Source organism: Momordica charantia (assembly GCF_013281855.1).
Source record: "Momordica charantia cultivar OHB3-1 chromosome 9 unlocalized genomic scaffold, Mcharantia_2.0 BLBB01000009.1, whole genome shotgun sequence".
Taxonomy (NCBI): domain Eukaryota; kingdom Viridiplantae; phylum Streptophyta; class Magnoliopsida; order Cucurbitales; family Cucurbitaceae; genus Momordica; species Momordica charantia.
This window is the reverse complement of record NW_028275167.1, coordinates 27875888-28157990: the sequence shown is the minus strand read 5'-3', so window position 1 is coordinate 28157990 and position 282103 is coordinate 27875888. Positions and strand designations below refer to the sequence as shown.

The following is a 282103-nucleotide window of genomic DNA, read 5'->3' as shown; positions in this document are numbered from 1 at the left end:
TAAGATAAATTTAAATAAAATAAAAATTATACTTTGTTTGTTGTTTCATCAAAAATGCCTCATACCAATGGAAATAATTGTCCTCTCTTATATATCCATGATCATTCTCTTATCTAGCCAACGTGGGACTTTATTTGAAATCACCTTACAAACCCAACAATCTTCCCCTCAAACAGAGTACTACTGAGTCTTTCCTCAAGTAGTCAATCATCCGTCTATTTTCGGACTTGAATGAGAGCTTGTTCCTATCCAAGGCTTTTGGGCACAACCTGTTAGAGCACACCCATGGACTACACCATGACCACACCTTCCGAGGCTCATCACTTATTTGCTCAGCACTTGAGGATTCACCGACACAGCAAGGCTTAGACTATGATTCTGATACCATAAAGCAACCTGATAAGACCGTATACCCAAGATTAACATCATATAACCCAATTGAGACATTGTAGTATAGTCAATGTGAGACTTTGTTTGTAATCATCTTACAAATCCAACAATCGAACACCGATGATTGGCATTGATCGACAGTGGCAAGCTATTGCCGGAGAAGAAGAAAAGATGAAGAGGGAAGGAAAAGAGAGAGTGAAAAGAGAGAAAAATGAGAAAAATACAAAAAAGTAGAAAAGTCACATAAATTATAATAATTTAAAATTCATAAGAAAATGACACTTCATTCAAAATTTGTCACGTCAGCTATGTCATATCATCATTTCGTTAGTCAACTAACAATCTATTTAATTTAATGATTATTTACAACCATTTTCTAAACCTCAAGAAGTAAAAGAGTGCGCATTTTGAAATTTAAGAGACTAAATAGACATCTAACTCAAATTTCAATGATCAAAATATATTTTGTCCTAAAATATTTTAGTCCCTTTTAAGAATTCCAAACATTTTGTTTAATATATCATTTAATAATAATAAAAATATCAATCTTTTTAACAATTATTAAACCCAAGCCAACTTCTAATTCAACACCACCTATTCAATTCGAATTACGGTTAAAAATATTAATTTCGAATTATGGTTAAAAATATTAATTTGGTCTATTTTGACTTATTTTAGTTCATATATTTTCAACCTTGATTCATTTTAGTAATATAAAAATGTTCTTTTTAATTCATGTATTTTTTAAAAGTAACTATTTTGATCCCACCATCTTATTTTTAATATCATTTTTTCTATCACAATTTTAATATGACATTACAATCAATATATTTCTTAAAATTTAATCATTACTTTGTACTAAAAAATTTCCATTATATATAAAATTTATGTTAAAATTTTGAAAAAAAATTAAATGATCACTTCTTAGAAGTACGGACATTTTTCAAAGTACATCAACTAAAATAAATTAAATTTAAAAGTAACTAAAATGAATCAAACTGAAATTTCAAGGCTCAAAATAATATTTTAACATTAAATTAAATTAATCCTTTTTTTTCTAATAATCAAATTCTCTTAACCAACTTACCCTTCGTAAAGCCAGTGTAAGTTGTACGATGCAAATTAATTACAGACCGATCGTAGTGGATATTCCCTTAAAAGAAGAGGCAGAGAGCGATGGATATTCCCCTCACGTGCTGTATTTTCCCCAACTGACTGTAAAGTACAAAATGCTCATGGGGGTAATTCTGGAAGAAAACACAACTATCTTTCATTTCTATAAATAACTCCTCGACATTTTTAGATACAGTCACAATCAGCTACAACAACTCAAAAAAAACAAAAAAAAGAGTTTATTAGATCAATAAACTATCTAATAAATTCATAAAATTCCAATTTGTGTCTAATTGTCTTTAATGAATTGGATTTTAAAAGAATTTCAATAGATTTCTGTGAAGTCTTTTAACTACACAAATTTTAAAGTTTTAGAAACTTATTAAACATCCTTTTAAAATTTTAAATATTAAATCTGTAATTTAATTTTGTTGGAGGAGAAAATACGACATACCACATGGTCAGACAGGAAATATTATCTCATGTGATCTTTCATTGATAAACTCGAATAAACAGTGGTCGACTTATTAAGCTCGACTAGAGCAGTATCAAATAGCTTAGGTAAACCACATACGACCTTTATAAGACTAGATGTCAAGAGTACTGCCCAACTATATTTGTAACAAGCTTACTCCTATAAATAGGAATTCATTTTTGTACCCATGTGTGCTTATTTGATTCCTAGTCTTGAAAGTATAGGTAAGATTACTACTAATTTAGGCGTCGCAGTATTTATTACTTTTTGTGTAGTTTTTTACTCATATACCTCTCTTTGTAAAAGCTTGCTTCATATTTCAGTTTTTTCTTTTTCTTTTTTGAAATAAGCTATTCAGTATTTGGTATAAACAGATCCTATTAATTTTTCTTAATGAAAATGTAAAACCGAGTCATAATAGAGTTTTGAACATTTTAGTTATAAAAATTTTTGTATTCAGAAAAAGCTATAAATTTTTTTAATATGTCAACATTCAAAATATAAACCATTAGTAAAAATATAAAATTTTTAATTATATTGAAAAAATGACGATTCAAATATCTCTAAAAATCGTGACTCATTAAAATCTCGCAGACGAGCTAAATATTTTTAAAGGTCGTATATTAAGCTCCAACTTTCCAAAAAAAGAAAACATTCCAACTTTTCATATTAGTTTGAATGGTAATACTAAAATCCTCGTCAAGATATTATATAGATATTATATATATATATTACCAAATATAGTTAAAATATCAATACATTCCTAATATCTAACCGATTAAACATTGTAAAAAAAAAAGATTAAAAAGTTATATTTATGCTATATTTAAATAAAATAATTGTAACGTTTTTTTCTTTTTTTGAAATCTATGTTAAATTTATGCTATGTTGAGGAATTTCTCTAAAAAAATATATATAGTTCTTTTTGGAAAAAGTTTAATGTCAGTTAAATCAATTGTCTTTAATTTAAAATATTATTACATCATTAATGGAGCATATCAGGCCAGAATTCGATGGCCATTATGAAATTCGGTATTTTTTGTAAGGTAGAACACGTGACTTATTGCTTTATAAGGGAGCTGTTAGGCAATCAGCATACACGTGGGATTCCACAAACATTATTCTTCACGTGACCAACGACAAATGGAAATTGAAAATCAACCCCAACTATTATCTTTATTACTATTTGGCCACGCTAGCTAACAGCCTAGCCTACCGGTACCGAGTAGGTCAAAAAATGGAAAAAAGAAAAAGAAAAAGAAAAAAAAAATGTCCTACCAAGTAGAAACAATGTTTTGTACCTTTTGCCCAAAGCATGTGGTTATTCGAGTTTAATTTACAGCATACAAGCAATGTAATGTTTGACCCTAATTTGTATGAAATATTTTATTAAGATTAAACATTCAAAATAATTATTAAACAACCTTAACTATGATTATATCTAAAAAGAAAAAAATATATTATATATTGGTTTAATTCCTATCTTGAAGTCAATATTAACTTAGTTTAACGGTAATTGACATAATTCTCATTTATGAGTTAAGAATCCCCAAATTCAAATACTAAATCATTAGTTTAGTAAAATACAAAGATTAAAGATATATTTTAACTTAAAAATAATAAATAAAAACGATGTGTAAAGAGTTAATATTAACTAAATATGAATAGGATGATATATAAAAGTTTTTTTTTTGAAAAATATATAAAAGAAATAATATTTACTTGTAAAAAATAAATATTGATTTTCTTTGGATAAGTTACGAAGTTTTAAGATGTTCACAACTTTATGGTTCATGTTCGAAAATCAGTGCTATGTATCTCAGTTCAAAACTTGGTTGTAGATAAGATTGAGAGAATGTTTGAGGTCAAAACATAACTGATCGGTAATTGATATGTATCTCTAATTAAGAGATTGTGAATTTATCCCACCCCAAATTTTGTGCTAACAAAATAAATAGAATGTTTGGAAATTATTTATATTTTATTTTGTTAATTTTACCGTTACCAATTTAATATTTATTTTATGATTTAAAAATTATGGTTGATATGTACTTTAAATTATTTTTCACAATAATATAAATTTAAAAGAGGGGTTTTTTTTTTTTTTTAAGGAAAACAACCTATCAAAAAAACAAAGTACAATGGGTCGAGGAATGTCCTTTGGAGATATCGAATTTACTAGCCTCAGAGTGATATTTTGTCTTTAAGTTTTATCCTTTTTCAGGGAAAAAAAAAGCAACAAAACCAAACAAACTAAACTAAAATAAATAGACTTTATAATAGAAAATATATAATGACCCAAAACCTAATAAGTGCAAAATTTTATAATAACATGTCTAAGCTGACTAATTTTAATTTTAGTTTTATATATGTCAGTATATATTTTCCTCCTCCTATATGAAAAAGCCTCGCCTGATCGATCTAAAATTTGCAACCTCTAAGAATATATGGATGTGAGATTAACATGTTAATTAATCAACTTAACAAGTTTAATGGTATAAAGTTTTGATAATTACCATAAGTCAATAAAATATATAATTTTGGAACTGCTTACCACTATTCTAGAAATACTTTTGAAATTGTCCAAACATATATTAAAGGAAGTATACCTTAAGAAATATATCAATTTTTTACATCATTAATAAAAGTTAAATATTATCAATTTGAGTATAGCTCAACTTGATTAAGGCATATATTGAAAATTAAAAGTACCGTGTTCAAACTACCCGTTTGTACTTAAAAAATAATAATAATAATAATAATAAAAAAAGTAAATATCAATATCAATATCAATATCGATTATAAAAAAACCCCAAATATTCTAGTATATCCACCATGGAAATGAATTTTTGTCCTGTTTAAATTGTGGCTGGATGATTTTTATGCCAACTTTTAGTTTATAGGAATATTTGAGTTGTTTGCTCTTATATCATCACATCGGTGTGATTTCTAGCCAATGAACTTTACTATTGGGAAAGTCTATTAAATTATTTTTGAAGTACTTTTTCTTTATATTAGTTGGCAGATAATCTTTGTTAAAGTAATTGTCAATATTTTCAATGCTAAAATTGCGTTTTTCATCTCTTTCTATACTTTTCCCACTTACAATAATTTTTCCTTTGTTTCTATCTTAAAAAGTCTGTAAAAGGATTTTCAGGCGGACCACCACGGGCCAAATACCTCAGATCGACCAATCGAAGTTGACCAATTCTTTTAATTATATCAAAATCAATTTTAAGTGAAACTAAACATTACAACTACTATATAAGAAATCAATGGTAATTAAATATGTTTTTCTAAAATCACTCATTTTACTATTGCTTCAAAAAAATCCCTTAATAATGTTAAAATAAGTAGAGCCAAGTTTAATATAAATCCATCATAAAACATAATTTATTTTAATAATGTACAAGTCTCATTAACTATAATGATTAATTTAAGTAAACAAGAACTTATCTTAACAATAATTGATATTTATTTATGACCAAAAAATCGTGGTTAAAAAAAAAGACTTGTTTAATTATCAAGGTGTTTGGTAGATGAATCCATACAATATCATAATTCTTAGATTCGCATTCTTATGTATTATTTTTATTAATTTAGGTGCAAATAGTAATATAAAAAATGGGCATTTTTGAAAATTGTATTTCTATAAGAAGAATTTTGATCTGCAATTTGAGTGGCTTTAGATTTTGCCACGTAATTTGATCTTCCAAAACAAAAAATATCAAACTAATTTGACATTTCACCTCTGAAATCATGTGGTTGTACGTTGTACCTAAATGCTATGCGTTGAGAAAACTTTTCGTGAAAATTGGAATATGGGCCATCTGGCAACCGGACACCGGCCAGTACCACTTTTTCCTTTTTAAAAAATCAAAAGGCACTTTGTTAGGTTAAGGAATTTTGTTTTTCTTTTAATATTTTTTATTTACCGAGCCTAATTTAGTGAGTATTATTTATTTTCAATAGAGAGATTATAAGTTTGATTTCTAACCTATGTTGTACTAAAATATATATATATATTTATTGTATTTTTAAAATATTGAAAAATATTTGTAGATAGTTGTTTAATATTTGGTCAAGTCATGAGCTTATACGTTTGGTTTGAAATTAGTTAACTATCTGGTTGTAATTTGGTCTATATAATTATAAAAATTTCAATTTACTTCGTATAGTTTGATTAAACTTCAAAAATTATTTGTTGTTACAAGTTACATATTCTATACGTGACATATAGATATATATTTTATTTATGTAGCATTGAAGTAATGTATACTAGTTACATGAGACTCCGTTAAAATTCACCATTGAAGGGAAATGAGATGAGTTTTCAAGGGGGTAAAAAGTAGTTTAGAGACTAATTTGTGATTTTTGACCAAATTAATGATTAAATTAGAACTAAACACAAAATCATAAAGTTTAAATTGAAAATTTTATGTTAAAAAAACATTTTGATCCACCTAACAAGATTTTATGTTATAAGTTATAACTATTTTTTCTTGATCCTACCACATTTTGTTGTCAATAAAACACATTGTAACTTAATTATTAAGTAGTTAGTCATCATGTGAAACTATTTTAGACTAATGAACCAACCCAATAATTTAAAAATAATAAATCAGTTATGTCATGTAGAGATGAAGTATCGAACTCATAATCTCATGGTTGAAGCTATATATGTCAATTACCTATCTCATAGTTGAAGGTATATATGTCAATTACCGCTGAACTATAACCATTAGAATCCAACTCATAACTTAAATGAAAATGCATAGATAAAAAATAACTTCTAACCAAAAATTTAAAATCACAAAACCACTCCCATTTATTTCAAGAGAAGTTCTTACAATATACTCTCTTGAAAACGAATTTATTATTATTACTTTTAACTTACAGAGTTGCGTGTACTGTACAGTACTGATTTAAAAATATGCATTATATGATTACAATACAACCTCAATTCTTTAAACAAACCATTTATTTACAATTTTCAATTCTGAAAACAACGATAAAAAACGTTTTTCAAGAAAAATTTTCTCCAAAGTGCTAATAAATTTATTGTTTTTTTATTAGCTATTTTTCCATGGTGGGCCCCAATGTGGGCACTATTTCAATCTCTCTCTCTTCCCTAAAATGCTTCGCCGTCGCAGATCATCGAAGAAAAGCTGCTCTGATTTCTGTGAGAGAGAGAGAGAGAGAAAATCTGGCGCCGGAGCTCTGAGTATGGCGGCGTAGGCGAAGCAAGGGGCACGCCCTGGCAGCGCAGGATAGCCTCGACTACTGCAAGTGACTGATGCTTGGAGTACTTTGTGCTCGTCCTAAGCCTTGGATCCTCGTCTCGCTATCGAACTTTGTTCACGGCTCGGCCGCTCACCATCACCACCACCATCAAAGCCGGCTACTCGTTCAGAGTCCAATCCAATTCGATCGGCGACAGCGCCACCATTCCAGCGCCTGCAAGCTCGCGGGCGGCGGTGCTGCTTCGATATGGCACGCTATATTGCCCTCCGGTGCCGGGAGCAGTAGCGATCTCCGGCGTCCGGCGATTCACTGCCATGAGCGCAAGGGGGAGGGCTCTTGGAACGTGGCGTGGGACGCGCGCCCGGCCCGCTGGCTTCACCGTCCTGATTCAGCCTGGCTGCTGTTTGGCGTCTGCGCCTGTATTGCGCCGCTCGATTGGGTGGACGCAAATCATGAGGCTATCTCGGTAGATCAGAAGAAGGAAGGGTGTGAATCGAGCGACCCTGGCTTCAATCAAGACGACGAAGGCTCCGCGGATTACAGGGTCACAGGTAATGTGGGAAATCTGTCAATTCGTTCCATCGAACTTTTCGCTGCTCGCTTATAATTATTCTTTTTGATTTGTTGACAATTACCGAAGGAAGTTATTGGCCAGATTAATTTCCAATATTCTGCCTAATTTAGTGTTACCATGTGATGGAAATGGAATAGTCTCAGTTATCTATGTTTTATGTTTCATTGCTTCGATGAGGTGGATAGAAATGACAGTAATAAACTCTATCAATTCCATGCTTGATTGGCTATTGCTATCGATTAATCCGTTGGTCGTTGACATGAACTGCTACTGCCACAGGCGTGCTAGCGGATGGTCGTTGCCTGTTTAGGGCAATCGCTCATGGAGCTTGCTTGAGAAGTGGGGAAGAAGCTCCCGATGATGATCGTCAGAGAGAACTCGCTGATGAATTAAGGGCTAAGGTAAGGCTCGAATTCATGTATCATCGTTCCTGTGTTGTTTGTATTTGAGTTTCCATGTCGAAAAAACATGCGTAATATTCAAAATTGTCGAGTGTTCTTCATTAGGTTGATTAATTCTTGACAGGTCGTGGATGAGCTATTAAAGAGGCGGAAGGAAACAGAGTGGTAAGCTCTTCTGATGTTTATGACACGAATTGGGCATATTTGGTTGGGTTCAAAATGGCTGGTTGTAATGATTAGAAATGCATGTAGGTATATTGAAGGAGACTTTGATGCGTATGTAAAGAGAATTCAGCAACCTTTCGTGTGGGGTGGAGAACCTGAATTGCTCATGGCATCTCATGTCCTGAAGTGAGTTTTTATTTGTGTCTGGTTGCTGCCACAATTTTGGCTCTTCTAACTCTACATTGATAAATTTTCTTCTATACATTGCATTTGCAGATTGAGTTATGACATTTTTATATGGTTGGTTCATGTTTGAAAATTTTGCTATGCATTCAAAATTTGCTACTTTCCAAACTGGTAACTCAAACACTTTGTTCTGCTGATAACCTGATATAAATACTTTGCACTACTTTGATGTATTTTGTGTGTTTTTATGTGGAGTAAACAGCTTTTTTCGCTTTTTTATTTTATTTTTCTTTTAGCTTTCATGTGTGAATAGATAAAGTATGTAAGAGTATGTAGTATAGAAAGTGAGTTTTATGAAAATCAGGTTTATATGTAACTTGAATTTGTATAGCACGAATTGGAATTAGGGTAACGATAATGTAGGATAAACAAACCACTATCAAACATAGGCTTTACGTCTTAACCTTGGGTTACACAAATTTGACTTGTGAGTCAAATCCTCCTAAGGGTGAGATTGATACAGCTTTGAGAGAACTTCTAAAAGTACTTAAAGGTTGGCTTGACATTACTTTTAGAATAGTGGAGGATGCTTTTAGCTAATTATCTAAAATGCTTTTAAAGTTTTAAGAAACAGACAGAGCACGAGCACCTAATTAGTGCTTTGGAAAGTATTGTTATAAAAAACACTTGATAATTAGTGGTTTCCAAAAAGTAGTTTCAGAAAAATAGTTTCACTTAAAAGCACTACTCTCAAAAGTCAGCCCGAACTCACTCATATTATTGTTATTCTTAGCTATGTAACCATACCTCACTTAACTGCCATTTTTTTTAATATTTCCAAGAACACTTTTAGCTATATGACCAAACATTATAAAAGATATGAAAGTGCTTTTATTCATGTAAAATGACTTTATGTTGTTCCAAGCGTCATACTAAACTCACCTCAAGACATCTCTCCGCCCCAGTAGATGGTCCTAAACTCTCAGATCCCAACATCTATATTACGTTCATGGGAGCTTATTGTCAACAAAGCTGTATTTCATGCATTAACCAGGCATTCTCTGTCTTATGTGTGACACAACACAAATGAAAATAATTGTAATTGGACCTTGTATTTGAGTTCCATGTTCAAGATTGTTTAATTACTGAACTTTCTTCACCTTTTTGCACGCTTTGCATCTCCCAGGACTCCAATATCAGTATTCATGAGAGAGAGAGGCTCAGATGGTCTGATAAACATAGCCAAGTACGGTCAAGAGTATCAGAAGGGTGAGGAAAGCCCCATCAACGTGTTATTTCATGGGTATGGTCACTATGACATTCTGGAGACTCCGTCCGACAAAAGTTCACCCAAACTAAGCATGTAGAAATTGAAAACTGCTTGCAATCTGGGATTAGACAGACAATTCATTCACATTAGGAGTAGACTGCTTTCTCCAAAATTTGAATAAACTGCCTTACTTTCAATAATTGGCACCAGAAACCTCAGTTCAAGCAATTGGCTGGTAAAGTTTTGTAGGTAATCGTTTTCTTGTTACGCTTATTATATTCTAAATTTGGTGTAGACATCATCTTTGTAATCCCATTCTGGGTGTTCTGGTGCATTATTTTTCCTGAGTTCCATTGATGATTTTCTTGAAAATATAATGGAAAGGTGGATTTCTGCCATTTTGGGAGGACTAGTTGCAATGTATTATGTTTTATCATTGTTCATACTGATGAAAATGTGTCCATCACAGCGTTATAGCAAATCTTGGAGATCCACAATGATATTTGATCACTGATCAGTGAACACAAAAAATGCTCGTCGGGAACAAGTCGATTTTGAATAGATCAGGTTAGCCAATATCTCTTTCGAAACTGAGTTTGATATCTAGGAAATCACGGAATTACTGTTGGGTATTCGAGAACCACGAACAAAGTTAGCTTTGGTTTGCTGTGTCAAACCATCAACAAACCAAACCCAATTTGCTCCTTTCATTGATAAAGCAATAAGCACTATTTCTGTGGTGTATTATATTTCACCCCTGTTAATGGCTGTGTAGATGATTCTATATGCATGACACTGGCAGTGTAATTTAAATCTGTTTTCAAGCCAACAGAGAATGGAACATAATGTTCACTTCAGGGTTTGCTTGGGAATTCTTTTTAAAATCAGTTTTTTGTTCTCTTATAACAAAGATTTAGTGAAATAATGTCAGGTTTTTTTTATTTTTTAAATATTATTTTGGTTCTTATACTTTCAACTTTGGTGCGTGTTGGTTTCTATACTTACAAAATGCTTTTTTTTTTTAAACTACAGAAGGTTTATTTTGATCCTTAGACTTCAACTTTGGTTCATTTTTAGTTCATCTACTTCTAACATGTTCGTTTTGGTTCCAGTACCTCTAAAAAGTGATCATTTAGATCTTTTGATCACAACTTTTACATGACGCTTTTCTTATAAAATTTTTGAAATGTAGCCATAAAGTTATATTAAAGAGTTTCTATTGGGTATAAAATTCATGCTAAATTTTTGTAAATATGGATCGAAATGATCACTTTTCACAGTATATGGATTTGATTTAATTAATTTGAAAGTACAAGGTTCAAAGTTTTCCAAAATAATACTTAATCCTGGTTAGTTTTGAAGTTCTCCAATCAACTGTTTCTTAGCATTTTTCATGGATGACTAATCTCTAAAAACACATGGAGTTCCACTTTTCTTTTCCATCGAAAATCACAAGAAAAAAAAAAGAAAGAGGCGATTTTGATGTCTACGATGGAAGTGGAATTTCTAAAAATTTTGGACTTCGGATTTAAATCTTAATTTTTCCTTTTCAATTTAGACATCATTTATGTGTTCATTTAGATTAAATTTGCTTCTCTTCCTTACTTTACGTCTTAAAACTTCTTTGTAAATAGAAACTGAAACGACACGAAAAAAAGTGAAGATGCCTCCAAAAGCGACCCATTAGTGAATGGACTAATAATTAAAATTAAAAGCCTATCATATGATAGGATACCTATTTCTTTGTTATTTTAGCATCTCTACCTAAAATTTTAAAATCTAATTCTTGAAGCAAGAAAGTTATATATATATATAGATAATTTACAATTTAGAGAGGTTACTAATATTTTAACAAATTTAGTTTTTCTTCAGATTAGAAACATTAGACTTAAGATGAGTTTGACATTTTTTTTTTCTTAAATCACTCTCTGTAAAATAGTTTAAACTTAAATATTTATATTTGGTTATATTTGGGATGTTTGTTTGGTTTCACTACATCTAAAAGTGATTATACTATTGTCAAAATACTATAAAATAATTTTAATGAGATTTCTAATCTATTATTTTAGAATACAAACATCTAATTTATTATTTTAGTATCAACAAATTTTTCTTCTCTTCAAATTTCAACTAATTCACCTTTAGATTTCCAAACTAAGTAAACATGAACATAATTCAATTTATTGAGACATTTATTATCCATCAAAATATTTAAGTTTGCTAATATTGTACTCAACAAAAGAAAAGAAAAATTGGCAAACCAAATACGACACAAACCGTAAGTTTTTCTCCTCTTCAAGTTTCAACAAATTGACCTTTGAAAGTGCAGTTATTGCGCTTAGTCCAAAATTGCCTTCAATTGCCCTCCAACTTGCGCTCTACCCCGGGCCCACTAACTTTGATAATATGTGTAAAGAAGAAGTACTTTTTAATCTTTCCTAATCAGCCATAACCTTTTCACACATCTTTCATGGAATCTGCCAAAAATCTCCCCTCTTATTTTAACTAAAATTCACCTATTTATCTCCACAGTTTTAAATTTTCATTTCATTTTATGTTGATGTGTCGCGTGAAGATTAAAACCTCTCCGAACCAAACTAATTAAATCAAATTCAAATTATTTTTTTCGTGTAATATATATATTCACCATGAAGAGTATATCAACAAAATTATAAAATTATATTAATAAAATATTAATATTTTGATGTTTTAATAATTCAAAAGTAAGGGTGTATTTGTAACTTTGCAGTGATAATGCTGTAATAATATAATACTATTTAATTACATCGTGGCCTTGTCGAAGATGATGGGCGTCGTCTCGTTCGGTTGGGCTACTGTCTTATCCTAGTTGTCTTCAGAGAGAGAGATGGGAACTGAGGCGCCAACCTCCGGCGGCGACGTAGCTGCGAGAGAGAAAGAGAACGGCGGCGGCGCTCACGTTCTGTCGCCGGCGGAGCTCGACGCCGGAGCTCTGTTTGTGCTTAAATCCAGAGGTTAGTGATGACGTGTGTTTGTTTCTTCGGTTATACAGTACGGGTGCAGATCATATGAATTGTATTATTTACGATTCAAATCTCTCTTTTTTCTCCGTTCGCCGGTTCATTAATCATTATATTTTATTTTCAATGAGGCGGCGGGAAATTGTTTACGGCGGCTTTTCGTTCATTTTACTTCGCCATCTTTTTTTCTGGTGATCGGAAAATCGGCCTGTAATATATAATTTTTTTTTTCTGAATTGAGTGGATATTTCAAATAACAACCTTGAATTAAATAAATCTCAACTTTTACAAAATATTTTAAAACAAAAGGGAATAATTGGTTCTAAGAATCATTAGCAAACATCCATTAATTTTTACGCTGGCCTTTTTCTTTGTCTTCACAAAGTCGGTGTTGGCCTTGATGATTTCGGGATCCTACTTCTGGTTCTAACGTGGAGAGTTCTCTGCCTTTAAAAGAAAATAATTATTTTATTGATAAAAGAACAATTAAATATCAATAAAATAGATGTTTAACGATAATTATTAGTGTATAAATAAAAGTTGATAAATATATTGAATTAATTAGAGTCTTCTAGTTTGTGTGAAGAACGCAGTTTCAAATTTCAATCCTCATCCCCAAACTTAATAAGAAGAATTTTTTTTTTTGTTATTATTATTATTTTTTTAATATCTTTTAAGTGTTTGAACCTAGCACATGAACACTTAGACTAATCTTATCAAAGCATTTGATTGTTTAAAAACTGTGAGACAAATGTCATCTTAGCATAGCAATATGTCGAGAAACTTAAGAAAAAAATAGGAAAATAAATAATTCGAAGCGCTTCAAGATAATTTTATTTTCTTGTTCAAGGTTTCACGAACAATCCAAGTAGTACAAATTATTAACTTGTGAGTGTAACACTCTAATCACAGAACTGAACACCAATACTTGAATAATTGTACAAAAGGAGAATTTTGAGAGGATTTTTTTTTTCTGTGTCTATATATATATATAGATTATTTGTGACTAGTTATATATAAAGTTATGATATTAAAGATAATTCTAACGTTGATTAGTTAAGACATATATTATAGATGAAAAAGACTGTTCCTTACGAATTAAAAAAAATAATCTCAAAGGCACTAAAAAATTTGTTGTTCGATTTATTATTCATTTTGTTGTTGATTGTGTCTTGGTGATGCATGTGATATATAGGATCATGGGTACATTGTGGGTATCACTTGACAACATCGATAGTGGCTCCGGCGCTGCTGAGCCTTCCGTTTGCGCTGAGGGCGTTGGGTTGGGTGGGCGGAATTATAAGTCTTATTTTTGGCGCTTTCGTAACTTTCTATTCCTACAATCTTCTGTCTCTCGTTTTGGAGCACCACGCCATGCTTGGTCGCCGTCTACTTAGGTTTCGAGACATGGCTACTCATATTCTTGGTAGCCTATTTCTTCTACTCCTATTTTATTAATTATTAATAAATAAATAAATAAATAAATAAATATATATATATATATATTGTTGTGTGATGGCAGGTCCCAGATGGGGAAAATACTTTGTTGGCCCAATTCAATTTGGAGTATGCTATGGTGCTGTTGTTTCTGGAATTCTTCTCGGTGGCCAAAACCTCAAAGTGAGTTTCTTTCTTCGATATTCTTTTTAGTGCAACTAGTGCAGTGGAAATTTGAACTTACGATATTTTAATTAAAAATAAATACTCAATCAGTTTAAGCTAGGTTCAAATTAGCTTATTTCTTTAGTATTATTAAATACTACTCCAATGGCAAAAAATCTTCAGATGCTTAGGGTTCATGTTTTAGGGTGTGTTGTGAGTGGTTTTGAAAAATGAGATTTAAGAATAATTGATTTTTCAAAATCATCATCGATACCTTTGATATTTTTTAATTTGTCAAACATGATTGATTTTGCCACCAAACACACCCTTGATCAATTTTAATCTCTTTACTTTTTGGCTATGGTCATCTACTTTCAATTTTTCTTCCTCCTTCTAGTCATTGTACTCTCAAAATATCTATTTTGATCCCGTAGTTTTGAAAATGGATCAAATTGGTTTTTAAAATTTTATACATACTAAACTCTTTAACATAAATTTATGGTTACATTTCAACAAATTAAAAATAAAAATAAATGGACCATAGTTTTTTTAAAAAATATATGAATCAAAATAGATATTTTTATATCGTTAAGAAACTCCGCCAGTCAGTTTTCTGTTCTTTTCCCTGTTTTGGCAGTACATGTATTTGCTCTCAAATTCAAATGGGACAATGAAACTCCACCAATTCATCATCATATTTGGGGTCTTAATCCTGATTTTGGCTCAAGTTCCATCTTTCCACTCTCTAAGGCACATCAACCTTCTATCTCTCGTTCTCGCTCTCGCTTATAGCGCCTGTGTCACAGCTGCTTCTTTACACGTTGGTAAGAACAAAATAATAATAATAATAATAATAAAACTATGAACTTTTGCTCTCTTTTTCTTCTTCTTTGATCGTGTTGTGAAAATTACGTTTATAGACTTCAAATCACAGGTTATTCCAAGAATGCACCTCCAAGAAACTACTCTCTTAAAGGGTCGGATATAAGCCAGTTATTTAGTGCCTTCAATGGCATTTCAATTATTGCGACTACCTACGCTTGTGGAATTGTTCCTGAAATACAGGTACAAAAATGTAAATTCACTTGTCAATATGTTGCATTCCTTGGATTTTAACCATTTATTTGGAAAAATTTTAAGCAAATGACCCAAATAACTAAACTCAACCCAAATATTGGTATAAATTTTATTCCCTGACTCTAAACTTTCAAAATATTCATTTGTGTGTTGAAATTTTAAGTTTGTTACATATTCGGAGCATTGACCCTTAACTTTTAAAAAGAAAATAACCATTCTGATCCTTGTTATATCATTTTGTTACCTAATATGATATATGTTTGTCCAGAGTTTGTTCCAACCCTTTTTTAGTATGCATGTGGGAATGAATATTCAACTTCATGACTTTTGAATGGAATTAAAAAAAAAAACTATGCTCAACATATCTCCACATATGTGGCTTGAACACATGCTGTGAAGCTACGTCATGATCTGTTGAAAACAAAACATAAAAGATATTGATCAAAATACAGTTATTAGAACTCCACAAATTTAGAATCCGAAAAATTGTGTTTGTTGAGGGATGTTGAAGAGAGAGGTTTTGAACTTTGCAGGCAACAATCGCAGCTCCAGTGAAAGGTAAGATGTTCAAAGGGCTGTGCCTGTGTTACACAGTGATAGCCGTCACTTTTTTCAGTGTAGCAATCTCTGGATATTGGGCCTTTGGAAATGAGGCCATGGGAACTGTTCTTTCAAACTTCATGGGATTGGGCGCCAATAAGCCTCTGCTTCCCTCTTGGTTTCTCACCATCACCAATGCCTTCTGCCTCTTGCAAGTCTCCGCTGTCACCGGCGTAAGATCCGCTATCTCCCAAGTGTACCAATTTTAAGACGTATTTATACGTGTTTTTATCTTAGACGGTTTACGTTCATAGAAACTCTAAGTTAAGTGTGATCTCAAGAAATAAGAAAGCATGTAAGCATGTTAAGGTGTTTTGTACTGTGAATTTAGACAAACAAAATTGACGACGAGGACTTTAGAAATTCTTTATTTATTTATTTTGAAGCATGGACTAAAGAGGTGTGTTATTTATTTTTGTGTAGGTTTACTTGCAACCAACGAACGAAGCATTCGAGAAGAAATTTGCCGATCCAAACAAAAGCCAATTTTCAATCCGCAACGTCGTGCCGAGGTTGATAACGCGGTCGCTGTCGGTGGTGATTGCGACGATTTTTGCAGCGATGGTACCTTTCTTTGGGGATCTAATGGCACTAATTGGAGCATTTGGTTTCATTCCTCTCGACTTCATCATGCCTATGATTTTCTACAATGTGACTTTCAAGCCTTCAAAGGGTGGCCTTGTGTTCTGGCTAAACACTTTGATTGTTGCAGTTTCTTCGGTGCTGGCAGCAATGGGAGGTATCGCTTCCATCCGACAAATCATTTTGGATGCCAAAACTTATCGTTTATTTGCTAATATGTGAACTAAATATTGATAGTGGCTGCTTTTTTTTTTACCCGAAGATAGCTATTGTCAGACAGAGGATCTGAATCAGAATGAATCTGGATCATTGGAATGGTAATAGATATTTTATTCACTTAGTTATGTCAGTTGATTATTAGAGAAAATGAGATATTGGAAATGGTTTTCAAAAGTTAATCAAAATGGAAATCGATAGGAAATTGGAATTAGTATGGAAAGAGAACCCTATTTTTTAAGCAAATATTTGTAAAAGGTGGTAGGTGGGATCATGGTATTAAATATTCGTCAACACATCAACATTTCTATATAACATTTCTATATATTCATGAGTTCAACATGACAGGAGGGATAAATCAATATTTCCATCATATTACAATAAAGATTAACAAATTATAAAAAATATCAACAAAAAGTTACTAATATATACTGTCATAATTAAATGAGATCTAACTAAGCGACAATATGTCCAAATTGGGTCGAGGGAGAAGAGGACTTAGGTATACAAACCAAGCAGTGAGGTCAAAGTCCGTACGTAGAGGTCGAGCAGCTCAGGCTAAGGCCGCCTTGGGGTCGGCGTCGGTCAGTAGGCCCAGAACTTCGACAAGGCCTCTCCAACTATTATGCTTGGCTCGATATGACTAAACCTATCTTGTCTTGGTGAGACCCTAAAACAAGCAAACAACTCCTCGACCTTGGGCCCACAACAAGGTGCACAGTCCCATAAGAGCACCCGGATTCAACTTCTATTAGACTAAACCATAATCCTAGTTTTCATACTCAGCTATATCCGATACTAACTTAGGTATCAGAGCCTGTGTAGCTAGCAGGATCCACATCAGTGTTCAGTGCGCTATTGGTTTTTGCAGGATTCATGCTCGTTTCTGTTTCATCATTTGGTGCGAATTTGGCGGGATTTGAAGGAGCTTAAATTTGACATCAAATGTATACATATACATATTAATCATTTTTAATTTGTTTAGAAATAAGAAATGTTAATTTGGTAATTTAAATACTTTTCACGATTTTTTAATTTCTAGTTGATAAAATATCTATCAACATCGACATTTCATAGATATTTCAATGAAATTGAGATCTCGATCATGTTTTCATCGACATCAACATTTAAAATGATAACTGCTACTGTATTTTGTTATATAGAATATTCTTTGTAAAGTTAGTTAACAATTATCTAATAATTTTATATAGGTTGGTAATTGAATCTAAATTTGAAAAATTATTCAATGATTATTTAGCAATATAGTTGTAAATTAGCCATAATTACCAATTAAATATTTAGTTTAATGTTAACAAACAAACATTAATTAATATTTTTATTATAAATTTTGTATAATTATTATTTTACAACGTTATATAATTTATAATATATTGTATCTTACCTGTTCTAATTTTAACAAAAATAAAATTAATTTAAAACATAAAATAATATAATTATCAAAGTTTTATATTTTTGAAATTGCAAATTCTTAATCTAAAAATACGGAAAACTTGTTTTCATAATTTCCGAATTACAGAATCTGAAATTTAAAAAACAAATCTAACACATATTCACCGAATCAGATTGATTCAATAAATTTGAAAAGATGAAATAGAATCTGAAGGCCCCTAAAAAGTAATTTGTGAAAACCCTGGTTAAAAAACGACCGACCTGTAAAATCCCTCGCAGAAGACTTGCGCGCAATTCAAATCTTGGAGACGGAGAGTGAAAAGGGCGCGAATCGTTGCTCCGGCGACCGGAAACTGGCTCCCTACAACTCAAATGAGTCAACTCGCTGGTCCGAGAACGGAATCGATTCACCACCGCCTTTGCGACTTCGCTAAGACCGCCCTTATCAAGATCTTCGCGCACCCCTACGTCACGGTCAGTCGTTAAACTCGATCGTCAATTCCCCCGCCGCCGCTCGCCACCGGCCGGCGTTTGTGCATATGATTTAGGTGTAAAGGAGTGTATGCAAGATGTAATCAGGTTTTTTATTTATTTATGAAGGTATGTGATTTATATTGCGCGCGAGGAGCGGATGCGGAGAAGTGGGACGAAGCTCAAATCAGTCACTACATTGGACTTGGTATCTAGGTTTTCTGAGACCTTAGTTTTTTCCGTTTGTTTCGCTGAAAGAAGTTGCGTCGAGTTGTTTTACTGTATATTTTGTTTTGTGTTTTCCTTTTGATGGAATTGTTGATGCTCTTTAGATGGATCCACTTCTGGAATCAGCCAAATGCGAGAGGCATGGGAGAGCCAGAGGAAGGCTTACGCTGCTGAATTCTTTGAGGTTGATCCTTGCGTGGTGGGTTTTTCCCTGCTAATTCTTCAGTTTTTCGTTTCAATTATTGTTTTATTCACAGAATCACCAAAATACATTATCAAATCTAAGAAACATCAATATAGTGAGAAAATTATAACTGAGCTCAGTTTTCATGAAACTACATAGTTATACGTAGCTTGGAAGTACTGTTATACGTAACCATGAAATTAAAGTGAGGATGAATGGATGGATCGATCACTGCTTCCTTACTCTACTAGTTCTGGATTCAAATGATGTTTCTGACTTTTTAAACTAAACATGGTGAAATCAATATGTGGACTACAGTTATGTTTAATTTCTCATCTTATGGTGATTATTCTATACAAAATTTAGATCATGTGAAATAAACGAACTGTCCATTAAGTTTTTTGGTCACAAATTGACTTAATAGTTGGGAGGAAATCTGTCTTGTGACCAAGTGAAATATTGTTATTTTAAAAGACTTTATTTTATTTTATTTATGGCTACTTCTTGAAAAAGAGGTTCCTCAGGCGCTCCATCATAGTGACCATGATTGACAGTACAATGAGTAGATTTTTTAAGATAGATACTGGAGACATTTGAAATTCATCCCATGTAGTCTAGTTTTTATTTCTAATATTTCCTTATACTTGGAAAATAAGAAAAGGGAGGAAAATTAAGTCGGTGGAAGATTGGAGATGGGATGCTCCTTTTGATATATCTTCACTTCTTTGTTCTGCTTAACCACCCCTAGTTATGCATTTACCTCGAACATTTCTTATAGCCATGGCAGTCTAGGATCTGCCTTTGTTTCTACTCATTCCTCTTGCAGCATTTTATGCAACTCCATTATAGTGATATGGAATGTTATTTTTGCTCACTATGAACCAAATTGGGCTGCTTTTATTTGATTAATTGTTATCATGAACTGTTCTCCAAAATCTCTTCATATATTTGATAAATTGAAAAAGAACACTTCCGTAATCAGCATGTTGGTTTGTTAAAATGGGCGAAAAGAGGAGTTTGACTATTCTATAAATGCGGCTTCAAAATTTGAGCATCATTAGCTCTACTTTCATTATTGCTCTTGCTTATAGGAATAAACAGGGCAAAAAACAATCAGATAATACTTCATTGGCTCGAGGGCACTCGTTGCACTATGTATCTGAGTATTTTCTGAATTGAGGTTTTCTTGTGTTGCTTGGATGGGGTAGGCCTACTAGTGAAAAGCATATTCGTTTTGAGAGAGAGAGATTTTGCAAAGAAAAAATTAGATCCTTCTTTCAAAAATGATATATATATATATATATACATGCAAATCTTTCTTTTTGCTTGTCTATTATCACTTCTTACCAAACTTCGGAAACAAAGAATTTGAGTAGAATGCACTTCATACGCATGCATAGCAATCTGGAACTTCTTTATAGCTAACTAGTCAGGCCTTTAAACCAATGTCATCCTGATCAAATGCTAATTCATTTTTTACTTCTATTTCACAGATTTGATTTCTAATGCAAATGTTAAACTTATTATATTGAACCCAGTTGAAATGCAACTATATTCTGTTTTGACAGGAAAATATTGAAACCCAGTTGAAAGACAAAACTGAGACAGCTGATCTAGTCTGCTGCTTGCAGCATCTGCAGGTACTTCATGTGGAATTTTTTTCCCTTGTCTTTTCTTGTTTTGTATATTGATTGTAGGGGAGAGACCAGAGAGTTGATATTGTCTTCCATATTTTAGATGATGTATGCTTCTTAATATGAAATAACTTCTTGCAGATGTGTTTTGAAACTGAGGAGAGAGCAAGTAGACTTTTACATAATGTATCAGCATTGCTGAAACCTGGGGGTTATTTTTTTGGTATTACTCCTGACTCGTCTACAATATGGTATGAATTAATAATATTGAATCCAATTGTTTTTGAAGTTTGTTGTTATTTTTATATTTTAATCTACAATTTTTGATCTGATGTTTTATTCATATTCAATAACATCTCTTCTTTCGGCCACCATTCCTTTTCTACCGTTGCAAATTTCAGATGTACAGTATGAACCTTTTATATTGTTAGTAGATATCATATAAATTACCAGCCTTTCAAAATTTAAGAAGTATCGTGAAGTTGTTAAAATAGAAGTACATAATTCTTTGCTATAATCTAAAGTAATACTTGTAGATCTTCAATTCTTCATGGCACCTCCTCCACCAAAGTTCAGTTGGGAGTAGCTCCGAAAAAGCAAGGCCTACCTAAAAATTTACACACTATGAAATGTGATTGTGACCAATGTGCTATATCCTTCGGCTTCTAAGCCTGTGCTCTGTCTAAATGTTCATCATTTTATAAGATATTGTTTAGATCTTGGCTCTTCTGTTCTTGAATTTAGGTTTTCTTTTTTGTCAATACTATTGGTGTAATATTCTACACCGCATTATTGCTATGAGAAAGAAAGGAAAAATAAGTTCTAAAATATTTAGATTGTTTTACTCTTGAAGGGCAAAGTATCAGAAGAATGTTGAAGCATACCACAATAGGAGTACTAGCATGAAGCCTAATATTGTACCCAATTGCATTAGATCGGAAAGCTACATGATTACCTTTGAAGTCGAGGAAGAAAAGTATGCATGATTTGATAACTTGAGAATATTTCTTAATCTTTGGATTGTTTTGATGAATTTTCTTTTCCTTTCAATCTATGGTAACTGATGATATCGAGTGTTTCAGGTTCCCATTGTTTGGGAAGAAATATCAGCTGAAATTTGCATATGATCCCTCTGCTGAGACTCATTGTTTAGTCCATTTTCCGAGCTTCATCAGGTCTAATTCTTTTTACCCATCACAAACCACATCATTGTTTCAGTTCTTAGACATATCCTTCTTATATCCATGTTCTTAGACATATCCTTCTTATATCCATAAACTAACTGCATTTGTGTTACAAAACCAGAATTCCTTCACATACATGAACATATATTCTTTTTCTTTATGTTTCTACTATCTTATAAATATTGATTGATAATTTACTAAATGGTAGCGATGTCTCACTCAGGTTGGCTAGAGAAGCGGGTCTTGAGTATGTCGAGATTCAGAACTTAACTGAATTCTATGACGACAACAGGTTTTTGCAGTCTCTAATTGATGAAATGCTCATCAATGTTTAAAACTATCAACTTGTGTTCTTTTGCGAGTCTGATTGTTTGCCCTCCTTATTTTGACTGCCGCAAACAGAGCACAATTTGCAGGAATGCTCATGAGTTGTGGTCCAAACCTTGTGGATCCCAGGGGGAGACTTCTTCCTCGATCATATGATGTACTAGGTGATGAATTCATTTTTTCTTTTTCTTTTTTTCTTCCCAACTTCATTATCATTTTAGCAATAGCACATTACCAATATGTTTTTATGGCACTTTTTTTCTTTTTTTTTTCAAAATAGGTCTGTACACAACATTCATATTTCAGAAGCCAGATCCAGACATTACTCCACCAATCATGTCCCCCTTATTGCCAGAAACTAGTTATGATCTCGAAGAGGCAAGCTTCTATTTTTGGAATGGTTTTTAGTTTCTTTTAAGCCATTTTAAAAGCAAACAACTGTGATATATACATTTGGAACTTGAGAGTTTTTACTTGATGGTTCATTCATTAAATTTACTGTTTTCCCAGTAAGCCTTTAATTTATCTGGTTTTGCTGTTTGGCTTTGTAGAGAGAGTGGCAGGGGAGTGGGTGGCGAGATGAAGAAAGAAGTGTACAGGCAGAGCATGTTTCCGGTCCGATTCCTGTTGCGATTCCGGTTCACGTTCCGGTTCCAGTCCCTGTCTCCGTTCCCGTTCCTGTTCCTGTTGTTCCCGGCCCCGGGTTGGGTAAGATTAGTGAACAGAAGGGGATTTTGGGACCTGGCCCTGCAGACTTACGTTTCCCGGAGGCTCTTTAGCTGCCCTGATGGACCTACTTAGACCAAATGGATCGTAGTTGATAATTAATTTATATTTATTAGGCTTAGTTTGATCATGTGCGAAGTAGGAAAGGTTTACATTGGAGAAGAGAGAATTTATGTATTTCACTTTTCCTACTTAATTTTTCAGCTAAGATGGTAACTGATTTATGTTAAGAAATAAATTGTTGGGCTTAATTTCGTCATTTGCGAATTACGATTTATATATATATATATATATTTTTTGTTTTCTTCGAGCACCGAGTTCGAAAGATTTACATTTAAAGAAAAGTTAAAAAACTGGAAGGGGAGAGTGCATTTATTATAATTTTATCTTATATGGCAGATTATTAAATCGTAAGGTTACTCCATTATTAATTTATTGTATCTATCATAATTAATTTGTATATAGACCTCTGATTTCTGCCAAAGAAAAATTAAAAAAAATAGAAAATGGAAAATCTCTTTTAAAAAAAAAGATGGTGGTTATTTATTCCACGATTAACTTTGTATCGACAATAATTAATTTTGCATGTAGACTTCTGATTTCTAATTTTCTACCAAAAAGGAAGAAAAAAAAAAAGAAAAGAAAAGAAAAAATCTCCTTTTAAAAACCAATCTCACGCCCAGTGGGACTCGAACCCACAATCGCCTGATTAGAAGTCAGACGCCTTATCCATTAGGCCATGGGCGCTTGTTTGTTTAAATTTTATAAACTTATTTATTTATATAATTAATTAACTTCTAGATATCATAAATTTTGAGCATTAAGCCAAGGCGCAACGAAAATCTTCTACGATCAGAAATTCAATAATTCACAACAATTTGGAATCATGTCCTGCGTTTTTTGTTTGCAAGGATATCCATCGGAATAAAAGTTTCCTTCTAAATTGGAAAGGAATAATTCCATCCTTTCTAAGAAAATTTCTTCTCAATCTTCTTATTATGCCTAAAGCCTAAAGCGGACAATTCGTGGAAATACTTGTGAGTCTGAGAGTATGTCTTTCACAGTATTTGAACCGTACGTTAATTTTGGTTAGCGAATTGAAGCATCGTATTGGCGGGAAAAAGAAGCAATGAGATCGATAAAGAGAAGAGGCGAAAAGGAAGAAGAGAGTGGCAGTGAAATGTTGTGCACAAATTTCAGAATTAAGCCAAGGCGCAACGAAAATCTTCTCCGATCAGCGGCATTGGCCGGAGTTTGAGCAGAAGAGAAACAGAACAATGTACGGGCCTGATAGAAACCCTAATAATTTGGCGCCGGAGAATAAAACGGCGGCGAAATTAGGCGATCAGGTGGAAGGAATTAGTGGAAGTGAGAAACCTAACGTGGTCAGAGTTCCGAGAGTAAAAGTGGTTGCTCCTCCGCCGTTGACGGCTGAGCCCAAGGTGCCTTCCAAGTTTTCGCATCCGGCAATCCGGTGGCCGGTAACGTTCTTTCCCCCCATTTCTCTCATGCTCTGTTTCCTTCTCTTGAAATTCAAATTTTGTGTGTTGTGCACTGAATGAAAATTAACTCTCAGTTTTACGTCTCCCCATTTTTTATTTCGTTTTTCTAATTGTTAAATAACAAATTTTCATCTTCTGAGTTGGGCAAAGTCTTGATTTGGTTCCTATATTTTGAATTTTTTAATTTACTCCTGTTCCTTTATTTGCTTGGTTCATCTGGCACTCTCAAATTGCAGTACAAATATTATGAATAAATTTGTTAAAATATTCTCGTACATACTATTAATCAAGACGTCAATTTAAACATAATTCAACTGGTTAAAACATAAATAACCATATGCGATGTTAGAAATTCAAATCACTACCCCTACCCATCATTAATGAACTCATGAAAAAAGAAAAATACAAGGACCAAATATGCAAAAAGGATTTTTTTAAAGGTATATAGACCAAAGTTTATAAAAGTTAAAAGTATAGAAACTAAAATCAGATTTGAACGTATCTCATATCATATGTTTAAATTATATTTTTGTTCTTAAACTTCAAATAGATACATTTTGATTCATGAATTTGAATGTTATTCTATTTTGTTTGTTAAACTTTTGGCTCCTCGTAATTTTTTAAAGTTTATTCCGTTTCCAATTTTTTTAGTTATTAAACTTTTAAAATATGTATAGGAGTTCTAAAAAGAAAATTATTTTGATTACTTCTTTTATGTAAAATTAACTTGGTTATTAAATAGTTATTTCTGTTAATTATTATTATTATTATTATTTTGAGGAATTTTACTTTGATTTCTCTAGTTTCTGCATGTGCTTCCACCATCATAATTCATGGCTCTTGTTCTGCCAAACTAAAACAAATAAATATTTAGGTGTGCACTAATCAACATTCATCTCTGATTGACCACCATTAAATTTTTGACAAATAGATAAAATGAATTAAAAAAAATGAAATATATTTTTCTATTTTAAAAGAAAAAAGATGTCAAATTTTTAGTGACGGTCAACAAGAATATGAATGGATCCGTATGCCCTTAAATTTTATTAAAAAGAAAAAGATTGAAGTAAACTTTGGAACTATTTTCATGTGTTGATTTCATCTACTTTTCAGTTATATTCTTTAGGAGGATATCTCATCTTGAGGTGGGCTTGGACAAGATGGAAAGAGAGCCAATCTGATGGAGACGACAAAGGCAAAAAGAAAAAAGGATCTTAGAAAACATAATTTTAATTTAGGTGATCAATAATAAAATAAGCTCAAATTGACTCTCTATTATTTAGAATGCTTTATTTTGCTACGATTTGAGCCCAAGGCTTTCTTTCCCTTCTACATCAACTTTCATCTTTGCCACAAATAAGGCTTCCAATGGTATTTTTTACCATTATTATTGTAATACGAAGTAAATGAAAGTTACTATATTTACTGAAAAGTGAAAAATATTTTGATTATATTAATATAATATGCAACCATAAATGTAAATATAAATTAGTGGTAAATTTTAAAGATTACAACTCTCAAAATATCTATTTTAGTCTTTGAATTTTTAGACTTTTTCTATTTTAGTTAATATTGGACTTTCCAGATGTTTAGTTTAATTCTAATAACTTAAAACACCACCCAAATTTTAGTTCTCACTTTGGCTTGGTTAATCAAAACATAGTTTTAAATGTGTATTAACATGTTTTTTTTTTTTTTTTTTTTTGAAGAGTTGGAACATATGTGAGCATATTATGGAGCACAAATGGCACAAATGTTGGTTTAAGTGATTATTGGGTGAATAGGTATTGGGTAGCAAAATAATAATGATAAAAATAAATTTCTTTTTAAGTTCAAAAATTAAAATAAACATTTTAAAATTAAGAGAATCAAATTGATTGTTTTGGAAAATTAAAGAACAAATAGGCATTTTAAAAGTTTGAATACCAGCATGAAAAAATCAAGTTCAGGTGAATAAAATACAAAACTGCAATTGTAGTCGATGACAGCAAACTTCAAAAACAATGCTTCAGCCAAAAAAAATGATCGTGTAGAAAGAACAAGAATGGCTTCTCTCGCCAATCGAAACATAGCTAGTTAAGACACTTGTATGATCAGTTCGATCAAATCTCCTCTCATGCTGTAATAAATAATAATAATAATTATTATTATTATTATTAAAAAAAAAAAAAAAAAAGCTTCTCCCTGTCTTGCCATTACTCTCTTTGGTACTCATTCTAAGGATTCCGTGCAAATAATTCATCCTTTCAACAAATGATCAATAATCATATAGTAACCTCCAACCATAAAAAACGATCCGAAACCACAGCGAGCCATTTGCAATCCTATACCGCGGAACAGAAGACTCCGATCTGCAGGATGGATTCCCGTAGTTCTCTCAAATTTATTGCCTGGTCTTCTCCATTTGAGAAACCTCCTCTCCATGGCAACATACTGCAACAAAATAACCATGATCAAACACAACCCCCCGAAACTAGCTTGTTCACAAAGAACTCAAAAATGATTTTTCCCATCATGGCAATATATCTCGCTCACATCATCTTGAATGTTTTAAGATCATTGACGTGGCTGTATACTAGAAAATTTTGCACTAAAAAAGAAAAGAATAAAGATTGCCATACTTTTACGAGGCCAAATTGCATGTAGGAAAATATTATGATGCCTGATGGTAAAATATAAATAGACTAGACTATCAGAAAGAGTGTACTATAAGAAACTATACTGCCAAACTCTTCCATAAATGAATTTCATACCTTGGGCAGCACGGTGCATTGTGATCGACTCTTGGCAGTGTCAAAACCGTGAGATGCAGCAGCAGCAACTGCACCCGAAAATCCAGCTGCAAGACTAACTGATAAAGGAGACAGCGGCCCTACTTCCTCATCTGACCTGGAAAAGAAAATTCAGAACAAAAATTGTTTATCTCAACCAAGTGAATGGAGGAGACAAGAAAAGGTACAATCATATTAAATATAAAAGATGGCAGATTATCATATGAACTTGTTAGTTCTAGATTTTGAGTACTCGAACTTCACTAGTAATTCAAAAAACTATGGATAGTGATCAAGTCCATGATTGTGTTCTAGATATCAAAAGGAAGTTCTATGGTTCAAAGTGAAAAATTAAAATGGAAGCTTAGGTCACAGTTTCAAGAGTCATATAGTATCAAAATGTGTAACCTGGGTGGTGGGTCCATCTCGATGCTCTTCCAAATAAGCATAGATCGGTGCATAAATTGCCAGGTTGAGAAGAATACACCACTAAAGACAGAATCCCTTGCAATCCCAGATCGTAGATCTCTCCAAAGTGCCCCCCATCCTTCTAGTGACACAATGTCTGACGGCCTATGGACATTGCTGACTGCGGGTGGCCTCCCCGACCCCGTCATCATCCACGGATACTCTTGTAAGGCACATTTTATATTTGGGTGCTTAGTTGTTAGGGTGGATAACAGACCAACTGAATGGTTTAAGGCTTTCTGATCTGGTGTATACCCATGGAGAAATCTTGACATAGAAGGCACAAGAGCTCCTTCTTGTCCAACAAGAGAGACTGAGCTCGGTACACGAACAGCAGAAGCCACCTGAGCACGAAGTTTAACAATCTCAAATGGAGAGCTTATCAATGATTCCACTGCACCAGCCATAAGTCCTGCCAGAAGAGCCTCGGACACGTGCACATGATCATCTTCACGACCATCTGCCACGTATTTACTAACAACCATCACAATAACAAAATTTATTGATAATAACAAATTTGAAATCTCTGGTTGAAATGTTCATGTCAATACCAGGGCATATGCATATCATACTTTCCCCCTTTTTTCTTAGGCTTCCCCATTTTGCATATATTTTTTTATCAATGAAATTAATTTCTTGTTAAATAAAATAATTGGGTTATTGGATTAAATACTCAATGTGTTAAGATTACAATGTTGGACACATTCGTAGACAAGACAGAAAATTTTACTGTAAGGTAGTATATGTGATTACCTTTATAAAATGCTGTCACAATTTCATATATTCCAAATCGAGCTCCTATACCAAATAGTCTCCCGAAGGCCAACCATCCAAATCCACTATACAAACCTGCAATCTTCAGTCAATGTGAAATTAAACTCTAAATAAGAAGAAGTATGATACGTTTCCAAGCAGCAGGCAATCACCGTGTTAACAAAGAAATATACTGAAATACAGATTGAGGATCAAGTATCTGATAAACGGACCCGGCTCTTATACATTTATATCTACTTAATTCATTCACTTTACTATTTAACTTTATATTCTCACCAACTAATTAAAACAAAAGTGCCTCCATGCAGTATGTGTAAGTTCCAACTAATTGATCCTTGATCTTTTGGATTGATAGTTGTTATTCTTTTAGATTGGGCCCTTCACATATGCCAGTTTCCTTCTGTTGGACTCGGTTTTTTCTTTTTTTGTATACTTTCATTTTATCTCAATGAAAGCTCGGTTGTTTATTATAAAATATATATATATATATATATATATATATATTCCAACTAGATTCACAGAGTGAAAAGATTGACATATTGTTGAACTATGCCAAGCAAATACTCAGTTATTTTAAAACTATATACGGTAATAACCACCTACAACCATGATTAAGTTCTCTCTCTCCTTTTTTTCCTTTCTTTTCGATAACCCAGAACCATGATTAGGTTTGATTTAGCTTATTATGTAGTAACTAACTACCGGCCAGTCAATCATAGTTTTCAGGCCAAACTAAGTCATCATTTTCACCCTAAGCATCATGTTCATTCATTCAAGTGGAAGCGTGGAAATTAAATTGAACGCCTATTTCCAAACGAATATCAATTATTTTCATCCCAAACTTCTCATCTCAGTCCAAACACTAACAGAAAAAATAAGTGACTGCCTACGGAAGCCAAAGAACTCCCTCCCAACATTCAGGGCTTACTCAAAACGTCTGCTACAAATTATCATTGTAACTGTTGATTTTCAGATAATCAAACAGCACATACAATCTCAAATAGACTTTCAAGAAAAATTAAAGAATCACCTGAATTACCCGAGAAAGATTGAATTCTCTGTAAAACTTGAGTCGTCGTCAACTGTTTACCAGATCCTAGAGGATCAGAACCGACCTATTACAAAGCAGATAATTACATCAATCTATATTAATATACTACCATAACAGCTAATATCCACAAGGGCAAGGTATTCAACCTGGATAAGAGTTTTAATAGTGTCAAGAGGGTAAGTAAGAACTGTGCTTAGAGTCACTGAGCCTGCAGCAGCAACTGCATGGGTTGAGAAGATTTGATTCTTCAAAAATTCATCCATCTTAAGCATTGTAGCAGATAAATGGCCTCCAGTCAGCTCATGTATTATCGCTACAAAGAAATAGAATCAAAATTACATATCAATTATGTGAGAATGAAATAACGATCGAAATCCAAGACTGAAACAAATAATTTGTTCAAAATAAGAGAAACTCAAAATCCAAACAGATTATTGCGAGAAACCATGCGATATACTGAAATTTCCAGTCACAAGATTATCGAACATTGTACGTGCATTTAGGAAGTAGGAAACTGCAACCGATTGGGAGTATTTCGGATTTTTTACGATAGATTTCTAATATTGTCAGAACACTTAAGGAAGTGTGCAATTAAAGAAATTTATCCTCTTCTTTCGTTGTACTGCAAATATTTCTTCTACTTCCCCGGTTCATCTCTCACGCTCAAGTATCTGAATATACTGCTCAAGAAATTAAATATTTCTAGGAACAAAAACCCCGATTGGTTTGCAGAGATTTAAGAATTCAAAAGCCAATATGAAAAGGAAAGAGAAAAGAAAGTATATTGTGTTTAATTTAAGCACATTGCACTAGAGAACAATGTCCACCATATGAGTGAAGGAACCTATTTTTCTTAACAAGAAAGTTGCAGAAGAAAAACATAGAGAACCAAAACGCCATGAATATAGCATATATAACTCGAAATCAAAAATACCTTTTGTACGGGAAGCTTGGGCAGAGATTTCAATGGATAGATGGCTACAATTCCTAGTTCAGTGAAAGTGTTGAAGAAGGGCGGCTCCGGCGAAGTGGGAAGCAGAGAACAGAAGGGAGAAGCCGTCTTCGATAGAGAGAGAGAGAAGGGAGAGAGAAACAGAGGTTTTTTGAGAGAGAGGTTGCATTAATCGGTTCAATTCGGTTTTCTAACTAATCATCCGAACCGACCCATTTGGTCCAGGGTATTTTGGGTTCGAACCGAATGGATGCGGTCGGCTCCCTAATTTTCAGCACTCGGATAAAGGGTGAGCGTCCTGTGACCTCTGAGCAATGTTTTAAATTTCATGTCAATCAAAATTTCAAAATCTTAATTTCATGTCAATCAAAATTTCAAAATCTTAATTTCATAGAAATATCGTGGTTTTCGATTGGTATTTCTGTAACAGGTAAATAAATTAAAATATCATAAAAAGTACTTAAATTAAAAAATAAACATGTTTCTATTTCTAAATTAGCTTAAAATAATTAATATTAAGTATAAGTTGGTGTTCAAATTTTTTTTTCCTAATACTAACACTTTGGGATATGAAATATCAAACCTCCGACCTTAAGGAAAGGAGTGCATGTCAATTATTACTGAATTATACTCACATTAGCACTTGAGTTATACTTTATAATCAATACATTTAGTTACGAGAGATCAAACCTTCAACTTTAAGGGAAGAAATACGTGTCAATTATTGTTGAATTATACTCATGTTAACACTTGAGTTATACTTTATAATAATACCTTTGGTGAGTTAAAAAAATTATTTTCTTTCTGAGTTCAAATAATTAGGGAGGTGGAATATAGAGATATGAGGAGCCAACTATTTTCCAACTTTTAAAAATTTCAATTACATTTTTAAACTTTGAATTTTACTTCTATTTAATCACTGCCCTACAACATGCCTATTATTTATCAGAGTTGTTCGTCATATCCCGTCAGCTCAAATTGAGCTAATCAACATATCACATCAACATTTCATAATCCAAAGTTTATAAATATAATTTTAAAAAATTTATTTTCAATGATTAAATAAACACAACGAAGTAGTTTTGAAAACAAAACAAAAAATGAAACATCTGACATCCAAATAAGAGAAAACAAGGATTCATAATCATATAATAGAAAATAATTTGATGAGAATAAATTTCATTAATGACTGGCAGGTATCCTTCAATACAAGTATTAATCCCACAGGCTTAAGTAGAACTGCACATACAATTCCAAGCAATGATTCAATGATATAATAATATCACTCTTTCTTCCTCTTCTCTTCTTCCTTCCAGCTTTCTTCTTTTGGGGTTGGGGGATTAGCTGATCTTTTCTTCCAACTATAATAACTTCCATTGAATAAAATTTCCTAGAAAGTTTCAAGTTATTAATGAACTCACTTTTTTTTCCTCTTTAAAATGTAAACTCTTCCAAAGAATGTGTCGTCGAAGCCACGAATGATTCACCGATTCTGAAGCCCCTCGATCGCCTTCTTCCACTGCCATGCTCGCTGTTTCGCATCCTCGAAAGAGGCAATCTTTTTTGGCTGAAGAATGAACTTTGGATCAGAACAATTTTGTCCATTTCATACTTTATTATAAATCAATTTAGAAGTTCTAGCCAAGGAAAAAAAAAAGTTAGACTTTGAAATGCACATATTTTTGGTTTTTGAAATTGGGATAAGATTTTAAAGAAAAAGGGGCTTAGAGTTGATATGGCATACTGTGCAAATCTTGAAATTTGAGGGACTAGTCACTTGAATGTTGAGATCATTAGGATTGTCAGACCAAATGATATTCCCCTTCACAATGAGCTTTGAAGGATCAACATAAATCAACTTTGGTTTGTTGGTGAGAATAAGCTGAACCTTTTTGCTTGTTAGCTTCTGAATTTTTTTCACCATTGAGATCATAAGAACAGATTCTCCAGGTTCAAGGAATTGCTGCCTGTTAAGATGAAAATCAACATTTAGATGTTTCTTCTAATGGCTAGGCTAGCCGATAAATGTCTACTTTTACGATTACTCGGGCGAAAAAGGGCTAACTAAATCAACAGGATGCAATTTAGAATGGTTTTGTGCATCGAATCACCCTTCACAAGAAGTCTACCCGGCGATTCACGCAAGCAAGTTACAATAAAGTGGATGAAATCGAATCTAGGACATCTTCCTGAGCAATGTAATATATTCAATATCGCGAAGAAAACAGATACCATTTTGAATCAAAGGAGTCTATCGACGCGAGCCGAGTAATGTGGTTTGATCCTTCAGAAGTTGATGCAGAACCAGTGTTCCCATCATTTGCTCTTGGTACACCGTCTCCGATATGTGAAGGGTTCCAAGAGGACTCCTGGCCATCTTCGTTCTCGTTCGAATGAGACTGCAGATACAAGTGCAAGATAACGTATTTAACAATAACATATGGATCAAATAAATAACAGAGGGAAGTTTTAATAGCAAATAATACCACTGCTTCCAAAGCAAGCTTGGGAGGGGTTTGTGTTCTTATGTTCTTCCAATCAACCCCCTCAAAGAAGGAATGATTCTTGAGACAAGCATAACCCTCAGGTCCGGCACCCGGTCTCTTGCCAGGATCTAAATCCTGTAACAGATAAAAGACGAGTTAAGGCCGAGCTCGCACAGAACATATGATAAACATTATATTACAGAATGAAAGGATTTTTAATACAAAAGCAGAAGATTTCTCATGAAGCTGGATTAACAGCTATCAAAGTGCATCCTGTTACAATTCATTTAGTTATTGAAGTCTGAAAAGTAGTAAAAGAAACTGGAATACAAAAAAAAATAATAATAATACAAGAAACTCCATTAGGCATTCTGAGGAAAACTTGATGTTCCGGTAGCATACATACCAATAGGTGGTCGATGACATCCCTGGCTTGCTCCGAGAAATAGCTGGGGAATTTTATATCCCGTGCTACGATCTTCTGGAAAATAAGCCATTCACTTGCATCCTTAAATGGAGAAGTCCCTGAAAGCATCTGGTACAAGGTGCAACCCAGCGCCCAGAGGTCATTTCTGTTTTCAAGTCCAAAAACCAGGTTATGTTATATGGAGAGTACGCGAAAACGGAACAAAAAGTAAAAGATAAAAACATTAATACCAGCATAATCTCTTGATTTCCAAGACCCCAACAAAAAGGATAACATAAAGTACTATCATTATGAACAGGCAAGTAAGACGAACTCGTTACCCGAAAGTGGCAGGGGAGGAATTTAGGACTTCTGGAGGAACATATGCAGCAGTGCCAACAAACGTGCAAGCTTTATCATCTACATGTAAAAATTGGTGCAAAACGTGTCAAAATGCGCTTGAACTAGATTCCTATATTCTTCTGCAGTCGGTGACATAAACCGAAACAAACCTGATGCTGCGTTTGGAAGTACGGTAATTCGACTATCCACCATAGGCTTCACACTCCCGAAATCTGCTATTTTGATATGTCCATCACTAGTGAGGAGCAAGTTCTCAGGCTGCCAAAAAAATGTTATTATGTTTTTTATGTGCCACAGTTCAACAATAATAGAGCAGATGGATATAGATAAGAAACCTTGACAAGAAGAGAAGTGAAGAGAAGAGGGAAAAAAAAAAAGATAAGAAACCTTGATGTCACGGTGTATCAATCCCATGTTGTGTATGTATTCAAGAGCATCAACGACTTCTGCAGCATAAAACCGAGCTTCTTCCTCCGGCAGACGACCTTTCTGTTGATAAATTACTTGAGGTTTAGAATGAAAAAGAGAAAATGCCAAGAAGCACATGCATCTGCAATATACTGACAATATCACAGCCATCCAAAGCTTCAAGAGTAATCAAGTTAGAGAAAAGCAAAACGAAACCATATGACAGAAAGAACGATTTTATACTTCAAACTCAGTAACAGGATAAGTTAAAAAGCAGAAATAAGATGAAACATATACCATATAAATGACTTGTAAGAATTCAAACAACACAGTTAAACATGCTAACAAACTTTTACTAGAGGCTTCTCTCCAGTCCAAAACTCTTCCAAGAAAATAAAAACTAACGCCCCTGATCACGAAAACTTTGCAATTTATACACACAACCATATATCTAGTTAACTCAATTTCAATATTTAAGTACACAAGATGATAAAATAGCATACTTTAGAAACGTATTCTATCGGGATTTATACATTTTACGAGAGATCACGATGCAAGTGAGGGAAGAATGCACGTTCTCAAGTTCCTTCAAATCAACTTACCCTGGTTATTTGGTCAAAAAGTTCTCCACCTTCACAGGACTCCAGTGCCATGTCTTAACATCAAAACCAAGAAAAGAGTATCAGTAAGAAAACAACATGAATAACAAAAAATAACGTATGAATAAATAAGAGCGGAGCGAATTTTGACTAAGCAGATAAAAAGACATGAAATATAGGGAGATTCACATATTAAAAAAGAAAAAAAGGTGAAATTAAGAAATACATACACAGAGAAAAAGTGTCCTGAAAGGTAAAAAATAGTCTCACAACACCAGGATGGTCCAACTGATCAAGGACAATTCTTTCCAACTTCACGTAAGCAGTTTTATTCTCTTTGGTAATGAATTTTTTGTCCATTATCTTCAATGCATATACAGTTCCTGTGTCCTTCTTCTTCGCCCTCACAACCTGGTGACAAAATTTAAAACGCCATCTATAAAGCAATAGATAATACAGTCGATATCATGACACTCACCCCCGTAAAGATAAATAGGATAATTATAATGAATGCAAAACTACAAAATGGCTAAACATACCGAATGATCCCTGATCTTTTAGGAAATTTTCAATGTCATCCTTAATCTATTAAAATTCTCAGTATTACCAGTTATAATTTGTTAACATATAACCGATGCATCATAAAATGAATTTTATTAATTGGCAGGTCGAATGTTGCTAATAGATAAGTTGAGTTTCATGCGTCAAGTAGCACCCGAGAGGGATCTTCCCCATCCGACATGAATGATCCAGCAACCGTTGTCAAGCAAAGATGGAAAGAGAGAAAGGAAGAGGAGAGACAAATAAATGTTCTAGCTTATATGAATTCTAGGAACCCTAGTTCATTTTCAACCCCATTTGTCTGATATGCCAAACCAGTTCAATTCTTGAGCCAAAACATAGTTCTTCGATTATATTAACACGACCTCGAGTGCACAGAATGAATGATGAGTCTGGATAAAAGAAAATTGATCCTTGTCCATAAGATTTAAAAAGAAAAAGAAGAAGAAATTTAATTACATTCTATGATATCTATAGATTCTCACTCCGATACCCAAATTACCATACAAGAACCAACAAAGTGCCACTACACGAATTAAACATCTCTCCATCTGGAAAAAAACCATCACAATTTCCCTCGATATGTTAAATTGCAACAGAATCGATCCAGAACAGAACAGAACGAAACGAAAATCAAATTTAAAGAACTCCATAGAAAAACAAATGAATGATAAACGTAGCAATAAAATTCGAATAATCATAATAATGATAAATAAATAAACCAGCATATTGAGGATGGATACCTTCGAATATGAACCAACGCCATATATCTTTCCCAATTCAAAATCCTGGATTGTAAAATTCTCCTGAGGAGCGCGAAAGGCAAAGCTCTTGGATCTCGGAACATTGCCACCATTAGAAGAGTTGCCTTGAACATTCAACTTGGCATCAAAATCCTTCTCCATTGCCAACATCTCTATCTTCAAAACCCCTTTTCCCTACATTAATCGCCCTCCTTCCCTCTCTAGACCTCCAATTTTTTTCTCTCTCTCTACGAAGCCAGCCCCTGTTCTTGGGCACAGAGCCGGGACAGTCAACAGCAACAACAAGAAACAAATGGGAAAGCACAAATTTGATCAGAGTTTTCTTTTTTCTTTAACAGTTTCTCGTTTAAAAAGGGGCGGAAAAAAAGGTGGGAATTTGGGAGGAACCTCTCAGCAGAGGTAATAACATGGATATCTGTGAATGTTAACCAGCTTTTTTTAGCTTTGCAACAAAATTTCACAACCCTAGAAAGCTAACAGGAATTTGGGAATTTGGATATGGGGAAATTGGAGAGATAGAGAGAGAGAATGAGGAGAAATTTTGATGGAAGAGAGAAGATCAGAGAGATTTGTGGATTGGAGAGAAGACAGGAGAGAGGTTGAAGCACATGGGATTGGATGATGGGAATCGACCATCTATTTTCGTTCAATTCATTTTCTCTCTCTAAAATTTGCTTCGCTCTCTCTCTCCTCTCCGTAGGGCTGCCCTAAACTTGGGGGGCTGCAGTGCTTTTCTCTCTCTAGGGACCTCTACAGTGGAACAATGTAGGGTGGGTGGCAAGGGGAAGGGCAGAGCATATGAGAATTGGGCACTTGGCAGGCAGCACAATGAAATTCCAAAGGAAATTTTGAAAGTTAATGGGATCTTTGTTTGGCAGACTATATGATGTTTTGTTTTTATTTTTTTCTTTTATAAGGTTGGTTGTTCATTGCTTAATTAAATTCAAAAGGTGTCATTTCAAGGCTTGTTACATATTTTAATAGATTTTTTAGGCTAAAATGCAAGAAAGAAAGATGAAAAAAAAAAAGAGCACCCCTTGAACTTTGTGGTTTGTTTCACGATTATTTCTATCATTTTGAAAGTTTCGAAGCAAGTTTTGACCTTTTGTAAATGTTTCAAAAATACATTTAGTGAATGTTTGTTAATATTTTGAATAGAAAGTGATACGCAGAATCTAGAATGATGTGAGGAAATTTGTATAGATTAAATATAGAAAAGCTGTAGCTTTTAAAAGGGGGATTATGACAAAATTGGATAGATTACAAAGAAGCATGTAAATTCTTTTGACAATGGGAAAAGAAGATTTTTAGGTAAAATTGAGACGTTAATTGCCACATTGTTACAAATTCTACTACGTAAATTTTTAGTTTAAAATATTAATGCATGTTTGCTCAAAATGGTATTTTGAAACGTTTATGAAATGTTGAAAATATTGACAAAGTCTGCAGGTTAATATATGTTTACGGCTCAAAGAACAAACAAAAAAACCAACATAAATGCAGTTAAAGTAACCCTACTTAATACATGTGATCTATAATATATATATATATATTATATATATTATATATATAAAGAACTTTTAGTTCAATAACTATGGAGTGTGAGGGTCGAATTTAGGGAAACTGTATCGTTTTTGTTGTTTTTTAAAACGAAAATAAAAGTTTAAAAAATTGCTAAAAAGAAAAGGATGGAAATTGGTTTATGAAATGAAGTCAAAGGGCTTTTGACAAGATTGAAAAGCAAGATTGCAGAGTTGAAAACAAAGGTGATTTGCCCTCCGCCTTCAGCAACTCTTTCCAGAAGAGAACTATGAATTTTTTCAAGCCAACGAGAAGGATTTGACCATTAAAAGAATGAGAAGCATTATCACAAATCAAACCCCACCTTGATTATGATTTATGATTTAGATTCAAAAATCAAATAAAATTTATAAAAAATATGTATACATGGTTTAACACACTGAGCTAAGAAGAACGTTTCACACTCGTAAGCTTAGGGAGATGATCAAACTATCAACTTACATATTAAAATATTAAAAAAACTAAATTATATTTTAGTAGTGTTGATGCAGTAGTTTAGTTATGATGTCGGTAGTAGCGTGATGCTAAACCCAACACAATCTAATGTGTGCAATTGTGAGATAGTACGTCGGGTCTCAATTTTCTCCTATCATTAAGGGAGTCTCCTTAGATAGGTTCAGATTGATTGGCTCAAGTATGGTCTGATTGGGTGGTTTGACCCAAGTGACTCGATCCGCTTGCCTAACTTTAATTCAGGCGAGTTTCAAAAGACAATTTCACCATATTCCATATTTATAGTTTGCAAAGATAAAAAGGAAAATAAGTTTCTATACTTCTTTCGAAGCAATGTAATATTCGCTTGCCTATCAATATTTTCATTAGTTTTTTCCCAATTGATGATAACTCAATATTCATACAAGAGATTCTGTCAAAAAATATATATATATATATATATATATATTCATACAAGAGATAAACCAATATTTCCACTATATATACTATAGAAATGCTTACAATTATTCCTAAGCATGATCTAACCATGGTAATACAATAAATTTTAAAAGCATAAAAAAATGTTTACAACTTATTTAAGAGGTATGAAATACTAATTTATTAATTTAAATAGCTTTACGAGTTATTCAAATCTTTCTATTCATACAATCGAGATTTCGAATATTTTCGAGATTTCGAATATTTTCATCAACACCAACATTAAGGTTCCGAGCAGGAGATATATGATATGAAATTGGGGGCCCACAAGCACCCATGAAACCTGGCCCATCTGGATTGTGTTCTTCCCAGTCCCATTCCATCCCCACGTCGAGGGGATGTGTCTGTTTATTTTTCTGTTAAATTAAAAAAAACGCACTATTTTGATTGTTTTTTATTTCCATCACTGAAATAAATAAAAATGAGAAGGAAAAAAACAATCATTTAATTTTGTTATATTATATTTTATATATTATATGTATCAATATTCATGGGTTCCATCTCAAAACCAATTGACAATGAGATGAATAGTTCATATTATATTTTATATATTATATATATCACCAATTGACAATGAGATGAATAGTTCATATTATATTTTATATATTATATATATCAATATTCATGGGTTCCATCTCAAAACCAATTGACAATGAGATGAATAGTTCATGTCTATTATAAATCATTATTATGTTCCTTTTCTTTTCAACGTGGGATCCTTAACATTCATGATCATGATTCTTTTGATTCATCGATCTGCTCATTTTTTTGATCGGATGTTCATTTGAACGTTTTGGGCTCTAATACCATATCAATATTCATGGAATTCCATCTCAAAACCAATTAACAATGAGAGGAGTAACTTATGTCTATTATAAACCATTGTTATGTCATTTTTCTTTTCTGACATCCTTAACAATATATTAATACTTTGATGAAAAATTGAACCTCCAACGTTTGTAAGAAACAAGATATCTTATCTGTTGACAGATAAAAGTAATAACTAAAATAGCAAAAGCTAAAAACTAAAATAGAATAATCTTGAAATAAAAGTAATAACTAAAATAGCAAAAGCTAAAAACTGAATAATCTTGAAAGTTCACCGAAAACAATATTACTATAAAAAAAAAAAAAAAAAAAAAAAAAAAACCGAGGTGGGCTGAGCTGCTCACTGTGGCCCCCACAAGCAAACTGCACAAGGCTGGCCCATGTGGGATTTTTCCCTTCTTACAATGTAAAAAGTTGTTTAGGGGTCTGTCTGTGGGCTCTCCTCAAAAGCAATGGGAATCATCAATCTCCCTGCATTTGCCCTTCCCACCCTAACTTTTACTTTACAGTCAAAACATATCAAATATCAATCAAAAAGCACCAATCATATTACACACAAAATAAACATATTAATCAGTAGACATGCCAAGAAAATAGGAAAATAGTTTATTGACATTGTTGACGATATAGACTAAATAGAAGCATAATCCCGAGACGTGGAACGAGATAACAAGATCAAGAGCTGAATGATGAATCAAACAATAAATTCATTAAGTGGACATCATCTAGACACTAGTTTTCAGTATGCCTAACCAGAAAGTAGAATTGATATTTCTAGCAAAAAAAGAAAGGGGAATATATAAAATTTAAAAATAAAAGAAAAAGGCAGTGTTTTTTCTTCCATTGAAAATTCAGAGCTTTCTTTTGGTTACCCTTTACCTTTTTGTTAAAGTACAGTTCTACAGTCCTTCAGATGAGGGCAAATGGTACAATGAAGCTACAACAAGAAGTAACAGAATACCCGAGAACCAGAACTCGCTGATCTGCGAGCATCGGGGTGGCGAGTTGGTGACCATCTCGAAGCCAATCAGGAACAGCCATCTAGGGAACCCCAAGCGGGATCGGTCTCTCGGGAAGGGCGAATCAAAACGTGACAAGCAATGTACATCTCACTGACTGAAACTATAGATATTCAAACTCCCCAAGTAAATTCACAAAGGGGGGAAGAGATCAACATTGGAAGTTTTCACTTGAAAGCACTCGGAAGAGAAGGACCAGCAATGTTGAACATAAGTTACAGAGACCTTTGTTTGGGAGAAACTCTTTTCATCGGTTACAAATCCCATCCGTCTTTGCGCCTGTCAAATCCCCATTTCCGATCAGCCAAATTTCCGTACAACTTCGAAAACTTATTGAGACAGTCGCTTCTTAACTGATAGTGAACTTGGGTGTTTTTGCTGATAGCGGCACCGGAGAACTTTGACGTGTCGATTGCCCAAGCTGGCCTCACATATTCTACTGTTTGAGATGAGCTTGCATTGGCATACAGAAAGTTCAATAAAACATCTTCACAATTAAAAATCTTATCAACCAAATCCCTGCCTGGCCTTGCATTTGCACTCCAGTACCTTTTAAAAGCAAATTCACTATCAATGAAAGCTGCCCCAGTAAGTATCATATTGTACCCTTTATGAGTTCGAGCATATTTCTCGCCTCGGTATGTCAAAGGACTTCCATTAACAAGTCGGGGATAAAAGCCCACAATGCGATCAGGGTGTTGTCGCCATACCCTAAAACCTCGCTCAACATCATCACAAGTCATCATGATGTCATCGTCAAGCTCCAAAACAGCTCGAGTTTTAATCAAAGCGTCCAACTTGAACCGGTTGTTAAGCGAGTTCTTCTCTTCTATTCTGATTCTAACAGGCACAACTGAATCCAAATCACTCATTTCTGGAGGTGCTCCCTTGTTCCACACCACAACGATTTCTCGAACAGATGAGCATCTCGAATAATGCTTCACATACATTTTCAAATTCCAAAGTCTAGCATCATAGGTCATCGTTAGTAACGTGAACTGAGAGTAGTGGTCTTTAAATGGGTACGCTTCTTGGGCACCGTTGCCCCCATATATGTATTTCACTGCAGTGCACATCAGTGCAACTCCAAATACAAATAAAATAGCAAGAACAAGTCTGCCAGTGCAAGTATTAGATTTTACCCAACCTCGAAGGATTGAAGGCGCTCTATTCACTCGGCTACAGAACCGCCTCACTTTTGAAGAAAATAAATTTGGCTTTTCCCAGGTTAAGATTGTGTCACTTCTCTTCCCCGTAGTATAAACGCACCAGGTAAGGGGAACAATGCAATTCACTGCTCCAAGTAGCAGACCCAGAAAAATAACAAGAACAGCAACCACGGCAAATGAAGCACAACCAAGTAAAAAACGACGAACTGAATCACCCGAGGGTACCCGATCTCCATCCATCACCCCAATCCATTTACCAGAACTAAGCTGCTGGGCATCAACATGGTGGTAGCGAACACCATTCCAAGCATTGCGACCCTTAACCGGTTCGACTAAGCCCAAAGGAACTTCTACCTCCTTGTATCTATCTTTTGTAAGAACTTCGATCTTGAAAACACGAACTTTCTTACCATATGTTTCGCCACAATCTTGACCAATGCGATAAAGGCTACCCTCATGAATAAACGGTCTGCCCCCGTTACGAGCACCGAAGCTTTTGTCTACATTATAGATAGGGTTCCTCTTGTGAGGCCTCCAAGGACCAAGAGGTGAGCTACTATACCATATCTCCAAATGCCCATTTCTTTTGGTACCAAACCCACTATGATCCGACCCAAAAAGCCAATACATACCATTGTGATTGATGATGACTGAATCAACAAGCGGCTTCTTGAGAATAATTTTATCCAATTCCCACTTCAAAGGAAAATTAACCGCTCGATAAAGACGAACTTCCCCTTTCTTACTGCTTTCAGGCATCATATATATCTGCAAGAAATAATAGGAGATAATTAGACAAAATATCGAACGCACAACCAATCCAGTTCTCCAAAGTGATTCAATCAAGTAGACACTGAAGATCCCAAGCCCATAAACAATCAAAACCAGCTAAATCACTATTTTTTAAAATATAATCAGGGCATTGAGGCCCTCCTTCCCTTATGCTCATAGCCTACCCTCATTAATTTATATCAAGTTCTGAAAGACAACAAGGATTTTAAGTTATTAAGTTATAAACCGGGGGGTTTGAACCGAGAATCTAGGCTAGTGAGATACCATTTTGAAATCCGCTTGGTTTAGAGATCTAAAACCAACTTTACATCTGTCCAAAACATTCTTGGATATATGGTGAAGTTAGACAGTCTTCAGCAATGATTTTAGTTTCTACCCAATTCATTTGGAGAAGAAAAAACCAAAAAAATAAAAAGAAAACAAAAAATCAAAGTCTCTTACCTCACCAAGGTGATCAAAGACAAATGGGAAAGAGAGATGCCATTTCTCATTCAAAGCAACGCCTAATTGTTGCCATGTTGCTCCATTATCGACACTCTTTGCAACGCCTATATCTCCTTGCAAAGATACCGAATTCTTGGTTTCATAAAATAAGTAAATAGTATCTCCCTGCCAGTATAATTAAGCACAATGATTATGTTAATTGTTGCACATGTATCGGAACTGAATGGCAAGATTGATTTGTTCGTGAAAAGAGTAAACATGCTCACAAGAAGGAAAATAAGAGCAGAAAGTGATTCGTCAAAGAAAAAGTTTTAACTATTTATTGGTCGTAGAAGGAGAAAAGTGTGAAGAAAATAATTTAGGCAACCATTATAATATAATGTATCCATTAAACAAAAATTTGAATACACAATGAAATACAAATAAGAATGTTCCTATGAGAGTGGCATAAAATTCTTCAATAGGAAGATACTCCTGGAAGTCTGTAATAGAGAGCAATAACTCAATGACTTCTAAACCGGTTTAAATACTATTTTGAATTCGAACTTTGATCCTTGTTTCATTTTGGTTTTATACTTTCGAATATATTATTTGAACTTTGCATAAAAACATATTTTGGTCCATGCAACTAAACTTTCATATTGCATTTATAACAAGAACTCAATGACTTCTAAACTGGTTTTATACTCTTTAGGTTTACTAGATTGGAATCGTTCAGTTCCTTTTTGTCGGGCTGTTTTTTTTTATGTTTTTTTTTTGTATGTATTTTGTTATTCTTTCATTTTTATCAATAAAAGCTCGGCTTTTCATCAAAATAGAAGGGAAAAAAGAGAGAAGAAAAAAAAAAGTTCAGAGACCAATATTGAATTTAAACCTTTAAACTATAAAATGAAATCTCGAATATGAGTGAATAAAGCTTCAGTCTACGATGGCATAAGTTTAACTAGGAACCTTATTCACCAGAATATTACCAGACACAAAATGCATAACTCACTAGAGGTAACTAGTTAATTCAATAGCTATCAAGAACCTCCATCTTGTACGTTCTGTAGTGTTAATTCAGGCAACACCAGACTACCACAACAAAAAATTGTGTATCGAGCTAAAGTTAGAGCCAAATTTCCAAACTATTTGTGATAAAAATTAGGCCAAACTGGCTACATTCAAAGTCACCCAACCTAATAAATGTATCACATGGTCATTTTCTAGTACATTTATGACTTTAATTTTAGATATTTCCTTTCTTCCTATCCTCTTTTAATTTGACATAATGGAAGTTCATTTATCATAATTGAAGACTTATTATCCCACAGCTACTTAATGATTGCATCATCATTTCATTTAATTATAATAATTAAAATTTCTTAATTGAAGATTAAATAAGAATTCCCACCACAATAAATAAAAATGACAAAATTCTGCAACTTTTTACACCAACTGTTAAGCGAATAAAAAAGCAGAGTTCTGAAGCTTCCATAACATAGCCTGGTCTACAAAAAAGCCAAGCAGACTGTGGAAAGACCCATTTGCAGGGGCGGAGCGGGGCAGTGGCCCATGTTAGTCTAGATTTAAAAAATTATATAAAAAAGAAGATTTTAAAATTCTCCCAAATTTTCCCAAGTATATATTTAGAAGTTAGAAGGACAATTTTAGCCCCTCCCTACGAAAAAATTGCTCTGCCCCTGCCCATTTAAATGGATTAAGGAAGCCCGCTTTGTTAATACAAGTATATATCAATTCTTGTGTAGCAGCAACAACTAAAGTTGGGTCATTGTTAGTGTCTTATAAAAATTATCAGAATAGAACCATACTTTAAGTATTTGACCAATTGTGCTATGCACAAGTGACTCGTAAATATAGGGTGAAAATTAGCATCCAATTTGGTCTTTCAAACTACCCAGTCAAAGACACTGAGCACTTCCTGCTCAAAAGAACCTCTTAGATGCAATTTTATCAAATAGCTACAGACTGACACGGGATCAAAACTAAAAGGTGGATTATGAAGTTTCACATGTGGTTTCTGTTCATATGCTCATTATACCCATCTGTTTATATTTTTCTTGCCCTCAAATTACACCATGTTATCACAACAGTTTAAATGCCCACTCTGGTTTTAAATTTAATATTGAAAACTTTACAACAAAAAAGAAGGTAAGCAATATATTATTCTTCTTTGGTAGGTTTTTTACCACTTTTCTAGTACTTCAAGTTACATTGCAACAAAAATTAGACTATAATTGCACAGAACTTAGAAGGTTTCGTGAACGGCTGCCAAACTATTCTACCATGTATATGGAAGCTTCTAACATAGGTGATAGGAGCAAAAGAATGAAGAAAAGATATATAGATCATTTTGGAACAAAACAAAATGTATTAATCTTTAATGATTATAGGAGAAGAAAATAATTGAGAAATAACAAAGAAATGCATGTTCCCTTTTTTATATCAAGAACAAGGATTCCTCATATTTGCTGTCCAAAGTTGTTTATGCAAACTGATTACTTTTTTCAAAAACAACAATCAAAAAATCAGTATTGTGAGCTTCATTCCATTAAATAAGAAGTGATAAACTTAAAGCAGAGCAAAGATATGATAAACATGAAAAGTTGGACTTCAACGAGCACCAGAACTATCAAAGGACCATAGAATTGCAGGTTCATGAACCACACAATTGCGTGAATCACAACACAAAGTTGCAGCATAAAGAAAAAGTTAGAATATTTCAGCAGCCAAAACTGAAAAAAAAAAGTTACCTGAACAAAAAGAAAAGGGTCGGCAACAAAATTGCTAGGAAAACCAGCATTAGAAACCGAAGCACAAGTGATAACAGGATTAGCAACTGGCCAAGCAGCACTCTCATCTCTCCATACATTCGCCTGCACCCAATTAAAACCCCCCACTTAGCTAAATCCAAAAGCATAATCAAGAATCCATCTCATATGCAGAAATTCCAAAGTTGTAAACCCCACAAAAGCTGAACTAAGGAATGAGTTAATTACATGCACAGAAACTGCTGAAAAACAGATGAAATAGACTATATAACAAAAAAAAGAAACTTGGGGGAAAAGAAAACCAAAAAAGAGTTTGATGTTTAGAAATTGAGATAAACTCACAGTTTCGATGGGTTTAAGGGAAAAGGGAGAGTCTCCATAAAAGACCCCAATAGACCAAGAACCCTCATTGTCTTCTTGACATCCAAGCGATGAGATGCCGCCGACCGTACGGACATACTGAGGGGTAAAAGCTAACCAAGCGTAGAGTGTAGCAATCGATCCAAACAAAACGAAGCATCCGAAGAAGAAGACGAACCCAGAAGAGACCAGCCTGAGATGTCTCTGTTGCCACTTCCATCCACACAAGCAGCTGCTGCTGGAACCGTCGCCGCCGCCTCCGCCGCCGCCGCCAATACTCGCCGCTCCACTCCCTCCCGCCCCAATTGGACTCGAACCCATCTCGGAAATGAACCCCGAGACGAGTCAAAGGGGCCTCTCCGCCGACGGAAAGATCTCACACTGCCGCTACATAGCCGGAGAAACGACGCCCTACTCTCAACAACATTTCGAGAACCAAATCCCTCGGTTTTGATCTTCCCCTCGGCTTTATTCGCTCGAACTGCACCTTGGGTTCGGCGAGGTCAACGAAAAATCGCCGGGGGGGTTCCGTATTGCTCTGTGAATCGGAGAATGGCGAGTTTGGAAATCGGGGAATGAATAAATTATTTGTACAAATTGTATTTGAGTTTCTTTTTTTTTTCCCCTTTTTTTTCCAATAAATCAAACGGGGGGGCGAAGCGAGAAGAATGAATAATATTTTAATTTTCCAAAGTGGAAGTCCAAATCCGAGAGGTTGAATTCTCCGCGTTTAGGCATTGATTGGTACTCGCCGTCTCCGCGTCGCACGAGGACAAGGACGTGGCACGTGTAGGATGACGTCAGCACCTACACATCAACGCGCATGATTGAATTTTCCTGTGGAACTTTTTTTTGCAATAAAGCCCCTACGGCTAGGAAGAAGTTGCGGATCCACCCTAACAGAAGTTTCTATTTATTATATGGCGGTAAATTAATGCGTGCATCAAGTAAATTAGTTTATAAATGGTTAATGATTTTGCTCTGGTCAAGAAGTTATAAATATTCATAAACTGATGGGAATTTAAAATTCCATTCAAATCATGGAAACAGAATTTTAGTGTTGTTTATTGAATACGCCCTGTCTAAATAGAATTTGAAATAATAACATGATAAATAAGATATTAAACCCACCAAGATAGATCTACTCATAGAGGAGTTATTGATGCTCGTCTTGCAGTCAAATCATTCAAATTAGAGGTGATTACTCGCAAGTCACATGTCGACATATGGTATGCTCAACAATAATGAGTCACTATAATGATTCATATGTAAAATAAACACTGGTTTTGACCTTCGTAAAGATCAAATCGAACTACTAAAGATGATTGCAACTCATGTTCTATGTCAAATCGACTAGAGTCTCACATCTTGATTGTCTAAGATATCAGCCTAGCTGACTCAAACTCATACTGCAGTCAATTGATTTATCAATCAAAGCCGACCTATACTTTATTTATGCAGGTAGGAACCCCCGACATCTCATCCACAACAAAACACCGTGATTATCGGATTGTCAGAGAGTTGTAGGAGAGCTTGTCGGAAGCTCCACCTTAAATAGAGACTATCCACCTCATTTTCAGATACTATATTATCTCTCGAGTATAGATCGATCAGTCACTAACTTGAGTGTCAGAGTGCTTATTTTTTTTATTTTTTTTTGCAGGTCCTCTACTTTGCTTTCACCTCAGGTCATCCATCGAACAAAAACGAAACTATTTTGACTGCAGTATATCAGACATCAAATTCTAACCATGAACTTTCTATTTGATTGGGAAGCTGATTTTGTCCAGCGGAGCATAACTAGTTTTTTTGTTTTCTTCTAAAAATAATGAGATTATAAAAATCATGATGAATACAAATTAGAAAGAATATCATCAAATGGTTAATAATTCATATGGTCTAAATAAATTATAAATTCAATTTTTTTTCAATCTCATCTATAATTTAATGGAACTAAGAAAAGAAGTGAACTTTTCAGACCACTTTAGACAAATTCAAATAAATTACAGATTTATTTTTGTTGAAGAAAGTAACTGTTCAAATATGTTGTTACTTTTATCTTTTCCAAAAACAATATATTTTGTGGTTTTTTAATCTATGATGTCATGGTTAGTTTGTACTTTTCTTTTTTTTTTTTTTATCTTTTTTTAAGTTGAAAATGACCTGTAAATTATTAATTTATAATATCATATTTTTTGTTTTACTGTTTTTGTATTATCCTCTAAAAGAATTAATAAAAGAACAAAGGAAGGGAAATACGTTGTGAGAATTATGGATGTCCGTTGAATTATGTCAGATAAATAGATAATTTTTTTCCTAATACGAATAAATATATAAATAAAGTTAGGTGAAGTTTAACGTGTTGATTTTATGGAAAGAGTTTCCTCGTTTGAATTTAAACGATTCTTTGAAATTTTAATTTTAATTCCCTCTAACAAAAGAAAGCCGTCCTATGGATGCTTCCTTAAATTGACTAGAAAATTAAAATAAAAACTGCAAACCCATTCCATTTCTTTTATATCAATTTTTTTATGTACTAATTTTTACTTAGAGGTATTTATATTATAAAATAAATATGTATTTTTAAACGTAATACAAATTTTTATTTTATTAAAAAATTAACATAACTTCAAATCAAAATCAAATTTATGTTCTATTAAAAAAATAATAAAAAGTGTGACTTTCAGCAAGATAATTTTTTTTCTTGTCTGTTGTCTTTTTCTCATTTATGTACTTCCATTCTTTTTCTCTTGACAAAATTATATATATATATATATATATATTATTTATTTATTATACAACTCTAAATGACATAGTTGAAGTGTACTAAACAAAATGACGTAGTTGAAGTAAAATATAAATTTTAAAAACACAATGCATTGTTTATTAAAATAATAATAATAAATAATTATTGATTTAGTAATTATAGTTTAAAATCTATAACGATTTAGTCTATAAATTCTAGCATGCAGCAATTTAAAACTTATAGTTTAAGATTTATAGAGGTAAAGAAACTACCATGAATCATTCTTATCTAAAAGTAGTAACTTTCTACTAGAGGCGTGATATTTCAAATGAAGAAAAAAAAAATATATTGATCCATGAAGTTTGAGGTTACTGTCTTTAGTCACGAAATTTGAAAAATGATTATAAATGGTCCCCGAGAATGAAGTGTCATGGCTAAATTGGCAATATTAAAAAAATTATATTAACTTTATTTACGATTTTTTTCTTCCTCTTTCTCTTGCATTTTTTATTCGTTTCTCTTTTCCTCCCTCATTTTTTCGTATCAAGTACCTATTTAAAACCGCCCCCACACTTATTCTATCGATCAATTAAAAATAAAATAAGGTCGCGTTTACTTAATCGCAATCGTAATGGAAAGCAATCGTAATGTTATTCCATTGACGTTGTTTACTATAAATTTTCTGAAATCGTAATGAGAACTCATTTGATGTTGTTTACTAAAACTGTTTGGAATCGGAATCGGAATAAGATATATGGTAATTACTAATATACCCCTATCTCCTTTTTAGCCAATTACAAATATATTATTGTGCTAATCTTTTTAAATTATAATAATAATAAATTTTAATTTAATTTATTACTATATTGATAGTAAATATTTCTTATTATAACAATTTATCTAATATTAATACATAATGAATAATTAAAATAAAATTACATCAAATAAAATATTTTTTATTCTAATATTTAAAGTGATAATATCTATTTAAAAAATTTATTGATGTTAATTAATATTAATATTATATATATAATCACATTAACTAATAAAACTTCGAGTATAAATGGAGAAGAAATTATAAAAATATAAAAAAAACTAATTAAAAAATTATATGGATCTAATCCATAGATGAGAGAGAAATAGTAAAAGTGGTACATTAATTATAATATATATGTAAAATTGACGGGATAAGGAATGAGAATGAAATTGATGAAGTTGTAGGGATATAATAAGATTATAAATTTGAGGTGGATCCCACCATTTGATTACACGAAACGGGACCTAAGTTCGAGACTATCTGGAACATAAATGGATCTATTTTGAAATTTTAAAGCATTAAGTAAACACAACTTCAAACTTGTATTTTACCTCATTTCAAAACATAAAAGTCGAAACTAATAAATGCGGAAATAAATAAAATAATTATAATTATAGGCTAAATGAATTCGGAGTTGGGTGGGATTATTATTATTATTATTATTTTATCTCTCCCACGTCTTTGTGTTATCATCATTATCACGACAATTGGAAGTGGTTTTTTGGAAAGTGCAACTTGAGGATGGATGTAATTTATATTATCTAATGAATTACACACACAATCAGGAATGGCCGGATTTTTTTTCTCCCTTTTTTACAATTTAATCATTATACTTTTAGAAAGGTAAAAATTAAGATTTTGGTTTAAATTTTGATTTAAAAATATGTGACTATAAAAAAGTTATAAAATGAATAAATGATACAAAAAATTCAAGTACATAAACCAAAAATGTATTTGGAAAAAAAAACAGAGTTTCCAAAACTCAATCAATTAATTAGATGTCTATCAAAATCATTATTTCTTATCTAAATTGTCTTTGAAATTTTATTTTCACAGGGGTGTAATTTTGATCGATTAAATTTAAGTGATGCAAAATGGAGATGATATAGAATATTACTCTTGAGTATTTAAACTAAAAAATGACATAACGGAACTAAACAATAAAAATCAACATAAATTTAGTTCAACAGTAAAAGACATCTACTATTTCGTTTAAGGTCAAAAGTTTAAATTCTCACATCTTCACATTTATTTGTAAAAAAATTATAAAAAAAAAACTTAAATATTTAAAACTTATTCATAATTTTATTTTATTGTTCAAATTAAAATTTTACTTTCCTTTCAAAGAATATACTGTTGCTTTTGTGTGACCAATCAGAAAAGAATATACTATTACAAATTTTAGTGATGGCAGGGACAGGATCACAAGGAACAATAATTTGAGTTGCTGGTCAATTATCACCCCCTCATGTAGGCCATATGACATTTGCAAGTATTAAATTAATCTCTTTTTTTTTTAGTACAGTATTAAACTAATCTCATTATCGTTATTTCTCAAAAAAAAAAAATCTCATTATCGTTATAAAAAAATAAAAATAGTAACAATCTCATATTCTATTTTAATTAAGGACTGATGGTGTTAATAAATTTATGTGGTCAACAAAACTACGATGGAATTAAGATCAAATAATTAATTCGAATTAAGTCTTAATGTTGAAAACTAATATGATTGTTTCATAATCTCATTATCATGACATACAAATTCTTTTAGAGTCAATTCTACCGACAAAAATTTAATTGATTTAAATGACCTATATTAAAATTTTCAATTTTTAAATTTTCTCTTTTCTATTTTGATCACAATCTCACGTAACTTTAAATTTTATTTCTTATTTCGATCACAATCTCACGCAACTTTAAATTTAATTCTCATGGTAAATATGTTAAAGACAAGTCTAATTCAACGATAATTGATATATATATCCAACTAAGAAGTTGTAAGTTAGATCCTCACCTCAGAGTTGTACTAAAAACAATTCTCTTGATAAACATCGATAAATATATGTTTATAAAAAAAACGTAACAATAACATATGAATGATTTAATTACATATAATAATATAACACAACATGCCTGTAATTTTATTTATTTATTTATTTGTTTTTATCATTATTTAGCATCATGCCTCTGATTATTTATAATATATATTTGTTCTAAAATAATATTCATTAAATATTTCGATTGAACCTAAAAAATACTTTTAATGTAGAATTTTATATGAATGGGTAAGATAACTGATCAATGAAGAATCCTCGAGCACTCCCAGACTAACGAATAAGGCCGTCGAGTTCGACTCAGCGTCAACTTGGACCCAAGAGAAGCTATACGGTCAAATTTGACCTTCTTGAATTTATTTGGTAGGACGAAAGTTTTAAATGTCGATGTCGACGGAAATATCGAGATCTCAATTTCATGGAAATGTCGATAAAATATCGATGTCAATGGATATTTCTATATAAAATTAAAAAATCATAAAAAATATTTAAATTAACAAATACACATTTTCCTATTTCTAAATTAATTAAAAATAATTAATATTAAAATTATGTATATATTAGCGACATTTTGTTGATATTTTTCATATTTTATCGATTTTATTGTACTATGATAGAAATATCGATTTACCCCTCATATCGAGTCAAATCCATAAAAATATGATTATGTCGGTAGAAATGTCGATATGTCGAAAAATATTTAGAATCTGATCATTGAGGAAAGGAACTATCGTTCTCCATATGGTTTAATAGCTAAATATATGTCGCTTTAGATTTGAATTTGTTTAAAAAGTTTAATTTATATTTTCTAATCTGCTTGTTTCCGTTAAATCTAATTGAGGGTAAATTACTTTATATGATATTTAGTTTGTTAACCACAATTTAGAGGAATAATCAAAGACTTTTTTCCCTTCTCAAATAGAGGAATTAAAGTTTTAAAATATGAAACGTAGGAATTTATGATGGCTTAAAATTTTGAAGGAGGAATTGACAATGTTTCTCTTGTTAGAGGTGTAATTTGAGTTATAAATTTAGATCAACTCACTAGATATAATGCGATGTAAATTTACCATCGGCCGATTTCAAAATTTACAAACTAAGAATGTGATTACAAAAATATTAAAATATAAGAGACTAAAATTATTCTTAAAAATAGAGACTAAAATTAAAATTTGTAATTAATAGGGACTAAATTTGAAAAAAAAAATAACACATAAAAATTTAAATACTAAAACATATATTTAGCATACTACAAATATATATGTGTCACTCTCCAATGATGATTTCGTTTGTGTGAGAGAAGTCGTGATTGTACATTCGAGAAATAATTATATGATATATGATAACTTATAAATAGATATAATTTAAAACAAAATAAGATAATATAAAAAGGGATACAACTATTATGTGAAAAAAAAGAAGTTAGATCTAATTAATTAATGCAAAATTAATATTTTGTCATAGATTATTGTATTAAATACAACCAATGTCTCTGTTGAATATGCATAATATTTCTCAACATGCTTTTTGATGAAAAATTATTATTCAAACTTCAATATAACAAGGAAGAAGTTTATAATTACATCATAATCACATCTTAGATAAAAAAAAGTCAACACGATGTAATAGACTTTAATATGACAGAATATATATTTTTTTTCAAATAATAGTCTACCGCCATGTGCAATCCTACAAGTTTAACTAGACTATAGATTTGATTATTGATTATAATCGAGGAAGTTAAATCATAAGAACCCAACTAAAAAGAACTCTGAAATATTTTTTGGATTTTATGGGAACATGAAATCAAACAGATTGATTCATACTTTATGAATTGATTAAATTAAATTGAAAAAAGAAAAGTATAAAATGATGTAGCAATTGGTTGTCAATGGTGGAGGCCATGTTGATAGATCCACTAGACAGTTTTGATATTAAGTTTGTTTTTATCAATAATTCCATAGAAACATAATCTTTGCACACACCTCTCAAATTGCCTCTTTCATTTGAAATTTGAGTATTTTTTTTTCCAGTTTCTCCGATTACCAAATAAATTAATTTTGATTTAAATACTATTTAGTTTCGGATTCTGTTCATTTTAGTTATGTAATTTCACAATGTCTATTTTCAATTTTTGTTCATTTTAGTCCACATGCTTTAGAAACGTCGACTTTGACCTTGTACTTTTAAAAAGTATTGTTATAGGGAAATAAGCTAGATCCAGTTAGGCGACAGGAGATCGGAAGAAAGCCAAGAAGTGGGCACAAACTAGGAAAGGGGGCGGCACCTAGCGACACGGTTGGCCCTTGGCCGACCAGTGGTCGGCATCGAGACCTCCTCGACGTTGAGCAGTCGGCCGAGAACCATAACGATTCATCCCAAACCATCCCGCCTCGATTCTCGATTCAACTGAACCCTAAGTCCACAATGAAATGAACGGGTCCAGCATGAGGCCCACTCCGTCTAGATCTCATGAGTGCATTGGGATTCAACTTAGGTAAATCTTAAAGCATTAGGATTCGACCTCTATAAATAGGGGAGTAAATTAAACCCTAAAGGTATGCTCACAACACTCTACATTTTATACTCAACTACTCCGATTATGACTTAAGCATTGGAGCTTGTGTGACAAGAGCCACACCTATCTCTAATGCTATTTCGATCCCTTTTATTTTTTAACATTAATGCGAATTTGGCGGAATCTCAGGAGGCTAAATTTCTGCGTCAGATCCCTTCATTTTTAATTTTATCTCATTTATTCATTCACTGAATTCCTTGAGATGTAGTCATAAATTTGTATATGGAAAAATTTTCATTCTGAAAAAAATTGTATTCAAATTTTGTAAATAGAGACTAAATTAGTCACTTTTTAAAAGTGTAGAGATTAAATTTGACGTTTTAAAAATATAATGACTAAAATGAATAAAGGTTAACATTTTTAAAAGTACATAGATCAAAATGAACAAAAGTAAAAAATATAGGATCGAGATACTACTTTAATCATTAATTTATTACGTCAAAGTAAATATAACTCAACGGTAATTGACATATATCTCTAACCAAGAGGCTGTGGAAAAAAAAAACTACGACGAAAACTCGGAAAATATTATGAAAATGTCCAACGTCTCCCGCGTATCTTCACATGGACACCTAATCAGTCTTATTTTTAAATTTAAGTAAAATAAAAAAAATAATGCATGTACTTTTCTGTAATTATAATACGTTTGTTTAGTTTCTAAATGATTGGGTAGCAATAAATTTTGCGGCATCGTACTTTTTTAATATAAAAGTTATGAATTTACCGTCAATTATCAACTATTAACATGTTATTCTTAAAAATATATATTAAATTGTTTTTTTTTTCACAAATAATTTAAATCCCATATGCAACTAGGTCATAATTTCAATTTTGTCCATCGTCTCATTTACTTAAAAATTAATTTGAGGTGGCAGCTACACATTATCAACTTGAAATATAGTATTTGACAAAATGCACTTCAAAAACTAAGTTAGTATTGAGATTGCGGTTGAGCAAATTGATGATCAAGAAGTCGGAATCAAGATATTTGAGTAACTGTAGGAATGGTTTGACTCTCCTTTATATAGAGAAATGATTCGAAGAGGCAAGCCCTAAAGATCAGAATCGTGTTTGTCAGAACAAAGATTCAACGCTGGTTTTAATAATATTCTAACACATAAATTCGTACTCCCACCAAATGTTAGTAATATGTCTTGCCGCCGCTCGAGAAAGATGGGGCAAGCCGAACTGCTCATCTTCTAACACACATTTTTTCCTCCTTAACTCGACGAACACAGGTTGAAGTCCCAATACCAAGAGATGTCGTGGTAGTGGCCCACTTGTTGTGGTCACATATCATCCATAACATTTATATTTACAAAAATAAAAAAATAGTAAGAGAATAGATCTTAGGTAGATTTATAATATACATGAATTAATCATTTCATTGTCAATTATTTTGAGGTGAAATTCAATAAATATTAATAATCTGAATTTACAGGAAATTGAAAGTAATTATATTGAAGTAGAAAATTCAGCAGGACACGTGGAAGGTGATGGGAGTTGTGCCCTTGTGAGAGGGAAAGGTGCTGTTTGGCTGTGACACTGACCAGGACGGACTACAGTTGACCTAGTCTGGACTCTTAGCACACTTTTTTTTCTTTTTAATTTCATAAATAATTATCAATTCCAATAAGCTGAGTTGGATTTTTTTAATTAGACAAATTACTGTCATATTTATTAGTATGTTGGGATATTTTTCTGATTTGACCGGCTGTATTCTTTTTTTTTTTTTTTGAAGAAATACTCAAAGGAAAAATCCAACTTTGAAATAAAAAAGTAAAAAAAAAAAAAGAAAAACGCCTGGTATGATGTAGTTTTATACGCAATAACTCATTGTTAAAACTGGAGATTATTATTATTTAGTACAAGCTGAAAACCAGAAAATAAATAAATGATAAAGAACATCTTTGGTTATGATACCATTAATTTACAGTGGATGATGTTTTGGAGCTAGATTTATGATATCTATTTCTTCGAGCGTAGAGTTATAGGAGAATAGGAGAATGGAGTGAAGAGAAAGTCTCCTACATGACCTTTCCTCGGGTGGTCTTTGAGGTAATTGATAAAAAATTGGAGTTCATTTATCATATATTCATTATTAACGAGAAACTTCCAAACGATCGATGAAACATAAAGTTGTATTTAATTTTTTCAATATTTTCGACTATGTGTATGATAGTAAATTTGGAAATTGTATCTCAATTTAAAAAATTCTTCCGTGTTTAATAGTATATTATAAAAATTAATGATAATTACCAATTAAATATTTCGTTATTTAAAATAATATTAATTGAATTATTAACCCATATGTTATAAATTTTGTATAATAATTATTTTATATTATTATATAATTTATAATATATCATGTTTTAATTTAAAAAAATATGAAATGAGGTTATAATGTAAATAATATATTTATAAAAAACTTTACATTTTGTCAGTGTAATGATGCATTTTGAAGTTTCAATTTAAAATATGAAAAAATTGAAACATAAAAATGTTGTTCGATAATTTTCACCAATTACATAATAAAAAGCAAACATATTCAATAGTATTCACTAAATATGAAAACAAAAAACATTATTAGATTGCCGCCATAAATAACTTTAAAAATTAAAACTAGCATTTTACAATGTTTTCAAAAACTACCCTACTCTTTAATAAATCCCTGACCTTATAACTTTAAAAATTAAAATTAATATTTTACAATGTTTTCAAAAAGTACCCCCACCTTATTATAAAAGAATAATAAATTGTAAATAGGATATTAAATTTTTATCGACATGTCAACATTTTCACGACATCTTAATGTATCCACAACTTCGACATCGACAAGAAAGTAAATCGATATTTCTATAATATTATAAAAAATATCGATAAAATCTAAAAAAATATCAACAAAATATCGGACCTAATATTAATATTAATAAATTTTAATTCATTTAAAAATAATAAAATACTTATTTGTTATAGAGAAATATCCGTTCCCAATATTTTCATTGTGAGATTTAAAACTTTAATTACAAAGAACGGAATTTTGTCACTTCATATTTGTAAAAAAAAAAAAAAAAAAGTGGTCACTTTCAAGGTTCAAATGGCCGGAGCGTGTCTGTAATATCACATTGGGCGGCCGGAAATTGATTTGGTTTAGTTTGTCCCGTTTCTTTGTCAGCGGAGGCAGATTCAAAGAAAAAGCTCATCACGTCACGTGACATTTGACAACGGAAGATTCAAACATTAAAACTTAAAAATTAAAAACGAAGATGATAAAGGCTGCAGCCTGCAACTTGTGGGCCCCATAAAAAATAAAATAATTTTCCACGCAAATATAAAATTAATTAATTTCTTATCATTTACAAAACCCCACCATTTTTTGTCTGGATTTTTCCAAAAAACAAAAATATATAAAAGTAATTTTAAGAATGTGATTGTATGGTCCAGCAGACCCACCAGATTGGAAACAACGGTTCATTATCAAACCAATTCATTAAAACATTACATCACTACGATTTTATCATATGATATTCAAGCAATAACATTGTGGTTCGATATAATTGAAAAATGGTCAAATCGAATCTAACTCAAGTGGTTAAGACATCTATCTCTGACCAAAAGGTCATGAGTTTGAATCCCCACATCACATGTTGTACTAAAAAAAGATATAATTGAAGAAGGAAAAAAAAAAAAAACTTTGTCCAATTAAAATGCACATCTTTACCTGATAAATGGATGACTCATTAATATTTATTAGCTACGATGAAACTAATCATAACATATATTTAATTTTATGTTAATTACTTCTATTTCGGATGTGATTATTAGCTACTACATCATGTAACATTGCATCTGATTGTCTCGACTTAAATAAAGGAGTCATTTCCTTTTAGACTCTGCTTCGACTTAATGATATATAGCTCTATAATTTGATATGGAATTCAACTCTTCAATTTAAAGCACGTTTTTCTTTTATGGTGGGAGGAAGACTCAAAATACTAATAATAGTGAGTTGATATTAAGTGCACGAGCTTTCAAATCCTACCACATTTTAATTACTTCCCAAATTGCGGGAAAACTGATGGTAAATTTTAAGCATCCACACTTTTTTCTCTTTTGGCTATATATATGGTCTTTTATTGATTAAAATGTTTAGTTAGTTACATTGGTTTTGATTACTTTCAATTGTATTGTATATTTAAATATTAGTGAATTTAAAATTATAAATTATTAAGGGTGCATTTATTTGGTAACCTATCAATAAAAATATCAAAACAAGAAATCTCAATATATTTATAAAATAGTGGGAGTTACCAACTAAATATTTAGTTCGTTCTAAAATAATATTAATTTTGTTGAACAATTATTTTACAATATCATATAATTTAATTTATAATATATTATACTTACAATTTTTTAAGTTTAACAAGAATAAAATTAGTTTATAACATGTATATATATCTATTTTTTTAATGTAAAGGCATATATTTATTTTAATGTAGTTTTGCATTTTAAAGTTTCAAATTCAAATTGGAAATTTGTTTTCAGAATTTATACTATTTCAAAATTTAGAAAAAAATTTTAAAAACAAATATGTGAAATAGATATTCCAACTCCCAAGAAATGCTTATTTAAAATAAATTTAAACAAATTATAAGTTATTTGTAAATGGAGATGGAGATTGAAAATGCTTGTTACCTAACCAAACCCTACCTTGGTCTTGACTATAGTTGAAGAGGTTAGCAATTACTTAAAGAAAAATACTTGACTTAGAGAGTTTTTTTTTTTCTCCTTTCTTTTCAATGACTTTTAGAGTAGATAGAGTTGAGGTGTATGCAAAATAATCTAAAATAAACTAAGTAAAATAATAATAATAATAAATAAATAGACAAATTTACTTTGTTTAGTTAAAAAAAAATAGCAAAATAGGTCAACCTCAGTATAGCTTGGTTCAGACATATATTTCCATACAATTAGTACCTTCTTTAAAGGAGGAAGAAATCACAAAATCTTATAATTTACGATCAAGTCATTCAATATTTCATTTTTTAGAGAATAAATTCTCACATTTAAATTATGTGTCAGATGTATTATTAATACCCTATCCCCCATCTGGAAATTTTAGTTCAAATCTTTTTCATTTATTACGGTTCTTTTTTCACGAGTATTGTAATTGGAATAGCCTTAGTATATCATTGATCAAAAGATTGATGGAGATTATGTTTTAAGAATTAAAAAAAAATCTTCACAAAACAAAGAAAAATACTTAAAAATAAACATAACTTTTAATAAGACTAAAAGAAAGAAAAATATTATTAGAGTCCAATTTTATTTTTGATTTCTAGAATAATTCTTTTCACATTCTAATCAATTTGGTCCACCAAGTTGAATGTGAAAGGAACCTTAATTAATGGATTATGATACTCAATTAAATCTAGACAAAATATAAAGCAACATAATTCGACTATTCTATTTGCTCCTCAAAAGAAGAGGAAACATTATCTCAAAAGAAAAAAAAAAAGAAAAAGAAAACCCTAATGGTCCATTTGGGAATTTTCTACAAAGCTTGAAGGCGAATGGACATACCAAAATGGAACCCACAATGCTGTTGAACGGTGTTTTGAACGAGGGGGGTTTTTTTTTAATTAATTATTATTTAATTTGACAATATGCTCAATGGCTATCATCAAAACAGAGCTTCCACTTTAGGGCACTGCTTACCTGCTTTCCTTGGTGGGAGATGTTTTTTCTTCAGTCAATAATCAACGGAAAACGGGTATTCTGACGAAACATAGACTTTTTTTTTGGTAGGGAAAGGGCAAAACCCCAAACAAACTAAAAGAAGAAACGGTTAGGAGAGCGCATTGATTTTGTGTAAATATCTAAAAATGGTTGGGCTGTTTAAATATTTGTTTCTGTTACCTTATTGTTATGAGGTCGTGATATATTGTATAAATCTCTGTCTTTGATCTTTTGTTGAATGAGAATGAGGACATATCATTTGTGATCAGTTTCTTTTATCTCTAGACTATTTCTAAGCATACTTAGAAATTTAAGAGAAACAACGAGTTTGGCATGACTGAAACATAGTCAACAAAAGACAATAACAAAGATCTCTGGGGTCAAAGCGAGTATAGCTCAACGTAATTGACATATATCTTCAATCGAGGTTGTGAGTTCGATTCTCCACCCTCCATGTTGTACTAAAAAAAAGAAAGACCTCTAAGAATCTCATCACAAATATAGACACTTAGAGGAAAAGAAGCTGCAAATTTGGCAAGCCAATTCGATAGTGACTATTAAATCTTTCTTAACTATGCTTCCGTGATCTCAATATCCCTCTTATTTGAATGTGGTAATGGTTCATTTATGTACTCCTACTTTCTATTCTGACATTATAGAAACAATCCAATCGAATGAGCTGATGAATACTAGAGGACAGAAAGAAAATCCAAAATACCTTAATGCTTCACGAGAATATTATAAACCACTTGAAAGGCCTCAACCAAAACTTCTCTTTTTTTATCTTCCAAATGTAGTATAATTAATTCAAAAATTAAACAAAAGTATATATATATATATATATATATAGACACACACACACACACACACTAGGACGGCCATTTAATTATTTTCTAAAGTTCAATTCACTTTTTGAAAGAAAGTATGAAAGTAATTTCATTTCCGTTTTTTTTTTACCAATTTAATTAGAGCGAAAAAAAACAACGTTGCATTTGATAATTTTATATTTTTTTATTCTGTATTTTTTCCTTTTAAGTTTCATTTTAAAACTTAAATTTAGGTCAAATTATTCTCTTTCCTTCCCATTTCTTCATGTTTATGTTTAATTTTCGAAATAGTATTGTTATAGAGAACAAAAACGACCCGAAACGAGACAAGAAATGGAAGCCGAAGATCATTGACTGGGAAGACCGGCCCGCGATGTAACGAGCCGACCTAAAGGACGACCTAGCATCGAGGCTGTCATAGCGCCTCGGTGCCGACCCCACCTTGACATCGAGGCGCCTACTTCTCAACAGTCGCCTCCGGGTCAAGATACCATGTGGGCCTCCTCCGCTTGGATCTACATCAGGAGGTTAAACACACTTATTCGAGGTCGAGATCGATCATTGGGCCTCACAACTTCGAATTAGGGCTCAACTACAGAAGGTTCTGGAACCACCCTCACAACTATAAACAGCAGTGCAGCCTAATCTTATAGGGGCAAGTGACTTATCTCTAGCTCACTAACTCTCCCTCGCTAACTTAGGCATCCGTATCAGCAAGGGTTCTTATATTTAATATTTTATCCTTTAAGGGTTCTTATATTTAATATGCAATTTATGGACTTTTTTTTTTTTTTGACAATTGTAATATAGTTGTTAGACATGAAAAAATGGCAATTTGAAATAAGGGCTGTGTCATTTCGAGACTCGAGAGTACATTTGGTTTGGTAACAGAACTTTTCATGGGGCCGCTGTTTCTGTGGGCTTTCTCTCTCAGTTTTTCAGTAGGCCCATTAGGCTTTCGGATATAATGTAATGTAAGTCGTATATTTATACTTTAGTGAATTACATCTACAGTACTTAGAAATTTGAATTCTAATTGTTCCTAAATTTTGAGTTATGATAATTTAGTCCCACAGCTTTTGAGAGCAGATGTTTGAACTCACGATCTTTTAATTTGAGATATATGTGATTTAATCTAGTTGATATGATAAATTTATATGTATATAATATATACTGTTTAATTTTAGATTATTTTATTCATTATGGACATGAAAATATTATTAAAATTAAAATATAAAAAATTTCATCTTCTCACCTTCTCTCATATCACGTTTGAATTCTCTCGTCTTCCCTCATCATTCACTCCTTGCTTCCCAACCCCCCCTTCCCACGAACCACGTTTTCGTCGCCTCGCTCTCATTCTATGATGGACCATGTTGCTGCCACCGTTACCCCAATTGTCGTCGTCTGGAATAAAGGTGAAGGCGTCTTCGTTCTAGATATGTTTGGAAAAAGAGTTCATTTATTTTAGATCTAGAACAAGACATTCGTTCTATATTTGAAACTAAGGTGGAGGTGTTTTCGTTCCTCGTGTACACATAAAATTACCCCGACATATTGCTGTTTAAAAAATTAATAACAATCTAGAACCATTTAAAATCATTTTCAAAATTGGTATGTTTTGTTGACTCGTCTATTTACGAGTGGAGCTTAAAAAAAACCAAAAAAAAAAAAAAAGGGAAGGACGAGGACGAGCTAAAAATAGAAAAACAAGGGAAAAGGAAGAACACTACACGGAGAGCAATAAGCGGAGCTAAAAGTTAAATAAATAAATAAATAATTCATTAAAAAAAATCGATGCCTATAAAAAGACCGTTTTAATTTCGATAGCATAAAAATATCAACTTAAAATATCAAGTTAGAGAAAAAATATCAATCACGAGAAGAGCAGATTCTCTGTAATTCACAGGAACGTGAGCAGTAAGCGAGAGTATGCTGCGTGAGTACGTAAAGTAAACCAAAGCCCAAGGTTAAAGGTTTCGATCGAAGTCAATTGTTCGAACTCCAAGGTTTCAGTCACTGCAAGAGAGCTCTGAGGATCTGCTTCATCGCGCAGCACAGAACAATCGGAATTCGGCCATGAACTGTCTTCAAAACCTTTCACTGTCCGTCCGAAGTGAAGTCATCATTTACTTTCCGATTCCATCAGCTTCCAACAATTTCATCATTTACTTTCCTCTTCAAATTTCAGATCATCTACTTTGCCTCTGCGAAGCTTCAAATGCCGGAAGATAAAGCCTGAATTCCAGCTCTGCAAACTGGTACGCTCGTTCGCGCCACATTCTATATGTGAAGCTTATCTATTCCGCTTCTGTGTTATTTGTATTGAATGTTGTTTTGTTTGATGCAGGTAATGAGGAATTTTACCGATCTACATCGCCGTTCTCTTGTGAAGGTAGCTATAAAGAACCTGTGATTACGAGATTTTCTTGAACATTTTCTTTTATTACGATCGTTCTGTTAGTTTCGTGTAAGTGCTTATTTTCTTTGATCAGTTTGCCGATTGAATTTATAGCTCTCTCTAAGGCTTGGCCTAGTTGTGAACTATATATTGTTATCATCTTTCGGAAATGTAGCAAGTCTTACGGCAAATTAGTCAGTTTAGTCATCCGTAGTTTTGGTAGCTTTAGATTACTGGTTCTTACAAATAATAGATATTTGAATAATGACTCGTTGTCTACAGGCAGTACCTGGCTCTACATCAAATGCCGAAATGAGTGGCGCTGAGGTGAATGATGCTGAGGAAAAGGAGGAAAAATCTGAGATATATAGTCATAACATGACAGAAGCCATGGGTGCTGGTGAGAGCCGTTATCATGCGATTCCACTTTGAACTGGAAAATGCCTGTGCAGATGCGAATATTTGTAATTAAATTATTTGGATGTCAGAATTGGTTGAATGACTAAGAAATTAGAAATTTATTGCCATTTAGAGAAGAAAATTGATTTTCTGTTATGCGCTGAAATCGCAATTTGCTTAAAATTTTGAATTCAAGGGTGCAAGATTGCAGGTTGATTGATCTAATCTGCTAGTTTTCTTCATCGTATAGCTAGAGCTTAGAGAGATGCTTGCTGAGTTTTTACTCTTTAGTTGACTAATCTGATTCCTTTTTGACCTCTATGATATAGTATTGACATATAGACATGAGCTGGGAATGAACTACAACTTCATTCGTCCAGATTTAATTGTAGGATCATGCCTACAGGTGATCATTGTTTTTGACATTTTTCAACATGTACATTTTTTTATGCATTAACCATCTTATAATTTAATTCTAATCCAATTACGTCATGTTAGACTCCAGAAGATGTTGACAAGCTTCGCAGCATTGGAGTAAGAACAATTTTCTGCCTGCAGCAAGATCCAGATTTGGAGTATCCAAATTTCAATTCAGTGGCAATACTTTCCTTAATGTTTCACTTAAGAAAATTTCATCATACCTATGTACGTTTTACTAAATGGTTGATATTTGAGAAATTCTAACAAAAGTAGAGAGTTCCATAGATGAAGTGAAAAATGCTAAATTTCCTTCACCGTATTGGAAAGATATTTTGGAGTTGACATTGGTGCCATAATAGCATATTCAAAGACGTATGATGATATTGAACATTTGCGTGCTCAAATAAGGTCAGAAGAGGTTTGTTATCTTTGCTGTGCTTTCATGTAAACCCGTAAACCTGTAAAGCATATGATTCTTTGAACTTTTGGGAGATATTAAATACTAGAGTATGATGCAGCATGATGTCAATGCAGCGTTTCAAAAAGTTAAAATATAGCAACAGGCAATACATTTGAATATTTGGAGCTGTTACCTATATATTTTCTGATCGTATGATCTATAGAGTAGTTATTTGCACATCTTTTTGACTTTACATGTTAGTGGAAACGAGATTTCCCATATGATTTTCATGCCCCCATTTACAGCCATAGAACATATACTCCCTGAGGTATTTCTTGTTTGCTCTAGTATCTCCTTGGTTAAGCCAGTCCTACTGTGGGTTTCCAAGCTACCTATCTCAAAGTTTGAATCGTTTTCTTATCTTGCCTGAAAGATTCTATAAAATCATCATTGAACTCTTTGGACTTGATGTTCTCTTAATTAATCGAAAGAAATATTGAAACCTAATCTACCTAAGTACACCTATCTCAGATCCATATCTTTAGACTCACCTTTTGGCCTGTTTTTAGCTTATTATACTAAACATATTTATTAACACACTCAATCTCATGCAAGCACGAGCATGCATATGCATGATCATATTTTTAAGCATGTTGGCATTTTGCTCTCTATGACGGCCGGCTAAGGTCTGATGCAACAGGGATTTTGATGCACACGATCTACGGCTAAGATTACCAGCTGTTGTAAGCAAATTACATAAAGCCATTAACCGAAATGGTGGAGTGACTTATATACATTGCACTGCTGGACTTGGAAGAGCTCCTGCTGTTGCGGTATGCAGATTGGCTTGCTTCTAGAAATAAATAGCTATACTGTACAAATTACTTGTTTGGTAGAATATGATGAATTTCAACCAAGTACAATAATGCGTGAAAGATTAAAATCTCTCCTGAGAAAGGTTGTCTTCTTGGTTTTTGTGTGCTGTTTCCTAATTCGCTCCACTTAAGTTTTGTGAATAGATAAATGTATCTGTGCAGTTCTTTTTGTCGTTGTTTCTTGTTGATTATTTCAGCCTCTATTTAATCAGTCCCACTCTTCTTTGCCTTGTCGATGTTTTGGCTATTTGCTGACATTTCAATACTTTTGCATGCAACTCCTAAGGATGTATTGTGCTGGATAACTGGATGCGAGATTTGAAGCATCACATAAATGTCTGTGCTTTTTTTGGATCTGTTTGAGATAGTTTAGGTCCAATAAGAGTGTTAGTTTTTGGTTGGCAGTTCTTACTCAACATCATGTGTACCTTTTGCCTTTTCCTTTATTTTAATAAAAAAAACTGTAGGGTTTATGTAGATTACCAACTACGGTGATTGTATTTGATTCCAACTTCTTTAGCTTTATGGATTAAATCCCTTTGTTTTCTTGGCTGCCAACTATTGTTTCTGTTATGATGTTGAAAAATTGAGGTTAATTAATATCCTAACTTTTACAAGCAAACATTTTCAAGGTTGTTGTAATAAGAAATTTTATTATGACCATTTTAATTGGAGCGAATGTTAAGGTAGGATTTTGAACCTGTTCGTGTAAAATAGCTTTGGTTATTAGTTCTTTTGTATTTGGAATACTAGCTATATCATTTGGGTCTGCTGGAGAAAGATGAAAATTCATCATGAATCTTGGTCTGCAAGTCGAGTAATTGTATTTCTTTCCAATTCTTAGAGAGATTATTATGCTGCCTAATAAAAGATGTCAAACAATTATAACCTCTGAAATATATATGTGCGAACGTGTATGTTTGTATTTATGTTTTACAGAAATCATGTTTGACTATATAAATGAAAGTACAATGGCATTACAGATAAATATTTGACCCCTTTTGTTCCTTATTCTAAATTGAGGAAATTGAGATCCTAGGGGTACTTGAGAAGTTCTATTTTATATGGGAATTCTGTGGAAATTTTGAATCTTATATTAGTTTATCTCCAGCACAATTTTAATCATTGATAAATATGCTGATTAACTTCTTACCAACTTTTGAAATATTTTACGGACTACAGATGGCATATATGTTCTGGGTTCAAGGCTACGGACTCCATGAGGCTATAGAACTACTGCTGGTAAATTTCCCTTTTATACATTTAGTGCAACGAGTTAGAAACCTTCTATTGATTAGATTTACTCTGTGTATTTCTACTCTTATCTGTTTGGATTGGAAAAATAGGAGTTCTGAAACATTCTATACTTCAGTAGAAAATGCTGTGTTAACTCATCAACCAGTTCATATTTTATCATCACTAGATGGAAGTTGATCAATCCTTTTGTTTAATAACGGACACTGTATTAACCAATGAGTCATCGAGTTTCTTGACTTGTAATCCCTGTTACAAGTTACAACGTAGGATATTATATTCAAAGAAAGAGTTCTATTTTTTAAGTTCTAAAATTTTAAGATTGAAACTATTGTGAGAATTGAAACTTCGGTGAGGTATCAATTGTTTCCGTAGCATTTCTCAGATATTTGGACAAGTTTAGTCCTCTTACCTTGATCCACAGCAATCTTTATATCGTGAAGTGACAACATTCTCCCATTATTGACACACTCATTCATTACAGGAGCAGTGAATGTTTTCATTAAATCTGTCATGACTCGTGACTTAAAATGTTAGGAGTAAAAGTACTGATCTCAAACTATAGGCTTCTCTATGTTAATATGCTTGGATTTGCTTTCTTGCAGAGCAAACGCTCATGCTTCCCCAAAATAGATGCTATTAAAAGTGCAACTGCTGATATTGTAAGTATTTATATTTTCTTAGTTATTTGAATGATAGTTTACGTCTCTTGGGTTATTTTTTCACCTCTAAAGCTGCAGATGCATTGTTTCATAATTGTTCTCCGTGGGTGAGTTCTTTAGTGAAAACAACAAAACCATGGCAGTTGTTTGTTAGTAGAAGTACTGGGAATTCTAATCTGGAATGAGCTCGGCTTAGGGAGAGGGACCGGGCCTCTAAGTACCTCGGGGTCCTGTAATTGAATGAAGCCACGGGAGCTCGTTAATTGGGTAAACTGAAAATGCATACAGGAGCCAGGAGAGGAGCTATCAATTTCTGTTTATTTTACTGCATCCTAAGAGGTGCTAGGAGGTTGGTTACTGTGAGGCAGTAATGATAGGAAGAGGCTACTTCTTGACTCAAGTTTTATTCCTTATTGAGTTATAACTTCTAGGGAGCAATCATCTCTTGGCTTACAGTTATAATGTGGTACGAAAGTGATTCACCAATGTATTTTACTTAAAGCTTTCAGGATTTCGAAAGAAGCTTGTCACTTTATCGTGGAAAAATGACCAATGCTCAACTGTAGAAGTATCTGGACTTGACATTGGATGGGGCCAGGTAACAATGTTTCTTTCTTTCTTCCTCCTTCACCATCCTCTTGATGTTCAGTACTTCCTTGAATGTTTGATTTAGTTTTGGAAAACAGTATACGCATAACATAATTCCATCAGAGACCTCTGTATTCCTTGAAACGATCTGATATAAACCAAAGATTTGATTAGAATACAGCCTATCAGACGCTGGAGAGATCTGATACATTAAATTCCTTCTTGGCCCTAAACTAATTTCCCAAACCTCCCCTACTTTCCCTATATAGTCCATTAAAGAATTGCAAAATAAGGGTCCCACACTTACACCAAAAACACCCTTACCTCATCGTCCTGGTGCACGCATACCCGACGTTCCCTTAGTTAGATCTAAATTATCAATTACTTAAGGCAGCATTCAGCTCCCTTCCCCACAGGGTTAAGTAAACGGATGATTACCGATCTCCATTACATCAATCTTATAATCGTCTTCAGTATCTCCCTTAGTCAACTACTAGGAACCAACATGACTGTCAGTAACTAGGATTTGAATCATCTTGACACTTTTACTTGTGGATGGTTTAAAGTTATGGTATTAGCCTATTTGGCTTTGAGACGTCTCAAGTTGTGGCTTAGACCACTGTTGGATACTAAACAAAATATAGAAGGAAGGCTTGTTAGTTCTTGGAAAATAACAACAAATTTTTAGAAAATTATTTCGAATAACATTGCATCATCGAAGCGATGCATGCAACATTTTCAGAAGAGATATTCATTTGATAGTGATTACAATTTGTGAGCGATGCCATAAAAGTTGAAATTAACTTGTCTCTGTGACTTATTACACAGATTGCTCTTTTTCCCTCGGATTATCATTGAAGTATGGTTCATATTTGTTCTAGTATACTATGGACTATCATATTAGTAGCATCACTGATCAATTAAGTAGGCTTGTCAACTCAGTTCTTTCATGGCCAACTCACCTTTTCTTTTTTTTTTTATTTATGAGAAACACAAGAAAATATATACAAAGACACCCCCAAAAGAAGGGTGGGAAGTACAGCCTAAGGGCGGAGGGTAGAGGTAACCCTCCCCCAAGAAGAACTATACAATTACGGACTTCCAATCTTGTATAATCAAAAGGAGACTGTAGTTACAAAAAACCTTCTCGTGGATTGTTGCCCACCAAGAAGTCGTATGCTTAATATTGACACAAAAAGAATCTACGGAGGCCATTTTTCCAATTCTTCACCTAATTGTACCGGAACCAGACATATGACGTATATCTCTGTATCATGGACCAGTCTTGAAGATCTCTGTTGGCTCTACTCTAGGTTGTATTTGAGTGATACGACCAAAATTAGCTAATGTCAAAATCACTTCCATTTTCATTGATCATGTTTGGTAAATTAAAAAATTGATTTTAGGAAAGTTTATTTAAGGTATCATTTGGACGATGATTTTGAAAAATCAATTATACTTAAATCTTTTTTTTCAAAGTCACTCATTCTACCATCACTTCCGAACACCCTTACTTGGCTCAACTTTTGAACTTGTCCTCGACTGTACTGTGTGTCTTTGCATAGTTCATTACGTTACAATTTGGCTTTACTTCATAACTCACAATAGCAAGCGAGAGAACTACTCAGGCCAATTTTCTGTGCAAGCTCAATTTAAACTCGCAACTATACCTAGTGTTCGAAAAATGTTGAAAATTCTGACAATCAAGACTATCCTGCTTGGTAGTAGGATGCGAACCACAGTTGATGTGATCGTGTATTAATGATGTGAAATAGAAAGTGTTAAGAGTTATTGTTAGAATTAAGCTCAACGCTTCATTATTCCATAACTGTTGCTAAATTCCACGGTCAAATTAGAAACGAATGATTAGCCTATTTTTGATGGATTTAAGAATTTTCAACAACTTTTACTGGTAGGAAATTGTATTTATTGTTTAATCTGTGGAACCTTTTTTTTTTTCAGAGGATTCCATTAAAATTCAACGAGGAACGAGGTGCATGGATTCTCAACAGAGAACTGCCGGTATGACAATATTCGTGAGTTGATTTGAATTTCGATATGAATTTAATAATTAGGATGGAGTTGTTTGTTTTCTATTTAACAGGAAGGGCGATATGAATACAAGTACATCATTGATGGTGTATGGACATGCAATGAAGCTGAGCTCGTCACTCCTCCCAACCAAGATGGCCACGTCAACAATTTCATTCAAGTACGTTCTAGATAATTTCAATCTTATAAATGAAATAATTCCAGCTTTTTTTTTCTTCTAACGTTATTTTACTCGTACTTAGTTTCCTTCGCATGGGCCAATTCTAGTTCCAGAACTTATGGATTTGTGTCCAATAGATTTTTGAACTTTAAAAAAGCTTTTAATTGATCTCTAAATTTTAATAGGCTGAAAGTCTTTCGGCTACTAGACACAAAATTTTAATTTGAGGTACTTTACAAAAGCTTTTAATTGATCTCTAAACTTTAATAGGCTGAAAGTCTTTCGGCTACTAGACATAAAATTTTAATTTGAGGTACTTGATATCTTTCAAGTTTAGGAATTTATGGGACATAAAATTAAAAATTTTAGAGATTTGTAAGACACTTTGGACTTATTATGTATAAACCTTGAAACTTTAGAGACTAAACTCGTAATTTAACAATTTTCTTTTATTCCTATTCTAATAATGAAAACTTGATTTCTTATTTAAAAACATTTTTTTTTTGTTGTTTTTTCCCTCCTTTTTCCTTTTTAATTTTCCAGGTTGTTGATGATGATCCAAGCAGTGAAAGAGCAATTCTTCGGGGGAGGTTAAATGGAGATGAACCAGAGCTCACGGCCGAAGAAAGAAGCAAAATAAGACAATTTCTTGAAGCTTATCCAGATGAAAATTGAATCAAGGTATGTTGCTTTGCAAGTGTCATCTATATTATATAATATATATATATATATTTTGTCAACAAAAAAGAATATATATATATATATATATATATTCACACATTATTCTGAAAAAAGTGTTAAAGAGGACATTATCTGTAATACAGTATAAATAAATACTAAGAAATAAAATAGATCGGATACTGTTGCACGATCACTGTGATTCACATTCACCAAAATAATATTTAATGTTTAGAGTTGATTACTAACCTCATTTTTTTAAGGTTTACCAGGCCTTGAACTATATATATTTTATTGTCCCTCGATAATTGAACATTCTATGAATTTTGCATAAAAATCATTGGCATCTTTTGTGAAGGGATTAGTGAATGATGAGAGAAAAAAATCTTTCTGATTTTTCATTTTCGAAAAGTAGGATTGCTTGAAATCTTGTTAGTCTTCGGTGTTAATAAATTTTGAAAAATGAATTTGAAATTGCAAAAATAAAAAAACAAAACAAAATGTAAATTAAGTTTCTATTTTTCAAAATCTCACTACCATTCTTTTTACTCATTAAATATATGATTTAGTCACTAATGTTTAAACTTATAGGAGTGAATTAAGATAAGTTTTATTTTCTTGATGATATTATTTCTCTAAATTTCTATATTGTGCCATGAAATTTATCATCAACCAATGTTAAATTTTTCTAATTTTTTCTCTTCAACTTTTTGTCTCGATTATTTTTTCCCTCTGCTTTTCTCTCTCTAATTCTTATTTTGTTTTTCCAAAGGTGTAGTTCTGTATAAAATTTTATAAGATGTATAATTGACTTTTACAATTTAAAAATGAGATCATAATTTGATAGTTATTGTATACATGGTTGAAAAAATGATTTTGGAACATAGAAAGTAGAAGATGTCAAATACGTTTAACTTTTTGACAGTTAAATGCTCTTCCCATCTTGAAGGTTTATATTCTCTCCTACCAATACACCAAAACGTGATTTAAATCTTTTTCCCACCTCGAGCGAGTTCTGTTGCTACTCTTTATGTTTTTAATTAGCATATGCAAAACTTTATCCCCAAAAAAAAAAAAAAAAAGAAAGAAAGAAAAAGTATATGCAAAACGAGAAACCATCCAAATTCATAATCCACTAGAAAGAGAAATCTGGACATATCCATCACTTTCAACTTCGTTTTAGTTCTAAATTGGATGAAAAATGTTTGATTACGAATTATTGTATTATATACATCTAATTGCTAGACTCGAATTAAGGAAAAGAGCTTCAAAGAAAGTGGCGTACTTGAATTGATCGTCGTCTTCTGTAGTTGAATTTTACTCATCAGCATCTGTCGCAGCAGCTTAGAAGCAAGAACTCTCCAGTTTCCACCAAAAATATGCACAGATTCTATCTACAAACTGCGGCAAACCATTAGAAAGAAGAGAGCTAAATATATCGTCAATCAAAATCTCCCAATTCCGACAAGTAAAAATATGAAAAAAAAAAAAAGGAAAAATGAAGAAATGCGTTCAACTTATATATATCCACGTGAACAAAAACTGACCATTTACGAGGCAAAGAGATTTATGATGTGTTTTCTATCCTCCAACTCCAAGTGGGCTTTGCTTGTATCCGTGCTTAAGCCTGTCTAACTTTTTCTCTCTGGATCTTCTCTTCTTTTCCATTTTCCGCCTGTACATTTCTTCTCTTTCAATTTCATAGATCCCTTCCCAAAATACCTCTCCAGTCAATGGCCATAACCATGTCCGTGTCGGGTTCGGGTGATCGTCGTCATCGGCAGCTTCGGCCAAATCTTCATCCATGGCTTTCAACAATGTGGTGTTGAAAAATTCTGGCCACATGAATTCCTTACGTTCTTCAACTGGATGCTGCTCCTCCAGTGAACCTGAACGTGGATCTAAGTAAACCATTCTTCGCCCACTATGGTAAGCCCACACGTTTATCAGGATTTCCGATACCCGGCAATAACAGTGTCTTCTCTGTCCGTCCACCACGAAAACAAAACAACCTTTAAGTTGATCTTTCCATGGGTATAAGTGCTTATTACAAATATTTCTCAAAATTTTCAATTTTCATCGTGTTTGGCTAAATATTTAAAAATGGTAATAAAAGATTCTAAAATAAAAATAACTTAAAAGAAGCTTTTAGGAAAAGCATTAAAAAGCTTCTTCTTAAATAATTCCTTTTTTTTTTTTCCTACAAAAGCTAATTTAGAGTGTAATGAATGATTTTAAGAGGACCAAAAGTATTTTCTTAAAATCGGCAGTCTATTAAAAAGTAATTTAAAAAACAGAGTAGTTTAAAAACATTTTTCAAAAAACACTTGAAAAATGGTTATTAAAAAAATGATTATAAAGTAATGTCTAAAACATATATTTAGCTAAAAGTAATATAGTTGTAGTTTAAGCATATAAAAGAAAAGATGCCAACCCCACTGTACTAAAAAAAAAAAAAGATGCTTAAAACTAAAACTTGTGTCAAACTCATCTTTAATGGTGCTTCTTACAAATGATTATTTAAAACATTTTTTTCCCTCATAAAGAACATTCTAAACTTGGTAAAAGTAAAATTGCACCATAAAAGAAATCTCCTCACGGATAGGTATAGGATATTTACCTCCAGCCCTGAGGAAGCCAGCAAACATTCGTTGACATTGCCAGACTTCCTGTTCATGGCATCAACCGAATCTACAAACATTCTGTAGCTCAACTAGGAAATTTCAGTCACTATCCAACCCAAAAAGTTGCACTTCATATTGTAATACAAGGGAAAAAAAATTAAGCAGAATAATTTAGCAAATTACGTGAGAGATCTATAAGGATTCTGATATGTAATGTGCTTACCGGGAAAACATGATGAACTCTACGAAGGTAGGGGTTGGCATCACCCAGCTATGCAGAGAAGACCAACGACCTCCATCATCAGGCATTGGAGGAAGAGCTTCCGCATGTGATGGTGGTAGTCCATACATCTCCCTAAATGCATCTTTAAATGTGGTTCTGGATGGATGTGAATTAAAAGTGAGAAAATATTTCAACATAGTTTAGTTGTTAAGATATTTGTACTTCGGAAGTTGAAGATTCAAATCCTTACCTTAAAATTTGTTTTACACATAGAAATAAGGACTAAAACATTAAAACAAGAAATATGAGATGTTAATAAGGGATGATAAAAAGCTAACATGCAGAGATGGAAGTTGACTATTACTTGTCAGTTTAACTCTATATACATAGTGCTAATTCAAATCTATTATCTACAGACTATAATTAATGTCATAGACTAAATTGATACATCGATATTTATAAAAATATTAGATCAAAATGAGAAAAAAAATAAAAATTTAAAGAACAAAATATTAAAAAGTAACTTTGTATGCATGGTGTATGAGCTTCAACCATGTTTAGAGCAAAAAGAAAAGAAATGTTATACCAAGCCTTACTGTTTTGTTTTTGTCTTTTGAAATTCTAGTAGCCTTATTGTTATTCCTTCTTTTTCATTTATGCCAATTGGATTGCGTTTTTGGTCATCTCCTCGTTTTTCTTTTTGTAACTTTTCATTTTGGAAAAAACAATGGAAGCATTGACCAAAGAACATGAAGCAGTTATGATTACCATATTAGAAAATGTTGAATAACGGACATACCTGCAAAGTCCCCGATTGAAGATGTCACATACGGACCAAAATGGGTAACCATCGTCACTGTTTAGAACTCTATGATCCACGTCCAAGTGCGCCCAGAAGTAAATAACTTCTCCTCTAGTATTCTCCTGAATTGCTTCTTCCAAAACCTTTTCAGCTGTTTTAGATAACGAGACCTGCTTTTTAAGAGACGAGGCTCATCGTGATTTAGGGTAAAGAAGTAAACAAAAAAAAAAAAAAAACAGACTACTTAGCAGCATAGATGTATTGGCATAGTGCTTAAAAACCCTTCAATTTCACCTGTAGGTTATTGATCTTGAAAGTCCTAAGATTGCCTACATAAGAATAAGATGATATGTATCTGGAAAATCTGACTGTCAGATGTCAGATGGTTAGGATTATTATTTTATTTTATTTTATTTTTAATTTCATTTTCAGACCTCGTAACATGGGAAGCTGAAAGGATGTCCAGGTTAAGAAAAGGTAGAAATATTCCTTATCTGAGACTCAACCTCTAAAAGTTTATTTACATCTCTCTTAAAGCCTAGCAGCTATCTAACTCGGAAGAATATTCGCAAGATCTTATCTAACAAGTAAAGTCCCGGGAATGGATTACCTTCCTACCATCAGCTCGCCACGATTGGAAACCAATCCAAGGTCTTCTGTGAATTGTATCAATCTTATTTGCAATGGCAAACATTCCTCCAATCTCACAGAGAATGTGTTGATAGAATCTGTCTTTCAAAAGGGGAAGCTGCTGGGCGGCATTAATATCATCTGATTCCGACCTCAGTGCTCTCGTAGACTGGAAATTACAAACAACAAAGAATGCAAAATGAGTATCCTGACAGCAAGGAATACCTTAGTTAAGAATAAAGAGTAAGCGATGACTGGATATGTGACAGTAAAAGTCTTGTCGTTCCTTTTATTTGCTCCTAGTTTTGATGACACGATCTAAATTATAATAACTTCAAATGATATATGTTTAACATCCAAGACTGAGGATCTAGCAAGAGAGCACGATTGAAGGGATTAAAATCAATCTTAAATTTTCAAATGAATGACACTGAAGAGATTATAGCTAAGAAAACAGATTCAGATTAAAACAAACAGAAAAATATCAGCAGAAAACTTTGGATGGGAGAAGCTCACCAGACTAAGTCCACGATACCGAGCACCATGATGCAAAAATGGCCAAGCTGCAGGTCCGCTGTATATCTCGTAGATGCATACTGGCTGCCCTACCCTTTCAAGCTCTCCCTCCTCCTTCTCCTTTTCAAGCTTCATTCTATCGCACTTCCGTGCTTTACGATGTACTTCTTCCCAAGAACCTAATCTTCTATCTGATTTTTCTTGTAGCTTCATAAGAAATCATATATGGCCTCGCTTTTAGGAAAGTGACTAACATAAAAATTGCAGACAAAGACAAGGGTAGTGAAGAACCAAACAAGTCATAATGGAGAAAGAGTAACATACCTCCTCCATTTCAACTCTATCATGTTCTTCAATGCTTTCTATTTCCGCAATAATATCCCAATCTTGTTGGGTTGGGATATCAGGCACCAAATTCTCCTTTTCAGAACTGGAGATGTTTAAGGAACTAACAAGGTCAGAGAACTCCCCTTCAAGTCTAATCACTACACTAGATTTCCTTTTAACATCCTCATCGCGTTGCTCATTAAAAGATCCTTGTTCTATATCTTTCCTAAGGAGATCCCATTCCCACACCGCTTTTGGAAGCTGGGTAATGGAACCTGGCAGTATAACCTCTGATGGGAAATTGAGGAACTCCTCCATAAGACTTGCATATCCAGTAATGCACTCTGAAGCAAGCATATTTTTAGCAAGCAATCTTCCAGACGAAGCAATATTGTTAGCGATTCTAGAGAGCCTTCCATCAGAAATAAGAACCGAGAGAGCTCTCATCAAAGCATCCGGACTGAATTTCGTAAAAAGTATCCCATGGAATCCCTCAACAACCTGCACGTTTCAAGACACTATTATTATATTTTTCCTTTCCAATGGAGGAAGGGGAAGAGAAGTAAAACGGAGACAAAGGAAAATGAGAAATTGTTCACTAGTTAAACGACCATAGGAGAACTTGAATGAACTTACATATTCTTTAATAATGGGCAAATCAGGTGCCACTATTGGGATTCCAAAGGTCATGGCCCTAATGAGTAGGGGAGGGAAATCTTGTACATCTTGTGAAGATCCATAAAGAACAACGTCGGCCAGGGATAAAATATCATTTACGTCATTATCAAAGCCATAATGGCTTAAATAACCACGAGGAAGTCCTAAACGTGAAGCAGTTTCCTACACAAAAATGATTGATCATTACTCCGAAGAAATACTTGGATTTATAATATACAATCACAAAAATTCACAAGAAAAATGCACATGCAAACATTGGCGATGAATATAACACAGGACGGGGCCAGGATCCAACTGTTCCCATGAATTGCAAAGCCTTTGTTCTGTCAAGTTGTACAATCTAATTATATTCCATTCTTTTCAAATATAAACCACTGAAACGCATTTTGAATAATCAAAATTCAATACTGGGCTTCCATGTCATTGTGAATCATCCTGATCCAGAGTCATACGTATGAATTCTGGTTCTACAACATTAATACGATACAATACAACTATCGTACCCGTTAAAAATAATAAAAGAATTAAACCAAGAAAAAGAACCTGGGTGGTGAATCCACTGATTGTGCCAGCTCATACACATTAGAGTAGTTTTCTCCCGAACCCTCTAAAGGCATCCTGGTATTCATTTAATAACAAGATAACGCCATTCCTTTGTACCCAGCCTCAGTCTCAGTTGTTTCAGGAAAGTATCAACTTCTAATTACAAAAAACCTTCTTCTATATAGAAGCTCACCAAGAAGCCATATGCTTTATATTCACAAAAAAAGAATCTTTCAACACTACTTTGTCTTAAACGAATCCTAATGTTTCTTTCTCGCCAAAGAAGCCAAAGGAGAAAGAAGTTACTCAATCCTCATCATGAATATAAATTGGAAGTTGGTTTCCCCAAATGCCCGTCCTATATGCTGGCTATAACTACAAGTCCATTGTTTCTAAACGTAATCTAATTCTGCCTCTAGAATTTACATTTACATTGTGAATTTTCCTTTTAATAAAGTAATCGAATATCCTATCTGTTCAAAGAAATATTGCAACAACTAACAGAAACTTTGTAAATCTCCAATTCTTCAAGGAATTTCTCTAAATCTTAGTACAAAAATTTTAAATTGAGGAATTTAGATATAAAAATTCCCAATAGATTTTACACACCGCAGAAGAAGAGAATGAGCCAACAGAATCGTATAAGTTTTAGTGCTAGTTATACTAAAATTTTGAGAAGATAAGACATGCTATAATTCAATCCATATTTTCCCAATCTAACATATCCAATAATTACACACCTATTCATTTGAAAGAAAGAAATAGCAGTCACAGGCAAATTGGAAGGTAAAGAAATCTGACAAGCATAACAAAAGACTACCTGCAGAGTATCATTGCATCCGGCAGTGGAATTACCACACAAGAAAACAAATTTAAACGACTCTCCGGCATTTTTCTTCCTTGCATATTTAGTCAGTAGAGGTCCCATGCGATACAGTGCTGCAGAATATTCCGGTGATAGCTCATTATAGAAGGAATTTCCAACTACAAGAACTACGAAATCTTCAACACCGAATCCAAATTTCTCTCCAACTTGATACTTGAAGTGAGACTTCCTATAACTTTCAGCAGCCCAAACATCCACAGGTGATCCGCGGATCACATGAAAATTTCCAGTGTCGAGCGCACTATACAACATCTGATGGCAAATAGAACAAAAATAAGCAGTTGCTAAGAGAAACGGCAATTATGGGTGTCTAAAAGCTACATAATAGAAAGTTATAAATAGGTAACTTCACAAACTTACTGGAAGAGCAAAATTAGGAAACACAATAACACTGGCTCTGCTAAAAGTACTTCTCCAATGAGAAACAAGATTCTTCCAGCCCATTTCCTTGTACATTTTAAGACGCTTGGCCAGGACATCATCCTGAATGATCCATATCAGTGGTATTGAACAAAAAGGATCCAGCATAATGCTGCATATGTATAAAGACATTAGTTGTGCCATCTCGAGGGGAAAAAAGTTCACATATCTCTTCACACATCAGCACTACTAACTAAAGAAAAGGTCCCTCCAAACATTCAGATATTCGTACTTCCACATCCAAGTTCTCCAAACAACTTTGCTATCAAATTTCAACGAAAAATAAAATTCTCATTACATCAGTTTCTCGTTTTAAAATACTGGTACTAATCAAACAGAGGAAAAAAAATCTATAGATAGTAAATTATAAAAAATATTCACGAGATAAGTCCGTGTTTACTAACATTAATGTCAAGAAGTTCATAACGTGCAAGGTTAAATTATATTTCCATAGCAACTACCCTACCAAATGATATCAAATACGAAACCAACATGCAAGATTTAGTTTACAAATGGCAAGTAACAGTATAGATGTAGTAAGCGAGCCCAAGACATTATTTCCTACCCAAACATCATCCCGAGCCTACTATTTTAGCTTATTAATTTATATTTGAAAGTAAACGTAGTCATAAATACTTCTTTTAATAAACGTAGTCATAAATACTTCTTTTAATGGTCGATGCTGAGTTCAAAGGATAGAATGGATGCAGAGTATACATTTAGTTGTGGATACATCATAGCAAGAAGTTCTTCCTAATTACAAACATATTTGTTATACATGCAAGCAACAAACAAGTTAGGATTCTCTTTTCATTCTTTTGACAATAAACTATACTTGTAGAGCACAATAGTCGTAAACAATAAATACTGAATGTTCAGATGTTAAACCATTAAAAAAGCCCATAAAAAAGGACGTTGATGCCTCGGATGCAATAATCAATAATGTAATGCCTACAACTGCACCTTCCCATTAGAAATAGTGGCGTTTTCTACTGCCAGAATATAGACACCATATATTTAAATAATACATTAAATGAAGATTCCTCAGACTTGTTTGCATATAAAAAAACTTCTTCACCATAATAAATGGAAGGTTAAAAGTATTGTTAAGCATTGGCTCCCTTCAAGTTTGTAGTTGCTTAGATTGCTTGTACTCAACTCCCTCAATGACACGTAAAGTCTAAGACATAGTAGATTATCTAATCGATTGTTGTTTGTATCATGGTAAGAGGAAGGGCAAAAGTATGGATGATCATTCGGTCACCATGAAAGTCTGTTTGTTATTATGTTGTATTCCTTCTTGCAAATCACGAGTCAGTTAGCTATTCTTTCCTTGCTTGTGAAATTGCAAATAAGTTATGGTGTAAACTTCTTATTCTGTTCAATGTATGTTGGACTTTCTCAAGGGATGCGTATTCTCTTATTTTGTTAGGATGTGTTTAATGACAAGCCTGTAAGAAAAAGATATTTTGAAAATATGCATATTCCAGTTTATATTAATATTATTTTTGCTGGAAAGCACAAGAGAACTCTTGAAACAAATGCTAGAATACTTAAAACAAAAGATATTTGAATAGAATTAAATTTTGTAATAATTGGTTAAAAATTTTGTACTGATTGGTTAGAACTTTTGGTATCTCTTTTACTTCATCGTATTTTAAATTCGAAAATTGGAGGATTCCTTATCCTCCTATTTTGTAATTATCTTTTAATTATTAATATTATGGTTTGTTAAAAACATAGTAAAATACAATAAATAATATTATTCCACATTTTAAGAAGCTTTCCTGAATTAGATGAGCAGTGACTAATTCCATCTATGAGCACAACAAGTATATGATTTACCAAGGCCTCATATATGCGAGAAAACTCCAACCGTTATACACCTCATTTGAAAGATATAGTGTCAAATAAACCAACCTTGCAATAGCCTCCTTCCCTTCAAGAGAATCAACGATGATGCCTTCAAAACTGCAAGGATAAAAGTTAACCATTCATGCAGTGCTGAGTACTAACAGAGATCATCTTGTGCTGGTACAAATAGGAAAAGAAACAGTATAAGTCTATATTTATCATTTATGTACGTATTCATAACACATGTATGTGTGTGTATAAATATGCAGATAAAACATGCACTCACAGTGACCAATCGATATGGCCATAATTCTCTGGCTTTAAAAGGACAAGTCGACCAAGTTGCTGCCACATTTGACATGCTTTTCCAATGCCAACTGCAAAAATCTGAGACGTTTTCATAAGAATTATAATCATTTAAAAACTAACTGTTAACAGACATGAAGGTTTCAACGACACATCCATATCCTATTCCTGTCTGACAGAATATGCCTAGAGAACCATCCACCATGTGATTTCTTACACTAAGCTATTTCAGCAAATAAAAGGCAATAATGAAACACGAGGAATAAAAGCAATGTCAAAAAACTCACCTCAAACACATATCCGAGCTCCTTCATATTCTTCATTACAGTGATTAACAGCAAAGATTGTGGATCTTTCTCAGTGTTTCTCAATATCTGATATTTTCAGCAAAATAAAGAAAAGGAATAAATGAATAATTCATTTATGAAACCATAAATGGTTAGAATGCATAACGCATTTAAAACAGGTAGCCTTATTAGACATGCATTTTAGGACTCTGGTGAATGATCGAAGTCTACACATGATGATATAACATCATAAACATGTACTGTTATACGCACACCGGCAAATATAAACATGTAAAAGAACATTGATGGCAAAAGGACTGAGTAATAAGAGTTGTTAAGTAAAAATTCAATAAATTTCTCAAAATTAACCACTGCATCCAAAAGAATGGAGTTCAAGATTAAAACTCCGAATGGCAAGAAAATGGATAGTTGCTACTAAGCTAGATACAAGTCAAGAAGATTCAGTCACTCAGATAAAATTTTACAGGTTGTGAAGACTAAATAATGATCTACCTATCAATTAATCATCAGCGTGGGGACGAAAGTGAAAAATTAAATACGCTGTGATATCCTGTCAGCTTATAATGTTTATAGACGCCAAAAGGTTGCTGATTCCATATTGATGGTATCTTCAGCTTATATTACAGTAGTAGGTTTGCACTAATATCCACTGTTTATTTCCATTAACTGATCTTATCTTGCTATTCGAAGTTTTCCCCTGCAGTTCATTCTTCCATGCCTAAAAGGTTTAAAGTCACGTATATGCTAAAAACAGGATTTCAATTTAAATGCAGCTTTACTGCAAAAAACATAGTGTTTAAAAGATTTATATCAGCCAAAATCCAGAGCATTCTTGTGTGTACTTTTAACCAGCACGTAGAACAGAGAAGATAAAAGCAGTTCCAAAAAAGCTTATGATGTTTTGTTGTGGAAATCAACATCAATAGACAATAGTATTCTATCAGACTTCAGATTGCAGTTCTGGAGTGTAAGTTAGCCTGTATCAATGATATAGTGTAAATAGAAGAATTGCATTATGGACGCACAGACAACTACCTCGAAAAGATAACATTCTTTTCCAGAGTTCTCGTGCTCGTAACTTCCGACTCAGTCACTTAAACGATCAATTCCATCGCTAATGCCATAGAGCTCAATCTACGAGTTATTTAGGAGACTTAAGACAGAGTGAATTGATCATATGAATTTCCAAATTCTTGTCGCTGGACTTCAGAGGACAAGATGTTGCACTAGAGGTATGCATATCACTCTAATCAAAATATCGTACAAATATTTTCTATTAGAAAGCAAAAACTAATCAACGCATTCTATTATTCCACAACTAGCGGTGATATATAGTAGCATGAATTCGTCTTCCAAGGCAGAAGACATTGAAATGAAAAATGGAGCACGTAACTTAACTCATTGTCACATAAGTTCTTGAGAATGCAAGAAAGAATCAAAACTCGATCACTCACCAGAGCAAGCCTCGGTTTCCGAACACCTCTATGATCCTCGGAGCGCATTCGATCAAGCTCATTACCTTCTATAAACCTCCGAGGAATCCTCTGCGGCACGAACTTAAGCGTCATCCCAAGCTCCAACTCTGCGTCGCGCGACCAAGCTTTCTCTCTCTTTTTCATGAACACCGAAGTCATCCGACTCTCAAGAAACAAAGAAACCATGCATAGCAGAAACAAAGCGAAGCCAGCAAAAACGAAGAACGATCTCCTCCTGAACGCAAACCAGCCGTGCCGATCGGACCTGCCGTGGTTTGATCGAGAACGCGAGGCAGGGCGATCAGAGAACACATTGCCTTGCTCCTGATACTGCTTAAGATTTCGCCTAGAGAGAGAGCGGTCTCTGAACGATTGGAAGCCGAGACCACCAGCGTCATCGTCATCGACCTGTGGAGATGAGTCCGGCGCCATAGCTTGTACGCGATCTTCTTCTGGAGAAAAAATGGCGGGAAACTGTACTGGTTAGAGATGGCGAGAGGTGAAGAGTGGTTGTTAGGGGGAATGCTATGGAGAGTAGCGCGAAGTGGAGTGATTCCGTTTTTTTGTTTTTCGATTATTCTTTTCTGGTTCGTTTTCAGCGTTTTGTTTCGCTTTTATACCCGTCTCCACTGGGGAAAGTTTCTGATCAAGTACAAAATTACCCTTTTGTCAAAAATTAAAAATAATAAATAAATAAATTCCATCGTTTTCTCTAATTCAGTTAATGGGATATTTGACGGTTATCTAAAATATATTTACGTCAAAAGAAAAAATTGTTTGACAAAAAACTGTTAAGGAAAGAGAAAATAATACAGAATTTGTAGTTTGGTGCATAGATATCTAATTCAGTTACTTATATACATATATTTTTTTCGTTTCTAAAAATTGAGATTCTTTACAGTAACCTTTTGTTTTAAGAAGACTTTAAAAATCTTAACTAATTGAAAAAATTAAAAAAATAATTGAATATTGTATCTTAAAAAATAAAAATTGGTGTCAAAACGATACTTCATCAGTAATTGGCATATACCTCCAATCATGAAGTTGTAAGTTCGATCCTTCACCTCTTGTTATTTTATCAAATATTTAGAAAATAATTTTGGATTAGAATACTACGCTTCCAACAGTTTTCTTTTTGACAAATTTTATCTGGTTATATTTTTATGTGGCAAAGACAGATCCCAACCCAACCTGGCGAGTATATCTCAATAGTACTTAGCATATATTTCCCACCAAGAGGGTATAAGTTTGATCCCTTACCCCACATGTTGTACTAAAAAACTAAGCATAATTTAACATTAGTAATCTCTTATAAGTTGGGTTCATATATCTACTCATTATTTTATTTAATATTTTTTTTAAGGAAAAAGGTAGTTGCATTAAAAATTCAAAGCTACTTGGACTACCTTTGAAGGGATATTTCCCCATGCAATTTCCAAAAGCTAGAAAGGAAAGTAGGAAAACCAAAAAAACGTGTCTAAATGGGTATGCCGCTGCTCTGTTAACGAATGAACTGGTCAGTTGCTTTCACAAGGAAGGTAAGAAAGAAAAAGATATGAAAGTATAAATTAGGACAATCTTTTACACACCAAACAATCAGAGCTGAAAATCACTGTGAAAGAATCGAATTCTACCTGAAAATTGAGGCAATGCATAGATGGAGCCAGCTTAATACTAATTATATATAATATTATTAAAAAATATATCTTATTTTTAAAATCGGTTATTATTGGCTTAAAAAGTTTTAATTCTGTATCTCAAATTTTAAAAAAATTTCCAAATCTAATAAAGTTATTCGATGGCTCTCTGTTTTTCTCTTAATTGCACAAATCACAGTAACAATTTGGTGTTTTTTAAACGTGGAGAGAAAACCCTTTAACAGTAATATATACTTTTATCTCCTGCACTAGCCACTATCTATGGATTGGTCTCGAACTATACATTTTCTTTCACAATGCAAATTCTAACAATAAATTAAATAGAGATATCTTCCTACTTACGACGAATTATAAAACTGAGGTTATTTATTATATTTTTTTATGCATTAATTTATCTTAATTGTTAAATTTTTAATTGGGGTAACTAGACGATACCTAATACTAGTAAGTATCGAAATTTTATCCATATAATTATATTTCGCATGGATATGTTTCTGTGATAAAAGTGGAGAATCGGTACCATCGTAAACTTTAGCTCAGTGGTTAAAGTACTTTTTTCTTTTCTTAGAAGCCGGAAATTCAATCCATTTTCTCCACGTTCATCATATGCAGAAGAAAAAAAAATGGAGAAATGGTGCTTCAGTAATCAGGGAAGGCCTCGTGGGCTTTCCAGAGGTTCCCGACTCTAAATGGGCTTATGCAAAAGTAAGCCCAAAACGAGGAAAAAAATGGACCCAGGTAGTTGGTTACATTATTATGGGCAGTTCCGTAATTTGGTTTTATTTATTAGACATATTTACAAGATTTTTTTAAATAAAATATTTGCAATTAAAAAAAAAAAAACTAAATTAGAGTGGAGCTGAATCTGTGGGTTCGCCGTGACTGCGCGGATAGCAGTTTTAATTGACTTTATTTTTCATTATTAGGTTTCTTAATGCGCGTTTTAGTTGTAGCTTAGCGTCGAAAGCCATCATTAAATACTCTCCTTATCTTATCTTATCTCAAGGCTAGGTCCTATTTCACCCATTTTTGTTTAGCCATTTATTATTTAAAATTTAAATACTGTTTTGATTCTTCTAATTTTGGTTTTAATTCGTTTTAAACTTTATATTATTAAAATATTCATTTTAATTTCTATATATACTTTTTATTCAGTTTAGTCTATATATTTTTAAAATATATATTTTTGAAATGTACTTTTAACTAGCTACTATGTTTTTCTTTTATTGACAAAATTTTAGCACAAACTGTATATACAATAGAAATGATTTAATACAAATTCATGACTATATTTCAATAATTTATGGAGTAAAAATATCATGCTAGAATGATGATTAAAAAATGAGGAAAATAGATTGATTAAAATTATCACTTTTTAAAAGTACATGAATTAAAATGACTAAAATAGACAAAAATAAAAAATACATAACTAAAATAAGCGTTTTGAAAGTAACTACAATAAACCCAAACTAAAATTACATAGACTAAAATAGTATTTAAATCTTATTTAAATTAAGAATGGAGTAATCATTTTTCCTAAAGATGGGTTTGATTCAGTTTTTAAAACAATATTTTTAAGCTTATTTCAAATAAAATAATATAATATTTTGAAAGCTAGTTTTGCCCTAAATACTATATATACCATCATTTCAAACGTTCATCTCTTACTAGCTAAAGCAATATTTTTAAGTAAACATGATTTTTAATGGATATTTTGATGAGAGAAGTTGACAATAATTTTGAAACAGTGAATTATTTTTAAGTAATTAAAAGTTATTTTCAGATCTTTTATGTTGTTTAATTAAACAGCCAAATTAACTTTTAACGGTTTATTTATAAGTGTTTTTGGCTTAAATATTCATGTTTTAAGCTCTTACAACGTTTACCAAGTTTCATTAATTCATCTGCCCACACTTTTTAATGTATTTTTATTCTTCTTACCAATTTTACATTCATGCACTTTCCTCCCACTCGTATTTCTTTTAACACAAACTTTCTCTTGTCAAGTATTTTGGATAATTTCTTTGGCATTTATATTTTTTCTCACTAATATCTCTCGTCTTCATAAGCATAATTGTTTTTATTTTAAAAAAATATTTCTCTAGTATTTTATTTAATTTTAAAAATACATTTTTGGTACTACTGTGAATTTTTTTTTTTATATCAGTGAGTGTCCAGACTAGCTTACGCGCACCTCGACGCAAAGGAATTACTAATTCCTAAGGTAGGTGGTCATCATGAGATTTGAACCAATTCCATCTTAATTAACTCTAGCTCTTGTGGTGATGAAAAGAAAGGAGAAATGTTAATTTTTTTAAATAAAAAAAAAGAAAAATTGGGAGATTAAACCTCATGAAATTTTTTTATTAGTTCTCAAAAGGCTTTACTCAACAATTAATTAAAAATTTATTAGAACTCCAATATTCATTCAATCTTGGTCATCAATTAGGATTGTGAAAGCATCATTAAACTATTATTTTTAGTACAACAAAACGTATAACTAAATTAAATAATTTGATGTATTTGGATAAGTTCCATAAAAAAAATAATTCAAACACATGTTGAATGTATTTACAGATGGTCAATTTGTTTCACTTGATTAAATTCATTTATTACATGATGATTTTAATAATTGATAAAAATTTTGTCCATCAGATGACATTCATGTATTTACTCGATATAAGTCCTTAGCTAGATTTTTATGTACACAGAATCTTGTAAATATTTCATGTAGCCAAACATATGGGTCCGTCGTATTTAATACAACTTAATGCAAATTATTATTATTCTGAAATAAATATTAAAAATTCGAATTGATAACACATATATATAATATTCTTCTTTACAATTTTGGGGAACATGTATATTTAACCATGACAATGACATGTTTATTTCTTGCCCTCTTTATCTTGTTCATGTTCTCAAACTTTTCACAGTTCTAATAAAATATAGATTTTTTGAAATTATTATTTATTGTCTATTATGTTTACAAAGTATAAGTTTTTACTTCAATATTGCGAATGTTTTTAAATAAAATAAAAGGGTAAATGGCATAAATCACCCTTAAAGTATGGTAGATGTTGCAATTACACCCTTCAATTGTAAAAATTAAAATCTCAAAATTTCATAAAGGAAAAAATTGGACCCCTCAATATTTAATATTAAAAATTACACCCTTAAACTTGCCTAAATAAGAAAATTTTACCTTAGTTTTTCAATTATAAAAATAAAATCCTTAAAACTTTAAAAGTGAGATGTATTTTACACTATTTTTCCCCAAATTTCTATTTTTACCGTTGAAACATGGAAAACGGAGCGGGGTCTCCATCCACCAAACTCATTCTCGAGATTTCCACCCCTGCTCGCGTTTCATCGAACACCTTTGCTTCTCTGGAACCACCATCCAAATGACGGGGATGACGATCATAAATACCATCGCTCTTGCACCTTCCTCTCTAATCAACTTTCTTTTAAGGGTTTGATTTGGTTAATGACATAGTCTGCATTTTTTGATTGGAGGGGTTGGGGGTGTGGTCGCCGCTTAAGAAAAGGAGGAAGAGGCTTTTCATGGAGAAACACGAACGTAGACGTGTGGCTGAGGACAGGCGATCGGAGGAGAATGAGGTTTGTCAGATGAGTGTCCAATTTCGATGTTTCAATTGTAAAAAGAAGAAAATTTGGGAGAGAAATAGAGTAGAATACATGTAATTTTTAAAGTTTAAGGGTATTATTTTTCTACTATTGAAAATTTTATGGGTAAAATTTTATAACTTATACAAGTTTGAGGGTTTATGTTTTATTATTAAATGTTTAGGTGTCCAATCTTTTCACTTATGAAACTTTGAGAGGTTAATTTTTTCTAATTGGAAGTTGAGGGGTGTAATTGCAACATCTACCATACTTTAGGGATGGTTTGTGCAATTTATCCAAAATAAAATTTGAACACGAAGTTGAGGTGGATTTCTACCCCTAAACATTATTGTCTCCCATTTCTCATTTTCTATTAATAAAGTATTAAGAAAATACATTATTATTTTACATTTTTGTGTTAGATTTTAATTATGTTACGTTTTATTGAAAACGGTTAACTAAGACCATTGGTAAAGATTTATCAATTTTGTTTTTAGTTAATTGTTTTAAATAATGACTTTTTAATTACTTATTTATTTCATTTTCACATTTTTAGAAAATTATACTTAAATTCTTACCCCTAATTTATCTATAAAACGTTAACTAAGATCTTAAAGTTTCTTTAACAAATAGATTACAAACTATAAAAAAAAAAAGGCGAGAAAGTAAATAATATATCTTTTAAAAATAAAATAGTTATCGAATAAAGTTATGTCCGTAAATGAATGAAGCAGACAACATACCGAATATATTAAACTCAACCAAAATAAAATTACTTATCAAAACAAGGATATAAAGCCAGAAAAAGAAAAAAAAAAAAGAATTCTTCAGCTCAGCAGCTTCATGCACTAGTCGGAGAAGGACAATAAAACAAAATCCAGTAAATAAATAAATAAAAGGTTATAGGGGCATGGTATGAGTGTCCACGAGGTTTGTCCAAGTTTTGAAATTTGAAAATAATTCACCGATTATAGTAATTATTTAAATATCAAAAAATAAATTAAAACGAGTACGGTGAAATACATATTTAATCTTTGAGATTGAGAAGGGATTTATAGTTGATTTTTAAACCGTTTAATCTCAACCTTAAAAAAAAAGATTTTAAAATGTCTCTAAAGTCGAATTGTCATTAGTGTTACAAGTAACGCTAACACTAGAATTTGAGGGACCAAGTGACATTTGCTTCGGTGCTGATTTTAAATGATGTGACGTTTAAGGAAAAAAATTAGGATGACCATTACAACCTGATCTAAGAAAAATCTACAATCTCGTGACCATCATCCTCAGAAAGACAAACGACAATTTGACTCTAAATTCATTTAACAACGATTTAGTAAAAGTCAACAAAACTAGGGTTTTTTTTTATTGTTTCCAATTTTATTAAGAAATCTAGATATTTAACAACTGCTTATATTTCTTATTTCTCGTTTTTTTTAGAAACATTCTCAAAATCGTGTAGAAATTTTGAAAACAACACAAACAAATTTCTTATTTCCATTTCTAATTCCAATTTATTCCAACATGAATAAAAATATTGTTTTATTATTACTACATCTATAGGTGTTTCGGTGATGTAATTCTATTCTTCTTTATAAGTCAAGTAATATCTTACACTCGGGTACCAAAAATATATTTTACCCATGATCATGGGTGGTATTTGTGAGAGGGGGAAAATATTGGGCATAAGATAATAATAAGCGGATGATTAATGCTGAAATCCAAGCAGTTGGTACGCTACCAGACACCTCACGTGGAAAGATTCACTTTTGGCAATGAGTTGGTATTTGGTAAACCCGATCCCATCCAAAATCCTAATCCAATTTTCACCCTCCCTATTTTATTTTATCTATATTTATTATTATTAATTAAAATAATAAAAATAAAAAGAAATTCAACCTTTGAGAGATCTGGTACAGGTAGCTGGATAGCCTTATTGAGGACTCTTCTATGGTATCCGATGCGCCAAATACGCACCGTTTTGACGGCGCTTCATTTCTCCACGCGCTTGTTGTGGCAAAATTTACTGACTTCTTCGAACGTGTCTCTCTATAAATTATTGTCTTATTTCCCTTCTTAGTTTATGAATAAATATTTTGAAAAGAGTGTTATTTCCCTCAATTGTCTAAATTTATTTATTTAACAAATGATTAGAGAACAATTTTCAACTTTTTTTTTAATTATTCGACAAGTCAAATTCAAGCTTAAAATTTTAATTTCGTCAAATTAAATTCTTAACTCTACTAACTAGTAAGTATTTGTTCATGGATATTTCTGATTGATGTGAAATTCTCTCCTAGTGTAATTAATTAGTTGGACGGCAACAATTTTTTAAAAATATTTAATTATTTTTGTGGTTGTATTGGTTGATTTATTTTATTATGGTTTTGGGTGTTATGTGCTTGTTCTAATTCAATTATGTAGTTGATTTTGAGTGTATTTGGTAGTCGGTAGATTTAATTAGGATCTTTATAATTGGATTTGTATGGGTTTGTTGACTATATTTTAAACAATAATTTGTTTTTTTAAAAAAATTATTTTTTGTTTTGAAGATCAGTATATTAATTTCACCAATTAATATTCAAGGACTACACGACCAATTATTAAAAACTTTTTAGCAAATTTGATTAAAAATTAAGTAAAGTTATTGTTGGAGGGAAGAATACAACATTACACGTGGACCGAACAATTCAACTCGATATCACATGAAACAGTCAACACAGCCAATGGAGAAGACCAATCTGCACATAGAACCGAGCTGGAGACCATAACTTGAGGAATTAGCCTAAGTTTTACAAAGCCGATTTGAGGACTCTGACCTCAGGTCCGACAACCGACCTGAAGATCCGATAACCATAACAAGTGGCCAAAACTGTTCCAACGACCTTGTCCCCCTCCCCAATACTTGTAAGAGGGACACTCCACCTCTTCGCTCAGGTACGTAATTAATTCTGCTCTGAATACGGCTTATCATAGCTCGCACCTCTTCTAACTTGAGTGTCATAATATAATTGTTCTTCTTCGCAGGTCTCTCTTGCTCGTGCTTATTGCCACGTGGCCAACCTTCGATAGTTCGACAGAATCCTCCATCAACGATTAGAGATTTGCAAGCAAGTAATTAAAAAAAAAGTAGTAATGATAATCTCATCCTCTTTAATAAATTTAAAACTCGAAATTGTACAACCAAAATGATCGAAATTCAAACCATATGATTATTAATATTCGAGAGAATATTATAATTCTACGAGACTTTTAATACAAAAGTTTGTCTGGATCGATGTTGTTCTTTTGCTTCTCATGCATCCAATCTCAGGAACACAAATTCAAATAATAAAATAATATCACGATTCGGCATTTGCCACGTCAGATAGATATATTCATGCCATGTTTAAGCAACATTATGCTTGGTTTGAAGTTTGAACAGCTAGCTTCCTTCTTTTGCATGTGCAATCATATGAGTATGTCACGAGAGACATACGAAAACATTTAGGCAGAGGAATAGGGGGTCGTATATGGGATTGCTTTTGCAGGGTACCCAAAGTAATTGTGCGAAAATTTGAGCTAAAATTGATTATTTAATAATTTTATAAATCATACTTTCTAAATTAGCCTTTTTAGAAATCTATGGTCTCCTCTCACAAAATTAAAAAAATTACAGTTGTACCATTTTCAATATCTTTCTTTTTACGTCTGTTTGTCTCATATATCTTTTTTCATTTATATTTTAATTGCAATGAAATTTTGATGGGTTTTATTATTGTATCATTCTTAATATCTTTCTTTTCAATTGTATTTGTCTCGTTTTTTTTTTGTTTATATTTAAATTGTAATGAAATTTTGATGGAATTCCATTTTTGTAACGGTGGTTTATGTTTTTTCTTAATTGATTGTCAAATAATTTAGAGTAAATAGAATAATTGGGAATTTAAATCATATAAAACTTTAAATAATTATCTTGAAACAAATTTAGATATTAAATATCAATATAAAAAAACAATTGAAATAATATATCTACTTTGATCTTTATATACTTAGTTTGGCAAGAATTGAAATTTACCAATGCCCCATTCGTTTTTTAAAATTATATATGTTTATTTGTTTACCTTTCTTGAAAATACATTTAAAACCTTAACCAAATTTCAAAAATAAAAAACAAGAATTTGAAAATATTTAAATAAAAAAAGTGTATGCAAATCAAAATACATGAGTGACCAAGGGTAGTATTTACAAGTTTAATTTTAAAAAAGAAAAACGAGATAGTCACTAGATAGGGATTGATGTTGATTTTTCTAAAACCGTACTTAGTAGCAATTATTTCGATTATAGTAAAACAAACGAAATTTCATTATTCACCATAAATATAACTCAATATCAATAGTTAAACACTTTACTCTTTCTTTTGAGGTCGGAACTTCGATCTCTCTCCCTACCTTTGATGTGATAAAAAAGATTCCATTGAAGAATGAGAGAATGGACTACACGCGCCGTTGAGAGCGTGGGGGAAGAGAGTGGCTAGTGGTTGGCCTAACGAACTTCTGCAGCAGTGTCCACATGTCTATGTCCAAAAAGCAAGAGAGGCCACGACGCCGAGATCGGGGCAACGCCATTAATTAACCAGATTGCCCCAATCTTTAACATGATACCTCCAACAAGTACTTTTACCTCTCTTAGAATCTTGACACGTGTCTTACCGTTTACTTTCCCCTCTCTCAACCCGTTGTAAATCCAAACCAAATCATTACACGGCAAATTTTTTGTCTTCATTCTGATGTATTTGTAATATTGTTTGGTTTAAATTCTACCACTGTCTTAAAAAAATGTATGAAGGAAATGTGTGATTAATTGTAAATCATGCTATTTCCTCAAAAAAAAAAAAAAATGTAAAACACGCTATTTTTAAAAAATAATTACAAATATAGTAATCTTTAAAAATTTATAAATTAAAAATTAATAGAGATATTGATTAACGGTCACCTAAACGTAGTTTATCTAGCTAAGACATAAAGTAACATTTCGTGAGATCACATCTTAAAATTCAAATCGCATTTAGGGTCGTTATATATATATATATCGCAATAATTACTTTAAAATAATATTTTAGGTAAATTATGCCAAAATGTCAATTATCCTTTATAAAAGTATGTTAGGTTTTAATTTATAAACTTTACCTAAAAATTAATTTAATTATTATCACAAATTATTTTTTAAATGAATTTAAATTTTTGTTAAGTTATCCAAACAAAATTAACAGTACTAATGGTCGAGAATAAGTTTTTTTTTTTTAAATTTATAAAAGGTTAAAAGATTAAATTAAAATTTTGGAAATTTGAGAACGGAAACAGAATTTAAGACAATATATTTTTATATAAATCGGAAATTCTTTTAATAAATAGTAGTTACACTTATTTATATAAATTAATATTAAAGGAAGAAATTGTACTTTTAGGTGAATAGATAAAGTATTTATTTTTAATATAATTAAAAACATATAGTAATGTTAAACAGCAAGACTGCAATGATACATCAAATCATCACGACAAGCCTAACTTGTTTGATATAAAAATGCCTTCAATAACCTTCTCGTATAGAAATATATTTATTTTTCATGCTACGATTGTATATGAATTTAGTACACAAAATAATGCAACATATTATATATTTTGGCAATATAACAAATATTTATAAAATGAGAAGACTTAAATCAACCTAAGACAATATTCTTGATTTCTCAAGTTACACTGGCTTTTTTTTTTTTAGTTTTTTTCTTTTAGAATAAAATATTGTAGTAGTAAGGATAGACTATATTGATCGAGTTGGCTTATTGTAAAGGAAATATGTTTAAAACATGATGATCACCTACCTAAAATTTAATATCATATAGATTTCTTTGACAATAAAATGTAGTAGAGTAAGTTGATGTGGACATTAACAGATATTGAAAAGAAAAAATGTTGTAGGGCCAAAAATTTGAACTTTTGACCTATTGAAAAGGCTTTTAATGCATTAACATCGAGCTATTGTTTAGATTGACAAGTTATATCTCGAACTTTTTAAAACCTACAAAATTAGCGAACTAATATATAACATAATTAATTATATGTTGTTAAGAAAGTTATTACTATTTTGAACTTGATTTAGATTAATTTACGTGTAACTCACCTGATCCTCTCCATATTTCTACATTGATATAAAATTGCTTCTTGTAAAAATGTGTGGTTACAGATGTTACCATTTTCGATGAGGTAACTCAATTTTTTTTAATATTACACTAGAAATGGAAAGAAGATGAGATCTAAAATATAGAGGTATAAAATGTTTAAGTGATTGATTTAGGTTGGCAATTCAAACATAGCTGCCAACTTTAGCATAACTCTACTAATTAAGACATATGTCTCTTTATATTACTTTTTCTAAGATTAAATGTTCGATCTTCCACCTCTTGCTGGTTGAACTAAAAATGGGATTAATTTAACGGTAATCTTAATGTTATAGGCGATTTAAGAGGAATTAATGCGGGAGACAAAAGGCAAGATTCAATTACTCATCTAAAAAGTGGTTGCAAGTAGTTAAATTGAATGATATGCATGAGAATAGAAAGTTTGTAAATATTGCAGTAAAGCCACTGTACTTAATCTTGTTTACACTTCTATCCCCATCATCAGATTCCTTTCCCCCTCAGCTCGGAGGAATAAAGGGCTCCTCTTTCGCTCCCTTAATTATCTTCTAATGCACGCCTTCTTATAAACTCAATTTTTTTTCTCTTAAAAAAAATAATAAATAATAATAAACTCAATTTTTCTACCCACATAAATACCCTCTCCAAGCCTACACAAACAAACATTATTCATTTTTCAACCAAATTTCTCTCTCTCTCTCTCTCTCTCTCGTTTTCTTTGGCAGCTTCTTCTTCTCGTCTGTAACTATATTTAATCGTATAGCTCTCGGACATGTCCACGGACCTTGATCTCCGGCGGACTCTGTTAGGAATTGTGCGCCGTCCGGCGAGCAAGCTTCAAATTAGTAATCCGCGGCCGTCGACGTCGATGGCGGACGGCGGCGGTGTAGTTGATCAGAAAGAGAGAAGCAGCAGCGATGACGGTGCCGAAGATCAATGCTGCCGCACGCCGACCTCCGTGGAGAACAAGATTCCGGCGCTGCTTCAATGTCCGCCGGCGCCGCGGAAGCGGAAGAGACCTCCGACTTGTAGAAGAAGACTAATGGAGCTTGAATTCGTCGAGATCGTGAGTAGAGAAGAGATCGAACCGTATTTAGCCTCGAGTTTCGAGCACGAAGACAGAGTTAAATCGGCGAAGAGAAGTTTCTGTGAGTGTAAATGATCGATTACACACGAAATCGCCATTGTTACGTTTAACGAGTACTTTTAATTAATTCTTTCTGATCATCTTCTCACTTCAATCCTGAGAGAAATTTGTTGTAATGTACAATTCTCTCCGGATTACAACGACTTATTCCATAGGCAGATGTAAAACGAATCACACGTTTTCAATGTATGTAAGATTTTCCGATAAAACTTGCCTCAAATCTCAGAAAATTCAGATCCGAATCCGATCAAACTATAATTATATCAACACAGAAAACAATTTCCGAATATATTCACGAAATTTTATTTATCTTCAATCGTCGCGTTGTTTCGATTTTGGCTTTAATTTTTTGGATCTCTTGACTTTTGATTTTAGGTTCGATTGAGATGGCGAAGGCGAATTCCGGTTGTTACGTAAAATTTCGATAAGATATTGGCTGATCTGTTTGGTTGTTTTGACATTTTTCGTGTTGAGTGATTGACACGACTTCGGGATCGATAAACTTCCATTTTTTATTTTTGTAATTTTTTTGTTCTCACGATGAGAGAGAAAGAGAAAGAGAGAGAGTGTACTGAATCTGATGGACTAAGAATGAAGAAACGAAGCATTTTTAGAGTATTTAATTAATTAAAAATTGCGAAATATTTACTACAAGTTACTACTTCAAAAAAGAATTTATTTCATTTTACTTTATTTTTTATAAATTTATTTTTTTTGTTTCTCTCTCCTATCTCTTGGATAGAGAGATCCCATCTAGAAAATCTCCTCAAAGGGAAGGTTTGGACTGAAGGATGTTAAAAAGAGCCTTCTCTACAACCAACGACGATGTCTTCTCGTAATTAATTGAAGTGAAATATTTAATAACTAATTATTTACTGAAAATAAGACCGTATTTGAAATAGTATATTTCTTTTTTTAATCGCAATAATTTTTGCTTAAGTGAAAGATTTTTGACGTCTTATTCGTTGATTTTGTTCAAATTGGCTCCTTTATACTAGTTTAACTTATGGTTTTATTTTAAAAGTGTTTATAGTTCGATTAAATTAATTTATCTTGAAATGTTAAATAGTTTCTTATCTACCATGTTCAATTATATTATTCAAGTAAAATTTAAATATTGATAACCGTTTAGAGATATAGGGAGAATTTAACTAAACAATAAGAATCTAATCAAAATTTGAAACTATTAACATTTAGTCAATGAAATTAAGCTTAGGGACTGAAATGATAATTTATATTATAAATAAAAAACAAAAGAGAATATTTATAGTAGGTTGTAAAATCTCTCCCCTCTATATGACTTTGAAATTTTCCTTTTTTTATTTATTAAAATTGGTAAAAACCAGTCAAAATTACAGTGGGGGAGGAAAGGGAAAAATATAATCCTGAAAAAATATATATATATTTTCTAATATCTAGAATAATGGATTTTTGAGAGAGCTGAATAAAAAGAAAAAGAAAATAGGACGTATTCGTGTATTCTTTTTCAACCAAAGGAATTTATTTTTTTGGAAGAAAAAAGAAAAAGAAAACAAAAGACAGGACTCTCGTTGTCCTGCTCCGCTCCGGACGATCGAACTCTGACATCCACCTAAGCGGTCGTCGTTTTGTGAGTATTTCATTTTAACAAGCTAGTAGAAAAGGAAAATAGTAACAAAATTCACGTAAGTATATTTTTCAAAAAAAAAAAAATATATATATATATATGTATATGTGTATGTAAAGTTAAATAGGAGTGGAGAGTGAATGTATAATACTTTAATTTGACATTTTTTAAATATTTTTTTGATATATTATTATTATTATTATTTAGTACAATATGTGGAGTTAGAGATTCGAAATCAAAATTTCTTAGTTGAAAATATGTGTTTTATAATTATATTTCAAGTTAGTGATATATTATTATTTTATTAAGATTAAAAATTAAAGAAATAGTGTTGTAATTGCCATATGTGGAATGTGAATGCGACACTTGCTTCTTCAGTATTTTAGAGAGAGAATGGGAATAACAATATCATTCGATTTATAATCATAATTAATTTTTAGATGATTTTCCATTTCATAATTACAATAATCCATTCAATGGGGTAAATCACCACTATAAACTTAGTTTAATGATAATTGACATTTGTTTCTAATCCAGATGTCATGAATTCGAATTTCCCACTTGTTGTATTAAAAAAAAGTAATCTCGTAAAATCAATGGCTTTCCAAATCCTCTCCAAGATTAAAAACTCCCCATTCCATCTTTGAGATAAAAAAGTGTTCCCAAATAAATTTTGAATTTACTAGAACTGTTTCTTATATCAAATTATTTCTTGTATTTAAGAAAATTTTTAAGTAACATTAATCATCAATGACGGCATTGAATTGAATAAGTTAAATAAACAAATTTAGAAAAATTAAGTACAATTATTAATTATGTGAATCATTACAATAATTTCTTTAGTTCAATAATTAATTAGGGTGGGATGGGACCATTCATCTTAAAAATAATCTTAAAAATAATATATATAGATATTTTATCCTATTATTCTTATTATTTTTAGTACAGCATGTGGGGTGGAAGATTGAACTAACAACTTCATGTTGGAAGTATGTGTTAATTATCGCTGAATTATTTTTATCTTATTGAAGTATGTTCGAATTGACAGAATCGTGCATGACACAACTAAATCTTACTCTCAAATTATGTGAATATTTTTTTATCCATGAGTTTCAACCAAAAGGAAAAAAAAAATCACTATTTTTTGTTGCTCTTTTTAAAAATAAATATATACTAATAATTTAGACCCAATTTAAAAATTATTTTGTTTTTTAAATAAACTTATAAATACTACCATCACATTTATGTTTGTTTAATTTATTATATATACCTTTTAAAAACTTTTTAAAAATCTAAACTAAGTTTTAAAAACTTGTATATATTCTTTATGCTTAGTTAAGCATTCAAATGTATTCTTAAGCAAAGTAAAAAATATATTAAAAAAATTGACTAGCAAATATAATTTTAAAAATAAAAAACTAAGAGCAAAATTGTTATAAAAACGAAAGTCTAATTTTTTTCAAAATTTTCAAAATTCTATCCTCCATTTTTTCGTCTCTAAAAAAATCAAGAGAAACTTTATTTCCAACCTTATTCGAAAGGTAAGTTTAATTCTCACCTTGTAAGAACACAAGAAAATCTCGAATTCGTGGAAATTTTTGCCTACCAAGTATATTTAAAAAAATTTGTGAAATCATTCCTCCAATGAAAAAACATACAAATTGAAGATAGAACAACAATGACTATTTTTTTTTTCCATTCAAATAAAATGATATTTTGGGTCTAAACAATAATAAATTTGGGTAAAGAAAATAGAAAGAAATAATTATTTCGTAGGTAGGTACGATATGTAACATACAAGCTTGGGGCAATGGGCATAATAATTAAAATTGGAATAATTAAAAAAAATGGAAAAGTTTGGGCAGTCAATAGCTTGATTTTGACGTGTGAGAACTGAGAGAGGATAATGAGTTAGCGTAAATGAAGAGGAATTAGACTGAAATAGTAAACAAAATCGTAGAGAAGATTAAAAAGGTTAATTAATTATTATATATATATATATATTTGTCTTTTTGGGTGTGTACTGTTTCGTTGAAAGTAAGTAATAATAACAAACTGAAACTGTTATATTGGAGAAAGAAACATAAGAAAAGGATTTGTTTGGTGTAAAGAGTTACGCTCCATGCAAAATAGTGAGCTTGAAGTGATTCTCAAGTCGGCCTCGCCAATGAGAATTTTTTTTTTCTTTTCTTTTTTATAAAGTCACAACTCAAAAAAGACAGATTTGGATGATTAATTCCCCATTAAATTCTTTTGTTGTGTCCTTGAACTTTCAACTTAAAAAAATTAGTTGGTACTTAAATTTGATGAGAACGTAGGAACATAAAATATTAATGTGAACAAATCTTTCTAGTAATTAAGAAACTAAAGGAAACTCTTAAATTAATGAATAAACATTTTAGAAAAGAAATTCCTATTGGTACATGTTTTGTAAACGATTTTTTAATTTTTCATCAATTAATTTTTGTTGTTATATATTGTACATTTTCGACATCTAAGTCTTTAGTAGATATTTTATTCCCATAAGATCGAGGTGAATTAAACCATTCGAGCAAAGTAGTCGGCTTGGACCACCCGAACAGAGGTGATCAAGAGCCAACTTGAGCCAGTTCGACGTGTGATAACCCCACGATTCACTCAGTGTGCCAAAATAAAGAGAGGAGACTTCTCCCATAAATAGGAAGAGGGTCTTGCCACACAAGGTATGTACATTTTAATATCCTATGCTTTGCTACCTAACTTAACTCATTGTATGACTTAAGCATTTAGAGCGTGTTCTAATTATTAGCATCACACTATCGTGCAGATCTTATTCCGTGTGCAGGTGTTCGTTCGGAACTTATGTCATTGCAATCTAGATGATATATGTCTAAATCTCACTTCCCATTCCAACAACTAAATTAACACATAAATAGTTAGAATTGATGACCTTTTGAGTTCAAGTCTCCTATTTCAGTTCAAGATCATTACCATGATCTTCCGATTAATGGACGAGAAAAGAAATTCACTTCTATAATTATAGTTTTTTTTTTTTTTGAAATGGACTGTTATATATATATATATATATATATATATATATATATATATATATATATATAATTATAATAAATTTGGAGGGCATCCCACTTTGGAGAGTAGTAAGCAAAATGGTTGGAAAGTAACAAGTAGTTGAATGAAGATCTCAAGGAAGAGAAGAGCAAAGAAACAACAAAAAAAAAGGAAAAAAGTGGTCTAAAACGTGATGTTAAAGCCTTGCTAATAATGTTAGCAAACTCCCTCATCTTTTTGGCTGGTTTAGGATCCGATCAATTAGGCCATTATATTACCTTCTTATTATTATTATTATTATTATTATTCCCCTTCATCTTCCCCATCACATTTTGCTTTCTTTTTAATCACTCTTGCCGAAAGAAAAGAGAGGCACAGAGACAGTAACTCAGGAAGTAAAAAGAAAAGACAAAAAAAAAAAAAAAAGTGGCGTCGTCATATGTTATGAACTGAAAACCAAGCTGGAAAAAGAATTAAAAATCATGGGAAAGTGAAACAAAAGCAAATGTTTTTGTTTTGGGGAATCCAACCAATCTGTGTGTACTGAAAAACAACTCTGAAATCTGCAACTTCTGCTCTGGTTCTTGTCTTTCGTTTGGTTTTTGTTTTCTTTTGTTTTTAGCCTTAGCTTCTTCACATTTGGATCCCTCTCTTTACCCTTTTTGGATACCGTCAATCTTAGTTTTTAACTTCTACTCGTCATCCACTCGACTCAAATATTTTCATAATGATATGATATTGTCTAGTTTAGACATAGACTAATCTTATAACTTTACTTTTGATTTTACTTAAAGTAAAATCAATCTTGTACGGTGAGATTTTGTTTGTACTTCTTGAAAATTAGTAACGTAGTCTTGATCTATAAACTTCTTTTTTTTTTTTTTTTTTTGATTTAATGATGAATTTGTCGTTGTAACTTTTAAGAATTTTGCTGATGTCATCTTTTTACTTAAAAAAAGTTTCTAAATAGATATTTAAACTTTTGAGATTGTTTTATTTTGGTCTCCAGAGTTTAAAAAGTTTTTATTAGACCAAACAGCTTAGTTCGGTTCAATTGGTTAATACACTTTATATCAATTAAAAGATTGTGAGTTTGAATCTTCACACTACATGTTTAAGGTCGGCTCGTTTTTTGTATTCAATTTTATTTAAAACCCTATACATTTTACAACTATTTTTATTTTTTGTTTATCATTTTTAGAAATTTTTTCTATATAGAAATTCTAGAAATAACAAAATCAAGTTTTTTTATTTCTTCTTCACATTTCCAATCTTTTCCAAAATATAAATAAAAGTATTATCTTATCGTTCCTGACTTATAAACTTATAAAGATTTTTTTTTTTTGTTGAGAAACATGAATATTACCAAAAAAATCCTTCCTAACTCTAATATGAAATTTAAAGATGATTTATAATAATATTATTGTCATTTATGAAATTTAAACGTAATTAAAAAGTCATATTTCAATTGAAATTTAAGGATGACGCGGGTTGTTGTATTGTAGCCTTAGCCCACTTGGAGAAGAGCTCAAACCCGTGTATCATGGGCCTCGTTACTACCATTATTCAAGGCCCATTTTAAATTATAGTTTGTCCTCTCTCTCTCTTCTTTTACTCGCGCTATTCAAAACATATATACTTATTTTTCGTTAAAATACTATTTTGTCACTTGCTTCTGGTTCATTTTGATTCGCTGCGTTCAAAACTTTTTTTTTAGCTGTACTTTCAAAAAGTCTATTATAAAGGTGCATCGATCTTTGTCGAATCTCCTTTTCAGATTAGATGTCTTGTTTGATTTTCTTGAGATCTTATACCATATCAAGATTTATAGGGTTCATCTAAAAATCAATGGGCTACCCATGTCTATTATAAACCTGGTTTATCTTTTTGATGTAGATCCTTAACACTGTGGATGGAAGAAAATCCTTAAGAACAAATAATAGTGTGCATCTCTCGATACTAACCTAAAATGTGGGGATTCAACAAAACCAACCTGGTCCACTTATTCCTCGTCACAAAGTCTATTAATGATAAATTAACAGTACGGAAATGAACTCTTTTTAAAACTACAGGGACTAAAAAAGACGTTTCAACGTACATGGACCAAAACGAATCAAAGACCAAAATAGTATTTTAATTTTTTTTAATTTTTCCGTAAAATATAACAAAATCATGTTTACAAACAAATCAATTTTATTTTATGAAACTCTGAAATGTTTGCTAGCATTATCCAACTGTTGTTTTTTTACTTATCCAAATGTAAATGATATATGTTAATTACCGCTTTCGCTTTAAAAACATTATTCAATTGGTTAAAGACATATATCATTGATTAGAAGATCAAAAGTTCAAATCGGTATCCTACGTATTTTTTAACTTAAAAAAAAACTGCAAAATGTAAGTCATTTTGGTTGATACATTGTTAATTAGTCACCCATTAATAAATAAAGAAGTGTCATATTTGTAAATTAGTATAAAAGGGCACCATTAGCTTAAAGGGCGAGGGCAAGACTGTCTTCATCAACTGATTTATTTTTTTCCCGTCTTATTGTCTTTCATTTTCTCCATTCTACAGGTTTCAATTTTTGTAGCTTACCTTTCAAATGGATATGAAAATTGAGGAAAAAATATTCTCCACTTGGGTTAGCACAAATAGATCCAGACGGCATAAGTAGATCATATCTTCTAATATATATATAAAAAAAATATTATAAAATGCAAAAGCTATATTATTTAGAAGGAGATCCGATCTGAAATTTGTTACGACAAAAGTCAAATCTATCCAGCTCGACCTAAATCAGGTAGTTCTCAAATCTGACTCTCTTATGACCATCAAGATGATTTATGGAGAAGTTGAAAACATGGTAGTTGAATCAAGGATACTCTGGTACTTAGGAAGTTTCTTTTGCAATATTTTAAGAAGAGCCAATTTCACAGCACATAGTTTAGCCTGTGAAGCTATTTCTTAAAAAATGAACCTGAGCTAGTTCTCTCATTTTTACCCTTCATTTCTGGAAGAGGCAAAAAAGACTTTTTTTACATGCAGCTCATGTGACATCTTTTTTTCTCTTTTCTTTTTCTTTTTTTTAAATGAAGTTCTTCTATTTCAAAAAAAAAAATAATGCCACTTGGGATAAGGTTAATTAAGAGCGATTGGGTTCAAACCCCGTGATGGCCACCTATCTTAGGAATTAGTCTAATTCCTATGTGTTTTCTGGCATCAAATGTTGTAGGGTTAGACTGATGGCACGTGAAATTAGTCGAGATGCTAAGCTGGCCCGGACACTCAGGGATATAAAAAAATTAATAATAATAATAGTATCGATACCACTTGCAAAGAGGTAGATGTGTGTTGTCCAATGTTTTAAATGTCGATCTTGATGTAAATGTCAAGGTTTCAATTTTATGAAAATGTCGATGAAAATATAAATGTCAATAGATATTTCTGAAAAATTTACAAAAATAAAAATTCACAAAAACTATCTAAGTTAACAATGATGTATTTTATCATTTCTAAATAAGTTAAAAATGAGAGATATTAATATTATGTTTATATTACTTAGATTTTGTTGATATTGTCATATTTTGTTGATTCTTTTTCATCATGTAAATGTCAATTTATCATCCGAGTCGATATCGAATTCACTGATATATGAAAATGTGAGACACGTTGACCGAATATTAAATGGATGTTGCCGCGTTTGTATAAAAATAACTCGCAAAATATCTAGTTGAATTGAACAACTACGTGCTTTAAATACTCTGCTCATCCGATGCACGACTTCAAGATTTGATACGATGCCGTATCAAACAGATGGGATATTCCCATACAGAGCATGTGTTGATTATTGAACATACTTTTATTTTATATATTTTTGCTCTGGCTGTTTTTTTTTTCCCTTTTTGAATGAGAAAATTTGGCACGCATCGGGACTGAGGGATGAATATAATGGAGGACAAAAATGGAAATTAAAAGTGTGCTCGATGCCGATCACCAAAATATTACTGGACTGATTTGATCGTTTATTTTCGATTAAAAAGTCGTGGTTCAAATCATAAGGATCTAACGTTGAAAAGAGGGTAAACCTAACTAGAATATAGATATTTATTGTATTAAATTTATGAATATATAGAAATGTCAATTTGTGAACGAAAAATTCATAATTTTTTTTAAAAATATAACATCATTTTGATTTTTTTAATACAACAAACAAAATAACTCCCAGCATCCATGGGATTTGTTCAGTTAATCTTGCTTTTGACACGTGAACTAGTTCTTTATTTTTTTTTCTCTTTTCATTTATTCCTTATAATAAATAAATAAATAAATTATAAAATCAGATTAATTTGATGAGAAATTGGAAGTTGTGGAGAGGTCCAGCCCAGTGCAACCTTATCTTTTTCTCTGGAACAGAGAAAACCGAAACAAAGAGAACTCGAAACTGTTAGAGAGAGAAATAAAGAGGAGAGAGAGAGAGAGAGATGGATTTTACAGAGAAGGAAGAATTATTGGTTAAAGAATCGTGGGAAGTTTTGAAGAAGGATTTGCCTCTCTACAGCCTTCGTTTCTTCACTCAGTAAGTTTTTAGCTTTTTTTTTTTGTTGGTTGAAATAATATAATAAATGGTGTTAATTTAATTTTGTTGTTACTGAAATGGAATAATGAAATTAATTAAGGATACTGGAGATAGCTCCAGCAGCGAAGGGGATGTTTTCTTTCTTAAGGGATTCAGAAGAGATTCCTCACAACAACCCTAAGCTCAAGGCTCATGCTCTCAAGGTTTTCAAGATGGTCAGTTTTTCTTTTCTATTTTTTTTTTTCCAAAATCAATTTTTTTTTTCATTTTTAATACAACTGTGTCCGGACAAGAATTTAAACTCACGACTTTTTAGCGTGAGATTGATATATTCACTGATTGAACTATGCTCGGTTTGGTTTGATTAAAAAAAAATAGTATGAAAGTTATGGTTCTTTTCATACTAAAATTGAATCTGCTTTCTTTTAACATCACTTTAAAAAAAATGCACAAATTAACATCTCTTTTGGCCTGCTTATTTATAATGACAATGAAGTTCAATATTCAAAATGTCAAAACAGTGTTAAATATAGATAGCTCTAAATATGAAACATGTGATACATTTTACTTATTTAATTTTGTTTTAGAATACAACATTGCATGGTAGGTTTGAAGATTTCATTTTTTTTTGACATATAAAGATTTAACTGTTGAGTTAAGTTTAGATTAGGAGGATATTTTGAGTCTTATTATATTTGAGTTATGGCCTGCTAGATTTTAGCTATTAAATGTTCATGCCTTTTCTACTATACTTTAGGATAGTTGTAAGTTACTATACAAGAGGTTGAATTTCGTAATTTAATTCATATGAATTGATCGTAGATTCAATTTGGGTCCTATGATTTCAAAAGTTTCAATCTAACGGGTTTTATAGTCTAATATTAGTTTCAATTTGGCACTTATAATTTTAAAAGTTTCAATTTTGGTCTCTATAGTTTAGTGAATTTGAATCGGAAAGTTGTATACATGAACTCAATCCATTAATAACATGTTATGATAATTAAAATCATAGTTATGCACATGAAATATTCCAAGTTTCCTCTATAAAAATCTCAAAATTTTCGTAGGAGATTATATTGTTAATGTGGAACTAATACAAGAAAATGAACACTGTGATTGTGAAGACATGTGAATCAGCCATTCAACTGCGAGAGAAGGGGGAGGTGGTGGTCTCTGAGACTACCCTCAACTATTTGGGCTCTGTCCATCTTCAGAATGGAGTCATTGCTCCCCATTTCGAGGTAACTTAGTCCTTGATTTTTTAAAATTTTCAATTAAACCTTGCTAATAAAATGTATTATTAAATTATTGTTTTAATTACATACTCAGAATCTTTATATAGACATGTAGGATTTGTGGATCAGATTTTGCTGGTAGAAGAATTGAGTTTTATGGATTAGATAGCATTTAAGTGATATTCTCACATCTCTAAATATGCTAATAAATAATGATCTAATGATACATCACATTTTTCGTAAACTAATATCTTGAGAAACTTTGTATAGAAGAACCTAATTGAGAATTTTTAATTTTGAATACATAAAAGGTAAGGTTGAGAATTTTAAAAGATTAAAGATCGAATAGAGAATTAAGTAAAAGATTAGTGCGTAAACGAATGATTTAAAGTGGTGATTGGATTTGATGCCAACTCAGGTGGTGAAAGAAGCATTGCTACGAACAGTGAAAGAAGCAGTGGGAGAGAAATGGAGCGACGAAGTGGACAGTGCCTGGGGAAAGGCCTACGACCAATTGGCTTCAGCAATCAAAGCTGAAATGAAATAAAAAGATTAAAAATTCCATTTAATTGGTGATCAAATTCATTCAAAATTTGGCTGATTTGTTATTTATGGTCCAGAAATTGAAGAAAACAACAGTGCATAAGATTTATGATGGTAATAAATTGTTATTACAAATGAAGTTGCTTCTCTTCCAACTTCAAATGCTCAGATTTTGCAGTTTTAAAAGTCATTACAAACCTAGCCTCATCTCATGAATTATACTTGAATCAAGCCTATGATGAAAACTAATGTCAGAGATTAGAAACGAAAAGAATCTTCAGAATTACATTTTTTTTCCTTTTTATTTACGTAAAAAATGATGAATCGACCATGCAATTTGTCATTCCAATTATACAACGCAAGATAATGTTCCAGATAATCAGAACAACACAGCGGCGCCTACTGAACACTACAACTCACAGCTCCCCATCTGTGTTATGAAAATAAAAGGACTTACCCTCCCATCGGATTCAAGGAGTTGCACGCTACTGAAATTACTCGTTCCGCATTTTCCCTCCTTTCTTCTACAGTATCGAGTATGCGCGGATCACTTCGACAATCGGTGCTCGACACAGTGGGCACTTGCCACCACCACGGACCAACTCGTTTGCGCATTTTGAACAAGTGCACATATGTCCGCATCTGCAGTAAGATTTTCATTTTACAGTTGGTGTCTTACTCTATTCCGATTTTCAAAGAGATTACAGTTAGGAGATATACCTGTATAGGAGAGAGTCGATATGGCTGTCGCAACAAACGCAACACGTTCCCTTCCTCACATGACACCATTTGGAACCATCCTCTGACGTCTCGGCGCCTAAACCTATATCGAGAGGCAATTCGTGATGGACATAACAGAATAGCTCTAAGGGAATTCTCCTCAACATATGGGAGTAGCAACACCATTGCATTAAAATGTAAAACTGACCTTTTTCACCGGCAGATCTGTTCAATGCTGCAGAAACTTCTTGTCTGACAGAACGCTGCAACTCCAGTTGCATGTCCATACAAGCCTCCAACATCCTCTGCATGTGATTCATGCCTTGTTGAAGTCTTGCCATGTCTGCTCTCAGATCGTTAACGATCTCCCATTCCTGCTAAAATCAGCAACGGCTCTAAGCAAAAACCCTCTCTAGCCAGACAAACTATAATCCGAAATAAACAGCTCCAAGGCAGGAATGATGAACAAACAAATATCAAATTATTCCACATATTGGTAGAACGCTACTTCCCGGATAAAGATAAAATGCAGTCCAAGCATAACTCAAATAGATAAAGACAACACCTATTGCCATCCTAAAAGTTGATGGTTTGATCTCCACCAACTTAAAATATGAGATTTGATTGGTGGTTTGGTTTTAAATATTCTCTTGTGCATGTTCTGCTTAGCTCACTTGAAGCACCAGTCAAATAAAGTCTGAACTATTTCTTCATATAGCAAGAATGTGAAGGTAGTTTTTTCTACAGGTTTCCAGAGTTATTGAATAAAAGAATTCCCTCCCCCATAACAAACGGAGTCATGTTAAGCCTTCTTTATAGGCATTTTAAATCCAGAATAAAAATTAAAAAAGGAAAAAAAAAAGAAGAAGAAGAAGATTTGAAGCTTACCATTTCTGAACGATGCATGGTATGACGAGACCAGCTGGTATGATGCAGGTCATGGTGCCAAAGTGGCTGAGGTGGAGGAACTGGTGGAGATGGAAGCACCAGAGAGGGTCTATTGACTGCATCATTTTGTTCATCTCTCTGTTGGTCCTGATCCTGAGGTGGAGAAGCAGTAGTTGGTGAAGGCAAAGTTCTATGCAAATCCCAATCTATGGGAGCACGACCTTGCCTCTCCACATATGATTGTATTAATTGGTCCAGACTTTCACGGAAACCGCTACGAAGAAGGTTAGAAACACTTCTCCTGCAAAACGGATACAAAACAGTCTGTAAATAAACCTATGCCAGCCAATGTGAATAATACCAATACTAATAGAATGATAATTACCTGCTTAAGAGTTCTCTAACTTCCATGCTATAGACATTTTCGTCGTCAGGTGGGTGAAACCTATTGAACCGTCTAACTGGAACCGACCGACGACTTCTAAAAGGAGCAGAGGGCCCCTCCGACCAATTCCCAGCAGGTTCTCGAGTGCCTCTCTCATGCCAAACTCTGGCAGGTTCTGCTGGATGCACTTCTCTTCTTTCCGCGTTTCCCTGAGTACTGGGTGGCGACCAATCATTAGCTGAATTTGCCTGCCAATTTCCAGTCACATCCTCGGCATTATCGTCTCTCCACTCACTGAGTGGGCCAAAGGTTGTCTGTTGCCAGTTTCTTCTACCATCTTCAGTAATTTGTTCGCGCCAGCCCCCTTCTTGATTTGTAGTTTCTTGCCAATTCATATTCTCTACCTCTGAGTTGCTTTCCATGTTTTCAATTTGATCGGGCAACCGATTGGTTTCAGCTACCTGACTCTCAGGCTGTGACTGCACGTATTCTTGCTGGATGTTCTGTGAACCATTTGTTTGAACCCTATCATTTCTAGATTCATTCATGTCACTGCTAGTTGCAGTATCAGATTGGCTTCCTGCTTGACCACGGACAATATTTTCCAATCTAAAGCGGAATCCCTCCCTGGGAAGTAAAATGTACATATAAACTAAACCATTATCAAATAATAATACTTCTTTACAGACTCTGTACAAATCAGAAATCAGAAAACACAAATCTAGGAAGTTCCTTTTGAGATGATTCAAGGCTCACTGGACTTCCAGCAAAACACCCGAGATTAAAAATATATTACTAGACACAGAAATATGAAGATGCTTAGAATGCCCAAAAATACCTTTATTCGTAAAACATACACGTCACAAAAAGAAAAGATTGAACCATCTTCACGAGACAACATACCTTAAACCAGAAACAGTGTGTCGCTGCTGTAACTGAACCAATTCACTTGCTGCCATAGAAGGTGGCCTCTCCTCTTCAACAGTCCTTTCATTTCTCAAAAATCTACCTCTAAGTAATGACTGGGGAAATATACAGGATTAGTGGTCATATAATAGCTATGAGTGCAAATAACATCTAACGGACCAATAACATGTGGAAGAGATAATATAAGGTAAACATTACTAAAAATTGTCATTAAGACTGAGACATAATTATAAATAATCCTATAGAAAAATGTTTCAAAAATCACTTTCTGCCATTTGGGGTCGCTCTTAACTCTTAAAGAGCATCACCTGTAAAAGAAGCAGGATGCAGAATATATTTTAACAGGCGAACTCTAGAAGGAAAAACTCATAAATGCAAAGTTTTCAAATAAAGTCCGACCTAGTCCTTAGCCTTTGCCAGAATCCAATCAGTTTTAATTTGAACCAAAAGTGAACTCAGACATAGAAAGGATATATAAAACAACATTCACACTTGGCAGCTGACCTGGATGCGGTTGCGATGAGCAAAATCAGAAACAGCACGATACTCCAAAAGGCCTTGAAGTTCCCTCTGTCGTTCCCTCTCTATCCTTACAAGTAAATCAAGAACTGCTTGTCTTCCTCGCAACCTTAACAAGTCTCTGCGGATGTGTTCATTTTGGCCTTCATCCTGGTCAGCAACCAATTCATCACGGCCTCTGTCAACTTGAGCACCAAGTCCGGTCCCTCGATCTTCTCTCCTGTCACCACCACGACTTCCTCTTTGTTGGCTGGTCATTTGTACCCATTCTCTAACAATCCTAACTCTCTCTCGTTCTGTTTCCCCAAGCCATTCAGCTCTGGATCTTGTGGTTCTCTCAGAAACGTTAGGTGAAGGATCAGTAATTCCAGTCTCCATCCATCCCCGTACAATTTGCCTCACTCTCTCCCTCTCAACTTCGCCAAGATCAGGAGATTGCTCTCTGCTAGAACCATTATTTTCATCCCTCACACGCTGTGATGCAATTTGATCGTGATTCCACGCCCCATAATCATTCTCACTCTCACTTGCATCCACCAAACTTCCCTGATTCTCACTCCCTCGACTATCAGACATATTTGTACTTGACATATTGGTAGAAGAATCAACACTTGTTTGCTGCCTCAATCTTTCCCTCACCCTCTCACGAGCCCGATTTAACATATGGTCATCCTCCAGCTCCCTCCACATCTGTAATATTGCAGAAGCTTGTGTACTCGGAGTCTCAGCGGCAGTCTGCTGCCTTGAAGTTGGAGAATGGGACTCCCCCCTTAAGAAAGACGAATCAAGCATTGAAACGGTGTGCAATCTTGCAAGTGCCATCAACTCAGATTCACGATTTCTCCTCTCAATTGTTGTTATCATTTCCTGTGCCTGCCGAGCAGCCCAGCGGCTCAAAATCCGAGAGTGGCGTCGGCGTGCAGCTGAAGACTCTGCCAAATCATCACCCTCAAGATCAGACCGCCGTCTCCTCCGTAGAAGCTGATCACCTTCCTCATCCTCGACTTCTTGATTGGCAGCAGAACTACATGAAGCAAATGGAATACATTCATCCAGGTGCCCACGCATTAACTCCTCAAGTCCACGCTCTAATTCCGCTCGGGCATCACTAGAATCAGGCTTCTGTTGTAGCGGTTGATAATCCGTCATCCTCTGCAATCTCTTACCCTACTGCCGGAAACGACACCCCAAACGAAACCCTCGACATTCTATCAATAATAATAATACCATTAATCCTTATCCCTTCCCCCGAGAACAAATAAAATCACGCCGTTGAATTACTCCATAACACAAACCAGACCCTAACAATATCTCCGAACCCAATAGAGGTATAACAACTACACAATCGGATTGAGACCCAACGGGCTCCACAACATACCACCTGACAAAAACAGAATCCGAATAATCAAATCGTCAAAACTGACAATGGAAAAGAAGATCCGACGAGAACATTGGACACCCAATGGCTAAATTAGATTAGTTTGAAATCGTGAACTGTCGGATGCAAAGAAACCAATGGAGGACGAAGACGGCGGGATCAAAACAAGAAATCAAGGCTAAAAAAGAGTATGAAGGATGGGATTCACGGGTAATTACGTACCTCTGAAGCTCTTTGCGCGTTTATTCCTGACCAAGTATGAGAAACAAAACCCTAAATTTCCCCCCTCAAAGAACGAGAAACTGAAAATGGCGAGAGAATTATACAGAGAAGTTGAACAAGGAGAGGCAGAGAGAAAAAGAGAGATCAAATGAGAGAATGATGTCAAAATTTATAAATTCCCCTGTAAGAGAGAGAGTTTTTAGAGAGAGAATGTTCGTAGCGAGCGAGCGAGGGGGAGAGAGAGAGAGAGAGAGATGTTCGTTCTGATTTTCTCACTATTTTTCTTTTTATTTATTTATTTTCTTTTTCTGTTTTGTATTTTTATGAGACAGAGGAGGAGACTCCGGAGAGGGAAGCGGAAAGCGCCGACCTACCAAGAATTGACACGTCATTTTTTAATCTTCTCTTTCTCCCTAATTTTTATTTCGTCGACAACTAAAGATAATTCTACATTTTAATAAAGAAATTAATTAATTGTTTAAATATGCCTTATCCAAACTATATAATATTTCCTCCCGATGCTTCTTTAATATAATATCTGCGTAGGAAAGTTCATTTTTTATTCACGAACTTTGCTGAAGTAGTCGAATTTAACCTCAAAATTAAAATTTCAGTAAATGGTTGTATTTCTGTTAATTGGATTATTATTTTCTTTGCAATTTGTATTTACTGAATTTGCTCTTGGTAGCTTTGTTTGGTTTTTTTTTATTATTATTCAGATTTTTAGTAGTGTTGAGTAGTTTTCTTGGGTCAAACATGAGCTTAGTTCAGCGGCTAAAATACTTAATTTTTTTTTATGTGGAGTGGAGGATCGAACTCATAATTTCATGTTAGAGGTATATGTCAATTACACTTACTTCGACATTTTTTTTTCTAAGATGAATTCGAATATTTATGTGGTAAATAAATTATCTTTTTTTAGTGCATGGTTTATTGTTTAGGATAAAATCTTAAAATTTTAAGTGGTTTCATCAATTTTTTTTTCTATTTTCTATTTTTATTTTAAGAAATGTATCAATTTCACCGTTTATTCTTACTCTAAGATCTTAATTTATTTTCTAATATTAAAATTGACTAATTAACTAAAGTTTTGGTAATAACGTCTAGTTTTTTGTTTATGGTTTTCAATTTTATTAATAAATTTAAGCATTTGACAACATTTATGTTTCTTGTTTCACTCATTTTAGAAACATTATCAAAATTGTATAAAAATTTTGGATAAAGGAAGGCTCGAACCTAACACCCAAACCTCTTGCCACTGCACCAACACTCAAGGGTGTTAATGGTCATTTTAGTTATATACGGATAATCCATAATATGAGCTTATGGTTTTTCTTAATTAAAGTAAACTGCATTGAACTCATAATTATCTATTAATTTTAATTCAATATTTGTTTTTCTTGTAATTTTTTTTAATCTACACATCAACAAACTAATTGGCCAGTTGAGTAGTGTGGACCGTTCTACTTTACAATGTATATAGTATATATTTTAAAATTAGTGCCTTTGTAATTAAGCAATGAAAATGGAACTTTTCAAAGTTTATTACAAAAATCAATAAATTATAAAGAGCATTTTTTCTTTTGAGGTGATAAATCAAAAACTAAATATATTAGTTTTAATGATTTGAGAAATTTTCATCATTGTAAAGTGTTTTCTATATTGTTCGCAACAATTTTGTTTTAAATTTTAAAATTTTTTAAAGTCAATACTTTTTTACACACGATTTAACACCTTTAAATATTTTTGTCAAAATTTGGAAAAAATATTATTTTTAGTTTCTAAAATTTGCTAAGATTCTAAAAACATTTATTTTAAATAGATTACCGGACAAATAAAGATAATTACTATACAAGTATGCTTTTAATCATGGAAAATTAATATTTATATTGTGAGTAGGATTTTGAAAATAAAATTGTCATTTAACAAACTTAATTTCAGAAGAAATTTAGAAAATCTATAACTATTTTGTTTTGTCAACCTATAACTATTTTTTTTTCAATATATAACTAAATTATTGGGGGTACATAAAAAGTTATTCTATTAAAATGTTTATTTAATTGGATATGGAGCCTTTTTTTGTACACATTTAGTTGGGTTTCATTCAATGAAGGAATCAAAGTAAATCCTTTAGTGATATTTGTCCCACTTTTTGTTTGGACTAAAAAACAAAGAAATATCATATAAAGTTCTCAAGCAAAGGGTACAATATAAGATTAGCCAAAAGCAACTAGAACATGGGTGTGATGCATGTACTTTTAGGAAAATTCCAAAAATAAAAAAAAAAACATTTTGAATCAATAATAGTTAGAGAAAATTAGACCCCCGACGCATTTAATTTCAAAATATATAATGGCTGGTTTGAGTTCAATAATTGAGAGGTGTGTCTTGAGCCATAAATCCTACTTGAACTATGTTCGAATCGACTGTTGTTAAGGAGAAGAAATCAAATCATACATGTGGCTCATTCACTTTGTAATAGGTATTCGGGCTTCAGCTCGATCATGTCGAGGACGAGGAGGGACCAACCAATGTGTTGAAATGCAAAACTCAGCTCTGACCTCGATTTGGTGAGATTCTGACTTACCAAAAAATTTGCTGATAGTTGATGGAACGTCAATTTTGTTAGTAGAAGATCTTCTGACCATCAGTGGAATGATAGGTATGAGCTCCATAATAGCAAAATACATCTCTCAATGCTCTCCCTTATAAAAGGTAGAATCTCACCTTCTTAAAAGTATGTCATCGATATCTCTTGAATGTACTTAAACTCAAACTAACCCACTAACTTAAACTTTATAGTGTACCTCAAACTTCACACTGATAATGCAAGCTGGTTCTGTCGATAGGTTTTCAGCTAAGTCCATGTCAGAGTCCACCTTAGATCACCTCATGACATGTCACGCCAACTATGATTATGCATCAACTTTTGTTTAATAAGTTTATAATTATAGTTAAGATGTTTTTTTTTCTTTTTTAAATATCCATACATATACATATACATTCACATTGTATTGTAGTTAAATATATGTGGATCATAATTAAAACTCGCTTAAATGAATATTAATTTTATTAGTTGAGGGTTGTTCCATTTTGAGATAAGAATAAAATAATAATAACAATGATATTTATGTTATGGAAAACAAATTAAAAGAAAAATATGTCATGATCAAAGCTAATTAAACAACCTAATTTAGGTGAGAGATGTACATTTCCAAACTTACTAAATTAATTCTTTGGGAATTCTCTAAAAAAAATTTGGTATAAGAGATGTTGCAGCCCAAATTAAGGAAATTTGTTTGTAAATTAATTGTTGCAGCAAATTTATACGACTCTTTTCCATTTGTATGGTTCAACTGAATTTATTTTACTAACCATCCATAAAATTAGTAACAAATTTCCATTTATTGTCAGAAAATAAAAATAAACAAATTTCCAAATTATTGTGAATTGTTTAATATATGTATTTAAAGTTTTGAAACTACTTGCCTTAATTTTAAAGTCTTAATAACTATTTTCAATATATCAATTAATAAATTTTTGTACCAAAAAAAATTACTAAATTTTAAGAAAAATATAATTATGATACTAAATCTAATTATAGAGAACAAGATTTTAGAAAAGGAATTAAAAACATTAATTAAAATGTTTTAAATTTAAATGTAGAACCAACTTTGACCCCACTCTTTTTAACGAACTCAAAAAAAAAAAAAATCGCCATGCCCTTTTAACATAAATTAGCAATATTAATCCTACCAAAGTTTTTCTTTTATTTTTATTTAAGTATATCGTAAGGATTTGAACTCATGACTTTTTAGTCGATAATATATACTTTAATTAGTGGAGTATGCTTAAGTAGACCACCACCAAAATTTCTCAAATTAAGTTTCGTATCCTGAAAAGAAAAAGTTCTAAATTCCATAATAAATAAATAAGATGGAAAAACTAAAAATAATAAACCCCCCTCTTGCAAAGTTTGATATAAGAACTATTTTATATTTCTTTATTTTTAACCCGAGCTGAAAAAATTATTAAAGGATTTTTATAGCAAAATAAATAAAAATCATCACTTTATTTGATAGATGGTATTACAAAGGTTAAATAACACTTTTGGTCCCTATACTTTATTATTTGAGTAACGATTTAGTCTCTTAACTTTCAAAAGTAATGATTTATTCTCAATACTTTCAAATTGATAATAATTTAATTCTGAAATTTAGAATGTAATAACTTAGTCATTGAAATTTAAAGTTTGTAACTATTTAGTTCCCGTTGTGATTTTTTTTTTGTTAAATTTCTTATATATGTAGATCGATAAATGGATGAACGATCAAATTTATTTATAAATTACAAAAATTAAATTGTTATACGATAAAAATTGACACTTAATTTTGATGAGAATTTTCGTGGTAAGGACTAAATTGTTACAAATTCTAAACTATATGGACTAAATTGTTATATATTAAAATTCAGGGACTAAATTGTTACTACTATGAAAGTACAGGGACTAAATTGTTACGATTAAAAGTTGACTAAATTGTTATGAAAGTACAGAAACCAAATGTATTTTGTAACATATTATGAAAAACCCTACTGGTACCAATAATAGTGGATATATATCCTTCATGAGAGAGAAAAATGGTACTAGAAGAAGATTTTAAGCAGGGTATTAAATTTTCATCAATATTTTTATAGGAGGTGTGAATTAATATCTCCATAGTATTGTAAAACAAAATTGACAAAATCATAACAACAAAATATTAATAATATAGACATAATATCACTAATAAATAAATTTTAACATGCTTTAAATAATTGTTATGATTTTTATTCCATAAATTTTTCATAAAATATCCATTCATATCGATATTCTATTGATATTTCTCTTATTTCCCATATTGCATTTACGTACAAGTTTTTTACTTCACACTCCAAAAAGTGTTTTCCTTTATGCTATTCCAAATTTTTTCTTCTTTGTGTAAAGGGTCCCCTCTTGGACGCCACTCTCTTCCCAACTTTTCCAATTTCTATTACTTTTTCCTTTTTATTCTCCCCACCTCCCTTATGAGACAAAAATATTGGTCTCAAATTCAAGAGATTGCTTTCAAGATTTTTTAAGGTTAAATTATATAAGATTTCATTAAAAAAAAAGTCCAAGTAAATTTCCTAAACTTTAAAATTCTATATCTTATCTAGTTTGTTCCGACCTATTAGACATTTTAAAAAATCAATATATCTATTGATTAAAATATTGAAAGTTTAGAAACTTATTAGAAGTTTTAAATTTCAAGGAACTATTAAACACAAAATTGAAAATTCAATGACTTATGAGAAAGTTTTTAAAGTTTAGGGACCGGTTAATACGATAGGAAACTTTATGAACTAAAAACGTAATTTAATCAATTATTTATTAACTTTTTAAGATAAAATTTAGTAAAATTATTGTTAATTAGGTTTATTTTGTATTCAAATTGTGATTCTACACAAAGGGAAGTTAACAATAATATACAAGATTAATGTGGGAAGCACTGACTTGGAACTAAAAGCCCACTCATCAAACCTTTTTTTTGTTCTTTTTCAAATTTCTTAATTATTTTATTTATTTATGAGGTAGAATTTATACATTAATTAATAAAATATCCCATGTTCGTCACTCTAAATTTAAAAATAGATTGTTTTTGGAAAGGTACTGTCCATGTTTGAGATTAAAAGATAATAATAATAAATACAAAAAAGAAGTTATTTTTTTAGTTCAAATAATAGGTGAAAGTAAAAATTTGAATCTCAAGATTATTAGTATTTATGTTTTAACCCACGATGAAAAAAGTTAATATTAACATACTTCAACTATTAAGGCATATAATTCAGACCAAAAAATTATAAATTTATATCTTCATCATCATATATTGTATTAAAATAATTTATTAGAAAAAAAAGAAATAAAATTAAATATAATATTTTATAGTATCGTATTCTAAAGGGGAACATTCAAGCTTGTCAGGTGCTTGATCCAGCATGTTGACAAAAAGTAGAGTGTTCCCCGTGGACGGCACGTGCCATGCCGCTCCACCTTTTTCCCTCTCACAATGACATTCCTTGGTAAAAAACATACCTTTAATTTTTCACCTCCTCAAAACTAATTTTAAATTATTACTATTATTATTATTCCTTAAAAAAAATATTATAATTACTAAATTTCAATTTCAATTTCAATTTTATAGTAATAGAACAATTTAATATTAAAAAAATTAATAAAAGAATTTAACAGTTGATTCTAACCCATCCATGCCTAGACTAGGTTGAATTATGTATCTTCTTTCATATATTGCTACTTTTTTTTTATCAATTTTTTCCATGTACTTTTATTTAACTTTCTTTTATATTCCTTAATTTTTTTCATTAGGTTACTGAAAAAAATTGTGATCCCATATTATATTGTTTCAAAGATTAATTATAAATAATTGAGATAGGTTTGCTGGGGTAATATATATACATGTATACTATATTTGGGCTCTTTTGGACTCACCAATTTTGGTCGGATCCTATTTTTAGATCGAATACTCGCTTGAGTTTATTGGACTATAATATTATATCAATATTCATGGTTATATCTAAGGTTTTAAATATCGATGTCGATGAATATTTCTGTAAAAGTTAGAAAAATTAAAAAAATCGTAAAAAATATTTAAATACAAATAAACAATTTCCTATTTCTAAATTAGTTACAAATAATAATATTAATATTATGTATATATTAGTGACATTTTATTAATATTTTTCATATTTTGTCGATTTTCTTGTACTATAATGGAAATATCGATTTACCCCTCATGTCGATATCGAACCCATGAAAACATGGATATGTCAATGAAAATATCGACGTGTCGATGGATATTTAAAACCATAGTTATATCTCAAAATTAATTATCAATCGGGCTGAAACTCGCCTTTATATTTTGAGATCCTTAGCAAGCTGGTTTGCTACCCGAAAAAAGGGCAGTGGACCATAGTAAGAAAAAGTATGAGTATGTAATGACAACAAAAAGATCCGACATTTATTTCTTGAGATGCAATTTTTAATCTCTTTCTAAGAGTTATAAAAATAGCAATCATATTAAATAATTTTTCATAATTCTCTCTCGCAAGTCACGCATTTATAGCATACAAGAAAACCCACTAATATTATAACAGATTGGGTAGATGCTAAATCATATATCACGAAAGCCGTAACGCTCAAGGATCATACATTATAATTATATGAAAAACAAAACATTTTTACACATAATCAATATAGTGTCCATTAAAAAGCAGACAAGTTCATTGGCCTAGACAGCGAGAAGGTTAAAATGGTAAATAACATGGGAGTAGTAGACTAGACAGTGAAATTCTACTTGTCGCGGTATTGGGTAAAAAGTAAATTAGTAGGGGTCAAACGACATGTCGGAAAAGCCGGAAGAACCGAGAGACTCGGGGAATCCTATGTTGTTGATAAGATTTGGTTTTGGAGATTTGGAAGATCTAGTCTAGCAAGTCTCTATATTTATGCAATGTTAGTGATGTTATTGCTGTATAATTAAGCCCTCACTCACGTAGTTAGAAGTGAAGTTTGTCCCATGTCGGAAAAGTATAACGAGGGAATGTGCTCCAATTCCAATTACTATAAAAAGACCTGATTTTTGTTCATCCCAATTGAAATACTTTAAACCTGGTATATTAACTATAATTAATTGAACCATATTTGCTTTGAGAGGGAGTGTTTTGTATAATTGAGATAAAAAAGATGGCGTCTCTGATCGCATTTCCAACCATTTTTCCTTCAAATAAAGTACCACAAACCTCTCCTAATCAATTATATACCATGACTAAATCTTTTAGGCTCACCACTAATTTTGTTGACACCCCGAAGACTTTACCAATACAACTAAGTTAGGAGCATAATTCTGATATCAATCGTTAAAAGTATGTTACCACGTTATCTCTGCATAGACTCTGACCTTCGTATTCTCTTCTTAGTTTGTCATAATTAAAACAGTAAATATAAAAAAGTTAAGACTTGGTAGAACCTAAAATTTCAAAATTGGATGACTATATAAAAAAAAAATTAGCATATAAATTTTGTTTCCTCACTGAAAGTATATTCTTTATATTATAAGTGGACCATATTTGGGTGTCCAATCTATAAGGGGAGGCCTCTCGCCGCTGTCTAGTTGTGGAGGGAAAGAATCATATGCCGAGTCTTTGTTTTTATATGAACACACTCCTGCCCAAACTCTAAATTTTCTTAAATGGGTCAGAAATCATTTCAATTCTAAAGATTTTAATTGATGTAAATGATTTAAAAATTTTAATCATATTTAGAATCAAATGAATTTCAAATCACTGAAATTAAGGGAAAAGAAAGTAACATTTTACTATCATGCTCGGTGATTTTGTAAGATAAATAATAATGTCAACTACATACAATCATACTACCAAATATATATATATATATATATATATATATATATATATGAAATAAATTAAGAAAATTCTTTAATCAAATCAAATCAACTTAATCAATTAAAACTTGCAAATGCCAATCTCATTTAAAAAAGAAAACTTACAAACGTTTCAATTCAAATAAAAAATAATAATTTAAAAATCAAATTATTTCAAATCTAAATCAAAAGAATTAATTATTATATTTTAAAAACTATTTGTTTTCATATATTTATTTTAGATTAAAAATAAATTAAACCCTCTTTTTTCATATATTTATTACTGCCCCCATATTAAAAGATGACCTAAATCCTATTTTTCCAATATAACCTAAATCCTAAACAAAATTCTATTGACACAAATATATTATATAAACTTGAGCATAGTTGAATATCTCCGATCAAAAGATGGTGAATTTGAATCATCGCTGCAGTGGATACATTGGTTACAGCACATGACAGAAAAGAGAGTAATGGGAAAAGCTATAGACTCAGGAGAGAATATTCTATGCAGCAAAAACAGAAGGATCAAATTCCTCAAATTGTTTATCCTCTCTCTCAGACATCCAAAAGGAAATTTCCCATCACGAGCTCACTATTCAACAAATGATTGATAACCATAATGCAGTTGAAAGTACTTCCAGATGCTGCAATTCGAAAATCTTTGATCAGAGATTCAGAAGTCAGATCAGAGCACGTTACAAAAAGCTGGCTTCAGCCATACCCTGAACGTGATGCTTGATCCTCCACACTCAGCTGCACAGTACATAAACAGTGTCTCTCTCTTTCACAAATGAGAAACATTTTGGCAAAAGATATACATAAACAGAATCTTTCTATTGACAAAAGTCAAATAGATTAGAAAAGAAGCACCCAACTTGCCATTAATAAAACTGGAGGAATGGCTAGTTAAAGTACTCTTCCATCTAGAGGCTAAGCAGAAAATTTGTCCAGTTCCTTTCAGGGTTTTCTTGATTCTAGCCTAAGAACAACAAAATGGTGTGAGACTAGAAGTTAGGATAAGAAAATGGTATTGGACTAAAAGTTGCATCGACTTAAATTTCAACTTCAACTGGTCAAGACATTACTTACGACCCTAAAAATTGAAGGTTTGAATGTCTACACACGACAGGCTCAATCGGATCTTGGAGGAGAACTCAGAAGTGAAGATTAAGGACATGGCTTTCATAATCTTTATGAATTATGACAGAGGTACATTACATCACCAGGGAGTAGGAGACAGAGAGATATCATCTGCTATTTTTTCTCAACTCAGTCTAAGTTTACCATGAGTAGGAGACCGCAAGAATTTTTTATTTTTTGAGGAGTTTTAGCCTTCCAAATAGCAGCAGATAAAACAAAAGAGCTGCCTCCTCATCATGAGCTGGTCTCCAACATTTTAACAATTGTTTCAGAACTGGTAGTTGAGAGAAATTTTGTAAATTATAAGAAGTGACAGACATGAGGAGAAGTCTTTTTTTTATCTAGCAAGTCAAGATAGGAATTAAGCTCAAGAACATCAAATGAAAAAGACAGTCAACATGATGAATAATTTTTTCCTTTTCTTTTTTTAATTTACATGCACGTCACAATCAATTAATAATTGACAGAGTAAGAATCTCTGATTGGCTATTGCTTGGGCTTATTAACAATAATGAAGATGAGACAGATAAATGTCTGGACCAAGTATTAGTTTAGGAAATGGAGAGACAGAGAGAGCTTGCATAAACTTTTAAAGACTAAAGGTACAGTTTGCCTAAAATTGGGAAACTTGTTTGTTAAACCGGCTGCATCTCCCCTTTGAACTAACCATTTAAACTATTAGAGAATTAACTGTAAGTAGTTTAATCAAGCCATTAGGGCAAGGCACAATAGGGTAAATCTCACAGATGAAAGAGAGAGAGATAAGAAAATATTAGCAAATAAAAATTCTCGGCACCTCCACAAAAACAAGTAGAGCCTCCTATTAGGTCATTACTTTTAGAGATGACAAAAGAATTTTCTAGAAGAGTGTGAGGTTATAAAATATTGGAGATTAAAAAAAAACCCTCCTATTGATGAACCAAAAATCAAGGGTACATTTACAAAGATCCCTTCAGATTGAGGATAGTATGAGCCAGGAAAAGATAATTTCTACCTATTCTATTACACTCTATATCACTAGATTTTCCTTCAGAACTTCTTCTGCTTCTTACTTTTTAAATCTTCACAATCACAAGGTTGTCAATACAAAATTAATTTTGTTTTGTTTTTTCTTTTGATCAATATGTCAGCAAAAGCCAAAGGGCGACCTAAGGCTCCCCGGTCCATTATAAATCATAAAATTGACCTTTTCAGAGATTTTGGAGATTGCGATCATGTATGCAAAAGACTATTACAGTTGCTACAAGTTCCCAAAGAAAAGTTTTAAACAGAGCCCTATTATGCTGTACTCCCAAGTTCCAAATACCTATCCGTTTGATCCTCAAACAAATATTGGAATAATTCTTTCAAAATCAAAGAAAAAATTATGTATCCGATCGACTATGTTTCATGATAAAGAAAGATGAAGAGAAAATCACAATTTACCGAGAATCATCAATCAATTCGATCATTCCTCGTGTCTACAAATGGCAATATTTGAGCTGTCACCGCAGAATAGAAAACAATAGATCGAACATCAGAATAAATAAGAAAACGACGGGAAACTGAATTCAATGTCATTATGCTCTTCACATAAGTAGATGGAAAAATCACGGATGAGAAATTAACATCAAATAAACAAATCTTACAACATTGCTGGAGAATATCTCAAACCGATTAGTCGCGAATTTCTACTGAACTCCGCCCACTAATTGTAAATTCGATCTATCAAAAGCACATAGGGAAAGAAGAAAATGTGTGAATCCAAACTCCGAATCGCCCCTTCAAAATCAATTACTGAATCTCTCAGTCGTCGATCGTATCCCTAGCCCAGGCAACAAACCAGAATTTGTGGGTCAAAACTCAAAACTCCGCGCCATTTCTTTGCCGATTTGATGTATCTATGAATATGATCTGCGACAGCCGGGCATGGCTACCCCTGTTCACACTTCATTTTTTATTTTTTAAAATTTATTTTGGGTAATAAAATATCGTAAGAGAAGAAAATAATTAGTAATTTAGACTTGTGTGATTTGAAAACATAGATCTGAGAAACTAGGGATCGAATAAAAAAACATAGTTATATGGTTTGTTTTCAGCATAGAAGAAAATAATTAGTAATTTAGACTTTTGTGATTTGAAAACATAGATCTGAAAAACTAGGGATCGAATAAAAAAACATAGTTATATGGTTTGTTTTCAGTGTAGAAGAAAATAATTAGTAATTTAGACTTTTGTGATTTGAAAACATAGATCTGAAAAACTAGGGATCGAATAAAAAAACATAGTTATATGGTTTGTTTTCAGTGTTTTGTCTGATTGTAAATTTGAAAACTAATGTCAAATTTTTTATTGTAAATTTGAAAACTAATGTCAAATTTAAAAAATGGTTCAATATCATAGTAATATATTTATAAATTAGTGGTATTACTGTATATTTAGTCGAATCTAAAATAATATTGATTAATTTATTAATTTTTTTAAAATTTTGTATAATTACTCTTTTATAATATCATATAATTTATAATTTATTACATTTTACATATTTTACCATAGAGTAATATATTTATAAAAAATTTTGTCTTTTTTAAATATAATTTTATATTTTAAAGTTTCAAATTCAAAAATTAAAAATAATGAAAATATAAAAATGTTGTTTTTAGAATTTCTACTCTTTTGATTCTATAATCCGGTTTTAAAAAATATGGCCAAAATGCATATTCGCGGACCAATTGATTCAATGAATCTGAATATAAGAAATATAATTGGATGGTAAACCAAACAAGCTCTTAGTTTTTAAATATTGAACTTTTGGTCTCTAATTTTCATATTTATTTTTAGTTTTGTTCCTGGACTCTCAAACAATTTTTTTTGGGCACAACAAAGGTGGGATGGGATCAACATTAATTTAGCGGTAAATCATCTACAACTTTTAGGTTGAAAGTTCAAATCTTTCGTTTAGTACCACAAATATGGAACGAATATTGAACCTTGGACCTTAAAGAATGAGCAAAATCCTTTAACAACTAACTATTTTGGCTAAAAGTTCAAATTTCTATTATCTCACATTTGTTGTATTAAAAAAATAAATATAAATGGAGGATCCAACCTTCAACCAAAAAAAAGAGTAATTTGCTTTACTTAATAATTCATATTGGTCGTTGTGAATTCGATCCCCATTCGCACATGTTGTACTAAAAAGCAGACTGTCTTACTTTTTTTTCTTTGTCAATAAATGTCTAAATTGATAAGTGAGTGAAACTACACATGACAATTACTTATTGGATTATTGATGAAAAATATAGAGCCGGTAACAAATTTGTTTTTTATTTTCTATCGTTTGAAAATTAAACTCATAAATAATACTTTCCCATATATATATTTTTAGAAACGTTTTTATTTTGGTTAAAAAAAACCCGTTTTTATTTAAAAATTTTGAAAACTGAAAAAAAGAAAGAATAACCTAAAAAAGACATTTTTGTTTTTAAAATTTGGCTAAATATTTTCGAATATAAAATATTATGAGTAAATAAGCATAATTCCATTAAATTTATGATTTAGAAACTTAAAAAGAGAACATCTAAATGTCTAGAAAATAAAATAAAATATTTGAAATCGTATGGATGAAAATGGAATAGACATAAACTATTGGTGCTCCAGATAAGCTTTCAACTAGTTTTTATTAAAAGGAAGCTGATTTTAGTTTTAGTCAATTTATCAAATCTCTTGAATTAGTATCAATTAAACTACCCATTATTAATTATTAGATTGTACTGTTGAGAATTCGTTTTTATTTAGTTACACTGTTTCTGTGTTTGTTCTTTTCTTTTTTCCTTTCGAGCGTTCTGTTACTGGTGTCATTAAAAAAATGATTTTTTTTATTTAAAATTTAAATTTTCATAATATTATATGTTTCGATTAGTTGAATTATGCAAGTTGACATAAACACAATGTTTAATATTTAATAAGAAAAATAAAAATATTGATATTAACGTAACCAAAGTGTGTCCATTTACTACTTCTAATTAATTGGACCTACTAAAATCAACTAAGATTAAATATTATATTTATTACCCTAAAAACTTCATTTACTACTAAATTTATAAACTTGAATGGTTATTAATATGTTACTTGATACTTTGTGTGAGATTAGGAGCTATCACAAATATTGAAGTTGATAAGATATTTCTCAAAAAGAAAAAAAAGGTTGATAAGATATCTTATATGTCAAAAACTAACATAGCTAAGTGGTAATTGATATATATCTCCAACCAAGAGGGTGTGAGTTCCATTCTTACTCTAAACGAGTTCACATGATACTAATTAGATCATAGCCCAATTAGGTGGAAACTTAAGACACTCAACTGAAAGAAAGAATGTGAGCTATTAGGTGGATCGTGAACTTGACCAAGTAGGATGAAGAGAAGACGTTACATATAGCCCAATTAAGTGAACATTATTGCCCATGGATACATTAATTTTGATGATCAACCTTAATATAGGACTTGATGAACATAAAAAAGTCATAGATGTCACTCTAACTTTTTAAATTTGAAAAACTAAACCAACCAATGTTAATAAAATAAAATTATAGTTAATTTAAACTACAAAGACAAAAATTAACATTTTGAAAGTGTGTGGATTAAAATGAACCAAAGTTGAAAATACTATTGGAATCAAAATGAACCAAAGTCGAAAGTATATAGATTAAAATAGTATTTATATACAAAGAGTTTATAATAAGTCCCTAAACTTTCGTTCTTATTTCTAATAAATCCCGACCGATAACATTATCAATTTAACGTTTATGCCACCAAATATCTAAAACCTTACTTGGAAACAAAATGGTATCCAAACCAAATCTCAACTATTAAACTTCTAAGGGTTCCTAGAACCTTCTTTTTTTCGTTTATGTTTCATTTTTTCTTAAAAATAGAATTGTATAGCCGTGACGCCTATGATTATTTTATTTTATTTTATAGCATAACACCTATGGATTAAAAAAATGATAAAATAATATTTTTATTTAAATTTTTGGAAGAAACGAGAACTAAAAATTACAATAAACTTAGGGCTCGTTTGGTAACGAAAAATGTGTTGCATGGTTCCAAATCTCTAAAAATTCAAGTATGACAAAATAAATTTTTTTTGGGAATAAATTGGAAATAGAAAAAGAAGAAAAAACTAGTTTTAGTTGTTTCTAAAATTTCTATACTATTGTGAGAATGTTTCAAAAAAAAAAAAGAACAAAAAACAAACTTAGTTGAAAAATGCTGAGAAAAGAAACGAGAATGTTACCAAATTACCAAACGAATCCTCTTTTTTGTTTTCAAGATTTCTATACCATTTTGAGAACAGTTATAAGAAATTAGAAACATAAATAGTTGTCAAATACTTAAATTTCTTAATAAAATTAAAAACAAAATGTTACTAAAAAGGAATGCAAATTAACCCTAATTAAATCATATTGTAGCGTAGAAACGAAGATGGGAGAGCGGTTTTCGCGGCTAAAGATTCACGTTCTCACAGATAAGGGTAGTTGTAGTTGGGGCTGACTTTCCCTACTCACAGCTCACCACTCTCTTCCAACTCCAGCCCCATACGCCTCCAATTTCCCCCTTTTTTTTTCTTTTTAATTTTCCTTTTTTTAATAATATTAACAATAATAATAATTCGAAGATCCGATTAAATAAATAAATAGGTAAAGAAAAAAAAATATAAATTAAATTAATAAACAGAAAAACTGCATCTTCAACTCGAGCTTCCATTTTGGCTTTGGTGGTGTACGAGTCGAGTTTCTGCGAGCGCTCTGCCACACCCTCTCCGTCTTCTCTCAACTGCTCTTCTGCTACCTTCGCCCTGAAGGAAGAGGAACGACAATGGAGTCCACCGAGTCTTCATACGTCTCGTCTCCTGAGGCTCCCGCGAAGCGATCTCCACCGCCGCCAAAATCTCCCAACTCAGGTATCTGATCTGATTTCAATCCTCTCCCCTACTTTTCCTCCTCACAATTTAATCCCTCCCCTCACTGTTTCGTTTTGATGCTTGCAATCTGTTCTTCTGTGCATTCTTGTAGTCAGTGGTTTCGTTGTTTCAGATCGGTTTGTTTGTGGAGTGATGCAATTGTGTGTTTGTTTATTTTGTTCTCCTTTTCTCCTTTGGTTGGAATAGAAACCCTAGCTTTTGGAGTCTTGGTTGATTTGTTTGTGACGGCGGAGGGAATGAGAAATCCAGAAATTTCCGCCTCCACTTCTGCTTTGGAATGCTTAGAAAACGAGACTGTGTGCTACTGGTAGTGGTAGGGCTTTTTTGTTTCTGGTCGGCGGGGTAGGGTTACTCTATTGAGGTGATTTTTGAGATTTAACACAGTTGACCAAATTAATTGGGGAGCAGTTGTCATTTCGTCTCTGCCACCGACTCATCCGTCTAACGCACTGCGTGTCCCGGTGTGTGTAATAATAGTCAAAGACTTGCTGCTATCTTTGGTGATTGGACAGCGAGTACTGAGTGGAAAATTGAGTAGTTTCAAGTATATTTAAGCAGAATATTGGAACTCACTTTTGACCGATGGTTCTTCTTTAATTTCATAAAGGCATGTGAATGTGGAATGCTATTTGGTTATAATGGACTTTCGCATTTGAAATCTCGAAATTGACCACAATAAGTATCGTATTTGCCGTTGATTTCCACTAATAGGGACTGAAATGTTGATAATACATTTTCTCAATTCTTCTTCACGGTTTATGTTAATCATTTTTTCCTTTTTTTTTGTGTGTTGAAATGTAATAAAGAATCTTATCTATAATTTAATGAGAAAAGTGAGGGTTCATACGTGACATTTTATTTTTACCATCTACTATGGTAACGTGTTTGTTTGTTTGTATGTTGCATGATTGTGATTTATATCAAAGGTTTTAGTTCTGCCACATTTTAAACCTTCTAGGTTAGTTTAAGAATGAGATCTATCTACGTTTCTAATTGATAATGCATGTATGCCTGTTCAATTTTGTAGTTAAATTTCCAGATTCTTATATTTCTGCTTATAAATATTTTCTCGCTCTCATCATAATTGCTATTGTCAGACAATATGGACAAGGCCACATACATTAGGTTTCTTGTATCAAATGCTGCTGCTGGTTCTGTGATTGGGAAAGGTGGCTCAACAATTAATGATTTCCAGTCACAGTCTGGTGCACGAATCCAATTGTCAAGGAATCATGAATTCTTTCCTGGAACCACTGATAGGATCATTATGGTATCTGGATCAATAAATGAAATATTGAAGGCCATGGAACTTGTTCTTGCTAAGTTGTTGAGTGAGGTAATCTCTATGCAGTTCAAGTTCACTCTAATTTTTAAATGTTGTATTATGTTTGATTGATTGACAATTTTGTTTCTGGTAGCTTCATGCTGAAGAAGGAGATGATGTTGAACCGAGAACAAAAGTGAGACTGATTGTACCCCATAGTTCTTGTGGAGCTATAATTGGGAAAGGAGGGTCCACTATAAAGTATGATGATTATTCCTCATTTCTTCTAGTACCATTTTCTTGGTTACGAATTGCTTTATAATTTACTAGCTTAAACAGTTCATTATTGTATTTAATTTTGAAGTTTTAAATTCATTTATTTATTTATGTTAGACAAGAAAAATAATAGCTAAGTGAACATTTTTTAGTGATTCCTGCAGGGTATTTTCTATCTAAATTTGTATTAAGGTGCAGTTTCGTTGCATGGGTTGTTAACAACTGCTGGCTTGTTTCTCTACGATTTTTTTCCTTCAACTATATGTGTTTATAGGGAATTGTGTAGTGTAGTTTTTTTATGGTTACAATTGCAAGTTCAGATCTAAATCCTGTTATGCTAGTTCCAGTGTACAAGTGTTTTTCTTTTTGACGGATTGTGTACAAGTTTTATTGAAAGGAAGTACTGACTCTTTTCGTAACCCATAAGTTTGACCTTCATGTCCAGGAAGAAAGTACCACTTGATATATTAGTTCTGTTTTCTATTTGAAAAGCACATAATGAATTTGTGGTTGTGATAGAATTATAATATGTTTTGTTTATTGACTACTAAATGGTGTATGTTAGAAGTCGATCATTCCTAACAGGAAGCAAGTAATGGTGTTCTAATGAAGTTGTTTAAGGATTTGGGAAATCTTGTATGTGAGTTGCATAATAAAATGGATTAGGATTACCTTGGGTAATATTGTGGTTAGGGGGTGAATGTTTAAGTAGTAGAGTCAGTATTGTGCTAGTGAGGTTTCACAATTGTATTATTAGCTAAGATTTCCCACCAAAAATGGGCAAAAAAAAAAAAAGAGGAAGAAAACCTTCAAGAGTGTACACAGAAATAGATGAACTCAACTTGGATGAGATTTGAGAATGGAAAAGAACTTTAGAGGATAGAAATGATTGTTGTTTCTAAGATGGTTATGAAGTGGTCTTGTCTAAGTATATATATTGATTATTGAGTGGCATTCTTTCCTTTCATAGACACATTGATTTGAAGAGTATCCATCTCCTACAAATTAAATGTGCTACAATGTTTTTCCTGCGTCACCTTCATGTCCCACAATGGTTATGGCCCTTAGCTGTGTAAAAGTCACTTTACTTCATTTTCTAGCTACAATTTAAATGACATCTTGATCAATTGGAGGGATTTTTTGTAACTCATCTTCATGGGTTCCTTCCCCATTTTGTATATATTTCATACTACCAATGAAATATGTGTTTCTCATAAAAAAGAAAGAAAAGTCCTATGTCTGTATTTGTGTTGCTGAGGTGTTCTAGTTAGCTCTCTGGACATCATTAATATTGGTAGAGGTATGCCATGGTTAGTGCTTTAAGAGAATTTACAAAGTTTCTAAGAAAGAGTGCCATTATTTATCTAGAATACCTTCATTAATTTGGCAGTTGCTTTCGGTCCTTCCAGTGTTCTTATCAGTCTTGGACTGTTCATCTAGTCAATATCTTTTAATTTGGTATGTCTCATCAAGGCCTCTTTTCTACATTCTAGGGTAGAATTTATATTGGCGTTACCTGCTTTTCTCCATCACCTAGAGGATATGCATAAAACAATTGTAGTTCACCTCAGTCGGGAAAATGAATATGGCAGAATTGTTTGAAGAAAACTTGTCGCATCAGGTAATTGACTAAGTAGCTGAATGGGGAAAGGGGAAAGGAAGAGAAGTAAAGGACAGAGTTACCTCAGTCAGGGGGAACTATCTGAAAGTTGCATAAATCATGCTTTACTCTGTAAGCTTTGTTCTTCGGCTGGAAGATGACCTGACCCTGCAGTTTTTTTAGAGCATGGAGTGATCATTCCTTTGGGTTCAGTTTCAGTTTAAAACTGTCTGAAGTTTTGGCAACTTCATAATAGTTGGTTTGCATCTTTGTCAAGTCTAGTGACGTTTTCTTTATCATTTTGCACTCATACATAATTATGTATTTGAAATTTGAATTCCAAATTTCATCATGTTTGAGGGTTTTTTTTTTCGGCTGTTATTGGTTTGGCCAAATTCCAGTGTTTTTTTTGGTGTTCACTCTCAATTCATTTAGTAACTTTACCTCATTTGTAATTAATGCAAGTTCAATTAGTTTTTTAGAAACTCCTAATGGAGGTGTACCTGGTTGGGTTATATCTTGAGGTAAACTTTTCATGAAATCAATGATATCAATCTCATTATACCATAAAAGCTTTTTGCCTCTACCATTATCAGGTCATTCATTGAGGACTCTCAAGCTGGCATTAAGATATCCCCCCAGGATAATAACTATATGGGATCCACTGATAGGCTGGTGACACTGTCTGGAACTATAGAGGAACAGATGCGAGCTACTGACTTGATTGTCTCGAAGCTATCTGAAGATCCACATTACACCCAGTCAATGAATTATCCATTTTCGTACCCGAGTATGTCTTTGTTTAACTTTTCTATTTCATTATGGTATTATATTATTCCTAACAAAAGCTATTAAACACCCACTTGCATTTTGTGTTTTGGCACATGTACTTCATCTCATTTGGGGTACTTTTTTTATCTGCTATATTCGATGCTGCTGGATTATCTTGGTGATGACATGAATAATTTATGTTTTATACAAATCAAACAAGTAGTTGTAGTTGTAGGTCTAAATTGTAACAGATGGTATGTTGAAAAAATGTATTAATCCGCCTGAAGATAACTGACTTATCACTATTATGCAGTGGTCAGAAAACAAGAATGGTCAAATTAGATACTCCTAAATGTTAGCATTATTTTATTTTCTGCCTTCCATCTTTTCTTTTCAGACTTTTCCATTTTTCCATTTAGAAGTGTTGAGAATCTAAATTGGATTTTTCTCTAATTAAAAATGTATTACTCTTCAAGTAGTTAATTTTGGCCTTATACTTTTGAGGAACTCCGAACTTCTGAGATATGGGTCAAAAAAGAGCTGGGATGGTAGTTGAGGAAGTTTTGGATTTATTCTAGGAATCTCTAAAGTTTCTGACCTACCACATAATGTAAAGTAGTGCCAATAGTAGAGTCTAGTTTCTAGTATGTTGAGAGCCAATATAGAGAGCTTATAGTTACAAAAAGGTGAATCTAACGAAACCCAAGAGGGGGAAACAAAAGCACAATAATCCCAAACAATCAGCACATCATGCCTTTCAGGTGATATAATTGCCGAAGTTGGTGTATCAGCGCAGCTATTTTGTTAATTATTGCCATTAGCATTATTTTAGGGATCTACTTGGAGTATAAATGTTAGGAAATGGTTTTTGAACTAGGAAGGGAGCTGATTGCAGAATATTTTGCTGTTTCTGCTATTTTCCTTGCCCATTTAATCTATTGTTTTTTATACAGCATCATACAATACTATGAACTACGGATCCAATGGGGGAGCTGGAGGGAGGTTCCAGAACAATAAGGTTTGTTCTTGAACGGCAGCTTTGCTATCATTATTCTTGTCTGATTGAGAGATCTCTGGAAAATAAGTTACCGACTTTGGTGCTTTAATGCACTCTAATTGGTCTTTCACCATTAAACTGGTATATGCTTGTGATACCATAGCCATTAGTATTTAATATAGGCTTTTCCAGATAGAAAATTTGGGAAATAATCTCAATGGTTTTACGTGGATGTTAGATTATACATTATATCGTCTGAAACAACACTGCCATGCATAGGGTTAACTAATATAGTTGATATCGATGGTCAGAAAGCTTAAAACCCATAAATGTGATGCTTCTCTCATTATATGAATTTCTTGCATTTAAGAATTTCCTGATGCCAATGTCAGGCAGGAAAGGTGTTCCTTTGATACTGGATGTTCTTTATCGATAACAAGCATTCACATAGACAAGAAAGGGTAAATTGCAGGAGAATGTGGAATAGCTGTTCAACTTTTCACCCAGAAGAGAAGTTAAAAAGAAATGAGTAGAGAATAAGATAGCGAGTAAAGAAGCCAGTTATTATGGAGTAGAACGCAATCAAATTTTACTAGAGAGCAATCAATAGCCTTCCTGTTTTATAGCCTAAAAGAGAAATTTATGCACTTGCATTTTTTGTTTCCCGTTCAATCTGTCTGTGGAGCGTGGACTTAAAAAGAATCTAGAGAGTGGTTTCCTCTTTTAATGATTCCTCTTCTCCCAGGCCCCATCCTCCTAACTGCTTGAAGAAATAAAAAATGCATGCAATTGCATAAAACCGGGACTTAATGCGATTGCATAAGTTATTTGTCAATACTTTTTTTATCCTTCCCTGTGACTTTATGACATTGTTGACAGAAGATCTTCTGAAATTGTCCAGGAGGAACGGAGTAACTCCTTGACTATTGGCGTTTCGGATGGCCACATCGGGTTGGTTGTTGGTCGTGGTGGAAGAAACATACTGGAAATTAGTCAGGTTCTAACCCCTCCACCCCAACACTTTCTATTTCCTTTCTGTGCATGAGGCGTTGATATCATTCAAGTTCACGAACGTTACTGTATCATTCTTTTGCAATAAAAAGCTTTTCTTATTACAGGCTAGTGGAGCCAGAATTAAGATATCAGATAGAGGAGATTTCATGTCCGGAACCACTGACAGGTACAGAGGTTCTTTTGGTAAATCCCTTCTTACTTTGGGTACGCAAGTTCTTCATGGTAACAGTAGCATACTTGATTGGTCCATAACTTGCAGGAAAGTAACAATTACGGGGTCACAAAGGGCAATCCGCACCGCTGAATCGATGATTATGCAGAAAGTAGCATATGCTTCTGAGAGGGTAATGCCTTTCAAATTCCTTAAAGACATTCTTACCGAAAATTCTCAGTACATTTCTCTTACGCTCTGTAGAATCTTTTTCTTTTTCCGGGTCGGTTCAGGTTCTAGCACAGTGATAGAATGATTGGAAGTTCAGAATGTTTGTAGTAGAAGCAAGGCCGGGAGATTTTCATTTTTACCATTGAGGGAGAGCTTGTGAATGGCGATGGTCAGAGAAATAGAGTTTAAATTTGTCGAAGCGTTGGGAGAAGCCAGCATTTGATTGAGTCGAATAGAATGATTAGCAGTTTCAAATTGTTTATACAATTGTAGCCCCTTGAATTTATTTTTATATTTTTATGTTTGAGATTTTTATCTCTATTAAATTGTTTGAACGTGCCTTCTCTTCAGAACAGATTTTAGCTTCTTTAGGATGTTCTATTTTCATTTATGGGTGAATTCTTTAGTCTTGAGTTAATTTAATATTGGGCTTGCTGAGAATTTTGGTTATTGTATGTGCTGTTTTTAGCGGAGCGGTAATTGACATCTGTTCTTTCTCTGAAGGTCGGAGATTCAAACTCTTATACATAATCTATGTTTGTACAGCCCATAGGGCCTAAGCCTTTTTTTCTAGTGTCTCTAACACATTCTTGAACTTATAAAAGTGTCTAATAAGTCTCTAATATCTAATAAGTAGACTTATTATCTAATAAGTTTTTAAATTTTATAACATGTTTAACCAATCTATGAACCTTTTTATTTTGTATTTAATAGGTATTATGGCTTATGAGATATAAAATTTAGATTTATAGATCAATGTAAAAGTTTAGAAAGAAAAATATTTATGTGGTTTTGTCAAAATCTATTTTTCTACTAACCACGCCTACCAATAAAACTTGGTAGCTATTTCATTTTACGATAAATTGAAAAATTATTTATTTTCTACATTTCTATTACTAAAAATTTAATAGTGGTTAGTAAAAGATGAGTGTTAACTTATCTAAGTATTCTTTAGATATTATTTAAAATTCAAGGACTTAGGGACCACAGTCTTAAATTCAAGAACCACGTTTTAAAGTTGTCTATGAATGTGACCAATGAGAGAGATATAAAAAGGGTTGACATATTGGATAGTGAAATGAAGTTTATTAAACTCAATTTTGAAGGAATATGTCCACACTTTTTTACTAAATCAAATTCGTCAATTGTTTCTTTTTATTTTTAAAGAAACATTAATATATTCCCACTTCTGTAATTTACATGGCACGAGAAAAAAATGACATAAGAGAATAAAATTAGAAGTTAGAACGACAAGAAGATCGATGACACTTTATTCATTTATTTATGATATGGAGAATTTGGTGATAACCGAAAGATAAGATATACTTTAGTTTAGACCATCATACAAAATACTAAATTTTTATTCCGATATTCTCTCCCGCTGCATTACACTTTATTTCAAAATACTTCTAGAGATAAATTCTAGCTATTATATTATGAATATTATTTATGTGCTTATCAATAAGTAGATATCTCATACTTACCGCTATGAAACAATTGACAACTATTTATTCTATCTTCTATCTTCTTTCTTTGATGCATTCATTTTTTAGCTATCAATTTTTTAGCAGTCAATTTTTTAACGGTGATAAATAGGAGATACTACTCATTAACCATCACCTAAATATTATTCATATATTATATTATGTTCATGGTGATTCTTCATTCGTGCCTCCTCCATATCCCGACCCATAACCTGACCCATATCCAGATCCATATCCAGATCCTCCACCCATTCCTCCTCCGCCGCCTCCTCCTCCTCCGCCACCGCCACCGCCACCGCCACCACCGCCCCTACCCCTTCCGTTTCCATAACCTCCCCCACTTCCGTACCCTGAGCCATATCCCGATCCACTTCCAGTTCCCGAGCCTCCACCTCCTCCTCCACCTCTGCCACCTCCACCACCACCTCCTCCCCCACGTCCTATCCCACCACCAGACCCGTACCCAGACCCAAACCCACGACCGTACCCAGCCCCGGTTGCACCTCCACCTCCGCCGCCGCCTCCTCCGCCACCCCCACCACCACCACTTCCATATGGGCCATACGGACCGTAGGGCTCATATGGCTCATAGGCTTCATCTCCAAATCCTGAACCATAGCCCGATCCATAACCGGAACCATACCCGGAACCTGAGGGTCCGAAGCCTTCACCACCCCCTCCTCCGCCGCCAGTACCGCCTCCATAGCCCCTAAGAGATCTAGCGGCAAGAGTTAAGTCCACCATTAACAAAACCAAGACCACCAAACCAATCGCCCTGGTGCTACTGCTGCCCATTGATGCCTGTAATTGTACCAAAAAGCAGCGCTGGGCGTAGGCTTTTTATGTAAGAATACAGGAGAAAAGGGAAAGTATTATAGTTGTAGTTGTAGTGCATTGGAAATGGTGGGATTTTGAGTGCCTTATTTATAGGCATTGGGGAATTGGGGTTACGTTTTGAAACTGAATTTTCCAATTTCTAGTTGCTTCTTTGTCACAAGTTTGATTTAGTGGAGTTGGTGAATGTGATCAAGCACACATATTCACATTGCTCTTTCTCTTTCTACTTCTCTCCCTTCATCCCATTTTATCTTTCCCGTCGTATAAACAATATAATCCAATTTTTCCCTTACTTCAATTTTTGTTAGTGCAATACGTGGGATGAGAGATCAAACTCACAATTTCAATTTGAAATATATATCAATTATCATTGAGTTATGTTCGCTTTGATTTTAACTTTTAATACAAAGAAAAACTCATACAAGTTATTTTATAATATTTTTTTTGTTTAGATCGCAAAATATATCAATAAAGTTTCACGTTGGTTAAGATTATTATCTCTACGAGATATTTTGAGTGAAATCAAAAGTAAAATCGCCAGATCAGTTATAGTTAAAACGGACAATATTATATTACTATAGAGATACTTAAGAATACGAAGGGACCATTCGTCTTAGAATTTTCTATTGAAAATGGGGCACCAAAGAGACGAAGGCTAAACCATTTATCATGACATTCAGACAATCTAAATTTGTTGTCATTTACTTGATAAATTTAGTTACCAGAACCAGAAGGCAGAAGGCAGAAGGCAGAAGGCAGAAGGCAGAAGGCAGAAGGCAGAAGTCAGAATTTATTTAAGATTTTTAGAACTATGAGCCACGTGTCCTCTTCCTTTTCTCTGTTCATAGTATAGAAGTGGTGCTTCTTTAATTAATCATTATATTACTCCTGTAAATCCTTCGGATTGCTAATTTAGAACCAATATTTTATTTATGATCAATGGACAACTGACACAACATATGAACCTTCTGGAGAGCATTTTATTTCTTCTTTCTTTTGAGATTTAATTTATTGCTAAATTTCCTTCTATCACAGATTTGAGATTCGACATATACATACGTTGTGAATCGACATTTCTATAGTATTGAAAAGAAAACACAACAAAATATAGAAATTTTCAATATAAAATATCACTAAGGTAGACATAATATTAATATTAATCGTTTTTAGTTTATTTAAAAAGAGCTAAATGCTTATTTGTTAATTTAAATATTTTTTATGTTTTTTATTTTTATTTTTACATCATTTTCAAAAATATCCATCTACATCAATATTTTACCGATATCCGACATTTCTATGAAATTGAGACCTTGACATTTTCATCCACATGGACATTTAAAACTTCGGTGACACCATCTTTTAGATTCAAAATTTTTTGCTTTCAGTGATTAATATAGGTTTTTCTCCTAGTTCAGTTGAGGAGCTTTTTATTACTAGATTTTTGGTGCTTTCGTTGGGTGATTTATTGATAAATTTTAGAAAATTTCTTTTCACTTGATATTATTTGAGAATATTTTACCTTCAATTTTATATCATTTATTTCACATTTAGAATTCAATTCCATAAAATTAAAACTTTTTAAAGTTGAAATTAGAGAGAAGGGATGAAACTTCTAAAGGGATAATTATTAATGGATTATTAAATTAATTGTCGACTTGAGCATAATTCAACTGATTAAAATATCTTTAATTAAAAAGTCGTGAGTTTGAATTTTCAATCCCATATATTATATTAAAAATAAATAAACAAATAATGGACCATAAACCCACCAAGTGCAATTCACCTACCCTACCATGCCTTAGTGGAAAATTATATGTTTCTTCCTTTTTTTCTTCAAATGTAAGCTTAGAATGACAAATGGCAGTAGCCCTTTGTTTTTGCCCACTTCCTTTGTTTTGTGGAGTCTATGATATAATGAGCCCTTCAATCATACCAACATTACCCCTCCTATATGGTCCAACCTTAGAAACCAAAATTAAAAAAATAAAAATAAAAAATACCCAAAAAGTTACTTCCAATCACCTGATTATTTACAGTTTTGAGTGAAAATCAGATCAATTTACAACCATACACTTGGGATACTCTTGATGAATTGTTGTTATTAATTAATTATTATATGAGCATTTATGAGTGCATTTTTCTCCATTAGAGGGAGATATGGTCGACCATTATTTCATAGATATACCTCTGTAATTTATCGGTTAAATTACAAGTTTAGTCTACAAATTTTTGAAGGTCGTGCTATTAGATCTCTACACTTTAAAAGGTCTAACTAAATCTTGAACTTTTAATATTGTGACTAATAAATCATTAACCTATTTAACATTTTAAAAATTCATGGAATTTTTGGCTTTCAATTTTATTTCTAATAGATTCGTGTAGTTTGAAAAATGTTTAATATGTCGTCGTACAAAATTAAAAGTTATTGAACAGAAACCTATTAGGCATTTTTTAAAATTTAGAGATATATTAGACATAATCTTTGAAGTCTATGGACTAAACTTGTAATTTAACCTCGTTTATTTTAGAGCACTCTAGAGTTTTGAGAAAAGCTGTTGCTGTTTGAATTGTGAGACAAGATCCTTCCTCAAAATTTTGCCTGCAAGGGACCTTGGAATGGCATTGATAAATTTCACTCCTCTTACCTTCTTGTAAGGTGCCACCTGAAAATTTTTTATACTTAATTTATTTTCTCACACATACATAAAAAAAATTAAAAAAATAATAAATAATAAAAAGCAATTATTGTATTATTCGCCATTTTTTATATTATATTTATATATATGAATATGTATTCGTTGTATCTTATAAATTGATAGACTTATTTTTACGAGTAGTACTATCCTCATAATTTCAAGCAATATTTTAAATTTGAAATTAAATCCAGAATAATGAATAATAATTTAGAGTTTAATAGTTTCAAAAAAAAATAAAATTAGAGTTTAATAGTAAGGGTAAGAATGTAAATTATCTGACAAAGTCCCTCATTTATTGGCCTAGTTGAGTAAAATCGAGATCAAGTCTTGAAGCCTATATAGCTCATTCTCGCTACCACTGTCGTAATTTTGGATAGAAAATTTTATACACGTGCGCACATATATATTTATGTAATTTTTGGTGGGTTACCAAATATCACAATATAAAAAAAAAGTGTTCATTAGCTAATTAGAAGAACTTTTAAGGACCATTTGTGTGTGTGTATATATATAAACTTAATTAGCCCTTAAATTATTTGGTCTGTTTTGAAAAATCATTAAAATTAAAACTAATACTCTATATCTTAGCAAGACCTATATTTATTGAAAATTTTGATAGAAAGTATAGAAATGTCAAATTTCTTCATGGATATAGGCTTCGATTTCTGTAATCTAGAACTATAAAATTTGACCTTGTGTTTAGTTTATGATTTGATTTTACATAGAATTAAGTTATAAAATTCCGTATTTGATGGGTAGATTTGTGATTTGTAAAAGCATGTAGCTTGAGTTGCGGTTTTAGAAGCCCAAGTTTATGTAGTTTTTATAGTTCATGAGATAATTAAACTCTAGCTTTCAATTCCCTCATATAAAAATTGGAGATATATGCACTTTCAAAAGTACGATACATTTGATAATTTTTTAATTTTCTTTTTTTTAAGTTCAACACGTAGGCAAAAATTAAAACCTCCTATTTTTTGATAAAAAATATATGTCTCAGGTTGAAGTATAATTTTCAATTGATTAGCCTTCCTTTCTATCATAATTATAATTACTTTTGAAACTATTATTCCTACCATATTTAATTCATATTATGCTATATTCACAGTCCCTAATTAAAGCATTAGAAGATGCCCAGACATATTTGGAAGGTTGCGTGGGCTAAAGGCAGGCCCACTAAAATGCAGGTTAAGCCTATTTAATTAAAACCATAAATAAAATTAAATGAAAAATTAAGAGGTGGGTGCAAAGAGAAAATACCTGGGAAGCGACAAATTGGATGACTTGGTCTTCTGTAAGCTGACTAGTGGATGCTTTAACCACACAAGCCACCGGAATCTGCCCGGCGGCTTCATCCTCCATTCTGCAACACAATACAATACAACACAATCTCAGTGCTCACTCTTCACTGTTCTATAGATTTAGAGAGAGATTTAAGAGATTAAATTAAACCCACGGTATAACGGCAGCATCCAGAATTTCTGTATGGCACACAAGAATCGTTTCCAGTTCTGCTGGAGCAACCTGCATCCAGATTTCAGAGTATTAAACATCCAAAAGATCAAGTTTCTAACAAGATTTATAAGATATATGGACTACCATGATTCAGTTCAAAAATGAAATGCAGCTAAATTTAGTGAGAGCAGAAGAACCATAAGAATCAAACCATGAATATTGATGCAGAGTTCTTGGCATTAATCAGATTGCTATATGATAATTTTAAGGACCAGGTAGGTGTTTTGTTTGTACCTGGTATCCATTGTGCTTGATCAGCTCCTTGATTCGATCAACGATGTAAAGGAAGCCATCTTCGTCTATGTACCCGAGATCCCCTGTTTTCAACCATCCTTCTTCATCCATGGTGGCTTCTGTTGCTTCCTGATTTCCGAGATATCCTTTCATTATTGTTGGACTCTTCAGCCACAATTCGCCTTCCTTCATCGGCGGCAGTCCCTCCCCTGTTTCAATGTCTACGATCTTCGCAGAAAATCTCGGCATCAACATTCCGCACGAACCTTATTGAAAGAATATGAACAATTGATTAAAATCTAAGTCTATTGTACTGATTTCTACCCCCGCAGATGAAGGAATTTCTGGATACCTGGATGAGTTTTGGCGTCTGTGTCTGTAATAATGCAAGTCGCTGCTCCAGTACTCTCTGTTAAGCCATATCCAGGCCGAAGCTCCACCCATGGAAATTTCTCTCGGAATGCGTCTTCTATGTCTTTTCCCAGCGGTGCAGCGCCGGATCCGATGCGTCTCAGCGATGATAAGTCCGAACCACCGCCCGATTTCACTAGCCCTAGAATCACCGGAGGTACCGCTGGTATGTTGTTAACTTTGTATTTTTCAATTGCGTCGATCATGGCTTGGAAATTGAATCTCTGCATCAAAATGATGGTGATTCCTCTGCAGAAGAGTCCGAGGCCGAAGAAGACGAGGCCGTAGATGTGAAACATCGGAATGAAGCACAAAAACACGTCGTTTTCAGAGGAACTCGCGTCCACATACAAGGTTAGAAGTTCGATAACGGAGATGAGATTTGAATGCGTTAGAACTACTCCTTTACTCGTCCCGGTCGTTCCCGACGAGTACAAGATCGCCGCCGTATCGGACTGAGTCACTTCCGTGTTCGGCAATGACTCAGACGAGTCGGCGCAGGATTCGATCAACTCTTCCACCGATAAAACATCATCGCCAGAGGAAGGCCGAGTAGTCAGAATCGTCGGAATTCCAGTCGGATTAAGTTTGTGAATCTCCTCCGGCGCCGATACGGCGAGTTTCGCTCCTGAATCACGCACTTGCTTCGCGATTTCCGACGCAGTATTCACTGGATTGGCCGTTGTTATCACTGCACCAACCGACAACACAGCCAAACAGATAACTGGATACAGAATCGAATTCGCCGATAAAACGAACACGACATCGCCTTTTCTGACTCCGAGCGCGTGGTGAAGTCCGCAAGCGAGGGAGCGAATCGAGGCACTGAGTTGTCCATAAGTAACTCGCGAGCTCGTGACCGAGTCAATGAGAGCAACTCGCGATTCGGCCTTCGGAAACTGCGATAAGACGAAAGTGGCCGTGTCGAGATCTGGCCTGCTGGAGATCTTACGAGCTTCATCGAACTTGACAAGTGAATGATAAACCGCAATATTCACATCGTAACCGCCCTTTGAAAGCGGCGGCGGAGGAGCATTCTGCCGTGGATATTCCCCGGCGGCCGGAGCAGTGTACGATTCTTCGCCGGACATGTTAGATTTGGGCGGGCGATCGTGATTCTAAAACAATTCAATTTACGTGATAATATATAGGGCTTTCTGTTTGGCATTTAGGCGACAAAATCGAGGTATTTTCTTCCGTCGTGACTCATGAATCAATCGCTGCGCTCCAAAATATTTATAATCGAGCCGGCCGGTGAAATTACTCAACACCAAAAATACAACGCAATATCGTAACAATCCAATTTGAGACTATAATAAATATTTCATAAGACATGTTCTCGGATTTGTATTTTACAAACATGTTCTCTTCATAATTTGGTATTTGAAATAAACTATGTTTCCGCGGTGTTTAAGCAAAATAATGGCAACTTGAAGAGTATTTTTTGTCTTTCTTACTAAGTATATCCGCCATAGATTCTTGTTGTTGAAGCGGATTCGTCCTATGCTTCATTGCGCTCGTTCTTCCTTTCTGTACTTTAAACCTACCTCGCTCTATCCCTATACTATATAAGAAATGAGTTTCAAAATCAGTTGAAAAGAACTTTGAAGGATTTTTTTTAACAGCACAACGTCATGATCTTTTCGAGCCTTTTGTGGTTTCGTCGGACCTTAGGTAACGTTCTTTCTTATCTTCGATCGAACTTCATGGTACTTGCATCACAATGACGTCTAGAACATTCACCCAAACTATTCTCATGCATGAGCATCTTCTTGCCCATTGTTGGCTTAGTCTCAAGTGAAAGTTCGCAACTACGCGCGTAACTTGGCTTGCTCTCAACAATGCATGCCGCTCGTACGTGCATTTCAACTCTTTCATGACTCTAGCTAACTTTTAACAGAGTGCTGATCTTTGAGGAGGGACCTTATCAGGATGAGTGCTAACTTTTAAAGGAGTCAGAACTAGCTTAAAACGCCTATTGGTTACTACTGTGTGATTCATGCCACTGAATTATGTCATAACTAGCTTTTCGTGGGCATCAAACACTTCTAAGACCATTCCTGCCACATAGCTAGTTCGTAACAAGCTTTACGAGCTTACTGAATACTACTTGGATGATTCCTGTTGAGATGCGGACAATGAATAGCTTAACATGACAACTGAGATGATAGTCTTGCCACTTACTGGGCCAATATTAGCTTTTTTTCTCTTACCATGTGTCCACCAGTACTTTAGGATGCCACCGAGAATTAGGGTGTCATCGAACTTCGTTGCTTGTTCGGACACACTTATAGAGAATTGACCCATGGATTCATACTTTTGATCGAGACCTTCTGAACTCCATCCATCCAAATACTATCGAGACATGATGACTCTCACGCCCATATCGTCTCGCTTGAGCATACTATCCTAGACAACAGCTCTATAGTGCAACCTCGAACAGAGGCACAATGCTGGCACATTCATGCCACTCGACACTGTCCTTGCAATGCTCACGCACGCCATGACACACGTATGTGGCATGAGGTAGCTTGCTTAGACCATAGAGCCTAAGTATGATAGAGAGTTAAACCATGCCTCCCCAAAGGTACTTTCTAAGGCATTATTGTTCTGACAAGCACGTGGAAAGTGGCAAGAAGTCACTCACAACATAGAGCGCATGTCTGAACTCCGATTGACACGAAATTTAGCATGTCTGATCACTAATACTCATCTAACTTTAAAACCCCTCGTCCAAAACTCTCGACGAAACCTTGACTTTTGGGATCATGGCCCAAAGTCCTAACTTGCTCCCATTGAGTATGTCAATGACACCACTGACATTTCCTTTGCTTCCCGTCCTGCTGGCATTTTATCAAAGCTTTCTTGTGCACATCCTCTTGATGTGTTAAGTGATGAACCATCTTCCTTACTCGTATCACGACACTTATCTCTCGATACTAGACATGGCTTGATGGTTGACACATGCATATCGCCGCCATTTGGGCCACTTCGTGGCATCACAACATACTAGTTGACACTTACCGTTTGATAGGTCCCGATGACTAAACAATTACTTTTAATAGAAAATAAAATATTTACCCACTCACACTTTTTGGAGAGTTGCTTCTATTGACCTGTGTACCTGTGTAGTATTATTCTCAAAACAATTTTTAGTCGGTATATAAGAAATTTTTTCATAATACAATAATATTTATTAAACATAAATTTAAATATATTAAGCTAGTGAGGGAGTAGAGACTAAGGGAGCACTACAAATCTTCCCATGTGGCGCTTTTTTATTTTTTATTTTTTTACTTTTTGATGTAGGAGAGAAAAATTAAAATTGTGACTTGATCGTAGATCTAATAAATTATGAGGGAGGTGGCCACGATTGAATTATTTTCGTCTAAGCTAGGAACATGGAGTCATCAATTAGAAGCTCCCATTTAGTTTCTTTTCCATAATTTTAGTGGTACAAAAATATTTATGAGACTTATTTACGATTAAATGTAATAAAAAATATATTAATACAAATAAACCACTTTTAGTGTACTTTTTAATTCTAATTTTTATATTTAGTTCATTTTTAACATAGAAAAATGTACTTAAAATTTTTATATTATATTTAATTGAAATTTTGCATGATAAAACACATAGTATTTATTTTGATCTCACACTCAATAACAATTGACTTAATATTGTTGTTAAATACAATATATATAAGAATTTAACCAAAAAACTAAAATGAGTATTTATTGAAATTTGGGGATCAAATAAAAAAATGTCTTAAAAATTAAATTTAAAGCAGAAAAAAAAACATGGTTAAGCTGAAATTTAAATTTACGATAGGAAGAAATATTTCTTTACAGTAATATCTTCTTTACAAGGAGTGTGTCTTAATGAGATTCTATAAACTTTTTCATAACTTGGAAAAGTTTGGTTATTTTCCAAGCCCATTTGCCCCTAGGGTTTGAATTTCTTCCAAATCAATAACTTTTTATATATCTCATAATGTCTTCCAATAAAATAAATAAAAGAAAAGGAAAAAAAATGCAACCAAAAAAAAAAAGTTTCAAATTTCAAATACTAGTTAGCAATATATGTTGCAAAAAGATATACAGATTTTGCATGAATAATCTTAAATATATAGACATAGAAGAAGAATTTCAATACAGCTAAAAATATATATATAGAGCGTAACACATATAGACAAAAAAATCTAACCTAAAATATCAATATCTACTTTACAAATATATACCTCACTTTTAAATTTATAGGTAACTTTTGAGTTGAATAAAGGATAATAACTATTAATATTCATGGAGTTGCATCTCAAAACCAATTGGCAATGAGAGGAGATCCCATTTTGGACCGAATGCTTGTTTGAACTTGTGAGCTCTGATACCATATTAATATTCATGGGGTGATACCATATTAATATTCATGGGGTTCCATCTCAAAACCAATTGGCAATGAGAGGAGTGCCCATGTGTATTATAAACCATTGTTAAGTCTCTTATCAATGTGGGATCCTTAACAATAACACTGCATAATCAAGTCCTTACATAGATGAATTGTGATCTCAACGTTAAATAGTGAAACTCAAAAATAATTTAAAAAATTGAATAAAAAAAACTTTTATATAATTTGATTATGTATAATTTTAGAGAGAATGAAGGGGAAAAAGAGAGACTTGAATTGAGAGAGTAGAACAATTGAAATTTGAATGTGATTGTGACACCTATATTTTATCTTGTAAATGGTATTATTTGGATATTCATTTGCAGATGAAATTCAACCAAAAGTCATTTTTGAGAACTAAATGATGAATTATTCAAAAAAGAAAAGAAAAAGAGAGAGAAATAAATGACGAATGATAGAGACTCTCCATTGGAAGAGAGCTTTTGTTTTTGCATATGTAATTGTATATTCTTTGCACTTTTTTAGAAACAAGGATAAAAACAAGAATGAGAGCACTATATATGTAATTATCTTTTTTATATTATGCCAATATATTATTTAAATAACATGACACAATTTATCCTAACTTTTAAAAATTCATGCTTTAATATTTTGACCAAAAAAGTGTTTTTAGTATTACAAACACTTAAAATTGTTAACCTAAACAAATATTTTCTACTCGGTATTCTAAGTTTCAAAACATAAAATTTGGTTCCCTATCTTTAATAAATAGTTTTAAATATTTTTTAATATTTTTTAGTTGAACTTTATAGTGTCACTTACGGAATGTTGACATGAAAGTTTGAAGAATTAAATAAAATAAAATAAGAAATAACAATGGGATAAGAGACAAACAAAAATGTGTATATAGGATTCTAATGACGTTGTTGAGAATAGATTAGAAGAAAAAATTTGTCACGAAAGACGATTATCACATTGTTTTCTTTTTCATTTTTTTTTTTTATTCAGATGTCATATAATTTAAAATAAACACATAAGCAAAAGATACATGATCCTTAAAAGTTTGGAACAATAACAAAAGTTGGAATCTACAAATTTTTCTTGTTTCTGTTTTTTTTTTCCACTACCTAAAGTAGAATTAACTACCATCAACACTCATACAAGGATAAAACATAATTTTTATTTATATAATGATAAATTGAAAATGAGAACAAGAAATAAAAAATTTGTTTGCGTTGTTTCAATTATTTTTATACAATTTTGAGAATGTTTTTTTTAATAAATAAATATAAATAATGGTTAAATAATTAGATTTTTTAATAAAATTGAAAATGATTACAAAAATGAAGATGTTACGGAAGGGGCGCGACGAAATTAAAATCTATCCAAAGTCGAATTTGTTCGTCAAGACAGCAACATTTGGGAAGGAAACAGCGGTTAAAGGCCCAAATTCCCAATCTCAGGTTCTACATCTTCTAGTTCGACACGTGTCACCAACGACGCCTTACAATTTTTTATTTCAAATAATCCTTTTGCTTTCTACCTCCATTTTTCTCCATCTCTATCCTTCTCTCCCGCTCCCAACTCCATAGCCAGAAACTCACAAACCTTGCTTCTCTTTCTACGCCTAATCCCTCTTTCTCTCTCTTTCTCGTCGTAGGAACCTCCTTTTTCCCCTCTTGAGATCACCAATCTCTCCAATTCTGTCTCTCGCCGAGTTCCAATCTCTCTCTGCTGCAATGGGGGTAGCAGAGCTATCGTCTTCTTTGAAAACTGACCTGAGTTTATCATCCAAGGCTATTTTTCAGTCGAATCGTTTCTGTGATCGCCGTCGCTGCTCTTTTCTGCAGCTCTCTCGAACTAGAAGTGCTCGAGTCACTTGCTCTATTGCGCCGAAGTGAGCTTCGTTTCTGTACAGTTTTATATGTAGATGTAAATCTTTGCTTGTTTGTTTGTGTTTCTGAGTTCGATTTGAAGATTTTTCAGTTAGAAATGAGTTACGGATTGTTTGCCGTGTTTAATTTTTCAGTGAGGTTGAAGCAGCTCCGGTTGCGGCTAAAACAGAGGAGCCAAAAAGTAAAAGCGAATGCTATGGTGTTTTCTGCCTCACTTATGATCTAAAAGCTGTAAGCTCTTCGAGTTCTTTTGCGGAATTTCTTTGGTTTATTGAAAAAATATAATTCGACTGTCTTAGTGGTGGATTGTAGCTCAGGCTCATAAGATCAATTTCGCCATATCCTGCGAGTTTACCTATTCTTTAGGCTCATTACTTGCCATCTTTTGCTTGTTTTATGCCTGCTCTATTCTTTCATCTGTCCATTCTGAGTTATCCAGCCGTCAATTCCAGGCGCATCCATAAGCTCATGCTCATTATAAAGTACAAACGTGTAAAAATGTTTCGTAATTGTTGGAGTATATGAGGGGGGTTTCTCAAAAGCAACTTGCTCTTTCTTTCATCCCATTTCTTTTTCAAAGGGTGTGTCGTGTGTGCGTATTTTTACAGCAGAGCTTCTATGGTCGTCGGAATTTAATATGCTTTTTTCACTTTTCTGGTTGTCTGTCATTTCCTCTATATAAAATTTCAACCAATATTCATTAATTTAAATTTTAATGTATTTATTTGGGTCATGTGAGATTTCGAAGTGCATAAGTTCCACCCTTTTTTTTTCCCTAAAATTAGCTCCATACTACCCTTCTCTGGATCTGAAAACTTCAATTTCAGAAAATAGCTAATTGGCTGAAGTATAGAGTACAACCCTTATTTCAAAAAATAATTCTTAGTCCTGGAATTTTTTATCTCTCTACTCTATTGGACATCTGAAATATTCTTCTGTACAATTTAACGAATGTTTAGAATTTGAATTGATGATAATATACATATCCCTTATTTTTAGGGGTGAATAGAGACCTTTCTGTTGATTGCCTATTGATATCTTCTGATTAGAGAGAACTGCCCTTATTTCCGGGGTTGTTTTTTAGACGCAATGAAATTTAGTGCGAATGAGTTAATATGTCAGCTTTTGTAGAAATATGCAGCTAGTTCTGTCAGATTGAACAAATCTTTCCTTTTACCTTGACATGTTTTATATTGACCACAGGAAGAAGAGACAACGTCATGGAAGAAATTGATTAATGTTGCAGTGTCTGGTGCTGCTGGGATGATATCCAATCATCTTCTCTTCAAAGTAAGAATTCATTTAAGTCAATCTCTAAAATCTCATGCTGTTTCTTGGGAGGCCTTCATGGTTCTTCCCCAATCCCCATGAGTTCTTGAAGATGTATTATTACACTGCTATACACTTCTCCTGAACATATACCCCAAAAATTGAACCAAATTTACACCCACACGATCAATTTTTGTTGTTGTTGTTGGCTTTTAACACTTTTCCTCCTTCAATATGGAACCTAACGTTTCCCCTCTTTGGACATGCTTCCTCAATCTCATCATACGGCACTTAATTACTTCAACTTTGTGGGATATTTGCTCTAAATTTAGTTCTGGCTTTAGATTATAGTAGTGATACAACTCGTAGTTATTCATATAATATAGTAAATGTTAAGTTCATTAATCTCTTTTACAAATGAAAAACTGGTATTAATTTTTTTGTGCATATCAAGTAGGTGAGTTTATGTGTACTTATCTGATACTAATTGAAGATACTATCCAGTAAGTCATTAGATGATATCATTCAAGCAAGTAAAATCTTGAGACTGAAGAGGTAGCTTGTGGTGTTTTTAAAATGGAAAGCCTGACTAGAGTTTCCGAGTTGTTCTCTGTGCTAGGGAGAAGTAAACTGAACGTCTAGAATGCATAGTAATATTTATGTTCTGATGTTTCATTCTTTCTCTGAAGAAGGAAGGACAATGGTGGTGGGATGCCTTTTTAGGAGAAAACTTGTATTTCTCTCGTTATGTTCTGATGGTCTGGATGAAATCTTACTTTACTTGTTCCCTTAGCTTGCCTCCGGTGAAGTTTTTGGTCCTGATCAACCGATTGCATTGAAATTATTGGGATCTGAAAGGTCATTCCAAGCACTTGAAGGCAAGTTTGGCATTTTTTAAATAACCTTTAGCTTTTAGGATCATTTGATTGCATGCTATTTCTTTAGTCACTCTCGTCATTAATAATTTCTGCACTATATGAAGATACAATAAATGAAAAAAAAAAAGTTTCTTTTGATTCCTCTCTGAAGTTTAGCCTGAACCAATTTTTTTACCTTTGATGTCTTGAGAATAATTAAAATAATAAGAACTTGCAAGTCTGTTCTGTTTGGGACCATCTAACTTTGAGCTTGAACTCCAATCTTCCAACTATATGAATGTTACCGAGGTATATCAAAGCTATGCAATGATATCTCCACATATGCAGGTGTTGCTATGGAATTGGAGGACTCCCTTTTCCCTTTGTTGAGGGAGGTGGTAATAAGCATTGATCCTTACGAAGTATTCCAAGATGCAGAATGGGCTCTTTTGATAGGAGCAAAGCCTCGAGGGCCGGGAATGGAACGAGCCGGTTTATTAGATATAAATGGGCAGATATTTGCCGAGCAGGTACATTAATTGATTGTTTTGTGAGATTCATTTTTACTGTCCCCTCCAAAATAAATATGGAAATTATTACGTTTATCTTTTGATGTTTTCTTTTAACAATTAACATAGGGGAAAGCTCTAAATGCTGTTGCATCCCCAAATGTCAAAGTCATAGTTGTGGGCAATCCCTGTAATACCAAGTGAGTTCATGCTTTGTTCAGCAGGAGTCTATGTAAGTGTGTGCTAGATATAAACTTTTTCCCCTTTTCTTTTCTTGCAGTGCATTAATTTGTTTGAAAAACGCTCCAAAGATTTCTGCAAAGAATTTCCATGCTTTAACTCGATTAGATGAGAATCGAGCAAAATGTCAGGTACCATACCGGATCATACTAGTTTTCTTCACACGTAATATGTTCTGGAAAAGATAAAGCTTCCTTACATGCTAAATATAACTTGTTCAGCTGGCCCTGAAGGCGGGTGTCTTCTATGATAAAGTCTCAAATATGACCATTTGGGGCAACCACTCGACAACTCAGGTCAACTGTTTATGCTCGAGAAGCTTAGCTGGTTTTTTAAGGTTCCCTCTATTATATGCTCTTGAAACTCCGTGTCTTCACTCCAGGTTCCGGACTTCTTGAATGCAAGAATTAATGGCTTGCCCGTTAAAGAGGTTATCAAGGACCACAGGTGGTTGGAGGAGGAATTCACTGAAAAAGTACAGAAGGTAATATTGTGCAGAGTAATTATAGAACATGTACTATTTACAGCTCAATGAATCAAATAGTTTCTTGATTGGGATATCTTGACCAGCACGTTTACTCATGGGGCATACTCTCGATTTGCAGAGGGGTGGTGTGCTGATTGAGAAATGGGGAAGGTCTTCAGCTGCTTCAACTTCAGTATCAATTGTTGATGCCATAAGGTCGTTAATTACTCCCACTCCTGAAGGCGATTGGTTTTCATCTGGGGTAAGTATATTTCTCATATGGCGTCACTTGATTCTATGCATTAATGGTGTTCTATACTATAACGTTGTATTGTAAGCTGATAGACCTCTACTTGGTTCTACTAAGATTCCTAACATAAACTTTTCAAGGACAACAATACCCTTGTACCCAAAGTATGATATTGTTCTCTTTGGGCATAAGTCTCACAGCTTTGCTTTTGGTTTTATCCAAAAAGACCTCATACTAATGAAGATAATTATCCTCACTTATATACCATGGATCAATCTCTTTCCTAACTAATGTGAGACTTTGTTTTCAATCCTTATAAACCAAACACAAATGCATGCTAATAACAAACCTTGAACTCATCGGTCGATTTGCAGGTATATTCCAATGGGAACCCTTACGGCATAGCAGAGGATATTGTTTTCAGCATGCCATGTAGATCAAAGGTAACTTTGTTTCTCAACTTTCTGTTCTTTCTTTCATATCATATTTTCCTTAATGAGTAAATTGCTTCTCTCACAGGGAGATGGTGACTATGAACTCGTGAAAGATGTGATATTTGATGACTATCTCCGCAAGCGAATTGAGAAGGTCTGTTGTTTTCTAGTTCTGTAAAAGTTGGTTTGGAACACATCCCAGTATTCAACATGGAAGAACAAACATCAACTTCTCCATATAAAAGATGAATTTAAGGTTCTACACATATGAAACAAAAATTTTGATCTTTCTTCGGCTCTTCTCATCACATGAATTCACACGACATAACGAAAAACAAAACACTTCGATTTCGAAGCATTCCCTAACCGATTTCGGCTATTGTCGAACCGAGTATTTCATTTTTATTTTGCACTCTCTTGTTTTACAGACTGAAGCTGAGTTGCTAGCTGAGAAGAGATGTGTGGCTCACCTCACAGGAGAGGTCAGATTTAACCCATTTTTTTTCTTTTTTCTTTTTCTTTTTTGGGTAAATTAATATATCTTTGTTATTAACAAAGGATTATCTGTTGAAATTGCTAACAGGGTATTGCTGTCTGTGATCTACCTGAAGACACAATGCTTCCGGGAGAAATGTAAGGCTCATCAGTCCCATCTCTCTGAGCATAAATTTTTTTATCTTTGAGCTGCTTTATCCTACTTTCATATTTGGACTAATCCACATATTTTATATGTGATTATTGCTTGTAAGTTGCTGGCATGATAAAAATATTAAGGTCATCTCTAAGTTGGTCGGAAGTTCACGGAAGTTCAGGTTAAATTACAAGTTTAGTTATTCAACTTTTAGGGTTGTGTTTTAATAAATCCCTTAATTTTAATAAATTAGCTGTCTCATAGGTACTTTTTAACTTTTATGTTGATGTCTAATATGTTCTTAATTTTCATCTATGCCCCGATAAATTTTTAACATATCGGACATTTTTTTTAATTTATGTATACTAGACATAAGATTGAATTTTGTGTCTAATTAGATTCTTTTAATTCTCTATTTATGAATTTTAAAAACCGTCAAAGTAAACTAACACCAAATTTGAACTTCAAGAATCTATCACACAAAATCATTTAAATTGTGATTAACCTTGTAATTTAACTTGATATTAATTATAATATATTGTTGTGTGGATTTTCCGAATAAAAAGTCTAACATGTTGGTCAAGTTGTTTGGTTGATTACCAATTTTCATTCTGTCTGATCTATAAATTTTAGTGACCATACAGATTATATGTATACTTTTTAAAGATTTCAGTTTTTAACTGGAGTATGGAGCTAATTTGAGCATAATTTAAAAGGCATATATCTTTCAAATTTTTACTCGTGAACTAAAAAAACATCTATATTATCATGCATAATTTAGTTTATACCATAGGGAGTGATTATTGATTATAAAGTATTAAAATCTCAACCACAATATCCAATTTGATATTTTATCACAATATTAATGAGATTGGAGATATACGTCAATTATTGTCGAGCTATAGTCGCTTTAGCTCATGTGAACTCGATTATATTCTTGGAATCATAAAATTATTATATTAAACTAGTTGAAACATGATTAACTAATTACTGATTAAATTAATACATTAAATCAACTCAAAAAGAAAAGTAAATGCATGAAACATACCCAACACGATCATAGCACATCTATTTAAATTTAAAAAGTTCCAAATAGATCGACACAAGAAATGCATGAAACTCATACGAAATGCATCTAACAAGTGTTTTAAAAAATAAATTTAACTATCATGAATTAAACATCTAAAACGGCAAATGATTGAAGATATTGAATATCAACCTCAAGATCTCAAATTTGTGTTTGGAATTAAAATTATAAAAATTTGAAGTTAAAATTATAAATCTTATCCGTATAGTTTAGACCAAGGTTTTAAATGTTGATGTCGATAGAAATGTCGAAGTCTCAATTTGATGAAAATAAATATTTCTATAAAAGTTATTGAAATTAAAAAATGGTAAAAAATATTTAAATTAACAAATAAATATTTTCATATTTCTAAATAAGTTAAAAAAATAACAAATATTGATATTAGGTATATATTAGTGATATTTTGTTGATATTTTTTATATTTTGTCAATTTTTTTGTACTACGATGGAAATGTCAACTTATCCCTCATGTCGATGTCGAATCCATGAAAATGTAGACATATTGATGGAAATTTCGACGTATCAATGAATATTTAGAACCATGGTTTAAACAAACTTTTAATTAAGTTGCGGTTCTTAAACCTTTTAATTTTAATTTTTAATTTCATCCTTATAATTTTACGATTTCATCACACTTCACAAATCATTAATAACTTATCCCGAAAAACCAACCTATTTTCTTTACCTTAATACAATTAGCCAAATAACATCATTTCATTACAACATATAAGAAAAGAAGAAAAAAAATACAATGTAGTAACAATACCGATAAGAATCATTCATGAAATTTAACTAAATTAAAACTTTTTAAATTATAAGAATTAACTTAAAATCTAATTTGAACCATAACAACTAAAATGAATCTTTAAAACTATAGAGACAAAATTAAAACTATGTCCAGATCATAATTTAACTATTTTCTTTATTCTGACGTATTACATAAACTCAAACCTTATAATATGATGGAATGAGAATTAGAATGAGAAGTTCCAACCTTTACTCTCATAATGTTGGCGGTAAGTACAAGAAGGCCCTGCAGCTATTAACTATAAAAAGTTCTGAAATGAAATTACAAAAGAAGAGAGAGATAACACGTTAGCCACCAATTAGGCAGTTAGTCTATAATCTCTGGTGGATATTTGAATTGAGAGTGCAATTGCAGAGAGATAGATCCGCAACAACGTGTTGTATTTGGTAGCCTAGCAAGTTTCTAAACCACCACAGCTACTACAAATCATCAATGTTTCTCGAGATTGGATTTCGAAACTCGATTGAGTCACCTGGAATGGATGCAGCTTACAACTTTGAAACTCACCGAAAGGATTAGAACCCAGAACAAGATGAAGAAGTGCAAGAAGTAGCGCGACATCAGGGGTTCCGACTTGCTCGAATGTACACCAGGAGTTGGCAACAATGGGGAGGTCTCGGTGTCGCATTCGGTGATCCCGAACAAATAGATGAAGTTGAGATCTGTGTTCTTGCCGTACAAGTTGTTCACTTCGTCTCCACTTAATGTCGTGTTTCTTATGACAATCATGCCAGCAGTGACGCGAACAGAACTCGAAGCTTGTGGAGCTGAGTTGAGCCGGATAGCGGCATCTTTTGAAGTAAACTGTGAAGCAAATGGAGTAGGAATGCTTCCCAGCATATGACTTGTATGTTTGATGAATGGGTACTTAATATCTGGTACCAAAAGAGAAATATGTTTAAAAAGAGTGAACCAAGAACCTTGCAAATATCTGAATGGAAAGTTTAGCATACCTGGCTCTGCTTTCTGGTCCTCGGGTCTTTGCACTGAAGAGGAGGAGGAGGCCTCGTTGTCATAACGTAAATCGGCAGTATGTTTGCTGGCAGATACATGTTCAGTAGCACCAACCGCAACCTAATGAAATATGATGCATCCATCAGTTAAAAATTCGAAATCACAAGACAATAAAATAAGTTGTGAGATGGAGAAATCTTGACCTCTGAAAGAACTGCTTGATCAGGAACAGGACTCTCAGTTCCGAGAATTTCAGAAGGATCAAAAGACATATCTGTGTTATCACCATCTGCGTCGAAGAATGTAAGATATTCTTCAAGCACATCAAAAGCAGCAGGATCACTTTCAGTAGGGTTTGAGAGTTCATTGGATTCCAAAAGTAGTTCATCACTAAAAGAAAGATTATCAGAAGTACTAAAGAATTCGTCGTTCAGCAAGTAATGAACATCCACATCACCAGCATCAACGACATCATCTGCAACGTTAGCATCGGCATCATTACTTGGCTCAGCACGATACTCATGTTTGACCAATCTCTCATGTAACCCACACTCATCTGGTAAAACAAAGAGCTTCTGTCCATCAGGAAGCTCTGATGTCTCACATATGCCTACTACAGGCTTCTGATCATCTTCAATGATATTGTCAGATTGCTCATTAGAGTTGCTAGTCTCACCATAATAGAAGTTAAATGGAGGTGGTGGAGCACTTTCAGATGGAATCCCTTCATCAATATTCTGGAGAAAGAATTTAACAAGATCTTGATATTGCTCACGAACTGATTAAAAAGTCAACAAAATTTATCAAACAGGAAACAACCAACAACCCACTCCAATAAACATAAGGGTGGACAAATACTCGAGGAACATTGAGTAATGGGGTCCGCATCGTACAATATTTCTCTTTATTTACCAGTTTTGATGATGAAGTAAACTTGTATTGTATAGCATAATTTGGCAACAACAAAGTCAAATACTAAATTGAAATACTTATCATTCTTCTTAAATAAGAAAAAAAAAAATATATATATATATATATATATATTTTTATATCCGTGTGTCCGAACCAGCTTGTGCGCACCTCGACTATTTACAGGCCAACCGCCTGACCCTACTACATTTGGTTGACAAGGAAACTCATAGGATATTAAATCCTAGGTAGGTGGCCACCATGGTTTGAACTCATTCCCTCTAAGTCCTTTGCTATTTACATGGGCTCTCATTGACCACTTGAGTCATTCCATGATGGTTAATAAGAAAATATATTTCTTAAGATATGCTTTTATTAGAAAGTTCCAAACCAGGTAAATTCCAAAAGAACAGCTGCCACGTTTAATACATTCATGGTCCATCTCAATTTTATCATGCTTCTATAGAATTGTTTAAATATACCAGTTCATTCTCGATTCTATTTGAGAACTTTTATGAAAGCCTTTAACTTGGAATCTAACTCTTTCACCCACTGGCCCACTATCTTTACTTTGTCCCATCTATATGCCCTATAATTAGACCCTCCACTTATCAATCCCCACAAATCCGTCTAGTTTCTGACTACTTTCTTCCTTCTAATAGCTTTTACTATACTAAGACATCAAATGCACCTATTTTGTGCAAAACTGCAATCACATAACGGGCTAGACTATGCAAACTCAACTTGTGAGCCAAATGCTCGCCAATTTCAATCCTAAATCAACGTGCAACTGGTTTCAACTTTCAACTCTGGGTTTAGGTAGTGTCTTCCTTGGTCAGAAAAATGGTGTTTTGCTTTGACCTGTAGAGATTGTAGAAGTTTATCCTCTATTCTTCTCTGGTTTTGGGGTATTTTCTAGTCTTAATGAATTGTTCAATGATCGTGTTTCATAATTCATCCTTGACCATACTCTATTCACTCAACACTTAGCATATATTTAACTGCCTCAACCAATTGCTTAAATATCATATTTTATGAAAAAACCAACTTTTAGAAGAAAGGAAAGAATACACTAAGGACAACACAGAAATTGCTTGACTATCATAATATTCAAGTTTCTTTCGAATCTTAGGCAGCTCTCAGACAGATCTGCCCATACTCCCCTTGCTTCAACACCTTTTATATCATATTTCAGAAACACCACACCAGACACTTCTGATTTACTGTAAAAGCATTTCACCTGAAGAGGCAATTTACTTACAAGTTACAACATGGTAAAGTACATACCTCACTGAAGTCATCGCCATCAACATAAACGCCTCCACCAACAATCAACTCATCAGCCACTTGATCATCACCATCAGGCATCAGAGCCCCAGGTACCAGAGCCAGCTCTTCATTTTCTTCCCATTCCTCCTCAATAAAAGGGGCACCATACTGTTCTCCATTTTTTGGTCCGGAACCACTCTTCTGGAATATCCTACATAGCACAAATGCATCCTTCCAACCCAACAAAGCAACCAACAGATCCCAAAACAATTACAACGACATTTTCCAAATAATAAGTAAGATCATAAATCAGAGACAGAGAGAGGGAGAGGTAAAACTTTCGCCCTAATCCAACCTGCATAATTGCAATTTTTCCCATTTCCTCGTCAGTGAGTTTGTACTCGTGCATCACCCAATTGGTGCGAGCACCACGCGGTGCCCGCCCAATATGATACACGAGAGTCTTCTTCATTCCAACAGTCCTCATGTTATGGCGGACCGGCCGGTCCTTCCCCGTCGTCTTCCAGTACCCTTTCTCCGTAGCCCTATTGGTCCTCGAACTATTGCCATATTTCTTATCCAAAGCACTGAAGAAGTACCACTCCAAATCTCTGCTCTTCAGCTTCGACTTCCCTGACAAATCCCACAACACAAGTTCAATTCTACGCGTAGGGAAGCAGGAGAAGTAAAATTAAGAACAAAATCAAACACAAATCACAAGAATAGAAGTGGGGTTTGACCAGGGAGATCCCAGGGTTCGGCTTTGTAGATGTCTATGACGGAAATTGGGTCAAAACGAAAGGGTTTTCCACAAACTTTGCGCTTAAGATAGTAACTGACGAGCTCTTCATCTGTCGGGTGGAATCGGAACCCCGGTGCCAGCGAGGTAGCAGAATCTCGTCCCATGAAGCCGAATAGATTTAGGGTTTTGATTTTGGAATGAAACTGAAATTCAGATTTGGGATTAGAATCGAATACGGGGGAGAGAAATTGAAGTTCAGAAATTTAGGGTTACGATTTGTTCGGAAAATGAAATAAAATATTCTCGTAACGAGCTGGAAAGGGAAGAGATACACAGAGAAATGTCCGGGAAAAGTTCGGGGGAATGCTAGAGTCACATGTATCGACAAATAAGAGTGTCACAGCGCCTACGTGTCCACACGAGATTTTTTCGATAGTTGGATCGACGTGCGCTACAATGCCGGTGATGGTGACGGATTGTCAAATCAACTATTAATAAAATTCTTGCTGATGTGGCTTGGATCAACTTTAGTTACTTTTCCTAACATCTGCTAAATAAAAAAGTGTTCTTAAAAAAAAAAAAAGAAAAAAAAAGGTATCTAATAAGAATCAACTTTAAATCCTTTCACTTTATTTTATGGCTTTTCTAATTCTGTGAACTGCTTTTTTAACATTCATGGAACTTACAAGATATTTATTAGAAATTTCCAAACATGTACAAAATTTTTAAAAATTATAATGTTTTATTTTCGCCTTTTAAATTAAAGTAAAAGTTTAAATATTATTTTGGTTTATATATCTTCGATTTTTGTTCATTTATTTCTATGTACTTTTAAAAATTCATTTACTCTTGAAACGTCTATTATCTTTAAAAAGTAATTATTTTAATTAGTTATTTTAATTTTTATTTCATTTCTTTTCATCATAATTTTAGCATGACAAACCACTCACTAAATTTGTGTTAAAATGCTTTCATTGTTTATAAAATGTATGTTGAAATTTTAAAAATAAAAATCAAATTGATCACTTTTTTAGAGTACAAAGATTAAAACAAACCTTTTAAAAGTATAAGACTAAAATGAATAAAAGTTGAAAATACAAAAATATAATAAAAATAAACCAAAATAAAAAATATATTACCAAAATAATCACATGGTCATGTGATGACCACATTTTTTGTGTTTTGCAATACTAAATGTTGTAGGGTCAGTCTCAACACCAAATGTTGTAGGGTCAGATGGTTATTCCATCAGATTAATCGAAGTGCGTGTTAAGCTGGTCTGGATATTCACGGTTATAAAATATATATATATATATATATATATACATATATATATATATATACATACATAAAATAAACTAATTTTTTTATTACTATAAAAGTACAAATGTCGAGTCAGCTACCTCCCCGTGCTAACCTTAACTGGACCACCTAACTTTACCCATTTATGGATTAAAGCGTTTTATATTGATGTGAAGTGAAAAAATTTGAGTGTGATATTAAAAAAAACACTTGACATGTTAGACAAAATATTAATGATATTAATATAATTACTTATCATGATAACTTTTAGAAAACATCCACTCATCATGATCTTTCAGAATCTTTGAAAAACTTCCTTAAAGTAGACTCTGATCCAATCTTTGAACTAAAGCAAATGAAAACTGAAAATCTATGTTGCTTCCTGCTTAAGAATATGTAACAATCAACCCCAAAAACCCAATAAATATGCATGAAATTACAGGTAAATTTGAAGGAATAAATAACCAAAAAAGAGAAAAAAAAATGAATGTACTGTAAGTGGGGATGAGATTAATAGTTATGAGCTGACAACATTATTTCATGAAATGCCACCAGCTGAGAAATTGAAGTTATCACATCAGTGGTCTTTAGCCATAGCACAACATGAAGTTCAACATGGGTTTCATAACAGAGGTTGAAGTTCTGACAAAATTTAAAAGACGACACTAATTTGATACTCTTACAATGGATAGCTTAGTTGCTTAGACAACTGAACTAGTTACATTAGCTAGTAGAACGGCCTGGGTTCATATGCCGATAGAGTACAAGAGACCAAAATGGCAGCAACAATTTACAGGGCATGGCCATTTGCTGTCGACGTTTTTCTTCATATCGTTATGGTCTTCTTATTCAGCATGATGATAATCCAGGATTGAAGGGTACTACTAATCATGATTTGACTTCAAATCGTTGATCTCCTTATTGAGCACGACGATCCGGGATTGAAGGATACTAATCATGGCCCGAGCACTCAACAGCTCGAACTTCAATGTCTCCCTCTCCATGGAAGTCTTATGGATCTCATTTTGCAAATCTTGGATGAACTTCAGGATGCTTGGATGCACAGATGAACTAAGATCTGAAGTTTCTAATGCAGGTGGGGGAGCGGGAGCATCCTTTGGTTCTGTAGATTCTAATAGTGAATATTCCACCAAGGCTGAAAGAAAGTTTTTCGTAGTTGGGGTCGACACACTTGTCGTTGTTCCATCCGTTTGTGATCCAATGGCAGTTTCGGATAAACTGGGCTCTTCATTTGACATGGTTGAATTCTCTGAAGCCTTTGAAAGTTCGGATACTAGGTCACTCTGCCTTCTTCGTTTATACTTCATTAGCGGGAATGGTTTAGGATTAGCAATAATAGACGGTGGAGTATAATCCTCCAACTTCTCACTCTTGCACATAAACAAGAAATTGTGAGAGTTTCTTGGGGGATCATTTGAAATAACAGGTTCTTTATTGATGAACTTGGTTTTTTCCTGGGCAATAAAAAAAACCAAAGGTAACTTCTTATGGATAAGAAACCAAAAATGAAGGCAACTGTCAGTAATGTCAAGATAGACTTCGAGGAATTTTTCATCATGAAGTCGATGATAAAAATCACATGAATAAACACCCAGACTTAACACAGTCATAAGCATCTGGAAAAAAACCCAGAAAACAAGCCAAATTGCACCTTAAAAGGATAAGCAAACAATATTGATGCATCCCATTGCACAATAGTTCTATAAGTGAGAGTTAAATTTCCCAAAGCATGTCTGTCATTGAGGATTTTCCTTCCAGAACTTATATTTGTTGGATAATGAGTCAATGATCAACCTCCAAAAATTTTATCCAACAGTTCGTCGCCGTAAAAAATTTCATCACAGTTTGCAACTAAAATGATTAATCACTTCTGAATTCCAAACAGTGTCTGTATAAGTATCATGACATTAAGTCAAGAAGAAAATTTTAGTTAAATATAGGCTCATTTTCTCCCTTTGATTGCATTTTTTTTTTTTCCAAATGATTGCTTTAGAGATTTTTATACTCTTCATGAGCAGGAATAGTCATGGCACCTTCCTATGAGATATAGATGAAATGGAGTCGAACCCCATAGGGTACCAACCTTTTCAATGGAACTAAGGAAATATATGAAGCTTTAAAGCTTGAAAACAGAAGCAAATCTTCTTCATAAATACATACATTATGAAGTTTTTTACTGGAATTTGTGGAAATAACTTCAACTTAACTCTCTGCCATTCAATTATTCAGCAAGTATGGCTTGAAACTCTTGACTGGAATTCGGTGGAAGGATTAGGGTAGTGTGTATTCTCCCTGGAGTGTAAATTCTCAAAGTCCTGCCTCTTTCAAAGACCCTTAGACCCCTACTCCTTTAAACTTGGCAGAAGTAACAGAATAAGGTGATCTCCATTTAGCCCCTAGATTGTACACCATTTCCCACTCACGACATTTAGCCATATGGTCTCAACAGTCAAGTCTCAGGTTCTTTTTTCCTTTTTTTTCCCCTGAAAACGTACCAAGCTTTCATTGAGATAAAAAGTGGAAGAAGAGAATATAACTGTGGTACTGTGGTCATGTGGAAACTCAGGAGAGGGGTTCTGTACTCCTAGGCTGATGTCAAGTGCTCATGAGGTTAAAAGGATAGTAGATGGTCGCCTCTTGATGCTTTCGACTCCTTTTTTTTTTCTTTCTTTCCTTTTTAAAAGATAAGAAACCAACCAAATTCATAGATGATATGAAATTACAAAAGTAGACAAGGAAAGCCAAACCCAAAGCCAAAGGAGATTAAAGAAAAACTCTTCCACTTAGAACAACTATAGTTGTTGAAAGGTGAACATAGTTTACACCAAGAGAGAGCCAAAACAGAGATGATATCCAACTGTTAATCCTCTCAAGTCAAAAGTTCCAAAAAAATGCTCTAATCAATTTAAGCCAAAGGATCTTTTTTTTCTGGTTGAACAGATGAACAATCATGACGTAATAATGAAAACTATTCATGTTAATATGGAGGACCACATACCAGTTAAAGGAGGAGAATATGAAGGTCCAGAATCTATTTGCAAAGGAGTAACCAAGGAAAATGTGGCCTTGCAATCTGCCTCTACCCTGCACAAGATACACCAACTCGAGGAAAGCACAAGAGATGGGTGCCTCCTTTGTACCGATGTTCCAACTTCCCATAGAAAAGTTTTACTCTTTTAATGCTTCTATATACAGGGGAGTATGGAAATTCATCCCTGCTTGCTAAAACTTTGGGCTTCGTTCTTGTGCACCTTTTTTCGGGCAGGTTGTATCAGAGGCTGTAAGCCATGACCTACCTAATCTCTTACCTTGTTTGGAATTCCCAAATCATGGAGAAGATTGGGCTTCTGCCCTTGGCAAATTAAACACCAAAAAAGATCCAGATAAGGCATCAAGTCATGTATCTTACAGTGCTTTTGTTCCTTACTCTACTGGTATGAGGAACTTTTTGGGGAGGCTATAGGTCACTTCTAAGTAATCTTGGGAACTCCTTACCTGGGTGAGACGTTGTTCTCTGGCCAAAGCTTAAGAAAAATGTCAAAATAATCTGGTGAATTTAGTTTTCTACTTTTCTTATATGATTTTAAATTTGAGAAGTAAACAAAATATCTAGAAGATAAGAGTTAGAGGGGGTGCGGGACAACCTAAGTCTTAAGGTTTCTTTAATGCCATCAAATATCAAGGAATTCTTGTAAATATCTCACGCTTCTGTTTTTGACTAGATATCAAGCATTTTCACAATCTCCCTAAGTTACTTGATCGGGCTTGAACTGTCCTTTTCCCCTCTAGCTACCTTTCGTTGAAAGTTAATAGTTTCTAATCCCCCTCCCGGCTCCCCTACACATTCAGTGCAGTGAAATTAAGTGTTTACTATGGCAATAACAATTAACATTTTATAATTGACCTTTATTAGTGAACATTGATAATGCACCTATATAAACTGAATCCACATAGCAAATAAAGAATCCTTATATTTAAGCATGTTAGAAACATCCTTGACTTTTAAATATTTAATTTTTAAGAACAAGTTAACTTGCTGCATCATAGGAAACAAATCTAGATTTTAAGAAATGTGATAGATATTTTATATCAAGGAAACGACTACCAGATTTATTATTTAAAAAAAAAAAAGAACAACAGTACTGCTTATTCTTTTTGTGGGATTTTTTTATTTTAAAAAGAAAAAACACTGCCAATCGGGCTATATGATTTTCTGGCTACCAATCTATTTATGTTTACAAGCATGTTATATGATGTGTCTGAACTCTGAACAACTCATTTATTCATATCATATTCAGAAAGAAAGTTCAGTAGTTCATTCCGAAGGTAGTTTCTAACTACATAAAGAGGAACACAAACCTGCATGCTATCCTTTCCTTCGCGGCATGCTCCATTATTATTACCCTCAGCAGTGCACACACTATTGCTGTTTCTTTCGGATTGTGCATCATGACTAGCTACTACACCGTCTGCAATCTCTTCTCCAGGAATCAAAACTGATCCAGCATCATCCCATTCCTCCTCAATAAAAGGTGCATATCGGTGCCCATTTGGAGGCCCTATATTACTTTTGTGGAATACTCTGCACAAAACATATGCATCCTTCTCCAAAGGAGAGGACAGAGGAGACAGAGAACATTTGTAAGAAGCTAAACTCCACATAAAATTTGAAACACTACGGTTGCTGAAACAAGTGCATAAAAAAGGAATACCAAAGCTTAAAATTGTCACTCAAACTCTAAACTTCACCTAAACATATTTCACAAACATCAGAATCCGTACATTCGTTTGCTTTTCTAAACCACAGCACAGCCGCCAAAAGAACACAAAATGCACTGCCGTGGCAGATTTTCATGATGAGCTCACCTGCGAGCTTCCTGTTCCCGCTCCAGCTTTCTCCAGTTCTTCATCTACAAGTCTATATTCATGCATGACCCAATTGGTCCGCTTTCCATCTGGTGCTCTACCACTATGGAAAACTAGTGTTTTCTTTAAGCCCACAGTCCTAGAGTCATGGCGGACTGGTCGATCATTGCCAGTGGCTTTCCAGTACCCTTGGCTTGTAGCCCTATTCATCCTAGCCCCATTTCCATATTTCTTGTCCAACACACTAAAAAAATAGTACTCTTGGTCCCTGCTCTTCAACCTTGACTTTCCTAAATATAAGCAAAAAAAAAAAAAAACAAATCTAGAAATTAAATACATGATCCAGAAACTCATTAAAGAAACCTGCAGCCACAGATTGACCATCAGAGCTTTAAAAAATTAAAACCGAAGAGCAAGAAGGCTATTTAAAAAATGGGGCTGTTTGGGGGAAAAGAACTCTAATTAGTTAAAAAATCACAGTTGAAGGGGAAATATATGCGCCCATAGAAACCAAGTGACCATCAATCTACCAAATAACACGCCAATAGCCTATAAACAGAGAAAAATTTTAAGAATCAAACAAGACGAGGAAAAAGTTCCGAAGCATCTGAGTTACCCGCGAGGTCCCACGGCTCGCTCTTGTAGATGTCGACCTCCGAAATAGCATTGAAACGGAACGATTTGCCGCAGACCTTGCGCTTAAGGTAGTAAATAACGAGCTCTTCGTCGGTCGGATGGAACCTAAACCCTGGAGCCAGTGCTGTAGGTGCGGCGGCTGCGGCTGCGGCTGCTGCTGCAACGGGCTTCGTCGGAGCTGGAGGTGATGACAGAGTCAAGGTTTCGGAACCCATTGGCGAAAATCCCAACTGGGTTTGCGAATTCGAAGGACGAGCTCTGGAAATGGAGGTTAGGGTTTCCAAAGGTTGAAGATAAGACTTTGATTGGTGCTGAAGAAACTACGTAAAGATACCTTCAATTACAAGGTATTCTTTTTCGGGGAAAGAGAAAACCAAGGCCCGTTTTGAATTAATTTATTTATTTACTTTTCTTTCCCCAATTTTTTTTTTATATATTTTTGGTAATTTAGTGTCTATTGATATACATATCTTCTTTGATCAAAAAAAAAAAAAGATATATATATCTTCATAACATCAATTGGTTATTTGATCCAATGGTTTATGGACCTCTCCACATTAATTTCTAGTGGATCATAAAGTTTTCCACCTTTTAAAAGTCGTTTGACATTGATTTTTAAGTTTTTTTTTTTTTTTGAAAGAAAGAAGAAATTTAATTAAAGGAAGAATATGTTATATAAGTTACAGATTAAAGAGTGTCACCTTTTACAAAATTCAACGGTTAAGATGGATAAACAAACTACCAAAAAACATAGCTGTTTGATGGATATTATATTGTATCAAAACATTTGCTGACTTGTTGCAATCTCGAGGGAGATGAAGAAAAAAATGGTGAAAACATTTAGGACTGTCCACTCAATATCAAATAACTAATTTTATTTACCTCAAAGATTGTTGTAGTTTATAATTTGAGTGAGACAAAGACCTTCAAGAATTGTGCATAATTCAGTCAATAAAGGCGAATTTTTTTTAATTAATTTAGATAAAAGTCTTAATAATCTAAAATGGAATATTTTCATTGTCGTAAAGAAAATAATGGCTATGATTTTAAAGTGAAATTAATAATTCTGTCCGAGAGTGATTTTGAAACAAACGCACATGGTATTTGCTTATTTTATTTTCTATTTATCCACATTTTGAAAAGATAATTATACTATTAATGCCATATTAAACAATATTTTGAATTTTAAAAATTAAGCTTAAAAATACTACTACACTTTTTAAAATCTAAGCTAAATTTTAAAAATTAAGGAAAGTAGTATTTAAAATCCTTTAAAACCTTGTTTATTGTTTTTCAAATTTGATTAAAAATTCAAATATGTTTTTAAATAATGTAAAAAAAAACATACCAATAAAATATATAAATTAATTTAATTTAAAAAATAAAATAGTTATTAGTTTTGTTTCTTCTTCTTTATCTCCTGGTAATGTGTCTCTAATTTTGTAATAATTTAGATGATATTTTGTGACAAACCTTCTTTGAACATGGAGTTATGCAGATAATTGATATGTTTTAACATTTTTTTTTTTGTTTTTTGTTTTACTCTCCTTAATATTTTGAAATGACAACTGCACATACGCATGCCCTCTCACAAATAATTAAATAGTAAGAAAATTTTGCATTTTATTATTTCAGGCGAAGAGTTATATTTAAATATCATTTATGTAATTTTTTTTTTAAGTTTCAAAATATCATTTATGGTTGATAAATCGTCAAGGATTATAATATTACGTAATTTGAAAGTTCACCGATATAATCATTTATTTGATTTTTAAACGAAGCTGACTACTGTCTAATAAATAACTTAAAGAAGAAAAAAAATATATATATTACAATTATAAACTTCCAATAAATTAATAAAAATATATAATAAATTATGTGAGCGCTTAAAAATATGGAAATAATAAAAACCTTTGGATTTATTATTTTAAAAGTTTGAGATAAAAAATAATATTTAGTTTATCCAGTGAATGCCCGAATGATGCCTCTAAAATAAACTACCCATTATGAAAATTTATTCAATCATTTAACTTAGCAATAAAAAATTCAAACCAACACAATTTGAATAAATGATTGGAAAATGACAAATCAATTGTGGAGTTTTTCTTACAAAATCTCTTTTTCTTATGGTGTGAAAATGATTACATCGTAAAGTCAAGTGCAATGATTTTTTTTTTTTATGTAAACAGTTTATATATTAAAAAAATCGTTGGATAACAATTATTGTTTTTTATATTATTTATTTGATTGTATTGTTTTGATTAATGTCTGTTTTTAATGTGCTTAGCTCATAAGAAAAAATTACTCAAGTTGAAGTAAAACAAAATTCAAGAAATAGGATAAGGTTTGATGATTTTTAAATTTTTAAAAATGCAGAATAGAATATAATGAAGAATGAATAGTTAGAAATTATCAAGGAGGAGAATATAGTTTGTTTTTTTTAGTTTAGAATAATATGAGTTGTGATTTATCTTTTAATTCTTTAACGCAAAGGAAAAATTTAGTACTATTGTGAGGAATGAAATAAAGCAAGATCGAGAGAACAAACCAAAACCAACAAGCAACAAGTTGGAGGGTCGGTCCACGACAGAAAGTCAATAAGTCCATGTACCAGTTTGGTCAGTTCTTGGCGAACCTACTCACGAACTAGTCCGATCAACTTGGACCGTGGCCCACAGTAAGTTGACCAAGTCGAGGCTCAGATAAAAGTGATGTAAAGATGCCTAGAATTTAAAGATTTTCTTGATAATCGACAAAGAAGCTATCAAATTCGTGACCTAAGAGTTAAGGAGTTCAAAAAAGAATAAGAGATATCCTGATAAGAGGAGGTTTTCTACTCTATAAATAAATGGTGAAACTTACAACTAAGGTATGTTAAAAAACTGGTTAAGACACTTATCTCTAAGGTCATGAGTTTGAATCTTCATCCTCATGTTGTATTAAAAAAAAGGCACGCTAAAAAATCCTACATGAACCTGTTACATCGACAACCTAAGTACTCTCAATTTTGTGTCTAAAAGGTCACTATCATATTTTAAAAATTTTAAAATTCACAATCTTAATGAGACATAAAATTGAAAGGTCATTACCAACATGATCATATAGCTCAGCGACAATTGACATGTACTCTTTCCCTTAAGGTTGGAGATCGATTCCTCGTAACTCCAATATTGTCTACCAGCGACATGAATTTAGATTTTTATACATAAGTTAAGGTTTAAATACTATTTTGGTCCTTATACTTTCATTTAGGTTCATTTTGTCTCTATATTTTCAATTTTTATTAATTTTAGTTTACATACTTTTCGTCCTTGTACTTTTAAAAAGTGATCATTTTGGTCCCTTCATTTTCATTTTTATCTCATTTAGTTCGATTAAAATTTTAACATGATATTTCACTTATTAAATGTTTTGAAATGTAACGATAAATTTGTATTACATGTTTCGATTGTGTATTCATTTTGTGTTAAACATTTTAAACAAACACTGAAATTGTCACTTTTTAAAAGTACACAAACTAAAATAAACCAAAGTTTAAAATACAGTGACCAAAATAAATATTTAGAATGTATAGAGATCAATGTTTGATCATGAAAATGATCAAGCTCGGATCCGCGAAGCTCGAATTGCGAGCAACGAAGTACAATGGACCTGCAAAATAGAGTCAACACTCCAACGCTCTAGTCAATACACAATCTTACCAATATTTGAGAGAGAATATATTTCGCGTACCTTTTATGAGAGGTAGGGTACTTTATCTATAGAAGCAAGCTCCCGAGAATCTTAGACAAGTTGTCTTGTAAGAGAACATGTCTACCACCTATACCCCTTCGTTTACTCTTTAATCTTGACTTGTACCTGTCATAGGTCGGCTGGAAATGTAGAATACAACATAGCTCGTCTTTGAATGCCGAGTCGAAGAATCTTAACTTCGTTGAGTTCACTTTAAGGAACTGTCTTGATCATCTTGATAGCCGTTGACTCTAGATGTTGATACGTGCTAGTCGATTAATTGCCTCCAACTATCAAAATTAACTAAAGTTAAAATTACAAATTCTAAAATAATATTTAAACCTAAAACTAATGAGAATATTAAAAACGAACACTTAAATTTTAGGAAAAAAAAGAAAGAGAAAAAGAAAGGATAGGAGAAGTGATGTTTGAGTATGGCGTACGTTATTAGTTACCGTTGGCACTTAACCTTTAAGGCAAGTCATCGTTCCCTTTAACCCCACCACCATTATTTAATCCACACTACTTTTTATTATTTATTTATTTATTTTATTAGTTTAAATCTTATTTTCATTCGAAAATTCGTATTCATGACTTTTTAATTAAAAATAGTTGTCTTTATCGACGAAGTTTGTTCTTAAAATTTGTTAACACAATATTTAAAGGTAGAAATGGAGGACGTCTGTGTCCATATTGGTGTCTTATTATCGATTTATTAATTTTAAAATACAAATTAAAATTAAAATAATTTTTTAGTTAGGATATATAAAATAGATATTTTGAAAGTTTAATATCCTAACAGAATAAACTTAGAAGTTGATTAACCAAAATAGAGATTTTGAAATTTTATAACCAAAATGGAATAATCTTGAGTTGTCAAATTTGCACCTATTTTATTTTATTTATCAGTTAAGCTTTAAGAAATCACTATACCTATATTTTTTCTAACCATTAAATATATATTCGTGGCATTGGTAAATATGACAAAAATATTTCGTAAAATTAACAAAATAGCAACTACATTTAATTTTTTTCCAAATATAACACTTAAAAAAATAATGGCGGTCCAATTTTAAAATGATAACTTTACCCAAATGAATGATATATATTGTAATATATTTGACTACTGATATATTTATGTGATATACATCTGATATACTACTAATACGAGTGTTTAATATAATTGCAATATGTATGTGATATACTACTGATACGAGTGTCTGTGTAATATGTATTTGATATACTACTAATATGAATGTTTGATATACTACTGATATGAGTACAAATTTGTGCTATATTTGAAAATTTTAAAAAATAGGTGACATATTTTGAAATATATAAAAGATTTTTGTTATCGTTGCAATTTTCTTGTATATTTTAGTTTGTAATGTCATCTTTTTTTTCTTTCAATTTTGATTCTTAATCTTTTAAGAATTTCAATTTTCGTTTCTTTTATCAAATTTTTAATTTAATTTTTATTCTCACAATAACATTAAAAAAATTTATGTTGTTGTGTCAAAATACAAATTGTTAGTTGAGTTTAAATAACTCATATTTTAAAAACTACTTATAATAATCAAAAATATGTCAATCTTAACATAATTTAGGACAGAACGTAATAATAAATTAGAATATCTGTGGGACGAAAATAAAAAATCTACTAATTTTAGTGAGAATAAAAATAGACATAAAATATTATTATAAATTATAATATCTCGATACTCTTTTTTCTTTTTCTTTTTTTAAAGAACGGTCAATTCATATTAAGTGAATAATATTAAGAACTTCTAAAAATCCTGAAATGTCAAAGAGCATTATTTTTCGCCTAAACAAATCACATATTGAAGAAAAATATTAACAAAAATTGGACTGATTTAATATTTCCCCTGGGATGCGTTCATATTAATTTTACGATATTAAATTATTAATTTCTTATAAAAGTGTTAAATGCGCTACACTAATTCTATAAAGTTGTACTAAAAAAATCTATAAAGTTAAAAAAAAAATCTATTTTTTTAATTTTTCTATATATTTGAAAGTTAAATTGCTTTCATTGGTCTTCCCCCTAACTTTTAGAAGTTGAGAAATTCCCTTTTTTAAAAAATAAATAAATAAGAAGCTGAATAATCGTTGATATGTGTTTGACTTTTTCCACCTATCCTGAATTTTCTTTAACATCACATTTAAAACATTTATTCTTTTGTTTATTTATTTATTTGACTTATATAATAATTACAAATTTGAAGAAAATTGAACTCTTCCAAATCAGAATATACAAAAAGTTAGTATAGATACCGTCTTTTTTAAGAAATTAAATTTATACTTATAGCGATCACAATTATACTAGATATTTCACCACACACAAAATTTGCAACAAAATATTTGGATTTACACATTTTAGCTAGAAGTATTAGTTAGCATTTCAGAGCAATATTTAGGTGTTTATATAATTTATCGGTTAACACCCACATTCGTGCTAACCACCAATAAAAAATTTGATAGTTATTTTATAACTTTTTTAAAAAATAAAAAAATATATATTTTGCTACATTTCTTCTTTTTATTTGTAAGGAAAAAAAATTTAATGGTGGTCAACAATTAAGCACCTTGGTATTTTTCAAGATTTTATAAACGTGTTTTTCTGGAGAGCCCCCACTATAAGTGGTCCTTAATAATATTTTGTATTTTATTTAACATTTATTTTTTCCATGAAAAGTTGGAGATATGACCTAGAAAAACACAACTCTAAATATAATTTATATAAAATGTATATGTTTAAGCGTGTGTATGTATAAATAATAAAGTTATAAAAACATTATCAACCTACACATAGTTGAACTGCTTAAATAATTTATTTTCGATAAAAAAGTCGTGGGTTCGAATTCCCATCTTTAAATGTTAATCTAAAAAAAAAGTCATACCTAACTTAACTAGTCACGATGCAATCTCGCAGTTTAATTTTCCTTTTCAAAAAATACTTGTAGCATGGACAAATCTTGTCATCTTGTCCTTGCTACTCTTATAACTTGGTAAGGACAAGATTTCTCGTTAGACATTTTACTTTCCTCAAATTGTTTCAAGTAAAAAGAATACTTACAAATACACACAAAATGACTCATATTTTAACAGCAGTGTTACTGTTGACTGAGTGATACCATCATAGTTCATGAAAGATTTATGTACCAAAAAAATAAGAGGTTTTCCTTGAAAACTCAGGTCATGATGCCATATGTCAAAATATGAGAGCTGATCATTTGGCAGACCAGCTTGCTTCAGCAAAGCTTTCCACTAAGAAAACTTTGTCCCTTTTCTTCCCCTCTTCCTCATTGCTCCACCACTGCCGCTGCCGGCTCTGTTAAATATTCAATCCTCTTCATTGTATTCCTCAATCTTTTTTGAAATTTCTCGATACCCATTCAACTTCCTTCTCCCCTTTTGTTGTTTTCTCCTCAAACTCTCTTGGAAAGCTCCTCCCATTTATTGACCCACATCGCAATTTCATCTATGCATTTTCCCTGTTTCCTCTCCATCTTCTGCTGGAAGAGGACAAAAAGAAGAAGCTTCTTCTTTTGCTCTTTCTTTTGCCACTGCCATGGCTTCTACTGGTTTCCACAGGCACCCTCTGGCTTATGCCCTTCTGATTGGGGTTTTTGCTTCCAGTGTCAGCGCCATCGACATCTTTCTTGAATGGAATGTGACATTGGACTTCACAATCAAACCTGTATCTCAGGAGCAGCCTGTAAGAATGTTCATTCATTCTCCTATATGGTTGATTTGATTGAGCTCTTCAACTTTTCTGTTCTTTGTTTCTGTTCTGATAATGTGGTGGATTTGATTTGTAGGTTATTGCCATTAATGGGTTGTTCCCTGGACCTCTGATTAATGCCACAACAAATGATTTTGTTCATGTGAATGTCTTCAACAACTTGGATGAGCCCCTGCTTTTTACCTGGTAGGGATGATAATTCATAAATTACCACTGAACCTGAAAGCTTAAATTGATGGATTACGTTAGATTTAATCTTTTATTCATATAATTAATACTTTCCTTTACTTCTGGGTTTGGAATTAGCACAAGATTGACAAGTGACTATTAGTATTAATTAAGAAGGAAGTTACATTACTGAAGTTTGAATGCAGAATCTTACTTTAAACTATCACTAGACTCAAAAGTCTAAGTTCACAAGTTACACTAGGTTTAATAAATAATCTATTGGTTTGCACAGGTAAACAAATTGCGAATGTGGTCCAAGTAATAAATGGCCAAGTTTCATTTGGGCCCAATTCCAATATGATCCACATGTCTCATTAGTCCATTAGTCCATGTTTGAAAGAAGACCTATACCTTTTATTCATATTCTTAACACTCTCCCTAATTTGTGAGTTTGGAAATTAGTACAAGACCCCATAATATTAATTGGGAAGGAAATGACATTATAGAGATTCAAACACAAGATCTCGTATTCCCTGATGCTATGTTAAATTACGAATAGACCCAAAAGCTTAATTTGATAGATTATATTAGATTTTCATTTGATCTTTTGTTCATATTCTTATGTTAGAGTAACTTTTGCTTGAAACTTTGAATTTTGGTATGTTTGCTTATGCTTTTTGGGGGGTTTGGTTGAGGCAGGAATGGGATACAACAAAGGCTAGACTCATGGCAAGATGGGGTCTCTGGAACAAACTGTCCAATTCTACCAGGTACAAACTGGACTTATGTGTTTCAGACCAAGGACCAAATTGGCAGCTTCTTCTACTTCCCATCAATCAACTTTCAGAAGATGGCTGGAGGATTTGGACCGATTCGTGTCAACAACCGTAATGTGATCGCCGTTCCCTTCCCAAAACCAGAAGCTGAGTTTGACCTCCTCATTGGTGATTGGTCTTTTGACAACTACAAGGTAACTGTAACGTTGGACTTGTTTCTTGAAGCATGTCTGGAATTATATTTCTTTTTGTTTTTTAACTCTGGATTTCTTGAGCTTAATGCATTGGGCTCTGCACGTAATTTGGATAGATAATCAGATCCCTGATGACCGATCCAATAATCGCATTCAACAGCATCCCGAACATAATGTTGATGAATGGAAAGCCACCATTTGGCCACCCTGATGGAAAAGCCTTTGAATCATTCACTGTCACACAAGGTAACCATTGTGTCACCAACATGAAACTTTTTAAAATTCCAAAATGCCAAAGTTCCTTGAACTTGAATGACATGCCTTGCAGGGAAGGTTTACAGGTTCAGGATATCGAACGTCGGGACAACTTTGAGTTTCAACTTCGGGATTCAGAACCATCAAATGTTGTTGGTTGAGACAGAAGGATCTTACACCAATCAGACCACGTTAGATTCACTTGATGTTCATGTGGGGCAATCCTATTCCGTTCTTGTCACTGCAAACCAGATCGATGCGGATTATTTCATCGTAGCATCTCCAAAATTGCTGAATGTCACAGAATTTGGCAGCCTCATCGGTGTGGGAGTGCTACACTATTCCAATTCTGCTGCGCAACCCATTAGCCCTTTACCAACTGGCCCCGACCCATTTGATCTCGACTTTTCAGTAAATCAAGCAAAATCCATCAGGTAAGTAAGGTCCTTAAGTTCTCATATACTTCATGAAAATAACATCTGGATCTGATTCTCCAAACCTTCTTGCACAGATGGAACATGACCACAGGAGCTGCAAGGCCAAATCCTCAAGGAACTTTCAATGTGACAAATGTGACATTATCACAAACTTTCATCCTTCAAAACTCAGTGGACGTAATTAAGGCATCGCCCCACGCTCTTGTCAACAACGTGTCCTACCTCACAATCGATACCCCGTTGAAGCTTGCCGATCACTTAGTCAACGGTTCTGGAGTGTACCAACTTGATGCATTTCCTGTTCAACCTGTCAATCTTAATGCTTCTTTTGGAACCTCTGTTGTCACTGGAAACCACAAAGGTTGGATAGAAATTGTCCTAAAAAACAACTTGGGCTTCATAGACTCTTGGCATCTAGATGGTTTTGGATTCTATGTCGTTGGGTAAGTATCACAGAAAGTCAGCAACCATCTTCAGATGGTTGCTTTTTGAAAACTGAAGTACTTGGAATTCTCATCCTTTCAACAAAACAATGCTGCATGAATTACAGGTTCGGAAATGGAGACTGGACACCGGAATTGCGCAACACGTACAACCTATTCGATCCAGTTGTGAGATCAACGGTGCAGGTGTATCCAGGAGGATGGAGTGCAGTTTTTGCTTTCCTAGACAACCCAGGGATGTGGAATTTGAGGTCACAACTCCTGAAAAACTGGTTTTTAGGCCAAGAACTTTACCTAAGAGTTCATGACAGTAATCCTAACCCGGCTAAGGAGCGGCCACCGCCTGCAAACCTCCTCCTTTGCGGTTTGTGCAACTTCCCACGCAGCCCATACTTTATGTTTCTGTTTATAACATATCATGTCTTGTTGTTGCCTAATGCCACAATCCTAGGAACATCATTCTCTGATTCAAAGATTCACACACATCTAACAATAAGTTGGCCTAACTTGAATCATGACATCCATCTAAAGTTTTTACAAGTGATCAACCTGGTATGTTTTGTTTGTTTACAGGGATTTTTAATCAATCATTTGTCCCGGTTAGTGTGCCACCTCCGCTCCGCCCGTGATTGTGTGATAGCGATTATGAAGACTTGATAAAGCTATTACTTTTGGTTTGATACTGTCTGATAAGACCTATAAGACCTGCAACAGGGGGAAAATCTTTATCTTTATGACTTTACTCACTTTGTCTGTGACATATATGCTGTAGAAGATGTGGCTTGTTTTGGTAATATTTTATTCTCACTGTGCCACTGGCAAAGTCACAATATTGATTCATTAATTTTCCTTTGCAAGCCTTTCATCTTTTAACACCTCCCATTTTTTTTCAATCTCAATAGTTAAAAATGGGCTAATATATGTTTTAGTCCCTATTGTTCGGGTGTTTTTTCAATTTAGCTATTTATGTTTTAACATTTTTCAATTACCTTTCTTTGTTGAATGTTAAAATTAGCTGGTGATAAGCTTACCTAACATATTACTTAGTAAGTTAGGTAGAAATTAGACGAGGAATTAGGCAAACTAAGAAGGAAAAAGTCAAAGTTTAGAAATTTGGGAGAGGATTTACAAACTTTTCTCTCTTAGCTGGCTCAATTCATTCTACAAATTTTATCAACTCATTGAATATCATGTTATGCAAGCTTACCATCAACCAATTTTATTTTAACATTCACTGTCAGAATGTAAGATTGAAAAATGTTAAAACGTAGGAGACTAAATTGAATCCTTTTAAAAAATAAAAACTAAACTGGAAAAACAACGGAAGACAATGAATTAATACATACATTTAGCCTTAAAAATGCATCAAGTAAGAAAATTATAAAAAAAAGTAGAAAAAGAAAAAGAACATGATTGAGGAAACTTATGACTAATTTTAGCCCTAATCAGGTAGTTGAGTTCAACAAAAACAAACCCATATGATCAAAATCATGATTAGAAAAAAGGGAAAACCCAACAACAACCTCATGGTTTTGACCACACACTTTGAAAACCTCCAAACTACCCTATAGCCTTAGAAGCTGGGGTTTGTGATTTAGGCCATAAGATTTGACTTGTCTCCTCAACTTAGTAAACAAATCACAAATCCTCCAATAGCCAACCTTTCAACTTCCCCGGGGCACGCCTGCCTGTGACGTCGACATAAGCCTTATCTTACTCGAGAAGAGAGATGGTCGGTTGTGTTTTAGGCACAATGGAGGGAAAAGAGGAGATTAAAACGAGAGAATTAGTTAAGGCAACTGATTGAATAAAGAAAGAGTTGTAAGAAGCAAGATGATTGGATATTGGATGAGGTTATCAGAATGGTGATGGTTTGAGAAGGCAAGCCACTGGACCATATTAAATGTGTTTTGGCTGTAAAGTACAAAAATAAATAATCAACATCTTTCTTAGGTGTGTGTTGAGTGGGGTAGTAAGTAACTAACAGAAGAGTGGACCAAAGGAAAGAAAAGAACAAAACTTGGGTAATGGGTCAGCATTATTTTTAAATGTATTTTGCTGGTTTGGAGAGGAAAAAGAAAAAAAGAAAAGAAAAGACAGAAGGTGGATTCATGTGCAAATTGCAGTTGGCTTTCTGTACTTGCTGTTCTATTCTTGTCACCAATCTAATAGAGAGAGAGAGAGAGAGGGATGGTATTTCTTGTCAATGAAAGAAGGCAACCAAAAACATGAGTTTTGGTGATAGGGATGACAAGGCCAAGCCAAACATCCATCTCTCTCTGTCTCTCTCTGTCTCTCTCTCTCTCTCTCTCTCTCTCTCTCTCTCTCTCTCTCTCTCTCTCTCTCTCTTTCTATAAGTGATTATCCCATTTACTCCAACTGAAAGAAGAGCAAAACAGAGAAAAGGGGGAGGAAAAAAGATGCTCATCATGCAAGTTTCATGAACAAAAAGCTTAAGAGACAATGCTAACAAAGTGTTTCAGAAAAAGAATTTCATTAATTCCATTATAACATTTTTGTTTATAATCAAAGGTTGGAGAAAAGAAAGGAAAAATAAAAAATTGAAAGAATTTGATGACATTGAATGGTAAATTTTCCAAAGAAAAGGGGAAAATAAAGGGAAAAAAAAGAAAAAGAAAAAGAGAAGATGGCTTCACATAATCACATCAAGTTGATCAATAAGAATGGTGGGAAAATAAAATCTTTTAGGGGGAAAAATTTTCAGAATTTCTTATCCATCCTTAGTAATGACAGTCAACCAAAGGCCTGGTGGAAAAAACAAGTGGCTGCTGCTGCTGTTGTTGCTGTTTATTATTATTATGCTGTTGCTGGTGCTGTTGTTGCTGTTGTTGCTGGTGGTGGTTTGACTTTATCATGAACTTGGATTCCCTATGATCATGTTCTTGAGGAGCAGGAAGATTGAGATCCAAATCCAAAGAAAGCACACTTCTTTGCCTCTTTGGTTGTCTTTGATCCTCAGGTTCGATGGGCATTGGAGTCAGAGACAGAGCGGTGTTTGTCCCGACGGGCATGGCGCGGTGGCGCCTCATGTGGCCTCCCAAGGCCTGCCCAGATGTGAATTCAGCCCCACAGATTGCACACTCATGAACCTTAGCCTTCCCACTGCTGTACAAATTACCCCTCTGGCTCAATTGCAGAGAGAGCGGATGTGTGATGTTATTGCTGTTCTTGAATTGCATCTCCTCATCATCAGAAGACAAAAACAGCTTCTTTTCAGCTTCCATGGCCTTAGGCTTCTTGTGGCTCGCCCTGTGCCCTCCCAGCGCTTGAAACGACGGGAACGTCCTATAACACGTCTTGCACTCGTAACCATAGCACCCTCCCGCGGCAGCCGCAGCGCCCTTGTCGGTCCCAACCACGCCTGCATTCTCCGCAAACCTCCGGTTGCTAACAAACGATCCGGCGACACGCTTCGGGGAGCAAAGGGATCTCCCTTGAGCAAGGAGAATGAGGCAATTGGCCATGTCCTCCTCTTCTTCCTCAGTAGAGTTGTATTGGAATTGATCAGCAGCAGCAACAGCAGCAGCAGAGGAGGAGGCAGTTGCAGGGGAAGAATTGGGATTCTGAGCCACACCCACATAATTATTTTCTGCCACAAAGTTGTTGGAGTCCTCAGAATTGGCTGAAACAGCAAAAGGGATTGGAGAATGAAGCCTCTGGCGCTTAGTTCTCTTGCCTTTGGCTATCCCTTGCTGCTCTTTTGCATCTTGATTAACAACTTCCATTCTTCTCCTTCTCCCCTCTTCCTCTTCCACCCCCAAAAAACCCCTTTTGCAGAGAGAGAGAGATTGATGGGTGGGAAGGAAGAAATGGGCCAACACAGTATATATGTATATATAGATACAAATTTAGACAGAAACAGAAACAGAGAGAGAGAGAGAGATGATGATGTAATGTTTGTTAAGGAGTCATCAATGGAACAGTAAAGTGCTGAATGATTCTGGTTTATGGAAGGGTGAGATGAGAAGTTAGATATATTTATACATATATTTATAGATATGGTAAAAGGGGGAGGAGTAAAATAGAGGGGACAGAAGGAAAGACACAGAGAGCCATAAAGTAAAACTAAAAACAAACAATTGGTGTAACAGAAAGAGGGCAAATTTAGGGAGGGTGAAGGGGGCAGTGTTGCAGAATATTGATTGATGGAGGAACACACCAAAGTTTGTTACTTTTTTTTTTGGGACTCACACTTTGCCAACCCACTTTAACAGAGAGATGGAGGCATTGAGAGAGGAGAAGAGGAAGAGAGACAAAAACTAATGGTAATTTCAGGGCCTGTCTAAAAAAAGGCAATGATTTTCAACTTCAGTAGCTTGTTTTGTTTGGCAAAATTGAAAGCTAAATTCATGGTTAAGAAAGAATCGCCTCAAATGGTGGATTAAGAGAGAGAGAGAGAGAGAAAGAGAGATTTTGAAGTCCAAAAACGATGGAGTTTTTGCTCTACTCCACCACGTCTTGTTCAAGAAAATACCACTCTGCCAAAAAAATATGTGAAGACAATTTTCGGACAGATCACCAACCATTTAAATTCTATTTTGGTTTATGGATTTTGGAAACAATCATATTTTGGTGCTTATCGTAATTAAAAAAAAAATTGATAATTAAGAGAGAGGAACGGTTCGAAAAAAGGAAGAAGATAGAATAAATGGTAAGTAGGAAGGTACTTATTTGTTACGGATAAATACCTAAATATTATTCTTTTTAAAATGTCTATTTTAGTATTGAATTTTTAGAAAATAGGTATCTTTTATTCCAACATCAATGTCTATTTTAATTTTGAAGTTAGTCTTTACTATTATAATATATCACGTAATATTCATTTACTGGATATTGGCCCTTACCTATATATGTGGCACTAATTGATGCTCACTTTGTAAAAATTTCTTGTATTTCTCACCTTGTGAATTTCCCTTCTTAAATAATTTTGAGTCCGTTTGACCTTTAATCTTCCTAGAAAATACTGGTGTGACTGACCGTGAATAGGAGTAGTATTAATTTTTTAGTTCAATAATTAGAGGAATGATAGGTTAAACTTTTAAACTCTATATTATCCACTAATATATATACCTGAATTGATCGGAGTATTCATGGTACAAAAAAATTTCACCCAAATATTTGCTTGTTAACACATACTTAAAACTACTTTTATATTCATGTGAACTTTAAAAGTAAAATTAAGGTCGGCACCAAAAATAGTTATTTATTTTAGTATTTGAACACGGACTTGATTTTGGTTCATTTGGGTCCATCTACTTTTAAAAAGTAACCAATTTAGTATATATCTGCAAAATTTCAACACAAAATTTATACCAAACAAAAATTTTTAATTATATTTCAAGAAATTTAATGAGTAGAGCGTGGTCCTATAAATTATGATAGAAAGAAATAAGAGCAAAATAGTCAATTTTAAAAATACAAAGACCAAAACGAATAACGTTTTGAAAGTTGGAAGTACATTAATTGAAATAGACGTTTTGAAAGCGTTTGTATCGAAACGAACCGAAACCGAAAACCCGAGACGAAAATAATATTTAAAGGTTGAATAAGAGAGAGGAGAGGAGAGGAGAGGAGAGAAGAGGAGGGAGGAAGCAAAAGGGCATTACTTTTGCTCAACGATTGTGCATGAGATGATTGGAGTGCAAGCCTGGAACCACGGAATCTGCGGTGCACCCACCACTACTTCTTCTACTCTCTCTTAAATATTTATTTTCCCCTTTTCTTCAATTTCTCTTCATACAAACTTCTTCAAATCTTTTTTCGTTCACAAAAAAAAAAAAGAGAAAAAATAAATAAAGAAGAAGAAAACTTTGCCCACAATAAAACAACTGTTTCTCACATGCCATATCCCATAACTTGGGAGTTGCCAAATGCCAGTGTGTTCATCTTTCATCGAAGTTTCAATTTTTTTCTCTTTTTTTTTTTGGCTCTATGATTGAGAGCTGAGATGGGTATTGAAAAATATTAATTATGTGTCTTTGTTAAAAGGAAAATGTACCAAATTGATATATATTACGGTACGTATTGTGTTATTTCTTTACTCTTAAGTGTCAACTTATTCATTCTTAGTTGTGTGTTATTGTAAATCTAAATTTGTAAATGGATCTATGTTTAAAGGAAGCTAAATTTAGAGGGAGGGAGCAAAAATTGTACTAAATGACATAAAATTAATATGTATTTATAAAATATTATTACTTTTTTTAAATGTCACAATGTGGCTTTTGGTTGATTTTATGTCGGTGTATAAATTTGCAATTTATGCCTTTTTTTTAAATTTAAACTTAATGATATACATATAAATACATATTCCTCGTGCTATTTTTGTAATTACCTTTTTTAATAGGAAAAACTAAAAAAACAAAAACTAAATTTAACAAAAATGAAAAATTAACAATTTTTTTTACTTTAGTCAGAAACTTGAGTTTAGCTCAACCATGTTACAATTACATAACCAAACAAGGGGAGAAATTCCCGTACTCTATAGCTCTTCTTGCCCGATTATAGGCTAGGACATTTCTATTTCGTTCAATGTGCTCGAACGCCAACACGTGAAGTCGATTCCTTTATAGCAAAGGTTTCATTTCATTGTAAATAATTGTTTATATATTGAAAAGTATAATAAATCAAACTACAAATTTTGAAGACTATATACCACATGTTTAAGGTTTGTTGTAGCATTGGACATATATATAAAAAAAATTCACACAAATAATCTTGTTAACAAGAAAAAAAACAAGAATAAAAATCTTCCTGCCAATTTGAGCATAGTTAAGTGGATATGACACCTATTACCATTCTAAAAGTTGATGGTATAATTCCATATTCCTGCAGTGTTAAACTAAAATAAATAAATATTTTTCCTTTCACTAATAATCTCGTGTGCATAAATCAACAATCAACCCAAAAAACAAATAACTATCTACGATGAAATAATAAGACGAATCAAATTAACTACCCCATTAATTCAACCTATAGATAATAATATCATAAAGAGAAATGAATCAAAATGTTACCTCAAAAGAACATATATAAGGTCTCCCTTGGGCAAATATAAAATTGAAGCAAATCAAGATGTGGATAAGTGAGTATCTTTGGGCAATTACTGATTATGCTCATAATTAATTTGCACAACTGTGCTTTGTTTCCAACAAAAGACACACATCATGAGGGCCTTTATATATATATATATATATATATATAATATTGACTCAGCCATCCAAACACACTAATAAACCTTGTTTAATTAAATTAATATATGTGAATTTTCCATAGGTCATTACCAAAAACACAAGCATGCTTTCATTATTCTTCATTAATTATTCAATGGATGATCTCTCAGTCTATTGATATTAAATTTTGCTTTCTTTTTTCCAAATTGTAAATTCAGCTGTTTTAAACTGATTAGAAGTAAGAAAAATAAAATGTATTTTATATATGTGAATAATTATTGAAATTAAAAGCTGATATGAAAATAGTTTATTTGGTTAAAGTATACATCATCAACTTAAAGTTGGAGTTTTGAATCCCGTGATGTAAAAAATAAAAAATTAAAATTAGGATTCAAGCAAAATATAGTCCAAGGTTAGAACAATAATTTAGTTTGAAAAGACTTGCTAAGATCTGAAATGTGAATTTAGGCTATTATAGGAATGACCCAAAAAAAAAAAAAAAGAGAGAGAGAGAGAGAGTGGTGGGCTGGTTACTTCAATGATGTGAAAGTTAGATTGATAAAATTAAGAACCTAGATGATTAAGAAATATTTATTATATCTACCCAAAGTGAAAGTGACCCATAATTCAGATAATCGTGACAAAGTTTGTGGTATTTTAAATTTTTCTTAAAGTTGACTTGATATGCATCAAGGTGATTGTAAACAAATATTCTTTTAAAAACATAGATTTGAATAGGGTGGAATGCTTGGAGAGAAATTTGCTTTCTACAAATTTTTTAAACAAATACTTAGTTCATATGGCAAAAGTTATAGGTTTAACTCCAAATACAAAAAATATGATCATCTAGTTCTATAACCAATATATGAGAATATTATTTGAGTTGATGATCTCTTCATTAATCTTTATAATACCCACGAATCTTATCAAATCCAAATGCGTAATAGTGTGCAACATACGCAACACATTTAAAGAGTAAAGATAACCTATTACTTTAGACATCTAAGCCACTGGAAGGTTCGAACTCGAGACACCTAAACTAGTATGACAAAGAGACCCCAAGCCCTAACCACTGACCTGCCCTCGGGGTTCTATACGAAAAGATTACTCTTTAAGCTTTTTTAGACCGACAAGAATATAGTTAAAAGAATCAGGTAATCAGGTTAGGTGTCTTGATTTTATTGGTTGACATATGATGCATGCATAATTGATGGGTATAAGGTGGAATTCTTAGTTTATTAGTACATATTAGTCTCAATTAGTGTGGGGAAAGTCAATGGTTTTACAAGATTTTGGTGCAAGTGAAGAATCATTTGGTTTGTCAAAATGTATTGGTTGTGTGTGGCACGTTAAAGGGAATGCCCAAAAAACAAACTTACAAATAAGCAAATCATTTGCAAGCCATAAATCAATGGTTGGGATGAAGCCACATGTCATCCTATTTTTCAATTAAAAATACATGAAAGATTTGAAGTGAAGCGTGGGAACATTAATTAGAGCTAGCTTGGAAGCAAGTAATGAACAACTAGGTGTGCAAGTGATCACTATAACCAACTTTTCCCATTATTTTAATCTTTTTTTTTTTTAATTTCCCTCAAAAGTCTCTCTTTTTCTTTTCCTTCTATCCATAGTTTCAATAAATTTGATTAAAATGATATATCCATTATTTGAAAAAAAAAATTAGCCTATTTGTTATTTTTATTTATGAAAATTTAATAGTTGTCAATGTGATAGATGGTTGTTTTTATGTCTCTTTAAAATCCATCATTATTGGCTCTTAGAAGGTAAAGCAATTCCAATCATCTCTTACTTAAGGCATCCAAACTTTTCCTTTTCCTCTCTCTTTTCCTTTTTCCAATTCTTTATAAAGTTTTCCTTCTTTTTACCATGATTTTTTTAAGTACTACTACTCAACCTTTTCTTCAAATCCAAGAAAGGAGATAGAAGAATAATGGTCGTACTCTTATCAATTCCAAGAATTAACACTATTTCAGACCTAATCATGTCAAAGCCAGCATAATTAATTAAGAATAATATCTACTGATCAACATCCATCATCTGTTGACTACCATTAAAGTTTTGACAAGTAAGATGAGAAATTTTTTCATTTTTAATAAAACGTTGTCAAATTTTTAGTAGTGGTCAACAACAAGATAAGTACCGACCAATAAACATCTAAGTATTATAAATGTATAAAAAAAAGACTTTTTTCCCTTGACCAAATATGTGAGGATATAAAATAGAATTTACAAAAGTTATAACAGTAGAGCTGCATACCTTGGACGAAACGCACAGCATGGCCCCACGAAGGTAGAGATTTTTATCCTTATAAAAGCACTGAGAAAGTCAGTATATATTTAGAGTGTGTTTGGGAGTGATTTTGACATGTCCAAAATCACCTTTGTTATTGTGAAAATCACTTCCCTTTCCATTAACCATGTTGGAAAATTAAAAAATTGATTTTAAGTAAGTTTAAAGTCATTTTTAAGGTATCACTTAGATAGTGATCTTGGAAAATCAATTATACTTGAATCTCTTTTTTCAAAATTACTATTCTATCATCCATCTCAAACACACCTTTATTATCGAAATTGAAATAGAATAATGAAAATTCTAATATAAATCATAAAGCCCTTCATCTCCAAAAGCCTCTACCTTCAGCTCCACTATCCACCTAGGAGTTAGGACCCACTTCAAAATAAATAAAATGGTACGTGTTGTTCCCATTAGAATGATATAATTGAAAGCCAACACGAGCATAGCTCGTGATTGATGTAATTAGCATGTACTTCTTCCCTCAAAATTAGAGGTTCGATCCCCTCTATCTCCAAATTGTTGTATTAAAATAAAATGATATAATTGAAAGCGCAAATTTGCACCAAGTATGGTAGTTGTAACAATTGCACCCCTAAACTTTTAATGGTAAAAATTAAACCCTCAAACTTTCATAAACGAACAAAATTAGATTCCAAAATTTCAATCGTAAAAATTAAACTCTTAAACTTTCATAAGTGAGAAAATTACACGCCTAAATTTTCAATTGGTAAAAATTAAACCCTCACTTTGAAAGAGATAGAGTAAATAGATCTTTTTTTTTTTTTTAAGTTCGACGGTTTCATTTTTACTATTGAAAGTTTAGAGATCTATTATAAAAGTTAGAGGGTTTTATTTGTATAGGTGAAAGTTTAGGAATGTAATTGTAACTACCATACTTCAAGTGGTTTAATTTGTCGGGTTGAAATAACAACAATAGAAGAGTATGAGCCAACATGAGCATAGCTCATTTTTAAGGCATCTTACTCCTTAGAGGTTAGAGATTAATCATCATCCTCATATTTGTTGTATTAGAAAAAATAATAGTAATAATAAAATAATAAAAAAGCATGAAGGATTAATCATGCCCTTTTCCCCTTTGGGGGGTGGATGTGAGCAGAAGAAGGATGGCAAAAAGAAATAGCCGTCAGAACATCACTGATGTTGAAAGCTAGATCAAGTCCAAGAAATTTTTTATTGGGAGTATTGACCAAAGATATGAGTCGGTCTTGAGGAGAAATAAAAGATAAACACGCTAAACCACCATATATATAATATATGGTAAATAGCAAATTGCATTGAATCCAAAGAGTAAATAATACATTAAAAAGACAAATATACTTTAAACTATCAGGTTAAGCTTTTACATTTGAAGATGGGTATTAGAGTAAAACAGCTTGTGTTCATATTATTTTCCTTAAAATGATATTGAAAATATAATTATTGAATCTCTTGCAAATTAGTTGGGGGATGAAATAAGCGTATAAGGGAGTACCATTTCAGAGAATGAGAGGCTACTCATGCATCCGAGGCTCCACAAATACTGATGTCGTCCTTGAGGGCACCATGAAGCATCCCGTGGATGGCTCGTACGTTGAATTTTTTACAATTGGATCGGTTGACATCACCTGCCCATGTTAACGTATAAAAACAATTAATATTTTCAAACAATGATTGAAAATGCCTTTTTTTTTTTTCAAATGGGAGATGAGAAAGAAGAGTGCATAATCAGTGAGATATAAAAAGTAGGTACAAATTCAATTTTGGTATCCAAACATATTCTATTTTGGTCCTATTTCATTTTGTGTCTCAGACTTCTAAAATACCTACTTTAGTCCAAAACTTTTTAAAAATAATCATTTCGGTCCTTGTTATAATTTTTTTCATCTAATAATCTGCCTCCAACCTATGAGAATTGGATAAATGCTTACACTAACACACTAGTATGCCATTCTATATACTTGAAGTTACAAAATCAATTTGTTAAAAGTAAAATAAAGGTAAGGATCAAAATGATTATTTTTTAAAAGTTCGAAAACTAAAATTTATTTTGAAAGTTTAGGGCCTAAAATGGATTTAAATCTAAAAAGTGGTATAGATATTGCTGATAGTTAATAATCGTTCCCTTTGGGAGCAAAGCACTTTTGGATCTCAAGAGAGTATTTACCTGAATGGGATGTAATTGAAGAGTTCTTGCCCGCAAAGCAGGGCAAGGAAATGAAATCTCAGTTGGACGTGCATTAACCACGACAACAATGTACGAGTAACTGCAGATAATATGAGATAACGGTATTATTATGTGTAAACTTCTTGATAGATAGAAGAAAAGAAAGCAGTTCTACCCACATGGGATCCAGCTGACTTAATCCTGGAATGCCTTTGTGCCCGTCTTCAATACTCATCACTATGACTCCAGGTATAAGCGACGCACCTGTGTTGTGGAAACGGACCCGTTCCTGCACACAAAAAATGAAATGCGCTTCACATCGTAAGCACCAGAAAAGTAAATTCTTTTCCAGTCCAAACCAGACATATGTGTCCCGTTTTAACAATTCAACAGAAACTAAATGAAGGTAGAAGATTAGTAGAATGACACTTCAATGAAAATAAGACCCCTGTATCCAGTTTTGTTCGAAGAGTTGAAAACATAATTGAAACTATTATATTTATTCGGACTAAACAAGAAGCTTTTGAGATTAATGATAATTTTAATCCCTCATGAGTACAAATGGTTCTCGATTAAAATCTATTTACCATTTATTTCTTGCCCAATTCTAAAGCCAGTAGTCCAACAAGTTCTTAGATAAAAGAAAGTGCCAGTACAATTTTGATTATATAGTTAACCTTTTTAGTTTTGGGCAGTTTAATAAGATAAAATTCAGATGGGGAGCAACTGATGAAGCAATGAAATTGAGGTAGACATGACATAGAGCAGAAGGGGAAGCCACAAGAAGTCATAGTGCAAAATCATTCGGGTAAGGAATACTAGATAAACCTATAAACACAGGCAGGCAGAACCATAACCCCATTGTCATAAAAGTATCAGAAGAGATGAATTCAACGATTTCCGAATTGGATGCAAGAGGAATCTAAGACAAGGAAATTGAAGAATGACATTTACCGATGAAAACCTTCTACATTTTCTTCTGGTAAAAATTTCCTTTGTTCTACAATGAGCACTATTATTAATATTTTCTCCATCCAAGTTTCCGCTAAACTCTTAGCATAATGGTGTATATCGAAGCATCTAAACAAACAGGCTAACTTATCTCTGTTTGAATAGAGGATACTCCAGGAAACAAAAGCGCTGTGTCTTGCACCAAAACAATTCAATTTTGCACGTCAAGAAGTAGAATTAATATAAATCAGTGCAAATCGTAGACCAGCGTGAAACACAGAAATGATGCTTTGAGCCACCTTGGCAGTATTCTGCCATAGTATGTAATATGTTGCTCTTGTACAAAATAAAAGTAATTTCATTAAATATAGATCTCAAGTCTCTGAGAATAACCAGCTGATTAAAAATTTAAATTGTGTTTTATCTAACAATTTGTATTAAATAACCATTCTCACCTGGATAGCATTAGCTGTCTTCAAACGGAAAAGGGGTGAAGAGTATCTGATTTGTAACAGATTTGTGAAATTTTCCACAGCAGTAAGAATGTGACTTTTGCTTGGCTTGAAGGAGGGATTGGCCAGTCTTGGTTTTATTCTGAGAATGAAAGACATCATTAGCAAAGGTTTACAGTAAACATTCGACGTTTTAAAATAACAGGAATACAATGGCTAGCATGATCCAATAGATCTTCAGGTAAATAATTAATTGGATTACTGGGTACTGGGATAACAAGTTCCATCTATTCCAGAAGGCGAAGGAAAACTTGTAGAACAAATGCTACTCATATTTAAAAAGCAAACACGCATGCAAGAAATGGCCACGTAAAACTTACAGGGGCCAATTATTTTCATTCTTCTCTTTTGGAGGAAGACCAACTCCCCAATTATTTGTCATGTATGTGAAGTCGAGCCTGATTTTGTGAAAGATAACATCAATTCATGGTAAACAAAAAATTAACTATAACGGGCAGTAAAAACATATTCAGTTAGAGAAATGGGATTTGGAAACCCACTGTGCAATATATCATATGTTCCCAACTATGTATTGTATAGGATTTGCGGAAAAGACATAGTTTAGTGTTGATCCATGATTGATGTCCTCAACGTCTAAATACTTTTGAAAGGTTATTAAACGACTGAAAGAAATAAAATTAGAACAGGACCTGTTGAACCAATCACCAGAGTTGTATGAATCACGATCCATTGATTTCGAGCGTAGTAATTCATCACCACAGTGGAACAATGGTATTCCCTTTTAGAAGAGAGTAATTCAGCGACCAGAATAACAAAACTACAAATGATAAATAATAAATTCGGTGCTTAACTTGATGGTGACATAATTATCCCAATGCCCATAACATTAATCAAACAATAAAAAGAAAACATGGTTTTTGATACTCAAGGCTAGATGTCATAGTGAACAAAATTTATGCCGGTAATGACAGGTCGTTTACTGGTATGTCAAACGTTCAGAATAATAGAATTTCTGTAGCCATCTCTGAATAACTTTACTTTCCAGAATTGTTGGTAATTTAGTGAGGCACATGAACATGGTCTTTTGTGAAATAAGTTTATTCGATCTGCATGCAATGACTTTGTAATAGAAGAATCAACATTCAATGTCGCAAACATAAGACTACTTCCATGATTAACTAAAATTAAAAACCTGCGATAGTGCTATTATACTGGTTGCCAAATGATTAATCCTGCATCTGTCATTCACTGTAATGTTCCTTGGAGTCTACAATAAAAGGACTATAATCAGAAGACAACTCTTCAAGAAAGCAGTATGATTCATAAAACCATGTTCGCATTACCTTTAAACTGACAATGTCAAATAGGGTTTCGTTATCATGAGCAGAAACATAATTCACCTGGAAACCAATCAAGAACGTCAAATGCATGACTATGCATACCAGAAACTAATTTAATATTTCAATATCCATGATGATGTGAACATTGATAATGCTGGTTTTCGATAATTATTTTAGAAAAACTTGAAATTGACATAAAACCCCTCAAGAGGTTAAAATTTCGAGTACTGGATACATTTAATTCTTGTGGTAAATGGAACTAATGCTAATAGTTCTATTTATGCTAGTTTCTCCCTCTACAGCTTTTTGTCCAAGGGGTAACGAGTCCTCCTAAAACAGTTCTGCAATAAACTTTGGGCCTCTTTGCTTCCCAAAAAAAGATGCAAATTCTTCCTTTCACGGGAGGGCTAAACACAAGCGGTAAGTTACATATCAGAAATCCCAACATTCGGCTCAATCCAAGCTGGTGCATTCTTAGTAAAGCAAATTCAGCGTTGGCGAATCGTCTGTTTCTTTCTTCCCATTCTCTCTCGGCCTACGGGTAAAGATCTTGGGCATAAATAGGCACCGTGCACATCCCACTGAGTCTACCACATTCAAGTTGATGCCAATGGATCGATCATAAGCCCAGAGGTCTTTTCAAAAATCAATGAAGTTTTAAAAAATGCCTTATTTTGATAGTCTCAGCTATTTTCTTCTCGGACTTGAATGTATTTGACAAAGCAAAACTCTTTCTCTCTCTCTGTGTCTCTGTCTCTCTCTCTCTAGAAAAATCTGCAGGGGTTCCAAATGGGGGTGGGGTTGGGGACGGCAACGGAATGGGGAGGGAGGAAAGGACAGGAGAGATCACAGAAAGCGGCAACGGAATCTCGAGAGTTCTTTCTTTTCCTTTTTTCCTTTTTTTTTTTTTTTTTGCCACCTCAACGAAGTACACATTTTATTTTACGCTAATATACGTTTTTTCAATCGTAAGATTTCGAAACTTAAGGACTTCCGACGAAACTATTTGTAAAATCTGGGTCCTCAGAATAAAATAAAAGAAAGAAGAAAAATCTCTGTTTTTCTGTTATCATGCTTACATAACACTAACATGTCACCTAGATGAGTCAAGTTCACTTCTACCCACCCTAAACTCACCCAAAGCAAAGGACTGTTGCCGGAGATGTTCCTCTATACCTCTTGTTTCGGTGTCGAATCAATAATATGTCTTCCTCGAACAAGGCTGTTTCATTACTAGAAACCATAGAATGAGTTACCAGCTTTGTCGATGCTAGTAATCAAACTTATCAACCTGAAATCTTTCATTTGTCGAGTCTTCTCAATTTCTAGGATCAATTTCTCTTTTACGCAATTGTTGATGTATCCTTCATAAGAGGTATCTAAGTTAATATTAAAGCTACGTTTATATTCGGAAGTGGATGGAAATTCTGGGGAGACAAGGAAGGTTTTGGATATTCTACCTAACGGTAGTTTTTTTTCATTGTTTCACGTATATTATACTAATCAATGTTGCATGGAGAGTATTTTATTGACTCCTCTAATGTACCCTAATCTTTCTTGGTAAATATTTTTGCTGGTTTCTTGTTGAAAAAAAATAGTACATTCCAACTAATGATGACTTCCATGAATTCTCAAAAATCAAAAATTGATAAAGCATCTTACAGTTTCGGTGGGGCAAGAAGCATATGCCACTGGGGATCCATCATGAGTTAGTACTTCTGATCCCTTCACCTGCAGGAGGATATAATATTATCTAAAATTCTTCATATCAAAAAATGATAGGCAATTCTTGTTAACCAGCTCCATTTGTATTAAGACCGAGTAATAAGAGATACACGCGAAAGAGGAGGATGCATTTATCCTTGCATACAAAATTAGTTAATATTAAGACCGAGTAAAAAGAGATGCAAGGAAACTTCAGGAGAAAGTGGAGGCATGACCACAACATCATGTGAATCAGAATGCAGGAGCAACTCATCTGTGTATAACATTATAATTTATTACAGAACCAATGCCAATGTTCATGAAAACAATCGATTTATTTAACAAAAGAAACTTTAAACATTTATCATAATGCTACATGATACTCTGATCGTTGAAAATACTCAGCGATAGTGCTCTGCATATGGGAAAGCTAGCGATTAGTGATGGTGATGGATAGGTGAAGCCCTTTTTTCATGGGATTAACCCCGACCCCTAAAAAGAAAGTATATGTTTATATAATTAAGAAAAAATTGTTATAATTAAAAGATAATTTTTTGACGTAAAAAGGAAAAGAACTTGTTTTAATTGATAAAGGATGGTAGACAAACATTCATAGAGACATTACCATAGATGTGAAAAACCGATAACTATGTCTTTTTCCCATGTTTTACCCTAAATATCCATTTTGACGTTAGGTCAGTACGATGAAACAAATACTTGCATACTTACACACGTATATACATTTATACGGACGAACACTCATAAGTACATACATATGTTGGAAAACATCAGTACCATCTTTAAGAGTTCGTAATGAGAAATTATTCTTCCCTTCGAATAAAATACCTCATTTCCTTCAAAATTGGTCAGAACATAGTCCCTCAAATTGGCAGCCATCCCAACCTGAAATTTATTTAAACCAGTGAGGAAGAACTGGTGTACTGGAAGAAGATCCATCTATTTTCAATTAGTATAACTTAGTAATTGCATTTCTGGATATGAGTTTCCAATGGAAGTACTTAAAACTGAGATATATATAAGCAATCAGAGCAATCCGAATATGCATGTGTTCAAGTGCTAAATTGTAAAATGTTCCTACAACAACACGTGGACTACTAACAGAACAGATCATATACAGACTGATTCCAAGACTGGGCCATTTCCACTCACATAGAGGATGAACCAAGTTGAGATGACTAACCTGAATATGATCCCTTGACACAGCAAGCATGAATTCCGCAACTTCGTCCGTACCATGGTCATGATCGTTCGGCTGCAAAGTAAGACAAATTGAATATATTGGATTCAAGGAAAAGAGACTCTAATTAAACGAAGTACAAATATAATCAACACAAGAGATAAATAAATAAAACATGTATTTAATTCAATAAATAAATTATTTACTAAACATATATCTCAGCCATAAGTAAGAAATAAAAAATGTCATTAATAAGGAAAGTAGACTTAATATTTCATCAACCCGAAGGACAAACACTCCTTGGCATCGCTCTTAGTCTGCAAGCATGGAATTGGCCCTGGGATGGACTTCTGTAAATATACTCTCAAGCTTTAAGAGTTCGTGGACCTTTTCAGCATCTCATTGACTATTTATCCCTTTTCAACATTAGAAATTAAAAGGTTGTTCAGTTCTTGGAAGATCCTTAGATTGAGAGGATTCCCTTGATTTCTTCCTTTCCTGGTTTTTATGGCGTTGCTCAGACTAAAAACATTTTGATTGCATATTGGAAAGAACGAATGCACACTGGTTTGATGAGAGACAATTAAAGTATAAATATAAACCAGCTTCTTCTCCTTCAACAATAAGGCCAACCTATTCCAGGAAAGAAAAAAGGGGCAAACCAAGAGGGTTAGGTAAGTAGGAGTTTATTAATGCTATCTAGCTTATCCTAAATTCAATGGGAGAATCCACTGCAAAAAAAGAAAAGGGAAGAACAAGAAGAAGAAAGAAAAGAAACAAATCTGTGAAATCTTTTTCCCCCTAAATAATGCTCCGGACAGGTAATTTTGTCTTTCAGATGGGAGCATTTTCCAAGTAAATCCCACTAGATCTCTGGAGTCTAGCTCAGAGTTCACTGTTGCAAAATCAATCTTATTGAGAGGGTCAATGAGGTTAACAATCTTAAATTCACTCCTCATGTATTGAGTGAGTACCAAACACATCAAATGCTACAAAGACTTCCATTATTAACTCAATGTAGAATTATGAAACATCATTCATTTGAGATCGCGTATTGACACTAGAAGAAGGAAAAAAAGCAGGAGAGTGCTCCAGGTGGAAGCAGGCTGTTGTAAGTTAGCTATGGGAAGTTTGGCACTTTGCTTTGTGGATGGATCTTACGTGCACAGTAAATTCTAACTGTGAGTCATAGTAGTTAGGGGGCTGAGAGTAATCTCAGATAAGAAAAGGGGAGAAAGTAGAGAGGAAAGTAACTTGATTAGTGAGTTCTTGAGAGAGTACAGAATCTTCTATCATATTGTCATTATTCATGAGCATTTGTTAGTAATCTACTTAAGCCTATATACGAGAGTTATCAATGGATATAGAGTCTAGATCGACATGGCAGTGTAAAAGATTGATGTTCCGTACTATTCAAGTATAGGTGCATCGTGAGATAGAACCCTCGTTGCAGCAGCAAGGGTATTGAGGAAAGGAATAGAGATCTTAAGGAAATTGAAAGGAAATATTACAGGTGGAAAGTTCCCCTGGAAGAACAGAGGCAGAATGTACATCACATCCAAATGCCTCTAATTTCAGAAAAATAGTTAACACATTATTTGTGGAAAGAAATGAATGCCTCTAATGGCAGGAATATCGTTAACTTATAGTTGATCTCAAATTGATGTTGTGAAAAACTGAAACCTACGGGGAGTCTTAAGAGCTAAGGCACTCCAATTGGAGGTGTTGCAACATATGATCTCAAGGACTTTCAACAGCTTTCTGTCTTCGTCTTCAAAAATGTCTTTTGTTTCTCTTAATCCATACAAATTCCATAAATTTTATTTGTAAGAAACTACCAACTTTTCAGTGAATATATTCCATACACTAAACATTAAATTATGAAGTCCAGTAAAGAAAACATGAAGCGCTCTACCAAGTATATAGAAATCGTGCATATTTACCTAATATTATGATAATACTCACAAATAGAGATGAAAAAGTTCCACGAAACTTTTGAATTGATGACAAAAGTGCAAGTGAAAATGCAAAAAATTTTGCATACCAGGGCAAACAATTAACCAAGATAGGCAAGCGGCCTTTTTCAGTTTTTGATCGAGAATTGAAATATCACAAGAGGCCAATCAAATATATACACTTACCAAGAGACTTCCACTTTGTCTTGTCATCGTCAACACCAGCAAATTGGAAGGTTGGCAGTAGATGAACATGACTAATACCAGCACTTGATAGCTTTTTTAAATGAGTGATACCAGCAGAATCCTTCAAGTGGCATATGCTTATTGTTAAACACTATTTTATTTGATCCTACAACATGAGATTCTGGTTCTGATATCTAGATATCCAACGCATGTGTGGTGTATAAGGAAGACAACAAAGAGAGAACCTACAACTTTCAGCTTCCTAGCCTAATGTCCAATACATGCATGATGAGTAAGGTAAAAGAGAAAACATGCATGGAATATAAGGGAGGCTGGGGGGGTGGTGGTGGGGGGAACCCTTTTTGTTAGAGTAAAGGAATGACGGAAAAGAAGTTGTTAAGTTGACAAACGCAACTCAGCAAATAACTGATTCACACTATTGGATGAAAAGTAAGACTACCTGCAAAGTGAAGGCCATATAACCACCACGTAGATCAGGATGCACACTTTGATCATTTATACTGCATCAATACAGAAAATTAAAAGGATTTAACTGCAAAGAGTTCAGCACAATGCTGTAGAGATGACTAAATCAAAAAAAAATAAAAATAAAAATAAAATGCGCACGCCAGTATTATTGCACAGTAAAATCATAGGTTTTCTACTTATTTTGCATGGAATTAACTTTTTCTGAATAATATTGGCAGAAAATTATAGTTATGAATGCCACATGTAACAAAAGAGTCACATCAGCTTGTTCGGTCCTTTGACCTTTTTCATCCCTTTTCTACCCCTCTTTAAGATGGAGCAAAAGAACAGGAGAAGGTAAAACTTGTCAGATTTTTGCTTCATTTGTGATGGAGATAATGAAATAATAGGTCGAGCATATCCCATTATCCCACAAAATGAATGCAGTAATATAGTATGAACGTTAAAGGTCAGTTTTCTCCTACATTCAAACTCATTTACCAACATTCAAGAATAGGAAAAATATCAACATATAATTTTCAACACTTCCTACGACGTTTTAACAGAAAAATTGGAGTTGTATCGTAAAGAAAACTCTGAATACGGTAAGAATCAAGTACTTACCTAAAATCCCTTATATGCAACTCATAAATACTAATGTCAGAAAAAGAATGCAGGGGGGGTTTCTCGTCCGCCAATTTATCCCATCCCTCAGGTTTTAGATCATCAGAGCCAAGATCAACAAACAATGTCCGCCTTGCATCTGATGAGATCCTGCTCTAGCAATAAGAAGTATGGACTATATGTAAAGGTTGGACTTTCTTGCAAATCTTTGTATGTCTAAAACAATGCTCCATAACTTTTTGGGTAAAAGGTCTATACCCTCTGGCATAAGGATCACTAGTAAAGCACTTTTCAACTCGTAAGGTGCTAGGATGGTAGACTGTTACTTCATATTCATAATAACAGCCTTCCCAACTTTTTGGCCCTTTAGTTCTCCAAACGCCATCAAACTCCTCAAGCTGGATAACTTCAAATGGCATTCCACCCACCGGGTCCCTGTAAATTTGAGCCTGTACAGCCTGATCGATGCAGAAAGATAGTAACATGAACAGGTTAAAACTCAAAAGATGCACATCTGATTGTGATATTAGGCTACAGTGGTATGGCATTGGCTAGATAATAGGAAATTGGTATACTTGGGCAGTTGGAGCCCAAAGGTAAAGTGATACAGCCTCCTTCAAGTAAACTGCACCTAGCGGACCTTCATATGAGAACAAGTCATCAAGAACACCAGGTAGCTGCAAGCAAGTAATATTGTTGCATTGACCATAGGCTGTACAGTAAGAAGAAAGGTGCGATGGATCAGTGGTCAGAATAAGAAACTGCACAACGTATAAGAACATAAATTGAAAGACCATGTTCTTTAGTATTATTGTGGGGGGTGGGGGGTAGACCTTCAACAACGTTACTGCACAAATAGCATTTGACAGAATACATCAATTTTACAAGAGCATCAAACATTTGATAGAGAATATTAACTAACTGCCTACTACCAAAATCGCTCCGTAATCTTTTACCTTCTTTCTTGTTTCTCTCTCTCTCTCTCTCTCTCTCTCTTCCTTTAGGCTCTATAGATCAAGGAGAGAGAAGAGAGAGGGTGTAGCTTAGGACTAGTTATGGTAACATGCTATTAGATATCAGATAGAGAAACAAGCCCAAGAATATCATTACAGTTGAAATTGGCTACTGCCAGTTGACATTTGAGAAGTGTTTCAACATCCGATGCATGAGGGACTGTGAAAGGGCTGTAGTTTTGAATATGAGGGAACTTTTTGACCACCTTACAGCATAAAGCGAAAGCTGTCAGTTTTTTTATAACGTCTAAGAAGATTTCATATCCATGGCAACAAAATGAAGGTTATGATTCCTCAGAGACTTGATACATTACATTTTCTGGAAGTGGGCCATGGTCTTTTTCCAGCTTAATTTTCACATCGTAGCCTGCCGATCAGAAAAAAATAATAATAATAATTAATCAGCATATTCTCTTTATAATCTCGACATGGTCGGTCTAGCTAGTACGATCATACCTTCGCTACACCATCTTCAACACGCAGAGTTGCCATTTTACTGGCGAATAGATAACACGAACCGCTTCCAACTTCCACATTCCACGCTATACTATATTTGCTAATCCAAAAAGCTCTCGAGTACAACAAGCTATCTTCCAACTGTTCATAGTTTACGGCAAAAGGAAATGCACATTAAACAGCATATAGTCAATCGCGACGAAGTAGTAATTTCTATTTTCTCATTAAACGAAGTAATCCAAACTAGTTTGCTCATAATCCAACTGTAGTAACCTTAACCAATTGAGCTGATGCCTATCGAAATTTCCTCTTCCCTTCGTCGCTATCGGAACTGAATCAGTCCTACATTGTACAGAAAGTAACACAGACTACAAATTAAGACAAGTGGAATCGGAAATAGAACCTGGTGAGCTGAAGTAGATTCCTCGAGCGACATAGATGAGGAGGAGGAGCAGTAAAGAGGTCCACGGAGAATGTGGTCGTCCGGGAAAGGAGACTGAGAAGTTCCGGAAACGGAGAAGAGACCGCCGGCCGGCGGAGACGATGAGAAGGCGGCGGTGCGGGGAGGAATAAGACGGTAACGGATGGAAGTTGCAGCCGGAGTTGACGAAGGTGAGAGATGGAGGGAAGAGGAAAACAGAAGAGACATTTTTTTTTTCACTCGCGCGTCTCATCACGGTAAAATAACTGTTTATTTGATATTTTCTGCGGCAAATGTGTACGTCATAATTATTTTAGTTTTCTGTTTTGAGAAAAATAAAATTTATAAAGGGAAAATTTTAATTTTTACCTGAAATTTTTGGATTTTATCAAATTATATCTGAAAGTTATATAAATATTGCAATTTTTGCTAAAAACATGAAAATTTTTGCTATTTCGTCTTTTATCCTTTTAGTATATACTTTTTTTTCTTTACAATAATGAAGCAAAGAGAATGAATATGAAATAATTAGTCTTGGTCCATTCATATACTTTAAATAGTTTATAAAATATAATGAATTTTTCATTCTATTTTTTATGTTTAATAAATTTTTATAAACTCCATTAGTGATAAATCGATTTTCAACTAGGTTGGAATAATTTTGTAATAATGTCGTGAACCTATTAGTAGATACAAAATTTAAAGTTGTGAAATCTATTATAACTGTGTTGGTCTCTCATGTTAGTGTTTTTTTTTAATTCAGTATTCATTGTTTAAAGAACTTCAGTTCAAACATTATGTTTCGACGTTTTTTAATTTATTCTCTCACTATTGGTAAATATTAAAATTGTCTCTAGATAATTTACTTGAGGCAATATTTAGTAAATTGGTAAAAATTGACCAGAGGAAAACTGCAACTTTAGAGATAAAAGTTTATAAATCCTCCCCCAATTTTCAATGAATTACGTATAAATTTTAAATTTTCTTCATTTTTTCCTCTAAAGTTCTACCAATTCACTAAACGTACGTCAAGAAAGTTTATTATAAGTCAATCTTAACTTTCACCTAAGGTAAATTACTAAATTAAATTTTTTTAATATTAATAAATAAATTAAAAATATACCAAAACAGTGGAGCTTAAGAACACATATATAGCCTGTGTGGTGTACACATAATGTAATACACCAAACAATTTAACCATTTATGGATAACAAGTTTACTAAACGATTTATATATTCCATAATAAATATATATATATATACCGAGCACATTTTTGTCCTCGTCTATTTAAAACACAAAAAGAGTCCATAAAAAAACAATAACAATAAATGGGATATAATCAAACAACCCAATAATATCTTACTTTTTCACTTTGTATATCTATAGGTTGTCGCGAAAGAAAGAAAAAACATTTATTGATATAGCATTATAGACAATATAACACTAAGTCTCGTATTCAAAATAGATGCTCGATTTGTAAAGTTGAATACACATGCACACAAAATCTTCGATATGGTGCTCGACTTTATATATTTTGAAACATATTTTTATTAGAACTTAATGCAATATGGTATCAAGTCAAATTTGATTAGGTTGCATAAATAAACGCCTAAGTCAGTGTTGAGCTAGACTTCCATTAAACTGGTCATACATCGTCTAGTCTATCAAAACTAAAGTTCAGAGTGTTTCACGTGGCAGGCTCTCGCCTCACAATATACATATAAAAATACAGCACTTCAATTAGAAATCGTTTAAAAGTCACATCACTCAATTATTATACAATAACTCAATTATGTTAAGAAGAAACAAAAAAAAGAAGATAAACGAAGGCAAAGCCCATTGATGGCCCAATGATAGCTATGAAGTGGGCCATTCAAATAATCCACCCATTTCCTTGACTGTTGGTACCAGTAGATCAAATATCACAGCATTTGATTCTTAAGATGGGCCCCCTCTTTAATATCCACATTCCAATCTTAGATGTCTTCCCCAAATTTTCTTTCAAAAAAAAAAAAAAAAAAAAAACCCCATGTTATACGTTTTGTTTGTAGAAAAATACAGTGTAAATATCTGTTTAGCTATTGGAAGACTCCTCGTTTCATGCATGACGATATAGAAAACCAAAATCAAAATCGTTACTACAAATTTTTAAGGACAATTGTTCCAATTTTTTCTCGCAATTTTATAAAACTCTTATTTTGAAGAACAAATCACTTTATTTTGACACCTTCTTTTAAATTATTATTTTTTAAACTCATGAAAATGATATTTATTTTGAATTTGGATTCATAAAGGAACATGTCTTTTATCAACTTTCAATAAATGCACTCTATTAATTGGGTCTAGCAAGGCGACAAGATGTTGTAAATGTTTTTTTTTTTTCAAAAATTTTTGTGGGTTATATTAAATTTTGTGGGATAGGTTTAGTTGTTATTATGAAAAATTGAACCTTCTAACACAACCATCCAAAAAAAGTGCACAATTTTTTCTTTTCTTTTTTTAGGTTATATAAAAAAATTTCCTCTCTTTTTCTCTCTATAATGAGTCTTGAAGAGGGGATTGGAATTTGAAACAAAAGAAAAAAAGAGTAGTTTAGAAGCAAACATTTAAGTGCAAATCATGGATATCATGTGGTTGGTGAAATTAAAGTTGAAGGAGCCCAAAATGAGTAATATCACTTTGACTTGGAAAAGCTCTAGAAAACCATAATATAAAAATAAATATTAGAGAGAGCCAACAAATAACAGGAACCATCGATCGTACTCGATCTAATCACGACTTTGATATGTTTATAACGATTTTAAATAGTATTTTTAACCCAATGTTTTTCTCTTGGTATTAAAAAAAAAACTAATTAAATACCTATTCTAAAACAATTTTAAGTATTTATCTTAAATTAAAATAAAAAAAAGTGGAAATATTTGTTTTAGTCCCTAAAATTTTAGGTGGGTTTAAAAAGTTGTCATTAATGTTTTACATTTTCTTATTTAGCCTATCTTTATTGGTAAATGTTAAAATGACTAATAATAAATTAATATGAGATAATACTAAATGAATTTCAGGAAAATTTTGAAATCTTTTTAATTAATTAGAAATAATTTCTATCAATCCACAGTGTTAACTTATAACCTATTTATTTTATATATATATATATATATATATATATATATATATAAATAAATTAACGTTGAACTAGGATCGCTTTGCCAAATCAAACATTACTTTACTTCTATGTTCACCGCTTACATAAATTATATTTTCGTAGTATATTTAGATAAAATTCTAACTTAGAACATAAAATTTATGGCAAACACACGTCAAAATACAGACATTATATGTCATAATATGCTTGTCGATTTTGATACCTATGAAAAATGTAAGTCATAACAAAAAAGTTAAAATACTATTTTGATCTTGTACATTTGATTTTGATTCATTTTGGCTGTACTTTTGACTTCGGTTCATTCTAATTCTTATGCTTTCTTTTTGTTACTTTATTTCCAAAAAGTGACCAATTTATAGTTTCTCTTAATAAAATTTTAACGCATATTTTATACATGGTATAAACACTTTAATACAACTTTATAGCTACAATTCAAGAAAGTTAGTGAATTAATTGTATTGTTAAAATTATGATAGAAATGAATGAGATAAAAATGAAAATGAAAAGATCAAGATAGTCAAATTTTAAATTATGAGAACTAAAATAACATTTTTAAAGTTAAAAACTAAAATGAACAAAATTAAAAACACATCAATCAAAATGAACTAAAGTTGAAGTACGTAAACTAAAATAATATTTAATATGAAAAAAAACATGAATATAAGGTAACAAAACATTACTTCTTATAATGTTTTTGTTTGTTGTAACAACCATTAGAAGTAATTGATTAAACCACATTATAAACATTACTTTGCTTATCAAAAACTGCATCAAATTTATGTCTCCTAACCCACGAAAAGTACTAATACTTTGACAACCAAAGTTGATTTTGGTTTCCCATTAATTTAAATTTTTTGCTAATGTGGAAAAAAAATTAAAAAAGATGATTGCAAATTGATGGCTCAGTTCGTGTTAAGAACCAATGTATTGGATTAAATATTATTAAATACTACTCTTTCTTTTGCTTTTGTGTGTATTTTGACAAATATTTGACGAGCGCCGACGTAGGCGGCGGCTGCGCAGCCGCTTCCAGTCCCGCTGGCGGGTCCGGCCCACAAGCCTATGGATTTTTTGGAAAGTAAATAATGGTGATATAATTAATCAAAATTAATCCAAATATGTGCTATAAAAATCAATTACTTGATGTTTAGTAACTATTTTGTGTTGGTCTATCTGTTTTTAAAAACTAAACTTATAAATTTTGTTTTACACACGTGTTTCTTTATTTTGTTGTTTACTTTATAAAACTATTTTTAGGATTGGAGTAATTTCGAAAACTAAAAAAGAAAGTAGTTTTAAAAAATATTTTTATTTTTTATGTTTTAAAAAAGACGAAAAATATAATAATGAATTATGGGTACCAGAGAAAATTAAAAACAAAATCGTTATTAAATAGAGACTACGTATTTAGCATAGACTCTTAAGTTGAGAGTGCCGTTGTGTTTAGAAATAAGTCTTCAAAGGCTTATATATCTCGAAGTATTCGAGAGTGGATAAATAGATGATTATTTGAGAGGAAACTTGACATATAGTTCGTTTCACGAGTGGATGATTGTTGAGATGCAAATAGAGATGGATTTAAAAAATGATAAAATGACAACATTTTTTTTTTTTGGGAAATGGATTTGACAATTGATTTAGATTGGTTTTCCCTCCTATGTCATGGGGCATAATGTTATATGCTTGTAATAATTAAAATAAAAAGGTCTTTTTGCAAATCATTGCTCAATGCCACTCAAGTTACGGATTGGTCATGAATGCAATTTACTATTAAATTCATAATGGGGTGATTTTAATTTGATTTAATTGGTTAGGTGGTGAGATGCTTTTATGATGTTTGTTATCATATTTGCTATGGATTTCAAATTTCAAATTAAAGATAAAAGGAACCAATTAGTTTCTCTCATATGATCATATATAGCTCAACCCCACCATTAATTATGCAATATGATCTCTATATATTATCCTCTTCTTTAGGTTTGTTGTCAATGAAAATATTAAGTTAATTAAATAAAGATAATAAACAATAAACAACAACAAGGTGGGTAATGAATGACAAAATTGATCTAGTAATGCATGGAAATGAATGATGTTTGAATTAAATAAATATCTCAACCATTTTGGTGTAATTATTATAATAGCGAAAGGAATAAAACCAAAGCTAATTTTCTCGTATAATAGCTAGATAGGTCCCATCATATATTACCTAAAAAAAAAATCACCTTAACTATACACGAATCTTCAAATTTTTGATCGATGATATATGTCTTAATCATTATTAGGTTTGCAACTAATCAAACTTCTACCTACTATTTTGAAATGAATGAAATTGTGATTTAAATTTGAAAGTTAGCTCAATGGACTAGTAGATGAATGCTACCAATTTATGAGATTTTTTTTTCTTCCTTATTTTTTAGTATAAATGATATAACTCAATTCATTATCGTACGAAAGTAACTTTTTTCGAGGTCAAATATTCAAATCATTACTCCCCTTATTTAAACTTTAATAAAAGAAATGATATCATATTGCAGATGATTGAAGTATCGATATTTAGAATGGTGATATATATCTAATATAGGGTTCGAATTAACTAATCAGTTGTTATTTTTCCCTAAACAAATAGATAGAGAAGAACCCATGTTGATAAGGAGAAAACTTTGAGAAGAAAAATGGGCAAATGTAGAAAGCCTTGTTTGAATGAAGTTTGGATTGGAGAATCTTTAACATGCAAACTTTTGGAGAGATGGTGAAAAAGGATGGGAAGAAGAATATGCATTCTTTCAGCCACCCTCCAAAGAATCTAAATCCAACAGACAAAGCAATTCACTTTCTTTTTTTTTTTTTTCTTCATTTTATCTCACAGGTTCTTCAACTTTTTGGATAAGCCCCCACCTCCTTTCTCTACCACCTTTTTGGGTTTTTTTTTTCTTTTTTTTCTTATTACTTAGAATAATTAACAAACAAGTTAAGAATGGAAATTCAAGTGATGAGGGGGCAAAAAAAACAGAGGAATTAAGGAAGGAGCTGCTGTGTTATCTAATCAGCTTTAATGGAAGTCCCTACAAAACCCCACCAAGAAAGTAACCCTTTTTAAACCCCCTTTTCATTAGTTTCTAATAATCATTATTTTAGTTGTTGGTTTTATTATTATATAAAGTATAAACACACCCACCATTTTGTTCTGTGTCTCTGTTCTGGATTTAGCAGCCATGTTTTTGTTGAGTTTTCAGAAACCAGAGTCGTTTGAAAACGGTCTCTTTTTCTTCGATTAATACAGCAGAACAGAAGGCAGAAACAAGCTCCAGCTTCTCGCCCCACCAACATCAATTGTCATTGTACCTTCCAGAATGTTTCCTGTTCTTAGCATTCTCTTGATATGGATGTCTGGTTCGGTCTTTAATGTCGCCTCTGCTTCTTTCAATCTTACATTGCCCCATCAGCATCCTGACCCTGATTCTGTTGCTGATGAACTTCAGAGGTAAAAATTGGGATTTTCTTTAACTTCTTTTTCTGGGTTTTTTTTTAATTCCATTTTTGGGAATGGTTTGGTTTGGTTTCTTCATCACTCTGTTTTTGTTGACGAACATTGAATTGGCTGGAGGAGAGAAAAGGGGTTGTTTCTGTTTTGTTTTTCATCTGGGTTTCTCTGGAATTGTTTGTTTGGAAAAACCCATTTGGGAGTTTCTCGCTTTTTCCTTCCTTTTCTGGCATTTTCTCACCATCCAAACAGATTCTGCAACATCAGATCCTCTGCTTTCATTTCCTTTGCTTGTAGGAGAGTCAATGTGTCTCTGCTGTTTCTTTTTTATGTTTTTTCCATCTGGGTTTCTCTGGAATTCTTTGTTTCCAAAGCAACAGACGAACCCATCTAGGATTTTCTCGCATTTTCCTTTATTTTCCTGCATTTTCTCACCATCCAAACATCACTCTGTTTCTGCAACAACAGAGACCTGAAGATTTTCCCCCGTTTTCCTTTCTTTTCCATCCAAACAGAAACAAAATCCTCTGTTTACGCGCAATCTGACATCAATTCCTTTCTTTTCCCCTTCTCAGGAGAGTCAATGCGTCCATATCGAGAAGACAAATGCTATCCCTGGAATCCAAGGATGAAGCTTTCTCCTGCCTCTCCGGCAACCCGATCGACGACTGCTGGCGGTGCGACCCGAATTGGGCAGCTAACCGGCAGAGACTCGCCGACTGCGGCATCGGGTTCGGCCGCGACGCCGTCGGCGGCAAAGGCGGCAAGATCTACATCGTCAGCGACTCGTCCGATTCCGATCCGGCGAACCCAACTCCGGGCACCCTCCGCCACGCCGTCATCCAATTCGAACCCCTGTGGATAATCTTCTCCGCCGACATGACCATAAGGCTCAAATACGAACTCATCGTGAATAGCTTCAAAACCATCGACGGCCGCGGCGCCAACGTCCACATCACCGGCGGCGGCTGCATCACCATCCAATACGTCTCCAATATCATCATCCACAACATCCACGTCCACCACTGCAAACCCTCCGGCAATGCCAACATAAGGTCCGTTCAATCGTCATCCTTAATATTTCTTTTTCTTTTCCAAAAAATTACCAAACATTTGATCATTTTTTCATTTTTTTTTTCATTTTTCTTAACCCTCCCTTAAACCTTTAGACTTTGAAATTAACACGATTTTAATCCCTAACCTTGCTTACTGATTTGGCATATCTCCTGCTAACCACTATTATATAGAAAAATATATATATTTGTATTTACAAAAAATATCATTACGTTTTTGTCTTCTTAAAAAAAATGATATAAGTTTGAAATTTTTATCACTTTTCTAACTATTTAAACCTAATGATATATTTATAAACACGTATTTGTTTTGTTTTTACTTTTTAAAAGATTAAGAGTTCAAAGGGAAAGTAGATTTTTTTTCTTTTTCTTTTTTAATATATAATTGTCAATTTTCTTAGATACAGTAAATGGATTTATAGGTATGCGTGAGCATTTTGTCAAATTACTTTTATTATATTCTAAAATGACTTTTATATCATAGTCAAATATTAGAGCTTGTTTTAAGATGATATAGTCAAGAAACGTGAGAACACCCGAACATGTTATAAATCAAATCATCGGTTCATTTATACTCCATCATCTGAAGTCTTAATAGGCTCAAAAGCTTAAACTGATGAGTTAAGGCTTGATGCAGGTCGACTCCAACCCACGTGGGACATCGGGGGTTGTCAGACGGGGATGGGATCTCGATCTTCAGCTCTCGAAAGATCTGGATCGACCACTGCTCGCTATCGTATTGCACAGATGGGTTGATCGACGCGATAATGGGATCGACGGGGATAACGATATCGAACAGCTACTTCTCGCACCACGACGAGGTGATGTTACTAGGGCACGACGACCGGTATGTCCAGGACTCCGGGATGCAGGTCACCATAGCGTTTAACCATTTCGGCGAGGCATTGGTGCAGCGGATGCCACGCTGCAGGCATGGCTACATCCACGTCGTCAACAACGACTTCACGGCTTGGGAAATGTACGCCATCGGCGGCAGCGCCCGCCCCACCATTAACAGCCAGGGAAACCGCTACACTGCTCCTCTCGACCCCAATGCCAAGGAGGTACCTCCCTCTCTAAAATTAATTCAAGCATTTTTTTTCCCTTTAATTATTCATGAATTTTAATTTTGGGTTAAATTTCAAATTTGATTGGTGGGGTTTGAGCAAATGATTTGTATCCACATTGTAATATTTTCTCTCATTCTAATTTCGTCACTTGTTTTTTTCATCTTTTAAAATCTATATAGTTTTGCTTTTTTCATTAAAAATATTGATTAAGTAATGAATTTGAGCCTATTTTATTATAGTTCTTATTCGATTATAATGCGTGACACATTTTCTATTTACTATACCTTTTAAATTTATCTAATTATGTTAGTATTGAATGTATTAGGGTTTAAAAAATGTGAGAAATTTTAGTAGGTCTTAAATTAAAGGAGGATCGAGATTTGGTGAAATAATAAAGAGCAAGTAGAAACTTTTAAAATTGTAAAAGCTAACAATTAAACAAGACTAAATTAAAATTTTTATAATAATAAAAAACTAATTGAAACTAGGCCAAAATTTCAAATATCAAATTTATAATTTCATCGTGATAAGCAGATTCAAACCCATAAGTGCATATGTCATATTTTTGTTGAAAAACATAACTAGATTTGATACCAAAAAATAAAAAATATATAATATTAAAAATTGGGAAAGAAATGGCAATTGGAATCAATGGTGGAGCGGCGCCGCTCATGAGCCGATCTTTTGACTTGTATGCCAAGTGGGGCATAAATTGAAACCAGATTAGATTCCTTATCCCACTTGTGGAGGCGGCGCATGACGTTGACGCGCTGCCAGTAAATTCCCATTTCTTTCTATTTTTCTTTTTCTTTTTTTCTTCTTTTTGTGCTTTTGGCCGGACTTACAGGGAGCGGAATTTGAGGACGGAAAAGAGAAAAAGAGGACAAAAATCATAATTGGAATTTTGTTTCGTTATATTTATTTTTTTTCACCGGGAAGCGCGTTAACGTTGATTTGATAATTAATTTGTAATAGGTGACGAGACGTTTGGACGCCGCGGAGACGGATTGGTCGGCGTGGAATTGGCGGACGGACGGCGATATTTTGGTGAACGGCGCGTTTTTCGTGCCGTCCGGCGCCGGAGTCAGCACCCAGTACGGCAAAGCTTCCAGCGTGGAGCCCAAATCCGTCGCTCTTATCAATCAGCTCACCATGAACGCCGGCGTTCTCGCCGCCCCCAGGTCATTTTCTTTCCTTCTTTTTCTTAATATTTCAACTTTTTTTTTCATCCCTAAAAAATATATAAATTTTTATTGTCCCATCTAACAGATCTCTACACTTTAAAAAATATATTTTAAGGGTCGGGACTCAAAAATTTAATTCGTTAACTTTAAATTTTTGGTAAGTTAACTTTCAATGTTGTGTCTCATAGAATAAATATTTGAATATTGTGTCGAATGATCCATAGTTTATTCAACGTATTTTAAAACCCGACCATTCAATAAATATAAAATTAAAAAAAAATTGAGAGTTAGGATCGAGTTACCCATAGGACAAAGTTGAAAACTACGAAGTTATTAAATACTTTTTAAAATTTATCGGACTAATTTATTTAACCTCTTTTTTTTTTATTAACTACTTTAGTTCATAAAATCGGTGTCTTTTCACAGATCCACAATTAGGGTAAAATTGGCCACATCACATGATGTGAAATGTTTTAAGGTTTGGTTAAATATTTATTTATGATTAGTATAGTAACATGATTAGATGATGACGTGTTTCTTTTTCATTGCATGTGGATGATATAGACATTTATTAAAAAAGAAAATCAATAATGGAGTAGCATATTTTTTCTTGCATCATTATTATGGACTTCATTTTGATTATAATTTAAGGAATTTTAATCCAACGTGATTATATTATTCCATACAATTAACATTTAAAGCAAAAGTTACGAGTCATAATTTTCTTCATGGACTAGGACTATAGGAATATTGATTTGACCACAACAAGAATAATAATTCCTACCACTCTACTCTCAATTCTTAAATAATTCTACAAGTCAAAAGAATGATAAAATTTATATTTTGAAAAAAAAAACAGAAACAATAAACACGAAAATTGATTTGTTATTTTTAAGAATAGTTATCAAACACTTACACCAAGTGTAAGCAGAAGATGAAAAATGAAAACTTTATCGAACCCACCTTGATCTTTGAAAGTTTAATACTAGCCCCACTATAGAATATCGTGTATGAAGCAAGTGGGACATAAATTACAACCAATTTCTAGGCTTTAACACGTCATTTTAAGTATAAAATTGCTTTTTTTTTTGCCTCCTAGGGTTAGGGTTTTGTGAAACCAACGTGGAAAAGCCTTTTTTTTTTCCTTTTTTTGTGCTTTTTTTTATCCATATCTTAAAAGTTGGCCTTAAATTTCGTGTAAAAAGGAACAAAAAAAAGTGGGGCTTGATTCAATTAGAAGCCAAATTGAGCAACATATGCATGTGTTTGAGCATAGAAAAAGAAAGGCCTAACTTTTCCAAGTGGGGCTACTTTTTTTTCTCACTTTAATTTTCTTCTTCTTTCATATTCTCTTCCCTTAATTTTGCACACATGGATCTGACCCATTTCGTTGTCCTTAGCGACTATTTACCCATGTCTATAACAAGATAGAATTAACTAAAAAAGTTCGTATTATTAGAGATCGTAATTAAACATAATGGGGAATTGTCTTGTCACGTATATCCAAGCTTTTGTATTTTAAATTTTAATAAAATTGATCTTCGTATTATTTATTAATGTACAGGTATAATAGCGGTCAAGGCATTGTATATCCAGGATTTAGTGGTAACAATGATGGCAGTGGCATTGGTGAATATGGTGGGAACACCGTCATAAATAACAGTCCAATAGGTGGAAATGGTGGAGGTGGTGAAGATGACTTCTACGGAATGATATTTAAAGCTGGTGGTTACAGAGTATCGTCCTTGCCACCATTGTCAATAAACTTATGGATACAAATTGTAATAATTTTGTATATAGTTATGAATTATTGTGGTCTATTCACTTTATAGAAAGACAGAAAGAGCTCTAAAAAGCTCATATAATTAAATTAAGTTAAATTATATATATGCAAAATGAAAGGGGAATTTGAGATTATTTCAAATTCTTTGGGGTTTTTTTATTTTTCTTGCCTGAGAGTATGAATGTAAATGAGATAGATTGAGATAATTAATGCACATCTCTGAAAATTTCATTTCACCCTTATACTAAGTTCAATTTATCTATTTTAATGTTAAATTTCATCTAATTGAAAAATAAGTGCATTCTACCTATTTGTTGTTAATTAATTAATTAATTAATGTGACATGTCTTTTTTTTCTTTTTTTTTTCTTTATGTCATGAGAAAATATCTAGCCAATATAATATCTTCCCACATGGAAAAAGGCATTTTAAATGGAAAGGAAGAGGAGAAATATACCTTTATTCTTCCCAGGCACTAATGACTTGATGTATTTTAACAGCGTATTTTTATTTCTTTAAATTAATAAAGAAATAATATTTTCAATAAAGGTTTTGAAAAAAGGGTGAAGCAAAACGAATCGAATATTGATTTTTATGAATTTATATTAATTTATTGGTTTTTTAATTTCTCCTTTTTGTTATACAATAATAGTAATCAGAATTATAATTATACGGAAAAAAAATACATAGCAGAAATTGAAAAAAAAAATGCACGGAAAAAGGAAGGCAAAAATATAATTATAAATAGAAGTATAAAAGCGCCGTCTGTGGGAATCGAACCCACGACCACATGGTTAAAAGCCATGCGCTCTACCAGCTGAGCTAAGACGGCCAGTTGACAAGTAATCAAAAGCTTTAGATTCCAATTTAATTTAATTTCTGTCAAATGAATGTCGGATTGGGCCTTTGTGGGCTTTTGTTGATTCACAGAGCCTGAAAGAAACATTTGGGCTTTTTGTTTTGTGGGCGTCTCGTAAGATTCTGTCTCATAACGTATGTTTGATTCAAATAGTTCCGAGTTTTATTTTCATTTTTATCTTTATTTCATATATATTTTTTGTTTCTAAAGAATATTAGATCGAGATGGGAATTTGAACCAACTATCTTTAAGAGCGTTGGAGATGTTTTAATCACCCGCTATGCTCCAATGGCGTGTGTCTTAATTATTTATTATTATTTTTTACCTTTTCTCGTAGAGAAATTTTGTTGCATATGACTCGGTAATTAAATCAGCAAATAACCTTGGAAAATAAATGCATGTTTATAGTTTGATCTATTTTCTACTCTCAAATTCGTTTAAATTTAAAAAAAAAACAAAATTAAATAAGATGTGTGAAATATAAAATATAGAATCACTAACTTTTTCTTAGCCAATAACTAAGTTTTCCCTATCCAATAACTCAAGGAAGACATTATTGCTTTCAAATATAAAGTCGGGTTCTAACTCTTATTTTTGTCCACTTGAATTTCGACCTTATACTTTCAAATACCTTTTTTTATTTTAAGATTTCAAATACTCTATTTTAAACTTTAAAAGTTGGTTTCTATATTTTGATCCGGTTATTTACATAATGCATTAAACAAATATCTCCGTCGTATGAATTTGGTAATTTATAATAGATATGTTAAGTTTAGTAACTATTTCTAACTTATCTGTTAAAAAATAATAAAAATAGTAAAAATACATAGAGATTAAAATTTTTTAAAGACAAATAATAATAAATATACGAAAATTAAAAAAAAAAGATTTTTGAAATTTAAAAAGGAAATTTTTTAGAGTGAGAAAGAAAACAAAAGTTGAGTATTAGGAGAAAATTCATATTTGGAATCTATTTTTGAAATTTTTTAATTTTCATAGAATTTTAAAATGGTTTTTGAAAAATAAAAAACAGAAAATTAAATTGATTATGAAACAAGCCTGTTTTTTTAAAAACTACAAACCAAAAACTAAAAACGAAATGGTTATCAAATGAACCCTTATTTTTTAATAAAAAATCAAGAAATTGAAAGAAAAAACAACGAAATCACTTTTTGTAGTTTCTACGAGTCTGTTTGGTAAAGTTTTTGTCTCCTATTTTCTATTTCTGATTTTCTTTTCTTGTTTGTAAAATTAGAAACATGAATACATTTGATAACCATTTCTGTTTCTTATTTTTTGGAAAGAAAAATAGAAACAAAAATATGTTTATACTATTTCTTGTTTTTTTTTTAATTTCTATTTTTAATTAGCATTTTGCGAGTGATATATGGTTGGAAGATTGAAAGTGGAAGAGGTAATAAGATATAGGTCTACCACTTGGCCAAAGAACAAATCTATCCAATTAAGCACAAAAATAGTGTATATAAGGAAAACGACTCTGGACACAAAAGAAAATAATAGAAATAGAGAAAACGAAACTACTTTTTGTAGTTTCTAAAATTTGGCTCATTTTTTTGAAACGTTTATCAAAATTTAGAAACGAGAAGCGGAATTAGTTATCAAACATGTTTGTTTTAAAATAAAAAGAGAGAGAGAGAGAAACTAAAATAAAAAACAAGAAACAAGAAACTATGGACCCGTTTGGTAACGTTCCTGTTTCTTGTTTCTCGTTTCCAATTTTCTTAAGAAATCTAAGTATTTTACAACTAACTTTGTTTTTTGTTTCTCCTTTTTTTTTGGGAACATTCTCACAATTATATAGAAATTTGGGAACAATCAAAACAAGTTTATCTTTTCTGGTTCTCATTTTCAATTTGAGCCAAAACATAAATAAAAATATTGTTTTATCACAGTTGAATTAAGGGAGGTTGAAACTATGCAACACATTTTTCTTCATTAAAAATAAAGAAACAGTACCAAACGAATTCTATAACATTACCAAACAGGCTCTAAAATTTAGCCATTAGCCATTTTCTTGAAAACGTCAATTAAAATTTAGAAACGAGAAATATGATGAGTTACTAAACATGTATGTTTCCCAAAAAGTGAAAAAAGAAAATAAAAAATAAGAAACGAAAACATTACCAAATACCTCTCGATATCTAGGGACCGAAATCGGTTTCATAAGAGTTGGGATACTTAAAAAGAAAGCATTTAATTTCGATTGGTTGGTTGACTTGAAGTTAGTAAACGTGGCAAAAGACTTATCCTACCAACGTGGGAAAGAAGAGATTGCAGAGGCAATGGGGAATCTCCAAAAGAAAAATATAAAAAATGAAAGTGGGAAAATTAAAAATGAGAAACATTAAATAAAATATATTTAATGTCATAAAAGTCTCCATCACCAATCACCATTGGCGTTACAACTCTTAATTTTCTCATAAAAAACATAAAAATATTCACTAAAGTCAACACTTTGATTTCAAACAATATCCTTTCTTATTTTTCATGTCTATTTCAATATTTCCCGCTAACAATCTCATCAACTTTTAATTTTGAGTTTAATGAATCTTTTACTTATTATACATTTTAAAAAAATAAAAATATATTATACACAAAATTAAAAATTTTGAGATCTATTAAAGACAAAAATTTAATTTTATATTTAATAAATTTTTAAATTAAAAAAAAAGTCTAATAAGTCATAAATTTATTAAAATCTAAACTTTAGAGTTAAAAAATAAGACACTTCTAAAATTTTAGGAATCACCTAGTAAATGCAAAATAAAAATGTGAAGAATCTATTAAGCACGACTCTAGCCTAAATTGAAATTTAATTTATAAAATGATAAGAAAAAATTTAGAAGTTTAAAAATTAAATTAGAAACTAAAAATGGAAATTAAGGGAAAAAATTCGGGTATTAGTTAGTCAAAATTTGCGAGAGTTTTGCTTTGGTAATGGGTTTGTTTTATAGTAGAAGTCAGCCAAGTCCTTGTATGATTACGCAATTACAGACCAACAACTTTGCCTAAAAAATTAAAATAAATAAATAAATAAATAAGAAGCAGAAAAAAGCCAAAAACTCTTCAAATTTTGAATAATTTCTTTAAGTTTTTTTAAGAAAAATAAATGTTGAGAAAACAGAAATGGGCGACCAGCCTCCTTATATAATATTCTAAAAAGAATGAGTTAAAAATATTTCTTCAATTTCTTGAAGATTTTTCCTATTTATTTATCTTCATGAATCCAATTTTTTTAATGGAGCTATAACTCATAATCATAATCAAAATGATTGATATTTTTAACTAATTGAATTATGTTCAACATCATTTTAATATGCTTTCGCATCACTCTTCAAATTAATAAATACGTAAGGTTTTCAATTATGTCAAATGGTCAAAATAATAGATGAATGGTTACAATCAACGTCTACGCATGTGCTACGCGAATAGATGGTCAAATACTATGCTATATTTATTTTTATGATCATATAGATTCTATCATAAATATCATATTTTAATTGTAGTTATTATTATTAATTGTGGTAGTAGTAGTTAGAACATCTGGATAAATTCAATAAAGAAAATCACTATTGATTCAACTTAATACCAAAATTCTTGTTTGTCTAAAGAGAATTGAGTCAAAGAGGGTGACGAAAAATTAGAAAAATAATATATAATTTTATGAGTAAAAATGAAATGCTATATATATATATATATATATATATCAATTATCTTGAATCAAAGTCATCATCTCTTCTAACCTTATTGAATATGATTTTGTACTTTGATCTTGTCTCACAAAAAATATTAATTAAAAGGAGGAATTACATATACTATGTTATATTATATAATATTAAAAATTCAACTATATATTTATTTCATCGTCATATATTTTTAATCAAAACTTTGTTTGTGTAAATAATTTTATTTAAAGAAAGTAGCAAAAATCTTTTATAAAATTTAAAATATGTCACCTGTTTTTTTAATTTTAAAATATAGCACAAATTTTCAATTATATCAATAATATATCAGACACTCATATTATTAGTATATCAGATATATATCTCAGTAGTAAGATATATTACAAATATATATCATTTGAATAAAATTATAATTTTAAAATTAGACCTCTATCTTTTTAAAATATTGTATTTATAAAAACAAAACTAAATATAATTACTATTTTATTAATTTTACTAAATATTTTTGTCATATTTACGGCTGTCCGAAAGTAAATGCATATAAAATATTTAATTCGATATCGACCATCCCCATATAAAACAATCGAGTCTTTTTGACTTGTATAGTATTATACTAAATATTAATTAGGCGCCTTTTTAAGCATTATGAAAAATTGGAATGGAAATAATCAACGAAATCGTCACTTTTGGCAACTACTTCACTTTTGAATAAACAAATTATCATCATTTATTTGTTTTGTATCCACCTCTTTAAAATATGTAAATTTTCAATTGTCTTTAATATTTTAAGAGTAGAAATTCAAATTCACTTAACCCCATGAACTAAACTCAACAATAATTTAAAAAAAAAAAAAAATAGGTCAAGACTTTGAAATTTCTTTTGTTCATGAAATTTGCTACTCTCTAATCTCAACACTTTATTGTAATTTTTCTTTGTTGCGATTAATAACTTCAAACGTTACAATTACAATTTCAATCTTACAAATTCAAGCTAGAAACGTCACGAAACTTGCCTACGGTCTGTACATCGAGACATCCATTTATCTATCAAATAAAATAGAAATAGACCGATAAAAATACGCCACCGAATGTGCAGACAAGTATGGTTGATTAGGGAAACCAAATCCTCCCTAAACACGTCGACTTCATTGCTTAAGCTCTTTCCTAGAATTCGACTCCCTCAAAACGGCGCCGTTTCCCTTTCCCACCGTGGCATCATCTTCTTCCTCCTCTTCATCCGCCGCGGCGGCGTCGGCCTCTCTGAACTTCCGATAAATATCGCTCTTATAAAACTTCCTAGTCCTCAAAACGAGAACCAAAGAAACCAAAAGGCCAAACAAAGTGACCGCTGTAATAATCACAAACGAGAGCTTAAAACAAGCCACCCCATCACAATTCAGCTCCTCCCCTGTTTTCCGGACCCTCCCCGCCGCCGCCAGCTGCTTCTTCGCCTCCCTGTCGTACAAATACCCGGCCACATTCACGTTCATGACATAGAGCCCCACCGGGCTGGCGACGGAGCCGAAATTGTAAAGCGTGGCGTAATACTTGAGGCCGAAGATCTCGGAGACGATGGCGAAAAGCAGTGGCCACTGCGCGCCGTAGCAGAAGCCGATGATTATGGAGGCGACGTAGAGGGCGCCGGCGGGGGCGAGGGCGATGAGGAGGTGGCCGAGGCAGGAGAGGAGGAGGACGGCGGAGAGGAGGAGGGGACGGGGGAATTTGTAGTGGACGAGAAGGTGCTCGGAGATGAAGCCGGCGAGAGCGCGGCCGAGGTAATTCCAGATGCTGACGAGGGAGACGAAGGTGCTGATGGATTTTTTGGGGTAGTTTAGGGAGGCGCCGATCTGGCCGAGGTTGTCGATGGCGGTGAGGGTGCCGCCGACGCCGCACGCGGTGGCGATGAACAGGAGCAACATGTCGACGCTGAACAGGGCTTGCAGGATTGTCCAGTCATCGCCTCGTTCTGGGGGATTGAATACGTTCTTCCACCATTCCACTTTCGGGGCTTCTTCCGAGGATTTCGATTTCTTCTTCTTCTTTGGGAGGAGTGACAGTGGAGTTGTGTTCTTCAATGGCGGAGAGCTCTGTTGAGAACGAAGGGAAAATATGATTAAATTTACTCCCAAATTTGTTTTCCTATTTACACCCAAGTATTATAGCTACTAATGTTTGACAAGTGAGAGTGATTAATGTAAAAATGGACTTTTCGAAAATTAATTATGCCAATTTTCAAAGCTACCGACAACAATATTTGATCACTACGGAATTTTGAAAAATACTTGGTTTGTCACATGTTAGATGAGATCATTAAAAATTTGACAAAAAAAACTTGGATTCTCATGTAAGCGTTGTTACAATTGAAAAATTGACATTTTATTATCTAAAAAAAGGTCTAGTAAGAATTCAGTATTTTCCTTTAATGGTGACGAGGACGATCATTAGTAAGAGTCAAATATTTTTGGTACGAAAATATTTATTACATTGCTGTTCATCCCCATTAAAAATTTGAGAATTTTTTGTTTTTAGAAAAAATATTAATATTTAAAAGAAAATACTTTAGCAAGAAGCAACAAACTCCTTGTAACCATTAAGCAAAAGAGAAATACAAAAATAAAAAATTCTTTTAGAAAATAATTAATTGTCAAATTTCTCTTAGAATCATCAAATATTGAAGGGTAAGTAGGTAACCAAAAAAAAAAAAAGTTCTTTACCACGGGTAAGAATGCAAATATTTTCCATATTTAAAATATCTCTTCCTGGATTTTCTTCTCGTACTTATCAAAAACTTGAACCGTGGCTAGAGATTGGGTGGGAAGTACCAATTTGGTTGTTAAAATTTTCAAATCTGACAACTTTTTATCTTAAAAAAAAAACAAAAATGGCAAGAAAAATCTCTTTCTAACATGTTGTTCTACATGTCAAAATAGAAAGAAAATTTCCTCCGAAAAAAAAAAAAAAGAAGAGAAAGATAATGTTAAACAGCCAGCAGAATTCGGAAGTTCTTGGTTTTTCTCAACAGAAAAAAAAAAAAGAAAAAACCCCAAAACAGATGGTTCTTGACCCGAATTTTTTGTTGTTACCAAAAGAAAGATCCAACCCATGAATTCAGCGACCAATCAACATCTAGTTACGATTCGAGAGCAACGGAAATCAAATAAAGTAATTAATTCCAAACAAACCCACTCACCGCCGACGAAACCCCGGTCTCCACGGCGGCCGTCGCAGTCTCCCGCCGCCACATCTTAAACTCCTCGGCAATGACAACCGCCAGCGGCAACAAGAGCAAGAACGTAACCGCCGCCGCACTCCCGCCGTACTCTCCTCGAGTAAACGAGAATTTCTGCTGCAGCACAATCATGGCCATAAGAAACGCCGCCAGCCCCAACGAAATATACAAGAAATTATAAAAAACCGCCAGCTCATTCTCCTGGTGCTCCACCGTAATCCGGCGCACCGTCGGCAGAAACACGAACGAGATCACCGCCGGCAGCCACCCGAGCAGCAGAATCAACGACAGCGGATCGTTGGCGTAAATCGCGTGGTAGAGCTGCGTCACGATGGCCCCACTCAAGCCCATATAGCCCTTCAGAATCCCAATCACGACGCCGCGGCGCTGGGGGTAGTTCTTCACGCACGTGACCAACGCGCCGGTGTTGGCGAACGTCGTTGCGTTGGCGCCCACGCAGATGTAGAGGCACATGAGCCACACGTGCGTCGGGATTTTCTCCGTGACGGAGAGCCAGATCATGAAGTAGCCGAAGAAATTGAGAAGCGCCCCCATGGCGAGGATGGACCACGGCGGCGTCACCTCATTGATTAGGCCGGCGGGGATTCCGACGGTGGTCCCCACGTCCTTGAAGAAGCTTACGAAGTTGAGCGTGGTTTGGTCGTAGCCGAGGACCGACTTGAGGGTGCCGGAGTAGAGGCCGAACATGTACGGGATTCCGGCCATGGACATGATGAGGAACGAGGCGAACATCATGAACCATGGACCGGAGATCAACCGGACCGTGAACGCCTTCGGGTTGAACCGGGCCGGCGTCGAGGCGCTGGGGAAATGCCCATTGGGCGCTTTAGAGACCTCCATGAGTATTGAGCAGTGGTGTGTGGGAGAGAGGAGGGAAGATGGAGGGGTGTTATATAGGATATGGTGTTGATTTGACTTTTGAGGAGGAAATGGGTGTTCAACTGTTGATCCTAATCTTTTTATTACTTTTATCTTGAAAAATTGACAGCTGTTCATTTTTCAAAAATAACATAACAATGGTAGTTTACTTGGTTATTAGTTTGTAAAAAAGAGTTATTATTTTGGTTCCTTTGTTCTCGGAGTCATATTGACACAAGACATTATATTGAAGAGTTTTTGTTTTTGTTCTTGTGTGAATTCGAGCATAATAATGGATAAAACACATGTTACCATCTGAAAGGTTGATGATTAATTCAATAGTTGGTGTCCAAAACTAATTGAGCTAAATTAGCAAAACTTTGATGTGACAATGATCCATCTCAGTCTAAAGAGTTACCAAACTCAACACTGGTGTAGTATTTATCTTAACACCCTCGAATACGTAAATCAATACTTAAATTAGAATAAAGTGGATATGAGGACAGAAATGTTGTGTGCTAGTACTTTGAGAATATTTTTCATTCTCCTTTAATTTAATGGGAGAATGATATTGGAATACGTATCCCCTAATATCCACATTGGTCGAAAAAGAATTCTCTATTGGAGTTCTAATTGGATATAATTTTTTTTCTTTTTAATTTTTAAGTTTTATCAATATTTATATGATTTCATCTCAAAATCAATTGTAAACGAGAGAGTAGGTCATATCTAATATACATCCTAGATCTCATATCCCTGCGGTATCTTTAACAAATTTTAGAGGATATTAAGTTTTAAAAAAAAACCTAAAAAAAACTTAGAAAATTAAAAATATCAATATAATTTTTAAAAAATAGAAGAAAACTTTTGCCAAATAGGTCACAGTACGTATAAATGAATCTACGAAGTCAACGTAGTGCATTTATTTGAAATGAAAAAAAAAAAAAGAAAAATCAAAATGGATATCAATTGATCCATTAGTTATAAAGATTTGCTGCGTTGTATTGTATGCCAAATTCTGCGTTCACGTTACCCTTCCATGAAAATAGCATGACTTTGCTCCAAAGAACGGGAGAAATATAATAATTCTTTTTCTCAAATATTATATTATAAATATAGAGGTAGAAATTTGAATTTTTCAAACTTATAGAAAAAATAATGATATAATTATTTGAACCACGTACAAATCTAATTTAATCGGTCAATTTTACTAAAGTTCTAATATTATAATTTTAAGGTAATTAGCTAATATTTTTATATTTAGTTAAACGACCTAAATAAAAGAAAACTTATAACTAGTAATTATATACTCTAGAAATATGTATAAAAACAATTTGACCCCAATTTTTATTTAAACATAAATTCTAATAGATATATAAGACGAAGGATTAAATTAGATAATTGAATCGACCCAACAAATTTTATTCACGTTATTTCATATGAAAAGTAATCAATAATTAAGTAACTATAAGTGAACAATACCACAAAATTAGTATATAATATGTATTGAGGTGTATATTACTCCTCTAGACTCTAAACACTTCTCAAAAAATAAATTATTATTTTTATTAACAATATAAAAATAATAGTAATTATATTGAAATTGTATTGTATTAATATGAGACGTTAGAATAGGGAGAGCCGAGAGGTTGATAGAATCTAAGGTAGAGTTATTAAAATTTTTAGGTTTTAATTACTTTCGAAAAATATATATAAGAAGATTTTAATTTGCGGACTAATATTGTATTAATTATATTTATTAAACGGTGCCGTAATGCAAGAAACGCAATAGAGATATTTTATTAATTAATTATAGACTAATACAAAGATGGAAACTTACTCAATCAGACACTCCAAATGACAGCGAAATAAACTATTTATTACTTTGTGGCATTGAAAGCTTGGATCATCTAATTTTAAGCTCTTCCATCCAATAAATATTTCAAATAATTGAATTATTAAAAGAATGTCACGTCAACTACGTGTGAAAAGTTGTATTTATTAAATGGGTGAGAAATCGAGAGTTTTGTTTTTGTTTTCTAATCTTTTTATATTAGACTTTGCTTAAAGATATATAATACAAATCATATGTTTATGAGGTTAAATGGTGGAATCAGAATTTGCCACCTGGCTCCTCTCATTAAAAAACATGTGTCCACACCTTAGTTTTTGATAAACCTACCTCGACACCGACTTGAAAACACAGATGCCAGCAATCCACCGAACATTAGGTATGAAGTGCATTGGTAGAGTAACATTTTCCAAAGCTTTTCTACAAAGGGCTAGGTTCATTCCTTTCAATTGTACGTAATATTTTAGTTTGGATTAAGTACCAACTTAAGTCTTGGAGTGTACGTGGCCTAATACCACTTCAGTACAAGGTTTTGTGTGCAGGCCATCACCTTAATGATTAGACATCCACATCATATTTGTACCTCACTCTTCACTTCGTACAAAATCCTATATCATCATTATCAAATTATATTTTAAAAGTAATGATTTTTTTTAGTACAACATGTGGGGTGGGGGATCGAACTCACAACCTCTTAGTTGGAGATGTATATCAATTACAGTTGAGTTATGTTCGTTTTGACAAAATAATAAAAATTTTGATAAACCATACCACTCAATAGATTATACTTGAAGTAATAGAACAACTATTATATTACGATGCAGAAATAATTATAACGTTACCTTCTAGAACTATGCTGTGAGAGAGGGATGGATTTGTTATTATTTCATATTTTTTTAAACATTAAAATAGGTTAATTGAACACATGATTTAGAGTGAAGTTTATCATAAACTATATGTCATCTTATTATTTAATTACAATTTCTCTAACTTAGCATAGTTTAACTTTTTCCATAAACGAGGAATTGGCAGATACATCATTCCGAGTTTATCCTTTGTCCTCGAAATCTCTTTTTTTCTCCTTTTAATATTTGCCATGAGCCACACACATTGATTATATACACTTTGTTGTGCAACATAATAATATAGCATATTTTTTATTGTCAAATCACCCCTTCTTCGTTGATCATGTTGACAAATTAGAAAAAAAATTGATTTTAAAAAATTTTAAAATCACTTTAAATTGACTTTCAAGGAATTAGCGATTCTGAAAAATCAATTTTACTTAAATTTTTTTTTTCTCAAAATCACTCATTCTATCGCTACTTTCAAATATACCCAATATACTTGATTACTTCAATTTTCAATTTGATTATTAATTTTTTAAAAATTATCGGTTAAATGTTTAATTTTCAACCTCCGACTATGTTTGGATTGGGAAATGAGTTACGTATTATAAATATTGACGGCCCATAAAAATTTACTTTAGCCACAAATTGAAAATTTAAATAATTAATTAAAAAAAGGACTTCCTCTTGCTATATTTGAAAGGGAAATCCCACATTATTAATTAATACAAGAGGGCCACGTGGGTGTAATATATTTAGAAAGCACCCAAAGAAATTGGGTCTTCTGTCTCATCAAATTAGAGGTCATTTTCCTCTATTTTTCATATTAAACTACATTTTTTTTGTCTTTCTGCTTTAAATTTAGTCAGTTAAAATATTATTAACCTTCTTTGGCAGTATATAAGAAATAATAGAAATTCAATATTATAAATTTGATTGTAAATTTGAAAGGTTGGAAAGAAGTCTTTGTAGTTAGTTTAGAAATATTATTAATTAATTAAAAAAATTATCATGATATTTTCACACATAAGAAAATCCCATTCCTTTGGAGGAAAAAAAAATCTCATTTTGATTGGATGAAATTGAGGGTGGACAAAGGAGGCCAAATGAAAACGAAGTTGGGGATATCCTGTTTCCAAATTTTCAGATTCATTTCATACTTTGAAAATCGAAATTAATTAATTTTGAAATAAAAAATTGGTACTTTGACTTTGACTACAGCTAACTTCCACATTTAGCTTAGCCCTACCAAATTGGAGGGAATAATCTTACAGCTAATGGACAGATTCATTTTTTTAAAATAATGTTAATTTATATCTTTAATTCAACTTTTTTTTCTGGAGTTTTTATTAGTAATTCTTATTTCTTTTTTTTTTTCCGTTTTTAGTTCCGGATAAACATAAGTGTTGGGTAACTATTTATATTTCTCATTTCTCGTTGTTAAGAGACATTTTTAAAATTATATAGAAATCTCGAAAACAACAAAATTAAGAGCTCGTTTGGTAACGTTCATGTTTCTTGTTTCTGTTTCTTCATTTTTAAGGAAGAAAAATGAATTCTATGTCCCAACATCTATGAATTCAAATGTGATAAAATAATTTTTTTTATTTATGTTTTGGTATTTATATTGTGGAACAAATTGGAAATAAGAACAAGAAAGAAAAAACTTGTTTTTGGTTGTTTCCAAAATTTCTATACAATTTTCAAAATGTTTTCCAACGAGGAGAAACAAGAAATATGGTTAGTTGCAAAATGTTTAGATTTCTTAAGAAATTCGAAAACACGAAACGGGAACGTTACCAAATGGACTCTAAGTTTTCTTGTTTCTCGTTCTTGTGTTCAATTTTTCAAATATAAATAAATGCATTACTTTATCATTATTGACTTATAAAATGCATAATAAATATTAAAAATAAATATAATAGAATATTTTGAATGTTTAATATAAATATGGTACCTTTTTTCTAATTTATAGAACAAGAAGAAAATATTATCATACATGTTTCAATTTCCTTTTTCTTTTTAATAAAAAAAGAAACAACAATTACCCATCACAGTGGTGTAATATAGAAAAATTTTGTAATTTTACTTTAGTTAGTCCATAAATTCAATTTTTAAGGTCACATTTATTTAACATTCGATTTGGATTCATGACCTCTGAATCAAAAGTGCCAATTATTATCCAGTTCACGAGTGTTAATTGTATTATTTAAACAGAAAATAACATAAATCTACTCGCACCAAACAGTATAAACTTGTTGCTTTTAATTTACAATCTTTTTTTTTTTTTAAGTTCCGAGGTTACTAAAAATATACCATATTAAAAGTTTATTGGCAAACTTGTAATAAAGCAACCTTTTTGCTACTACAACTAATCACGACAAAGGACAAACGTTGTACCTTCGGAAGAAGCCATGGAGATCAAAAAAATCTGTCTGTTCTTCTTCTTCCAACGTTTGGATTTCACACAACAACTTGTCTCTCGTCTGATTCCAAATCCCAATTTTCTTCCTACCGGTTTCTCCTTTCCAATTCCGCCTCTCCGGTGGCCCCATTTCCGGCGACCTCTGCTTCAGCCTCCTCTCGAAACCTCTTATAAATGTCACTCTTGTAAAAACTCCTCGTTCTAATAACCAAAATCAACGAAACAAATACACCCAACAAAGTCACCGCCGTAATCACAACAAACGACAGCTTAAAGCACTCCCCGCCGAAGCACTTCAGCTCCTCCCCTGCTTTTCTGATCAACCCTTTTGCTCTCAGCTGCTTCTCCGCCTCTCTGTCGTACAAATTTCCGGCCACTTTCACGTTCAGCACGTACAGTCCAATTGGGCTCGCCACCGACCCGAAATTGTAGAGCGTGGAGTAATACTTGAGCCCAAATAGCTCCGAAATTATGGCGAAAATCAACGGCCACTGCGCGCCGAAGCAGAATCCGATGACGATTGAGGCTACGTAGAGCCCATTTGGGACATCGAATGCGATCATCAAATGGCCGGCGCAGGAGAGGAGGAGCGTGAGCGAGAGCATCAGAGGGCGAGGGAATTTGTATTTGGTCAGAACAATTTCAGAGACGAAACCAGAGGACACTCTGCCGAGGTAGTTCCAGATGCTAACGAGCGTCACGAATGTGCTAATGCTTTTTTTGGGGTACCCCAGAGAGATTCCGATCTGACCCAGATTGTCGATCGCCGTTAAAGTTCCGCCGACGCCGCAGATTGCAGAGAGGAACAGAATCAGCATGTCGGCGCTGAACAGAGCTTGCAGAATGGTGAAGTCTTCGCCTCTCGCCGGATGGTTGAACACCGTTCTCCAGCACGACGGCGGTGTGGGTTCGTCGGATTTTGGGGGATTTGGGTTCTGGGTTACGATTTGAACGGCGGGGGGATTTGGGGTTTTGACGGCGGCGGATTTGAGTTTCCAGAGGTTGTACTCTTCGACGGCGACGACGGCGAGGGGGAGGAAGAGGAGGAGGAGGACGACGGCGGCGCTGCCGCCGTATTCGGATTGGTTGAAGGTTAATTTGCTCTCGACGATGATCATTAGCATTAGGAATCCGGCGAGGGCGAGGGAGATGTAGAGGAAGTTGTAGAAGACTTTGAGCTCGTTTGGCTGCCGGATTACTTTCATGATCCGAATTGTTCTTAGGAATGCGAAGGATATCGCCGCCGGCAGCCATCCGATGAGGAGGATTAAGGATTTCGTGTCGTTGCCGTAGAAGGCGTGGAAGAGCTGCGTGATTATCGCGCCGCTCAACCCGACGTAGCCTTTTAAAATGCCTGCACAAGATAAGTTCTCACCGATCAAGACTCGAAAACTTTTATTTTAATAAACACATCTAATTAGGTACCAATAAGAAACTGTCTAACAGATTTCAAGTTTAACAAATTCGGTAAGTAAACAATGCGTTTCGCATCACTTGAGGTGAGAGTTTGAGTTTGGTGGGTTTAACTTAAAACGTAAAACTCATGTATGGTCAATTTCTTCTCCATTAATATTGATAATCACTTACCAAGAACGACGCCCCGACTCTCGGGGAAGTTCTTGACGCAGGTAACAAGAGAGCCAGTATTAGCAAAGGATTGAGAATTGGCTCCAACACAAATGTAGAGGCACATTTGCCAAACTTCCGGCGTGGAGATTCTCTTGGTGACGGCGAGCCAGATCATGAAGTAGCCGAAGAAATTCAAGACGGCACCGATGGAGAGCACCACCCACGGCGGTGTGACCTCATTTATAAGGCCGGACAAAACGCCGACGTTTGCTCCCAAATCCTTGAAAAAGCTCAACAAATTGAGCGTCGTTTGGTCGTAGCCAAGAACCGACTTTATGTCGTTGGAGTAGAGGCTGAACATATAAGTGGCACCGGCGGCGGCCATGATCAGAAGGGAAGCGAACACCACGAACCATCGTCCGGTGATGACGTGTACGGCCACGCTCCTCGTGTCCGACCACCCGGAAATACCGCCGCCTCCTCCTACGGCGGTGACCATTTTTAATTTTTTTTTTCCTATTGGGAATATTATGGATTTGTGAAATTGGAGAGAATTGAAGAAGCTGTGGGAAAGTTTATAGACGTTTGAAATTGATGATAAGACTGAGACTCTTTCGTTGACTTGTAGTCTAAACGGAATTCAATAAATAAATAAATTAATTAATTAATTAATTAATGCCACTGTTTTAGCTTCAGAGGCGACGAGGCGGTACCCTTTTTAAATAATATTATTTTGGTTTTTGTTTTTATGTTTAAATATTATTTTATTATTTATTTTAGAACGGAGTCGAGATTCAAACTTACAACTATTTGGTCGGATGTAGTGTCTAGCTATGCACAGGTTGGAACTATTTTAATCTTAATTTTTAATATGTCTATATTTTCAATTTTTATTATTTTAGTTCATATACTTTTGGAATATTTATTTTGATCTCTGTACTTTAAAGAAATCAATCTTGATCTATTCATTTTCATTTTTATCACATTTATATTGATCATAATTTTAACATGACACCTTGCTCACTAACTTTCATAAAATTTAATAATAAATTCATATTAAAAGAATTTTCATTGTGTATAAATTTTGTTTTAAAATTTTGTAAATAGATATCAAAATAGTCACTATTTAAAAGAATATACAATTATAAAAAAACAAATGTTTAAAATTTATAATACTTCAAATAAAAATATTAAAAGTACAATGATTAAAATAAACTGAAAATACAGGTACAAAATAATATTTTAAAATTTTGTTTTTAATATTTACAGTTGAGCGTTCTTTGTAAAAGTAATATTAAAATTTTGAATTCTATAAATGATAACGGTGTTCTAAATATCCCCACTTGTGGAGTGTCGTGTTTTTATTAGGTTTATTATTATTATTATTATTTTTTGGAAGAAAATAAACCTAATATTTATTTATTAGTATATGTTCTAAAACTTATATTGTATATGCACGGAGACCTATATAAATGTTTTAAAAATAATATTATAGTCTACCTTTTTCTATTTAGTATTTAGTACATAAAAATGGAGGATTGAACTCACACTCAATTGATTTGACTAATTATATTTGTTTTGATGTCTACACGATAGATTTGTTTGTTAATTCTACTCCATTTTAATATTTTTCGAATCTATCTAATAAATTTAAAATTTATTAAATACACGGTTGAAAATTAAAAATAAATACAAAATCGGGAAAAAAATTATAAATTTAGGAATTTATAAATTTTTTTAATGTTTATAATCTATTAAATACAAATTTAAAGGTGGTACCAAACTTATAATTTGGTCGAAATAGAAAACTTATCCATTTGAAAAATTGTAAGAGACGACAGAATCTAAGAACAATAAGTGGTTTGGAAAATTTTCGGTTTTTTCTTTCTATTATTATTAATTTTTTTGCTCTTTTTCTTTCTCTCCTACTACTTATGACTGTTGACATTAAACCCAAAGTTTTGAGCCACCGTTTTGGACGCAGAAAAAATCTCTTTCATACCCATATTTCTTATTCTCATTTTCTAACTCCCACTATCCCAAATTAAGAAGTTTATTTTATGACTTTTAAAATAATCAAAACTACTTTAATTTTACTTTATAATTAAAGAAATTTAATATTTTCTATAGTTCTCTCTGCAAAATACGTTTGGGCATTGGTTCGTTTCAAGAGTTGTCAACTTATATTATGTTTTTTCAAATACTATATATCTCCAAAGGAAAAATACTGTTTTTTTTCTTTCAATATCATAAATCATGGAATGACGGGGAATTTTTCATTTTTTGAGAAAAAAAATTCAATGTCGATGTCGAAGAAAATGTCGAGGTCTCAATTTTATGTAAATATCGATAAAATGTCAATGTCGATGTCGATGGATATTTCTGTAAAAGTTAGAAAAATTAAAAAATCGTAAAAAATATTTAAATTAACAAATAAACATTTTCTTATTTCTAAATTAGTTAAAAATAATTAATATTAATATTATATATATATATATATATATATATATTAGTGACATTTTATTGATATTTTTCATATTTTGTCGATTTTCTTGTACTATGATGGAAATGTCGATTCATCCCTTGTCGAACCTATGGAAACATGGATATGTCGATGGATATTTAGAACCATAGACTAAAGTTTTGTTCGTTTTTAAAATATGTCTTGAGATTATAATCAAATTAAGTTTTTGTAGACTTTAAATCTCGATTTCAAATTGTGTTCATAGACTTAGACAAATTCTCATTAGTCAAAGTTTAGTGATAAAACGAAATGACATTTAAACTACTAAAATGACAATTTATAGCATAGCTTAATTTTTCAAGCTACGTGACATCAAAGCAACATACATTATTTAGAGTTTCTTCATTTTTTTTTTACTTTAATGTGGAGAGGGTAATAAGAACATTCCTTTTTTTTTGTTCTTGAACTAATCTTTTTTATTAACCTAACCAATTGAAATTAGAATAGTATGAATTATCCTATTTTAACTTTGCATTTTTTAATATTTGGAGGTCTATATACTCTCTATTTAATTGATCAATTTTTTTTTGTTTATTTATGTTGTTTTATTGATTTAATTATTTTTGTGATTTTAATACAAATAAAATACAAATCAACATTAAAAAATCAAGTAATACAGAGATATGAGCAGATATATATATCGATAACTTGTAGAATATCTAGTTTAATATTAATCGTAAAGTTCAAAATTAAATTGTACTTATATTTTAAATGAATAAAATTTGAAAATTAAAAATTATTAGTATATGCATAACTTTTTAATTTGGTTTTATTCATTTTCACCACTGATATTATCAAAATAATAGTCAATTGTGACGTAGGAAATGTGATTTTCAAATAAAAAGTTCAAAATGAAATAATCATTGAGTTGAAGTTCTTGAAAAGGAAAAATTAAAATATTTTGCTAATTAATTTTCAGTGAAATATATATAAAAGCAAAAAACAAATTGTAAACCATTTTTACATGGTGTATGAATCTAATTAAGAATCAAATCTTCCAAAAATGCTCTGTTTGAACAATTTCAAAAATGGTGAAATGACAAGTCATCTTAATAAAGAACATGATTCCATTGTTTTTCTAGCTATTTCCAAAGAATATAATTTTGCCAAACTCCCAAATTCCCAAAGAATATAATTTTTCTAGCTATCTCATAGAAAATAAAATATTTTGAAAATTTGTAGTGTTGCCTTATTTATTAATAGAGAGTTTGTTGAAAATTTTTGGTACTTCAAAATAAAACTGAATTTCTAAAAATGTCACATGGAGATATAAACTTCAAAAAATAAATTTATTAAAAAACTTTTGTGTTTTAGCTATTTTAAATAAAGTCCATATAACATGGGAAGTTATGAATATTTGAATTAAAAAAATTCCATTTTGGTATCAAATCAACCCAGGTTGGACAATTTTATGTCATTTTTGGAAATAATAAATAAATAACACCATAACAAATTTTCAGGCAAAAGCACAGTGAATTTACAAAGGGTAAGACATTTCAAAAAGAATAGTCATACATCAATTTTTCCATTTAGTCAATTGTTCCAATTCTAAATTTGCCTGATTTAAACATGTTCTAATCTAACTATGAAATATTTTTGTTGAGTTAATTTACTTCAGATGAATTAATTTTTGGAGAACTCGTTAACGAATTCAACGTTTTTTTAATCAAATATTTGGAACATGTTTTTTTTGTTAGTATGACAAATTGGAGATATGAAAGTTTGAACCTCAAAGGACTCTGATCTATACTCATGTTGACAAATATTTTGAATATTTTTAAGTTTTCCAAATACGTTAGAAACTAAAAATAAGAACCCGAGTATAGAAATAAAAAAGATAAGAGATATCTTTATTCGTTTAAAAGTTTTTAAATGAGTTGAAAAGTAAAATGGTATAAACTTAGATTCAAAGTAAATGATAAAAATTTTAATAGTCAATAGTTTGGTATGAATGCATAAACAAAGAGCACTATTTTACCAAAGTCTATAAGCCAATTAAAATAGTGTTCCAAAATACAATGAATCTTATAAATATTTATACTTTCTCTAACAATTTTGGTTTTTTTCACTTGGTTGTCTTTTCAATAATCTACTTTGCTATGAATCAAGTTTTTAAATACAATATATAATTATCCAATCTAATTCAACGGTAATTAGTAGGAGGCAAATGAGTTCGAATCTCCCACCGGAGTTCAAATACAAAACCTCCTGAAGTTGATAGGTTAGAGTAAATTTAATCATTTATATTGACTATCTAACATCGAATTATACACACTAATTTTGCATATTTAACGTGAGATGAAAAAATTATTAACATCAATTCTACATCTTCAAGATGCAGAATCAGACTGAACAGTCAATAGAGCAGAAAAGTACCACATATTTTGGAGTAATATTCAACGTGTCAATTTCACTGATGCAACAATCTCACCTAAAATCAATACGGCACATTACATCATAATACAAATGAAAGTTGATTTTGTGAATTATTTCAACAAAAATATGCAGAAGTGTGACCCACTAATATGCTTGTGGTCAATATGTCACGTCATTAAGAAATTCCATCAATATCACTTATTAAATTCTAATGAAAATTAGATGCTACTTATTATTCTACTTTATTTTTCCAAAAAACGTGGAGGTTGATTTATGATGCCAGAAGATTGATAGCCTGAGAGTACAGAATTCAATTAATTCGGTTCAAACAATGAATTGAAGATATCTTTCAAAAATAAATAAAATTAATTAATTAATTAAAGCAAAAGATAAAGATGATAATACTGTAACAATGTTTTTAATTTTATTTTAGAGTGAATTAGGGGACCACAGCACTATACAACTTGAGTTTGAAATTAAATTTGACAAATTTTCATTGAATTTGGAAAATGTTATAATATGCACATACACTAAAAGACATTATTCATAGGCACGATTCAAACTTTGGGACCTTAATGAAATTCAAACTCTTGAGCCAAAAATATTAAATTTTGAATGACCCATCACCGAATCAATCATTTTTTTTTATTGATTTAACTTCATTGCAGGTTTTGTTTTCCAAATATTCTAGGCTTTTCTCCATTTTAAGTAAAAAAATCTGTACACTTTTTGCATTCTCATTTTTCCAAAAGCATGGCTTTAAAAGAGAGAATCATGAAATAGGAGTAGTAGAAGGCAGAGATGCTGCAAATCGTGTGGAGGAAATAATAGAAAACTAAGTAAAAAATCCCAATTGAGAAGAATCTCAAGTGAATAATTGTGGGCCAAGCCGACCCATTTTTCTGCCATTAAAGCCGCTCTCTCTTTCACGCTAACTGATAGGCCGACAGTTGAGTGAAGCTTCTCTTCAAATTCCACCATTGATGCCCATTTGAGAGGTCAATTTCCAGTCATTTTTACTCCCCCTCTGTGATAGCTCTTTGCTTGCAGAGAAGAGGGGGCAGCTAATTATTTGTATATGCTGCCTCTCCCTTCTACACCTGTCTTAACTAATTTCTTTATTGATTATGAATCAAGAGAGCCTCAAGCCGTCGACCAACCTTCTAATGCCCGCTCGCTCCAAGATTCAGCTCAACATTTGAGTCACAAAATGGTCAACTTAAACATCTGTTCACTCTCCATTCATTGTTCTTTGGAGCATTTGTCTGAAACCCTGAAGAAAAACTTGATACATGAAAGCTAAACGAAACTGCAATAATCTGTCAGGCCATGGTTCTGCAACTAGATCCTAGATATAACTAACAGCACAACACTGAGCATTGAGTACTAGATAAATCCGACGATGTGCTAACGATATACATTCAATAACGGTCAAATGATGATGGCCGCCCAGCTCGGCTAGGGCGATCATAAGGAGCTGGTCTGTTTCTGTAGCTTCTTCCCTCGTCACGTGCTGGACCTCCACTTCCATACTTATCGATGCCACGAGGCCCGCCATCTCTATAATAGACCCTATCTTTGCCATACCCATTTACAGGAAATCCATCTCTATAATAGCCCCTATCTTTGCCATACCCATTTACAGGAAATCGATCAGAGTCGTTATTATACCCACTGCTTCCAAAGCGATCTCCACTGGGTGGGTACCTGCATGTTTGCAGTGTATATAAATAATTAGGAGTGAAGGATTGACTGACTAAGATGCTGCAACGAAATAATAGAGATGTCACGGCATTAATCATTGTAAGAAACGATATTGGATCCCTTCTTCTGCCAATTTGCAATTTCTAGTGATAATTACTTCAAAAACATAAAAAAATTTTAAATTTGAAGACTATGAAAGATAACCACTTTCATCACCAAAGACATTTTTATAGACCGCAATGAATGTCTCAAATCCTTGCAAAATATCTGAGTCAGAGTCAGGTACCTGTCACTAACGTAGCGATCACGACTCGCATACTTGTTATCCCTGCTGCTATCAAAACGATCTCTATCTCCAAAACGCCCACCTTCATAACGATCATCCACATATCGATTATTATCTCCAGCGAAGCGATCCCCACGATCACTATCCCCCAGCCGGGAACGTGCAAGAAATGAATCTCCTCTTCCTCGACCACCACCCACTGAATGACAATCTCTGGCCCAGTGTCCAAGACGCCCGCATTTGAAGCATTCATCTTGCCTCGCAGATTTATCTCCTCCCCCACCCCCATAGCTACCCCCTCTGCCACCAGTTGAGTAGCCTGCCCCCCTGTAACCATGGTCAATATCTTCTCCCATTTTAGGTTCAGCCTTGTTCACTGAAATGATTCGTTCTCCCAATTCCTGTCCATGCATCTCTCTGATTGCATCATCCATTCCCCGGCGATCTGAAAACGTAATAAACCCAAAACCACGACGGCGTCCTGTATTTTTTTCCAACATGATCTACAAGAATGCCAAAGAGGAAGTTTACGCCAAGCAATTGGACAACTAGTAAAACTTAAATCAATCAACTGATTAAATAAGAGCTAGCAAAGTACATCTCATGCTAATAATTTATAAATGTAATAACTTTAAACCTACCTGCCATCAGCATATTTTAACCTAGACTGCGAAGTAATTTGTCTAACATAACAAAAAAAAAAAACTGACATCAAAGTAATGGTGATGAAAACCACCATAATTAAAATAAATAAATAAGGTGGGTCGCAGATTTTCCAACTCCTCAATGTTCACAGATGACAAAATTCAGATGATCTCTACAACCTAACCACCAATTTAAGTTGGCCCAAAACTCATCGGTATTTAAAATCCGAGATGACAGCCATCACAAGTTTTGAGTTTAAAAACATGAGATTAATCTAAGGGCAGTCAAAAATTGAAAGTATTCTCCCACAAAAACAATTGGGACGTCATCAAGAGGTAAAAAAAATCAATACAAATAATTGTCATAATCCACAAGTTGGAGGTATCAAACTCCAAAAAACTAAGAATAGAGGCTAAAACTCCACCTCCATCAAATTATGATTCAGCAAACTAATAGTAATAAATAGAGCATTCATTCGAGGTTTAAACTAATAGTAACTGATAATAACAGCATCAAAATATTTTTAAAATACAACAAAAGTCTGATAACTTACTTTTTTCTTCCATTTATGGAGAACTCATTGCAACATGTTACATAATTCCTTAACAAAACAATAGAACCTGCAGGTCTTTAGCTCTATCTTCTGAAGTGGGAGTGTTTTAGACCTCTACTCCCTTCTATTCAAAAGGAACAATTCCAACAAAAAAATGGATACATGGGCTTCTGTGCAGTCATGCATCCAAAATGGAACTCAAAAGTCAACGTTAACTTGAAAAACCCAGTACAAACACTTCACTGGATATATGTATTTCTCCAACTAAGGGGTTTGTTAATCTCAACAAATAATACATTCAAGGAACTCAAGAAATTTATGGTCATCTTGCTGTCACATGATCAATACCAAAATGTGATGTGATGTGATATAGATGGAATAAGTCCAAAGAAAGATGAATCCTTAAGTAACAGATCTTCCATCATGTTGCTCTAGGAGATGTAAGCAAGGCTCACCACCAGGACACAGTAAAATTTCAAGCAATGGATGCCAACTTATTCTGTGATTGAGCTCCCATCAGTTCGTGGAAAAAGAGGCTGTACTAGAAAACTTGATGATGACGATATCTTGCACGGCGACCATACATAACTAGGTACATATTTAACCCCCTTCTTAGCATTCAATATAATCAATAATTGAGGAGTTCAAACTCTGCTAACACAAATAACTGTCAACAAGTATAAAATGAGGGGAACTAGCACACCATAAAAAAGAAAACAAAATAGCAGGATTCTTGGCTGATCTTGAGGAATAACTTCAAGCGATGGGCAAAGGATGAAAATAAATGAACGTAAAACTACATCAAGGCAGCTCCATAATCTCTCAGGTCGCTCTCAGGTTGCGACAACCTAAATCCCTTGCTCTAGATCACTCATTGAATAAAGTCCCATCCTGCAACACTGTACCTATAGGAACACAAATTTAGCTTCAGATCCAATTGCTCTGCTGCAGTACTATACCCAGCAAATAGAAATTCATAATGTTCGGCGTCATAAAAGAAAACAGAGTCCAGCATCAGAGGCTTTTAAAGCTCTGGCAGGTACAAATGACAAAAATTTCCACAAGGTCCACTGCATGGTGTCGTAACAAACTCAACAGAGAAGAAAACAACTGATCAGAAAGGGCCTCCAAACTGAAATTTACAATTCAGCTCCTCTTAAATTGACATCATACAATGGGGAAAACATGTCAAACTAAAGACTGCAGATGCAGTTTGGCCAATTCATCGGAAAATGTCTGAACTGCTAAGCCTGCCATCGCTAGTCCAATTTCTAGCCACATTAACTGCTAAACAGAAACCAGCACGGACAACTTTCCAATCATGCCTGAAAAAGTAGGGAACTCTGACTTCATCCCAGCAAAATGAAAATCAAGAATGCGATGTCCACTCAAAAGCATGAAATGGTTATTGATCTCCAAATCTGTATTTTGCACACTATCATAAATCTTGGCCAAAGGATTGCACCACTTTAATGTTTTCATCATCATAGAATCAAGCTGACAATTCTCAAACACCAGTGTGAAACTAGCAAATGAGAAAACCAGCTATCTCTCACTTTGATAATAATTACAGTAAGGGATATGAGACCAAGAAAACAAAACATCAAAGCAGCCAGTACTAAGAAACCACCTTCAGACGACAAATCTTTCCATACCAATAACAGATGGCTTCTGAAAATTTTCTGAGATTAGATGACTAAGCAAACCAATTATCTGATTCGATAGAGTAAATTTAGCCCAGACCTTCTGCCCCATATATCATCTCAATTCTCATATAACCACATAACCTTCATCATTAGATTTTAGTCACACCATTGGATAGGGTCAGCCAAGGATAAGATATAGTTTTTTATTTCATCCAGAGAAAGATAAAATCGTCCAAGAAAATACTAAAACATTTATTGGTCAGATCCTGAAACATTTTAGTCACTTCAGTTTCCTCTTCAAAAGCATCAAGGAACCGAAAAACAAGAAAGGTCTGCTCAAGCAGGTTATCAGCACACGACTTGTTAATAGTTCCTCTGATTTTAAGTCATTTATCTGTTGCAAAACAATGACAAATTCTTTTATCCCACAGAACCAACTAGTAGCTGGATTCGCATATTAAAATCCTACCAAACACCAATCAGCTAGAGCACAAATTGAGTCGGTGGCCAACCATATCCAAATTTCCAGATGGTAGCACTTTTCTTAACCAGCAGATCTAAATCAGCTAATACTTAAGAACATACAACACTATGACCTTCAGCATCTTGATGTATTCAACTTTACATGAATAGTGAAACCGCTTCCCAAAAAGTTCATAAACAGCATCCTCATTCGCATGGGGAAACAAAAAAAACATCAGAAAGAGAAGAGGTCGGAGAGAAATTAAAGGTGCCATGAACAATGCTGGAAAAAAAAAAGAATTAGAAAAAGTAAATCAAGCGACTAATTTCTGGTGTTTTGACATGTAACCATCAGAGGGAAGGGATAGAAATTCAGAAATTACGTTCTCCATATGAGCAATGACACAGCAGGATAATACCCAGTTTACAGTTTACAGTCTCTTCTATTTCCTTCGCGTACAATAAATAAAATGAATTATTAATTCCGACATGTTCAGTTAAGGCGGAGTTCAATCCCGTTTCAGACATACAGATCAGAGCAGAAATCAACAAAAATATTTTTTTAAAAAAAATGTAACCTGAGAATCGATAATTTTGCCGAAGCGACTGAAGGCATTCTCGAGCTGACGCTCCGTGATGTCCCACGATAACCCTCCCACAAATATTCGGTACTCTTCTCTCCCAGCCATATCAATCTCCGCCTTTTAGAAAACTCCTCCTGCACAAAAAAAAAAACCAGAATAATTGGGAAATCGAAGAAAAATATTAGACAAAAATCGACGAAAACATACGAACATCCAGCGTTTCGAAACTCAAAGAATAATCAACACTGACAATTTGAAGAAAACGGTGAAAGCACATAAAGGTATTGGAGAAATACCTGGTTCCTGCGGTGTAAAGTGCGAAAATTCTGATAGAACAGAAGCAATCCTCGCTCGTTTCTAGAGGTACCAGAAGAACCCTAGAAAAGAAGGGAATTTGGAAGATGGACGCGATATTTATTTTTCTTTGAAAGTACAATTAAAATCCTTGAAAAAATAATAGGTATATAAATATATTTACTACGAATTTTTATATATTTCTTTTCTGTTTAAATTTAGACATATTTAAAACCGATTTTATTTTTTTATTTTTTTATTAGAAGTTTAATTCATTTACTCTCTTTTTTAGTTTTTTAGTTAATAAATTTTAAACTTATTTTGAGAGAGAATTACAGGTAAAGTTTCATGTATTCCTAATTCCTACGTGTAAAAAAAAAAAAAGTCGAATATTCCGAAAGTTCAAAAACACCACATATACCAATTTATTATTTGATGAATAAAAATTCATATTATATTTTAAATATTGAGATTCGAAATTTTATAGTTTATATATTTTTTGAAGTCTAAATTCTTCATTATCATAACCAATCCAAGCACAGTCCAATAAATAAGATACCAATTACTTTTTTTTTTTAAGAAAATTCAATATTCTACCGAGTTGAATGTAAAAAATTTTAAATATATTTTGATACTCTCATCTTAAAAAAATAATTGAATATCATAATATTTGAAGATATTAAATCTACGAGATCATGGTTGGTTAAAACATATTAGGCCATCATCAACTACACCTTTGGTCAGGTGAGATGATAACATTACAACGACCAAAAATATAGAGGTTCAAATTCTTATCCCACGTATCGTTGAACTAAGAAAAAGTGAGATGATAACACTACAATTTCAACTAAGGATGTGTGCGGTTCGGTGGACAAAATTGAAAACCGAACCACGATATATTCAACTTGTCACACAGACAAACGAAAAAGGGATCAAAACCAAACTGAACCAGTTACAGTAGCTCAGAGATGGGCAAAGCAAAGAGAAGCTAAGAGAAATGAAATGGAGAAGATTTGATAATAAAAAGAAAAAGGAATTGAAATTTGTGAATAAACCTATTGATTAGAACTTGAACTGCCAATCTTAAATGTTACTAATAATATCAACAAAGTTGTATCCTTTTCCATGATGGAGCTCTCATTTACACCCTCTGCCTTAGTTTCCTTTTCTATTCTACCAGACTGTACAGTTTCAAACACACCTATTTCTGTAAAATCAACCTATGTATCAAACTCTTTCGTTAAGTTTTACCATCCCATCAGTATATTTCTGACGCCCTTTTCAATCTCGTTCTCTTGCACCGAACCGATGTCGCCTTCGTCTAGCAAGATTCTATAAACTTCCCATTCCCGCCCGCGGATCATGTGCCTCCCTATCTCCACCTAAGAACATAAAATTTTTTTCAGTTAGCACAGTAAGAACGGTGTCGAGCTTTGGGTACCAGCAAGAATGTAAAACGCGACCAGAGTTGGATGATGAAAAGGTACCGAAAATATGTTCGTGTTGAGTTGTTTGAGTGCCAGAGTAATGTCGTGGAAGACGAGGGGACGGCCACGGCCAGATAACTCTACAGGGTTGGCTACGAGAAGCTCGGTGTCGGGACCCCTGCTTACCACGGCGACTCGAAGAGGGCGGGTGAGCTCCATTCTTAGACGGGAACATAAAGCGTTTTGCTTGTTTGGGTCGACTATCTTACTGCCATCTGATTGCAATGTGAATAATTCAACATCACATTTCCCTTTTGAATTGGTATAGAACCGTCCATAAGAAACCTGACCATTAAACAGTCAAAACTATAAGTGAAGTTTGTGATCGATTGCTCGGACACAAAGGGGAATGAATATTTAAAGTAATGAAACTTTCGCGTCTTGTAGTTTACCTGAACGTTGTAGTCCTTCAAAGTTCTCATGATATCATAGACAAGACCTTTGTGGTCCAAACAAAGAAGTTGAACAATCGTGTGAGAACGACTGATCGTGTTGTCCATTTCAACAACGACTGAGTTTGAGGGAAGAGATCTGTTGGGCGGTTCATGTGGCAGCTCCAAACTGAACAATTCTTCGGCAATGGAGGAAGGTAGATACGGTGAACCTTGCAAACATGCAGTAAATTCCACGCCAGCCAACTCGATCTCGCAACTCATTAGGACATCTGCCAAGATGGTTTTCAAATGGTGGACAGTCTCCTCCTGTCTCTTTCTCGTGTGAAGAAGTTCTCTGATTACAAGAATTTTTACAAACGGTAAGAGTTGTTCAAACAAGGGCTCTAATAGGATATAAAAAGTTTAGCTCAAGAAATGTGCTAGATATTGAGAAATTCATATAGCTACTGAGAAAAGAATCGAGTGCGCTGAGGGGTTTAAGAATCAAGACATAAGCCACACTGTGCCATGTGCCATGAAGCCTAACACATGCCTCGGTGCACCTTTCAGAAACGGGATCACACAATAACATTCAAGCAATCTATTTGCAACAACTACCACTTGTAATGTTAATGTTAACACTGCATCAGAAAGTTAAATCATGTGCTAGCTTCAGTAAACCCAATACGTCGACCAACAAGAGAAATTTCAAATATAAACACTACAAATTCCAGATTCTCAATTCATGATTCTTTACATATTCAAATGATATTTTATAGCTTGTGCACAGAGTACCACGATATCTTGAATGACGAACCTTGTATCGGTAATAAAGAAGAGGTCCATCATTTTTCCATCCGGAGCAGTGGAAACCTTGACCCTTTTTATCGTTAGTTCTAGCTCACAAAGGACCTCGGTCACGTCTACATGGGAGAACATAATGAAGCATATCAATTGGCATGTAAAATAATATGCTTAACATTTCAAGCAAATGCCACAGACAAGATAGGCAATAATTTTTTTTTTTCTTTTTTTCGAGAAGAAACTGAGTTTTATTGAGAGAAAATGAAAGAATATAAGTAGGGCATGCAAAAGAGCACAGACCAGCCTATAAGAGGGACCCCAATTGAAAAGGACAACACCTAATTGATAGTTACATAAATCCTTCAAAACATACTTGCTAGGGGGAGTTAACCTAACAATTTCCCACACTACCTCCCAAGACCTCTCGATTCCCTAAAAATTCCAATCTTCCTCTCAAGCCAAACACTCCACCAAATAGCCAAAAAAACACCGCCACAACAGCCTTCCTCTACCCATCTACCCCAAAAGGGGGAAAGAGAAACACATCCTCTATCACTGCCCTAAGTTAGACATTATTCTTTTGGCTAGTGAAGATCTTTGACTAGGTAATAAGTTCTTTGACTAATAAATTGACAACATATAGGCAATAATAGGTAATAGATTATTGAAGATCGGTAATCAATTCATTATCAAAGAACTTAACCACAAGGAAACAACATCAAATATATGAAGATTCAGAAAAAATTATCATCCAGATCAATTATCCAAATTTTCAACAGCGGAACCAATACGAGAATTAATCTTGTAAAGACATTTGGCAGATTAATCAGGAAATTTTAGCCAGAGATGAACAATTAAGAGCATATATTGCAGGCACTTGTGGAACAAAAACCATGTTTAAGGTCTAATAATCCTTCAATCAACATACATGCAGCATCCACCCAATATAATTCAAAACTTCTTCCAAGAAAATGGAACTGTTATAGAAATAACAATACCATGTAATAGGCCTTTAGGATGAGAAGAACACCAAAATTTTAACAGGAAAACATCTGGAATTTTCTGTATCTCCTTTTCTTGCTGGTAAAAACGTATTCCCGTAGTGGAAAAATGGGAAGGGCAGACTTCCAACAGCCTCTTCTTCAACAGAGGCCATCTAGTAGTTGGCTTCCCCACCACCCAGAAAACTAAATAGCACCACTTCCCATCCGTCGATACATCTGCTCCAGAAAATACGTTTAAAGATCAACAAATCAAAGGGAAAACCATATCTCTACAGTTGTATTCTGAGAAAAATCAACCGATTCGCATCCAAATGGGAAAACCCATGTTGAGATATACCAAAATCAGTATAAATCTCAGAACCCACCAGGGTTTTGGAGAAATCTCGAAAAAAAACGATCTACTTATACAAGAATTCAAGTATGGAAGGAGTAGGCCTTACCTCCTCTTGAAATGCTTAACCCAAAAAGCAAAATGATCCTGCACAAATCGCATCCCAAACCAGTCTTATCGGGGCAATTTACAGTGATAACATGAGGATCCCCTGGCTTTTCTCCGGGAGTAATAACCACAGAATCCTCATACAGAATGCCCATTTTCTGCCCTTCTACTTCCCTACACTCTGGTTTCACCCCTTTGCTTCTTCTTCTTCTCCATAAGTGAGAAAATCAAATTGGGTATTCTGATTCTTCGATCCGCTGATCTCTTCGAATGTCTACTCAGCCAAATGGATTGGAGATGCCGTCGAGAAAAAGTAAGATCAGGGTCGGTAGAAGAAGATACCATTCGTTCGCTTTTGCTGTGCGTGTGCGCTTTTTCCCACTGGATTTTTCCTGGTGGGGGGTGATTTTGTCCGCCCTAATTTCTCTTTTTCGTCTCTCAAAATCAAAAATTTCCCTTTTCTGCGGAAGTTCTAAATCTTCTCGTACATTTTCGTATTCGCAGGGAGAGATTTTCGGGATTTTCTCTTTCTTTCTTCATGCTTACTCTCGCGGTAGTCGTGTGAATTGAATTTGAGATTTGAAATATTGCCTTAATCGCTTGAAAGTTGAAGACAAAATTGTGAACGTGGCTTCCAATCCTATTTACCTTACCAACCAAGTTTGAATTTTTATTGCTGGTTACGAAGAATCATGATTCCTCGGATTCTGCTTTCCTGATTTTATCATTTATCACCTTTTTTTTTAAATAATAACATTCTCTATAAAAAAAAAAAAAAAAAAAGACGACTATTAAAGAAAGCGATTTAATAGTCTTTTTTTTTTCAAATTTATGTTTCAAAAGTATGTGTGTCAACATATTATTCTTAAAAATATAGTGTTGATTTAAAGTAGGTATGTTTATGTTAGGAAATATTTTAAAATGTGTGTTTCTTTGTTCTAGCTAAACAACATGTAGAGGTGCTCGAATATCAGATTTTTTGGTTGAGCACTTTTCGATCTTTTGGTCGAAGATATATGTCTTAACCAATTAATTTAGGCTCGAATTAGTATTTAAATGCAAGTTTGTAATGAGAATGAAATTCTCAAACCCGTATGATGGAAAATGTTTTACAATATTGAGGTTTAAGATGCTATCGTATACATATAGTTTAATCAATCTTCCTTCTAGCAAGATTAAAGCACTCGACTCATGTGGTGTGGTTGGCTTTTTTTTAGTGCATTTTATTAGTGATAGGTAAATGATATCTACGACATGTTTAAAATATATGCTTATTCTATTTTTTAAAATTATTGCAAAGTTTAAAAATTAGAAATAGTAACTTAAAAGACATGTATTTTCATTTGTTAAAAAAATAAATCAGTAAACATTTTAAATAAACTTAAATTTTAAAACACAAATAATAAAAAACAAAGGCCATTATCATGACGTTATATTATATGCTGATGTTTGGGTAATTTTATAAATAATTATTTAAAGTTAGAAATCCTTTCAATCTGACTAAGCAAACAGATATTTAAGGAAATAAAAGAACAGAGATATTTCCATACCGGGCCACCCATATTCCGGGTCGGGTTCTTAAAATGGATCATCATTTTATCGTATCGTCTCCGCCTCCGGATATATTGGAAAGAGATATATCGTTGTTTTACAATCGTTTGGCGATATTTAGACGGTACGTTCGGTATGTTTGCAACTACCGGACCGCCTTTCGTCGGCCACTCACGTTAAGCCACGTCGCATAATGTTTTATCCACCTACAAAATGGAAAATTATAAGGGCGGGGCCCACTACAAATTCCACTAAAAGAAAGTGCCTTAAATATCAGAGATATTAAATGTAGTAATTTTAATGCATGTATTTTTTTTTTGACGGAATTTTTAATGCATGTATTCCGTTCCCTACTGAAGCTATTTATACTTATAGACATAGTTTAATTTATTAAAGTATATATTTTCGATCGAGGTTTAAATTTTCATGTTATTACACTAAACAAATATTTTAAAAAAAAATTATAGGTTTAAATTGTTGATATTATGGTATTAAAAAAATTTGTAATACTAAGAAACAATCTTTAGAAATTTTGTTGGATAGTGTGAGCTTAATTTGTATTAAAAAAATTATATATCACAAGTTTTTATGTGACTTTTTCGGTGTATTTTACATTAAAATTGAATTTGAATTTGATTTGAATTATATTTTTTTCCAATTTTAAACTTTCTACTCTATTTAAAATACATATTTATTTTATATTATTGACGTGGTGACTCAAAAATTTTAATCATGATTCTTATTTGAATGTATTACAACAAATATGGTGTGATGCCATAGTCCGCATACAAATATGATATTCGAGAGCATATAAAACAAGTATATAATTCTTTACTTTTAAAACACGGGACTAGTATTGAGTCTTGAGAGAACTTCAAATTTTGCATCTATAGAGAGTTCTCTTTGTGAATAACTTGAAAGTAGTATTGCGAATACAAAGAAGTTTAATTTTAGTTCTATATCAGCTAAAAGATTTTCAAGAGTTGAGCCCTAGAACTAGAAATCGATAAAAGGGCATCAATTTTGAATCAGGTGATCGCCAAGTTGCTCGAGAAGCGAATCAGCTATGAACTTGTAGGTCGTTTCAGTTGGATGAATGCTATCCCAAAACAAGAATTTTGATGGGTTTTCACACGTTGCGGTTTTTGGATTACACAGAGGCCCTGCTTCTACCAATCCCGTTCCACAGCAACCTATGTTCGTCTGCTCAAAACCTGTTCGATGAAATGCACAAAACAATGTTAGGTGGAAATTGTTACCAAAACTCGAACATATACTGCATTAGCTTCAATGCCCAAACATATTTTATGTTAAAACATTTTCCATAACTTGACTTCCTTCAAATATTTACTGCATTAGATTATCACTAATACATGATGTTTCTAATGTTGTGTAGGTATTAACTTACCATAATTGCGAGGACTATTGATCATGTTGATGAGTGGGGTGTAAATATCTGCATAGAGAATTGTGCTTCCAGCGAGTTGTGGCTGTAAATTGCCTAGCAGCTTTGAAAGTTTCTGATTGTAGGCTTGAGAATCCAAGTTTTGACCATCCAAACATTTTCGATCTAGAGGATTCTCAAATGCTATGGTCTCTTGAATGGGAAGACAACCAATTGGAGGAAGCCCAGCGACCACCATATTACGACATCCAAGTTGGTAAATTTCCTGTCCATTTTCAAATCATAATTCTGTCAAACACTGAGAGTTTTAACTAGTTTTAATTACAAGTTTTGTTCTTCAACTTTTTAGGTTGATTGATTTTGTATGTTCAAGTATCTGGTGACACAAACCTAAACAAACGATGTTAACAACAACAATAACTTACCAGACACAAGAAACTTTTAAAAATACAAATACTAAACAAACATATCCTAGTTTAGACTAAACTTAAAATTTGAACATTTTCATTTAATGGTTTATTGTATAACTTACCTTGATCAAGTTTTGCAGTCTATTTTGTAGAAAATCTTGGTATCCACCAATATCGAACTGCAGCCTCCTGGTGGGAAGGTCGTAGAAATTGAAGTTGAAGTCGTTTGTTCCTGCACTGATAACAACCAAAGCACGGCCAATAATCCTCTTACTTTCTTCCACACCCACAATCCCTTGAAGTCTTTGAATGTAATTCTTGAACAGATCAATCTGCTTCATCACAGGAATGACTTTGGGTACAATGGCCGTCAGATCATCAAAACCAGTGCCAGCTGATGCAAAACTAACCCCTGTTTTCACTTCATCATCTGACAGCTTTGGATCCAAAAATGGAGGAACAAGGTCCTTTATCCCCAGCTTAGAAGCCACCATGTCAGGGATCAGTTTTCCATTACTGAACCTTCCTGTAGCAACATGGTCAGGAAAATCTTTACCATATGGAAAGTAATTAGCCTTGAAAACGGTGGGAATGAAGTTGTTGTTCCCTGTATCGACGGTAGAATCGCCGAATATGAGGATGGCAGGAAAAGACGGAGATGTTGTAGGCGCTAAGGCACTAGATGGTTTACTAAGAAATAGCTGCAAAATCATGTGGAGTGATAGAGCAACGATGAGGTAATTAGCTCGTGCCATTGTTGCTATTTCTCAAGTGCTTGTGTTTGATCTTAATTTTTGCAAATCTTGTCCATATATTTATAGGAGTTGAAAGATATAACTGAAAGCTTGGTGTGGTTTTTGCATGCTTTGCAAAAGAAACCATTGATATATGAATTAGAAGAGAGCAATGGTAACAAATAATAACTGCCTACTGTTTTTCCCTTTATTGATTAAAAGGTATTTAAACCCATTTACAGTCTTTTAACGTAGGAAGTAATTATTTTTTTTTTTTTTTAAGGTAGGAAGTAATTGTCTAAGGTAATTTTGGTTGATTAAATTCTATTAGTTAATTTGTCAATTAATTTGGGTGTTTTATATATTTTGTTAGATTGAACGGTTACAAATTGTAAATGCTTCATCTTATGTACACAAAATCTGAGCTTTTTTTTTAATGATAAATAATATTACCATTCAAGAGTTTTTAGCTTTCTTAATACTAAGATGGCAGCTGTGGATTATTTATTTATTTATTTATTATTATTATTATTTTGGTGTGTGTGGAAATGGTAAAACCATAGAGTAAATGAAGACAAAATGATGTTTCTCAGTAATAGAAAATAGGAGGTTCAAAAATCTCAATTTATTTGTTAAACTAAAAAAATATAATCTAATAACCCCATCATAACTAACCAATCTAACCTGTGACCAATTCATTATATAATATGACATTACTAAATCAATAAAATTTAAAATAGGTAATCAATAAATGAAAAACAAACTAAGATAAAGATAAATTGTCGTAGGGAGGAAATCAATATATATTTTAACAATTTTTGAATTCCATTATTAATTCCAATTAAAGTAAAATAACAAATTGTTGAAATAAATAAACACAAAGCTCTTCATATTCATAATTTTCGTCCTTTTCGTTAATTAAAGTTATTATTAAAAATAAAATTTGGCATGCTTGGTAAATTTAAAAATTAATAAAGGGATATAATAGTCCAAAAATATTTGGTTTCGTTTTTGAAAAACAAACATTTTTTATAACATTCAGGACCTGTTTATATGTTTTTAGATTTTGGTTCCTGTTTTTTTTTTTCTGTTTTCTATTTAAAAAAACAAAAATCATATATGTTTTACAGCTATTTTTGTTTTTCGTTTTTAAAAACATAAAATCAAACCTATATTGATAACCATTTTTGTTATCAATGTTTTTTAGAGAGTTAGAGAGTTAGAAAGAAAAATATATATATAAAATAGAGACGATAAGGGATGGAGCGAGAGTCGAGATGCCCTCCACATCCTCGTCCTTGCAAAAATTGTAATCCTCGTCTACACCTCATTCTCCGATTCCGTAAATCGAGAGTCCTAATTTGGGGACGAGACTTTCCGCAAGAAAAATTATTGATTTAGTAACTCATTTTAATTATTTTCATAATTAAAAAAGAATAATAAATATATAAAAATTATTTTGAAAATTATTATTACTAGTATAAATAATTAGTTTAAAAAAATATTTAATATTTTACCCATAATTTAGCAAAATATTCAATAAAAAAACATATTAATTATTTAAAAAATAAAATTGGGGTTGGGTCCATGGAGGCAATACATTTCCGTTGTTAGGGAGGGTTAATCTAACCCTACAGATATTTTTGTCATCCCTAATTGTAGATAGATGCAAATAAAAGTTTAGAGAGATAAATGAAATTTTTTAAAGAGAAATTTTAGAGAGTAAATACAAAATATTTATAGGAAAGAAAATTTTAGCAAGATAAAAGTTTAAAAAAGACAAAAAATTTTAGAGTAAGAGAGTGAAGTCAGGGGAAAAGAAAAACAAAGAAAAATGATAGTGAGAGAAAATTTAGACCAAAAAATTAATTAAAAAAATTATAGTAAAGGAAATTGAAACAAAAAATTAAATAGAGAAAAGTTTGATATATATCTAACAAAGAATAATTGAACAGTTTTAATGTCACTCTTCTTGTTAGCCCAAAATAAAACTTTAAAATAATTAGTCAAAGCACTTGAACGTCTTTTGAGTTATGCGATAAAAATACTATTAATTATTTCATAAATTTATATTAACTCTTTTTAGTCGGAAAGAGATTCAAACTTATAACTTCTTGATCACAAATACATATCAATTATCGTTAGCTAAATTCATGGTAATCAATTCATAATTATTACATGATTTCATCCTTTTATTTAATCACAATTCTCGTAGTCTAGTCACTTAAAAAATTGGGTTTAAATTTATCTTTATCTTTTTTTCCTTTTTTTTTTTTTTGACTAACAAAGACAAGAAACACTGAAGAAGTTCCTTTTGAACTAAGTCAGTTAACCACACAGGTGCACTGTGAATCCACTGTCCAGCCAAATTTTCCACCATGGGCAACGTGGTTTCTGTGAGGCTCTGTGTGCATCCTTGAAGCTGGACTGCCTCCAAAGAATCTGTTTCCAAGTAAATTGGTCGGTGCAACTGCCCTAAGTTCAAGGTAAGTAATTTTTGTCGGGATTGCAAGAAGTGCAAACAAAATCGCACATTAATTAAAGAAGGGATTGATTCATGGTATATAAGTGAGACACTTATCTTTATTGGTACGAGTCATTTTGAGTGAAACCAAAAGCAAAATCATGATGTTTATGCCCAAAGCAGACAATATCATATTTCTTACATTTGATTCCTTTGAGCTCCCAAAAGTCCTTGTTTGACCAATTGGATCTGTCCATAGAACCAAAAATAACATCAGACTCCATACTCCTTTCTTAATAAGATTAGATTTTGGTGGTAATAAACAAATTAGTTAAGTAGAAACTCATTTTATAATAAGATTATATTTTGTTGGTAGGCTGTCATCATAGATCTTCCCATAGCTTTCTTGGCTTTAGGTTGCATTAGTTTGCCAGGGGATTAAATATTGTCAAAGTACATAATAAATTATAAATTGCAAATTTAATTATATTTAAAAGAGAAGACGAACACATGAATGTCTACAATCATAATACTCAAACCCTTGTTCAATCAAAGGGGTCATCAGGAATCATAATCCCCTGATTGGAACTGAAAAAATAACAAAAAATAAAAATAGCCTATTGATGCAGAAATGCAAACAGAATTTCTCAGCTCATCAAATTCTGGATGATTTTTGTCAAGGAAGAATATGTTCCAAAGCCTGCTGCTATCAGCCCTACTGTGATTATTATGCCACATGCTACTCCCTGCCAAAAAAAAATGGACAAAAACTTTTATGAATTTACAATATCATCCTTAGTTGCTTTGGGGCGGCCTTGATTTTAAAAGTTTCAATTTGATATCTATAATTTCGTCCGAACTTATTGAAAAGTAAGCTAATGTTTTCTATTTGGTTGATTGTGGAGAAAAAAATAAACACTCAAAATGGTATTTTCAGGTTTAGATCATAATCACACAAAGTATATTAGCATTTAGCAGTAGCACAACAAAAGAATAATGTTACCTGAAAACGTGTTACTTTCCCTTTTAGGATGCTCAAGAAACAAGCACAAGGAAGCACTAAAGTCTGACAATGCACAGTTTTAAACGATGTTATAAATTAACAAAACTTGATCAACAAACTCACATACTGCAGAAAAACTCACAATAAGCATGCTCAACAGTGATCCGATCAGCGACGAAACCAGGCCTGCGTCGGATAACAATCTTTAAGATGACTCTTCAACATAACAAAGATATCATGGGTCAAAAAGATTAAAAAAAAAAAAAGAGTTTTGTGAATCTCAGAACTTATTCAACTGTTTTGTCAGAATCGAAAATTTCATATTCATTTTATAGCAAATAGTGATGTACTTACCAAAGAAAGGGATGCAGAGACCCACAATCAAGGTGGAGATGACAAGAGCTGTTCTAATAAGGATTGAGAATGTGAAAAACTGGGAATGATTTGATGGTATCAGCTCCTCCAGACTCATTGCAATTGGAGTCAGCGATAACGCATATGTAGATTTCATTAAGAAAAATCATCGTTGTTCATGTAAGATGTTGTATGCATTCTTCTTGTTGTTTCTACTCTTATCTGATTGTACCATATAATATATAACTTTGAACTGTATTGAAATTGGAAGAGTTCATTGCATTATCTAGAAAGATAAAAGGATATTTGGTTAATGGGTTAACCACCTGAAAATAAACAAATCAGAGACGAAGTATTAGCCACTGACTGCTACAGATTATGCATTAACAGACAATAAACCTCAGCCACTGAGAGCTAAAAACAGGGAGGGAAAAAGTTTTGAGATAAAATTGGTGGGAACGACATGTTACTGCTCAGAATCAGCAACATGCCTCCCACTGATTTACAAAGCTATGGATATTGAAGTAAAAGATTATATTATTTTTCATCTATAAGATGACCAAAAGCCTCCCAAAATTGAACAGCATTAGAAAAGTTGAAGAGGTATATCTGACAGTAGAATATAAATATAAATACAAGGAGGGTCATTGATCACCATTGGAAAGGGAAATTATAGTGACTATACCGTAGTCCAGATGGCAATCTTCGATGCAACCAAGTTATTGGGCAAGTTAAGAGTGAACTGTGACATTGTCGATTCTCCAAACATTGAATATCCCATAAAAGCAACTCCAGCATACATCAAAGTACAAGCAACGAAACTGCATGAGACTTGAAACTTTTAGTGTAAAACGATTATGTTCACGGGAGGACATTAAACTTCTTATTCATTCACTTGACTTGGTGAATGATAAAATAGGTAGATGAGTAATAAATTGAACACTTTCTGATCATAGTTCGGCATTTTACATTACCATGTTAAGAGGACTGCAGAGAATTGACTTGGTTTTGCCATTGAACCATAAATATTGGGGAAAACAGCATGTCCAGAATAGCAGAAGCCATACAGACCAATAGCAATAGGAAGTGTTGTAGGATTCAGTAATGTCGTCGTCTCCTTGCCTTCGAAACCGATACCGTCCACCAAACCAATCCAGAACAAGCATAGGACCACCAATATTGATGCAATGACTCCACCAGCTGAAGCAGCAAAATTGATGTTGCAACTATGTTTATAACCATCTCTCTGTAAATTCTTGAATATCATAGTGCAATATCACCATAAAGCAAACAAGACAAAGACATGACAAAACATATACACACACATGGAGCAGTGAAGCGGATAACTACTTCAATATATGTAATACTGCTATCAGTAGAGTAGCTTTGTTAGTTGTTAGCATTTACCAGAGATGTAGCTAAGAATGGTTAAGTCCCGGAGCCAAACAGTAGGAAGAACAGCAAGAGTAGTCATCAGAGCAAATAAGAGGTGTGGATTTAACTCATATCCACCCAAATTTAAGCAGGCATTTGGAAATAGAGAAGACAAGCTATCACTCTCCAAGATTATGAACTCAATACAATTAGCCTGAAACAAGAGAAAATTATAATAATTGAGATTCATGATAAATTATTTTGCCTGTTATACTAATAAATGAATAAAATACTTTCAAAGTTAATGAAATCAACATCATATTAAACTAATTCCATTCAATCCAATTGATGAGAAAAAAACATTATGTTTTTCCTGAAATATTGGAAGGATAGCGGAAGCCCATGGGGGAAAAAGGAAAGGCAAAGCTAGCATGTTTCAGAACTTTTTAGGACGATTTAAGACACATGTATCCAACCATGAGGTTGATAGTTCAAATCCCCAACCCCACCCCACGTGTTGTACTAAAAAAAATTCAACTTCAAGTAAGATACCAATTTGAATTGTGGTTATGCTTTTTCAAATATGTGGGTCCCATCTAAATTTATTTATTTATATAACAATAGACCTACTTTACACATGACATGCTTTAAAAAGAAGACATATGAAAATTTTTAGATATCATAAAGGTACAGTACAGTCAACATTTAAAAATCGCCCAACACAACAACCCCTTTAGCGTTTACATTCATTAGTTAGAATGAGACTGCACAAAACAAACAAACAACAACACATACTCACTCAATGAGGCCAGCTGTACTTACGTATAATTCCAGGTACAATATTATCTGCATCCACAGCCACAACCAAAGCCCACAAAAAAATAATATCGCTTTAGTAAATTAATTAATTAATTAGTAAATAGCATATATATCTCTCAGGAGTTTATGAGTTTGATATTAAATGGGAAAAAAAAAAGAAGCATACCGAGATGGCGACTCGACCGGTGGTACCGAAGGCTGCTTGGCCAATGTCCGGGTAAGTTTCGAGCTCCGGCTTAGTTTCCAAGCAGTCCCGCAGGAGGAGTCCGGTGTAGTAACACAGCACAGCGAATACGAGCAGAATGGACAGTCCAAGCCATCCACCCTCTTTGGCTGCATACGGCGTTGCTAGTATTCCAACACCACACAGCACATTCACACCTGCGTCAACAAAACATCAACCCAATTACAAAATATTCTACAATGTGTTTGATTAGAAGTACTTACCATTAAGCATAGCTTGACTGAATGTGCTACGGCGAGAAGTGGGGAACTCGTGTGAAGCTTTGGAAGGTTTGTCATCGGATGGCCTTCTTGAAATGAAAGGGAGAATCAGAGAGTGAGAGCTAAGCCATTGATGTGGCTGCTGCTGCTGCTGCTGCTGCTGCTGCTGCTCTTGCTTCTCGTCGGGCAGCAGCGGTTTAGTCGCAGAAGTTATCGACTCGGCAGTGTGCCTCCTCGTTAAAGAAGAAGACAGGAATGAGCTGCCCCATCTCGTTAAGGATGAATTCCCCAAAATCCCAATGTTAGGCGATGGCACACTTCCCAGCATATCCATGGACTGTCTGAAATTTTAGTATTACCAGTACCAAAACCATCAATTTTAGACCATACTAATCTAAACACTGCCCCGCGGGAGCCCTACATGGCTTTTCATTTGGATTTTTTCTCGTTCAAACGTGGGGTGTCTTAATCTGATTGAGACACAATGTAGTTCATTTTCAATGAATTAGTTGAATTTACTTATCTATTAAAAATAATAGAAGGCAATAGAAATTCACTCGTACCAAAGTAATACTTCAACTTGACATATATCCAATCAAAAGATTGTGAGTTCAAACACTTACTCTTATATTAAAAAAAATATATAAATTCATCTATAAAAATAATCTCATTACATAAAATCTATACACACGACATTTTTACTACAAAATTTAGCCGCATGAGGGACGAAAATAGAAATTTATTTAAATTTTAAACATTAGTATATATATATATATATATTTCAAACATAGCACAAATTTTCACTTATAGCAATAGGATATTAAATACTCATCGTAGTAATATATCGGTAGTATATCATATAAATATTGCACAGATACTCATATTAGTAGTATATTAAATATATATCACATACATATTTAGTAGTTAGATATATTACACATCTATATCATTTTGATAAAATTTTCATTTTAAAATTGGACTTTTTTTTTCTTTTCACAACCATGCTTATTCTTTAATTATTTATTCGTTATTACTAAATAGCTACATTATACTTAAAAAAAATTATTTATTATGTTATTTCCTCCTATTCTCCATTTTGTACAAAGGTGAGTAGTGCTCACCCTTTTCAATGGATCAATTAAATGCGTACGATTCTTGTCTGATTATATCATACGATCTCCATTTCTTTTTTAATTGTCGCCATAAACTTCTTGTCACAAACACAACTCAAAATATGTGTACGAAGCGTAAGCGATTCTTCAGCTGAAGAACAGCGTGCGAATGACTGACTATATTTTCTTAAAAAACAAACGGATTAAAATGAACATAAAGCACACTAATTCATTGAGATGGAAATACCTGTAACTTTGAGGCCAAGTGGTGGTGTAGGAATTAGGTTTGATCCGTCTCCGATTTTCAGTGGAATAATCGGATGAATCTGAATCGTTTCCAGCGCCTTCTTCAGCTTTGTTCACTGCATTTTCCTGATCCTCATCTTCTTCACTCTCGAACAAGAAACTCTGTTCCGAAACAGAACTCTTCATCTTCTCCTTCCTCCAATCCAATCAATCCGGACTCCTTATCGTATACTCCACAGAGCTCGAAGATTCTACAGAATGCAGCAGCAGAAAATGATCGGATGAAGATTATAAAACAAGCACAGTCGGAGATTTTAGTATCCGTGGAAATTGCTATGAAGAATGTGCAACAATGCCAAAACGAGGAGTGAGTTTAATTGACGATGAAGAGGGATGAGAAGATGGAAGCAGTACAGAATCCAAAGAAAATGGATCTAATTGTGACTCAAAAGAGTGGAGACATACAAAATTGTCGAGAATGGAGAAAGTTATTGAAAGCGAACCTTGTGTTGGAGCTGCAGATTTCCGTCTTCCTCTGCTTCTGCTTCTCTGCTCTGCAACTGCCAATGCCGATTAATATAGGAGTGCAAATCCCTCTCTCGCCCCAAGCAAGATGTTTCAAATCACGTGTCTGTTTGGTTATTGAGTTTCAAAAAGTGTCAGTTTGATTTGTGAACTTTAAAAAATAGTTCTAAATATCACTGAATTTATTTGAGTTCGAGCCTAAACAAAAAATGTGGGTCCGAAAGCATAGATGTATAAGAAACTTCATCTCTTACCATTAATTTCCACTTATTTAATTAACACATCGAATTGATTTTACTAATTGGGTTCTTCGTTTTTTATAATTCTCAGTAGTTGCTTCTGACCTAAAGAAGGGGGAGGTTCAATTGCTCTCAGCTGGATTCTTCAACTTGAAATTGGAGGAGTAGAAGGAAGAAGAGAAAGGAAGAGAGCAAGAGTTGAAGAAGTAGAAGAATGGAAGAGAGAAAAAAGTTATGCATGAGAAAAAAATAATATAAAATCATTTAATCCTGCCCAATCATTTAAAATTTTGTTAACTAACTGTCAAATAAGTTCGGAGATGTTTAGAAGGTGTGAGAGACTAAATTGTTACTTTTTGAAATTCAAGACCAAATAAATATTATATCCTCACAGAAACTAAAATGTATTTTACACTTAAAATTTTGTAAAGGATTCCAATTTTGGATGTTGTTGGTAGCTAAAATGATTCTTACAAAAACAAAAGGCAACCCTTTTATTCCTAGTATGGTATAGTAGTCCCTTTTTAGTTTAAAAATAATAATAAAAATAGGAGCAATTAAGCCTTTCTTATTCAATAAAAACTATTGTAAGGTTTAGTAAGTGTTTGTGCAACAAAATTCGGTAAGGTCAAACCTAATCAAAGTATGACAGAGGGAATAGTTTGAGCAATTTGGTAAGGAAAGACTTGTATAAGAGAGGCAAATACTCCGATGTTCAAGTCAATTTAAACTTGAACTTAATAGGAAGTTTGAGATAGAATGTGATACATTATGCACAAATGAAACCCTCTATTTATTGGTTGGAGATCTGACAACGGTTATTTATGTCATTTTGAAGGTTGGACATGTCGGGTGCGTAATGTAAAACCTAGACGATAACTACACTACTAGGAGGTGTCTCTGCAGTGCTTTACAACTAAGTACGGCAAGTGGAACCTGTCCAAGACAGTTCCAGGTAAGACCTGGTCTTTCTCGACCTTCCTCCTTCCTTCATGTGGCAAGGCTATTTTCTGCCCCCAACACTAAGAACGGCTCATGATCCCAAACTTTGTCTTTGAATTTTTATTCCATATCAGATAAAATTGAGGTGTTTATGTGTAAGTATTTTCTACCTGACAATTAAGATGTTGGGATTATGGAGCCAAATCGATGTTGGAACGATTCAAGATAAGTCGGGACGAGGCAAGAAGAGAAAAGGAATGAAGTGGGCTGCTGCAAGGCCTTTTGGCCGAGGGTGCAACACAACGGCGGTGCTGTCACGAAAAAGCAGAAAAAATATATATATATGTAAAATCCATCATCTATAAGACTGGTATAGCCCATAATTAGGTGAACTAATATAAATTGCTTGGATTATTTTGCTTCTCTGTATTCTCTTAGTTTTCAAGGGCAAATGCATAAAAAATAGAGAGTAAGTCACAGGTCATATATTTGTACTTTTTCATTATAGGTTGTACCTTCAAATTCTAGCATTTTATTTTTATTGTGGTTTTAGAAAAATAAATAAATAAAATATATTATAAGTAAAATAAAATTTTATATATCACGTGCAACTATTTATAAGAAAAATAAATAAATATAAATATATTATATCTAAAATTAAAATGTATATATAATGTGAAAATATTTATAAGAGTATAATGTTTCAATTTAAAATATTATTTTGGTCCTGCACATTTTTTATCCTATAATTTGACACTTATCCTAATTTTAGTTCATATACTATATATTATATGGGTACTAATATCTAGTTTTGGATTTTCGAAAATAGGACTAAAATAAAATAAGCTCCAAGGTGCAAGGGCAAAAAATGATATTATTATGCTATTCATTGAACTTTTTTTGTTTTTTCAATTATATTTTTATATGATTTAGAAGAGAGGGAGAGAGAATATTGAGAACAAAGGCAAAGTCATTTAAAACAACCAGCATTATGGAGAAAAGCATAATATTAGTGGCCCTAGTTTGTTTCGAAAAACGATCCAATGCTGCAAAGTTTGGACTAAGTGTAGTTGACGAAGGAGGGAACCTGCAAAAGAGAAAAACAGTTCTGATGCTCAAATCAGTACTCATCTGATCTATGCTCGAGAGAGTATAATTTCGTGTATCTAAAAAGTAAAGCAGACATCTCTATTTATAGAGGCGAGCTCCCAATAAGACCTCTAATAGTACTACCACGGATGAATCTAAAACTTTAGGTGAGTGAACTTAAATTTGTATAAAAATAAGTTTGAATACATTGATACGTATATATACATATACATATATAATTTGTCCTTAAAATTTCAAATTTGTGTATGATAATTATTAAAAAAAAAGTAGCAAATAAGTCTCTATTAGATCTAGAATTGAAAATTAGAACACTTGTAAGATATTTTTTAAAGTCTCGAAACCTAATTAATAAAAACTTAAGATAATTATTTTTCATACTTGTAAATATTTTGGGGATGAATTTAAATTAATTAAAAAATATATAATTAGAAATTAAATATATAAGATATAAAAGTCTAAATTATTTATTCATGTGAGATACTAAAACAATATTCTTTAAATGAAATTTTCTTTTATGCTTTTAAATAACATAGATAAAAAAATAATAAAAATACGCATAGGAATGTATATAAAATTGGGGTTTTGAACACCAGCATGCCAAAAATCGCCTGCAAAAAACGTAGGTCCCAGTGGGGCTAACAGGACAATTTGTATATAGTATCAATATAAATTTTAAAATTGCGGGGGACTCGAGCTCCTACACCGATCTGTGCTAAATGCTACAATGGCTCCACGACAGTCTCGAAAATCATGGCATGTTGTATGAGATTCAGTGGAGATTTATGCCTGCAAATGCTCTAGAAAGTCGACTCGTCTTATAAGAAGACTTGATATTTGAGCTCGGCCTTTAAGAAGAATTACAACTCGTCATAAATAGTTTGGCTCGATTATTACGTTGATTCGTTTCTAATGATGAGATGATTCTTAGTAAATATATTTATTTTTCAGGTGTTTGAATTAATATGCTAATCATGTAGAGCTAGTGCATGTTGAATTTTTGTTGACTCTGTTTATTTTATTTTTAAAAATAATTGCAAAGGTTTAAACATTAAAAACAGTAACTTAAATAATATGTATTTTTATTTGTTTAAAAAAAATAAATCAGAAAACTTTTTGAATAAACTTAAATTTTAAGAAGCAAATAATTGAAACCAAAGACTATTATCACGAGGTTAAGATTATATGTTGACGTTGTTGGGAAAAGTGGAGACAAAAAAAAATAAAGGAAAAATCATTGAATGTTGTTGGGCCAATCAAACAATAAGGCACTGTGCTTCACATGTTATATGAATGTGGGAATACGTATGAGTACGGAGAAGAAGATAGGTCTCATGACTCAAAAAATATATATAAATTATACAATATTTTTTAGTTTTAAAGTTTAGTAATAATTATTAAAATAAATAGACCATCATTTGTATAAATAGGTTGTAATTTTTTTATCTACCTCATCTTGCTTGTAATTTTTTTATTAATCTAAAGTTAAATACTTGTACTTAATTTTATAATAAAAATTACATAAATATCAAAATTTTAAAAATGTTTTCAAATATAGCAGTCGTTCTATAATTTTACACAGAATCACGTTTTATTTATAAATCATTTTTGATGTAATAAGTAATTTTTATACCATTTGGTTATTATTATTTTTAAAGTTTATTCATAGTAATTAAACTTAAACTCAAACTTGATGTAAACTAAAAAAAATCACAATATTTGGAAAGTAAAAAAAAAAAAAACAACTTTATGATGTTTTTTTAAATAGTATGAAGTAAATTTATTTATTTAATTTGTTAAATATATATTTAAATATATAAAATATAAAATGGTAATGTATTTAGTTTGTTTATTATTATTATTATTTAGTTGGCTTTTTTTCACATAAGTAAAAAATCGTGAGGTTTAGTGGCGGTCATTTTTCTTCGGTAAAGAGAGGAGTGGATCTCGGACTATAGAGCATTGGTGGCAGTTCGTTATCGTGATTCTTGTGAAGTTTTTGTTATGTATCCATAAGTAGCTATTATTGTAGTGCTTAGAAGCTATGTGACTATTGTTGTAGCATCTAAAGAGCATTATATATCGAGGTAAGGCCCATTACAATATTCTCATCACAGTGGAACCTGTCTATTGCAGGAGACTGAACGTGACCTCAAACTTGGGGTGAACCCATCTCTATCCCATATTTCTTTTATTATTGATTAAACTGTGATCTGCCCTATTCTCTAGAAGGGGAAAAAACTAATTGGATCCTGTTAGTTGGTTCTTTATTGAGAACTAAGGTATTTTATTATACTGTTTTTTTTCAAGGGATGTTTGGGTAATTTTATAATAATTATTTAAAGGTAGAAATCCTTTCAATCTGACTAAGCAAACAGATATTTAAAGCCAAATAAAGAACATAGATATTTCCATACCGGGCCAACCCAAATACTAGTGGGTCGGGTTCTCAAAAAAACGTTTCTTCGTTTTATTGTGTCGTCGCCGCCTCCGGATATTGGAAAGAGAGTTTACAATCGTTTCGCGATATTTAGACGGTACGTTCGGTATGTCTGCAACTACCGGACCGCCTTACATCGGCCACTAACGTTATGCCACGTCGCATAATTTTTTATCCACCTACAAATTGGAAATTATAGGGCGGGGCCGACTACAAATTAGGAAATAAAATAGCGTACAAAAACTAGTAATTAAAAGAAAATGCCTTAAATAATAGAGATATTAAAAGAAGTAATTTTAATTAAAGCAAGCATTAAAAAAGAGATGTGCATGTATTTCCTAGAGAAGCTATTTAAAACTTCAAGGTATATATTTCGAGGCTTAAATCTTTATTTCTACGTATTATTTTTCTGAAAAAATATTTTTAAAAGGAATTTGTAGGTTTAAATTGTTATCCTTCGGTACTAAAAAAATTTTGAAGGATAATACTCAAAAACAAACTTTAAAAATTTTCATTTCATAGTGTGAATTTAATATGTATTTCTTAAAAAATAACACAATTTTTTATTTTTTAATATATCATAAATGTGACTTTTTTTATGTGTTTTACATTATATTATAACTGAGTTTAAGTTTGATTTGAATTATGTTACTTTTATAAAATTTTAAATCTTATATAATATTTGAAAATACATGTTTATTTGATGTTATTCTTAAAAAAAATTAATCATAAGTCTTATTTGAATGTATTATGTTATTTTTATAAAATTTTAAATCTTATATTATATTTGAAAATACATGTTTATGTGATGTTATTCTTAAAAAAAAATTAATCATAAGTCTTATTTGAATGTATTGATCAAACACAATCACAAAATTAATAAATTAAAAGGTAGCCCAATCAAATCAATTGATTTTTTTTAAAATATTACATCACATACTATAATTCAACAGCGGTGATATTAACAACTTCTCTTATATGTAAGTTGAAATTTTGGATCCTCGTGTCAATGTGAGCAATAGTCAGTGATAAATGAAATTTACTTTTTTTTTCTTTCTGACAAGTTTGAGGTTCAAATATTTATATTTTATATTTGTTGTGCTAAAAAATTTTGAATCAATCACTCCACAATGATTTAAAAAACAAAGTCCCTGCTAGCTAGATAAAAAAAATCCACCTTATTCATCTATTTAACTAAATCTCAAAAAAATAAAAATAAATAATATTTACCATTTTATAACTCTAATTGACTATACTCAGGTTGAAGTGTTTATTTTATGATTAATTTAAACTTATTTTAGTTTAAGAAAAACAATATAAATATGGATGAACCTATCGATATAAATATAGTTCAATTGATCGATACGAAGTTTTAGAATTTCTTATTTATTATTATTACTATATGTATATATATATTTTTTTGGTATGACACTCCCTCCTCTTATTATACGAAAATAGAAATTAAAAAATATATATATACACACACATATGGATCACTCTCCAACTAAATGTAGGTTTTAATTAATTGATTTGTGGAGGTGGGCAAAGGCCACAATTAACAAAGAGTTGGGGTTTTGCGTCACCGTTTTGATGACTTTTTGTTGCATTGAGAAGCAACTTGAACTATTAATCATAAATTAAGAAATTACCAATGTGCTATTTTTTATAATTTATTTAAATAGACCACAAATAGTCAACATCGTCGACTTGAATTATTTCATATAAAATTCATTAATGTACCTATAGTGGAGGTCCTTTATTTGATTTGTTTCCTTGTCCCCTAAGTCTATGTCACGTTTACAATAATTAATTATTGTCTGGAAAATAAATTGCTTATTACAGAATTTTAGACCTTAGTTTAAAACTTTATATTTAGTCACATGGGACAGAGGAATTGGACCAAGTGCATTGTTTGAAATTACATATATATGCTTAGATTCCTTCAAATATTCCATGCCAATCCCCATCATCTTGCAACAATGTTTCTAAGAAGCAGTTATTCTTTGTAAAAAAAAACAAAAAATTTAATGAACTAATAAATATATATTAATTTTAAAATTTATTTTTTAGTACAGGTGAAAGCTCAAACTAAATGAGATTTTATTTGAGAAATATTATCTTAATAAGTTGAACTATAGTCAAGTTAATTTTTTTCAATTTTATTTTGTTGAAAACTATATTCTTTTATTTTTGATAAAAATATAATCACTCGCTACGTTCACTTTATGAAATAATAAATGTTAAGACGTGTTTTGACGAGATTTGTTGAATCAGATGGTCCTAACCAAACCATGAGAAAGGGGAAGTAAATTCTTGATTTGAATGGTTGGATCAAAGATGATGTGCACATAAAAAAAGGTAAGTTAATGTCGACGTGGTGCCTGCCATTATAAGGCACTCAGAAACAATTAGAGAATTGCAAAATTACAAAATTATGGAAAAAAAAAACAACGTTTAATCGCAAAATGCCATTCCGAAAGTATTTGGAAAATAACTCTTATAGTAGGTAGTAGGATAATTATATGAAAATGAAAGTCGCCAAACTATTTTAAAATTAAAAAAAAAAAAGAAGAAGTTAATTTTCTTATTGGAAGGAATTTGGTACTCAGTCATATTGTGTGTTGAATGATTTTAGTTTCTAAATTATGGATTTACTTTAATAATAAATTAATGATTGATCTTTTTTTTCTTTTTAGCAAATTAATGACTCATCTTGTATTATATATTCTTTGCAAAGGATCTTATATTATGTGCAGATAGGATTAGTGATATTTGAAGGGATCGAAATAAAAGAAAAAGTAATATTTAGGTGTGAATATCTCTCTCTAGAGTACTCTTGAAAATCTAATAGTCTACTATTTAAAATAAAATAAAATAATTAGGTGGTTTTTTTATTTCTATGTTATATTTATCTACAATTTAATGAGTAGCGTGGACCTTAAAAAATTTATAGGAATTTCAAAATCATAAAATTATTTATGTTGTTTGAATGAAAATCAAATGTAAAATTTAAAATTACATGAAATCACGTTTTTCTTTTAAATATTTTCCATCTCAAATAGCTTAAATTTTAGTTTTAATTTTTTTTTTTTACCAAATATAACTTTGTGTAGAGAAAACAAGAAATATCCCGACGACTTATAGCACCCGTTATCACCCTATTACATCACCACTCAACCATTTTAAATGGTTGAAATGCATAATTCTAAAATTTCATTAAAGGTTTTTTTTTTGTTTTTTTTGAAACTTGAATATAAAGACAGTTACGTATGCAGTTTTGTTTTTTGAGGCTGTTCATTTTATTTGGATGAAGATATTTGTAAGGATTTTTTCTTTTATAATAAATATGAAATTGTCCAATTTGAATTTATTACTTATTTAATTTGATTGAAATATTTCCTTCTTTCGTGGTTACATGTAATTGATACTAATAAATAAATATATTGTAAAACTATAAGATATGATAGTAAAATATTATATTTCTTTTGCATTTTTCGTAAACATCCAAACAAAAAATATTAATTTCAATTATTTGAAATCAATTTAGTTCAAAATTCAATTAAGAAGTTCAAATAATTTATATATTTTAAAATATTGAAATTCTTTTCTCAAAAAAAAAAATTGAAATTTGAAATTACATGGGACTAATTTCAGAGGCCAAAACGGAGATTAAACATGACGGAAGTATTTTGAAAAAAAAAAAAAAGAAAAATTGGAAGTACGTAGATTTAGACTTCAATACGACATCGTATGGACGTAGTATTTTTGACGTACGAACAGATTTTTGACTTGGTCTCTGACACTTAGGCGAAGAGGCGTATGCCACGACTGCATACATGGCCTCAACGTGTCGCTTCCGTAAGCATACATCGATATAGGATTTGCCACCTATCTTTCACTCCCATTTACAATTATACCCTTTGTCGGTTTAAGAAACCCGGATTTTCAAAAAGGAAAAATAAATTGTAAATTATATGTATATATTTTATTTTTCTAAATAAAAATACTCAATTCCAGAACTCCAAACCATTAGAAATGAGTACTAAAAAAAGGCTTATAGAACTTTTAAAATTTGGAGATTCGTTAAATACGATACTAAACATTCAAGAAGTCATTAATTAGACTTTTTTTTAATTTAAAATAACCTATCAAATACAACTTAAAAATTTAACCAACAAATTTACAATTATTTAACTTACTCGAATTGATAACTTTTTATTAAATATTTTATATTTTTAAAAGTTAAAACCTATAAATACCACTCCTGCTTATATATTTCCATGTTTTGAATTAAAAAAAAAAAGATTCCAAAATCTAAGTATAATTTAAAAAACAAAAAAGTAAAGTAAAAAAATATTTTTTATTTTAAAATTTAACTAAAAATTCAAATGTAGGATAAAGAAAGATACAAAAAACAAAAAAATTTAAAACAAAAAATTAAAATAATAACTCAACTTGTGAAGGTTGGTTGAAGAAAAAAACCTTGCAATTTAACTTAATATATTTTCTTTAGCGCAAAATAATTTAGGACAAATACACAAAAACATGGTAATTTTACCTCAAACTTCCAAAATTAAGCAATCCGTATAATTAACTGAGTTTTATTGGACAGAATGGTAATTCCGCAGCTTGAAGATTTCTCCAACGTCACGAAGACGAAGATTAGAAAGAGCTCGCCAAACGGCACACCCGAAGCAACGAGAAAAGAAGAAACAAAGCAAAAAATGGGAAGCCGATCACTGTTCCTGATTCTAACGTGTGCATTTGTCCTCGCACTACCCTCCGCCGCCGCGCTCCGCCGAGCCCCGGAATTGCTCCGCCAAGTCACCGACAATAATATTACCGACGACGACGGGGAGCAGTACGAAATTAATAATGCCCTCGTGGGGACGGGGAGCGAGAGGAAGTTCACAATGTTCATGGAGAAGTACGGTAAGAGTTATCCGACGAGGAGGGAGTATCTGCGGCGGCTGGGGATTTTCGCGAAGAATCTGGTGAGGGCGGCGGAGCACCAGGTTCTGGACCCGACGGCGGTGCACGGGGTGACGCCGTTTTCCGACCTGTCGGAGGAGGAGTTCGAGGAGATGTTTTTGGGGGTCAGATCGGCCGGCGGATCCGAGTTTGAGAGAAGTAATGAGGCGGCGGAGGAGGTGGTGGAGGGTTTGCCCGAGAGCTTTGATTGGCGTGAAAAGGGAGCTGTTACTGATGTTAAGATGCAGGTAAGAAAATGGTAAATAGTAATTTTTTTTTTCTGGTTTTATGACTATTGGTAGGTAGTTATTTTATTTTACGTTTTATGAATTAATATTTTTTAGCTCAAGGCGTCTCTGGCACTGGGGTTCATTTTGACAATTTTATTCATAAAAATCTGCTGAGTACGTATAATTTTATCTATAATATGCATGTCCCGTTTATAATTTTATCATAAGAAGTTGAGATATATTTAAAATTTGTAGAGTTTCTTTTATTACAACATATATGGAATAGAGGATTGAATTCAAGAGGTTGGAATTGAGCTATATCTAGCTTTGGCTTAAAAATTTGTAGAATTAAATTTGCTATTATATTATTTTGGGTATATGGCCTTTAAAATTAAGTTTAGATGAGTACATTATCAATTTATCCACTAGTATTTAGTTTTACTTGAAAATTTAAGTTCAACTTATTTAAAGAAAAAGAAAACTTTGAATTCTGAAATTTGAAAAAAGCACACTTTTGAAAAGAATTAGGAAATTTTCACTGGAAATAAGAGAGAAAAAAGAGAGAAAAAAAGATATTTATTGGGTATAGCGGCGGTTGCAGGGACAATGCGGGTCATGCTGGGCGTTCAGTACGTGTGGAGTAGTGGAAGGAGCCAACTTCATCTCCACCGGAAAACTCCTCAGCCTCAGCGAACAACAGCTCATCGATTGCGACCACACGGTCGGTAAATTCCAAATCCCTAATTTCAAATCCCGATTTCCAAAACCCTAAAACCCTAAATCTTGCAGTGCGATGGGATGGAGGAGGGCGTGTGCGACAGCGGCTGCAATGGCGGCCTAATGACCAACGCCTACAAGTACATAATGGCGGCCGGAGGCCTGGAGGAGGAGAGCTCCTACCCCTACACCGGGAAGCCCGCCGAGTGCCGGTTTGAATCCGACAAAATCGCCGTTAGGGTTTCCAATTTCACGACGATCCCCTTGGACGAGAACCAGATCGCGGCGCACCTGGTCCGGCGCGGCCCGCTCGCGGTGGGCCTCAACGCCGTCTTCATGCAGACCTACATCGGCGGCGTCTCCTGCCCGCTCATCTGCTGGAAGAGATTCGTCAACCACGGGGTGCTGCTCGTCGGCTACGGCGCCGACGGCTACTCGATTCTGCGGCTTCGGAAGGTGCCGTACTGGATAATCAAGAACTCGTGGGGGAAGCGGTGGGGGGAGCAGGGGTATTATCGTCTCTGCCGCGGCCACGGGATGTGTGGGATGAATACTATGGTTTCCGCCGTCGTCACTCAGCCCCAGCCCTAGCGTTTCCACAAATCCGCCATTGAAATTGGCTTAGGGTTTCGGTTTAATTTACAGATTAGGAACTAAGTGTTGGCGTAGCGTTGCATTTTGTCCTTTGCTTTAAAAAACATAAACACTACCAAAAAAAAAAAATATTTTGTCACAATAATATTTTAGGGTTTAGGATGGTAATTCAGTATATCCACTATAAAACTATTAACTAAAATATATCTGTGATTAACTAAACTAATTGGTGGGCGGTCATGCTCTAAGCGGACTCACATAAACACATAACATAAATGTTATAATAAAAACAATATAGTCAAATATGAATCACTCTCTCATCTCATTAGAGTTCCCACTAAACGACTAATATGGAAAATAAATAATTAGTTACAAATCAAACAACTAACTAGTCAAAGTAGTTGGATCAAAATACATCTAATACGCCCCCTCAAGATGGAGGATATAACCAAAACGCCCATCTTGAATAATAAGGGAAACAAAGCAGAAGTAGGAAGGGTTTTAGTGAACATATCAGCCAGCTGCATAGAAAATCGGATGGGAGGATCGGATCATTTGAGGAGATTCTGACAACCATCGAATTAACAGATGAACTCACATCGGATCAATGGCGGTCATTGGAGGTGTGGAATTTTGCGATGCGACTCCTTGTCCATAAGGAATTGATGAGTTAGAAGTTAAATTTCGAGAAATAGCTTTCTGTCTGTATCCAGCCAGATAGCCATGGAGTTTGTAACATTGATCGAAGGTGTGGCTTTGAAGACCACAATGAGTGCAAATAGGTCGCTCTTTACGTCCGCGAGAGGAATTAGAAGTAGATGCATTCAATTGACGAATACTCTATTGAACAGCAATGCTGAGAGCAGGAGATGGGAAAATAATGGGAAAATAATGGGAAAATAGGGATGAAGCGTTGTTGCTCTTCTTGAGAAATTAATGAAAATGCCTTGTTGATGGAAGGTGGTGGATCCATGAGCAAAATTTGCACACGAGTTGATGCAAAAGACTCGTTCAAACCCATTAGAAAACTCATGAGGTATTCGAATTGAAAAAAATCTTCAATTAGCTTATTACTTGACCAGTACATTTACCACAACTACAAGCTACATAGTGACAAGCACTGATATTGAGTTAAATTGGCCAAATTACACTTGAGTGGGAAGATTCTTAGACCATTCTTCTTCTGAAATCGCTCTTTGAGATCAAGCCAAATTGTCTTTGTCGAATAAGAGAAAATCAAACTTGCAGAGATTGGCTTGAAAACGAAATTAAAAATCCAAATAGAGAGAAGATCGCATGTAGACTTCTTAATTGTACCGTAAATTTGTTTTTGATGGAAAGAGCAATGATCATTGACCTGTTCCATGACATGGTGAGTTGCTGTGTGATAAGAACAAGACTAGATGTATAGCTATGATGGAGATGGTGATGACCAGAGGATTTTCACGAAGTGTGGGAGGAGGATCCATAGGCGCCATGTGAGAAAGGAAAAGAAAATTAAAAATACCCTGATATCATAATAAAAATAATATGGTATTTCTCATCTCATTAGAGTTCTCCAATGCATAGACTAATATGAGAAATAACATAATCGAATGATTAGTTACAAATTAAACAACTAACTAGTCAAAGTAGTTAGACCAAAATGCATCTAATATGTTACATGACTTTAGTTGTTCCTAATTTATCTAAATACAAAAAATTATATTGAATATTGGAATTGCTCTATCATATATAATTAGTATAAATATAAAATTTTGATCTATGTATAAATAATTAATGTATTGATTTCAATCGGCCAACGTGTGTTGTCGTAAAAATGGTCAAGAGCAAAGCCTTTATTTCTTTTTATTTTATTTTATATTTTTTTTAAGAGCAAATTGCCTTTATTCGTCTAACGATACTTTACGCAGCAGCGGTTATGGTAAGAGACGTACAGCTTAGCTGACGACGTTGGGGATAACACAGAAAGCAGAGAGCTCCCATGGCTTCGCCTCTTTCCTTCTCTCCGCGTCGCCTTCTCAACTCTCGCGCGCTTGCAATTGCAAGCACTCACTTCCACGCCATTAATGTCGCGCCTTCCCAAATTTCAGCACCATCCGTTTCTTCTGTTAGTAATCCCCTCAAGTTTAAGCTCAAACAACCTCTCAGAGCGTCTTCTGAAGGTATGTTTCTCTCCCTTCTCACACTCTTCCACTTCGCAATCATGGGAATTTTACTTTAGATATACGTTTCGAGTTGTTTGAGACGCTACCCATTAGAAAGCGTTTTACGATTTTGAATCGGGATTTCTGAGAAATCTTCAGCTATTTCATTCGCGTTTTTCCTGATTACAAAAGGCTTAGAATCTCTAAAAATCTGGAAATAATTTGCAAGGGCGGTGGCTTGTATATAGCACAGTATCACTGTTTCTTTTCATACGGCATAACTTGTTTCACTCCTACAGGAGCCCCTAATGAGTTAGTCGAAGATTCTAAGTTTGTTCCCTTGAATGCTGATGATCCCAGATATGGTCCACCTGTAAGTTCTGGTTAGTTTCAGCGCAATTGTTGACGTGGTTTATCTCTCGTTGCTTCTTTTCGGTGGATTTTCATTTTGATTGTTGTATATGTTTTCACTTTACTTATTGTCTGAGAATTGGGTTTTAATTTAAATTGAGCTCCTGTATTTTATGTTTATTGTACTATTAAGTTGAATGCTCTTGGATGTGTACGTACCATATGTATTAGTTGTCGTCATCACCTTCATAATTTTCATTTTGGATTCTGTTTGTCTCATAGGATAAGTGTTATTTTATGATTTCCCTTGGGTTTTTCATCCTGTAATGTATGAAATTATGTCTTTAAATGCTTCCTTTGCGTTTCTTTATGGAATTAGAATAGGGGAAAGCAGGTTGATATTTAGACTGTTCATTATTGCAGGCATTGCTGTTACTGGGCTTTGAATTGGAGGAGGCCATGAAGGTACGGTGTTGATTTTTTTCCTTCTTTCTGCGCTTCAACATCTGAAAACTAAAATAAAGTAAAAATCATACTGCTAAGTGAAAGTAGAAACCAAACTCCTGGTGGAGTATAGTTCTTTTACTGTTTAGTGGATAATCTGCCGGTTAGTTAAGGAGGTGATTCTGCAAACTGTTTGGTTTTGCTTTCTAGTTCTTCAAGTATTTTCGGAAGGAAGAGAGCAAAGGAATGCACTTCCTTTCTGATATTTATTAGTGGACCACGCTTCGAATGTCTACTGTGCTACAATTTACAAATGCTTGCAAATGCTATTGTCAAAATTTATTGAGGAATGCTTTCATTATTAGCTAACTACGCTTGCAGTATGGTCTTTCAGTCCTCTAATGCACTTATTTCTCACGAATTTTTTTGGTACTTGGAGATTTTTTCTAGATTTTGTGTTGTTTATCCTACAGATCGTGACAACACCTTCTGGTTAGTTCTTTTAGAGGTCAAATTTAATTGTATGGAGGGTTGAGGTTTATTATTTATAGTCACTGCTTTTTTCTTTGCCTGAACCTTCATAATATATTCTTATAAAGAAACGCTAAGCAACTTCATTCAAAGTTCTGCTATTCAGTCACTACGACACTATATAACCAAAACAGCCAAGCGGGCACCTACAAACTCCTTGTCTCCTCACTTATCCTTTAGCTTTGAAATGCTAGTTTCGAAAACTACTACCCCGTTTGATTTTTTGCTTTACATTTGATTACAGATTCAAGAGCTTTTGAAAGATTTGGGCGGTGAATTCATGCAGGTAGTTCATTTCCCCTCGTGTCCAATTACTTTTAGGTAAGATGAAAGGCGGTTGTTATTAAGAATAGTAGAATAAAATATGAAAATGTTGTTCAATGCATTGAAGCACTAATTGTGGAAAATTAACCCTCTAATCATCAATCCAAATCTCGTGTGAAAAGTTAAAACTCGCTTGATATTATGCTAAATGTAACCAAGTGCATTACTGATAAGTGATTATTCCAAGAGATTTTTCTAGTGCAAACTCATGGTTTAATCTATTTTTCACAATCTTTCGGTTCAAATTACTATTTATGTATATTTAACATTTTTCCCCATATCATGCATTATCTTCTGATCCTATAGGTTGGGAAACTTTTCTTTGGCAACCTCCTTTCTGAACTTCAAACCAAAAAAATTGGTCGATCTCATCTAGTTCCCTGATATTTTTTTGTCTAATCGAATACATGTAAATAAAAGAATTCCCATCACGGTAGCAAGTCTCTGTGAAGTAGTTCTGGCATGCTACGTGTGTTGTCTTACACATTGCATAAATTTCTTAATCATCTCTAACAACAGATTGCACAAAACTACCAACATAAATAATCTGTCGAACAGTTTTTTTAGTGTAGGTTATTCTTTGTACTGAAGACATGATTGCCAGATCCCTGTGGGACGCAGTGCATACAAGCCAGCCAGTTTTGGCAAACGTGAAGGTCAAGTTCTGGACTTCCTGAATTTTTACATTTTTAGTTTAGTATGTGCTTGCTATATTGTTCTCATAAAGAATCTAACTTTTGAAGCATGAAAACAGATCAAATCAATGAGTTGCAGATCTTGATTATTCTCACATAACATTCTTTGTTAATGTGATACTGTAATGTCACTAACACCATGTATATTGTTTCTACAGATAGCAAGATCATTGCCACGAATCTGCTTCTTATCCGGTCTTAGCGGAGAGGAAATGATGATGTTCATCGACACTTTTCCAGAAACTGGTATTGAAAAGATTACCCTCTTCTTTTTCATTTTAAGGAGAAGTTGGGACTTGGGATCTTTTAAAATCCAAAAGTACATTTGATCATTTGCATATTCCTTTACTCTCTTTCTCCATATTGTCATTCTGAAAACAGCACGGGTCTGTTATAGTATGATCACCACTAGCACCATGACCAGAGAAGCAGAGCAAAACTCTCTCTCTCTCTCTCTCAGTCTTGATTTTCTTATGGTGCAGGACTTGAACCAGCTGTATATGCTGCTCTTGTTCCCAACGGTGCCAATAAACCAGTAGGGGAGTTAATAGCAGAGATTATGGGGGACCATGAAATGATGGTAAGGGAGAATTCCTTGGTTTATTTATCTGAATTTCTGAAGTCATCGACCGCCTAGGACCCATGGTTGAATTTTTATGAACACTGATACCAATGAAACCAATCTTCTATGTTTGAAACTCTGAACTAATCCAGAGCAACCAATTTGATTGCTTTGGCCTCATGAGAATCTTTCTTCCTGCATAGCTATCTCACTCGGTCCTACATGTCAAAACTTTAACGATGGTCAGCAAAAGATGGGTGCTAACCCGAGAGCATCCAAATATTTTATTTCGAAACATATAAAATAAGATTGGATATGTTTAAACAGCTCATATGTTTTTCCACCATTTTATGAAACTGATTTAATGCTAATTCTAAATCCTGCCAAATGTGTTTTGAGTTTGATTGAAATAATTGATTATTTCATTTTGATCGAATATAATTATATTTTGAATGTTGCCCCCATCATTAAGACAGACACCTTACATTTTCATGCAGACTGGTGCAACATCAGACAGTCCATAGGGGAGTAGAAAGCTGGAGATTTGGTGAAAAATGAAAATCCACATTCATAATATGAAATCTCAAACACCTGTGGCTCCCTCGAATCACCTAGATTCACACGCGTAATTTTTATAGCTGCTTTTATCTGTCTAAAGTCGTTCATGGTAATGAAATACCATATTCTATATTCACGACTTGCTCAAACTTTTGTTCTTTTGTTCTTTTTTTCCACTTTTTGTTTTGGATATTTGTTCATCATGACTCCTTAATCCAACCTGGATTTGTCTCACATTTTATTCAACTCTGTATGATGTTATGTCACGTCATATGTGGTGAAATTAAATCTAAAGATATTTTTTCCCTTTTAAATTCATCTGTCTATTTTAAAAGTTAAGGATTTGTTTGATGATGGTTTTGATTTTAGTAATTTATTATTAAAAATTATGTTTGTTTCCTGTATTTTTTATGTTTTTTTTTTCTTTTTTTCAATGGGAGATTAGTTTTGTAAGTGCTTGTTTGGTAACAATTCCTTTTATTGTTTGTTTATAATTACATGTTTCTCGTTTTTCGTTTTAAAGAAGTTTGTACCAATTTTGGAATTACCAAATTCAAATTTTTTTCTCTTGACTCAATTTTTCTTTTTCAAAACATCACTAAAAGTATTATCTTGCCATTATAAATGCATGATAAATATTAAAAGAGTAAATATAAGATTGACAAATTTGAATATTTAATTTAACAAAATTAATTTTCATATAAAAAATTTTCTTTTTTCTTTAATTTATAATTCAAAAAAAACATATTGATTACTACATGTTTTTGTTTATTGTCTCCATTAAAGGCAAATAAAGAATCATAAACAATTATCGAACACAATTTCTTTTGTTTCTATTTATTAGAAAAGAGAAAACACTTATAAACATCTTGCTCCTTCTCCATTCCCGCATTCGTTGTACTAAAAAATATTTTAAATTTACATTATGATTCTAAAATATGTTTTTAATATTTTGAAACTACAAAAATAATATAATAAAGGGTATATTATTAATCAATATATATTATTTATTAAAAAAATTATATATATCTCATTATTTGATACTCGTAGCACCAATTGATCGTAAACGTAAAATTGTAACGTGGTCAATTTTTCATTAAAATTCTACGAATGATTTTTTTTTTTTTTTTTTTTGGATAAAACGAGTTTTCAGATCAAATTATATTTTTTTAATTCCAACCAAACGCTGGAAATGATGATTTCAAAATCCTCACAAATCCGAGCGTCCAAATAGAGAGGTAAATTACTACTAAGATAGTAAGATTTGGGCTTCGTTCTTACTTTCAAAAGTTTGGATTTTTTTTGTTTTTTTTTTGACATATATAATTTAACGAAAAAGTAATTTCAGAAAATTAGAATAACAAAATCAAGTCGACGGCGCCGATGGAAAAACGATAGATGCAACGGAAGTCGACGGCCATCTTCTTCCAGCGAGGGAAAAGAAATTTTCTGTTAAAAGGACTCGAATTCAATAAAGAGAGAAGGAAATTTCTTCCGCTTCGATGGCGCAGATTCCGAACTTGGATAATGCTCCTCTGAATCTCCGAGCGCTCAGGTTCTTCTTCTGATCAATGCTTCTAATTCACTTTCAATTTCTCTCAAGCCGTCTCGTCAAGATCTCATGCTCAATTTTTCAGGGAACAATCTCAGAAGGAGCTGATAAACATCCTGAAAAATGTGAGTTTCTTTCCTTTCGCTCGATCAAAGTATATTGGCGAGTTTGGGTTTCACCACTTAGCTTTCCTTGTTCTGCTACCGAGAACGAGAATAATTCCAGAAATAAAAAATTGAATTATATTGGAGTTTATAAACAATCTAAGAGAACCTGCTCGTTTAGTAACATTGGAGCTTAAATTCCGAGGTGTTAATTTGCAAAAAATTGTTTTAAATTTGAACGTTGCTGTGTAGATTCGAGGAAAGAAGTGTCTGGTCGTTGATCCTAAGCTTGGAGGTTCTCTTTCATTAATCATCCAAACGTCACTGCTTAAGGTACTCTCCTCTGTTCACTTAATTATTTTTCTGGTGGGAGTTTAATTATTCCTCTCAATTGTCAATTTGAATCTTTTGAGGAACTGCTGCTGTGTAACAGGAACATGGAGCTGAGTTACGACATCTTTCACCTGATCCAATTCAAACTGACTGCAATAAAGTGGTTTATCTTGTTCGCTCTCAGATGGATTTGATGAGATTCATATGTTCACATATTCAAAATGACATTTCGAAAGGACTTCAAAGGGAATACTTTGTTTATTTTGTCCCTCGCCGTACAGTAGTCTGTGAGAAGGTAAGAGTTGGCAGCAGGGACTCGTGGTCTAATTTTATAATTTTCAAGGTTAAAAAATCTGTACAATCAAGGTTAAATTTAAATTATGCAGGTTCTGGAGGAGGAAAAGGTTCACCACCTGTTGACCATTGGGGAGTACCCTTTATACGTAATACCATTGGACGAGGATATTTTGTCATTTGAGCTTGATCGTCCTAACAAAGTATAGAAAGAAGTTCATTCAATTGTTTCATGTGATACTGTCAATGTCGTTTCTTTGTGCCTATGCATGCCTTGACATTGATCTTTTCTTCCTCTTTCTGGTAGGAATACCTAGTTGATGGTGATACTAGTTCACTTTGGCATATTGCAAAAGCAATTCACAAGCTTGAGGTTGTACAGTATTTCCTGCTTTTTTTTTTTTTGATTATATTAAAGGATAAAACCTAGAACCTATGGAATATCTAATCTGTTCATGGATTTATTTAATGCTTGTCTGTCTAATAAGTACATTTCTAGTAGCATAAATTATGGTGGGTTTATTTCCATATTCACTCATTCATATTCCTGAGTTACTGTTTAATCATGGGATATATTTGGTTATGTACGATAGTTTTCTTTTGGAGTGATACCCAATGTGAGGGCTAAAGGCAAAGCATCTGTCCGTGTTTCTGACATTCTAAATCACTTGCAAACGGAGGAACCTGTTAACTCAAACGATGTAAAGCTGCCTTTTTTTCTTTTTCTTTTTCAATTTCATTAAAAAAATTTATGCAAGAATTGATTTATTCTTTTTATTTCAGATGGTTATGCCAGAGATAAATACGCTTATTCTTTTAGATAGGGAGGTAATGTTTCGTTATACTCCATCATCTTTCCTCTGTGAGTGGTACTATGACAAACTATGTAACGTGGGTTGAATTTTGTAGGCTATACTTTGTTTGCATATTGGCTTTGGTAATGATTGGGATATAAAAGTTATATTTCTTTCAAGAGATGCATAACTGTATTTGAATCTTTTGTTTCAAACTTCCTTGGTTCCGGATCAGTAGTGCTAGTTTGTATATCATATTTGTCTAGTCTATTCAATTGGCTTGGTTGTTTAGAATTTTCTATTTCTGCTCTGCAGGTGGACATGGTCACTCCCATGTGTTCTCAGTTGACATACGAAGGGTTGGTTGATGAGGTGAGCTAATGCACGCGTGGAACTTTTTTGCGACCCATTGTATGACCGCTTAATATTGTTTGACATGAAGATTCTCTCAAAGGAAGATAGTTATTTTTCCTTTAAGTGGGTAGCAACAAAAACCTCCTGGGCATCCACCATGGTAGTGCCATATAGTGCTCACTGTGCGATAATAAAATTCTCCGATCAGCCGATCGTTGTTTGTAACTCTTCACATTTTGGTTTCAAGGCCACACCAGTTCTGTTGGATGCTCACATTTCTGTCTTGTTTAAAGCAGAAAATGGCTGAAGGTGCAATTAAGAAAATTGGGGCGTCTAACTGTAGGAACTTCTGCTCACCTGTGTTATTTCCAACATGTTATAATGTTAAGCCAAAGGAACAAGAAAAGAAAAAATGAGAAAACCCGAGTAGCAATTTTGATAGCTTGAGAGTGTAATACATAGCCCTCCCTTTTTCTTTCCTCTTTTTTTTCTTTTTATCACAGCTACACTTTCAGATTTCTTCTCTCTTTTAACTGTTATTGTTATGATGCTCATGGAATATACAAGATAAAAATGAAAAGAAAAAAAAAGAAGGTTATTTGAATGGAACGACTGCCAAAGATACTCAATTTGAAAGACACATGGAAGCTTCAAGAAAGTTGGTTGGTTTCATGGATGTAGCCAATTAGTGGATAGGTACGAGTAGCAAAGCTGCCCTTTATAAGAAAATGGATGCAGGAGTTTTGACTGATCTCATGATCTTATTGTCTTCGTAGTACTTGTTATGGTTCAATCACCTTAATTCAAATAGGCTGGTTATGTATAATTTGGTTTTGTTTTGAAGTATGACTGATACGTCCTTTGCAGTTTTTACATGTGAATAATGGTTCTGTGGAGCTTGATTCATCAATCATGGGTGTTCAACAAGATGGAAAAAGGATGAAGGTTCCACTTAATTCAAGGTTTCTACTATCTTTGCTTGATATGTTTAGCCATCCTTTTCAGCAAGCATTATATGCATGCTTCTCATCCAGTTCTATATGTTTTGGCATTCTTCCCATTCTGCCAAATGAATACATTATGTCTTTTTTATGCTATCTTTTAGCTTTATAAATCCCACTACTATTGTAATTTCTCTGATGAACTAGATTTGATAGTTTGTTGTACCAGATTGTAAAAATGAATACTTTATGCAAACTGGAGGCTTATGGTTATTTGATTGCCTCTTTGGAAGCCATTTCAAGGAAAAACTTTTTAAATGATTTTTGTACTTCATTTCAATTAGAATTTATTTCTTTCTCAAAGTTGAGTATTTTCTATTGGAAGACTTTATCCATCATTGTACGTGGATAGTTATTTTAGATAATATTGCAATAAAATAAAATAAAAGCAAATTTTTAATTCTGATTTCTATTGTATTTTGGTTTTTACTCTCAGATAAATTTTTTGGAGATACTGTTTTCAAGAAAGAGTTTTCTGTTTTAAATTGGGATTTTTTCCTAAATCTGTTTCCAAACGGATCCATAAGGTTCTAAAGAGCTGGTTTGGGTCATGACAGTGGCTTGAGACGTTTGAGAATCCCAAAATCTAGAATATATATATATATTTTTTATCATAGGCCATGCCTCATGGTGTATCCTATTCCTTCCTTCCTTTCTTTCTTTTTGTTTTAATAGAAAATTTTAGTTTATGTCTAGACAAGACAGTTCATTAAACAATCAGACACAAAGGAGAAGATAAAAATTAGACTCTGCCAAAAGAGGTTAAAAAATCGTCCAATTAGATTGTATTCATAAAGGAGAAGAATTACAAATCACCATATCATGATAGTGTCAATCTGACCAAGTGACTATATTATTTCAAGTCGGAGGATTGGATAACTAAATCCAGATCGCACTATAGTTTAATAGCAGCTGTTTATTTTTCTTTATTCTCCCTATCTCATTTCTATTTTCTAATTTATGTTAATTTCTTCACTTGTAATTTTAGTGACAAGCTGTATAAGGAGATAAGGGATCTCAACTTCGAAGTGGTTGTCCAGGTTGATCTAGTTTTATCAACTTTATTTAGTGGATTGTAATTAACATCCTTTTTCCCAACATCCTTCTTTTAAAGTTTTCATGAAAAATTGTTATTACTCCGTTTCTTGAAGTTACCATCTTTTTTTTTTTTTGAAGTTCCCATCTTAATTGTTTTCTTCAGCATAATTGCAGATTCTACGTCAAAAAGCTATGACCATGAAGCAGGACTATGCAGAGATGTCAACTACTGTAAGCAGTTTATTCCTTTACGATATGATTCTCATTTTCTGTATGCTTTTTCTCTACCCCGCATTATGTTGTCATGTCTACATTATGTTGTGTCTGTCTCTTCTTCGCAAAAGCCTGATTCTTTTTTTCTCCTGTTGTATGATGAATTTTCAACCTGCCATCTATTTCTATTGACTCATATATTTTAGGAGAAGTTTTTGTAACAAACTCTAATTGGTAGTTAATGTTGAACACAGACGCAATCAGTTTCTGAATTGAAGGACTTTGTTAAAAAGCTTAATTCGTTGCCAGAAATGACAGTAAGTATATTCTGCCTTTTTTTTCTTCCTTAAAGAATTAACCAAGGGCATTATACATGATAATAAATTATTATTTGCCACAATTTCTTTCTAGAGGCACATAAACCTTGCTCAACACTTGTCGACGTTTACATCAAAGCCATCCTTTCTTGGGCAGCTCGACATGGAACACACAATTATTGAAGCTGAAAGCTATGACATGTAAACTAATTTATTACCTGCATGAGTTTTTTAGACATAAAATGTGCTTGATCGACTTGTGCTTTTTGTTATGTATAATTATTGATAGAGAGGCTCTATTTTCATACGTGATGATGTTTAGGCAGGAAAAGGAGGCTTTTATTTATGGTCTTGTGCTCACATGGTAAAAAATCTAGTTTTTGAAGTCTAAATGACAAAGCTACGTATCTTTTATGTTGTGCAATGTCTTGTATTTCTTGTTTGTTTTTCTTTATAAATAGTTACTTTGGAAAACAACATATTACTTTGCTTTCTGCTTCCTCTGAAATTTTTGTTACAAGTACCATGTCAAACACGTCTTTCAAGTCAGAAAACCACTTTTTGCTTAAAATAAATGTTTTTTAAGTACAAAATTTTAAGCATTCCTATAGTTGTCTTGAAAACGCACTTATCTAGTGCCTATTACATCACAAAATTTATGGGCTTTCACAGCTCATCCAGATTATGTGTTGTGTGCTGGTGAAAATGTTATAGTTTCTAACTGCAGATGTTTTGAGTACATTGAAGAACTGATCCATAAGCAGGAGCCTCTTGTTAAAGTCCTCCGTCTGCTCATCTTGCTTTCTATTACTAATTCTGGTTTACCTAAAAGGCATTTTGACTACTTGAGGTAAGAATTAGTCCAGTCAGATTTTTTTTCCTTTTATTGATTAGAATACTCTTGGTGACTTACCCGGCCTTTGCTTTTTTAGGAGAGAACTACTACACAGCTATGGGTTTGAACACATGGGTACATTAAACAACTTAGAGAAATCTGGATTAATTAAAAAACAGGTTAAGCCCTCATCATCTAGATTGAGGAAATTTTTGGTTTACTTTCAAGTGCTCAAGTCAAGATCTTACGTCAATCAAATTTGTAACACTTGCAGGAGTCAAAAAGCAACTGGTTAACTATCAAACGTGGTCTGCAACTTGTTGTAGACGACACAAACACAGTCAAGTATTATTCTTCATCTTGTAACCAATTGTTTCATAGTTGGATGCTGAAATAATGTCATGGCATGTGCAGATCATGTAGTAACATTTTACTTTTTGTCCTTTTCATTAAAGTTCTATATGTTAGCAATGTATGATATCTTTTTAACAATCCTGGAATATTTTAAGCAATTTAATTAATGAGTCATATGCTCAGGAGGAGAGTTATATTTCAGACTAATGCCAGCCCCCTCCACTTACTTTGAAGTAGCTAATTTTCGTTATAGAGAAAAATGATTGCTTTTGGTAATTCAACCAATGTTGAATTTTAAAAGCATCTAAAGCTATTGTTTATAATTTAATGTTCCTTCCCTGCATCCTGTTCAAGCCATTTTATAATCTCTCTTCATTTATGGCTTCCAGCGGTGATGAGCTGAAATCACTTGAATCTTGAGTTCATGTTATAATTGCTTTTAAATAAGTAAGACTCAAGAGCCAAACCTTTGATATGGAACTCTACCACAATAGATTTAGCCTGTTAAATTTGTGCTCCAATTTAAGGGGTGATCTTCGTTTTTTTTTAAATAGAATTATTTACATTTAGTACCATCTAATGCTTTTTTTTTCTCATCTTGCTAATTTAACTAAAAACTTCTTATGGCACAATGTAAAAATGTGGCAATGTAGTGTCTACTCTATATTTGTAATGATGTGATGTGTTTGAGAAAAACTGTACAATGATGTTGCATTAATGAACGTCTATTTTTTTGGAACGTAGAATGAGCAGATAGATTGTATGTAATAGGAAAGAAAAAGGGATTGTTGTATTTTTACTCATTTGCTTGCGGGGATCCTATCTTAAATGGATTTTTCATTCAGGGGCTGTCTAGCTTTTTTTGGTATGTTTATAACTGGCATCTTTGATACATACCCTGTTTAAAATTTTATGTGATGTTTGTTTCAACCATCTACACAATCATGCACCATCTAATGCAAAACGTTCTGCCCTACATGGTGGAATTGAGTGCTAGATTTTTGTATGAAGTAGTTGTACCTGGATTTGATGTACCAGTCTGCTACTTTTGACTTCTACTTATTATGTTGCAGCCCGACTGATATCGCCTATGTCTTTTCTGGATATGCACCTCTTAGCATTCGTCTTGTCCAACAAGCTGTTAGATCTGGATGGTGAGCCTTTTTTTGTTTGCAATCCATGCATTGTTGCCTTGGCTTATTTAGCTCCACCTTAAAAATTAGTATTGTGAAAAAATGATACAATTGTTCAAATTGGTCTTTTCTTTCTAATTATTTTGTAATTATACTCCTTTTGAAATTAACTCTAACTGGATTTGGTTTTCTCTAAGCTCTGAGGGCAGGGTTGTCATAAATGTCAGAAGCTGTTATTTTACTTTGCTATTTATGTTTTTCCCATCAATTATTTCTGTTTTCATTCTCTACTGTTCTCAGAATCTACTGTATCTCAATTTGTATGTGCCTAAATTTTTGTACTTCAGATATGATTTACCTCCATTTGCCAAATTCATCTTATAAATGTGGCTGTATCAGGCGTCCTATTGAAGAAATTTTGAAGCTGTTACCTGGGCCTCATTCAGAAACAAAGAGAGTCAGTAAATTTGTGGCTTTACGATTTTTATGTTGTTTCCAATTTTCTACCCCTTTTCTCAGGCTTTATTTTGGGTAATTCCTGTATCCTTACATTTCTCTCTCTCCCCATTTTGGTTTTGAAATCCAGGGTGGATTCTTTAGCAGTTCATCCTATGATTCCTTGCAAGGGGCTTCAGCCAGTACTGACAAGTAAGTCTCAACTCATTCAATACGTTTAATGTAGTATATTATATGAGGATGGTGTCCCTGTTTTGCATGTCCAACTTGTTTGCTCGTGATTAAACCGGTATGCAGAAAAGTGGAGTTTAATTGTTTAAGGAATGAACTTCAATATCTTTGCTACATTTGTTGTGAATTTCTTTTGGGTTGATCAATATGTGATACTTATTGTGCTAAAGGAATACTGAGGATGGCGACTTTCATTCATGGTAGTTTCCTCTAAATGCAAAACTGATGATTTCATTGATTTGGTTTTGACAATTAAATGTCTCAACTGTCAGAGTGACAGATGGAAGGCGCACACTTGTACTCGTCGTTTTTATTGGAGGAGTAACGTTTGCTGAGATTTCTGCTCTTCGATTTCTCAGTGGTCAGGTATGGTATTAAGTTGTCTATTAAACTTCGGTATCTTCTATGGTTTTAAGGAATTTGATCTTAATCCTATACTTGTAATTATGCTATTGATTCAAATACTGGACAGTTCAACATGAGTTGTAAATATCGGGAAGTTAAGTTCCCAGAAATAAAAAGTACTAGGAAAGATTCTTCTTTCAAGTACAAGTTAAATTTCAATATCTATCACGTCTCTATAAATCAGTGCTGTTTCATGACAGTCACTAAGAGTTATAACTGTGTAATAGATTAGTAACAGTTGATCATATAACCGTATGAGAACAGTTAAATATTTATTGGGATACCAAAATCTTATATGTAGAAGTGGGAAGAGGGAAAAGAAAGAAATGAAGTGAAACTTAGGGAAGTAAGAGACTGAATGGGCAGACTGGTTCACTGAAAAATCTAATTTAGTCATTTTTGGCTAAGAATAAAGGACATCGACCATAGCTTGTCCTGTCTCATTGAATACGCGGGCTTTGCGCTGAATTGAATAAAGTGGATATGGTATCAATTACAGTATTTTTCCTCTTTGCAGAATAAATCATCAAGAAAAATGGCATGTAAATGTTTCCAGTACATGTTTATTTTAGGGCTCTTAACCCCTGAATTTATCATTCAATTTTCATCTTGCAGGAGGGAATGGCGTATGAGTTGATAGTTGGTGCCACAAAGATTGTTAGTGGCAATACCTTGACTGAAACATTCGTGGAGAAGCTAGGCTAATTTGATTTTTCTTTTTATTTATTTCATACACATCACCAAAGCTATTTATCGAATTAGATCTGCAAGAACTGAAAATCAGCTGTTGGTTTGTTCAGTAATAGTCCAGATTGAAGCTTTTTGGTCCATTTAAAAGCTTGGTCTGTTCGTTTTGCTCCCTTAAAATTATCTCTTCTTTTATTTTTATTGAGATCGGTTGATGATCGTGACAATAGAGTGTTGGTTCTAAACAAAAAACTATGACCCCCGAGAGTGTAAAGAATATTGTATTGTATTGTATTTTACATGATTTTATATTCTATTTCAGATTGCTTCAAAATACTGATAACTGGGCATGTAATATCCTATTCTGCAGGAACTCGTCGCACTTTCTTTGCAAAATTTTGAAACAAGAGAAATGGTAAGTCCACATGAAAATTTCTTGATCGTAAATACAATATATTATGATATGAAAAATGAAGACGGTAACTTTCACTTTTAATGCCTTATAATTACAAGGGTGAAGATTGCATTGGCATTGGCATTGGCATCATTTCTTTCACCCCTCTAATAATCAAATCAAAGCAAGATAGCCCTCTGATTCTGCATCATCTGCAGAACCCATGAACGAGGTCGTGGAAAATGGTCGATTAAACGCTAATCATGAATCAGGCCTAATTAACCATAACGCGAGAAGTGAGAACCAGATTACCTTCTGGAATGAAATGATTCCAGGAGAATTTATAGATTAGAAGATGGTTCATCAAATCGTTGGAAGAGCTCTAGAATGCTTCCTGCTTTTCTCTTGGCTCTATCTGTGCCATTCTCTGATACTTCCTTCAATGCCTCTTCTGCACCATGTTCCCTAGCTAGCTTCAACTGCTCCATATCGGTACTGCAAAGCGACCACAGCACGGCAGCAGCGTTTTCCCGGTTGCGTGGAGAACCAGTTCTTATGAACTCTAATAGAACCGTCATCGGCTCGGCTTGCCTAATTCCCATCTTTCCTTCATGGTGAGTTGCAAGAATGGCCAGAATGGCTAGAGCTTCATCCACCATGCCACCTCCAGCATCTTTCAGAAATCTCATAAGTGGTGCCACAATGCCTGCTCTTACTGCCCTTGCTTTGTTTCCTTGGTAAATTGAAAGATTGAAAATAGCAGTGGCTGCATCCTTCTTTCCTCTGGGAGTTCCCTCACAAAGTAAACTTATAAGAGCAGGGATTGCCCCGGCTGCCCCAATCGCGACCTTGTTCTCATCTATAACGGATAAGCTGAAAAGGGTTGCAGCTGCATTCTCCCTTGCCTCCATGCTGCCATTTTTCAACACTTCTACTATAGCGGGTATAGCTCGTAAATCAACGATCGTTCTTTTATTGCTGTCATTGATTGAAAGATTCAATAATGCTGTAACTGCATGCTCCTGAGTTCTAGTATCGTCCGAGGACAATAGCTCGACAAGGAACGGAATGGCTCCTGCCTCGGCAATACAGATTCTGTTATCAGAATTCCTCTTCGCTAGTAACCGGAGCTCACCAGCAGCCGATCTTTTCTGCTCTGGAGATCCACTTACCAGTTTCACCAGTAAGGCGTCGATGGCTGACCGATCACAATCTGAGATACTACTTCCAGATTTCCTGTTTCTACAGCTACCTTGCTTCCTCGGTAGTTCAACACCATTGTTCTCGCACCACAAAGCGATCAGGCTCTTCAAAACGTAATTCGGTGTTAAGGCTGTATGTAGTAAAGACTGCTGAGTTTTTGGACAGGTTTTGTGGCCTGCATCCAACCATTTCTGAATGCAAGATCTCTCGTAAGTCTGCAAAGGTCGAAAGACGGGTTATGAACAAGCATAACAATGAAAAAGCACTTACAGTGCAGCATTCAGTTTGTGTGTTCACCTGCCCGGTAGAGACGATGACAGGATCCCTCATCAATTCAAGAGATATGGGGCACCTAAAGTCGTCCGGGATAACAGGAGATCTGTGCTTAATGGTTGTACTTCTTTCACCTTGAGAAGTTTCAACTTCTGGGTTTTCTGATTGTACAAAATCCTTCAGCTTCTTTAAAATAGACGACATTTTTCCAAAAACATCCCCCGGGTCGCCATCGCTTGAGATAACCAGCTCATGGATTGCGAGCGACTCTTTTTTCAAATCGTTGATTGTTCTTAGATGCAGCTTTTCAGAAAGTCTTTTCAATATTGCAGGGTCAGGATCTTTCTCTTCCTCTGATATGGCTAAATCCTTGTCCAACTCTGCATCAGCTGAATTTACTCTCTCTTTCGCTCGTTTGAATTGGGTGTGAACAAGTTCAGTCTGAAACGGATGAATTCAGCAGTTAACCATCGATACATCGACCGACATTTGTATACTCATCCAACTCAACTCATCAAAATTTGTTACTAAAATCCCAGTTGCAACTCTCTCTCAGTGAGACAACCCAAACAAAGAGAACATATCAACGACAACATACATCAAACATTCATGGAGGTAACAACCGTACCTGTTCCCGAACCTCATCGGAGATCCCGAACTTGTCAATGGGAAGCTTGCTGAGTGCTGCTTCAATATCTTCTGTCATATGATGAAACTCAAGTACTATCTTCTCCAATTGCGAAGCCTGGGACGAAAAACATAGGTCGAAAACTCACTAAACATTTGATGAACCAAGATACATAACATTCAGTAAATTACTCAGTCCCAAGTGAATATCCAGCCAATCAAGCACAGAATCAAAAACACAATACAATGCACAACCAACATCCCCATTAAAGAAACCATAGAAATTCCTCAAATTTGGAGATTACATCAAAGAAACCATAGAAATTCCTCAAATTTGGAGATTACATCAAAGAAACCAACTCAACATGACCATTTTTCCAGACAATGGAACAACCATGAATAGAAATGAAAACTTCTCGGGTGCGATCAACCAAGTAATTTCGAAACGACCCAGAAATTGGGATTTCGAATTCTGGTTTGATAATCTCAGATTCTCAGCAACCAAACAAAACAGAAAACTCAAGAACAAGAAAAATCAATACCTGATATAGCTTGCTTCCTCGGCTGACCGACCTGAGAAGCTCTACAGCAGAATCCAAAGCAATTCTAAGCAATTCCAAGCCCTGAAGAACATCTATTTCAAGTTCTTCTTCTTCTTCTTCTTCTTCTCTCAACTCCTCAAACAGAGGGCTCAACAGCCTCACCCTTCGAATCAGGTCTCCGTACATCTTCTTGCAGATGCTATTGCACTCGGGGAGCCCCGAAATCTGCCTCACAGACTCGGCGAGTTGACCCACCACCACTCGTTTCAGGTCCTTCTCCGACGGACCCATTTCGAGAACCTGCAAAAATGGGGAAGAAATCCCCTCGAATTCGGGGTATTGGAGGAGACCCAGATGAGAGAATAGCCCCAATTTCGATTGAACCGTTCAGACTATAATGGGAATTGTGGAAAAAACGATTATGAATGTTGAATTTGCACGAGAAAGTGAAAACCCATGAGCGGAAATATTTATACTTTGAAGAAATTTGGAGGAAACACAAATAATTGATGTTTACCGACTATGAATGTGGGTTTAATTGTAATGGGTAAGTTATAATGTAAATGTTATTCAAAGGATGAGCCGTCGAGGGAGATGATTTCATGTGGCGATAAGATGACCAAATTAATAAATTTTTTTTTTTTTTTCTGATTTGTATTTCTGAGACATTGCGATTGGATCATAGAAGACTTTATGATGGGTTTGGGTTTCGAGAACACCACAAGGAAAAAAAATTGAGAAGTTGGAAGAGGTCAAAAGTCAATCGGTTGGCGCTGTAATATTGAAATGGGATTCATAGATTTCAACGTGTGATTACCAAATACCTTCTCACCAAATAAAATCTGAAGTTGGGGTTGCAAATAAGAGATATTAGAGTCATCAACTACTATAATCGCGACATTCATATTTGAGTATCAGTGAGTAAAGATATATGTCGAGATGATTTATGAATATAAGTGACTAAGGTATTTTATATTTATTGTATTAAAAAAAAACTAACAAGGACATATATGATGGACCAAAAAAATTAGAAATTTGAATCCATGGCCTTGAACTAACGAAAAAAGAAAAATAAATTGATTGGGTGGCCATTCACATTACCATATTTGTAAATATTAAACATAATTAAAATTTTGTCAATATAGTAATTACAAGAAAAATTTGACTGCCTAACATTTTTATGTAATTCTCTTTTCATTTGTTTTCTTTTATTGGTCGATCTGTGATCGACTAGATCATGTATATGTCTATTAGGGATAGACAAATTAGATGTTACTACTAAAAGATATTTTAAGACTATTTTAATGATTCAATCAGATTTTATTTTATTTATCATTATTTTTTTGGCAAATTCAGAATGTTGTTGCTATATTTACAAATAATTGGACTTTCTTTTCTAGAAAAACAAAAAGTTAGGATAAAACATTTTTACATCATATTTTATTTTGCTTAATTATTTACTTTGCCATTTCTTTTCCCTATATATATATATATATATATATATATTATATTTTTGCAAATCCTTGTTATGTTAAAGTTAGTTAATATTTATATAATACTTCTAAAAAGAAT

The 282103-nt window shown here is 33.0% G+C and overlaps 31 protein-coding genes, 2 long non-coding RNA genes and 2 other non-coding genes across 49 annotated transcripts; 13 read left to right on the top strand and 22 right to left on the bottom strand.

Moving 5' to 3' along the window:
- The first annotated feature begins 7108 nt into the window (after window positions 1–7108).
- On the top strand, window positions 7109–10230 carry LOC111010247 (OVARIAN TUMOR DOMAIN-containing deubiquitinating enzyme 4). Of its 2 annotated transcripts, XM_088117267.1 has the most exons (6): window positions 7109–7773; window positions 8076–8197; window positions 8322–8362; window positions 8450–8548; window positions 8639–8719; window positions 9735–9874. In XM_088117267.1, the coding sequence occupies exons 1-5, from the start codon at window positions 7275–7277 to the stop codon at window positions 8676–8678; spliced, it is 801 nt and encodes a 266-aa protein (XP_087973393.1). In that variant the 5' UTR covers window positions 7109–7274; the 3' UTR covers window positions 8679–8719; window positions 9735–9874. The 2 variants fall into 2 exon arrangements, with proteins under 2 accessions (XP_087973393.1, XP_022139298.1); XM_022283606.2 differs by lacking the exon at window positions 8639–8719 and having other exon boundaries at window positions 7110–7773; window positions 9735–10230.
- A 55-nt stretch (window positions 10231–10285) lies between these two features.
- On the top strand, window positions 10286–17014 carry LOC111010245 (Transmembrane amino acid transporter family protein). Its single transcript, XM_022283603.2, has 8 exons — window positions 10286–10385; window positions 12568–12811; window positions 14013–14243; window positions 14340–14437; window positions 15057–15243; window positions 15354–15484; window positions 16030–16269; window positions 16520–17014. Exons 2-8 carry the CDS (start codon window positions 12685–12687, stop codon window positions 16898–16900), a joined length of 1395 nt encoding a protein of 464 aa, XP_022139295.1. The 5' UTR covers window positions 10286–10385; window positions 12568–12684; the 3' UTR covers window positions 16901–17014.
- Window positions 17015–18509: 1495 nt separating this feature from the next.
- Window positions 18510–23313, top strand: LOC111010246 (S-adenosyl-L-methionine-dependent methyltransferases superfamily protein). Its single transcript, XM_022283605.2, has 11 exons — window positions 18510–18778; window positions 18905–18983; window positions 19108–19202; window positions 20756–20827; window positions 20963–21072; window positions 21675–21797; window positions 21904–21996; window positions 22229–22297; window positions 22408–22496; window positions 22613–22710; window positions 22884–23313. Exons 1-11 carry the CDS (start codon window positions 18677–18679, stop codon window positions 23109–23111), a joined length of 1158 nt encoding a protein of 385 aa, XP_022139297.1. The 5' UTR covers window positions 18510–18676; the 3' UTR covers window positions 23112–23313.
- Window positions 23314–23732: 419 nt separating this feature from the next.
- TRNAR-UCU (transfer RNA arginine (anticodon UCU)) lies at window positions 23733–23805 on the bottom strand. Its single transcript has one exon. It is a non-coding gene; the product is annotated as a tRNA-Arg (tRNA).
- Window positions 23806–26553: 2748 nt separating this feature from the next.
- Window positions 26554–30746, bottom strand: LOC111009990 (Mitochondrial substrate carrier family protein). 4 transcript variants are annotated; one of them, XM_022283240.2, is made up of 7 exons: window positions 30559–30745; window positions 29771–29937; window positions 29613–29688; window positions 28553–28648; window positions 27740–28259; window positions 27314–27449; window positions 26554–26993 (listed from the first exon to the last, which is right to left on the bottom strand). In XM_022283240.2, exons 2-7 carry the CDS (start codon window positions 29894–29896, stop codon window positions 26799–26801), a joined length of 1149 nt encoding a protein of 382 aa, XP_022138932.1. In that variant the 5' UTR covers window positions 29897–29937; window positions 30559–30745; the 3' UTR covers window positions 26554–26798. The 4 variants fall into 4 exon arrangements, with proteins under 4 accessions (XP_022138932.1, XP_022138930.1, XP_087973940.1 ...); XM_022283238.2 differs by having other exon boundaries at window positions 29604–29688; window positions 30559–30744; XM_088117814.1 differs by lacking the exon at window positions 30559–30745 and having other exon boundaries at window positions 28553–28655; window positions 29604–29688; window positions 29771–29827.
- A 979-nt stretch (window positions 30747–31725) lies between these two features.
- PDK1 (3'-phosphoinositide-dependent protein kinase 1) lies at window positions 31726–36944 on the bottom strand. Of its 3 annotated transcripts, none has more exons than XM_022283461.2 (11): window positions 36143–36944; window positions 35069–35249; window positions 34842–34894; window positions 34219–34320; window positions 33981–34089; window positions 33810–33888; window positions 33469–33634; window positions 33066–33197; window positions 32809–32975; window positions 32321–32543; window positions 31726–32143 (listed from the first exon to the last, which is right to left on the bottom strand). In XM_022283461.2, the coding sequence occupies exons 1-11, from the start codon at window positions 36311–36313 to the stop codon at window positions 32060–32062; spliced, it is 1467 nt and encodes a 488-aa protein (XP_022139153.1). In that variant the 5' UTR covers window positions 36314–36944; the 3' UTR covers window positions 31726–32059. The 3 variants fall into 3 exon arrangements, with proteins under 3 accessions (XP_022139153.1, XP_022139152.1, XP_087974081.1); XM_022283460.2 differs by having other exon boundaries at window positions 33063–33197; window positions 36143–36936; XM_088117955.1 differs by having other exon boundaries at window positions 33063–33197; window positions 35069–35274; window positions 36143–36284.
- A 2771-nt stretch (window positions 36945–39715) lies between these two features.
- Window positions 39716–46723, bottom strand: LOC111010050 (glycosyltransferase family protein 47). Of its 2 annotated transcripts, XR_015787228.1 has the most exons (5): window positions 46040–46723; window positions 45680–45802; window positions 42924–43091; window positions 40382–42458; window positions 39716–40003 (listed from the first exon to the last, which is right to left on the bottom strand). XR_015787228.1 is itself a non-coding variant. In XM_022283322.2 (4 exons), the coding sequence occupies exons 1-4, from the start codon at window positions 46376–46378 to the stop codon at window positions 40776–40778; spliced, it is 2313 nt and encodes a 770-aa protein (XP_022139014.1). In that variant the 5' UTR covers window positions 46379–46723; the 3' UTR covers window positions 40186–40775. The 2 variants fall into 2 exon arrangements, 1 of the variants encoding a protein (XP_022139014.1); XM_022283322.2 differs by lacking the exon at window positions 39716–40003 and having other exon boundaries at window positions 40186–42458.
- A 15925-nt stretch (window positions 46724–62648) lies between these two features.
- Window positions 62649–70903, top strand: SEX4 (dual specificity protein phosphatase (DsPTP1) family protein). 2 transcript variants are annotated; one of them, XM_088117528.1, is made up of 14 exons: window positions 62649–62923; window positions 63010–63079; window positions 63169–63213; window positions 63502–63619; window positions 63948–64024; window positions 64117–64193; window positions 64366–64446; window positions 65139–65271; window positions 66496–66555; window positions 67173–67229; window positions 67732–67827; window positions 69780–69839; window positions 69893–70029; window positions 70573–70903. In XM_088117528.1, the coding sequence occupies exons 1-14, from the start codon at window positions 62898–62900 to the stop codon at window positions 70622–70624; spliced, it is 1089 nt and encodes a 362-aa protein (XP_087973654.1). In that variant the 5' UTR covers window positions 62649–62897; the 3' UTR covers window positions 70625–70903. The 2 variants fall into 2 exon arrangements, with proteins under 2 accessions (XP_087973654.1, XP_022139242.1); XM_022283550.2 differs by having other exon boundaries at window positions 62650–62923; window positions 69922–70029.
- Window positions 70904–71426: 523 nt separating this feature from the next.
- LOC111010015 (uncharacterized) lies at window positions 71427–82859 on the bottom strand. 2 transcript variants are annotated; one of them, XM_088117527.1, is made up of 15 exons: window positions 82279–82859; window positions 80804–80890; window positions 80497–80597; window positions 80277–80327; window positions 78297–78468; window positions 77871–78188; window positions 76466–76669; window positions 75827–76330; window positions 75503–75709; window positions 74967–75155; window positions 74354–74526; window positions 73555–73710; window positions 73328–73409; window positions 72255–72690; window positions 71427–72108 (listed from the first exon to the last, which is right to left on the bottom strand). In XM_088117527.1, exons 1-14 carry the CDS (start codon window positions 82729–82731, stop codon window positions 72289–72291), a joined length of 3099 nt encoding a protein of 1032 aa, XP_087973653.1. In that variant the 5' UTR covers window positions 82732–82859; the 3' UTR covers window positions 71427–72108; window positions 72255–72288. The 2 variants fall into 2 exon arrangements, with proteins under 2 accessions (XP_087973653.1, XP_022138966.2); XM_022283274.2 differs by lacking the exons at window positions 80804–80890; window positions 82279–82859 and having other exon boundaries at window positions 80277–80387; window positions 80497–80586.
- An 11552-nt stretch (window positions 82860–94411) lies between these two features.
- Window positions 94412–95115, top strand: LOC111010139 (uncharacterized). Its single transcript, XM_022283477.2, has one exon. The coding sequence runs from the start codon at window positions 94532–94534 to the stop codon at window positions 94919–94921; it is 390 nt and encodes a 129-aa protein (XP_022139169.2). The 5' UTR covers window positions 94412–94531; the 3' UTR covers window positions 94922–95115.
- An 8803-nt stretch (window positions 95116–103918) lies between these two features.
- Window positions 103919–106054, top strand: HB2 (hemoglobin 2). Its single transcript, XM_022283315.2, has 4 exons — window positions 103919–104137; window positions 104238–104352; window positions 105262–105378; window positions 105791–106054. The coding sequence occupies exons 1-4, from the start codon at window positions 104043–104045 to the stop codon at window positions 105917–105919; spliced, it is 456 nt and encodes a 151-aa protein (XP_022139007.1). The 5' UTR covers window positions 103919–104042; the 3' UTR covers window positions 105920–106054.
- On the bottom strand, window positions 105550–111227 carry LOC111010044 (RING/U-box superfamily protein). Of its 3 annotated transcripts, XR_002601309.2 has the most exons (9): window positions 110955–111227; window positions 109340–110735; window positions 108812–108930; window positions 107909–108535; window positions 107524–107824; window positions 106844–107012; window positions 106636–106738; window positions 106373–106557; window positions 105550–105905 (listed from the first exon to the last, which is right to left on the bottom strand). XR_002601309.2 is itself a non-coding variant. In XM_022283313.2 (8 exons), exons 2-8 carry the CDS (start codon window positions 110501–110503, stop codon window positions 106440–106442), a joined length of 2601 nt encoding a protein of 866 aa, XP_022139005.1. In that variant the 5' UTR covers window positions 110504–110735; window positions 110955–111227; the 3' UTR covers window positions 106192–106439. The 3 variants fall into 3 exon arrangements, 2 of the variants coding, with proteins under 2 accessions (XP_022139005.1, XP_022139006.1); XM_022283313.2 differs by lacking the exon at window positions 105550–105905 and having other exon boundaries at window positions 106192–106557; XM_022283314.2 differs by lacking the exon at window positions 105550–105905 and having other exon boundaries at window positions 106192–106557; window positions 106844–107009.
- Window positions 111228–119798: 8571 nt separating this feature from the next.
- On the bottom strand, window positions 119799–122576 carry LOC111009970 (uncharacterized). 2 transcript variants are annotated; one of them, XR_002601298.2, is made up of 3 exons: window positions 122203–122541; window positions 122000–122055; window positions 119799–120848 (listed from the first exon to the last, which is right to left on the bottom strand). It is a non-coding gene; the product is annotated as an uncharacterized LOC111009970 (long non-coding RNA). The 2 variants fall into 2 exon arrangements; XR_015787044.1 differs by having other exon boundaries at window positions 119799–122055; window positions 122203–122576.
- A 3712-nt stretch (window positions 122577–126288) lies between these two features.
- On the top strand, window positions 126289–133283 carry BTR1L (binding to TOMV RNA 1L (long form)). Its single transcript, XM_022283564.2, has 9 exons — window positions 126289–126517; window positions 127636–127874; window positions 127957–128063; window positions 130275–130468; window positions 131403–131467; window positions 132348–132443; window positions 132565–132626; window positions 132720–132804; window positions 132905–133283. The coding sequence occupies exons 1-9, from the start codon at window positions 126433–126435 to the stop codon at window positions 132917–132919; spliced, it is 948 nt and encodes a 315-aa protein (XP_022139256.1). The 5' UTR covers window positions 126289–126432; the 3' UTR covers window positions 132920–133283.
- An 820-nt stretch (window positions 133284–134103) lies between these two features.
- LOC111010186 (uncharacterized) lies at window positions 134104–135216 on the bottom strand. The gene has a single exon (XM_022283526.2). The coding sequence runs from the start codon at window positions 135119–135121 to the stop codon at window positions 134492–134494; it is 630 nt and encodes a 209-aa protein (XP_022139218.2). The 5' UTR covers window positions 135122–135216; the 3' UTR covers window positions 134104–134491.
- Window positions 135217–137519: 2303 nt separating this feature from the next.
- LOC111010017 (beta-phenylalanine coenzyme A ligase-like) lies at window positions 137520–141301 on the bottom strand. The gene is made up of 5 exons (XM_022283276.2): window positions 139961–141301; window positions 139609–139874; window positions 139316–139383; window positions 139120–139222; window positions 137520–137826 (listed from the first exon to the last, which is right to left on the bottom strand). The coding sequence occupies exons 1-5, from the start codon at window positions 141108–141110 to the stop codon at window positions 137698–137700; spliced, it is 1716 nt and encodes a 571-aa protein (XP_022138968.1). The 5' UTR covers window positions 141111–141301; the 3' UTR covers window positions 137520–137697.
- A 4661-nt stretch (window positions 141302–145962) lies between these two features.
- LOC111010262 (lactate/malate dehydrogenase family protein) lies at window positions 145963–151255 on the top strand. The gene is made up of 14 exons (XM_022283626.2): window positions 145963–146320; window positions 146453–146549; window positions 147522–147608; window positions 148381–148465; window positions 148793–148974; window positions 149083–149153; window positions 149234–149324; window positions 149415–149489; window positions 149576–149677; window positions 149799–149921; window positions 150284–150352; window positions 150429–150497; window positions 150772–150825; window positions 150927–151255. The coding sequence occupies exons 1-14, from the start codon at window positions 146163–146165 to the stop codon at window positions 150978–150980; spliced, it is 1317 nt and encodes a 438-aa protein (XP_022139318.1). The 5' UTR covers window positions 145963–146162; the 3' UTR covers window positions 150981–151255.
- Window positions 151256–152966: 1711 nt separating this feature from the next.
- Window positions 152967–157093, bottom strand: LOC111010085 (NAC domain-containing protein 53). Its single transcript, XM_022283395.2, has 6 exons — window positions 156742–157093; window positions 156357–156634; window positions 156020–156232; window positions 154027–154560; window positions 153823–153943; window positions 152967–153744 (listed from the first exon to the last, which is right to left on the bottom strand). The coding sequence occupies exons 1-6, from the start codon at window positions 156905–156907 to the stop codon at window positions 153338–153340; spliced, it is 1719 nt and encodes a 572-aa protein (XP_022139087.1). The 5' UTR covers window positions 156908–157093; the 3' UTR covers window positions 152967–153337.
- A 1442-nt stretch (window positions 157094–158535) lies between these two features.
- On the bottom strand, window positions 158536–163943 carry LOC111010069 (NAC domain containing protein 50). The gene is made up of 4 exons (XM_022283363.2): window positions 163549–163943; window positions 162933–163222; window positions 162426–162668; window positions 158536–159520 (listed from the first exon to the last, which is right to left on the bottom strand). The coding sequence occupies exons 1-4, from the start codon at window positions 163781–163783 to the stop codon at window positions 158930–158932; spliced, it is 1359 nt and encodes a 452-aa protein (XP_022139055.1). The 5' UTR covers window positions 163784–163943; the 3' UTR covers window positions 158536–158929.
- Window positions 163944–170517: 6574 nt separating this feature from the next.
- On the top strand, window positions 170518–174274 carry LOC111010024 (monocopper oxidase-like protein SKU5). Its single transcript, XM_022283287.2, has 8 exons — window positions 170518–171039; window positions 171143–171252; window positions 171934–172204; window positions 172321–172450; window positions 172533–172893; window positions 172971–173339; window positions 173447–173703; window positions 173913–174274. The coding sequence occupies exons 1-8, from the start codon at window positions 170893–170895 to the stop codon at window positions 173966–173968; spliced, it is 1701 nt and encodes a 566-aa protein (XP_022138979.1). The 5' UTR covers window positions 170518–170892; the 3' UTR covers window positions 173969–174274.
- Window positions 174275–175816: 1542 nt separating this feature from the next.
- Window positions 175817–177754, bottom strand: LOC111010143 (uncharacterized). The gene has a single exon (XM_022283481.2). It carries the CDS (start codon window positions 177083–177085, stop codon window positions 176081–176083), a length of 1005 nt encoding a protein of 334 aa, XP_022139173.1. The 5' UTR covers window positions 177086–177754; the 3' UTR covers window positions 175817–176080.
- Window positions 177755–184140: 6386 nt separating this feature from the next.
- On the bottom strand, window positions 184141–196059 carry LDA (limit dextrinase). Its single transcript, XM_088118159.1, is given in 21 exon segments — window positions 184141–184470; window positions 185010–185109; window positions 185189–185298; window positions 186416–186554; window positions 186793–186870; window positions 187123–187211; window positions 187626–187700; window positions 187777–187833; window positions 189436–189504; window positions 190324–190380; window positions 190679–190750; window positions 192817–192821; window positions 192823–192937; window positions 193277–193337; window positions 193909–194058; window positions 194167–194366; window positions 194484–194620; window positions 195019–195127; window positions 195236–195288; window positions 195389–195518; window positions 195781–196059. Coding segments are annotated over 21 exon segments (2166 nt in total). The 5' UTR covers window positions 196027–196059; the 3' UTR covers window positions 184141–184356.
- LOC148209293 (uncharacterized) lies at window positions 189753–190317 on the bottom strand. Its single transcript, XR_015787451.1, has 2 exons — window positions 190103–190317; window positions 189753–189969 (listed from the first exon to the last, which is right to left on the bottom strand). It is a non-coding gene; the product is annotated as an uncharacterized LOC148209293 (long non-coding RNA).
- Window positions 196060–202113: 6054 nt separating the features above from the next.
- Window positions 202114–207794, top strand: LOC111010036 (putative pectate lyase 18). Its single transcript, XM_022283302.2, has 5 exons — window positions 202114–202442; window positions 203018–203497; window positions 204153–204579; window positions 205561–205766; window positions 207334–207794. Exons 1-5 carry the CDS (start codon window positions 202312–202314, stop codon window positions 207599–207601), a joined length of 1512 nt encoding a protein of 503 aa, XP_022138994.1. The 5' UTR covers window positions 202114–202311; the 3' UTR covers window positions 207602–207794.
- A 516-nt stretch (window positions 207795–208310) lies between these two features.
- Window positions 208311–208383, bottom strand: TRNAK-UUU (transfer RNA lysine (anticodon UUU)). Its single transcript has one exon. It is a non-coding gene; the product is annotated as a tRNA-Lys (tRNA).
- Window positions 208384–213018: 4635 nt separating this feature from the next.
- LOC111010184 (protein NUCLEAR FUSION DEFECTIVE 4-like) lies at window positions 213019–216244 on the bottom strand. The gene is made up of 2 exons (XM_088118113.1): window positions 215305–216244; window positions 213019–214201 (listed from the first exon to the last, which is right to left on the bottom strand). Exons 1-2 carry the CDS (start codon window positions 216202–216204, stop codon window positions 213260–213262), a joined length of 1842 nt encoding a protein of 613 aa, XP_087974239.1. The 5' UTR covers window positions 216205–216244; the 3' UTR covers window positions 213019–213259.
- A 4921-nt stretch (window positions 216245–221165) lies between these two features.
- Window positions 221166–223487, bottom strand: LOC111009984 (protein NUCLEAR FUSION DEFECTIVE 4). Its single transcript, XM_088117963.1, has 2 exons — window positions 222935–223487; window positions 221166–222701 (listed from the first exon to the last, which is right to left on the bottom strand). Exons 1-2 carry the CDS (start codon window positions 223413–223415, stop codon window positions 221434–221436), a joined length of 1749 nt encoding a protein of 582 aa, XP_087974089.1. The 5' UTR covers window positions 223416–223487; the 3' UTR covers window positions 221166–221433.
- A 5540-nt stretch (window positions 223488–229027) lies between these two features.
- LOC111010282 (glycine-rich RNA-binding protein RZ1C) lies at window positions 229028–234149 on the bottom strand. Of its 2 annotated transcripts, XM_022283651.2 has the most exons (4): window positions 233993–234149; window positions 233691–233830; window positions 229807–230309; window positions 229028–229523 (listed from the first exon to the last, which is right to left on the bottom strand). In XM_022283651.2, the coding sequence occupies exons 2-4, from the start codon at window positions 233799–233801 to the stop codon at window positions 229238–229240; spliced, it is 900 nt and encodes a 299-aa protein (XP_022139343.1). In that variant the 5' UTR covers window positions 233802–233830; window positions 233993–234149; the 3' UTR covers window positions 229028–229237. The 2 variants fall into 2 exon arrangements, with proteins under 2 accessions (XP_022139343.1, XP_022139344.1); XM_022283652.2 differs by lacking the exons at window positions 233691–233830; window positions 233993–234149 and adding an exon at window positions 231005–233684.
- An 874-nt stretch (window positions 234150–235023) lies between these two features.
- LOC111010250 (ACT domain-containing protein ACR10) lies at window positions 235024–238657 on the bottom strand. The gene is made up of 6 exons (XM_022283608.2): window positions 238100–238657; window positions 237654–237875; window positions 236669–236774; window positions 235870–236206; window positions 235478–235762; window positions 235024–235372 (listed from the first exon to the last, which is right to left on the bottom strand). Exons 1-6 carry the CDS (start codon window positions 238251–238253, stop codon window positions 235238–235240), a joined length of 1239 nt encoding a protein of 412 aa, XP_022139300.1. The 5' UTR covers window positions 238254–238657; the 3' UTR covers window positions 235024–235237.
- A 2009-nt stretch (window positions 238658–240666) lies between these two features.
- LOC111009962 (GDSL esterase/lipase At2g30310-like) lies at window positions 240667–242219 on the bottom strand. Its single transcript, XM_022283205.1, has 3 exons — window positions 241587–242219; window positions 241058–241319; window positions 240667–240863 (listed from the first exon to the last, which is right to left on the bottom strand). Exons 1-3 carry the CDS (start codon window positions 242217–242219, stop codon window positions 240667–240669), a joined length of 1092 nt encoding a protein of 363 aa, XP_022138897.1.
- A 2904-nt stretch (window positions 242220–245123) lies between these two features.
- LOC111009993 (amino acid transporter AVT1C) lies at window positions 245124–250678 on the bottom strand. Its single transcript, XM_022283244.2, has 13 exons — window positions 250518–250678; window positions 250016–250265; window positions 248660–248997; window positions 248379–248593; window positions 248216–248239; window positions 247427–247607; window positions 246994–247219; window positions 246705–246840; window positions 246326–246345; window positions 246020–246165; window positions 245808–245851; window positions 245666–245728; window positions 245124–245408 (listed from the first exon to the last, which is right to left on the bottom strand). The coding sequence occupies exons 2-13, from the start codon at window positions 250198–250200 to the stop codon at window positions 245310–245312; spliced, it is 1677 nt and encodes a 558-aa protein (XP_022138936.1). The 5' UTR covers window positions 250201–250265; window positions 250518–250678; the 3' UTR covers window positions 245124–245309.
- Window positions 250679–259909: 9231 nt separating this feature from the next.
- On the top strand, window positions 259910–261981 carry LOC148209292 (Papain family cysteine protease). The gene is made up of 3 exons (XM_088118094.1): window positions 259910–260486; window positions 261070–261189; window positions 261258–261981. The coding sequence occupies exons 1-3, from the start codon at window positions 259992–259994 to the stop codon at window positions 261774–261776; spliced, it is 1134 nt and encodes a 377-aa protein (XP_087974220.1). The 5' UTR covers window positions 259910–259991; the 3' UTR covers window positions 261777–261981.
- Window positions 261982–263679: 1698 nt separating this feature from the next.
- On the top strand, window positions 263680–267705 carry LOC111009971 (vacuolar acid trehalase). Its single transcript, XM_022283212.2, has 8 exons — window positions 263680–263944; window positions 264226–264299; window positions 264701–264742; window positions 265497–265538; window positions 266149–266232; window positions 266430–266517; window positions 266754–266851; window positions 267331–267705. Exons 1-8 carry the CDS (start codon window positions 263764–263766, stop codon window positions 267355–267357), a joined length of 636 nt encoding a protein of 211 aa, XP_022138904.1. The 5' UTR covers window positions 263680–263763; the 3' UTR covers window positions 267358–267705.
- Window positions 267706–268739: 1034 nt separating this feature from the next.
- ATVPS33 (Sec1/munc18-like (SM) proteins superfamily) lies at window positions 268740–277813 on the top strand. The gene is made up of 22 exons (XM_022283619.2): window positions 268740–268946; window positions 269029–269068; window positions 269300–269380; window positions 269481–269675; window positions 269767–269877; window positions 269982–270047; window positions 270268–270375; window positions 270458–270502; window positions 270784–270840; window positions 271690–271784; window positions 272812–272863; window positions 273036–273092; window positions 273329–273391; window positions 273486–273592; window positions 274119–274241; window positions 274324–274405; window positions 274501–274571; window positions 275654–275734; window positions 276113–276170; window positions 276300–276361; window positions 276673–276766; window positions 277421–277813. Exons 1-22 carry the CDS (start codon window positions 268894–268896, stop codon window positions 277508–277510), a joined length of 1791 nt encoding a protein of 596 aa, XP_022139311.1. The 5' UTR covers window positions 268740–268893; the 3' UTR covers window positions 277511–277813.
- Window positions 277814–277924: 111 nt separating this feature from the next.
- On the bottom strand, window positions 277925–281064 carry PUB14 (plant U-box 14). 2 transcript variants are annotated; one of them, XM_022283618.2, is made up of 5 exons: window positions 280532–281064; window positions 279991–280107; window positions 279387–279803; window positions 278199–279304; window positions 277925–278098 (listed from the first exon to the last, which is right to left on the bottom strand). In XM_022283618.2, the coding sequence occupies exons 1-4, from the start codon at window positions 280820–280822 to the stop codon at window positions 278228–278230; spliced, it is 1902 nt and encodes a 633-aa protein (XP_022139310.1). In that variant the 5' UTR covers window positions 280823–281064; the 3' UTR covers window positions 277925–278098; window positions 278199–278227. The 2 variants fall into 2 exon arrangements, with proteins under 2 accessions (XP_022139310.1, XP_022139309.1); XM_022283617.2 differs by having other exon boundaries at window positions 277925–279304; window positions 280532–281063.
- Window positions 281065–282103: the final 1039 nt, after the last annotated feature.

Excerpts from the sequence above, each read along its gene's own strand:
- LOC111010245 (XM_022283603.2), top strand. The coding sequence starts at position 12,685 with ATGGGAACTGAGGCGCCAACCTCCGGCGGCGACGTAGCTGCGAGAGAG. Across the intron at positions 14,438-15,056 it reads TCGGTGGCCAAAACCTCAAA|TACATGTATTTGCTCTCAAA; the intron begins GTGAGTTTCTTT and ends CTGTTTTGGCAG. Across the intron at positions 15,244-15,353 it reads AGCTGCTTCTTTACACGTTG|GTTATTCCAAGAATGCACCT; the intron begins GTAAGAACAAAA and ends TTCAAATCACAG.
- LOC111010050 (XM_022283322.2), bottom strand. The coding sequence starts at position 46,378 with ATGGGTTCGAGTCCAATTGGGGCGGGAGGGAGTGGAGCGGCGAGTATT. Across the intron at positions 45,803-46,039 it reads CCCTTAAACCCATCGAAACT|GCGAATGTATGGAGAGATGA; the intron begins GTGAGTTTATCT and ends AATTGGGTGCAG. Across the intron at positions 43,092-45,679 it reads ACCCTTTTCTTTTTGTTCAG|GGAGATACTATTTACTTATT; the intron begins GTAACTTTTTTT and ends TTATACTGGCAG.
- HB2 (XM_022283315.2), top strand. The coding sequence starts at position 104,043 with ATGGATTTTACAGAGAAGGAAGAATTATTGGTTAAAGAATCGTGGGAA. Across the intron at positions 104,138-104,237 it reads AGCCTTCGTTTCTTCACTCA|GATACTGGAGATAGCTCCAG; the intron begins GTAAGTTTTTAG and ends AAATTAATTAAG. Across the intron at positions 105,379-105,790 it reads TCATTGCTCCCCATTTCGAG|GTGGTGAAAGAAGCATTGCT; the intron begins GTAACTTAGTCC and ends ATGCCAACTCAG.
- LOC111010024 (XM_022283287.2), top strand. The coding sequence starts at position 170,893 with ATGGCTTCTACTGGTTTCCACAGGCACCCTCTGGCTTATGCCCTTCTG. Across the intron at positions 172,451-172,532 it reads ATCATTCACTGTCACACAAG|GGAAGGTTTACAGGTTCAGG; the intron begins GTAACCATTGTG and ends CATGCCTTGCAG. Across the intron at positions 172,894-172,970 it reads AATCAAGCAAAATCCATCAG|ATGGAACATGACCACAGGAG; the intron begins GTAAGTAAGGTC and ends CTTCTTGCACAG.
- LOC111010139 (XM_022283477.2), top strand. The coding sequence starts at position 94,532 with ATGTCCACGGACCTTGATCTCCGGCGGACTCTGTTAGGAATTGTGCGC.
- LOC148209292 (XM_088118094.1), top strand. The coding sequence starts at position 259,992 with ATGGGAAGCCGATCACTGTTCCTGATTCTAACGTGTGCATTTGTCCTC. Across the intron at positions 260,487-261,069 it reads TTACTGATGTTAAGATGCAG|GGACAATGCGGGTCATGCTG; the intron begins GTAAGAAAATGG and ends CGGCGGTTGCAG. Across the intron at positions 261,190-261,257 it reads TCATCGATTGCGACCACACG|TGCGATGGGATGGAGGAGGG; the intron begins GTCGGTAAATTC and ends TAAATCTTGCAG.
- LOC111010036 (XM_022283302.2), top strand. The coding sequence starts at position 202,312 with ATGTTTCCTGTTCTTAGCATTCTCTTGATATGGATGTCTGGTTCGGTC. Across the intron at positions 202,443-203,017 it reads GTTGCTGATGAACTTCAGAG|GAGAGTCAATGCGTCCATAT; the intron begins GTAAAAATTGGG and ends TCCCCTTCTCAG. Across the intron at positions 203,498-204,152 it reads TCCGGCAATGCCAACATAAG|GTCGACTCCAACCCACGTGG; the intron begins GTCCGTTCAATC and ends GGCTTGATGCAG.
- LOC111009993 (XM_022283244.2), bottom strand. The coding sequence starts at position 250,200 with ATGAAGAGTTCTGTTTCGGAACAGAGTTTCTTGTTCGAGAGTGAAGAA. Across the intron at positions 248,240-248,378 it reads CCGGTCGAGTCGCCATCTCG|ATAATATTGTACCTGGAATT; the intron begins GTATGCTTCTTT and ends CTGTGGATGCAG. Across the intron at positions 245,852-246,019 it reads TCTCTGCATCCCTTTCTTTG|GCCTGGTTTCGTCGCTGATC; the intron begins GTAAGTACATCA and ends TATCCGACGCAG.
- LOC111009990 (XM_022283238.2), bottom strand. The coding sequence starts at position 29,896 with ATGCTTAAGATGGATGAATTTTTGAAGAATCAAATCTTCTCAACCCAT. Across the intron at positions 29,689-29,770 it reads CTATTAAAACTCTTATCCAG|GTCGGTTCTGATCCTCTAGG; the intron begins GTTGAATACCTT and ends GCTTTGTAATAG. Across the intron at positions 27,450-27,739 it reads GAGATGGACCCACCACCCAG|GTCAGATGAGGAAGTAGGGC; the intron begins GTTACACATTTT and ends TTTCTTTTCCAG.
- LOC111009962 (XM_022283205.1), bottom strand. The coding sequence starts at position 242,219 with ATGGCACGAGCTAATTACCTCATCGTTGCTCTATCACTCCACATGATT. Across the intron at positions 241,320-241,586 it reads GACTGCAAAACTTGATCAAG|GAAATTTACCAACTTGGATG; the intron begins GTAAGTTATACA and ends GAAAATGGACAG. Across the intron at positions 240,864-241,057 it reads CAATAGTCCTCGCAATTATG|GTTTTGAGCAGACGAACATA; the intron begins GTAAGTTAATAC and ends TTCATCGAACAG.
- LOC111010250 (XM_022283608.2), bottom strand. The coding sequence starts at position 238,253 with ATGGGCATTCTGTATGAGGATTCTGTGGTTATTACTCCCGGAGAAAAG. Across the intron at positions 235,763-235,869 it reads TGAAGGACTACAACGTTCAG|GTTTCTTATGGACGGTTCTA; the intron begins GTAAACTACAAG and ends TTTAATGGTCAG. Across the intron at positions 235,373-235,477 it reads TCAACACGAACATATTTTCG|GTGGAGATAGGGAGGCACAT; the intron begins GTACCTTTTCAT and ends TTATGTTCTTAG.
- LOC111010015 (XM_088117527.1), bottom strand. The coding sequence starts at position 82,731 with ATGGCGCCGGACTCATCTCCACAGGTCGATGACGATGACGCTGGTGGT. Across the intron at positions 80,891-82,278 it reads GGAAACCGAGGCTTGCTCTG|ATATTGAGAAACACTGAGAA; the intron begins GTGAGTGATCGA and ends TGAAAATATCAG. Across the intron at positions 73,410-73,554 it reads GAGTTCATCATGTTTTCCCG|AATGTTTGTAGATTCGGTTG; the intron begins GTAAGCACATTA and ends GTTGAGCTACAG.
- LOC111010282 (XM_022283651.2), bottom strand. The coding sequence starts at position 233,801 with ATGGCTGGGAGAGAAGAGTACCGAATATTTGTGGGAGGGTTATCGTGG. Across the intron at positions 230,310-233,690 it reads GCAAAATTATCGATTCTCAG|ATCATGTTGGAAAAAAATAC; the intron begins GTTACATTTTTT and ends GCATTCTTGTAG. Across the intron at positions 229,524-229,806 it reads GATCGCTACGTTAGTGACAG|GTACCCACCCAGTGGAGATC; the intron begins GTACCTGACTCT and ends GCAAACATGCAG.
- LOC111010246 (XM_022283605.2), top strand. The coding sequence starts at position 18,677 with ATGAGTCAACTCGCTGGTCCGAGAACGGAATCGATTCACCACCGCCTT. Across the intron at positions 20,828-20,962 it reads GCTGCTTGCAGCATCTGCAG|ATGTGTTTTGAAACTGAGGA; the intron begins GTACTTCATGTG and ends AACTTCTTGCAG. Across the intron at positions 21,073-21,674 it reads CCTGACTCGTCTACAATATG|GGCAAAGTATCAGAAGAATG; the intron begins GTATGAATTAAT and ends TTACTCTTGAAG.
- LOC111010143 (XM_022283481.2), bottom strand. The coding sequence starts at position 177,085 with ATGGAAGTTGTTAATCAAGATGCAAAAGAGCAGCAAGGGATAGCCAAA.
- LOC111010017 (XM_022283276.2), bottom strand. The coding sequence starts at position 141,110 with ATGTCCGGCGAAGAATCGTACACTGCTCCGGCCGCCGGGGAATATCCA. Across the intron at positions 139,384-139,608 it reads TCAAGCACAATGGATACCAG|GTTGCTCCAGCAGAACTGGA; the intron begins GTACAAACAAAA and ends ATCTGGATGCAG. Across the intron at positions 137,827-139,119 it reads TCCAATTTGTCGCTTCCCAG|GTGGCACCTTACAAGAAGGT; the intron begins GTATTTTCTCTT and ends AAAAATTTTCAG.
- BTR1L (XM_022283564.2), top strand. The coding sequence starts at position 126,433 with ATGGAGTCCACCGAGTCTTCATACGTCTCGTCTCCTGAGGCTCCCGCG. Across the intron at positions 131,468-132,347 it reads GGAGGTTCCAGAACAATAAG|GAGGAACGGAGTAACTCCTT; the intron begins GTTTGTTCTTGA and ends GAAATTGTCCAG. Across the intron at positions 132,627-132,719 it reads ATGTCCGGAACCACTGACAG|GAAAGTAACAATTACGGGGT; the intron begins GTACAGAGGTTC and ends CATAACTTGCAG.
- LOC111010186 (XM_022283526.2), bottom strand. The coding sequence starts at position 135,121 with ATGGGCAGCAGTAGCACCAGGGCGATTGGTTTGGTGGTCTTGGTTTTG.
- LOC111009971 (XM_022283212.2), top strand. The coding sequence starts at position 263,764 with ATGGCTTCGCCTCTTTCCTTCTCTCCGCGTCGCCTTCTCAACTCTCGC. Across the intron at positions 264,300-264,700 it reads ATCCCAGATATGGTCCACCT|GCATTGCTGTTACTGGGCTT; the intron begins GTAAGTTCTGGT and ends TCATTATTGCAG. Across the intron at positions 264,743-265,496 it reads AATTGGAGGAGGCCATGAAG|ATTCAAGAGCTTTTGAAAGA; the intron begins GTACGGTGTTGA and ends ATTTGATTACAG.
- LOC111009984 (XM_088117963.1), bottom strand. The coding sequence starts at position 223,415 with ATGGTCACCGCCGTAGGAGGAGGCGGCGGTATTTCCGGGTGGTCGGAC. Across the intron at positions 222,702-222,934 it reads GAGTCGGGGCGTCGTTCTTG|GCATTTTAAAAGGCTACGTC; the intron begins GTAAGTGATTAT and ends TATCTTGTGCAG.
- PDK1 (XM_022283460.2), bottom strand. The coding sequence starts at position 36,313 with ATGTTGGCAATGGAGAAGGATTTTGATGCCAAGTTGAATGTTCAAGGC. Across the intron at positions 34,321-34,841 it reads TTTTTGACCAAATAACCAGG|AAAGGTCGTCTGCCGGAGGA; the intron begins GTAAGTTGATTT and ends ATTTATCAACAG. Across the intron at positions 33,198-33,468 it reads ATGTCATCGACCACCTATTG|GATTTAGATCCTGGCAAGAG; the intron begins GTATGTATGCTA and ends TATCTGTTACAG.
- LOC111010085 (XM_022283395.2), bottom strand. The coding sequence starts at position 156,907 with ATGGGACGAGATTCTGCTACCTCGCTGGCACCGGGGTTCCGATTCCAC. Across the intron at positions 156,233-156,356 it reads GAAAAATTGCAATTATGCAG|GATGCATTTGTGCTATGTAG; the intron begins GTTGGATTAGGG and ends TTGGGTTGGAAG. Across the intron at positions 153,745-153,822 it reads GGACCAGAAAGCAGAGCCAG|ATATTAAGTACCCATTCATC; the intron begins GTATGCTAAACT and ends TTTTGGTACCAG.
- SEX4 (XM_022283550.2), top strand. The coding sequence starts at position 62,898 with ATGAACTGTCTTCAAAACCTTTCACT. Across the intron at positions 63,214-63,501 it reads ATCGCCGTTCTCTTGTGAAG|GCAGTACCTGGCTCTACATC; the intron begins GTAGCTATAAAG and ends CGTTGTCTACAG. Across the intron at positions 69,840-69,921 it reads TTCTCAACAGAGAACTGCCG|GAAGGGCGATATGAATACAA; the intron begins GTATGACAATAT and ends TCTATTTAACAG.
- ATVPS33 (XM_022283619.2), top strand. The coding sequence starts at position 268,894 with ATGGCGCAGATTCCGAACTTGGATAATGCTCCTCTGAATCTCCGAGCG. Across the intron at positions 269,676-269,766 it reads GTACAGTAGTCTGTGAGAAG|GTTCTGGAGGAGGAAAAGGT; the intron begins GTAAGAGTTGGC and ends TAAATTATGCAG. Across the intron at positions 274,572-275,653 it reads GACGACACAAACACAGTCAA|CCCGACTGATATCGCCTATG; the intron begins GTATTATTCTTC and ends ATTATGTTGCAG.
- LOC111010184 (XM_088118113.1), bottom strand. The coding sequence starts at position 216,204 with ATGGAGGTCTCTAAAGCGCCCAATGGGCATTTCCCCAGCGCCTCGACG. Across the intron at positions 214,202-215,304 it reads AGACCGGGGTTTCGTCGGCG|AGCTCTCCGCCATTGAAGAA; the intron begins GTGAGTGGGTTT and ends CGTTCTCAACAG.
- PUB14 (XM_022283618.2), bottom strand. The coding sequence starts at position 280,822 with ATGGGTCCGTCGGAGAAGGACCTGAAACGAGTGGTGGTGGGTCAACTC. Across the intron at positions 280,108-280,531 it reads GAGGAAGCAAGCTATATCAG|GCTTCGCAATTGGAGAAGAT; the intron begins GTATTGATTTTT and ends TTTTCGTCCCAG. Across the intron at positions 279,305-279,386 it reads TCATCGTCTCTACCGGGCAG|ACTTACGAGAGATCTTGCAT; the intron begins GTGAACACACAA and ends CGACCTTTGCAG.
- LOC111010044 (XM_022283313.2), bottom strand. The coding sequence starts at position 110,503 with ATGACGGATTATCAACCGCTACAACAGAAGCCTGATTCTAGTGATGCC. Across the intron at positions 107,013-107,523 it reads CCATGCATCGTTCAGAAATG|CAGGAATGGGAGATCGTTAA; the intron begins GTAAGCTTCAAA and ends TGCTGATTTTAG. Across the intron at positions 106,739-106,843 it reads CAGATCTGCCGGTGAAAAAG|GTTTAGGCGCCGAGACGTCA; the intron begins GTCAGTTTTACA and ends CTCTCGATATAG.
- LOC111010262 (XM_022283626.2), top strand. The coding sequence starts at position 146,163 with ATGGGGGTAGCAGAGCTATCGTCTTCTTTGAAAACTGACCTGAGTTTA. Across the intron at positions 148,466-148,792 it reads GTCATTCCAAGCACTTGAAG|GTGTTGCTATGGAATTGGAG; the intron begins GCAAGTTTGGCA and ends CCACATATGCAG. Across the intron at positions 150,498-150,771 it reads TCCGCAAGCGAATTGAGAAG|ACTGAAGCTGAGTTGCTAGC; the intron begins GTCTGTTGTTTT and ends CTTGTTTTACAG.
- LOC111010247 (XM_022283606.2), top strand. The coding sequence starts at position 7,275 with ATGCTTGGAGTACTTTGTGCTCGTCCTAAGCCTTGGATCCTCGTCTCG. Across the intron at positions 8,198-8,321 it reads CTGATGAATTAAGGGCTAAG|GTCGTGGATGAGCTATTAAA; the intron begins GTAAGGCTCGAA and ends AATTCTTGACAG. Across the intron at positions 8,549-9,734 it reads ATGGCATCTCATGTCCTGAA|GACTCCAATATCAGTATTCA; the intron begins GTGAGTTTTTAT and ends TGCATCTCCCAG.
- LOC111010069 (XM_022283363.2), bottom strand. The coding sequence starts at position 163,783 with ATGGGTTCCGAAACCTTGACTCTGTCATCACCTCCAGCTCCGACGAAG. Across the intron at positions 163,223-163,548 it reads CGAGCCGTGGGACCTCGCGG|GAAAGTCAAGGTTGAAGAGC; the intron begins GTAACTCAGATG and ends GCTTATATTTAG. Across the intron at positions 162,669-162,932 it reads CGGGAACAGGAAGCTCGCAG|GATGCATATGTTTTGTGCAG; the intron begins GTGAGCTCATCA and ends CCTTTGGAGAAG.